This window comes from Lepisosteus oculatus, chromosome 5, assembly GCF_040954835.1.
Source record: "Lepisosteus oculatus isolate fLepOcu1 chromosome 5, fLepOcu1.hap2, whole genome shotgun sequence".
NCBI classification, from domain to species: Eukaryota; Metazoa; Chordata; class Actinopteri; order Semionotiformes; family Lepisosteidae; genus Lepisosteus; species Lepisosteus oculatus.
In genome coordinates, this window is record NC_090700.1 from 58822786 (window position 1) to 59098588 (window position 275803).

Sequence of the window (275803 nt, forward strand, 5' to 3'; positions counted from 1 at the left end):
CAATTTTATTAATGTTTTTTTTTTCTCAGTTGGAGGTACTTGTTAGAACCTCAAAATTAAGCAAAAGTGGTTTTAAGAACTTAAGCTTTTTTTATGGAAGGCTCGATTTTAAAATGCACTTCACTTTTTCAGCCCTTTTCCTTGAGTGTCTAAAAATTCTATTTTGTTCTGTATGTGAACCCATGCAACGGAGCTTTGCTCATGTTACAAATTTGTTTTGGTCTTTCCACTTGCCTTTAATACCATTTGAAACCTCTTATTAAATTGCCAGTCAGCCTAATGCCTGATGAACAATTACTCATTTAAACTCAGATAACATTTTAGAAACAGATACTACTCAAATGGAAGATACTGTAGATGAAACGTCAAATTAAATGTATTAACCTACAGAGCTTTTAGAGTGCTGCACACCTATTACTGTACCTGTAACTACAGTAGGTAATACAACATGCACATATCTGCAAAAACACATTCACGTTTAATGACACTTCCTTATAACCAAATCAAGAAAGAGTGCAGCTGACCTCCAACACTGCTCCATATGACCTTTACATTTAAAGACTTCAAGGTTACACATAAACCCTGAAGAATGGTGTTTACATATATGGGAAGGAGTCTTAACTGGAGTTTCTGTGTTGCTATCGCACCTGAGAGTAGCATTTTAAGAATCAACACACTAATCTTAAGTGCACCTCAAGTGGTGCAATGCTGACCATTTTCACTAATGGGATTTAATCAAGCCAATAGGAGGGCCAAAGCAATAGGTTTTCAAAGTGATTCTCTGTTTTAAAGTTAAGTTAAAAAAATAATCTGAAGAATTCAATTGTGTAATAGTGAAAGGCTGATCACTAAATACAAAGAGTGCCCTCTTTCAACAGGTATGTATTGTGATAAACCCAGTGAACCACATACATTTTAGGGCAAAAGTATGAAAGCAATTGCCTTTGCAACTATGAAAAACAAGAATATTGATCAAAATCAAGAATATTGTGGAAGAAGGGGGACCCAAGGTAAAAAAGAAAATCCGACACTTTTTCATTAAAACACTGTGTGGGTTTGGTGGTTTTTAAATTCAAGCTGAGGTGAAAGGGCTGGACGCTACTGTGAAGGCACTTGAAAGAGAAACACCTGGGACCACTGCACAGCGGACAAGCATTGAGGGTTTGGAGCATTGAGGAGTCACCCCAGGCTGTGTTTAGAAAGCAAGGGAACAAGGCAATACTGATGCTTTGCAAGGTAAAGACACAAATCTAGGAACAAGAAAAACGTCTGTCTTCGGCATACAGAAAAAATAAGCAAAGCATGAGCAACTGGTCTCACGGTGTTGAAATGTCCTCCAAAGGGAATCCCAGCCTTTAGGTGCAGTGCGTCTGAGTGACTTTGTAGTCAGAGGAGCCCATGAGCAGCAACGATCACATCCTTCAATGGGAGAGCTTCTCTGGTCACAAAGTGAATTATCTTCCTGAAGCTGAAAAATTAACAATTGAACTGTGCTAATCTTACTAAGTTAGGGATAATTTATAAGCTGAAGATGTTCTGATGTGGTCTTCCCAAGATTCTATCATGAATAATGGCTGTAATCCTCATCCAGCTTGTTGCTGTGTACCGCTTCATGGTCATTTGCTGTTGCTTGCTGTCCATTCCAATTTTTCCAGAGTTTTAGGTCACTGTTTCTGGTAACACTTCAAAAAGGGCACTACTATAAGGGTTGATTCACTAAATTATTGCTGAAACACAACTTGTTGAGTGGTTGAGTAATATCTAATGCATGCCTTGTAAGTGAAAAATGAAGGGTATACATTAGTTATACAGTATATTACTTCAAAAGTCAGCCTTTTTACCAGCCAGGGGTTGTCAATCAGATGTTAATTGTTAGTATAAACAGAAATTCATACTTAGCTAGCACATGGAATACAAGTTTCCCCTGCAGTATACTCGTGTTGCTATTTTAATTCATTTAATTGTATTTTTCCTTCATAAGCAGCAATACTTTAATTACACATCTTTAGATGTACAGAATTGCTAGTAAGGTAAGGTAACAACAGTTTTACAACCCCAATTTACACCACAATTAATTACATTGATTATTAAAGCATGCCGATTGGATGGAATTACCTTATCTAAAGGTTAATGAATTGTTTATTCAGGGTCACAGTTGAGTCCTTGGCCTGGGTTCAATTTAAAGTTCAGCCTGCTCACCAATTGGAAATTCAAAATGGCTGGCTTGATTGTGGCTTTCGGTCCCCACCGGCTTCTTGAATCCACTTAGCATAGAGGCACCAAATTAATGTTTTGACCAGTAAATGGTAAGTGAATCAAAGTTGCTCAATCTAGGAGATAACGCTATGAACTTCAGCTTTTCCTTAAATTTACAGAAAGGCAATGGAATTCCTTGGATTTGTGAACAGGCCATAATTATTACTAACCTGCATATATATGATAATGTTCAAGCAACATTTGTTTTGTATGAGTGTTTTTCAAATGTTTTATTTAAAAGCAGAAAATATTCAGAAGTGATATTTCCATCGAAAAGGGCATGATTTTAAAAAATAAGTAAAAAATTCATTCACAACATCTTAGCCTGTGTAGAATATTTTGTGCATGAGGTAAAGAGGTTTTGTATCTTCAGAGGGGCCTTTCTGTATTGCCTGTGCTTCCAACTGGTTGTGATGTACAGTAGGAAGAAGAGGCAAGTGCTCCAGTTGTTCTGAGGATGACTTCTTGCTTCGCTTTTCAAAGTCGGGGAAATTCATACACAATCAGAGCAACCCCACCATGCTCATTTGTAATCTACTCCATTTGGTTACGGCTTCATCCGTTGGCCTTTTTTCAATTTCACCACAAAATAGCACATTGGCTGAATTATGTCAAGGAGACTTTGATTCGGTATCAATTTTCTTGCATTAAAACTTCAATTCATTTCGATAAGCAGATTTGATCAATGAAAGCATATTGAGTTGTGAAAAGATTGTAAGTGTGTAGTGTAACAATGGGGGCTTCTGGGAGGAACCACAGGAACACCGGTAAACGTCAGCGCCCCGTTTGAGGCAGCAGAGGCACCAGTGTGAGGTCGGCAAAAGAGGGAAAAACAACAAAAGAGGGGGAAAAGGGAGAAGCACACCGCTGTCCAGACTGGACTTTCCCTACCTAATGGGGTCCTGTCTGGGGGGGAAAAAGACCGCTTGGAACAGCAGGATCCAGTCTGGACAATCCCTATTTAGTGGGTTCTAGACTGGAAGAAAAGGCGCAAGAGGCCAAAAACAAGGGAAAACTCAACCTGTCCCGGTAAATCCTCACAGCGGGACAGGAGAAAAGAAAAAGAAAATAAAAAGAAGCAAAAACACGGCCTCAAAACTCTCTCCACAGTCCCCTTCCGCACGGTCACTGGAAGGTTCTCCCCTTGCGGGGCTCTGCTCGTTCCTCCAGGGAGGTGCTCAGTGTGTCTTAAAGGGCCCCAAAGCTGCGGCTTGTCCTAAATTAACCAGGTCAGCTGTGTTTGCTAAAGCAACGCATCACCCTTTATCTAGGGCTCCGCCTCCACACTGAAAACGCCCAACATAATGCTGCAGTCTACACAATATTTGAGCCAGAAAGGTAATATCCTGGTTGCCACAGTGTTAAACGTCATAGAACCTCATTTCCACCACCACTTGTCCCCATTCATACAGCTGGGTAGACTGGAGCACCTGGGGTAAAGTAAGAACAGGTCTGCAGAGCAGACTTGAGCCTACAACCTATCAGGTATGAATAACAACTTACCCACTGCACTGTGCTGCCCCCGAAATGATTGTAAGGACTGTTAAATCCATAGCCTTGATGATAGAGTACCAACTTGAAAATTGCTGCCAGAAAAGTGACAAAGTGACTTATTGGAAGGTGGAATATTATAAAAATACATTTTACTTGTAAATCATCCAGTTGGTTAATCAATTTACAGGGAGGCTAACTTGAGAAACTCCAAGCAGGGATACACTATCGATTAGAAAATCAGATGGAATTCTAGTTTTAATCAGATGTCATTCCTCCAATGCACTTTTGGTACATTTGAGCCTGTTAAAGAAGGACCTGCAGAATATCTCCTCCGTGTTCTGAGGAGATATAAGAAATGGTTACTGATGTACCACAGTGCTCTGACCCTGGGCAGAAAGGGACAGTGGACCACTGATCTCATGCTCCTTTGTACTACCTGTCTAGAAGACGTATATCTGGAGATCATGATTGTTCAGTGAGCGAATTAGAATGAGAAAATCCCAGCAGAATGACCATCAAACCTTCCATGTAATACGGTGTACAGCTGGTGAGGAATTAACAGCAAAAGTCAAACGGATATACACTGCTCTTCCTTAATGTGTGACTAAAAGCTCTGACAGCCCATAACTGCTTCCTCAAGTATTAGCCCTTTTAAAACGAGCAGCTAAACCTTTGATGCGTGCTAGTGAATGTCTACACAATAAAGATCAAAAAATGATTATGTGCATCCACATCCCGTAATGACTTTTAAAGCCGAATGAGATCATTAGGAGCAAGCTGCCTCAGCATTCCCGCGCTTGATGAAGCGCTGTGCACCAGGTGTTGTAAATCTGATGCTGGGGAAGAGAAAGGGGATCTGTCCTTGGCCATGTGGGTCGGACGACGATTTATTTTCTTTCTCTTCTTTAGTGGGGATCGAGGTTGAAATTGATTTGAAACAAAGCTACAGAATGTGTACGGGCCCAGCCTGGTGGAGTCTTCTCAATCCTTTCCCCTGGCGAAGGCTGACTCGGCAAAGAGTTAAGTTACTGGAAAAATGCCATGTTTGTATGCGGCGTATTAAGTGTGGCCAACAGAACAGCATCAAAATAACCAATGTTCCCTATGTATAATGCAGATTCCTTTGCCAATTATTTAGCTTATATTTATAGTAAATAAAATGAAACTGTTATCTGGTCTCTATTAGGCAGAGAATTGCTAAAAGGAGAGTAAAATTAGAACAAAATGTTCTAGAGGTTACTAAAATGACAACAGCAACCAAAGTTGTTTCCAACGTTATTTACCATAATCACAGATAACAACAGCATGAAATGATATCATACGTTCCAAGTCTAAAAAGTTTTGTTTAAAATAAAAGTGAGCACAATATGTGGCAGCTTTGTGGCCCATTTGATTTGCTGGCTTCACTGCCACTGATGTTGAATTCTTCAGGCACATTATAAACTGTATATAAAATCCTTCGAGGTGTCTCAAACACTGAAAGGTATTGTTTGTAAAAAAAAAAACAGAGAATGGATGAACAGAATTCTAACTCAATACTCATAGGGTGATATTTCTAATTATACTGCGGGTTTCAGACAAGCTAATGGCAGAAGATCAGTGGCTAGATTAAAGGCTTGGCCATAGACCCTCGAATGTTATAAAGATTAGGTTGAAGGTCATGAGGTGAAGACCTTACCAGTGTAGCTCAAGAGATTAAAGGCCTTTTATGCTTTTTTTCTGACCTTGCACAAAGAGCAAAAGCTAACATAATATTTTACAAGAATAAAAGAACAGGAGATATGTGAATCCATCCATGTATTCAGCTATTATAATAAAGCCACCTATTTCTGACAGCCTGGAAGCACAGAGTGACATGTGGGAATAAATCCTGGACATGATGCCAGTCCATCATAAGTCACACACACTCACACACACACAGTGGCACACAGGGACAATTTCAAGACACTAATTAACCTGGGAAATAAGAGCACCTGGCGCAAAATCAAACCTTGGACCCGGCAGCATATTTGAACTTTCAACATTTGGAACATAGATTCCAAATAGTTTTACAAACTTACATTTTAAAAAACAGGAATCAAGAATAATTTTAAATTTTGTACCCTTCCAATTTGGAATGTCCTGGACTTGCCACACCATGAGAACGTGCTACAGAACACAAACGAGGACCTTGGTGTCCACTTCACTGATACACCCACCGTTCAAAGCCTTTTGTCGTTTGACACGTTGGTGACGTGTGGTGTCTCTCTTTTTCCTTCATCACTGCAAACAAATCACAGCTGACTCATGCCGTGGCCCACAACTGACAGGCAATGTCTGGCCCATAGGGTTGGGCTTGTGCTCTGGACCTGTGTGTGCTCACGTTTTCACACATTCCCACTTCAGAGTTAGAAATAAGTCGCTGATATAAATGAGACCAGGGGTTCCAACTTCCTCAACAGTTGCTTGTTGATCTCAGCTAGCCATGCCTACAGAATAAATCTTAACATGCTGGCTATGCAGTTGCCCACAATTCCACCTCTGTACAGGAGAGTTCCATGTTCATTCAGTTAATTTTTTGCTGTGTACAGTTCAGGTTCTTCAAACGAAAAAAGGTACTAAATTTAGCCACTGGGGTAGCTCTGGAAATGTTTTGTAGATCACTGAAATGCTGACACCCCAGCTAGGGTAAGGGTTAGCATTCAGAAACTACTTACACTGATTTTAAGTTCAGCGCTGGATTTTGGGGCTCAGGTCACTTTAAGGAAGAATGATTTTTAGCTCCTATCTGGAAATGTTTTGTTCAAGAAACTCTGTGGGGCCTGGATGGCACGGTGCACTGCGAGGTAATTGTATCCCAAAATTAAGTCGTTCAGATCAAAAGTTGTAACCAAGCATTATACAATGTAATACATTTGCAAAAGATTTGATCAATGGTTTTGACCGTTTCCCACTCATACCTTTTGGTTTGGGGAACATGACAAAATACGATGCCCAGAGAGTTTCAGATATAGATTGCAGAAATGTTCAGTTGATACCCCAGCTAGGGTTAGGGTTAGCATTCACACACTACATAGACCATTTTTAAGGTCAGCGCTGAATTTTTGGGTTGTAGTTTAGGACGAGTGATTTCTTGCTCCTATCTGAATGTTTTTTTAAGAAACTCTCTGACTCTGTGATCTGATGCCCAGAGAGGTTCAGATATACTGTAATTACTGTATTTGTGGGGTTTTGTCTGTGTATAGAGTGCCTTTCAGACCTGAAGTTATCTAATTATTCTCTCTTCCCTCCAGATCAGCAATATTTAAGTTAGTATAATGGAATAGATAGTGGAAAAAGAGGGAAATTATTATAACAAATAGGTTTGAAAAACTAGAGAAATAGAAGAAAAATCCAGCCCGGGTGCATTAATCAATAAGAAAATTAAATAGAAAATACTAATAAGTCAGTCACACTGGATTAAAGAGTTATTTATTGATAATAACAATGACACACTAACAACACACAACATAAACAAACAACATGCAAGTTACTCTATTTACAAACAGGGTGTCTAAAAGGCCTACTGTATGTCCTGACCAAAAAATCAGGAAATCCAAGTTTCTTAAAAACAACAGAATGGCAAATTCTCAAGGTTCAGATACTTAACTAAAATCTCGTCTTTATGGATGATCTGACAAGGACCTCTCTCTTGGCAGTCTTTCTGTTCTCTCTCCTTGTGTCTTCCAATCTCTTCCTACTGTACTGTACATACAGTATGTCCTTCTCTCCTCTTCTTTAATCATTGTACCTAGACGCTTTAAGCACCTTAGTAGCCACTTCCAATAATCATGACAATATTAATACTAATTCGTGCATATTGTCATTTTGGGAATCATTTTCCCATTTTTGTATGCTGCGAACAACGAAACAGGAAAATGAATACACAAAGAAACACTTCTTAGTACCATTAGTAAGTTAAATTCGGACATGCCTCTCTGCACTAAAAAATATCAAACAGATTAGGCATCATATATCCAGTCTTTTTAATTTTGTATTACGCCCTTTTTTAAAAAGGCAGAAATTAGAATCTATATCAGTTTTACAGATACTCCAGTTTTTTTCAAATTCTAAAGATGTCTTATTTGCATTAAAAAACAGGCACAAAGTTGTCAAACTGATTCAAGGTTAGAATCTGAAACGAGCTTTGCACAGGCATAAAATTTGCAAAGCAAATAAATGATCAGTTATATTTATATTTAAACAATAAGCAAAAATTTTCTTCTGAATGAACAATCAGAAAATTATCTCTGAATAATGCAACAGCCGGAGTAGCTTTCATGAATACGAATAGGATTTCTAAAATCTAAGCAATGTGCACTCACACTAATATGCAGCCCAAACTAATATGCAGTTAATATCTCATTCTATTACCTCCAGTTCCCTTTATGATGCAAGTATTAAAAATTCAAGGGAATATACTGCTGACTATGCAAGTTTATTAATTGCAGTATTCAAGGCAAACATCTGCTGATTTAGATTTGAATGAGGCTGCTTCTGTTTCAGCCTGATACAGACTTTAAGTCACTGTGTATACAAATCAGCCATAAACAACATTGATTCTTTTTGTACTTGGTCTGGTATGATCTTGTATTCACATTGGACGCCAGAAGCTTTGCTTGCAATATACTATAACATACTTAATCAGATGATTACAGTTGCCTGTGGTGAGGGTACAAAGACCTATGGCAGTAAAGCCATTTAATCATCATCAGAAAAGCACTAGCTTAAAAGGCACGTTCATTTCTTCAGCCCTGTATGAACTACGTTTTTGAGTAGGGGGCCATGTGAGAGAGACGGCTCTCACAATAGTTCCCATCTAATAGTTTTGCCTTTCGAACCTCCCTTTTTACTGATTTGGGGATGAGAGAGTTGATCTCTCACCTCAGACTGGGAGCAAATTATCAAAAGATATGAGTTCCTTCCAGGTGTTAAAAACAAAAATCTCAATAGTCAAAAGATTTATCAACTGCACAAAAATGTGTAAAGGGAGATTTGGAAACAAAAACTTTTAAAGAAACCTGGAGTATTGCATTGCTCCACAAAGAAAAGTTACTCTTGTAACTGACAGGTAACATGAAGATTTGATATGCAATAGGGATTATTATTATTATCTATGTGCTTATGTGCTCTGATGCTGTCAGTTCAGTCTTATTTATGATCTATGCATATTAAATAAACACTTTCCTATAACCTTGCAGAATCCATATCAGTCAATAGTGACACCTTGATAAGTTCTATTTGTGGCAGAAGCTGCCTTTCAACACATTTTTTTGTCTCTGTGTTGATACACAACTTTTGAAATTATAACCCAAGCCCTGAGGAGCCACTGCAAATTTGATTGCCCCTTTCAACTTATTTGTGTTTCAGGTAGACATACTAGTATCACTCTTTTGAGTACTTGAAGACAAAGATACAAAACCATTAAAGTCTAAATACTTTGGAAAGACAAAAACTAGACAAAACAGCCATTTTAAATATTAAATGAGGTGTATATCATTATGTGCTGTTAGAAAGTAAATAATCACTGAAACCAAGTTATATCTGAAACAGGATTATGGAAGGATATTGGCTCCTCAATGCATTAAAATTGACACTTGGCTACCATGTCTTGCCCAGTGTGCTTAAGAGTCTCTCATTGAGCTCACAAAGTTGAATTAATCTCATTTTGAGCACAGCAAAGAACAAATACATGCAAATATTTGATAGTAAATAAATCCAAACTTAAAAATGTGAGCAGAAAAATCTGTTTAAAGCAGAGCTAATTTTGGCATATGTATGCCAACTGCTCAGCCTCTAACTGTATTGGGAGAACTGGTATGTCCTCAGGAATTACCCTTCTTTCACTAACTACTGTATAAGGAGCCTGTTACATTTTCGATAACTTATTTCATATCAGCATAACCATAAATATAAATGAATCAAGCCATTTTTCTACTCATATAGCAGTAAGATTACCTGTCAGTGCATTAAACAGCAAAGCTAATTAAGCAATTATCTAGGTCACAAAGCTTTAGAAACAAATCTTCCTACCAAAACACTTTATCTTATCTGGCATGTTTTGAATCTAATCTTTCACCCCTCTTTTCCGCAAAATTGTCAGCAGATCTGTTCCGATCAACAGAAAGGGGTGGCATGCTGGGAACAGTGAGGAAGAGCAAGTTATAATAAAAAACGCAGTAAAAACGCAGTGCGACAAGTTTGAAATCTCACCACCTGAAAATAAACTGCATTACTTAGGAAGTCGGGTTCATTATTCTTGGATTAAACCTTGCATGACTACAGCTTGCAGTTGGTACTGCAGGAAGTTGTGATTCATTTGCCTGATCAGGATAACACACACATTTGCATTGAAAAATGTCAGCAAAAAGTTACTGAGAGGTTACTGTCACTGAAAGGTCATAGTGCCCAAGGGCTCATGCCAACCAACTCTCGGTGTTTAATATCTTTTTGGTGGACATTAGAAAGTTGAGACACGCTGAAACGACAAGACAAAGTTATGATATCATCTACATATGGATTTTTTATATTGACTACCCCCTTAGACAACAGAGTTCATTGTGACTGAACAAAAACAGAAATAATTGTATCTACTCAAACATTTTCTCTTTGGCATCAATGAGCTTAAAATATTTCTTGATGTAAATATTTTATTTTAAGGGATAATTCCTTTTGAAAGCTAAAGTATTTCTTTGTGACAATAAATGGTGAACTCTTTTATGAAAGTGAAACCACAAAATCAAACTAACAGGAAGCCAATTGAACAAATGGTTAGAAACACAATTGTGTTATTCAAGCGGAACACCTTTCAGATTTGCACTTTACCCTTCATTTTGTTCTCTTCATATGCACAAACTGTATTTCCTTTTTTCTAAATTAACAAGATTTATCTACACTGAGAGGTGTAAGAAACTCAAAGCTGCTGTGACTTTCTGGAAATACAAAGTAAAATATTCCATTGTGCTTCACATGGCTGCTATTTGAAAGAGAAAAGGCATAAAGATGTCACCTTTGAAAAAATAACACAAAATCACGAAGGCAAAATGCAGCAGGGACTTTTGTGTATTAATATATTCTGTTCCACTGATAGCATGACAATGTTGGAGATGAGCAGTAAACGCTAGCAAACAGAAGCATGAAGATGAACCCAGATCCTATAAAAAAAACAAAAACAAGCACCCCTGCCAAGTCAAAATATTTATTCTGCTTCACTATGTTCATTTTGAAGTATCAAACTACCTTGAATTCTTCTGAGCCGAACACAGGAGAAATCAGAAAGCTATTGCATTGGCAGGTATTTGCAGTCCATGTTGAGTATACTCAATATGCAAATTTTTCTTGCATTATATAGCATTCTAAAAAGTCACACAGTAGGCTCACAAAGAATGATATTGACCAAAACAGGATCAGATCATGAGCAGCAGTGGAGGATGGATAATGTGCTCAACACTAACAAGTGGTGTTTGGTTATCAGTGCTGGATTTGATTCCAGCACCTCAGTGCCAGTCTGTGTGGAGTTTGAATGGTCTCCCTGTGTTTTAAGCCAGAGGTCTGCTTTCTCCCCACCTTCCAAAGTCATAACATCCTGAAGGCATATCAACGGCTGTTTTCCATGGTCATTGGAAGAAAGGATTAATGGATGAGGTGGGGATGGGCATCCTGCTGTTACTGCACTCTAACTTGGCTGAACACTGACTCACATGAATGAATGAAATTTACAAGCGCTCTCAAAAAGCATGCTCTCTCTTTACAGCTGCAGCAGGCCTCTGTTATTAGGATACAGTGCTGTGGTGCTCACAATGTGCAAAACCTTGAAAATAAAAAAAAACTTTTTATTTCCCAAAGATGTACAGAAATAAAGATATGTTAAATGGAATGTGTGCATGCATCAAAACATATCAAATGAACAAGGCTTCATTATCTGTTATTGTGCAAATAGCTCTCTTACTCTTCGTTGTTATCTTCACATATCTATACTTGGTGAATAGTCTATGAACAGAATTAGCTCTAGAAATCCATCATCTATACTGTACATTAATCCATTTCTCTGTTTTTCTACTTGTAGTGACTTGATCTCACTGTAGTGACCAACAGTGGAGTTTTCAACTGTACCACTTTATTTTTCATGACATCAATACTATTCTTTTAGCTAAACATATTTGCAGACAGAGTGTCTAAGTGCCTCTGTGAATCAGTAGTTCCAGGCAGACAAAATACAGTTTTCAATAAAATCATTATGCTTCCACACCCACAAATGACATTATACTGTACCTGTAGGTGCTTCTGTCTGAAGATAATTAAGCTTCCTTTAGAGAGAGATGAGTTGTCATTGCTACATGACCTCAGTAAACTTCAGCTGGGATTGCAGTTCCATTAAGATACTATTTCTTTTTTTTATCTGGCAAGTTATCAGTTGTGACCATTTTTGTTTGAAATTTGTATTATTTGTTAAGAATTAATTAGTTGAAGTGTGTAAAGTACACAAGTGGTCAGAAATGAAAGGAATGTCAGTTTCCACAACACTGCTGAAAAAATGAGTAACCAATTTGATGAAGCAGTGACTCTTACTATTTGATTAATTAATATGAAAAGAGATTTTAAAACATCACTTAGAGAGGTGTGCTAAAGTGGAGAGTTTCAATCTAAATGTGACATTTCCTTTTGCTATATGATGAATGCTGCCAAAAATGTTTGCCTTTCTTTGGCCCATAGATCTAATGTTGATAGACATTCTTGGTGAATATTAAGATCCATTTTCCAGTACAAAGTTTGTACATGACTAGTGTCTCTGCTTATCTGATGTTCTGTGCTCCTGATGGCACTTATCTGCGTTAATATTCTACCATGCAAATTCTGATGCTGTCCGCCCCTTAACTGTTAACTGAACTTTTCCCATTACAGGCAGAGAGGAGGAAACAGAGATTGTTTCTCTTTCAGGGGGCACAGTGGCGAGATACAGTATGTTTGAAAACATGTTGGTTGTTTTACTGTGCCTCCTCATCAGCTTTGTCTGGGAATGTGTTTAGAATTAGTTGAGTTGGTGAGTGGTATGTGCAGAAATAATGTTAAGTGTTTCACCCACAGTGTGCTCTCAAGTACAGGGTAGCATGGCATTGGTAATGTAGAACTGAAAGGACTAGTACTTCTCTTTGTGAGCTTTTTGCTTGCATATTCTTTTGCTGGTAGAAACTGGTAGAATTAGCTCCAGTCAATGCCAACTGACTGTTCTGACTCACCGACTTGGATTTGAAATGACTTAAAGAGGCAACCACAACAAGATAAATCTCTTGAGAAAACTGGACTACAGAGTAATCAAAGCAAAAGCAATATAAAAGATGCATATAAGAGACAGATGCAAGCTGAGAAGGACATTGTTTTAAGAAGGACAGAGATTTGATTTCACAATGCATTTCTAACCTCATTACTTACATTCTAAGGTCTGTGCTGTCTTCCCACTGTCAGTTCATCCTGACAAATAGGATCACATGAGTAAGGCAACATATATCCTGGCAACACAACAAAGAATAAAAAAAATCAATGATAAAGAAAAACACGAAACCACGGACTAGAGCACTGCAGGTTCACAAATGTATTAATCTCACCTGGTATTCCGATAGTGTACGGAGGACTCCCTACTCCCTACACACTCTACACCCTGGAAGACCAGTCCATCACAAGGTACATACCTGTAGAGATACAAGCATGCCTACACTCACACCAGGGCCAAGACTGCAGGAGCCAATTAACCTCAGTTCACGAGGAATGACAACAGCCAAGAAGAAAGCGTCATGGAGTGAAACTGTGGCTTAACCCGCTTGGCTGAGGGCTGGCCTCCCGGCCAGAGGACAAGGGGACCAGGACCCCCCTGCAGGGTGACTGAGGGGCAGCTGCAGAGGGGAGGATGGGGTGGAGGTGGGATGCAAGAGAGAGAGAGAGATGGGGATCTCGTAGGTATTTATAGCATTTTGGGAGAGGAATGGATTGTCAGGAGTGATTGCTAATTACTGACAGCTGAGTGATTGAGCTTGGTTGTTGTCATCCCTCCCGAACTTTTCTTATAAACTCCATTTTGTCTTCTGGCTTTGGACTGTGGTAGGAACCCAGAGCACCCATAAGAAACCGATGTAAACACGAGAAGAACATACAAACTCCACATAGAGAGTGCCCCAGGAATTGAGTTCCCCACCACTGCAAGACAGCAATGCTAACCACAGCGCCATCATGCTGCCTGGGGCTGGTTTCATGAATGTTTTTTTCCACTAACTCCTGTTAAAGAAAATGCTGATTTAAAATGCTGATTTTAATGGAACAAGAAAGAGGCAGAAACAACAAGAACAGGCAAATCAATTAGATATTGGATGTTTATAAATTTTAATGTCCCTAAACACAGAAAATTTCAAATTGTTTGAAAATTCTTCTAGAAAAATAAATTAAAGCACCTCTCTTATACAGTAGTATCATCCCCAGTTCCTTTACAGGAAAATAATATAAAGTGTTAAATTTTAATCACTGAGATGAAGAGTATTAAGGCTATTATTATAAATAATATAATTACCCATTTTTAATAAATTAGATATTTTAAATAAAACACTCACAAAGATAGTTATACAACCTTTGAATGTACAGATACAACATTCATGTTTCAGATATTTACACATTACTGTAGATATTAGATATTTTACATATTAGAATGTTGAATTCATTAAGAAGTTTTTCTCTATAGTTTTATATTACACAGATAACATTTTATCTGAGAAATAAATGAAGGATTTTAAATTTTCATTCAGTGTGTTCACATTACCGATCCTGAAGACCATGAGCCAACACACATACTGTAGTATATATGTAAAAATATTTGACAAAACAACAGAATCAGATACAGTAGGAGCAATTAACGTCATTCTCTGAAACAATCTGTACCACGTAAATGTCAGTGTGCATGTTGTGAAAGGAAAAAAAAATATCTTACGTTAAAATAACTGAAATTGTGAAATAAAAGGACTCACTGGAAAACTGTAAATAAAAAGACTTTTGATGTTAAAATGGTAAAAGCCCACTTTTACAGTTTATCCTGTAACTATAAAATCTCAACAGTGCATTCTAAATTGCTTGAAAGCTTCAGAATAGAAATTAGTATGTTTGTCTCTTCAAGAGAAGAACATATTTAATTTTAAATTTAATTTTCTTAAGGTTCATTGAAGGTATAGGACAAATGAATGATGGAAAGCTCTGGGCTTAAGAGTCAACTCTTAGTGGAACTGACACCTAACGTTTGGAATTTACAGTACCTCCGAATTACTTTCATGTTGATATCTAGAAAATGGCTTTGTTCAATGATTTGGGTAAAAAATGCTTGAGTTATCAAAATATCAAGGGGATTTTAACAGCTTTATCTTATAAGCGTCCTTAAATGAAATACACAGTATTTACACAGTAAAAACAAGTTAAATATCAATCAACAAGGAGATTCAATTTTGTTTTCCCCTGAGGGCTTGACATTTGAAAAAGGTCACCATTCTAGATTAGGAGGTCCTAAAGTTATTTATAAATGTTTTATAAATCAAATATACTTTATTGATATTAATGGAGTCACAAAAAGCTGTAATAATCAACCTCAACTGTAGAATTAATTGCCTGTCAGTAACAAAACTCAAACCATTTCTCAACTCTAGCTTTAGGGTTATTTGCAGAATGTAGCTTTTTTCAGTTACTGTACAAGTATACTACTTCACAAACGTAGCAACAGTTACAGTATGTACCAAACAATGTACTGTATCTGCTGTTATTAATTCGCCATCACATTTGGTCTTGAGTAAAAGATATGTCTAAATGGCCTTGATAAACATTTTCAAATTATTTTGCAAGTTCTCAGAGGAATTTGAAAAAGCATCACAAATTACTCAGCTGGATGACCGTCTGATAATTAGGTATCACAGGTGTAAATACACTATAAATCACATCAAAAAAGACTGTTAAATACTGTGCTTCACACTGTCATAAGTCTCCATAAGCAGAAAAGGATTCAGTTATCAATAATTCCTTTATAATATTAACATTTCATATAAATACAATTTCTTATCATAAGAAATTACAGTTTCTTTTTTGTATCGGTTAAAAAGCAAAAGCTTAAATATTCATAATTTAATTCAAACTGATTAAATTTTAGTAGGCAGTAGGAATGTTGCTTACAAATATTAGCTTTCTGTAGTGTGAGGCAATGTTATCCCATCTTTCTATCGAAGGGGAAGAGATGAATTCCTGCCATAATTGAAAAGCAGAAATTGAACGATAAGTGCTACATGTACAGTATTGTCAACAGAGTCTTCCACAACAGAATTGAATAGATGTAGTGCTCATCTTCATTGGTCCTGTTATATTGGGTTTGCTTCCTTTATTTTTTTTTAGTCTCTGGGAAGAATCTTCGCCAGTTTGCATTCTGTAGAAACAACAAAATGAAAGGGGATGGTTAGTGACTTTCTGTTAGGCATCTCAGCTGTTGGAAAAACAATTGTGAGCAAATTAAATCCACATTGAACTGGAGTTAAGTAACTGACTGAGGTGGAGGTCTATCCAACGAAGTGTTTTAAATAAGAGCAGCAGGTAGAACATATTACAGGACTGAATATATGTTTCACGAGTAATAACAACACTCAAGAATAAGACGCGATGAAGGATGTTTCCTGAGCATATACAGTAGGTATAGTGAGATTCTGGTCTGACTGAGGGCCAGACCGTTCGAGGACCCCATGCAGAGTGAAGTGAAGCTGCAGAGGTGGAGGAGGAAACCATGAGGCAAACTGTAAAAGACAGGGACTTGTGTGTGATGCACTGTGCTGTACGGCATATAGCATCAAGAAACAACATGGGAAAAGATTTTGTACAGCTGGTACAAAAGTGGGTTGGTTGTCATCATCCCAGTTCGTTCTATATGTTTTATATGTTTATATGCATCCAGAAACTAGAAGGGCTGAATGACAACTGGTTTATGGAGACGTCTTTTTCAAAGAATGTCAGGGAGCTTGCTTGGCTTATTCAGTCTCATACAGTATTACTTTAACTTTGAGTCTGCATGGCACACCTAACACCTTGCAGCACAAGATAAGTTCATTTTGACCTGTTATTGGAGGAATGACGAAATAAAACGTGTAATAAGCAACATATCTGATGCTGAAGTGTTACAGTTTATTTAATTATGACAATTTAATTATGACAATCCATATATTATAAATTGCAGCAATTATAAAACTCAAATTTGCACAAGAGGGTAAGTTTCATACAGGATAAATTGAATGAAAAATCCCTGGTAGATTTTGATGCAGTCAGAGTATATTATCAGTTTAATGAGCTGTAAACGACTGGATTCATTCTGAATTGTTCACACGATCAGACAGAAGCGAGACTTACCTTCAGACCACAGGTGGCCTCTGACTGTCTGGGAGCCCTGTCTGGTATTGTCTCGTAAGTGTTGTTCACAGAGGCCAGGGTTTCAGAGGTGCCCTTGTGAGGCCTGTCAGGGATCTGCTCGTAGGTGTTGTCAGAGAACAAACTGTTCGGCGTCAGCTCAGTGGGAATCTGCGCGTAAGTATTATCCGTGCTCTGGGGAGGGCCTGCCATGGGATGGGAGGTCACTGTGGGGTTATGGCCACCACATGTCTCCCTGTGCAGCAGCGATGTCATGTCCTGGGGAGCCTGCCAGCCCGTCACTGCGTGATAGAGCGGGTTTTTCAACAGCTTGTCCAGGCTGCTGCTACTGGCAAGAACAGGGCCGGGAGACGATGCGCTGTGGGGCCCCGCGTCCTTAAAGGAGCACTTCCCAAGGGCGGAATACAAGGCTGATTTCCTGGGCAGTTTAGGGGAGCGCTGGAGCTGGAGGGCCGGGGGGGTATGTGCTCTGTAAGGGTGGCAGTCCTGACCTCTGTCGGAGCCGTCGTCGAGCAAGGGCAGGGATTTGCTCCTGCACTCCACCAGCGTCAGCTCGGAATACACAGTGGTGTCGCTGCACCTAGGCTCTGGGGCTTGGCTTGGAAATAGCTGCGCTTCCTCTGCTTGCGAGTAGAGGCAGTTTGAGGCCGGGCTGGATCCCCTTCTCCCATTCCTGTTAGTCGCCGCACCTTCAGTCTGGTTGCGGTTGGACCTATTTGGGCTGCCTTTGTTGGATGACGGGAGCTGAGCCTTCTCCCTTGTTTTTTCTTGGTCCAGCTGGGCATATAAGACTTGGTTTCTCTGTGAGGACTTGTCTTCCAGAGAGCCACTCAGTGCACTCCTCAGGGGTGGGCTTCTTTTCTGCTGTGTAGGAGCTGGTGCTTGGTTACTTTTCTGAAAGGCAAGTAGAATGGATTTTCACAGTGTTTTTTTATCTCCTGTACTTAGAAGCTAACAAAATATCCTTCCTGTCATAGCATTCTTAACATGCTATAGTTCAACACAGCCTCAACTGACTGAGTATATACAGTACATAACTGTGCACAACCCCAGTTGCTGGATATGCAAATAATGTTTTCAAGTTACCTTGATCGGAGGAGGAACTTTTTCAAATGAGGAATCTGAAGGTAATTTGTGTAGTTGCTTATTGTACTTTGGCGGTAATTCAGGGGGCTGCTCAGCATTTGTGTTTTTCCGTTGATTCCATATGCTTTTCACGGCCTGGACACTGACTGCCGGCTTCGCCTTTTGGCAGAACTGGATTTCGTCATACAGTTCAGCGTTGTTACTCTGCAAAGACACAGATACCTGTCATCCAATGGCCGACTGACCCTGGTTTAAATGAATATGGAATCCTGGGATAAGAAGAAATAATGCAGAACTGTTATCCTTGATAGTCAAATCAAGAAAGTATAAAGAATTAAGGCAGTGTGGCCTCACCTCTGAACAGGGGACAGTGAGGAACTCTCCAAAGGGCTCGATGGGAGACATCTTGTAGTACTCTATCAAGTCAGTTAGGTTACAGTGGGTCTCAGTGTCTCCCGAAACAATAAATTGTCCCGCCTTATTCTGGTTGATAACGAAATGTCGACAGCGATCTTTCCCTCTGAAATGAAACAGGATGGATTTCTAATCAGCCAGGAATAAATATTGCATATCAGAAACAAAATCTATTTTTCTTCTGATCCTTGCTTGATGCATAGGGATTCATGCCTGGCCTCAATAAGGTACAAGAGAATGTTTCAGTGTCTCCATAACGGAAACTTACAGTAAATCACGTGCTTCACAAATGATGAAGTAATAAGCATAAATCAGGTTATCAGAGACGGAGAGGACCGCTAAACTGTGGTTCAATTGAATTTCTTAGATCATAATCGGCCAATACATTTGCCCTCCTCCCCCTCCATTGTGCATATTTGTGCATTCCTGATTGCAGATAAACAAAAAAAACATTCTTGCCGACAAAGATATGAATGTTTAACTCACTTGTAGGAAAGAATGTATCCTATGGCTCTGTCGCTGAGCCTGATGAGAAAACATCCCAGCTGCTTATCTCTGAGCTGATCTTCAGCATCCCTGTAAAAGATGAAGAGGTGGTCACATGTTTTGAATGTCACATTCAAATGCTATGAAAATGTCAGCAGTAATGGAATGGGTCTGCTGTCCCCTTGCACTGAGAGCATAGATCACACATAGTTTACAGCTGTAGTCTGCTCTGTATTTCACAGAGGGAAAACCTGTTTTTGAACGTTTTCACTCAACTGTTCATTTGTCTTTATAAAACTCCACCAGTTTCAGCAAATATAATCAAAATGTGTTATTAAACTCACTTATTACTTTGCTTTCAGTGGATATGAACTGTTCCAGAAATTAATCTTTTTTTTCTTTATAAATCTGCTGTGCTTCTTATCGTATTTTACATATATACCATATTTTACAGTTCAGCTAATCTAAAACAGTAGTCAAAACAGTAATCCATTTAGGAAATGCAAGGAAAGATAGCTTTTTTTGGAATCTAAAACTCTATATCTGAATTTAGACCACCCTACAGTTATCTGTATTTTGACTTGCATTATGGCTAGCTGAAATGCTATTACAATTATATTACAATTATATTGGCTGCAAAGCCCTTTTCTAATACATACATGATCCTAATTGTTAAAAGACAACAAGCTACTGTAACAAAGCAAATTTGTTCAATTCCCAGATGGTCCGTTGCCTTCTTTTTTTTTTTGGTTCCGACCTAAATAGCCAATTAAACTATTAACCCAATTTTTTCGCTTTGCCGGACATACTGCACATCAAATCCTTCCTAATGTCTTTTGGAATTGATTACTCAAGCCATTCACTTCCTGGTACTGTGAAGACAACTGTCTCCCCAGGAAATTACCTCTGATTTACAGCAGGAATGAAAAAGAGATGGATAACAAAGCAACCAAATAACTTTTTAATAAGAAAAAAACATTTGCTTGTGTTATTAAGAAATTATGCACTGTAAGACCTATGACTGCCTGTTGAAGAGATTTCAGATTCCAGCTGATTTCAGGTGAGGTGAGTGCTCTGAAAGCAACATCCTCCGCCTGCAAGCTCCCAGGCCACCTGCGAAAATGGAATTGTTGCTTTCTGGCTGGTGTCTCTGTGGTTTGCTTACTTCCTAGCGATGAAGCCTTGAAACCAGTCCGGGAAGTTGCCATTGCGAAGGATGAGCGGGGCCTGCGTCTCCGTAAACCATTTGAGTGCCAGCTCCTTCAGCATCCCCTCAGCGTGGTCTGCCTGGGGCTCTGTCCCAGGCACCGGAGCTTTCCGCTGGTCCATCTTTTCTGGAGCCTGATCCTGAAGAATGCAGAGACAAAAGAGTGGAACAGGTTTAAATTTCACGGCTCAGCGGGGAGGTGAATTTGCCTATTTTGTGGTGCAGTACGTCACCGTCCCGCACAGGGCCCTGAACGACAGCATTGTTCTCTTACCTCACCTCCCCTTGGCTACCCAGCCCGACATTCAGATTTTACTACGCTTGTTCCTACTTCCATTTTGGGATATATTTATTATGCTCCATGCAAATAAAAAACTATTTAAAGCTCCCTTTATTACGCAATGAATCGGGAAGCAGAAAATAAATGATGCACAAGAGAAAACAATATGGGTAAAATGTAAGAGAATACATATTCTGAGATAAATAATATTTGAACAAGATTCTAAAAATGACTCAAGGGTTGCTACACACGCATCCTTGTGTTGGGTAATATCAGTTCTAGAGTCCTGCAGGTTTTATAGGTACTCTCCAACTAAAAAAGACCAAGACTTCACACAAATATGCAAGAGCAATTGTGTCCAAGTGTCTTCTGGTTTTATTCCACCCAAACTTTCGAGGACTTTGGCTGCCTCTGTATAAAACCAAATCAGCGCCAAATTCTAATTTGTCTTGGACTCGGTCGTCCTAGCAACTTACTTTCTCACTGTAATTTGGCTGTGTAGGAACGAATAATAATAATGATAATGATAATAACTATAGTTATTATTATTATTTGTGGTTACGAATTCCACACTTCTCAGAAACAATCCTTGAACATAGCGAAAAAGCCAAACCAATCCAAATGTTTATCCTTAGAAGCTGGCCTTAAACAGGGCAGCAGCATAGTCTCTGACCTTCAAGCAAAACATCAGCCAGGTGCAAAAGAAGGGTGCTCTCGGCAGTTTGTGATCCATGGGCTTCTTCATGGAGGTGTTGTAGGCTCGAGAACCGGGACCTATATACTGAAAGAAAGGCCAGCCGTACCATGGACAACCTGTGCAGAAAATAAGAAAACCAGAATGTCAGATGAGCATATAAACAATGTCTTCCAGTGGAACAGTCTTCACAATCTTTTGTAAATCAGGTAGGCAGTTGTGAGACCCTGGGAGATGGCCTTATTATCTGATGAATTCCCCCATTGCTTCAATTGATATCTTTTGTCTCCGCGGTACGCTGTCCTCTCACAAAGGGATGCTCACACATACTGTTATTAATATTTTATAACAGTCCTAAAAAACAGCCATGAAAAATAACGGTGACCACCTGAGGATTGGCAACCACAACAGAACCCATTTTACTTTTTTAGGTACAATACGGATATGGGAAAACAGATTATAGCAGTTTCTGGTTAAGGCAGCAACCGGTCCTTTTGACTGAATGGCGAGGCTTTGCAGAAATATGGTGAACTTTGCCAAAATATCACCAAGAATCACCGTGTGAAGCAGATACTTGAATAATACCGTGCAAATCGCACACGCACTTTTATGAATAAAGACGTTCTTTGCCGGTTGTTTTTAAAATAGTGCCAATCGCAAATCGCAATTTTACTAATTTTATACTTCTGGTAAAAACCCAAACAAAACCTGAATTTGTTCATATAATAAAAAAAAATAGAAAGTTTATTTAGCTACACCATTTATCGTCATCTCTACACTACTTTGTTACTAAAATCACAGTAGTACCAGTTTATTGTTACGAGTACGTATTTCTCAATTTAAAAAAACAAATGTTACGGTTTATTTTAGGCTATGACTGTGTGCGCTGGAATATTTAATAATGCACCGAAGATATAAACGATGACGACCGAAAACACCAGTACATACCTGAAGTGACGGAGCAGTGAGCATGGTTTGATTTAACTCTCATTTCAAAAAGGCAAAAATAACTCTATGACAGCATGCGCGTAGTGCAGCTGGTGAGACACTCTGAAGGAGTATAGGAGTATAACTCTTTGTATATACAAGGGTGACATTTATTTTCTTTCCATGAGCACGGAAAGTTCATGAAGTCGTTGTGCCATGGCTGAAGACGTGATAGGTATTTGCATGAGAAAAAAAAGAGAAAACGAAGGAAGGAGGGCTTTCACCCAGAAAGAGTTTCCTCAAGATGAGTGGAAAGTAAATGCTAAAACCGGCTGTGGGTTTTTTTTTCAGTGCCGGTGGCGTTAATGCAGCGAGGCACATGATGATCTAACAGGAAAACACGGTTCGTACACACAGACGGCATCCCTGTGACTACTTTTGTTATTTTTGTTTTAACACTGTGAGTGTTTCACATTTTGCTACTCAATCGATTGGCACCTTTAGTATTTCTAGGCGCGAAACTCTTCAGCCCAATTTGTAGGCCACGTCGTTTGCTTTCTAAAGTATTGAAAGCACTAGTAGAAACATAAAAAAAAGTCTCAAGTGTGTGGACTGAGACAGTACAACACTGAAAAACTAAACGTTTAACATGCGAATAAAAATCAAAAGTGAATGACCACTGCATAAGGAGATTAGCCGCTTCAGGTCACTGAGGGACAGGTGTGTGTCCGCAGGGTTTCAAGGTGGATAGAAAGCAGAGCTGAAGAGCTGGACAAAGCTATCAAATTGGTCCACTTAAAACAGTAACCAGCCGGATAACATTGCTCTGTGCTGAGGTAAAATGAAAACCCGCAGACACATAAGCCCAGCGAGATCAGGACTGGTCACCCCTGTTCAAGGATCTTGCAAAGTTATCTCTATCTCTCAAGGTTAACTTAAACTTAACTTTAACACTTAAAACTCAACACAACACTGAAACTTTAAGTGTCCACTTCCCTGGAGTATCACACTGCAGACTCATCACTGAAGTATAGTATACTGTATTTCCCCATCCAGTCAGACAAATAGAGGCCATCAGGTGTAAAATAAAAATGTATATTAATGAACTACCAGTTCAGCGGGACTTTTCTCAGTTGAAAAATAATGATTAAACTCGAAAACCACATCTTACACTTGGGACTCCTGTGTCACGAATATTTGGTGGATGAAGGGATTCACAGGTATTAATCTATTTTTACTTTATTTTTTTAGACAGACGGAGTCATATTTAAATTTACGGCGTTGTTTCCCATGTGACGCTGGAAAATGTTAGTATGCAGAAAGAAGTTACGACACATAGGAGGCGAGATATCCCAGAGACATTAACGATAAAACATTTACTGTAACTCGGAACAGTAGCTTCTTCTTTGCTTTTTACAACAGGTTAGAACCATAAAACACAAATTTTAAAATCGTCCGAAAACAGACAGTTGACGAATTTTACTTAGAAAATGAAAAGACATGTGCCAATCTGAACCTCAGTTTAAATATTAAAATGAGGTTTAATAATTTAAGTGTCTAAAGCCCTCATACTATTCGAAAGAGTTGAACTAATCTTGTAATCTAATTTGCATTTACTAAGTGACCATTACATATAACTGTCCCATACTGTACTTACGTCTTTAAACCTCTGTAATAGTCTAATAGTTCTCTAATAGTTAATCTTTTTCTCAATCTCCTGTTTTCTTAGGTCTAGTTTGTCTATTTATGTTATTCTTTATGTCTGGTTTTAAAATAAAAAAATGACTTTAACATTTCACATTGTACTTTCTTGTGATACCTGGAATGTTTCAAAATAAATATTTTGGATGGATGGAATCATAGATTGTTGAAACTGTGATGTATGAAACTGAGTTTTCTTATAGATTGTATTTTACACATACTGTACAGGTATTAGTTTATCACACACACTTTCCTCTATTTGACATACCTAGATACTTTCTAAGTTTCTATTCTTAAAGTAATTTAGCTGACAATTCAGACAATTCTTTAACAAAGTCTTCCTCTTGAAATACAAACTGAGCACATATTTTAAAAAAGTAGATGATGGATTTTTTTAAATACCTTTCAGAATACTTTAGTATTCCATATTTAAACTCGTTTTCCCAATATCCTTTACACTGTGTAAGACTGTTTATTTACAGTACATGTACTGTAAGTAAATAGCAGTGCAACTTCAACATATCTGTTGCTATTGAAAGCTCTTCATCTTGGAACAGTTAAAATGACTAAAAGTTGTAGGGGGTGGAGTGGTGTGGAACTGAGGTGACTCAGCTGTTTGATCTACGGTACCTTTCTAAAGAGGTGATTAATCCACTTTCAGAGCCCACTCAGGTGGACTGTGAGAGTACACAACGTTTGTATAATCAGGTCAGGAGCCTACCTTGTGAGGAGTCTGACAAATAGTACAGAATTTCCAGACTTTTTTAAAAGAAAAATATATTCGTTTGTGGTCCCGATGGCAGCACAAGAAAAATGTTGCTCTCAATTGTTAGTGCTTCAACATCAAGTTTTGAGACAGCTATATAGTTATTTTCTCTTAGTATTACTTCCATCCCAGATTCCCCTTTAAAAATCATACTATTCTGGTACTGAAGGCATTTTTGTCTGTAACACTGAGAACAGAAGAACGTCATATTTTACCATTGTCATCTCAACTTAAAGCATATCTCTCTGAATCCGTTTTCAAACCAAAACTATATATTGCCAATTTTGTAAAGTTCAGTAAACAATTTTAATTAACATCCACAGACACATTTTTAAAAAATCTGCCTTCTCCTAAAAACTAGAAAGATTTGTCCAACATCTGTACATAAACGTCACACTATTTTTATTGTGTGTTGACAATATTTTCTCAATATTTTATCTCGAGAGGGCAGGGTTAAGTGATTTGGTTAAACTTGACAGAATTTTCTGTTTAAATGTGAGAGACTACTAGGAAAAGATTGTTTTTTTATCTCAGACTCAGACTGGCACGTTGACATTTTGTAAAGGTCGCGTACTGTACAGTAACTGCAGAGCTCAAGTGTTAAGACTTACTATGTAAGTCCCACCTAAATTACTTCCAAAAATGGGAAGAAGGCTAAATATGTGTTCTAATTGGCATTGGAACTGGAACTGGAATTATAAAATCATACTAAGTGTTCAGCTTAGGGGAACTCCGTTTTTTTTTTCATGAACAATCCGGTTAACAGGATTTAACTTTTTTGGATTTGTGGATGGACAAAAAAGATGGGCAAGGTCACTTCTGACAGCGTCCAGAAGTAGGCTGGCTGTACTTCTGTGCCTTTTTGACGAGAAGGTTGTCTCTGGTTTCAATAAAAAGTGTTTCTACAGTATTTTCTGAGTTATCGAGCTGCTGTAATCAAGAATTGTGACGATAACACCTTCTCCATGGTTCCCTGTCATATCTCTTGTGAGAACTGTTGTTTTGTTCAGACCTGCCTATGTGTGTGCTCAGTTGTTTTGCCTGTAATAATTTGGGTGTTGAGAAGTTACTTCCACTAAGGGTGGCGTACAGACCCAACTGAACCAGCTGTTCCATGAAGCCTTACTGTACACCTAAGACTGACTCACTGCTCAAAGACTTGAATTAACCCCACAGAGGCATTTTGGAGGCAGTGGCAAAAATCCTGAGGTGTGGAATTTCCTGATGTGTAGCCTGATTTAAAAATCTTTCTAACTACTTCTGAATAAATTGTGTTGAGGATTGAAATAGAAACAAAATCAGTGTTTCTACTGAATTGATGTGTGTAACTTTTAAAAAATGCTTCAGACATACAGTAGTTACTGTATTTTTCTTAATGTTTTAAAATATTGTTTTATACAAACACCCTTTACCTGGATTTTAAATACTGTACCTCTTTCAAAAGGCACAGTTCAAAAGTTCTGTAAACTGACATCTTTGAAAATTGTAACCCAGTTAGATTTAAAAATATTAGATACTAAATTGTACTGATAAAATATTAAAAATCTTAATCTTGAACAAGACAGTCATTTTAATAAACACAGTTAAGCAATCTTAACAAAGGAGAAATGTGGCTTGACACTTGAGACCAAAATTGATTTACTGAAGTTGTGAAATTGTAGTATACAGTGACTGGAAAAATATTTTTGTTGAACAAACTGACGCAGAATATTTACGCAACTTAAAGCATTTTCAAAAAGATATGATTAAATGTGGGTTTCTTCAGATTTATAGGAATTAAAAATGTTCAAGAACATAACTATCACTTTTATCCATTATTTAATCTCATTTATGTAGTGAAGTACTGGATTGTGTAAACATGTTAAAGAATTTTCTGTGTGAAGCTTTTTTATATGTGTTCACTCATTTAAAGGGCTTTAAGGTGGTGAATGATTTGCTACTGCTATTTCACAACACAAAGTTGACCTTTTTAGAAACATCAAGGTGAATTGACATTAATGAATAATATATATACAGTATATAATAACAAAAAATACATTTACAGTGTCAAAAAAGAAACACAGGAACAAAATATATTTTATCTCATACACAGGTCAAATAACTATAACCTTTCTTCCAAGAACCAGCAATCACACAAAATGACTCTTTTGGAACTGTATTATCTAGGTTTCACTATATGATAGTCAGTCTAGATCCTCTTTCCTTTTATCATTGTGATAATCTCCAGACGTGATGCATATATGACTAAATCTGTGGAATATTACAGCTCATTTCTGTTGCCAGTCTTAAAACTCTGATTTTTTATTTTTCACCACAAACTCCAGGGAGAAAAGACAAGAGAGGTGACAATCCAGAGAGGCCATTCAGCTTTTGGTTGGTGTTAGATTAATGATACAAAAAATCTTAATTTATCTCAGGGTGGCGGTTTCAGTACCATGACAGGGGATTATGTCCATTCCAGACCTTCACCATCCAGGTGTAAAAAAGTGTTTTTTTCTGTTTTCTGTCCTGAATGGAACTGATTTTATTTCCCACTTGTATCACTGGCCACTTGTGTTGCAGATCATGAAGAAGTCCCCTTAGTGGGCATATTGTTATGGTCTGTGCCTTTCAGGATTTTGTCTCAAACCTCCATGCCATTTGTTTCATTCCCAGCCTGAAATCAGTTCCCTTAGTCTGTCCTATAATCTATAGGATTATACTGTATATCCTATAATCTGTAGGATTATATTGAGCATACAGTATGTGCTGCTTCTGTTCATTCTTTCATTCTGAGATCATGCAACTTGGAAACAAAGGCTTAATTAATTGCAGCCATGTATTGGCCATAGACATTATTTGATACCTAACAAATGTCTATGATGTCGCATAGGAAATATCCTTCATTATGTTGTTTTTGTTGTTTTATTTCTCCAGAAAATTGTTTTCCTTCATTCAGAAACCAGTGTGGTTCATCGGTAGTCTGCCTGACATCAAGATGATGATGCACTTGGTCTGGTTTACAGAAAACACAGAAGCAGGAAGCCACTGCATTTCCTGGTTGCTTTCTTTTTTTCTGTCCCAAATAAACAACAGGCTGCTGTAGTGATGGCAACTGAAAGCCCTTGTTTGTTTCTGAAAAGTTAGAAATTCATCAGAGCTGAATTTGAAAGGAATCACTCTTGTTTTCCTTGCAGATCTGTTCAAACTGCAGAAAATCTTCCCCTTCTTACTGGTGTCTTTCAGAATATCAGGTCTTATGACTGTAGTTTGACTGTCACAATCTATCCCCTAAATCATAAAAAGGGGTTGGATATTTGAAGGTGTAGTCCAAATTTATTTTAATGGTTTTGATTATAACTTGCTGTAATTAAATATTAATAGTCACATTTTAAGGACATTATATGCTTTAAATTCCATTTTTTATCAGATCAGATAAAATCAGAATTTCCATGTAACAAATTTATGATCCATAACAGAGTAACTGGCTTGCCAGAAATGAGGCTATTTTCAATTAACCCAAATCAATTGAATTGAATTCTGCTTTAAGATTTGAGGGCCTGGGCAATATTAGATCTTCCTAAAGGTCCAGATTCTGCAAGCAAGGAAAGACTGAATGATTCTTGCTATTGTAATCACAAAAGCTAGGGTATCATCCATCATTTTGTTTTCTGTGACACTTACAGAGCCTGAGCTCTCCAGCATTCACTTCACAACCTTAAATATTACCTCCCTACAGTGTAGAACCTACTGACGTGTGGCAACTGTTTTTCATTTTACTTCTTTCACTTTTAAGTCCCAGCAGCCTGGGAAGCTAGGCCTGCTGGAGGAAATCTCTTATAAAGGCTTGCCGCTGAAGACATGCCCCTGAAAAGACTGCAGAAAGAAGCAACTTGCCCTCTGCCTCGAAAAGGAAAGAGGCTGTTTTTTATAGTTATGGCAAGACGTGAAGCCTTTATTGTGCCTGTTTATCTGGAGCATTAGGATGTTGCTGTGGCACAAAGCCACCATCACTGTGAGGCAGAGGCCTGCGGTCTGGATGTCTTGGTCAATAAAAATGTGTGTTCAAAGCCAGTTCTCTGCAAGATTCTCAAAGAGTTTAACTGAGCTTTGAAGCATAACAGCCTTCTTGTAAAATCCCTTAAAAGAGGCAGTGCAGAAGTAGTTTCTGCTTTGTTTCATAGTAACTTCAGATTCACTATGTCCCTGATTATGTTGAATATTTGAGAGAATCAATATAATTCTTATATTATGCAGGATAGTTTATTTGTTTAATTCTATACTTTCTTCTTTGAAAATGACAAAGAAAGAAAAAAACTTACAATGTTTCAACTGACTATCTATGGGACCATGTAGATGTATCTATGGATTCATGTTGATATTTGTTGGGGGGAAAACAAACATATATCTGCAAATAACATAATAGCTACACAACTTTGTGGAGCTGGAACAAACCAGAGAAGGGTATTTGAATAGACCAGGTGGTTTTGCCGCAGAATGACACATCGTATGACATCGTTTTTCTGTGTTGGTTATGTACAGTGGGTGTTAGAATAGTATTGTCTTAACTCTCAAGCTACTTATCACAGAATGTTCTGCAGAGGAAAACCAGAAAGCCTCATGTAGGAATAAAGAGGTATTTTATGTGCTAAAGTACATTCTGTTACAACAGAATGATTTTCAAGCCTGTGCACTCCAGCACAACCCACTCGTTATGCTGCTCAAAATTAGTCATTACTGCCGAATGTTTTTGCTGCCTTTCCTGTTATGGGAGGAGTAAATGTGAGATTTGTTCTCATTGCGAGAGGGCCTTCTAAAATGGTACTTAACCATTCCCATCATTATTGATTGTGACTCCCTCATAATTGAATTTCCCAGCATTGCCAGATAATTTCAATAATCTGTCATTTCTCATACCTGGTCAGTTCTGTCACTGTCTCCTGTCTTGCTCTCAGGGACTCTCTGCGGTAAGGGTCTAATTTATTTAGCCATCCACTTCAGAACATTTACAGCTTTTGCCTATAAGAAGGTCAGCATCAGATTTCTGTTTTTTTTTCTCTATTACATGTGGGAGGAAAATCACTAAGCCATTAGCACTTTATTGTCATTAAACACGATCCCTGTGTCTATTCCAGGGACGGAGCCAAATATCAAAGTAGACAGCAACTGAACTGCTCCATCTCTCGCAGCGTTCCAGTGTCCTCTCAGAAATGACCTGCCCTGCCTTTATTTCCCCCAGTCGAGTTCTGCCTCACAGCTGCAGACTGCAACAGACTCCTTTCACTACTTCGATCGTATTTATTTTATTGTGTCCCACACTGTAACGCCCCAAAACCGTGCTTTTATACAGTATATAAATCATTGTTGTTGTTTTTTCGTTAAACTTTTGTAACATGATTTGTTACAACAGCGCTGGGTGCAGCATAAATTATTAGAGTTTATTTCTAGCAATTTAGAATTTATTTCCTTTTTCTTTTGATGTGGGTAAGTCCCCCTGACACAGTCCAGATCCTTTAAACCCATCTGATTAAATTATAAAAAAATAACGTGTGTTTATTCATGTTTCTGTCAAATTAATTAAATCTGAGAATTATCTATGTGTAGGTATAAAAATAACCCTTTATGATCATAACCCAGTATGAGAGAGAAGCACCAGAGTGAATTCCTATGGACAGGAAACGTGGTTATTTTCCTCAGTGGATGCTCATGATTATCAGGGTCCATGAAACCAACTGAGACACCCAGTAACTTGATTGTAATTCGATTATTATAATAACACTTTTTCTAACTATCCACCCTCCCTCAGAAATATTAACTTCATATTTTAGGATTGACCTGATGTGTTTCAGGAGAAGCATTTCATTTTCATGTTGGAGATCTTTGAACATCTTACTTCAATTTATGAGAACTGTGTTTACCTCAATCTGTATGGTACTGTATGTAATCCAAACTGGGTCATATGAAATCTCATGTGCGTCCCCAAAAAACAACTGTTATGTAGACATTTGACCTGGTTTTACAGGCAATGTTGTCACTATCTTTCTCTTTTAGTAGAACTTGACAAACAGTCATCCAAATCAATTTCTCCAGCGATGTTCACAGGACACTACTGGTTTCCGCAGACTAAGCTACTGTGTTTTGATGCATCACTCAAGGCGAGGGACAGATCCACTCGTACAAGAAGACAAGGTTTGGTTCAGTCTTTCCGTCCCCCACGCCCTCCCCTTCGCCGTGGCCGGATCTTTCCTGCCAAGCGCGTCATGTCGGGAAATCACTCGTTCTCTTCTCACCAGGGCGACGGCAAGACAGGAGAGTCGGTTTGCATCTGTCTCGGCTAGCACACATCTGGGAAGTAAAGGGCTAGACAAATGAAACATTTCTGCCACCCGAGAAATACAAACTGTGAGGTCACGCGATAAGATTCATTGTCATACGAGGAAAATTGTGCGAACTGCAGAAAAAATCTACGCATGTGGTATGTGGAAAGTACAGTATGTCTTTTAAAAGAGAGCAATGCTACTGTACGTTCAGTGTTTCCTGCGCTTCGAAGAGCAAAAGAGACCTGATTTATTTTTAGACTCCTTACATGCTTTTCCACGTTGTGTTTCTGTTTGTAACCGTTTTCCAGACATCAAGGGTTAACATTTTTATGCTGAGATGAGGAAATCTCAATGAGGAAATTATAACTTCTGAGTTGCCCAATATACTAAAGATGATGTTTTTGAGACAATTTCATCAGTGTTTTCCAAAAACAACAAAAACGAATGATATTTTCACGTGGCAGAATAAATGTTAAAACACGCCACGTGTAAATGCGTAACGGGTTGTTTGTGCAAGCGTATTCACCCAGCGCAATAAAATTGCTTAATACTATAGCTAACAGGGTAGCTTTACAGAAATAACATTAGCTCAATGTCTCCCTCTGATGGCACCTTAAAATGCAATCAAGACAGTTTGTAGTCCAATGCTGCTGTGTGCTTCATGGAAAAACGTTTGTATGACAGTACTGTAATTCCAAAGCTGGATTTAAAGTTCTAAATATATTAGAAATTCATGCCCATAATTGCTTGGTCAAGTCACTTCGAGCTGAATGATTATGGGTGAAATCCCTAGCTGTCTGTCTCTCATTTGAAATGCAGACCAACGCTATTTCATTATTGCTTGTAACACAAAAAAGGTGCTATAGTATTTCAAAGTTGTCTCTTCGGCTGTTTGTTCTTAAATATGAGCCAGAAAAACGGTAAATTGCTCCATCTAATGGTACAATTGAAGAGATGCAGGTGTTTTTAATGAACTGACAGTTCACACTGTACGTAGTGTGCAGTGTGTACGTATGTACGCTTATATTCCTAAACTGCTTCCTAGAAATACGCATATTTATCTCTGAATCATTTGACCTTATACATTGGGAAGATAATTATGAAAAAGCAATGTCACCAGCAGCAATCACAACAATTCACTGAACACGTTCACCAGGTACAGTATAAAGGAGTTATTTTTAGGGATGCCAACATGAGGGCCGTTCATAACCGAGTCGATTAAAATGATCATTTCATTACGAATGGCTACATAAATGTAAGCAAATAATAATTTTTATCTGTTCTGTATCTGGAAAAAATATAGTTGACATTTAGCGACCTGGAGACAGGTTGGGAGGGGGAAGGCGGAACTGACTGATGATAGATTGAATGTTTTTGCGATTTAGCTGCCTGGTGCCCGTTTTACAAAGTCTCTGTGAAACCAGTCCGTTTACTCGACGCAATAAGTAAGATGCATGAAATCTAAAAAAAAAAACATTCGCATCTCCTTTTGCCAGCGGCTGAAACTACAAGTCCCACATTGCATTGTGGCTCGACGGTCTGCCGAGCTACGAGTCATGCGGCTGGAAGTGAGAATAGTTGTATCCGCCGAGGCAGGAGAAGAAAGTTCAAAGAAAAATGCATGGAGGGGATGGGAGCGAGGGGAGCGCTCCTCGGAACTCCAGGATTTCGCCCGCTAAATCCCTGGAAGTTTCCGACAGCGACGGCACCAAAGACCAGGGCTCCAAGTTATGCGGTTATTTGAACAAGCTTGCCGGCAAGGGGCCGCTCCGGGGGTTCAAGACCCGCTGGTTTGTCTACGACCCCAGAAAATGTTATCTGTATTACTTCAAGACTCCCCAAGACGCTCTGCCGCTGGGACACATTGAGATAGCGGACGCCTGCTTTAGCTATGAGGTTGAAGGGGATGAAGGGCAGTTTGAGATCCACGCCTCGGGGAAGGAGTTTGTGCTCAAGGTATAGTACCCTGCTTCTCGGCTTGGCACTGGCATCTGTCTTATCGGCATGAGCAGGGTTACAGTCGCTGATCCTCCCTTGCATTATGTACAGTAGCTGTACACTACCAGATGGGAAGCTGAGGAGCAGACACTTCTTGAGCGCATTAAGAACTGAATGCGCAATAAGTGATTTAGTCAACTTCATAATGATTGGGGGTATTGCCGTTATTATTATTATTATCCTTAGAAGACCACTTGTGCATTTCTGCATTTTTTTTTAAACCGAGCTAGTAAGTAAAAATAAAATTGCTTAAGAGGTCAGGTACTGTGCCACGCACAACAACGGAAAATATTCCTTTCTATGTGCGTTGAGAATTGGCACAGATTTATACACGTATGTAAATGTCTAAATTACATTATTTTAAACGTGAATTCATTTCGCAACTAAACGCATTAGGTTTGCGCATTAGAAGATCCCGGTGTTGTTAAGAATCAAAACTTGTTCATGTTGTTAATATTAACAACAGAAGTCACTTACTCGCTGCGGAAACGCAGAAACTTCCCGGGTGTTTTTTTTATTTTATTTTATTTTTGGTGGCTGTGCTTTCGAGTGTAGCCTGGCAGGCTGTTGGAAGAAAAGGCAGACGTTTGGTTTATGTGGTACAACTCCCTTAAGGGCAGCCTAGTCCACCCCACCCCACCCCAACAGTATAATCCATCCTATGCAATTAGTTATTCTTATTAATACAGTGTTATCTCAGTGTTAATAGCGTAGGATCTCCGTTAAAAATCTAAATAAAATGTCATTTCCTATTTAAAAAAAACTCCAGTAAAATCAAGCTAATCTCCATTGGAAATATAAGTGCTATACAATTAAACATTTTTTTCTTTGGCTGGTTTACAATCACATTCTGCCAAGAGGCAAAATGTGCGCCCAACAGTAGCATCATTTAAAAACAAACCCGGCCTTCACCTCTAGATTTTTCAATCCCTGTTCTGTAGTCACATGATTTCCCTTTTGCCTTGTTACTGAAGGTTACCTGTTGATTGCAGTGAATCTCGTGATATCTTTGTATAAACCAGTAATGACACTTACAGCACAGTACATTCTGCTTTACAACAGCATATCACACACAGTGGTCCGGATGAGAGACCTGAAAGACTATATGCACAAGGGCTCTTCTAAACTTCGGTTAGCCCAACACAGTGTACCTGCACAGCCTTTTCCCATAAAGCGTTTACAGTAGCCAACATTTTTCTTGTTTTCCCGCAGTAAGCCTGATAAGTAAGCTCATAGCTGGCAATATATGCAGGTTTCAGCATCTGGAGCACAAAGTCTGTCTCCTCTGCAATTAAAATGCATTTAGCCAAATGTCCCTGCTCTTTATTAGGCAGGTGGAAGGAGGAGACATGAATGATGAATTTAAAATAAAAAAAAAACTTAAGTTGTTAATTAAAAACCTGAAGGTGCAGTACATAAAAGCAGATCTTTCTTTAAGACGTCATACAGGCCTCTGGCTGGAGACAGGCCAGTGGAAATGTCCAGGTTAATTGGATAAGCAGCGTTTTGCGAGTCTTGCTAAAACTCCTACGTGCTAATAGTTCCGGATGCTGAAAACTGTTGATTACCATAAAAATATTTTAGCCCCTAGTAAATGTATTTAGTAACTCAGCTAAATGTCACGGTGGATTAAAGTTTTCTTTTCTTCTTATGGATTCAAGTTCTTCCTGACCTGAACTGGTTCTAGTTCAAATAATTAACTTAAACTGCTAGGAGGCATTCAGCATCTTTCTATTGTGTACATTTGCCTGTTGCTGTATTTGCAGAAACTCAGGTTGCAATTAATCCTTGCTAGTAAAGTATTTTTTTATTGGATCCCCCAGATTTTATTTTTTTTGTTTTGTTTTTGTCTTTCTTTGACTTATTCAGACTTCTGCAAAATAAATGTTTACCACAGGTGCCAGGTCCGTTTAAGAATGCATTTTTCATTTATTAATGCTGTAGTGCCAACAGTTCCCAAAAACATTTGCTGTTTGTTTGGGACCAGCATTGTTTCTTGTGTGTTACCTGTGGTAGAAACAGTTGTCTTAATGTTCTAATGAAATTCCAGTACTGTGTACTGAAAGGTAATGTAATAGATTAATGCCTTATCTAATCACTGTGGTATCTGTGGCAGTGTATAGTACATCCGGACAAAACTAGGGGTCCCTGAGGTGATTTCTCAAGTGTACTGCAGTTAGACTGAGTTCACAACACATAATCAGAAATGGAGCTTCACTTTGAAAATGTCTTTGCATAAGTAAGCTACAAAAATAAATCCATCTGCCTATATACAGTATGCGCTTATATATGAGGTCATGTGAAGTGGAAAGTTAACAATACAATGTAACATGCTTGTTTGCAGCATGACTGCCAGTTTCATTCTTCATTCCTGCTTCCAAATCCCCCTCCACTTGTTCATCTTGATATCCAAAAGGGTTAACAAAACAATGCAATTGGATCGATGCTTTTCAGTTCGTGCAGAGTCCAATGTGCACATTTTCCCTGCACACTGAAGCTTGTCACGTTGTCCTCCCATAGTTCACACTAATGCGGACTATGTTGTGGCTGAAATGTGAAGTATCTGTGGGTCTGGTGCTTGTTTTGTTTTGGCAGAGTGGAGAGCTTTATAATGCGACAGAGAGATCAAAAAGATATGAAAGATTAAAACCAGATCAAGTTCATCTTGTTAAAAACAGAGCTTGTTAAAAAGGATGGCCACTAAATATACATTTTGTTGCAAATATTTTGGGATATTAAAAGAGTGCTTTTAATCTTCCTTAGATGTCTTTCATGATTTCTTCAGCAGTCTTTAAAAAAAATTATCAATGTCTTGCGTTGGACTGCAACATTTCCTTTATTGTGTCAGCCTCGAACTGAGCAAGATGCTTTCAGCAGTCTCTTGCACAGCTTAGCAGGAAGATGGCTGAACTGTGGGTGATCCCAGTTAGAAAAGGATATTCATTCCTTGTTGTGGAGTCCAGTAGAGAAAAGCTTCTCGATAAAAGAAGTGGATTCTTTAAAATTTAGGACCTCTGTTCCTATGAGACATATGGTATGAGAAAATAAGGTAAGAACAGAAATGGTGTGGCATTTTAAGTACAACAGGCCTGAATGTGTTTGGCTGTGGTAAATCTATGACTGAAATTTCCAAACAGCCTGAATTTGAAAGAGGAAATTAAGTTGTAGGGCTGAAGAAAACTGAAGTCAGAGAAGTTTCTGCCTTGGCTTGCTAAAAAAAAAGATGTCCTGTTGAGTTGTTAAACAAGTTCTTAATGTGGCGCTTTCTAAGAACTCCTGTATGTTTGCATATGAAATCGTCTCCACATTTTGAATTTACCTAGGCTATAGCTAAATTTTGAAGTGTTCGAAACAAAACAAATAGAGCCCTAGTGACGGAGGACATTTAAAAATTTGAAGCCGTGGTAAACTTTGTTCTCACAATTTCCATTTAGTAAATTTACTTTGTGCAGTGTGTTGTGCTTCCAAATGTCTAACTTCTAATTTCCCTTATGGAATGGATCTTTTTTTTATCCTCATGCATACTGTATATCGTCAATATTTAAATCATTTATCATTAGTTTATTTGATTTTAAAATGTGAGTGACAGTACTTTAGTACAACTTATGTCACAGTATGTATTAACCTCATATTATGCTCTATCTGACAAGATGCAAACCAAGACTGAGACAATTAAAACTGTCAGTCACAAGCCTTAAAACAGCTGAATTCAGCTTTGCAAATTTCTCCATGTGCTTTTCCTGGTTGAGAAAACATTGACGTTATGGGTGTGATGCCTTTAAAACACAACTGTAACCTCTAGTGATACAGTCGTGTTCTACCTGTTTTCCCAGCACATTGCCCCAACACGTATGAGGTGCATACAGCATTTTCAGATGAGGTGATTGTTTTGTGGTATCTCTGCTGTTTTGTTTTTGCAGGCACCAAACAGGCAGGTGATGAGGTACTGGCTACAGCAGTTGCAACAGAAGAGATGGGAGTTCTGTAACAATCGTGGTTCGGCCAGCAGAGATAGCTGGTCCTCTCCCCCCCTGCCTGACCTGCCCACTGGACTGGTAGCCAGAGATGCAGGTAAGAAGACCAGGTCAATAGAAGGAGCTTCCTGAGAATCCAGCTTTCTCGGAGTTTGACTGTAAAGCTGGACATTACATTTTTAGAGCATTAAGGGCCCAGAATAGTTCATTTCTCTGATTAATTGTAATGTATCTGCAGTGCTTTAAAATCCACATTATTTGTAGTAGATTTATGCTGAGGTAAACCACATGCTATTTTGTGAAGATTCTCTTTTGCAAGGAAAATAAAATACTGCACTTTGTAAGTTTGCAAAGGCATAATATTATGGGCATAATAACCAAGTAAACCTTATTTACTCTTTGGAACTCTGAACAGTAACACAAAGAAAGCACATGACAGACTTCCAGGTGAAGCAGATATGCAAATGTATTATGTTAGGGAGTGGTGTTATGTTGTTAAGCCATTATCACTTGCTGAAGAATTATTTTCTTCCAAATGGAGTGCATCTAGGAGGAGTTTGAATTGATGCACTAATATATTTCTAAAGACTGCTGTTAGTAATTCTGTTAAGTTATTATCACAAAACTCCTAGCTCCGATGTAAGTCTTAGGAGTGATGTCTTAATAAATAATTTATTTTGCTTTCTTCATATTTTTTTAAAAGAGTTAAGTAGTATAAATTATGGTTATTTGTTATATATATGTTAATTTATAACTTGCAGGACTATACTGTATGTGCAAGACCTCCTTTCCCTACAAGCTTACTAAGATTGTACAATGTCAGTACAAATCACATGTGCATGAATTCTTTAGACCTGCTGTTTTACACAGAACAATTCTTCTGCAGAGCACAGAGTGAAGTGCCTATTTTTAGAGTTAATCCTAGGATAATGACAGTTACAGTAGTTGCAGGTGTGCTCAAAGGTGATTCCCAGTACAGAGAAAACAAAATCCCTCTAAGCTGATCAAATAGACCCCACAGCAAGCCTTTCTTCGTTAATGGCTCAACGAAAAGTATAGAATTGGTTCCTAGTTCTATAAATACTGTCCATCTGTCTCGTATATATAAGAATATATACTGTCATATACAGTATAAGAAAGCTTCCAGATGTTTTTCTTTGTGTGGGGGGCCGTTTCTAGTCTTAGTTTCACCTTAAATCTAATCGTTTTCTTGGATTGGGTGACATTTTCCCCCAGCTCTTCTGCTGGCCCTTTAAGCAAGAGACCGCACAAATCTGAGTGACTAGAGAGCAGGTGAAGCATCCCAGCGAACCCTAACAGGATTAGAAGTCAGGAATATAAAGAACAGTTCGAGCAGGGAACTGTGTTGGCACACGTAGGCTGCAAAGGAATTAGTAAAGGGTCATTCCATGCTGAAAGGTAAAGGAAATCACGTTTCGGCCATGGAGCCTTCTTCAATTGTGTGTGAAGATAACCTGAACGAGGCTCTACAGTCGAAACGTTGTGCTTCTTTCCTTACCCTTCAGCATGGAATGAACCTTTACCTGTTGTGTAGAAAGGACAGGAAGGGGGAGGTGGTATGAACTACTGTTTCCACAGCTCAGCTTTCCCAGTTGAATGTTATCAGCTCTGCATGCCTCCTGCATGAGGCTGGGTTTACAGAATGGCGCTTGTTCATGGTCACTGCAGGCAGGTGTGAATGTACTCATGCTGGGAGGGGGAGGGTGTGTGGGCACCTGTGGAGGTGGGCGCTAGATGAGCTTTTTTTTTTCTGTCGAGTAACAGCGCTGAACAGCCTGGCTCCTCGAGCCTCTTGCAGGCTTCTACAGCTGGTTCAGTACAGAGAGTTTCGTTACAATGTGCTGCTCAGTGAAAACCACAGAAAAGTACAAATTGGCTTTTGTAGAGGCCGAGGCTGCACAAGGTCTTCGGTCTGTCGTCAGCTGGGTGGATAATAAAAGTCCAAAATCTAAATTTATTACTGGAGTCTTTGGTTGTTCTGGGTTTTTCCTGAGGCATTGCAGTGCCTTGCTTGTTGCATTTTCTGCTTTGGAAACTGGACAGCTTCCCAGTCTGTAGTTCAGTTTGTTTAAACAGCTGATGTTGTTTAGTACTGGAAGTGCAGGTTTTTCACACATTTGCTTCTAATATAATCGACTGCCAGACACTTTTTCAGCAAGCAGTGTCTAAGTCTTTACCAGCATCTTTGAAGACAACTAGAGCTACGACTGTTAACACACAATCCTGACATAATCCTGAACAATCCAGTCTGTGTCAGGACATAAACATTGGCCATAAAGGATTATCCACTGTTATCAAAGAGTGAGATTTTCTGCAGATTAGGGATAGGATAAAGCTGTGTAAAAAATTTCTCCGTATGCAAAATAAAGTTAATACTGTGTTAAAGTTGCATAATTAAGCAGATTGATATGCTGAAAAAAAGATAAAAGAGTACAGTTGCGTACAAAGGGATTTCTGTTTTTATAATAGACTTCTGCATGTATTTTAAAAAAAGTGATTGCCTTGTTTGTCACCTTCTTGGTGCTTTCAGTTCTGAAAAGTTCACAGGTTGTTCTTCGAACAAAGATCTTTACTTGTAATCAAACACTTTTTTTATAGTCAAGCAGTCTTAAACTATACTTCTGGCTGTGCATTTGAAATGTATGCAAAGTGAGATTGTATACTTTTGAATATTTTATAAAGTCCTGTCATGGCAGTGCAGAAAGCCGTCCTGGAAGTGTAGGTAAAGAGCACGAAAGGACCTTGACAGCATTGAACAGCTGGGCATTCCAGTGTAGCAAGCAATTCATTTCACTGGCAAAGCTGCACCACAAAGCTGAAATGAAAAGAAACTGAACGTCGGCCCTCCACAGGCTTGGGCCAAGTTAAAACCGTGTCTTAAAGCTATGCAACACCAGGTGATGACACCATTCAGAAAACTCCAGTGGTGATCGGGATGTTTGCCAACACACTTCTGTATTAAATGGTTCCACTAGTAAAAAACTAAAAAAACATGTGCTTGTGGCCAGTGGTTACCAACATCCACATTCTAATTATTGTAATTTTCCCACACCCTGGTTTAAATCATGAGTGTTGCATCATTCAGTGGATTAGTCAGACTGCAACACAATGACCCAGAAAACCTCTAACCTTGCATTTTGGAATTGCACAAATATAGTATTATTACAGCTTGTTAATGGCATTCTTGAGCAGACATGCTTTAATAAGTATTTAAGTAGATTTTCCCTAAGAGAGTTAAAACTTAATTTCCTTACTCAGTTTATTACACATAAAATCAGTTGTTCCTAATTGGCCAATGACAGAACAAATATCTACCACGACAAATTTGCACTAGTGAGCTCCTCTGTTTATTTTAAGCGCAACACAGAAAACCAAATAAAGCACAGGTAAGCTAGGTTTCACACAGTAAGCATTCCTAATTTACAGAGCACAGACAAAGAGGCGCCTGTCCCATTCTGTCAAAAGAAAAAGAGTACAACAGACATTCAGTTGTCAAACAAGTTTATTCACAACCTAAGTACGAAGACTTGAAGACACATAAGATCAAGGCAGATACTCCCAAGACACCAGTACTTGATCTTGAAATACTTCAGGTGAAAAATACAGCTGGGATCTTAAGTCCAAAGGCTGCTAACAAGAGCAGGTAAGGACCCTGTGGTCCATTTTAATGTTGGAGGAAACAGGCATAAGCATTATTCGTTCCATCTGATATTAATACATGCAGAGACATGGTAAACATGCTGTAGAGCAGGACCAACTTGTCAGGGGATTCTACCTAAACCAATCACAGGTGGAGAATTGAGATTAGTAGGAGAATACCTGCAGGGTGTGTTAAAGAATGCTTCAGCTTTCTTGGCCACTGGAAAAATATACAGCAAGGGCCATCTGTAAAGACATAATGGATAGGGTATACATTAGCACTGGGCAAGCATAAATGGAGATCCTCAAGAGAAAGTTAAGTTGCTAAACTAGAATGGAATGGTGAAGAATCCAAAGATAAACTGTGGACAGGTGCATAGCAACTAGAGGCAGACTACCCTGGCAGACTAAAAGAACAGAACCTTTGTAGTCGTGAACAGGGAAGACTATGATGAGGCCTGATTCAGGTATTCAGTATCCTATAAAGCACGGTCAAGTCAAAGCTGATAGACTTCTTCAAAATCAGCAGTAATAAACCAGAGGACATTGGAAAAGAAAAACTTAAGGGACACCTTTAAAATCTGAGTACCCAGGATTCTGTGAAGAAGCAGCTGGATGGATCCTAAGATGTGGGTTATTTAAGTCCACGGTGAGCTCCACTCATTAGTAACCTTTATAATGCTCGAGCAGCAATCAGAATTCTGAAATCAGAGTGTTCAGGGGTCTTGTGCTTTGTTCTGTTTTAGATGCTTTTACTTTTGAGAAGCCGAGTGAAACCACAGAGAGCGTCCGCAGCGAATTTGCCCTGGAAACCTCGTCTGAGGACCTGGCTGGGGTTGGTGTGACGAGGAACCCTACCTTTCCGCCCACCAACATCAATTTCTCCCTCAAGCACTGGGGCACCGAGCTGAGGTGAGGCTGTTGCTATGTGTTCGGATATTACATCACAGTGATTTATTAGAATTAACTAAGCCATGCTGAGTGAGAACTCTTAGTTCATAACTGTGGCTCAGGAGAGTTTTCATTTTGGTCTTAGGCAAAAGAAGGGAGCATTTAGGTTCTTTTTCATGTGTGTTTGGCTTTGCCCAGTACACAATATAATGCTTGCTAGGTCATATCTTAAAGGCTGCAAGCCATGGGCAAAGAGACAGCATAGCACCACTGTCATGCCAAAAAGCAGGTGGATGCTAGCACAGTGGATACAAACTGCAGCACTGCAGGAATCCCGAGAAATTTCTACCTGCATGGCTATTGAATTTTAACTTCCCAGCCAACTTCTGTATTTTTTATAAAACACGCTCAACTTGCACCGTGGCTTTTCTGTATTAAAATGAAAAAATCCTGGTTTAAAACATTGGTGTGTTGTTTTTTAAATGTTAAGTTTCATTTGTTTTCTTAAAATGTATTAAAGGATGTCAGCATTAAAAATGTATCAATGGATGTTGGAGTTATATTTTAAACTATAGTCTTAGAATTCACAGCTGAATACCACTGTCCTTTTGCTCGGTATAAAATCTGCACTTATGTTTTATTTTTCTATACAAAGCTAACTTTTTAGAATAGGTTAGTCAGTATATAGAGATTATTTGAAAACAAGATTCTCACAGGTTTGAGATGTATACAGTTATTTGATAGCCCTTACAGCTTTTTCATTGCACTTGATCAGAGATGGAATGGATTGGTGCATGCATTTCCATGTGGAAAAATCTTTTCTGAACAGTCCTGGCTCAGAGCCTAGCTATGCTCTTAGAAAACTTTTTATGCACATCTGGAAAAATTTGGCTACATTTTGTAGAAGTGACGCAGAGAGCTGGAATGTTAAGTACAAGAAATTTCCTCTCGTACCAAAGATCTCTGCACGTTGGTTTAAAGATAAAAAAAAATACTGTAACATAGTTCAGAATGCAGAGGAAAAAAGGTTAAAGAGGAGGACTGGTAATGTAACTGTTAACCAGATACTCTACATTTACACTTGTGCAGTTTTTTTTTAAAAAATGGAGCCCCTCAACTGGAAATGTGACAGAATTTTCTTTTGGAAAAACAGATTACATCATAAGGAAATTTGGTCTATTTCTAAATCATCCTTTTAAGAGTACCAGGCATTATTTCTGTGAAGTCAGAAAAACCCTTTCGGAATTATTGGATATCTCTTTTAGCAAAACTGTGATGTTTTTTTGGTTTTGTTTTGCTAAGTATTTCTTACTACTATAAGTAATGCAGTGGTGTTTCTTTTTTCTGCCACACATCCATTGAGCTAATTCGATTAAGGTGAAGGGACTTCACAGAAAACCAATGAATCATCGAAGGAAATACCACTGAAGACTTCTTGCAGCCTTAGGGCTTTTGTTTTTTCTTCTAGATATTGACAGTGTGTATGCTGTGGCCACGACCCTGCCTTATCACTGAAGCCATGTAGGGGAGTTCCAGAAATTTAACAAACAGAACAATTGTGATTTCTTTATCTGTATTCACTATATACAATAGTACATTATTTTATTTATTTTGCCACAGTCAGGTTTTTAATAATACAGACCATACCCAAATATATCATTTTATCTTGAACAGCATACGATTTAAGATAAAAAGGCCTGGGTAGTGATTAATCTAGTTCAATCCTGTAACTCTTAAAACTGTTACAACAAAATCTTGCTGAAGTCACTTGTTTCCACATCAAAGCTTGGCATTTGTTCATGAAATGTGCACAATAGTAAAACTTGGCAGTACAGCCCTGTGTCCCTTTATAAACTCCTCAGCGGTTTCTTGATTAATGAATTTGGGAGAGACAAAAAAAATCCCGTTACGGAAGTTTCTTGTATTACCGAAAGTACTGTATATGTTGATCAGGTTAACAGCAGACTTCTGTGTTTCTGCAGGAAAGCATTTCATAAAAATAAAACTTTCTAGCTGAGGTCTAGTACGTCAATGTCTGAATCGTTAACATCTTTTAACATTTAAATAACATAGGATTTTTTTTATTTTATATTGGATTTAAAATTAATTGATTTTGAAAGTACAGAGTTTCTGAAATGGGTGACCTGATTTTTTGTCATGCAATTCCTTGCCTTTTTGTGGACGATTTACTGTATCTTGCAACGTGCTATAGCATTGTAAACGTTGGACAGCACAAGAGAAATAAAGTGTAACCCACAGACACTCGTGATGGAAACACCGTGATGGTGTTTCACCGGAAGCTCTTTCAAGTGAGAAGGACTGGACCCCCACACTTCCTCAGTACTCACCGCCAACTCAGAAATAGAATACCAAAGCGGTAACAGCTACTCTAATAAAATGACCCTAAAAGAGTCACAACAATCGCAGAATATTTCAGGAGTACCAATTAGTTTTGTGTGGAATGCAATCGCAGTAACTTGCAGAAATGTGTGGCCTGAGGAACTGACAATTCACCCAGCTCAGAACCACACAGGTGGCTGGCTTTAACCTGTGGTCTTCACGGTATTACTGTTGGTGGCCAGATCACATGTGCCGGTTGCGAGTGGTTTCACTTCTTGCTGGTTGCCTGATGTTCACTGGGTTCTGTCTCTGTGTCAGGAATTCCATGTCCCAGCTGAGACCGGGCCGAGGGAGTGGTGAGGGGAACCGGCGCAGTGTGTTCTACACCGGCAGCGATGACTGGGAGATGATTGACCCGCCAAGCAGAGAGCTGCAGGAACAGATGGCTATGCTGGAGTTCTCAAAGAAGCCTCACCCAGAGGCCCATAGGAGTGAGAGGCGTTTTAACTATGATATTGCATACAGTATGTGGGAGCAGTTTTTTCAAGGCAGATTTGTGGCCTAGGGGAGGCACGAGCGAATCCCAACTCGGTTCCATTGTACGTGCTTGGAATCCTTTTCTGTAGCTCAAAAAATGTAATATCTTTAGTCAAGGGAAGAGATGGAACTTGTACCGGCTTGCAGTAGGAGTGAAGTTATTTCCATAGTACTTATCTGATGGAGCCCATGTTTGCTCGAGATTGTTTTTGTTTCTGCTTTGTCTCGCAGTCCTGAAAGCTTTTCATTACTGTAGGCAGAAGTGACCAAAAGGAAAACGCCACCCCATCCGTAAACATCCCTGAAGTCGAGCTTGATTTCGTTTCCAAGTTCTTCGACTGCTGTAGTCAATGGCGACTGGAGAGTCCAATTTGTTTCTGAAGGAGAGTTTCGCTTTCTCTAGACTCCACGGGTTCCGTGTTCGCCTTCGACTTCGGCCGGACGAACGCACGGTCGAAGCGCCCCCTCCTGAAAGACGTGATGGGCGGCCCCAGCAAGAACAGCAGAAGCATTGAGACCTCTCCGGTGGAGTGGAACGGCAGCAAGTCCTCGGAGACGCAGCTCAGGCTGCAGGGCCAGCAGGAGGAGTTGGCCCGCCTGAGGGAGGAGCTCGCCAGCCAGAAGGTGGGACACGGCAGAGCTCTCCGGGTGGGAAGGTGGGACACGGCAGAGCTCTCCGGTCGGGAGGTGGGACATGGCAGAGCTCTCCGGTCGGGAGGTGGGACATGGCAGAGCTCTCCGGGTGGGAAGGTGGGACACGGCAGAGCTCTCCGGTCGGGAGGTGGGACATGGCAGAGCTCTCCGGTCGGGAGGTGGGACACGGCAGAGCTCTCTGGTCGGGAGGTGGGACACGGCAGAGCTCTCCGGTGGGAAGGTGGGACACGGCAGAGCTCTCCGGTGGGAAGGTGGGACACGGCAGAGCTCTCCGGTCGGGAGGTGGGACACGGCAGAGCTCTCCGGTCGGGAGGTGGGACACGGCAGAGCTCTCCGGGTGGGAAGGTGGGACACGGCAGAGCTCTCCGGTCGGGAGGTGGGACACGGCAGAGCTCTCCGGTCGGGAGGTGGGACACGGCAGAGCTCTCCGGTGGGAAGGTGGGACACGGCAGAGCTCTCCGGTCGGGAGGTGGGACACGGCAGAGCTCTCCGGGTGGGAAGGTGGGACACGGCAGAGCTCTCCGGTCGGGAGGTGGGACATGGCAGAGCTCTCCGGTCGGGAGGTGGGACATGGCAGAGCTCTCCGGTGGGAAGGTAGGACACGGCAGAGCTCTCCGGTGGGAAGGTAGGACACGGCAGAGCTCTCCGGTGGGAAGGTAGGACACGGCAGAGCTCTCCGGTCGGGAGGTGGGACACGGCAGAGCTCTCAGGTGGGAAGGTAGGACACGGCAGAGCTCTCCGGTGGGAAGGTGGGACACGGCAGAGCTCTCCGGTCGGGAGGTGGGACACGGCAGAGCTCTCCGGTCGGGAGGTGGGACACGGCAGAGCTCTCCGGTCGGGAGGTGGGACACGGCAGAGCTCTCCGGTCGGGAGGTGGGACACGGCAGAGCTCTCCGGTCGGGAGGTGGGACACGGCAGAGCTCTCCGGTCGGGAGGTGGGACACGGCAGAGCTCTCCGGGTGGGAAGGTGGGACACGGCAGAGCTCTCCGGTCGGAAGGTGGGACACGGCAGAGCTCTCCGGTCGGGAGGTGGGACACGGCAGAGCTCTCCGGTCGGGAGGTGGGACACGGCAGAGCTCTCCGGTCGGGAGGTGGGACTCCAGCCAGGAGGTAAAAAATCCAAAGCTGTTTAAGAGCTGATTCATATAAAATTCCTTCTATTGAATACACAGTGCAATAGCTTAATTTTGCAAGTGTGTGTATGTGTGGGAAGCTGAATAGTGACCTTCTTGCAAGCTGCACACCAGTCCTAATGTCACTGTCAATTTAAAAACCATATCGTTCAGTAAGACAAGTGCAAGCCTGGTTTTGCTTGGATTCTTCTCTGCTTAGAGTAGCTGCTGGCTTCTCAGTTTTTTTTTCCAGCTGAAAAGTGGTGGTGGTGGTTTCTTTCCTGTGTCAGAATGTATATACTTATCTTCCTCTGTTTGGGGAGAGGTGTCACGTGAACTCTGTGCACCTGGAGAGAGTGATGCATGCAGGCCCTCAGGACACTGCAGGGGTGGCAGTGACTCTTGAGAGCCAAGAGATCCCTGATTGACTAACCTCTCCCCCAGCAACGCTTGGCTGACTGCACCTTGCAGCTTAGGGAACCTGATCACACTCTGGGTGCCATGACCCAGACTTGAACCCGGGATCGTGCAACTCATCAGCTGAGCCACTATTTTTAATATTTACTACTTTCTGTGATCCTCCCTGAAATCACTTGTTTTGTTTTTTGTTCATTTATGTTGTCTGGTTTAATTTTTCACTAGTACTGTGCTGAAGTACTGTCAAAAGTATTGATCTAATGTGCACCTTAAGCAGGCTGAGCATATCTGCTTATCATGCTATCAAGAACTGTAACAGACAGGTCCAGACACCCACAGTTGGTCACATGGGTAGCAGACTATCCAGGAAGTGTAGGAAAGTATGCAGCTGCCTCCATCCCCTTTTTGTCTTGTGACTGTGGTTTATTATAATGTTCCACTTTTCAGTGCTTGGCTGCGTTTTGAACTATAGGTTTCACATACTGCCCTGTAAAAATAGAGTGCTAGCCTCTAAAAATAACTGCCGAATGACAAGAAACTTTAAAACGAAAACTGCATCTTTTCTGTTAGCATCTTGTAAACCAAAACATCACATCTTTAGGGAGTTTTTGTCTCTGCAAAACGTGCTCAGGTCATGTGAAACGTCTGTAAAGGCAACACATTCACCAATTTATCAGAGCTGCAGAATGGCTGATGATCGTGGAAGGTTCTTATTTTTTAAAAAGCTTAATTGGTGCTATATCCCAGTCACAACAAGATATAAATCTTAGTTATTGCAGTACCAGATCACTGTACTGTAGATAATGGTAAGCAGAAAAGGGTAGATTTGGTCAAATATCTTGAACGGGTCTATGTCTGCTTCATAAATGTACAGGTGGTGTCCTGCACAGAACTCATAACTGATAGGTTGTGGATTCAAGTCCTCACTGCTGAAATTGCTCGTGAACCTTTACAGGGATTTAGCCACAGTTTCTCCAGTCCACCCCGCTGTACGAGTGGGGAACAGGTGTCATTTCTGTCCAGGGAAAGGCCACATGATCTCCAGTCCTGCTTTCTATAGAAATAAGCAGACGAGCTCTGACCCAGTGAGCCTCTCTGCTAGTGACCTTTACCTTTAACTTGTAACATTATTGTAATCAGGTGTGTGGTGCACAGGATGACCAGAATTTAATGTACGTTTGCACCCTTTTGTTCATAGTAAAATATTCCAAAGGATATTTTAACTTCTGTCACAGACATATTGCAATATATTCCTATAGATTATTAATATAATCCGAAAAAATATTAGAAAGTGTGGTTCCTAAGCATTCTTGCACCCATCACTAAAATGAGTGTAAAATGGCTTAAATTAAACCTCACTTAAATTCCTAGACAGATTAGCTTTATTTGTTGTTTAGCAGGTTTTTTTAAATTTAATATAATTTCATATAGCTACCGTATAAAAGTGTAAACTGGAAAACTCACTGCCTTAATTTCATTAGAGTTTTCTGCCTGACATTAACTACAGTATAATGCAATTTACATGTAGTAATCCTTGGATGAAATTAGATTAAATTAAATTGGCGAGCAATTCCTAAAACCTAAGTGCTCAGCTTGAAAATGAAAAACATTTTTTCTGTTTATATTTACAGAATATAAATCATGTAATTAAGCCTTTGGCACATAGCTGTTTTCTTCTGCTTTTGGTCTTGCTTGCTTTAATTAATAGGTTTTAAGGCTTTTTAGCCTTAGAAAGAGAAACAAGATCTGCAATTGTTAACACAGTTTGAAACTTCATTGCACAGTCTTGTGTACAGAACCAGAGTAGACTGCATCTGCACATGTACCTTTTCCAATGTGCTTGTGAACATCTGACTGCGGGGGGAAATTAAATGGTTGGGCGCAAAATAAGGCCTTTTTTTTCTTTTTTTCTGGTTTCGGTGCAACTGCAGTGAAAATTCCTTGAAGAAAGTTTGATTGGACTCCTCTTTTTGGTACGCTTCTGAAGTTACTTGATTAGAAGGGGAATAATGAACTTCAGCTTTGGCATGAATGTTTTTCAGGAGCTGGTACGTCTCCTGCAGCAAACCCTCAAGAGCTCTCAGTGTGACAGGCGGTCTGCTGGGGCTCCTGACAGCCCGCAGGACTCTGTGCAGCTGATCCAGGAGAAGGACAGGCAGATCCAGGCTCTGTGTGGCCACATGGAGAAGATGGCTCTGGAAAAGGAGAGTTTGCAGCAGGAACTGAGAACTCTGAAGAACAAGGTGGGGGAGATAAATGACCAGTTGGGCATGCTGATGGAAACCATCCAGGCCAAAGATGAGGTGATCATAAAGCTGTCCCAGCAGAGCTGTCCCGGGTGCGAGAGTGCAGGCTACCCCACCCGCGGGGCCCCCGACTGCTCGTCGCCAAATTCCTTGTGCAAGGAGCTGCAGGAGCTGGATAAACTGAAGGTAGCTTTTTGTTCAGGGTGGAGAGGCCCACACACGAACCACAGTCTCTTCACATGTATCTTTGTTGATGTGACATAGATTCTGAGGTCTGTCGTACACAAACAAATCATAAAAAAGTGAGATGTTGAAATGCGGTTGGCAGGAATAAGGACAGAAGATTCTCAGAATGAGTGTATGTCTACTGTATGTCCGTCCGCTCGTTATCGGAAAGCCACTGTTCCTGCTGAGGGCCATGGTGATCTGTAGACCAGCCCAGAAGTACAGGGCACAAGACTGCTCTCAGTCTGGACAGGATGCCTGTCCAGCACAGAGCCACAGAAAGAGAAAAGGAACAGCTCGCCTGTATGTAAAAACATGTCCAAAAACACTAACAGTGTACACTAACACTGTGTGGTTAGTTGTGGGATTGAACTGACATTAATATTAGGAGGCAGTCGGAGGGGAAAAAAAGCTTGCATGTATTGTACATATTTTTATAAACATTCTTTTCTTATTTGGCTTTTTACTTAAATATCACCTTAAACTTAAATTGAATTAAATTAAATTAAACTTTAAATTAAATTGAATGAAAGAGGAAGCAGAATTCAGCCAACAGAGCACAAAGTCTGGTTTATTTAGTTTCAGCTTGGTACCTTTTGTCACATTGTTGAAAGATTAGGGAAGTAAGTTCATTACCAGTTCTTCAAGAAACTGAAGTCAAAGGTATCCCCCCTAACCAATGTGATAATCAACACCGTGCTGCACTTGAAAAACGGGAAGCTTGTCAATCAGTAGAAAACTTTGTCATAAATTTTGGAAACTAAGAACTATTTCACATAAAATGGACAACCACTGAACACTCAATTAGAGTAGACTAATAACTAACTTTCACATTATTTTACATTAGAATGTTTCTGGAATTATTATTCAACAGTACTGTTCTTATCTTTTCAGTCTTTTACAAATGCTGGTGAGAAAATATCTTATGAGTTAATGAATATCTCCTGATTTAAAAATAAAATGTAAGAGATACAAATGTAAGTTACAGTTTTGATGATGCTTCAGGAAACAGTTACTTTAAGTTTTTGGCTATAGGGCAGAATCAATCTTACAAAAAGTCATACAGTAGGTCAGTTTGATTTTGTTATACTAAATGATACACAACAGTTCTGTAAAAGTATAATGTGCATGCACTGATTTAGACATTTTCTACCAGACATTTGCAATGTCACACCATACCATTCTTAGAGTATTGTTTTCATGAATTCATCTTCTAAATCACAGTCTGTTCTCCCAATACTAACAGGACAGTCTTCAGGGCTATAAAACACAGAACAAGTTCCTGAACAAAGAGATTCTGGAGCTTTCCGTTCTCAGGCGGAATGCTGAAACCAGAGAGAAGGCATTGGAGGCAAAGGTAAATTCATGGTGAAGTGAAAATAAGAAAAACCGGTCTGATTTTAGGAAGTGTAAACTGAACACTTTGGGAGGAGGAATTTCCTGTGTGTTTGGTTCAGCTCATTCTGCCAGTACTGAGGTGCCCTCTAGAGTTCTAGAACCTGACAGAATACAGTCAGCCTTTGCAGATTTTTCATTATTTATAGCCAGCTTCGCTGAAGTCCATATTTTTTAAAAACAACTTTGGATCATACAGTAAATGTGGCTCGCCCAGTTCCAAGGCACCTTTTGAAAAAACATATTTTTCTCAAAATTAGATTCCCGCTTAGTTAACTGCTATGTTGTAGCAAGAGCCATGGGCTGCTGCCTGCTTTAGGGGTATCGGAAAGCTTCCTGTCTGAAGTCCTGAGTCTGTTTTATTTTACCATGTGCCTCGTCATCATTTTTCAAAATTCCAAGTGGAAGCTAAAGTGGACTTTTTTAACCCTTTAGACCTAAAAAGCAGTGTGCGGATTCATGTCGGCAATTAACATTCTTCAGCATATCTATATATGGCTGTTTGATGCTCCATTCTTCGGTGAAGCTTTTCGAGACTCTTTGGGATGTTTATTTAAACTCCTTTAAGAAGAGCCAGTACTTTTAACCTCAATGTAACACCTTTTGTTATTTCACTGTTGTGTCATTTCTGCCCTTCTGCCTGGTAGTACACCGCCCTGGAGGCCAAGCTGTGCCAGATTGAGAGCAAGTACCTGGTACTGCTGCAGGAGGTGAAGAACCCTGTGTGCTCGTCTGAGCAGAACCCAGCCCGAGAGGTCATCTCCAGGCTGTTGGAAGATGCTCTTCAGGTCGAGAGCCCTGAACACCAGGAGCACACCATCCTCAAACCCCACCCTGTGAGGTACTTCCTGTTGCTCCTTATTGTACTGTAATCCTTTCAGTCATAGCCCCTGTATCACAAAGCTCATTGATTTTTTTTACTTTGCCCTTTGTTGATATGGAAAAACACTATCACAATGTAAACGCAAATGCATTGTTTCTGGTTGTTGTTACAGCAGCAGATTGCTAATGGAAAACATCAGTTCTTCCAAACACGACAGCTCAGAGCTTTCACTGCAGCATATGTAGGGAAAGTGTATTAATCATTTTTGTCTTTAGGGTGTTTTATTTACTAGTGTGGTGTGTTTTCTACATATGTTAAGCTCTTGTTTTTTTATTTAACAAAAATGTTCTGTTTTTATGCTTTTTAAACGTACTCTGAAAAAGAAAATACGTTGTCAAACATTGTTAGGGATGGAACATGTCTGTGTTTCACAAGCTGTCTCTCCTTCCTCACTTGTTCTGTTGACTCCACGCTGCTCTGTTGTGTTAGTTTTATTGTGTTGACATCACAGGAAAACATCTGCAGGCCGAGCTGCTTACGAACAGCTGTGTTCCTGTTGTCTATTAATAGCTCTCTTCCAGTTAAGTTGGGTTTTTTGAGCTCGTGGTCTGAGACTCCTCTCCCTGCTCGCCGCGCTCTCCCTGACCTGCCTGTCCCCGCTGTCTTCTCCCCCGAAACTCGCAGCGAGTACGATGTGTACGGTTTCAAGACGGTGCCCGAGGACGACGAGGAGGAGAAGCTGGTGGCCAAGGTGAGGGCTCTGGACCTGAAGTCCCTCTCCCTCACCGACCAGGAGGTCTCCGTGGGCGTGAAGTGGGAGAACTACCTCGCTAGCGTCATGAACCGGGAGATGACGCGCACGCCGGAGCTCAAGGCCCTGATCCGCAGCGGGATCCCCCACGAGCACCGCTGCAAGGTGTGGAAGTGGTGCGTCTCCTTCCACGTCAAGAAGTTCAGGGACAGCGTGTCTGCCGACTATTTCAGCCTCCTGCTGCAGAAAGCCTACGAGAAGCCCAACCCCGCGTCCAAGCAGATCGAGCTGGATCTCCTGCGGACGCTGCCCAACAACAAGCACTACGCCTCCCCGACCTCGGAGGGCATCCAGAAGCTGCGGAACGTCCTGCTGGCGTTTTCCTGGAGAAACCCGGACATCGGGTACTGCCAGGGTCTTAACAGGTACAGTGACTCGGCTCCTTTTGTTTCTGGAAGGGATCTTGGCGTGCAGCGTGCAGCGTGGAGCGTTCATGTTTGGATGCATCTTCATAAAAAGTTTCGGTGGGATGGCCATGTTCATTTTTTTTAACTCTACAGTGCAATAATAACCCGTGGATGGCCGAATCATACAGCTTTGTTTGCTCATCTGCAGAGTACGTGGTTCCGGTACAAGGCAGTTTTGAGTCAAATGTTCAGATCACAGCATAAAATGTAATCATGTGGCTCGATTAAGAGCTTGTCACACTCAGTAATTCGTTGGGCACAGCTAAAGTTAAAAATCAGATTCCTTCACAAAACTGTTTTAGTTGCACCATTTATTCTGTGTGGTGTATGAGTGAGAGGACATAACAGAGGTCCAGTGTCCTTACACTGTGTAAAAACCTGACACGCAAAAGTGCAGAGTGAGTTTTACAGTCCGCAGGGCCAGCTCAGGCCTCCCAGTGCGGCTAAGCCAACGCAACAGTTCGGTGTCAGCTGATCGTGGGCAGCAGTGACTCCAGGGACTTGCTGGGAGCCTGCAGAACTGTGGGAGTCAGGCCTTCAGCCGAGTGTTCACGTCTCAGATGCCCGTTTGAAAGGGGGCGGCTGGCCAGGGTGGCACATCACTGAAAAGACGTCTGTGTGCGCCTGTGTGCGTCTGTGTCTTTTGTGCGCTCCTGACGTTTTGGAAAGGCAGAGGCAAGGGAGACATGATTCCAGGCATTTATTCTCAGGTGGGTATATAAGTGCTGCTGTGGCTGGGGTTCTCATTCTGACGTGTTGTGAGTCAGAAGTGATGTACTGTAGGTAATGCTGGGGTCTGTTGTTGATTCTGTGCAGGTTGGCAGCAATTGCTCTCCTCTATTTGGAAGAGGAGGAAGCCTTCTGGTGCCTGATCGCCATTGTGGAGGTGTTCATGCCACGAGACTACTACACCAAGACTCTGCTAGGCTCACAGGTGAGCATCCACCCTTTATATCACACGTGATGCCTCCATCGTGGCATCACTACTGAGTGGAGTTTGAGCTACAGTGAGGCACAGACGTCTCTCTTGATGGGTTCAGTTTGATGCAGGTGCGTTTCCTTATCTTGAAATTACAGGTGGTAAAGGCATGATAGTTTTTCCACCAGTATACTTAAATAGAATGTACAGTATGCTTCAATTAGGAAGAAGCATTTAAGCCCTTTTTTGGCAGATTTTGTTGCCAAACAAGTGCAAAGAGCATGTTCCAGTGTATTTAAACCAAAGGGGTATCCTAAAAAAAGTGGCTATAATTATAAAGAATCTGTTCCGTGGTAATAAAACATAAAATAATTGAATCATTCGTACTATCCACTGTGTTTTAATAACAAATGTATAGTGAAGTCTCATTCTGTACAATCAGACTCTGTCCATCTTCCTTTACGCCTTAGATTGTCCTTAGATAAGCTGCACTTAAACTAGTTTCAAAGTTATTTCTAAAACATGATTGCAGCTTTTGGTACTTAAGTGAAGTAATTTTCTTGTCTTAATGTCAGTAAATTAAATCTGTTAATATTGTTTTTACGACACTTCCGATAGCAAAAACTGCACTGTTTGTGTGTATCGATTGCGTTCTCTCGAAGTTCTTTAATAGAGCTTTGAAGAGAAGAAAGAGATTAAGCAAGTCAGGAACTCGGGCCATTTCAGAGTGCAGAAACCTGTTTAGCGAAAAGATAGTTTGATCCTGGGTGGATCTGGTAGATAACCGTCCTGTCATCAAAACCCGTTCCTAGTACTGACAGTAACTAAAGAATTTTGTTAGCCTGCTGAGGAGGAGAAGTGATTTGTCAAAATTGCCATTTTCTTTCTTCCGTTGCTCCATCAGGTCGATCAGCGTGTGTTTAAGGACTTGATGAGTGAGAAGCTGCCGCGGCTTCATGCCCATTTTGAACATTACAAGGTGGATTTCTCCCTCATCACCTTCAACTGGTTCCTGGTGGTGTTCGTGGACAGTGTTGTCAGTGACATCCTCTTCAAGATTTGGGATTCCTTCCTGTATGAGGGGCCTAAGGTAAAACAATGAATACAAACTAAATGAAAAGCATGCAAAAATGTATATGAGTTTGTATGTTCTCCCTGTGTTTGTGTGAGTTTCCTCTGGGTGCTCTCTCACAGCCCACAGACATGCTGGTGGGTTAATTGGCTTTTGGGAAAGTTGGCCCTGATGTCTGCCTGTCTGCCCTGCGGCGGGCTGGCTGCCCATCCCTTGCAACCCTGAATTGACAGAGGTGGTTAGAAAATGGATAGATGGGGAAAAATGCCATCTTCTGGTGGAAAAATCCTTTTGATCCAGCTTCCTTTGTAATAAAATAAAGCCCCCTTTTAAGAAAAGTGAGAGAAATGGATAAATATCAAAGTGAACTAATGTCAGTGATGGTCTCTTTATGACCTGAGGTTGGCAGGGTATGACGTGTGTCAAGTGCTCCGAGAAGATACTGTAGTTTCTAGGTATTGATCTCCATTATGAGAAAATCCCAGAACCTTCCGCCTCACACTCTGACGTACTGCTTTTATGTCTACTTTTCTTTTTACTCTTCAGATCATATTTCGATTTGCGTTGGCGCTCTTCAAGTACAAAGAGGAGGAGATTCTGAAGAAGCAGGATTCAATGGCCATATTTAAATATCTCCGCTCTTTCACGCGTGCCATCCTGGATGCCAGGTACGTTTATCTTGCTTTTCTTGCGTTTGCCATGAGTATGAGCTGTGCGGCCGGCCTTGAGCCGTGTAGCAGTATCGTCGCTGCGTTGAACAGCACCTGACAGCTGACTTTCTGGACATGGTGGTGGGGGGGGGACTCTTTCAGAGCTGTTGGGCACGTTGGGTCGCTGTGAGGTGGCCCCGTGCCCAGTGTCTGGTGGAGAGATCTGAGCCCGCGCTGTTCTCGGTTTTGCAGGAAGCTGATGAGCATGGCATTTGTGGACATGAACCCCTTTCCGCTGAGGCAGATTCAGAACCGGCGCACCTTCCACTTGGAGAAGGTGCGACTGGAGCTGACGGAGCTGGAGGCTATCCGACAGAACTTCCTCCGGGAGAGAGAGACCAATCCTGACGGCAGGAACCTCATCAGTGACGACGAGGAGGACAATTAGTGCAGACCTATCAGCTCTCAGGCCTCCCTGGGGTCTGACCTGGGGAGTGAGGGTATGACCCAGTGTGAATACTTACTGACAAATTACCTGTTCAGGAGATCTGCAAGGAGGGTCGCGTCATCTGCGTCCGCATTGCTTGACCTGGAGGAATCATAAGTGTGAATTACGAGGACCACACATACTTCCCTTTACCAATGTTCCAAAACATCCATCATGTTGGATAGCCGTCCTTTTTTTTTTTGTTTGTTTCTTGTTTTTGTTCATGGGGGGAGGGGCTGAGCTGGGACTGATAAGTTACTATAGCAGAAGTCACAGTGCTTCCTCTCTGTATAATAACGTCACAGTGCTTCCTCATTGCTAGTGAAGACCCTAATGCACTCCATGCCATATAGAATTTATTCAGTGAAAATTATTTCAGTACATCATATATATTCAGTAAAAATGTTAAGAGTTTAATGGTACAGTATATGCATATTTTTCTATCCTCTGCTGTTCAAAATTTAGTAGAGTCAGTAGAGTCATTTTTAGTTCAAATGTAATAAAAGAAGGATTTAAAGGCCATGGACCAGAATAGCCATAAACATTTTATTTTATTATATTGTCACCTGAAGACAAGAGACATACAGTATAGCAGGTCTGTCCTACAGGGACTATAATGTTTAATATTAATCCCCGTGTTAGGTTCCTGTTACAGTGATAATTTTATGTCACTTTGAAATCCCTCTCCCCCACAACTCTCTCCCAGAATATTGAACCTTTCTTTTATCAGTCTTTTTTTAAGCACCTGGGACACTTTACCATTGTGATAAAGCAACGGACTGCATGGTTTCCTCAATCTACCAAAAGACTGCAGGATCAATTCCAGGCAATGTTTATTCAGTGAGGTTTTGCTTCATCCATTCCTAAACAAGAAGAGAGTTTGGACGGTGGTATGTAAAATGTGCTGTGAGTTTACAAGGCACAACAGAAACCACATGAGAGTAGCATCAAGACTTTTATAGAATCTACAGATTTGTAAAAGGATATGTCTTTCATTAGGGACTTTAGCTTTAACAGCATTTTCTGTCTTCAGAGTGAAATCTGTTAGAGGCATAGCATTGCAGGGGTATGTTTCTGTGTAAAGCTTGCTCATGACTCAAAGACTCATGATAGACTCTAGTTTCTCCCTTTCTGCAGAGAGATTTCTGAAAAAATTACAATGGGCTGCTAAAGTGTTTTTTCAATACTATAGACATCAGTAGGATTGAATGCATTCCCTGGGGTGTCACATTTATGTGAACCATTTAACATTGCTCCACAGAGTACAGCTTTGACCGGGAATTAACAGATCTTGGGACTGTAGAAGATTTCTATATTTATAGAACTGTCCTGTGAATGCTAGCTTGCACTTCCCTTTAAAAGGACTTTGGCAAAGGATTCTTGGATCTATAGGCCATTTGCAACCAAGTGGACAATCAGGACTGCCTTAGTATCCTAACTGTTATTACATCAAGACGACCTTGAGAATAACCTGGGTGGAAGAGAAATTTGAGAATGTATCAGGAGAGGTATTGAAGTCAACATGCAAGATGAATTAGAACTGAAAGGTTCATAAAGAAAATCATTTAACCATAGCACTTTCTTTCATTTTTGTTCTGAGCTTACAACATTTACTGGGTGTCCACATTCTGCGCAATAGGTTGAAATTAATTTTCTCATTTAAAAAAAAGTACAGTGTTTTTTTTTATCATTTTCACATCTGCTTAAAAAATGTTTTCTTATCTTTTTTTATGACAGAAAAACGTGGAGAATTAGACGTTTCTTATAATGGTCTTATTAAAAATTAAAAAAAAAATATAAATTTTCAGATTAGATTAATCTGTCTTTGCAACATGCTTTAATATTTTGAATACATTTTTCTGACTTCATTTCTTTCTTGAAAGGACTCAATTACAAAAAAATAGATGCTGAGTCTAAATTCTTACCCTAACAAAATACTCATTACAAATATACTGTGAAAATGTCATGAGAGCCGGCCTCTCTAGAGATTCAACTTCGGTAATATTACTGAATCATTCTGTTTCCTGCTGGAGCACTTTTACTTTCCTTTAAGATATTTTGTTTTAGCAGTTTCTAAGGTATAGAAACTGAGGAAATATTGTTTAGAAGAGCTAAAATACAGCATACAATATACAGTGTAGCACTACAGAGAGCAGTGCAGTCTAAACAGAATTTAGAGTTGAGTTTGAAATTACAAATGTTTTATTTGAATCCTGTAGTCCTTAAGATGTGACTTTTTTAGACTTCAGTCCAGTTTGGTACTAGATGTGTTTTATAAAAAGTGTCTTTTGGACCGCTGCTTAAAATTCAGCATCTCTAGGATCCAGAGGCTTAGTTACACAGACCCAGATTAGCAATATTCCTCTTTTTGCTTACCTGAAATACTATAAGGTAGTTTAAGATAAGTGATAAAGTAGGTTTGTGAGATCACTGGATAACATTTACTTATGATGTCAATTAAATGGCCAATTTTTGTACTTTGTACAATTAAATGAAGTCTTTATTGTCTTTGTCACCCTTCTGAAATGTTTACTTTTATTCAGAACTAATTGTATTTGGACCACACTAGCTTTAATAACCAAATATTTACATGTTCTTTTTATGCAACAGGAGTAATATACCGTTAAAGACATTTTTGGAATGTGGATAGGCACATTTCTGAATCATACCATCACATTTCATAGTATATGAATAAGCTAAAGTGGAACATTCCAGTATTTTGTTTCTGTTTGACTGATGCCTTGCACAATATTATGGCACAAATGCTGCGCTTTGTGGAATCTCAAAGTTACTGATGGGCACTTTTGTATTCTGTACTCTTTTCAAATCTTCAATGTTGTATGAAGAACCATATGGTATTAGTATTATCACATTGTAATCGTTACATTATGACGATGTTGTTTATGTACCAAGCCTTTGGCTAGTCAATAAACAGTCTGTTCTTTTTAAAAGCGTCAATGTGCTGGAAGTTCCTACTGACCTTGTATTTCTGTCCTACATACTTGTATATTTTCTATGTCCCATTCACTCATGGTGATTCACTAGCCAGATAAAGGATTGGAACACAGTGTTACAAATGGGGGGGGGTTACAAAAATGGAGAAAATCAGGACGTGACTGAGCATATTAGTCAATAATAAAATAGTCATGAGCCCCCAATTTGAAAAGATTTCTGCCGTAAATATATCCGAGCGGTTGGTATAGTTAGAGACACGGGAATTCTTTGTTTTCTGACACAGTTTTGGTGAAAATAGTAATAATTCAGGCACACGTGGTTTAAACATATTTATAGTAACAGTGACGCACACTACACACAATATAAACATACATACTGTACAACACACAAGTTATTGTATTCACAAGTTTACAGACGAGGTGTTTCAGAGTCCTTAGTCTAGTCCACCCAGAAAGCCTCAGGCTGCTGTCAGGTATTTGACTCTTAATGCCTAAAAAGCCCAAAGGAGATAAGCGTCCTTCTAAGCTGAATAGAAAACAGGTTACAGTTAAATCTGTATCTCTAGCCCAGGTGCCACAGAATAAATGGGAGCCTATCTCCCTATTCTAAAATGTACCCACCGAGTAGGAAAGGCAATTCGAAATGGAGGGATTCTTCACTCAGGAACTCCCAACTTCCCTGAAAGCTATAGACTAGCAAGCTCTCTTGGTAAGCTTCAAATACTTCGCTCCGATCGGATTTTGGCCTGTGGATATTGGACAGAAATATGTGTTGGGTCAGTCCTCATGTTGTATCAGCAGGTCGGGTGTCATAGTGATGAAGATAATGTCAGACTTGCTAGAGCTCGGCAGGAAATGGTTGGTTCAGCAGAGACACCGAGTTGGAAAGCCTGAGGTGGGTGTCCGACATTGTCCTCCATCAATGAAATAAAATGGTGAAGCTCCATCCTGTTCCAGGCTAATGGCTTCTGATGTGACTTGTCTAGGTCATGGGCTATAAATGGGCTGCCTTGATGTTTTCAGAATATCTGCAAGAGGCTTTCTCTTTGTTATAATTCTCAGTATGCTCAGGTGCCCTTTTGCTATTTTTTCTGTGAACAAGTTCTTCAGATTGCAATTGTTCTTAAATCTTAAATGTTAAAAAATGAAAAAAACTCAAATATATAATAAATACAAGTAAATGTTTTAATTAAAGACAGGATTTGACAGTAATACAAACTCAGTACTGACTAGTTCAGTATGGTTATTACATTATTCACATCACTTCTGTATGAGTTATCCTGCTCATGATAAACTTGCCAAAGTCTTCCCACCCTCCTTTGCTTAACTGTGACAGAACAAGTTGCTGAGCAGTGAAATAACATTATAGTGGTGCTGAAAGAAGCTGCCAGAGATGCATTTCTCTGCCATGAAAACAGCACTCACTCATTCTGCTCCTCTGGGTTGTCATAATGCAGTGTTCATCAGTGTAGTGAGCAGCTCATGGTGAATTATCATCTAGGTTCAATGTTTCTGGTCATTGCAGTGTTTGTGAGCTTCATTTTATGTGGTAGTTTTATTAGCTTACTGCCTGGCTATCCTAGAGTTTGGTTTGCAGCCTGTCGATTTCATTTGTTATGCAGACTTTTGTTCATGTTTGTTTACAAAAAAAACATTTTGGAGTTTTGTATCATAGTATTATTACTTTTAATGTACCATTCATCATTGTGTTGCAATGAGAAGACTAGGAGTTTCTTTCAGAATGTGGAGCCTGTGGAGAATTCTGTCAGTCACACTATCTCCATTTTTATTTTAGTTCTGACACTTCTTTTCATTATTGATGGAAGGCATGTAGAACTCTCTTCTGAGAGACACCTAAGTCCTGTTTTTCACCCACATTAAATTACCTGTCATTTTCACTCAAGCTGTCATCAATGCAGTTTGACACTGGTGCGTAATCAGGTTTTACATTGCAGTAGGAATCTTCAGATGTTTACATTGCTTTTCTGTTGAATTCTGTTGCATTCCTCTAGATGGCAGCAGTATCTTACAAGAGACAGACAAGGAGTCTCTTTGGCTCTATGTCACCAAAATGTACCTGAAGATGGTAAAACGTTTAGTCTATATTTAAATCTAGTTGTTGTAAATTAAAGTTTTTTGTCTTTCATTGAAGGTCTGCAAATTTATTAAACTAGCTAGGCTGCCCGTAGGCTATTTTGTTGATATATTTTTGCAATCTGCTCATCTAATTTGAATATGGAGGCATTCTTGTGATGAACTGAATATCATGGAGATCTCACCTCCAATAGCAGTGGACCCCTCAATGCAAAGCAAGAGAATTTGCGGAATGCAGACTGGCTGTCTCTGGTTTACCTGTGTTATTAGTACACACAGGAGGTCTCTACTCATTGATTTTTCACAGCTGTAGAAATGTGCACTGAATCACCTGAATGAAGAAAAGAGAAAAAGACCCTTTTGACTTTTCGTTGGTCATACTAAACCTCTGCCGTAGCAGACCCCTAAAAATAACGACCGTGGGGTGTTCTTTCGTTTTTCCACTTCAGAAATTCCTGGGGAGGGGAGGATTCCATGTCAGGTAGTGCTGTTAGCAAAATCCATCTGCCTTCTTTTCAAAAGAAGCAGCCAGTAGAACTCAACTCAAGAGCACTGCCTCTGCAGGCCACGTGGGAGACTTTCAACAGGAAGATGAAGCGGAGATATTCATCCTGCTTTCCAACTCCTGACACAGGACTGAGAGAACGTCTGCAGGGACAGCATAGACCCTTACTTGGCAAAGATTTTGAAACCCACCATACTGAGCTGCATTCAACCTCTAACCCTTGACTCCTAAAGAGCTAGTAAGCACCCTGCCTGCTAGATTCCTAGAATTCCTCAGTGATGCCTGAATTTGATACTAAGCATGCAAGTCTTGGCCTTTGCAATAAAACACAGGAAAGAATACAATTGAAGGCAGACGCTGAGCCCCCTTCTCAGGTCTGATGAGATCAAGATCTGGTTTTTAACTCTTCCTCTTTCAGCGCAATTTAAAAGTGATCCTGATAGAAGATTTTATTCTACTGTTTTCCCTCTTGATTAGTAAGGCTGTTTATTATGCGAGTTGGGAATGGTTGATGGTCGTACAGGGATTCAGATGAGCAGATTGATGAGCAGATCAAGATTTTATATCAGCTGACTGGGCTGTTTCATTGATTCTTGAAAAGACTAGATGATTGTGTGGCATCCAGTGTTATAGAAAAGGTGATTGCTAGTATCTGTAGATGCGTGTGAAACAGCATGCCAATAATTTACAGTACTTAAGCTTTCTAATACTTTTACTTATCTTATTTTAATATTAAAAAATCATTTTGAGTTTTTTTAAAGCATTAAATGTTATTAATTAAATGTCACTCCCAGTAGATACTACTTGATAGGGTTATCCTTGTAGTTATAGTGGCTAGGGTACTTTATTAAATTATATTCTATCTAGCTAAAATCAGAACAGAGAGTGTTGAATATGAAGAGGCCAGCATGTACTTGCGTGATTATCTGGGAAAACCAGCTGTTTCCAATCACTGACATTTGACCTTCAGAGATTAAGCAATGTTACTTTAGAAATCAGCAATAATAAACATTTCATGGTCCGCTCTGTCCATATTTATGATAACGTACTTAGTATGTATATCCATATGCTGTATTATTACCCGATTTGTTTACTAGTTTTACAAAATACTCTTTTAAGTTTTATAAAAAAAAAAAATACCCAGTGCTCGTCGGGCGACTGTAACACGAACGTGACAAGTTGCCTATAATCCTAATACAGAAGAAAATTTCTCAAAACGTGTGTTTTTTACTTTAATATTTATCTTTCTGGTTGAATAAACACATTGTGTGTGTGTGTATATACATGTGGCACGGAATGAACTTAGCATTCAATATTTCCTGTTTTTGTTGCCTTTGTTGGCGGTGTCGTCAAGCCCATAGACAACAGAGGGCGTCTCTCCTGCAGACTGGAGCTGACACCTTGTGGACGCTCAGCGCTCCGGGTGTGAGGAGGGCGCAGCTGGTCCGGCGACTTCTGACACTTCAGCACAGCCAGAGGACGAGGTGGAGAGACCGGCGCTGTTTGGCAAGATCTACAGTATCAACCGGTAAGCGCTATAGACAACTGCTGTACAGCCTTGAGCTCTTTACCTACACTAACACTAACGTTTTGATCATAACGGTTTACAATAATTTTAAAAAATGTCCAAATGAATTATGAAAGTAGAACCGTGTTCTTTTTTTTTGGGTTGGGGGGGGGGGAGATTACCTCATCTTTTGAAGTGTCTGCTGTCTCAACAGGTGAGATATTCGACAGGCAAATTTCAGTGTCGACGTCACGCGTTTATTTTTCGCTCTTAATATATCGACTGTAGGCTGGGCAGTCTTCAAATGAAAACAGTCCATAACAGCCTAAGGTTGTGTCGTTCTGCTGCTGGTCATAGTTTTTGCCTTGGTAAAAAAAAAAACAGCATAAGGCAATCGGAGTGAGACGTGGTTTTCTTGAAGTTGTGAAGGAAGGTACTGAAAGTCAGCATTGTCAGTGCGAGTAGAAAGGGACTGAGCAATTTACTGGGTACTATAGCTCTCATATTAAACTTGGATATTGGCTGTTTTTTTTTTTCGTTTAAGGCAGTGTTAATAGAGACAAAACCATGTACACATAGTACATCAACACTTTCCTAGCAAGACGGTTCTGCTAGAGCACCTTAACAGCGCTGCCCGGTGGTTAAAAGAATTTTGTGTACAGCATGGTGATGTTTTAAGGTATAGTAACAATGCATTAATTTAACTTACAAGGCGAAGCATTTTGCATTACTCTTTTTTGTAATTAAAAAGCTGTCACACGACAGCAAAGAGTGGAGTACGTATACTGTACGTACAGTACTCCGTGGATACGTGGAGTGATCGCTGTGTTCAAACACTAATCGTTCAGCCTGAGGAAGTACTGCACTGCAATTCATTTATGTTTTGTGAAGTTGAACTCCGTATCCTATTGGACTACAGTCCTTTTTTCGTTATTTTGTTCTCTTTGGTGAACGTGCACAAAACGAAAAATGAACGGCAACTTTTTATGTTTGGGTAGAAATAATCGTGAAATACATACCGTTAGACCTACAGTAATTCTTACCCATTCGGAATCCTAATAACTAACAGCATTTGTTGTTGTTTTTTCATTTATTTTATGATGTCGACATACAGTACATATCCGTTCTCCACATTTTCAAAATGACCTCCGGTTACAAATTCTGCATTCACTGCTACACCTTCTGTTTGCCTAATCCAGGAATGTGCGGCCACATGTTGGAACCTGTGCAAAGAAGTATTTTGCCAGAATGCTCTCCCGAGTTAAAACCGGAACCAGCTGCAGGTTCTCTTAAAAGCTGACATTGTCTCCGCAGGGTTGGACTTGTGTGTGATGGGAGAAAGATTTCTTAGCCATTCAAGATCGCAAGGTAATCAGTAGCCTTAAATGAAGACATCGGGAATGGCTGTATTCAAGCAACAAAAAGTGGAGGAGTTTTATGAAATCGGCGAAGAGCTTGGAAGGTAAGTGTAATGTATACTCGCATCTCACTAAGCTAGGGTAAAGCCATGTGATGAAGTGTACTGTATAAATATTGTTCTCCATGATGTTAGTCCAACACAGTTTATGTAGTTTGGCTAACCACATCCCTACGGAACACTGTGTTTTCTGTTTGGGGTAACTCATGCCATTGGTCTGCTAACACCTACTGACCTGCCCATTAAACTTTTCAGATGTTAGTATCCTTTTTTGGGTTCATCCCTCACATTCGGAAGACATGATATATCTTGCGCAGCCTTTCTTTATAATTGCCAGTGTGAACAATAATCCTGTGACGATTTGCCTGGATTCCTGATTGTGCACTCATGGCTTGTCCATTCAGTCCATTCAGTTTAAACTCCTCCTGGGTCATCTAAATATTTTCAGCTGTATGGTAGCTGCAATACATGAGCTACAGTTTTAGGTTTACGGTTTGTTTTGAGTCAAAGACTGGGGATTGAGTTAGGGTTATGATGAATATTACATTTGAGGTCCAGGTTAGGATTGTGATTGACGATGTCTGAATAGATTATTAGCCACAAAACATCTTGGAGGGTTTTGAAAGCACTCCAGAAAATAAACCCTCTGGTTCTTTAGTGAAGTTTGTCATTAGGAACGTCCATTATCTCCAATTCCAGTCCTTTTCTTTTCAGAATACTGTATACTCTTTTGTTTAGTAGCTTGGCACAGTGAGTGTATTAACGGACAGTGGGCTTTTCCTTAAAATCAGCTATGGTTTGAACCTTCTGCTATTGCCGTCCTGGTTTAAATCAGTATTGGGAATGCTGAGATATGAAACTGTTATACTTACACAAAGCCGTCATTGCCATTCAGTCAGTGATTCTGTGCAGTGTTCAGCAAGAAAGACCTTAAAGATGTATTATATTCAATTTGTGTTGTATTAGATTTTGATGATTTTTATTTAATTACATTGAAAGCAATACCAATACTTTGTCAGTATGTTTGTTGAGTATAGTTTGCTGAAGTAATAGAGATTTCACTGTCCTTTCAGTGAAACAGATTACTGTACAGTACCCTGGCTTGTCCCTCTTCAGAAATATTTGTTGAGTCATTTTTTTTCTAGCAAGTCCAACTCCCCCTAAACCAGCCCCTGCAGACAGGAAAACCCATACTCTCTGAACTCCGTAATGTAAAGTATGTAAACTAGAGTTCAAGGAGAAATTTGAACTGAAGTTAAAAAAATGTTCACTCATCTCTCCAGCACATTGAACTTTGTACACTTGGTACAGAGAGAGCTCACATGCATACATATCATAATCGCAAACAGAGCTGTGGTACTGAAAGCAGTACTTCAATTTTAACACTTTTTTTTTCAATTTAACAATTACTCGTGGTCTAGGGGAATCATGTGCAATAGCGTGAAACGTAATAGTACCTCTCAGAAAACGTGCAGCTTACCTCCGGCTTCCTTTTAAGATAGCCTTTAAAAAGTGAAAATGGCAAATATTTGACACCACCTTTGTGGTGAAGTTTTACTCAGACCATGGTGTGGGGCACCACGCAGGGGGATCCCCACAGTGCAGTCACAGTGGAACCTGTTGACATGTACCGCACACTGGTAGCAGCAGCTCATTAGGACGTGCAGTGATGAACTGCTGCCTGACACAAAAAGGTTTCAGCTCCAACTGAGGGTTTTTCGTGTGTCACTGGAAAGAACTTTGTCATCTAGAGCCAATTATTCATCAAAGTGCAGTCTTAAGTTTTGCCATGTGACGTACAAAATGTACTCCTTCCACAGTGATCCCTGTGGGCAGTTTGAAGATATAGAGGGTTGGAACAGAAGGTTATTTATTATTCTGGTTTTGGAAAGAGCCTTCTTTATCAGCACTCAAAACTTCATAAGGAAATATATCTAAGAAAAGCTGAAACATTACATACAGTATGTAGTACTCAGATCACTACACACACACACTGAGCACTGCATAACAATCATACATACTGTATGTAATGAGACAGCTCCCGGTTTCTTTGTCAGGAATGAAGAATAGAATGCTTTGTCATGTATGATATATACTGCTGGAGGATAAACTTCCACATTCCCACGCCTAGTCACTATTATTAAGTTTCCATAATGGGTAATATGAAGATGTATTTTAAGTATACAGGTACAGGACTGCAAAGTTTTCTTTCTTGAACATCACCAGCTTTGATATTGCACTCATCCTGTTCTGCTCTTGCCAGATAAGAAACACAGAGTGCTACGTCTATTAAATGCAATGTTATTTGTCTATTAAACCCAGGGTGCTATGTGTCTGTTAAACCCAGGGTGCTATGTATCTGTTAAACCCAGGGTGCTATGTGTCTGTTAAACCCAGGGTGCTATGTGTCTGTTAAACCCAGAGTGCTGTGTGTCTGTTAAATATCTGCACTCCCCATGAATCAGCAGTTCACATACAGGGACTCTTGTCAACCTCCATGTACTGTGGGCATAGTAGTGCTGTCTTTCATGGTTATGATGCCGTGAGACATTAACTACAGTGAAAATGGCAGAGTGAGTTTTCTCCGTGTACAGTATGTATGTATAATATTCTTACGGCAAACACACGGCTTGTAAGAGGAAGTAGAAAGTGATGTCATTCTCCGATATTAGTCAGAACGCTTACACAGACTGTGGCACGAAGGGAGTGAGCCTCTTTAGAAAAATGGTCGGTAACAAATTCTTTTCACTTGCTTGTCGCCTGCCCCTTTTCAACCCAAAATTGCAGAAGCAGGAATGTTTCTTTTAGGAATGCAAGGGTACTCTCTATAAGACTGAATAAAAAAGAACAAGTAATAGGTTTAATTCATGCTGGAAAGAGACGAGACAAAACACAACGTTTCAGCTGTGGAGGCTTCTTAGGGTTGAGCCTCCTTCTTCTTCACCCAAAGAAGGCTCCACAGCCGAAACGTTGTGTTTTGTCTCTTATCTTTCCAGCATAAATGAAACCTATTACTTGTTCTTTTGCAGACTACGCATGCTGACACAGCTCCCCACCTGAATAAAAAAAGAGTCCAGCACACCATGTCTCACACTGTACATCCCGTACAGATTGTGTTTGTTGCTGTTTCAAATTAGCCCGCCTGAAACGCAACACGGAAACAGAACAGTGTGTATACATCCACCCTCTGGCTCAGGCTGCTTGCTGATGCTCATTTGTGTCATATGCGCTGTCTCTCATGAAATTAAAACCGCCCTTGAAGAGTCCTTGTCACCGTCCGCAAATGGTAACATTGGACGATTTGACAGAAATGAGGAAGTAAAATACATTTGACCCAATATGAAATTCTGGAAGTCTGAATGTTTTTAAATGTAAGCCCAGTGTGCATGCCATAGCGTTTGTATTCCCTGCATGAGAATCTTCTATCTGGCTGATTTGAAAGAGTAGCAGCCTGCTGCTGACAAACATGATGAGAAATGCAGGAAGATCAAAGTCTTTGATATGGAGGAACTATCTTCTGCTAACAAACAGCAGAGCAGGTGGTTTTTAAATAAACCCTGCAACATTTTTGTTCACCTGAATGAAGTTCACATGCCCGTAGAATGAAGATGATCTGTTTGCCTTACAATCGACAGAAGTCATTTAGTGCTTAAAAAAGTAAAACAAAAGTTAAAAAATTCAACAGGTGTCAGATATCCCTGTGGTCCAGGCCTGCAACAATCTTGCTCTGGGATATTGCAGATATGTGTGATGTATTTATAGCACAGGAGTAGCGGACTGAGCACCAGAATGTAATGAGAAAAACTTGGGGGTTATTTTGCCCATTGCTGGTAACTGGATAGAAAATGGATTTTGGGTTAATTTTCTCTGCTTTATGGGCCTGGTTCTCCTTGGGTGCACTTGATCTTTACTTCCAACCCCCAAACAACACATAAAACTGTTATTATACACAGTAACTACTGTATCTCTTCTGAAAAGTATTTTTACTTTCTTTACATTTGGGAGTTGTTAGAGGGAAGCAGGGAGTGATGTTCGTGGTAGAGGTATGCAATCTGTTTGATGGATTGCACCAATTTGCCAACAGCTTTTGTGCCAATAACATTTTTATGTTCACCTTAGAAATCACAGAAATGTCATTTATTCACATTTATTCATTTATCTCATTTAGTCTGTCCTTCTAATACATACTTACAATACACCTCACACTTAGTTAAAAGTAGCTATACAATATCTCTCACTCAGGGATGGAGGACTTGAGATTAACTTCATGTTTTAACTTTATAATTCTATATAGATTAACTTTATAATTTTTCAGTGTGTTTCTAAGTGGATGTTTCATGATGCTGCAGAATGCATTAGTACAGATACCTTCCCTTATACAGGAGCAATGCTAAAAGATACTAGAGTATATTTTGTGTCTCAGGAGGCTACACGAGACTGAGATTTTTTTGAATGAGTAGTGGGTTATTATATGGAGATGCGATGATTTTATTTACATATGTGTGATCATAAATACAGTCATAATGTACAATCTCATGATCCATACAGAACCGCACTATGGTACAAGTAGTTTGATTTTTTGTTTTGGATAGGTGTTGTCCCTCTAACATGAAAGTGAGGTACTTGGTGGAAGGCACAGTATGGCATTCTAGACAAAGTGCACTTTTAAAAGTCTGCCTCATAAGCTCTGTCATTTTTAAATAAGACTTTAAAAAATCTTTAGAGTTGATTAAACCCTCATGAAGTGAAATGTGATGATTAATGTGGCTTAAACAAATAAACAAGAAATCAGAACCAGAAACCATTAACAGCCCCAGTGTTCCTGTGGAGCAGATGTTAAATAAGATACTTTCATTGAAGCTGGAAAAAAACCTGCCAGCCACCCCACCCGTAAGTGCTTCATAATGCTTGTTAAGCTACATTATAAATGGCTATACTTATGGTGCAACAGATAATTTAGCATGTGAAAATGATATCTCAAGGATAGTGTTAGATTTTGTGTTTTAAGTGCACCTATTGAATAGAAAAATATGAAGAAGGTAACAGATCTCAAAGTGAGTATTTCCCCCTCGGCATATAACAGGTCCTTTCAAGGTAAGTTGTGAAAATAAACGTTAATCGCTACAGGCGTCAGCATTTCAAGACTAACAAGATAGACAACTGAAGTCAGGCAGAGGCAGAAACTTCCCAAACAGGCTGTAGCCAATGAGTCAGGCTCATTGGCAGCTACAGTGCAGCGCTCTTCGTGAAGTGCAGTGTACAACTAAATTGTCCCTTCTTTCTTATCAGGGGTGATTTTGGGTTTCCTGTGTTTGTGTTTGGTGTAGAAAATCTTATTGTTCCATAAGTTCCTTTTTTCACTTTATAAGCAGCTGTCAGTTTTCTTTTATTACCGTGTCTTGAAATTATGAAGCATTTTAATTACATATGTCTTGTAACGACATCTGTCTCTCTCCTTCATGTACTGTACATACAGTAAGATAAGAGTTATTTCTCAGTTTCCATACAAAAATAGTGTACTATCCCCGTCATAACCCACTAATGTGAATATTCACTGCAGATACTATTGGTAGAGATTTGGAATAGAGGGCTTATAATGGAGACTTTAGAGGTTCTTTTTTTAATTTTCTACAGATAGGCAGAAAATACAGTTAAAATAGAAAATAGCTCACGGCTGTGTTCTCTGTTTAATAATATTTGGCATCGGGAACTAGAAAACACATGAAGCCTGCATGCTGTGTTCCTCCAGTGGTTTAGCGAAAACAAATCCAGGCATGCTTGATGTGGAGTGCAGATTTCATTATCACAGTCTGGCATTGAATGCAGTGCTGAGCCAGTGGACATGCTTGAATCCCTCCTTCCTTCTGAAGCTTGGAGCTATTTGTCAATCCTCATTAGATCAGACCTACTGTATGGCAACATGAACACACATGTAATACCTACTGTATCTGACTCTCTACATACCTCTCAGCTGTGCTGTTCAAACCTAAAGATGACACAGAGAAAGTGACCTGTCACAGCATGAATTGATCTCAAGAATCAGACATATTGTACAGTACACAGATGAGGGAAAACTAATGTTATTTGTGGAGTGCTAGAGGTTCTGAATTCTAACCAAGGCTAGAATTAGAATGTACTCTGTCTTGGTTAGAGTACATTAAGATTACTAGACTGCTGGGGAATCATTAAAAAGAAAAGTTTGTTAAAGGAGTTCATCTAGCCCTGCACTGTTTAACCAACACCACTTGCTACACATAATAGAGCTCAAATGCTTGTTATACTTGAGCTCTTTCCCCCTCATTTGGTCTTGAACAATCTCTGGGATATTTTTGACTCAGAATAACAAGGTAGAATTAGGTACAAGGTAACAAGGTTAACAAGGTACAAATGTGCAAAACAGATTTTGGGAAGAATAAACTTGAAGGTTAACAAGTTTAAAACTGAATGAAGGGAATCACTCGTGGCACTGTTCTGAGTTTTGGGGGGTTTCTGTTGGAGGGTTTAGAACAAGCTGGTAACATTTGCATTACAGACAAACAACCCACAGACTAACATAGTGTTTCCTCTGGGACTGTGGGAATCCCCGCCTTCTATTTCCAGGTGGGGTTTTCTGCCTGTCAGCTGTGCGAAAATATTTAAACATTGAATTAGAAAAGGTGTCACTTGTATGAAGTTAAAATAAAGAATGGCATGTAACTAATTTTGAGAATCGTAACTACCCATTTTATTTTTGGTGGGTTTGTGCTCATATTCATTTGTCAACAAATTGGAAGTTTTAAAACCTCACCATTCACCATCGTCACAGTAAACCTAATTTTACTAGGCAGATAATCTCATGTGAACTTTTGTTTTTAAACATTCCCCTTAACAAAAACATATTTAGCTGTTTTCCAGGCTATGCTTTACTGTTATTCATGGTGAACATGAGTCTGCTGTATTCATGCAAAAAGTCATAACCAGAATATAAAGATGGAACTTCTACAAGTTCTCATATCAAGTACAATATTGGCTGATTGGTCAGGTAATGTAGGCTTGAGTGTTCATCTCATTTTCAAAGTTAGTGTACTTCTTGTTTAACATTTCAGTTGTAACTTTTTGCATCAGTCTTTTTTATAGATTTGTTAGAAAAAATAATGAATTATTCATAATTGCATTTCATCCACATTTAGAAAGTAGTTTCTAAATAATAGCCTTCTCAGGTCCCATTACCATGGTCCGTTTGTGTGGCACACGTGTCTTGAATTTGATCGTCCTGTTTCCAGAGAACTACTGTATAACGTCGGACTTGGCTGGGTTCTGCAGGATTGTCCATTTTCAAATCCCTTGCAGCGTGAACAAATGGTGAGGGTTAGAGAGCCTATAAGCAGGCCCTACTGAGAACAGGGGACTGCTGGAATCCACTGCGATGACCAATGCTGTCAAGGGACTGAATTAATCTAACACCCCCTCAATTAAATGCTGGAGAACCAACAGGTGGACTTACAGTAGTAGGCTGGCTGCAGCTATTATTAACCCACTGCCCAAAGACTTGCTGATTGCATAGGTTCATGCAGTTATCAGGAAGGCTATGAAAGATTCTTTTCCCTCTACAGATTTATAGGAAAGAAAAATCTGTCCTCTATTTTCTCCTCTCAAACTCTACTTGTCCAGAGATACCATACCTGTGAGTTATTTATAACAGAACAGGTGACAAACTTTACTTTTCAGTTCTAAGCTTATGTTTAATTTTAGTAGTTTTATTGTATTCATCTCAGCTCTGCCTCCTTCTAATAGCTTGCCTTTGATTTTAATTTCTCTGCAAATGTTATTGGTCAGCAGATTTTTGCTAGTTGATACGACACTTTTCATTTCTGAATATTCTAGATCAGATAGGCTCTATGTGGTGAAATAGCTATTTGTCATTATACATGTAGGTTTTTACACTTATGGTTAGAAACTGAAGACATGGTTTGACAGGCTAAACTTCCTGACACTGTTTTTACACAAGCCACAGTCAACATATTTAAGAAATGCTTTAGCAGTGGCTGCAAATGTAATACAGACTGAAGCATCATATTAGAAAACATTTCAAGCTTTTAAACAGTCATGTGACTGGCATGTTGTAACACATGCATATATTTTCTCTTGTGTGAGACTCAGATACTTTCTGTTAAGATACTGTATACTATTCCAGGTCTCTTAAACATTTAGATTATGTGACATTTTAAGAAAACAAAGACTCAGTAGTTTCAGTAGTGGATTCAAATGAATACAAATCCTATGCTTTTTAATTGCAATGTGGTTTTTAACAGAAACTAACCAGTATTGAGATACAGGAAATGGTATAAGTTTTCACAAGAGTTTTTACATTTAGATTTTACAGTCTGGACTCAAAAGTTGTCAAGAATTTTAATCACATTTGGTACGATTTTAGCTCTGCCTAATTCATCATAAGTTTGAGATTTCGACTCTACATATGCAGACAAACATACATGCAGTACATGCACCCACCTGTGTTCATGAAAACAAAAAGATATAATGATTCTGACATTTTTAACATTTATTTTTTATATCAGTAACCAGAAAAGGCAACAGTGCCAAATAGCCTGCCTCTAATTTTCAGACTCTATGTTCTTAGAAATAATTTCTTATGCTACTTTCCGATTTTCTCATTTATATGTAATTATATGTAGTACAATGACAGAGCAAATCCTAGCGAGTGTTGTCACACGCTATCGTCTTTTTTTGTTGAAAGCTCTTGGAATTATCTGGGTTTTTTTTGTTTAACATCCACTGATGTGCAGAAAGCCTGGAGATGCAGCCACTCTGTCTTTTTGTTAGCCTTTAATAAACGTGTTCCCTCTGGCTATCTCACTTCTGTCTGCAGCCCAGCATTTGAGCTCACTGTTGTGGGGGCAACTGGTGAACATTCCACACATTGCTGCTCAAAGACAGCTTCTATCTTTAGGGTTCCATGTATCTAATCAGGAACTGGTCCGCATGAGGAAGTGGTGTCTAACTTTACTCTCTCGCAGACACAGCAGCACAAAAACAGATGGACTGTAACAACCCAAACCCACCCCCATATCACCTACCCCCCCCATCAGTGACTCCTTTTCATTCTCTTCATGACTGACCTTGTAAGGCTGATGGGAGTGCAGCACAGCTTCAGTCATTTTCTTTTCTTTTCTCCCTGACGCAGGCCAGTCATCGGTAAAGACACAAGACACGTGAGAGGCACAACGATTCCAAATCAAAACTGATTCATCGTCTTCTTAGTTGATTGGATAATCTATTGATTAATTAGTTAATTCGAGTAGACTCCACCAGTTCAAAAGTCGTCCTGCCAAATGTATTACACACATTCACATTTTTAAAATGTATGTTCAATTCAAATAATTATTCCCGAGCCCCTATATAAAGTAGTTTTTTCAGTTGGGTCTAATTGAAATGTGATACATTGTAATTTTGTTTTTATATTGGTGTTTTCTTTCTGTTTAATGTTGCCTGAGACTTGTTCTTTTTCTAAAGCTTCCAGTGTAACCAAATGTTCATCACAGATGTTAGTAACTCTCTGCCTTGCAAGAGAAATCTAGCTGATCTATATCATAATGTAAGCATTAAAAGCCCTCATATGCTTGAAAATAAAAGCAAGATTGGCTGCCTCTATTCCTCTGTAATACTCTATTACTATCTTCTTTCATTTTCTAATTACACTGTGCCAGAAATATTTAAACATGATAGTCTGTAAGAGTTTTAGGACTGGTAGGCATGTCCATGTTGTGTAAATATTGCTTAACAGGGAGATACAAACAATGTTGATAGCTAACAAGCAAGGCCAATAACCAGATGTGAATAGGACCAGATAAAGAGATGCACATTTTAGATCATATATTGCTGGAATAATTCAAATTTCTCTGGTTTCATGATATATGTATGATATATAGTACAACCAGAACTGTAAGGGATTCAGCTCTGAAGAAAAGTATCCTAGGACAGCTCCTTTTTGCATAATATACAAGCAACAGATATCTTTGTCTCTTGAAGTATCCTCTTGAAACCTGCTTTTCATGTATCCATGAACTGGAGATATGCTGTTAGTTTTTTAATTTTTCTGTGTGATTATTGCCAATTCTGTTCAAATGGCACATGTGTAAAAGAGACTGAAAATGTATATGGGTAATTAAGGAACAAGTAATAGGTTTATTCCATGCTGAAAAAAAAAGAAGAAAGAAAACGCAACGTTTCGGCCGAGGAGCCTTCTTCAGGTGTGCAGGTTCAGGTTTTTTCAGCATGGAATAAACCTATTACTTGTTCCTTTGCAGCCTACGCATGCGGACGCAGCTACCCACCTGAACTACTGTGAGTAATTAAGACAGCTTTCTAGGACTTCTTAATATAGGAAGGTAGCATTAATTTTCACCATTTTCTGTCTCTAAAGCTAGTGATCAGCTAAGATAAACCAAACCAGCATGAGATTTATAAGGAACAAGTAATAGGTTTATTCCATGCTGAAAAAAAGAAGAAGAAAGAGAACACAACGTTTCGGCTGTGGAGCCTTCTTCAGGTGTGAGCACCTGAAGAAGGCTCCACAGCCGAAACGTTGTGTTCTCTTTCTTCTTCTTTTTTTCAGCATGGAATAAACCTATTACTTGTTCCTTTGCAGCCTACGCATGCTGACGCAGCTACCCACCTGAGATTTATAAGACCTTTCTACTTAAAAGCTTACATCTGCCACTGCCTAGAAAATGTTTTCCAGCTTGGTGAGAATTTTAACAAAAGAATATGGTCTTCTTTTTAGATGGAAACATTAAGATAGCGGTCATGCATTGTGTACACTTCCTACACCATTCCTACATTTTCTGTGGGGACAGTGTGAAAAGAGGTACTGTATAACTGCCCATTCAGTTCAGTTAGAACAGTAAAAATATTAGAGTAAACGTGAAAGAATTTCAAAGATGATGTTTAATCAGACTGTTGCAATGCACTTGAATCTTGCCCTTTTGAGGGTATATAGATTCTTCTCGCTCAGATGTTGCACACATGGGGATTTTGTTACCTCATTCTCGGTCTGGACTCTACAATTAAGGTCTTAAGTATTCCGCAGGAACCTCCCTAAGGCAACTTTTACTCTTCTATTTCCATTTCTTTGTACATTCTGCTCAGCGACTAATCTTGTGGAACAATGATATGATAGAAGGTCTGTTCAACTCACCACAGTGTTGAAAGCACTAAATGAACATGATGAGGTAGCCTCACACTTTTAGATCTTTGTCAGCCTTGTCGATTACGAGGGGCTGTATCAAGCATCTGTTGGGTTAATGCATTTCCTTTGGGATACATGCTAAAGCATTCCAGAGCATTCACTTTCCCTGTCTCTGACCAGAGGGATTGGCCAGCTTGTCATTTAGCAGAACACAGTCACGATATGATACTGTAAGTCGCTTCAGGTTTCTCCAGAAATGAAGACTTACAGTAATGGCAGCTTAAATCTCTTTCTACAGATGTACAAAATGTAAAGAAGTTAAAAAAGCCATAAACTTGTATTTTGTATTTCTTTTTACTTTGTTTCTTTGATTATGCTATCACAGTGACTTCGCCATGTTCGTGTCTGCACTCAGCCCAAAAGTCACAGACCAGAAGGCAATAATAATAATATACAGCAAACATTGTGTAGACAACAAATAATAATAAATCACTATTATAAATTGTAAAATGAATGCTTTCATTTCAGGGTAGTAACTTCATTGCACAATTCAGGCTCAATTAGATTGTTATTCATTTGGTTGAATTTGGCTCGATGTTTAAGTCCCTTGCTGTATGTAACACCTTTCCTTTAATGGTTTTGTAGTGCTGGTACATTGATATAAATTTCCTTTTGGTTCAGGTCACCTTGCCAGAAAGGCTAATTAGTTCACTTTTAACGACTTGCATCCTGAGTCAGTGAATTAACAAGAAATTCTGTGAAGGTCAGTACTGGGCATGTGTCTGTTTCCCACACAGCAGCCCACCTGTGATGTCAGTCAATTCTCAAGAGCTTCATGTGCTGCCCTTAGCTTCCTGTGTGGGTGTAACCCTCTGTGATGCTCTGGAATCAATGCGAAATGTTTCTGACCTTTTCGAACTGTTTCCCATTGCCCCGTTGAGAACCAGCCACTTGATATAATTGATTGAGTCGGCAAATTCAAAGCTGGTATTCCTGCACTGCAGTCCATGGGGAACATGGATGTGACCCTGTAAACACCAAATGCTACATCTATCAGTTTGAGTCATGTATAGTATGTGTCTTTCATGTCTTAGTCTAGAAAGTGAATGGCAAAAAATAGGTTTTAAGCTTTTTCGAATTATGAAATGACAAACTTAAGCAAGTAAAGCTTTGTGGAGAGGACCTAGCATTATAATAATAATAATAATCTGAAGAAAATAGAGTCGTATTGAAATGTAAGAAGTTAATTGTATTGACTTTGCTCTCTGGTGATATATAATTGAACACAAAAGTACTTCATTCACTGTTTCCCGAAGGCAGGGCACTGTTGTTATCAAACTTACTGACTTTCTAGTGGTGAAACCCATATACCAGTAATACAAAGAACCTAATAATATAGTGAAACTCAATCTGTCCCAGTGCCTGTAGACTGCTCTGGTTAACTCTACAATATTATCCTTTGCCTCACTTTGTTATTCGTTTGTGATCTGGTGTCAGATGCCAAAATGTTGCTGTTTTTTTGCCTGTACGGCAAGTGTTGTGCTTCTGTTAGGGTGTTTCTGGAACATGATTCGGTCGCCGGGTGAATTCACCGGTTCGCTCGGTTGTTCGTTGTCAGTGGCCAGGCCTGGAGTCGCCCTCTCCTTGGTGAAAGCCCAGTGTTGTTAAAGGCGCTGTCGAGGCTGGGCCGTGGGGCTGGCGGCCGGCCAGCGAGGAGAGCGAGGCCAGGCGCTCACCTGTGTGCGGCGGTTCTGTCCCCCACCAGCGGCCAGTTCGCCATCGTGAGGCGCTGCAGGGAGAAGAGCACGGGGCAGGAGTACGCGGCCAAGTTCATCAAGAAGCGGCAGAGCCGGGCCAGCCGGCGCGGGGTGAGGCGCGAGGAGATCGAGCGGGAGGTCGGCATCCTCCAGCACCTCCAGCACCCCAACATCGTGACCCTGCACGACGTGTTCGAGAACCGCACCGACGTGGTGCTCATCCTGGAGCTGTGAGTAGCAGGAGGATTTCCTGTCCGTCATCCTGGAGAGGTGGTGTGTGTGTGTGTGTGTGTGGGGGGGGTTACAGAACAAAAGGCACAAGGACAGGAAAGGCTTGATTGCAACAACACCATCTTGAAATTGAAACTCCTTCCTTGGCACATTTTTAGAAGATTATTGTTACAGCAGTATTGTTTCTGGGAATCAGCCAAATCAGGAAAGCTTTTTTCAAAGACACATTCCTCTGTATATATTCCTCAGCCAAAGAAACACTCTACGCATGCACTGTATTCTGAGGGTTTATTTTTGTAGTAATCCATAATACTATATACCTAACACATCTCAGTCATTTACATGCACACTGTATTCAGCTTCCATTTAAATTTAAAGCTCGCCCTTAATCCCCGAGCACCTTAAGCCTAGACAAAGCCATGGAAATAAATCATAGATACAATAGTATCTATGTACAGCCTTCTTTTGCAAGGAAAACATTGCACTGATGCCGCATGGACTTAAGAGATCGTAATTTACAACGGTGTTATGCTCTGTTTAGTCCCAGCCAGACTCTGCTAGGGTTTGCAGTTTCCTTCGAAGAGCACAGACCTGTCAACCACTGATACTCGACTGGGATTTAAATCGGAGGATATGGCAGGCCAGGAGTCTGGAAAATCAATGTCTGCACTTCTGAGAACAGCCCTTGTCCTACTGAACTGTGAGGTGGAGATTCTTGAGTGGTGAAAGTCCTATGCTGATGCAACAAGGAAACCACAATTAAGGTCTTAGTGCAGTATTGTAATTAATGTGCACACTTTTGTGCAATCTGGAAGTGATTCCAAAGATGTGTTACTCTGCTGAATCCTGGCCAGATGTAATAGCTCACTCTGACCAGTCATGGGCACGTCAAGGTCAGACTGATCGATGACAACTATCGTGATGCCACGATACAAATAAGCATTTCCTTTATCTTGTTTTCCTGATATACTTCTAGTGAAAAGGTAGCTTCGAATTTAAGCAAACTCGGATGCCTGAAGAAAATGTAATTGCCTATTTATTGACCTACAGATGTGTGCAAGCTCAGCATATTGTGAATCACATGATTTATTATCGCATCCCACTGGCCTATTCCTCTGCCAGCACCTGTTTTTCTGGCAGAGCAGGATGATACATGCAGTCTTAAATATAGTTTTGTTTCCACTGTTTTATGCTGTTACATGAGTCCAAAATATTTTTATGTTTTGTATATGGCTGCCAAGGTCTAGAATAGAATAGTGGATAAGTCTCTGGTTTCATAACTGACAGGTTGTGGGTTCATGAGCAAACACTGCTGTTGTACCTTGGGTGAGATTAGGTTGGGTCCAGTCCACCCAGTAGTGTAAGTGGGGACCAGCATTGCTGGGGTAATCCCTGTGAGAGAAGGGAGTTGCATACTCACCATGCTCTGGTGACTAGGATGAGCTCTGGCCTTGATAGATCACTGTGTCCTGGTGTGACCTTTTACTTTACCAGACCTTATATGTGCCAGAACAGTCAGTACTTCTACAAGATATCAGAAATCTGTTCTACGGCAGATCATATGGATCGTATATATTTATACAGTAGATGAAGACATCCCTCACTTAAGACAACAGAAACATACAGTAGTTGTATCCTAAATGATATGAGGTAATTTACAGATCTTTCCAAAGATTTCACATTTTCAAGACAAGATTTTATGTGCTAGTCTAAATATGTCAAGTATTAACAATAAACCTTGTATTTTTTAGACTGACAGATTGCATACATCGTGTACTTGAGCTGGAAACTTTATGACGTTTCCTTACTTGTTTTTAGCTGTTAAGGCTGAGTTTTCTTGTCTGAAGAAATCACAGCACAACATGTGTGACTTGACTTTACTCTAGTCATATGATGTCTGATGCTAGACAATATTTCATTTTGTTACTACTTTCAACTTTAATTAGAACATAAAAAATGTCAATGTACAAAATAGAGAGGAACTCTGAACTATTTTATAAGACAAAACATTTGTTCATTCTTATTTTTATAGAAAGGAAGTTGACCTGTGTGACTGTTGACTATGGGTGTTCTTTCAGGAGAAGGTTTCAAAGAATGTTACAGCTCTCTGTCTCTTGGTTCATTTTTAAAACAATGCAGAGCTTGTGTCACCATTACTAACCACTGCTCTCTTTGAGATAAACTGTAATGAGATTTTAAGATACACTTATGTAACACATCAATTACACAGTATTCCTCATGGATCTCCTTTTCTTATTCTAAAACATTGCTTTTAAATACTTTAGAAGGGAACAAAAACTTAAGAGTACAGTATTTAAGGGAAATATATACATTATATAGGTATGCTAGGGTCTGCCAAATATTTATGTGTTCTTTTTCTGGGTCAAAATATTCTGTCAAGTTGTGTGACATTACTTCATAAACATTCCTTCTATGTGTGTCTATATTACAGTATACACGCAAAAGCATAGCTAAATAGAATAAAAAGAGAAATTGAATTAGAAGAAACAACAATAACAATTGGTCTTTATGTATTGAAGTATTGCTTATTTGAATGTGTGTTTGCATTGGAAGTGTGAGATAAACAAACAAAACCCTTTAAATGATTGTGTGATGTTTCTCAGGAAAATTGATAAGATGAATGCTGCTCTGTCTGATATAAGGAAGGTTGTAATGTTCTGTTTAATTGCTCAGTGGGGCATCGTTTTGTCCAGATATTGATATAAAAGCCTAGTGTTTCCATCAACAGGGAATTCATGCTGTTAATTTTTCAAATATTATAATTGGTCTGCAGTGAATAGCACTTCCCACACATTGTTTGTGCTTTGCCTGAACTGTGTGAGAGGACTGAGGCCCTCTCTCACTGTTGTTTCAAGCTGTTACGGTATGTGCAGACGTGCACAGAGATCCAATTATGTACTAATTATGGGGCCTATCTAATCAGGGTGTTTAGTAAATTACCCTGTTTCTCAGGATTGTTGCTTTCTGCAGACACAAGTGGACAGTATGAAATAATTTTCCAAGTATCTAAACAAACGTACAGTAACTTAAGAACAGAGCTTTCTGTTGTTCAGATAAGGTCCATCAATCACCCTTGAAATGTTGCTTGTTTTATTAGTCAAATTAGTCTTTTCAGTGGTGAGAGGACTTACCTTCGCTGTACAATAACATCTGGAAGCAGGTGGAAATACATTGAATTTAAAACCTCATGCTCCCACGTGACAACTAAACCTTTTAAAATTTCAGAAGGATTAAGTTGTCTACTCCACTTGTGCAGTAGACGTTTTTCCACAGAAGAAATTCTTAATTAATTGTCTTCTGAATATGAGGCTGCTAAGAGAAAACGGGAAATTAATACCATTGTCAAAACACTAGACCTGTAGTATCTTCACACATTGTGTATAAAAAGAGAATTTGCCTTAATAGTAACACTGTCAGTCTGTGTTTCTAGGGTATCTGGAGGAGAGCTGTTTGACTTTCTGGCACAGAAGGAGTCTCTAAGTGAAGAAGAGGCAACACAGTTTATAAAACAGATTCTTGATGGAGTCCACTATCTCCACACCAGAAAAATCGCACACTTTGATCTTAAGGTTGGTTGTATACGTTTCTATTTTTTCATTTCTTTCTACATTATTTTTTGGGGTTTTTCTTTCAATGTTATATAGATTATGAAGCAGCTTATCAGTAAGGTAAGGTGTCATGATAGGCACCAGATAGGTATTGAAGCAGAGCCTGGTTCTACCTACCTGCTTTGAGAGAGCAGATTGCATACAGGGCTCATGATTCAAATACTAAAGCCTGATATCTCAACTTACTATAAAATTAATCATTTAATAAGAACAATACAGGTTTATTTAATGCATTTATTTCAAACTTAATAATTCTTCATTTAGCATCGTACTGCAAATAGTTTCAGCAGTATTTGTGAGAAACAGGTTACGTTTCTGAAAAAGGCAGTGGCTTTCAGACATTGCAGAAGTTAATGCCTTTTCAGGAAGTAGAAGAGAAGCAGACAGCGCTGTTGTGGTGATATTAATGTCGTGGTCGAAGTACATGTCCTGTTCAGGCTAGTTGTGTCACAACTTCTTCCATACTTGCATTCGAATCGTGTTAGATTTTAGTTCTAGTAGGTCGCTGCATCAGCATGCATAGGCTGCAAAGGAACATGTTAAAGGTTTATTCCATGCTGAAAAGAGAAGGAAGGAAACACAACGTTTCAGCTGTGGAGCCTTCTTCGGGTACTAAAATGTTACATTTTAAACGTTATGGTATCCTTGCCATTTTGCGTGAGAACTCCAAGCTCTTCACTTGGTCTTAATTGGCTAAAACAAGAGTAAAAGATGGCAAAAACAGCTAAACATGCTGAAGTAAAGAGATGCAGGGGTTGCTCTGATGATTTCAGACGTGCTGTGTGAGTGAAAACGCTGGCGGCTCGGTGCAGTTTAAGAGCCTCTGACTCCAGCGCTGACAGACTGGCCCCGGCCGGCTGCTGTGGTCGCATTGCCTCTAGGGGGGAGGCAGATGGAAAGTGTTGTTCGATTTTGGGAAGTCTCATTTTCACAGCCGCACTAGGGTCAGGAACAGAATGTATTAGCAAGTTCCTAGTTCAGAGGCCAGGCGCTTTGGAGATTTGCTTTCAAGGAGTTACCTATCCAAAGGAAGTGAGAGATGGAGGCTTTGGCCCAAGTAATGTCCACGCCTACAGATAGCAGGGAGATTGAGTGTCTGGCTGGAGTGAGCCCTGCCCGAGATACTATTTACACTGTGTGTGCTCACAGTGCACAGCTCTGAGCTGCCTAACTCAGCAGTACACTGTTTCCCTTCCTGTGTGCTATGAGAGGAAGGCCAGGGGCAGATTGCATCACTGCATTCAGTTCAGTTCTTTAATTGAGCTGGGCTTTGAAATGGTGTCCCAGCTACTTTGGTTAAGACTAAAGCCTCAATGGCAATTTTATTTTTAATTAAGAAGTGCACAGAAGTAGATTGCCAATGACAGCAATAATTTAATTTTTTTTTTGGTATGTACTGCACTTCATGACGATGCCTAAAAATATATTTTGTGTTTCGCTCAAGAAAATATAAAGCCTAATGTTCAGAAAATAAACCAAGAAGCTGAGAGAATTCAATGAGGTTTTGAATGTGTGGTGAAATGCCGGTACATCTCATGAGGGTGTTGTATTTTATGAGATTGGAAATAGACATAATATTGGAAATAATTGAAGAATTATTTTCTGCAAAGTCCTGTAGCAAATGACACTTTAGAATGTCACCCAGTGTAATAGCTGTTGGAACAAACACTGGACTTCTAATATTGGGAATGTATGTAGCCTCGTTTCAGTTTAAAGGTGAATCTTGTACATTTGAAAGAAAGATATGTAAAAATTAGATGTGCCTCACATGGAAATATTTTATGAGAAAATGCGCACAAAAATGGCTGTGGAAATTCCTTGATACATGTCAGCTAGTACTGAAATGAAATACTTCAGAGAAGTATTTTTCAGTTTTTTTTTACCAAGCACAGGATAATTTTCTCATAAGGGGTTAATGTTTTAGTGTGAGCTAGTGTTGGAAGTTAAAATCATACAAAAGGGGAATAACAACTCATAAAGCATTGTGAAGTGTGTTCATGAATAGATTAGTCACCCTGATTACTATGAAGTATTAAAGTGGGTTTTTGTCAGGAATAAGCTAAGTGCAATAAACTATGACAAACTATAAATCCAGTCATAAGAAATAAGAATCAGATGATGGAACAGTTAAGTTTTGATTGGAAAGGCATGCTCTGTGATAGCTGTCATTCTGCAGAGACACACAGTTCATACAGACCAAATAACTGCTGATGAGCAAAGGTTATAGATTCAAGGGAAATGTTTTTTCTAAACACTCTAAAACAGTATATGCCCACTGTATACTGTATGTGGGCAGATACTGTTTTACAGCGGCAATGTAATGGTTTTACTCCACCAGAAATGATATATTGTGAAACAGGCTCAATGCAGAATGCTACGTTATAAGGTGTGATATTTAGATGGATTAAATTCAATTCCATTAGTTTCATTGAATGTGACTGGTTTGCAAAGTATGAATGCAATAAATACAACAATTCATAATTACAAAGATATCTGCAAATAAATGCCACAGTAGCACAAATCAACATGAAATGTCGCCTTTCTTTTTTTCAGCTTCCTGTGCCTGGTGTTCAAACCATTGAAATACTGAAAACAATGTTTAAATTATCTGAAACATTTTAGGCTTTCAAAGATCTATGTGATAGTAAAGACTGGAGTGTACCTTATACCTTTCTCTTTTTGCATACACTACATGAAGCTGCAAATTTTGAAGTTTAACAAGAGGAGGAACATTTTAAAACCACTTCTTCTGTTTTTTTTAAGGAGGCATTGCAAAACAGCATTTAGTGTGTTTCTACAAGTGGCTAAGCCACAGTGAATCTAAACTGACAAATCTAGACGTGAAGACAAGAAGTAGTTATTTAATGAAGGAATACAGACAGGGTCTCCTTACCCTGCTGTTCCTGGAGCAGGAACTGCATTAGTATCTTTTCATACTCTCTGGTTATGCCTTACATAGCAAAAAGCATGTATTTCAGTAGATACCTGAACACAGCACTGCTTGCACTTTACTGAGAGAACTGAAGAATCTTATTTACTGTATAAGCGTGATGTTAATCTTAGAGAACTTCCTCTACATGCCTTTATGGTTTCCTCGTATTTAAGTTTGTGGAAAATTAGAGTCACGGTGTTCTTGAGATGAGAAGAAGTGTTGCTCTCTGTGGCAACCTGTATGTGTAAACATGCAATCTCAAAATCTGTTTAGTGTTAGAAGTCCAACATAGCACAGTTAGATACTGAAAATATATTTCAAAATCATGGTTAATTTTTCTGATGAAACTTTATTTCTCACATTCAATCTCTTGTTGGTCTCTCGTATGAGCCCAAGTAAATTTTGTGCTTCTTGTGGGCAAACGGCAAGCCAAAACAGACTGCTTAAACTACTGTTTCCTCAATTTGAAGGCTTCAGACGATCCACAGAGATAGTATTTATGCTGTATCTCAAACAGAGTCTCTTTGTGTGTGAGTGTAAGCTCTTAAGTTGCCAAGAACAGAAAGTAACAAGATATCAAAAGTCCAGTTCAAAATAACCATGAATTGCATACCTTTCATTTAATAGACCCTGAATTGCCTACTTGTTTAAATTCGTGCAGTATGAACAAGTACTTTTGAGGATAATATAGCAAACACAATGATGTTCCGTTTTTATTAGAAGAAAGATCTTTTTCCTTAAGCTAAACATACCGTATGTGGTACTTCAGAATTCTTTTAAATTGTGTGTTTATCTTCCGGAATCTTTCATATTGCATATTGTGTTAAGTTTTGTAGAGGGTTTATTATGTGTGCTGCTGGTATTGTAGAGTCATCCCTTTGCATATATTTCTTTAAAAACATTGTTACAGATTTTCTGAAGATACATTTTCACTGTTGCCAGCTACAGAATTTTCCACATTAGTGTCCACTGAAATGTAGGTATACTCATCTACATGCACTCACCTCCAACATTTTGCACATGGTTTAGTTTAAATCCAAGAATTGCGACAATTACTTTTGTACTGTATATGTATAATGTTTGAAATAAGCTAAAATAAAATGGCGAGCATAAAAACATCTCCTTCCAAGGCATGCTTTTTATTTTATTTCTGTAAACCCTGACAATATATTTAAAAAGAAATGGGTTTGGAAAGCTGAAAACATACCGAAAGATTAATTTGGAAATCTGGCCCTGGTGTGAGTATACAGTATGTATTAGTTGTGCCCTGCAATGGACGTTTGTCTTGCCTTGTGCCCGTTGCTTGCTGGGATAGTCTCCAGCTCCCCCACAACCTAGTTTTGGATGAAGTTGTTAGAAAATGGATGGATGTTTGGTTTTGGAGAACTAGATTGCAAACTGCAATATTCAGTTGTAATATAAAACAATTTCCGTTTCAGCTGTGTAGCCTTCTTTGGCACCCAAAGAAGGCTCCACAGCCAAAACGTTGTGTTTTCTTTCTTCTCTTTTCAACTTGGAATAAACCTATTACTTGTTCCCCAACTACAATATTGTACAAATTTTAACAAAGTTTCTGTGAGATTTCTGGGAAATCATGATAGCTTAGTACTTTTTTAAATACATTTTATGTCTGAAAGAGGTTAAAATAATAACCTAGTGGCCGAGAAAATATTTTGGATATAAATGTTATGTGTCTACTGCATTTTCATGGGATGAAAAACCTTTTTTCTGTTGTTCTTTTTGTAGCCTGAAAACATTATGCTGCTGGACAAAAACGTTCCTTTACCACGAATCAAATTGATAGACTTTGGCCTTGCTCACAAAATTGAAGATGGAGTGGAGTTTAAAAACATTTTCGGAACTCCAGAATTCGTTGGTAAGATTTCTGAATAATGTAGCTGCATAGCACAATGAATTTGATAGAGCACAGCCACCTACAAGCCTTATAACATAGTGAAAAAATAAAACAGTTAAGGTTAATGTTGGCTAGCATCCCAAAAGCAGAATTTTATCTCAGGGGGCTCTTCAGAATATCAGAGTCTATAATTAGCTGGCATTTTTGAATCAGTTGGTTCAGAGGCTTTTTCTTTCATTGAAATGATAGGTCAGCACAAAGTTGTATTTTAAGTGGAAACAGAACAAAATGTGAATGTTGTTTCAGACTCTTTTCTGTCCAAGCAATGTGTTGTGATTGTGATGGATGCAATTTATTTCAGCTCCAGAGATAGTCAACTATGAGCCTTTGGGACTAGCCGCAGATATGTGGTAAGCCAAAGAGTTTTCTTTATTGACTGTGGTGAGAGACTGGAACTTATTATGCTGACAAAGGAGCCAGATGTTCATTGAAACATTGTATTAATGCATTGTTTTTGTTATTTTGTAGGAGTATTGGGGTCATCACCTACATTCTGTAAGTTTGGAAACTGTGGAACATTTTTGTGGAACAATTTCAACAGTATCGCCAAGAGTTTTCACAAAATGTCTCCTCGTCGGCTAATGTTACTTCCTGTCCCCCTTTCCTTCTCTAGGTTGAGCGGGGCTTCGCCTTTCCTTGGTGAATCGAAACAAGAGACCTTGGCGAATATCTCAGCAATGAACTATGATTTTGATGAAGAGTTTTTCAGTCGCACCAGTGAGCTGGCTAAAAGTTTCATTAGGCAGTTACTAGAGAAAGACACTAGGTAAGCAATAAATACCGTACCAAAGGAGGTTAAGGTTTTGGTAGTTGTTATTAAATGGAAAGCTAAACAAAATATCTGAATATTTTTCATTATTCTTTCTAAGAATTGCTTCCTTCATTTCAGGAATGCTCGTTCTGCAGGTAAAATATGGCTTGTTTTAAGTGATATTTCTCTTAGACTCTTCAATGTGTTTGAATTGCAGGAAAAGACTGACCATTCAAGAAACTTTGAATCATCCTTGGATCAAGGTATCCGTTGTTGTGATTCTTTTAACATTTAACTCTTAATTTAAAGTCCCCCACACCCTCTCATTTTTGTAACACAACGGATCACATTGTATCCAACTAAAGCATGTTAGTACACATCCATGTTTTGTTAAATTCCTCACCAATACTAAAAAAGGTGTTTTGTATTAAGATCTATTAAGTTATTTGTCCGTTCTAAAAATTCAATTCTAAAAAGCAATGAAATGACAAAAAATTAAATTCACTGTAAAACATAATGTATTATTATTATTATTATTATATAGACACTTGAAACTTTGTTTTAAAGCATAATGGAAAAACAAAAAGCTGATAAGTACATCTGAAGTAGTGATTAGGGCTCTGTACTCCCGTAATGGGTTGAAATCCGTGTTGGATCACTGCTCTTGTGTCCTTGAATAAGGAACTTGAATTGTTGCACTAAATGTCCCACTTTAGAAATGGGTACTGTCCAGGTCACCACTGTAAGTACAATTTTCTTTTTAGATTAAATGCTTACATGATTTAAGTAAAGGATTAAATGAAGAGTTTGGAAAATGATTGCCAGTAGAGTGGCTTTAACACATTTTTACATCAAGGTGAAATGCACATTGTAGTTTGAGTTTCTCATTTAGACAGTATCATGGTACACCAGAATTTTCCCAATTGTTCTAAAAGAGATGGATGAGCTATATTGTGATATTTAGAAATCGTACACTAGTACAGTACATATTTTTGAAACAGGGAGCATGTGTTGTGACTTTTGTTTTCACTCTGAACTTAATATTAAAAAACACCAGCATGGACTGATAAAACCGAGGATGCAGATGGGACTCAAGAATGCCGAATGCATTTTTTTTGTATCTCCTGCCTGTGGTTTGGACTAACCCCAGCAGCGCTGTGCACCCGTGTTTGCCTGTTTGCGTGTGAATATACATATATCCAAAAAATCTCACTCACGTAATCCTGCATTCTTCTGTCTGAAGTCCCATGAGAACAAGGAGGAAACTAAAGTTCCTGAAACCAAGAAACCTGAGCGCAGGCAGCTCAAGACGAAGCGCCTGAAAGAGTACACCATCAAGTCTCACTCCAGCATGCCTCCCAACAACACCTATGCCAACTTCGAGCGCTTCGCCAGGGTAGTGGAGGACATATCAGTCATGGAGACCAGCTTCAGTGGCATAGCCGTAGTGCACGACACCCTGCAGGAGGACATAGACGCCCTGATCTCCATCTACAACGAGAAGGAGTCCTGGTACAAGGAGGAAAACGAGAGCGTGAGGCACGAACTGTCCCAGATCCGCTACGAGTTCCGCAAGGTGGAATCCCTGAAGAAGCACCTGCAGGATGACATGAAGATGGTGGACTCCAGCCTGGCCTGCATCAGCGGGAGATACATGGAGAGGAGGTCTCACTTTGAGTCTCTCAGTCGGGAGCTCTCCTCGGAGCTGAAGTGGATCCAGGACGTGACAGGCTCCTTCCAGCTGGGCAACATCAATGGAGGACACTCGAATGGAGATTTCGCTTCTGTCTTCAATAACGATGTGAACGAGGCTTTGAAGGAACTTATTAACGGCTCTTGCACTGGAGATTTGCTATCAACAATAAATTTAGACATTACAGAGTCAAGTCATCAGTGATAAACTGAAAAAAAGGATGTAGTCCCCTATAGTATTATATGATGCATCCTGTTTTACTATAGCAGTTTTGCACATACTAAGTGAATTGGCAGTGTGCTATAAGACAGGCCAAGCTATCTAATGTATTGAGTCAATACCGCACTGAAGAGAATAGGTCTTACAAATAAAAGTAGGATTAATATGGCAAATTCAGGAAGTCCACTAAGCCCTAATTTTTATTTTCAGAATTCTGTAAGCACAGAAGAAAATATTATTAGTTTTATAGCAATGAAAAGATGAACTAATGCAATAACCTATTAAATTCAATGTAGAATTTTTCATCAGGCCTTCGTTAAAAATGTTCAGCTTGTGTTTTCCTTTTTTAATACTTTTTAATAGCTTTTTTTTCTTTTTAGTAAACATGAATACATTTCTTCTAAAACTGAAAGTTTTGTTCCCTAATCTGAATAACATAATAAAATATCATCACTACCTTGAATGTATCTATCCATCCATTTTCAATGTGCAGGTCCTGGGAGGGCTATGGGTATTTTAAACACACCCTCATTCAAATTAAAAGTTGTGCTACAATCCTGAAAGTGACAGTGTGTCTGCACATACAGTAGGTGCCGTAACCTCAGTGTTTCATGCATGCAAATCAAGTGACCCGCATTGTTACTTAATGATGGTAGTAGGTACAAAAAAGTTTTCATAAAAGGGTATTTTCTTTGTTCATTCCAATAATGTTTCCATCACAGTAATACAGAGGTCAGCCAAGCACTTACTGTAATTCCTTAACATTTGATGTGCATGGGAAGTTGCAACATTTACAATGCCAGTATATTAGCTATTTTCTCTCTATTCCAGTTTTGCTTTTAAAAAGTCCTTTGTTTAGGGACACTTGACATTTGTAGCTAAACTACTGCTGATGATCTTTGTGATGATCTTTATTGGAAAAGATAGATTAGTAGAGATGTGCTGTTGCCCCTGTGTTTGCCAGCATAGATGATGCAGAAAGAAAATGTGTGCAGTACTTGTACCCAGATAAATGTAGAGGGTTAATACTATTTGTGAATTTAAATGTTTAAATATTGTAAATGGGAAGTACTGTACCCATCAGCTTTACGAATTGTATATGAAGAAATTGCTCCTATTTCTGGTTTCAAAATACATTATTGCTGAAACAGTTAATGTTCTTTAAAGAAATGTCCTGACTTTATTGGATTTTTTCAGTTTTTTACAATGAATGACAATGGAGGAGTAGCAAAGGTTTCAATTGTTTCTTAATTAGTTGCTGGATTGTTTTCCATTTTTTTAGTGTTGCAATGCTAATGCCTGCTTTCTCCAGCCTGTTTATTAGTTTTATTTGAATATTTGCTATTGTTTGGCTCCTGGTACAAACAGTGAAATCTGTTCCTTGTTAAACAAAATCATTTGTTTGGTCATATCACTTCTTATTTATCTATGTTTTGTAAAACAAACCTAAAGCAACAGCTCTTAACCCTAAAAACCTTATAAAGTGTACTTCAGCTGATTCACGTTGACCAGGTTTTTGAAGTGTTTTTGGAGTACCTAACAATTGTTTTTTCAAGATGTGGGTGTTACTGGTGTTATCTTCCATACCCATAAGGTAAACATCATTCTTCATACACCCTGTCCATGGCAGAAGTGAACATGCCACAAGGCACATGTGACCAGTACATAAGCACATTTAACAGATTAAAGGCAAAGTGCACATGCTGTGATTGCTTTCAGGGTTTATACTGTGGGTGTGGAGAAGTGAGCTTTTCCCTGTGAGATGAGGAGGTTACGCACTGTACACCCTCTCATAGCTAATTCTGTCAAACTTCAGGTTGTGTTAATTAAATACTGAAACCATATGATACAAAATGCTTGTATGTCTGTGATGGTTTGTAGCTGAGAAAATAATTCTTTTGAAGAGAATTACCTTTGAGGAGTGTCTGTGTTTCTACTGTAAGTCAAGTGTATTGTCTAAGAACCTGACTGGGTCGCCGGAAATGATGTACCTGTAATTTGCCCCAGTCATGAAACGCTTTAGATAACCTACAGACAAAAAAGCGAGTAGATTGGGCTTTTTTGCTGCTCCTATGGAAAGAGTAAGATCAAGATAGGCCAGGTCCAGTCCTGTCAGTTACTCCTACAAAATATTTAAAGACATGGAATCTCATCCATTGCATTTGAACACTCTACTGTCACCATTTGGCATGATGTCTGATAATTTATACACTCTAGGTAGAGGGATTTGTTCCAATTTTAGAAGCCACAGGAGCTGAATTCTTCAGTTCAATTGCAAGTTTCTCCGTTTTATTGTGCACATTTGTTATTAGTCCACTTATGTGCACAACAGTGTTGCGTTTCTCAACGGTAGGTTTTCTTTTATTGGTTTTCTTGTGGAGGTTTGGGTTTTGAATTTTGGAATCAACCAAGGGACATATGATGATTGCAATTGCAGTAAATTAAGAGTTTACTGTCATTTTTAATTTAGATTTTAGATGTCTTTGAAAACAAAACCTAATGTTGCCCTTGTTGTATTTTAGCCATTAAACCCAAAGCAAGCACTGGTGCGAAGACAATCTGTTATTAACCTTGAGAACTTCAGGAAACAGTATGCGATAAGGAGATGGAAGGTAAGAGCATCACAAAACTGTAGTTAGATAACAGTGCTGCCCACATTGTGGTTAAATCCTGAGCTTTCTCTCTCTTTCTTTCAGTTTTCCTTCAGGATTGTCACACTCTGTAACCACCTAACTCGGATGATGAAGAAGGCTTGTCCTAAGCCCCAGGATGATTTGGTATGTACTGTACTACCTACCCATTTCTGGAAATGTGCCATTTCAGTTATTCCTGATCTATTCAGAAGTATTTTCATTATTCATACTCGGAAACAAATTATCTTCTTACAGCTTCGACGGAAGAATGAGAAGTCATTGAACGGTCTCATTTATGTTGAAACTAAGATGGTTTCTTTGTTTTTTGTGCATGCTCTTTATGTGTTAGGTTTGTGCATGGAACACAAATTACATATACCTTTTGCAGAAACAGGCTGACTATTGTTTGTCAGAGCAGAGGGTTCTCTCTATACGTCTGCACTGCCTGGGCAGACAAGACCAGTGCAGGTTGAAGCTGAGCTGGCAATGATGAAACTCCTGCCAGCTGATGCCCGAGCACTCACTACCATCTCCTTTCAGAGAGACTGTGAGAGCGACCAGGAGGATGAGCCCACCAGGAGAAGAGCTGTCAGAAACAGGAAGAGAAGCAGTACATCCTGAGGATCTCCATTGTGGCCTTCATGACTGTATACTTGGTGGGGTCTTGGAGATAAAAGGTCATGTTGGAAAGAGTGTTGGACAAGATCATCTGAGCCTTTAGCTGTCAGGAGGAGCTTTCAGTGCCAATGAGGAAAAATGTTTTTTAGAAAAAAAAACAATAATGCAGCTGGTATTCATGCATACTGCCTAATTACTGAGCAATAAAAGAGCTCAGTACAGAAATGTTAGACTTTGGAAAACCAAGAAAAGCAACAATGAATGGCATTAAAAAAGAAAAGACTTTGGACAAGGTTTCCATACTCCTGTTTTTTGGAGTACTGTACCTCAAACACAAGTGGGAACAAAAAAGAACAAGGCGTGTCTTGAGTCCAGTAAATATGCAGTTTATATCCATGTACAATTCATACAAATATGGTTAACTGGGATGCAAAGGGGCCTCACTTGTATGATACTTTTTATTCATGCCTAGCAATATTATGTTAATAGTTTAAAACAAGTTTTAGCCTGGAACTTCATTTGTGAAATGGCAAAGGAGATTTGACAGCATGATGAAACATCATTGTCCCATAGGGTCTGAGCAGAAGAGTGATTGACTATTAACACACCTGGGGGCACATTCAGCTGCTCCCCAGCTTTTCAGGGATTTCGTTTCTTTGGTATGTGGCATTATCCCCCAGCAACTTGTGTGGGGGCCTTTTATTTTACCAGTTGTTGACACTCCAACTGGATTAAAATGCAGAAGATCTTAATCTATTTTCTCACATTCCAGAGTTTCCCCTTTAGAAAATGTGGAAAGCCTGTATTTAAACTATGGAAAGAGAACAGAAAACAATGTATCTGAAAGTATCAGTAGTTTTCCCCTAGTATGTCCTGGTAGTCATCTGTTAAGCTTGAAACGGGGTCAGTACACAAGTAGAATACTGTTCTTACTCATGAAAGATCACATGTCCACTTGAAAAGAGTTCATATACTGTACATGTGAAGACAACACGTGAAAATTTGAAAATGAAAGTCAGCATTCAAATTTACAGTACAGAACTAATCAGAGTTTACATTGAATACACTGGTTACTTTGTGGGAACTGTATTTTTAAGCGTATTTTTTCTGTACTGAACAGAATTGAGTAGTGCTCATTTTGATTCTGTGAGAAAAAACAATGCCTTTTCTAACTAGTGGGAAGGATCGGAGGACACATGGGCCTCTTCCTCTGTTATTTTCATTATCAAGACACATTTTTCACAACTGAAAGTTGAAATATGTGGATACAAATGACTGGGCTTGAAAAACAGGAAAACGAAAAGCATCAACAGAGTTTTTTAAACCTCTTCCCCTCCATCATTTCAGTGTTTAAAAATAGCACAAGTGAGTAATTTAAATATGAAAGGATAAGGATGTGTACTGTAACATATGTATACCCTCAGCAAAGTGATCTGAGTTAAATGATTTAAGCCTGTGGATGTATAAAAACTGAGATCAAAGGAAGTAAGTGGATTTATGTCCTAATACAGAAATGCATATTTGTATGAATTTAGTTTTTTGCCCTGCTGCTGTGCTTCCTAAACAGGGGTGCGTAGTTTGTTTTATTTGTGCATTGCTCACTTGATTACAAGGATATTGGACAAAATCACTGTCTGCCCCCCACGCAACAGAAAAGCCCCCTGTCCAGCTGAGTTCCTAAGCCACCAAACCCAAGCTGTTGAGAATGTTGGTGTAGCTTCATTATCATCTGCCTGATGTGGAAAATACAGAGCAATCTGAATGGTCATTCAGGGCTTTCCCACCTGCCAGGCCACAACAACAGAGAGGCGGTAGACACTGGGATACCTGATGACTGCCCCAGCAAACTCATGTGACGGCAGTGGCCCATGGAAGGAAATCACCCCCAGCTAATCTCCACTTCCTGACCCCAGTGAGAAGGACTTGCATTCCTGCTATAATACTACAGTATGTGTGTGGTTCCCCTGAAACTGCTGGGTGCTGCTCTGGTTTACAGCCAAACGAAAACAGTTCTGTTTCTTTTTAGAATGCAGTCTTGTTCTTTGTCTGTTTTAGTAAAACATTTCTTAATTAAAATCTTGTTATAATCTGCAAATGGGGACACAATTGTGAAAGTATTAAATATTGTCTAAATACTGCCTACATTTCTTTCTTTGTCCAAGCCAGGGACTACTTACTGTTCTGCCACCAGAATAAAATATTTAGCTTTTCGAAGTGGTTATAATTAAATTAAAGTTTTTCACAGACCTCGTTCACGTAAACTATGAAACAGAACTGAAACTTGTGGGTTTTCTTAAGCACTTCCTTTGCAATTTATTTTTTGTAATTTTAATCTTGTTTATAAATTCTTATTAATATTCTGTCAGACACTTAGTTAAGAAATGTCCCAATACAAACAGTACATTCATGAAGAAAGAAATGAAGAATCTACTATGTAAAGAACAATACTGTAGTAAGGTCTGTTTTCATAACATAATGGTTTACATTTAATTTGTATTTATTCCTTTTAGTGTATGGTACCACTGTGCCTGTACAACAGTGTCTTAATGTGGATTGTATTTTACACTGTGTTCATAAAACTGTGCCATTCATTCAGTTGTTGGGTGTGTAAGATGAAAAACACAATATCCTAGTTTGTGTTTACGGGAAACATTATTTTTGCTCAGAGAAGACAATTGTGCATAACCAGCTACAGTACTAACAGTTCATAGATTATTATAATTGCTGGAGTAGAGATGAAATTTGCATGTTTTTTAAATGGAAAACCAAACCTGTGAGTGAAAAATTAAATGCATCAGTTGCTGAAACAAAAATGGTTCAGGAGCAGTTACTTTTGTAACATTAATCAGGTTTAGTCATTTCCGAGAATAATGGTGCTATCAAGAGCCTCAAGTTTAAGTAGTGCCCCACTGTAATAATTCTCTAATCATATTGTGTTATTGAATATTCCCATTTCAATAAAGTAGTTAATGCATTTTAAGTAAGGTAAGGATGTTACAGCACCAGATTATGACACTCCAGTTTGTGGATCATCCTTTGGAAATGTTGATATGCATTTATACAGGTGAATAGGTTGGGTAACCAGTGTCAAGTAACTTGCTGAAGAAATAAAGAAAACTGTAAGCATGATAACTTGAATCCAGGAATGTGAATACCCTGGTATGAAGCACAAAGCAATTATCCACATTCTCATTATGGTGAGAAAGGTTTGAAACTGCATAGTACCAGTCTTGGTACAAATTTCCCTGTATAGTACAGACCAGAGGACAGCAAAAACAACATGAGTGCATGGCGGTTTTTAATGTGATTGTTTTAGGCTAATGAAAATTAATGTAATAATGTAACCGTACCGACATTTAACTGTATTGTGTTTGAATTAACTCTTTATGCAGAATTTAAGTGAGAATAATACATATTACAGTGTAATGCTCCATTTTGAGCATACAGTATAAACGAGCAGAGAATGACCTTGTATCAGATAACCACAAAAGTAGTTTGTTTTGGTTTTTTTCTAAGACATCCCATATTTTTTTTAGCAATGTTTTTCTTTCCTTTTGTTTAACCTCGTCTTCTGCCGGAGTTTGCTTTCCATACCTTTTAAAGACTGTTCTAATTGGTGACAGGCTGTGACAGGCTAACGGGTGAGTTAAAGGTGGTTGTGTGGCTGTGTGCTAGTGGCTCTGAAATTGAAACGGGGTGTTCAGAGGTTTCAAATGACCTGAAGGCAATAAAGAATTAAAAGGGGATAATTGATTTTGTGTGTCGATATTGATATATTCACTTGGTCCTTGTGCTTTTGCTGAAAAGCAAAATAATGTTCATCCACATAAGGTGTTGACTATTGCTCTACTAATTGAAACCCTATACAGAATGATGCAGAATCGACTTTTTTTAGAGTTAGAGATCCAAAATGACCACCTAAATGACTGGACTGGAATGCACTGTGTCTGCCATAATAATAATACAAAATAATTTGGGGGTTTATTGTCAATTTGATGACTCCACATAAGATGATATACTGATCAGAGTTAAAACATGTATGCACCACATCTGAATATTAATACTGATATTGCTTTAGACTAATTCTTTCTAGTGTTACGAAAGTATCAGGAATCTAATTTATACTGGAATTTGCCAGGTTTGTCTTGTATTTTCCAGAAGCCAAGCCCATCTATTTTGGTAATGTTTCTCCTAGGGTGCCTTTTTAATAACAGTACATTTAATTGATAAATGAGGCCTGAGATATTCTGTACTTGCTAAGCTGACTTGTACCCTGGCTGTTGAAATGTGTATCTTAGCAACACCTAAGCCTCCAAACGTACGTGTGGCCATCAAACCAAGTCGCCCAAACAGAAAAGTGCCTCAAGCTGTGTGTGTGGGTACCGTTGTGTGGTGCTTCGTCAACATACACACACGTGCTGAATGTTTGGTGTTCTTTTTCCAGCTGCTTGTCCCAGATATTTCTGTAATCCTCCATTATCTGATGTCATACAGTACGTCCAGGGAACACAGCTCCTCTGTGAGGGGTGTCAGTAACTAATAATTTATTTCCTGTCTCAACATGAGTTTACTTTGAAACATGAGTTGACTTTGAAACTCTGCTGTCCAGTGCGACTTTGTTGCTGACAAAAACAAAAAAGCTTCTTGAGATTTCAGTTTTGTTGCATTGTAAAGTTTGCACACTGCATATTGAATCAGACTATGTCCTTTCTTCTCAGAAATTGTATGAAGGACATTATAACATCCATCTTTTGTAAGATGTATAACATTTATGTTATGCCAAATCCTGGAAGGTAGCACATGAATGTTTAGCTGAAGAATGGATGAAAATGCAGGCCATTTTATGGTATACACTGCAGACATAGGTATTGGCACTGTACTGTATATCTCAAATGAGTCTGTTCACTACAACTACCTAACTACCATTTGATAGGATTCAATAAACCTAGAGCATGTACAGTATGACAAATAACAATATTTAACCATATAACAATAGTTAAACCATTTAATACATTTGCTAAATTAGAGCATAATTTGGTTTTAAGTATTATACAGTATGTTTCTAACTGTATCTATAATAATAATAATAATAATAAACTTTATTTTATATAGCGCCTTTAAAGGTGGCTTCTCAAAGCGCTTTACAGGATGACAATAACAATAAATAAGAAGACTACAACAATAAATAAGAAAATTTCACAAGACAGGACACAATTATAATTACAACAATACAACAATAACAATAGAGGAGACCGTGGAAGATGGTATTAAGAAGAGCAGAGGGGTGAAGAATGGAACCAGTTAAGTAAAGGCTATTCTGAAGAAGAAGGTTTTGAGTCTGGATTTGAAGGAGTTTAGAGAAGGTGACTCTCTAATATCCTTGGGCAAAGAGTTCCAGAGCTTGGGGGCAGAACAGGAGAAGGCCCTTTCGCCCATACAATGTAGACGAGCTTGGGGGACAGTAAGGAGGGCAGAATTTGAATAGCGGAGGTTGCGAGGTGGGGAGTAGGGCGATAAAAGTTCAGACAGGTATTGAGGTGCCAAGCCATGTAAAGCCTTGTAGGTGAGCATGAGGATTTTAAAGTCTATGAGGAATTTGACCGGAAGCCAGTGCAAGGACTCCAGGAAAGGAGTAATGTGAACACTTGTACTAGACCTGGTCAGGATTCTGGCTGCTGAATTTTGGACATACTGCAGCTTGTTCAGAGTAGATTTAGATACCCCAGGGAGCAGAGCATTGCAGTAGTCAATTCGAGAGAATACAAATATGTTGATCAGCTTTTCAGCCACAGTTAATGATAGCATAGGGCGTAGTCTTGCGATATTTCTAAGGTGAAAAAAAGATGTTTTGACAGTATGCTGTACATGTGGGTCGAATGTTAAGCCAGAATCGAATATAACCCCAAGGTTTTTCAATTTTGATTGAAGCTCAAGTACAGAGCCATCTACAGACAGGATTACAGGACTGGCTTTACGAAGTTGATGGGGGGTACCAATAAGCATGACTTCATTCTTGTCACAGTTAAGATGAAGGAAGTTTTGAGTCATCCAAATTTTTATGTCAGAGATGCAATTAGATAGAATAGAGACAGCCACGTCAGTGTCAGGTTTGGTATGGGTGTATATTTGAGTATCGTCAGCGTAAAAATGAAAGCTGAGGCCATGTGATCTTAAAAGCTGACCAAGTGGGAACATGTAAATGCTGAAGAGCAATCTCCCCATTAAGTTAAAAATTAAATGGGTATTTTCCGTGTTGAAACTTTATTTAGAAAACGTTTGTTGAATATCAAGAAAACAGAACCGGTTTTTACTGTGTGCTTTCAAATATGACTGCTGTCTAGCCGAACAAAAAAAAAAAACAAGACTCCTGAACCAGGAATCCGAGTTTTATATCAGTCGCTTTTGGGAAATTTCTGACATATCTTTAATATTAGAAAGTGAAGAACAAAGGTACTCGGGTAATAGAAGCGGAAACAGGGCAAAGACACTATGAATGCAAAGATTATGTTACAGTCAGTGGATACATGACATTGAAACATTCTTGTGCTTTTCGGTCAGACAATCTTCCATCTTTGTGCTTCTTTCTGAGGAAGAGGCATCATTTTTTTGTGAAAATTTTGATTAATGGTTTGAAGGTTTTTTACAAATTTAAAGCAACCTGCTGTCTCAGTTCACTCTGTACCCATACTGTATATACAGATATTTGGATACACCCGTTTTTACTTTTCTTAATGGAAATGCATGGTATTTGTACTTTTTAAATGTAAATGTTGTCTTACATTCTGATAGCCTCTACTCAACAGGAATATCCGGTGGATAATTTATCATTGGCTCTTTTTTTTACTTTGAATGTCTAATACCTTCAGGGTAACTCTAAAGTCAGGGACAAGCTTGTTCATATGTCCACATAGCTTGGTGGATACAGGGAGCTGACAGAATCTACAGTCATTCAAATGCTCACATTGCAGTAATGACAAACTGCAGATGAATCTACAGTTCATCTGGGACACTCACGTTTTAAGCATTATAATCCTTTATCAGCCGCTGTCCATATATGTTCTTTAAACATTTAAATATGTCAAAATCACAGTAACTCTGTGATTTTGTCACCCCTTTTTCAAAGATACAAAGATGAAAAGATTCAAAGTTAATTACCACCCAATTTCATAAACACTTAACACAATGACTTCAGAAACAGACAACTGACTTTCAGATTGCAATTGCAGATACGAATTAGCTTTGTAAATCCCTGTCTTTTCTGAAGGATATGCCCAACTAAAAATATGTCTGATGCAACTTTATTGGCACTGGCAGAACACTGGCCTTCTGTCTTTAAATGGCCGAATTAACACAGGTGCAGGTGATGCATTAATACCAGTGTGGTTTCCTTGCTTTTGTGCAGTTATTTTAGACTGTTTTTTTACACAACCCGAATCCAATGTCTGTTAAGTCCCAAACCCTTGTCTAAGATGGTGAGCCATTCGTATGTTGTTGTCACGGGATTCTTTCAGAATTATGAAGGATTTGAAAATAAGAGTCTTGAGCAACAATATACCATAAAGCTGCCACACTGGTGAGTGTCCCATTTCAGTCTTGGCTCATACCAGGGGTCTGTCATCATTTTAAAATATACAGATAGAGTAACCTTAGATGATGCCTAGTCTGCCTGAGTAATATTAGCTTTTTTTGCAGCTGACTGTTCTTTGATGTGTAAAGTCAGAAGTGGAGGCTTGAGGTCAGTCACAAACTATATACTATGAAAGGGCTGGCTGCGTCTTTCAGTGGTGTGACATATAAATATCCGTTCAGATCAGGCAGATTTGCTGGCAAGGCCAGCTGGAGAAATCACACAGGTTGTTGTGTGTCAATGCTGTTGCTGTTACCATAAGATTTAGGGAAAAAGATGAGGTCAAGTGTAGTGTTCAGGCACCAGTAGAACAACAGCCAACACTCTCTGATCATAAATTGCCAAGGTTCAGGCTCATAAGGAAAATCTTTGTGAAATACAAGGGATGATAAGTTAAAAAAAAGGTTTTCAGAGGAAAGCAGACCTTCATAAACTCATTCCATCTAAGCTCTCAAATGACTAAACAGGAATTATTATTTAAACAGAAATCAATTATTTTTATTTTAAACTCTTAAACGAGGGCTCCTTGTTCTGGATATTTGAACTGTATTGGACTTTGAACATGGACTGACATTGAACTGCTTTCTTATTTACTTCTGTACTGACAAATAGGATAAACACATCTTTTATCAATGATCAACTGTTTGCTATCCTCAAGAGACAAACCAAATACTGACACTCTCTGGACAGCAAAGAGCTAATCAAATCAAAATAAAGGGCATTGTGAAATCCTGTCTAATTTTCTGTCTGCACACAATTTTTATTTCTTATATTTACAGTAGGTTCTATAAGTGGTGATGTATACAATGCATATTTACAAAAAATGAAATTAACGATCATTTATAACTTTTGGTAAAACTTTGTAGGCATATTTTCTTGATTACATTTCCAATTTGATGCAGAATGACATCAAGACTAATTCAGTTCATGTTTAATTAATTTTGCAAAAATATTTCTTATGCTCAAGTCAGCCCAGTGAATTTTGCATGTTTGCTCTGTTCTTTGACTGAGCCTGAAATCTGTGTTAATTTGGATTTTCAAAAAAGTGCAGAACTTTATTTCTTGATATTATTAAACATTGTTTCTCATATTTACCATTAAACTTTACCCTGTAAATAAACTCTACATTTACTCCTGTCTTTCTAACCAGGGACTGGGCTGTGTGTCTTTTGTAAAAAGGGTGTTGATTTCATCTTTCCCCCTGGTGCATTTTTAATAACCATCTGTGGACATGTTTTGAAATTAAATATAAGGCACTCCCATTTGTTCTAGAGTCACCATTTTATTAAAAAAAAAAAATGTACTTAAAAATGACATCCCTAACATTCTGGCTGCTACAGAGCCCCCTGCTGGTTAAACATGTGAATAAGTGTCTGTATTGCCTTGGAATACAGATTTAGTAGTTTTAGAAATAAATGAAACAGTGAACAGTGAATTCTTTTAACAGACCAGAAATTATGAATGAACTACCCCAAGTGTTAAGCATTGAACATGAGTATGGCTACACTTCAAATCCGACTGCAGTATTTACAACCTTTCACATATTTATTTAGTCTCAGAGACATTTAACCCAACGTCGTGAATGAAATCAGAAGATGGTGAATCAGAGTCAGGTGGAGTCAGAACTTTTCCTTTTAGGTAACTTTCTTCCATTCATCCATTATCTGAAAGATGCTTTCCAAGATCACGGATTGAACATTTTGTAAGTTAATGTAGCTCCACATGGTGGTTAAATGTTGTAATTACTTTGAATTTTCTCCAATTCTTAATAATAATAATTCCTTACACTTATATAGCGCTTTTGTCTGCACACTCCACTGTTCCAGAAGTTCCAGAAGTGCTTTACAGGTAGTGGGGACTCCCCTCCACCACCACCAACGTGTAGCCCCACCTGGATAGATACTTTGTCATCCACTGCTGTGAAAATGTGTCTTTGGCTTCTCCCAGAAAAGTACAAAACATGCCAGCAAAACACAAGTCTCACACAAAATCACATGAAATCGCAACAACAGTATGTGAAACATAAATAAATGGATAAATAAATGGGTAGTGGGAGGACTATCTTTACATACATTCTTTGAGTAGTTTTATTGCAGAGGAGACAAAAGATGTCTTATACATGTTTTTTTATAAAGTGATATAGTACCATAGTACACCAGTATACTCACTGCACATCAGCTTTCAGTGGGAAGTGAGCGAGTGATGAAGCCATTTCATAGATAGGAAATATTAAGAGGCCATGATTGGTAAGGGCCAATGGGAAATTTGGCCAGGACGCCGGGGTTACACCCCTACACATTTACAATATAGTGTCCCCGACACTAAACTGAGGCATTAGGACCCACATAGTGTGCAAGGTGAGCGCCCTCTACTGGCCCCACTAACCCCTCTTCCAGCAGCAGCCTTAGCTTTCCCAGGAGGTCTCCCATCCAGGTACTGACCAGGCTCACACCTGCTGAGCTTCAGTGGGCTGCCTGTTGGGGGTTACATGATGATATGGCTGCTGGCAATTCTCATACAGGAATTTAAGAATTGGCCCATCTCGTACACAGTAACCAATTGATCCAAGGATTTCTTGAACCAACCCAGATCCAGCAAAACAAAAAATGTGCAAAGAAGTGTCCACTGCTCTCAGTTTTAAATGCACTTCCTGCAGTTTTGACATGCGTCCTCTGGAGGTTTATTATACACCATATTGTATTTTAAGTTTTAAAAAGCCTTTTTTATAGTGAGGGAAATGATCACAGGGCTGTCGCGTAGGTAGAAATGATATTATAATTCCAGTACAATCCAGTGAGCACATACAACACACAAGAAATATTTAAAATAATTCACAAATGATGTCAGTGCTTTTTCAAATGAATTACAAAATGCTCTGTGGCCCCACTACACAAATATCAGGTAGAAAAGTAAGAAACAGCTTTTCCAATTAAATTATGGGGAAAAGTTTGGGAGACTAAATTGTGAAGGCTGAGTGAGGAATTTAACCACAACACCTGGGCTAACATCCCTACTATTTTACTGCTGCTTAGTAGAAACGAAGATAAATCTCATCCTACAGATGGTGATACACACACTCAAAATGGAAAAAACAGATGTAATTACTACAAATAATAATAATAATAATAATATCAGGAGATAATAATAATATCAGAAGATATTATTATAACTCTTATTAAATACAACCACCTATGTGTAACCCCTCCTGGATGGTGCAAAGTCCAGGGAAATATAGCTCCTGTCTAATAAATTAAGCTTCAGCTTGTTGCAACCCAGTTTGCTGTTTTAACCTATTTTACTTTTCAATAATGATAACTGCTTTGTATTATTGAAACACTGGTTTCCATTATATTGAGTATACTGTACTGTTTAGTTTTCGGATGGAATGGTGGCACAGTGGTGAGCATTTTGCACCACTGGATCCCTGGGTTGAGCCCCAGATCTGGGGTGTTATCTGCTTGGAGTTTGTATTTTCTCCACCGTCTGCATGTGGGTTTCCTCTGGGTGCTCCAGTTTCCTTCCACAGTCCAAATACATAATAACTGCTTATACTTATATAGCTCTTTTCTGGACACTTCACTCAAAGCGCTTTACAGGTAATGGGGATCCCCTCCACCACCACCAATGTGCAGCATCTAGCAGCCACAGTGCACCAGAAGGCTCACCACACACCAGCTATCAGTGGGGAGGAGAGCAGAGTGATGAATCCAGTTCATAGATGGGGATTATCAGGAGGCCATGATTGATAAGGGCCAATGGGAAATTTGGCCAGGACGCTGAGGTTACACCCCTACTCTTTTCGAGAAACACCCTGGGATTTGTAATGACCACAGAGAGTCAGGACCTCAGTTTACGTCTCATCCGAAGGACGGTGCCTGTTTACAGTATAGTGTCCCCATCACTATACTGGGGCATTAGGACCCACACAGACCGCAGGGTGAGCGCCCCCTGCTGGCCCCTGCTGGCCCCACTAACACCTCTTTCAGCAGCAACCTTAGTTTTTCCCAGGAGGTCTCCCATCCAGGTACTGGCCAGGCTCACGCCTGCTGAGCTTCAGGGGGTTGCCAGTTGTGAGTTGCAGGGTGCTATTGCTGCTGGCACATACTGGTAACACATACTGGTAGGTCAGTTGGCTTCTGGGAAAATCAGCCTGGATATGGGTGTCTCTGTGTCTGTCCTGTCCAGGCTGTGTCCTGCCTTGCTCCTTTTATTTGCCATGTCAGGCTCTTGCTCCCCGACGACCCTGAATTGGAAGAAGAGCTTAGAAAATAGGTGGATGGATGTTTACTTGATATAGATCTGTAGAATGAGTTTCACCAACCAGGTGGAAGAAGGATGTAAAATGTCGTAGTAATTATTAAAAACACACACTGACCTGCCCTACAGATAAGTGTGTGTTTCACCTACAGGATCCTTTACTGGGAACAGTAACAATGGGTTAAGTAAAGGGAGTTAAAACAGTATTTGAACTGTCAGCCAAAACTTTAAACAAATAATTCTCTTGGTGGGAGCTGCAGAAGAAACATAGTTCACTGCCTGATCCCGTCCTGTTTCTGTTGGAAAACTATATATATATATCTCATGGTATCTTAAAAGACGCAATGTTAAAGGAGCAAGTTATGTCTCCATTTTGTGGTGAGTTTCTTTATAACTTATTGTGTCAATAACAATATATCTTCCCAGTACAGTATTGACCAGGTAAGTCAGAAGCAATAATTTTCAAAAGCCATTTCAGCTAAAATGAGTTATTGAAATAAGCAGATATGAATCTCAGTAGAAAGAGGTGATATTCCTGAACTAAATTTATCTTTTATGTATTTCTAGACACGAATGTACTGAGCTTAAAGAGTATGATACCAAAAAAACTCATAACTTTATTTAACTGATATTGTTTGTGAGATTTCATTTGCATTCACAAGGAACATAAAAGAACATTTCCCTGGCTACAGTTTGTATAATTAAAAAAATATAAATACTGTATATGCCACTCTTTGTCTTGATTATGATTCATACAGTAGGTATATGTTGCAGAATAGTCTACTACAGTGCTTTGTAAGAGACTATGGATCCTGTACACTACAGTAAAAAGGACTAATTAAATTTAGAGACTGAAAAATTACTATGCACATTTTATCTTCAAATGAACAATAACATTAAATGAACAATTACAGTTAATAAGTCATAATCATGTAATTGTTTGCATGCCCATAAATGGCAATATCAACACAAGATCAACACAAGATGAGAGCCTACATAAAACATCTACCACTCTTCAGTCTTTAAATATCTGCTTCAATGTCTGCTTCCTTTTTTCATGAACTTGTATATTGCAGTTTTGTTGTTTTCCATTTTTCTAAAACATTTCAGTATTGTATCTCTCACTGCTGTTTTTTTCCTGCATTGGATGTCTGTCAGCTGGCGTAAAGTGGTTGTTTAGATAGTCTGCCTGCTCCCCAGCCTTGTAACTGCTCTCCACAGATAAGCAGTGGAATATTTCTGCCTTTTGCGGGTCAAGAAGTGTTTGCAAAATTAAGGAAAAGGTGTCCAAGGTGGACACTTAATTATAGTATAGTTTCAGAAAAGCTATAAAAATGAAGAATGTGATTACTCGTAATAATTAGCATTCTTATCTTGTCCACTATAATTATTTCTAATATTTAAATATTTTTCTCCTTAGAGCTTGTTATTCATCTGCCTGTGCAGGTATGTTTGTATTCCAACTCTGTCATCTTTCAAGATGAAATTAAGCTTTATTTATATTTTTCTGTAAGGAGAACACTGAGCATTAATAGAGCAAAATAGTGTTGTTTTTAATATTAAACTCAGCTTCTGGCTTTAGATCACTGGTTTAAAATTCTTCTATCTCATTTCTTTAGATTTTTGAGAAGACTTTATTTGTGCAATGAGTTCAGCTTATTCACTGCTGGGATCTGATTACTGTCTCCAAGACATCTCCCAGATCTTAAGAGGCACAGCAAAGACAGAGAGTCGTACTAAAGGGACAACCATCAGCATGAGGAATCTCTCTGCCACACAAACTCCAGGGAAGTGACATCAACACTTCATTTCCTGAAAATATAATCGAATCCCACCTAACCAACAAACACCAACACCCAGGATTGCAGAATAACACTTCTGTCTGCTGACATCGATTTTGTTTTGGATAGTGTGAAATTCCTATTATTAATTACTCAGTAGAAAATAAGCTCACTTTTAATTTATTTATTATTCATAAAAAGTCCTAGGGAAATTCTACTGGCCTCTTAAGGACCCCATCTGAATAGAAGTATAGTACACTTGTCCCTGACTGTGGGATTTATTCTAATAATTATTATTGTCACAGTTTATTGTTTATGCAAAACAATCAGGAAATTATATGGAAAAAAGGGAATTTTTCTTTCCTTCTGGTTCAGAAATGTGTTCCAACAGGCCTGGTCATGAGATGCTCTCATTTCTCGGTTTGTCTGAAATCCAGGCCTTACTGGTGAGCAACTACAGTAGCTGGCCCTGAGAGGGTGCCAAAGTGGAAATCAAAAGCATATTGGAAGACCAAATTAAACAGAGACTGAAACATTTTTTTTTAATCTTACTGTTATAAATACTCTCCATTCTTCCATCTCATGGAGGAACTTGACACTTCATCAGCCAATTCAGAAATATTAAATAGAGAAAGAAAGAGAGCTGACCGAACATGAGAAACAGGATGCGGCAAGTTTACAACAAATAGGAAACCTGGGCTGATTTTCTCAGGTACTGTTCCACTGTGGCTCTTTTTCGGAAGTTGCTGCATTCTGTCTGACTTTCCCTGCTCTGAGCTTCGGGGGCTTCAGACCTGGCCTGATTGACCTTAGCAGGAGGCAGTCATGTTCATACATGTGATTTTTCAGGAAGGGTCAAAATGATCGGGAACATTCTATTACTTAGTGACTCCCAACATCTCAAGCAGTCGTCTTTCTGTGTAATTTGAGAAAGAAAACCACACAGAACAAAACAGCTACCTGTGCTTTCATATCCTCTGTCTGTGCTTCCTTTGCAGTTTGAGTAGAATTAACAGGGGCCACATTATTCACCACAGCAAGCTCTCATCTGTGTGAAGTTTGTATTTTTAAAAACTGAGATAATCAAACGATGCGATACACCTACTGTAGCAGCCATACAGCTGCTTCGACTTGATGAGTCAGAGCTGAACTGTGTCAAACTCATTCTGAGATTTCACACGTCTCATGGCCTTCCTTTGTTTTTGTTATGTTTTGCATTCACCTGGCCTCACTAATTTACCCCTTGATTTAACCTGATCTGATGTGTGATGAGACTGCTGTGTATCACGTGGCGGGATGCTGCCCTTCAATGGCGGATCACAGTAAGTAGGTTCCATCCCATGAATGGAAATGCTTTCCAACGCCTTGAGATAAACATCACTAGACACATGCAAAGAAATGGTATTATTAGTGGTAGTTCTCCTCCTGTGCATCAGAAATGACATACTGTACTAGTGACAACTTAGTTTATTCTAATAACCCAGAATGTAAATATTCATGTAATATGGAATACCAGCAAAAATATTAATTGCAATAAAATGCAGACACCTACACTCTCAGCTCAAGTGTTAGTTTCATATTTATAAACAGGTCCTTTGCAATCAGTTCTACTGTATACTGTATATGCTATTTGCATATACAAACTCTGTGTCCTCTCAGAACACCTAGGATCCTCCTTATAAAGCTACTGTTATTGTTCATTGCAACATTACTCAAATGGACAAGAAGTAATGAGAACAATGTATCTACAGTGCTGTTAACATCCTTATAGGGTGCATGGCCTGTTACTTTGATATCCTACTATTTATAGTCAAATGGACTGGCTTTTCTGTCTGTAGAAATAAATGTCAGAGAATTGCAAATGCGCATACACACATTCATATACAGTATGCAGACACTGTAAAGGAAAGTTTAGTACAGTTATTTCACAGGTCAAAGTGCTAATCAGGAAAGGATTTATATCCTCCACCCCACGCAGTGCCCCAAAAGTAGGACTTTTAACTGTATTTTGTGGATGGAAAAGTAATCTTACTTTCCATAGTGAAACTGATGTAATTTCAAGAAAACCCTCAAGTCTTCATCATAAAGCGTTATTTGTAGCTCTGAAGAATACATTGCATGCATTTAGATTACATAATGTCATTTTACTTTTAAAATGGTATAGATTTTAAAATATCTATACCAGTTACAACACATTATTTCAAGAGCTTTTTTAAATCGTCCAACGATGAGGAAAAGAGGTAGATTCAGGAAAGAAGCATTTTAGCTTTTTTAGACATCTACAGCATATTACCCTACAAATGATTAGGGCTGTAAAATACTGAACCAGTCTCCCGAAAAAAAAAAAAAGGTCTACACCAGAAGTAAATATGCTGATGTTTAAATGCAATATTTCACTGTACCTACTACAACTGAAGATCAGTGTTCATAATTAACTCCAAAGAAATGCATCGTTTGACCATGTGAACGTACAACAACTAACCGCAGTTGTCCCAACTCGGTCTTGCTGTTTGCTCGGTGCCCCTTATTCACCTGTTCGCGTTACCTGGAGGGGTTTATACAGTAAACGTATCACGTCACTGCGCCTTCCAGAGGGGTTGGGGCTGAGAGTTAGCTTGATTTCATTGCGGTGAAAGTTAGGTAGGGCGGAGATTAGGGAGCATGGGGAGTCGCTGCTGACATTAACCGGTTGTTGTTCTTTAGCGGAAAGAAAAGGCGCAGTTTTATGCTGGCAGTGTTAAAGACCACACATTAGTGCTGGTGATGTGTGGGAGCACGGTTTTTCTGCATTTTGCAATGAAGTACAACAGTGCATAAGGACCAAAGAGGCCGTTGACAGTTGATGGTAAGCCTTTTCTGAATCTGCGCCGTAGCGCTTGCCGGCGTAGGCCTCGCAGCCTGGGGCTCGCGTAACTATGAGAAGCCGCCTATACATTTCACTCCGAGACAAAATGACAGGGGAGACTGGACGCATCCTGTTACAGTAGGTGGGGGAGTTATGGTTTCATAATCTGTAAACTGGGTTTATGCATCTAAATGTCTGCGGAATAAAGCGTTAATTCTCGTTAGGTCTGTGGAGGTCCTGATGGCAACGACCAGACATTTCACTACACTTGCTTGGGTGGTTGACTGTAGTTATCATTCGGATGACACGGTGGATTTATAATTGGAGAAAGGTCTTTATCCCAGGTATACTTTGCGAATGTGCCATGATCTTTATTACTTTAAAGCTTTAAAATATAATTATTTCCACAGAATTAACGTACGTACAATTCGCTTACTGCACTTCTTTGCTTTATCAGATGTGTCGCGTTTCTATTTTTATTACAGGTGCTACGTTAGAGCACGGATTATGGTTTCAGTACTATCATCAAAAATAGCTTTGCAGTTTTTAAGTAGTGCGAAGCTCTTGTTGACGGTTATTGGCAACACACGGCTAACAGGTACCTATTTGACTGTACTGAACACGGTCTGTTACCATAATACAGACGAGCTAAATTCACTTGTATAGCTGGATCCGAGATAATTGCGCGTTTGTCGACAACCATTGCGTTAAATTATTTAGGACCAGAAGCAAACGCTTCAAGCAGCAGCAGTGTATAATGTGATGCTCCTGGAGACCCTACCCTTTGGCAACGCGGTGCTGCTGCTGCATTGTCTGTCTCTGTACTGTATCTCTGTGCGACGAGGGTGTTTGCATTTCTAGCAAAAGGTGCTTCGACCTGTAGCCACGGTTTTACTGTATGGGAAATGGTGTAACGCTATTTGCAACGCCGATTCTTTCATTAGGAAAAGGGCGTGTGTAGAACAGTTATTTAAAGGCGTCCCTGGTTATTTTAATGGCATATAGCAAACGGTCGTTTTTCAAAGGTCCTGTTAGGAGAAGGCCGGTGCCATTAATAAACCAAACGGTAACGGATCCATTTAGAACCGTTTGGCTCCCACACGGTGTCTTTGACTACGTTGAGTTTTTGGATAACCTGGCAGCCGACCAGAGAAATTATGCTGACATGCGATCTTTAGTAAGTGCGAAGCGTGCTGAAGAGACATCGGCTCCTGGGCCTCTTTGTTAAGTTTTCAGGGCTGGGCTCCTTGTCAGAATGCAGCTGCTGCCGCTAGCAACCCCTGGCACACTGAGAAACCGTAGTCATGAAACATCGACTTCAGCTTGAAAGGGTTTTCTAATCTTGCTTGCCATCAGATTTTGAAGCAAATGAACTCGGTCGTGTGCCAGTGTCCCTCTCTGCCTTGTGCACCGCTTTGTGTAAACAGTGTACAACGTTATCTGGAGAGATTTGTGTAGATGGTCATAGAGTCGATACACTGGCTCCAAAAACGCCCCAGAATCACAGTTATTAATATTTACTGACGACTACATAGTGTGGTGTCGTGATTTCGAAGAGCACATTATATAAGTGTTACAAACATTTGCACAGGCCTTTAACTGAAAAGTGGAAAAGGCATAGTTTTGCTGTATGTGTAATAGGAAAAACAGGAACTTCTGTAAATAGGTTCTGGAGAACGAATTGCTTTAGTTCTCTGTCCTGACTACAACATGAAAACATGTTCCTCTGAAAGCTTTTCCATCCAAGCGTTTGGAACTGGACCACTGCTGCATACTTCGGATTGCAAAAAACGCATTCTTCTGTTGTCCAAATTTGAAGGCCGCAGAAGACGATTCAAGACCATTTAACTCCATTTAACGGAGCCTTCCGTAAGGGTTACAAAGGGAGTCCTTTGAGGTTTAACAACATCACACAAGCATAAACTAGATTGGAAATCAGTTGTAGATAGTAACTTTTAACAATAATATAATCATTATGGGCTTCTTCCATAACTACATTTAGGGGATAACAGTTCTACAGGGTAGATGTTCTGGAAACCTGTTAACAAAGATTAGTCTCCCTTCTCTATATGAGTATGCAGAATGAAAGATACCGTAGTTTTACTACAGTAAAACTAGTTTAATTGTAGTCTTTCAGCATTGTGGCACTTTTTTAGATTATGCTGGAAACCTTTGGATGTTATGAATGTTAGAACCTTTAAAACAGTTGAAAATGATACAAAGCAGTATTACTGTATCCAGCGGGTATTGCTGCGGATATTCCTTTGAACTGTCTGGAGGTTTTAGTAGAACACTGTGAATCAGGGTGAGTGAATGAAATTTCGTTCCTCTACTGTTGTTTTACATCTTTGATAGCAGAGCTTTCTTATTTTCAAATAATTAAAATCATGTGCGTCCTCCCAACTCTGCAATATAAATAGAAGTTTGTTTTTGAAATATTTTTCTCAAAGTGTGAATGAGGTTTATATGCACATACAGTAACATGTAGACATAGGGAAAGGGAACCTCTCAGATTTAATCCTCTCTGGGTGGTCTCTGGTTCTAGAGAGCAGGTCATACAGATCAGCCTTAAATCATTCTTCTGTAAAGATCTGAAACTCTTGTAAGTTTTGATATCTTTAGTAAGTGTAATGTCAGGAATAGCAAACTGTGCTCCTTGGGGAAAAACTGTGGTTGCTGCTGGAAGATGGTGTTAGTGGGGCCAGTAGGGGGCGCTCACCCTGCAGTGGGTCCTAATGCCCCAATATAGTGATGGTGACGCTATACTGTAAAAAGACGCCGTTCCTTCAGATGAAATGTAAAACCGAGGTCCTGACTGTCTGTGGTATTTAAAAATCCCAGGGCGTTTCTCGTAAATAATTGGGGTGTAACCCCCGGCGTCCTGGCCAAATTTCCCCCTGGCCCTTACCAATCATGGCCTCCTAATAATCCCCATCTCTGAACTGGCTTCATCACTCTGCTCTCCTCCCCACTGATAGCTGGTGTGTGATGAGTGTACTGGCTTATTATCGAGGTGAGGCGGCACATTAGTTGTGGTGGAGGGGAGTCCTCATAATCTGTAAAGTGCTTTAAGTGGAGTGTCCAGAAAAGCACTATACAAGTGTTCACGAGGAATGACAACGCCCCAAAATCGAAGTGTAACGAACTCTAGTGGAGTGAATATTTGGCTGAGGGCCGACCTCCTGGCCGTAGGACGAGGAGGCCAGGACCCCCCCGCGAGGTGACCAAGGGGCAGCTGCAGAGGTGGAGCTGGGGTGAGGTGGGATGCAGAAGTCGCACGCGAGGGAGAGAGAGATGGCATTCGGTATTTATGGTGTTCGGTGGAGGAAGGACGAAGGGAGTGATTGCTAATCACTTATGGCTGGGAATGATTGAGCGTGGTTGTTGTCATCCCTCCCGAACTTCAGTTTAATAAACTCCATTAAGCAATTAATAATAATAATATTGAGAGCTACAGGGTGGTGGTATTTTCATTTCACACAATTTCTAAACATTAAATCACCTTCTGACATCATCAAGACAAAATTGTTCTTAGTGTTCAGAAAATGATGATTTGACTTATATAAAAAGCTGCTGGACTGTGATCAGGTCTGGGGTTGGCTAACTTTGTTTAAAAACTCCCAACTGGTCAGGTCAATGGTTCTGGTGTTCAACAGATGTCTGAAGTTGTTACAGTTTTTCTGCATTTAAAGTGATATTTGCTTCCCAAGTTGTGCTGTGTGTTTGAAAAAAGAAATAGAAATATGTTAAGGTAACCTGTTTTTTATTAATACAAGCTGGCATGTTAAGTGTTTCGCAGGAATTCTTTTACAAATTTCTGAAGTACAGTGATACATTTAGAATTCAACCAACCATGAAAAAAATTCTCTTGCGTATCACCTTCTGGGACATTTGCATGCAAACCCTTCTGGCCATTAGGCATACAGTATGGTTTTATTAATGTCTAATGTAACTGTACTCGTATATGTTAATAAGTGTCCACAACCAAAGGGGTTGGCCCAATTTGTAATCTGTCTTAAAGTAATGAAAATGGTCACATTCTTGTATTCTCTGAATTTTTAGAACTGAAAGAAAAAGAATTCTCGGGCCATCCATTTGATTATTTTTGCTGAGCATCTTTATCAGGATATAATGAAGGTTATATTCCATTACATATTCCAAAGGGCATCTGTCTCTTTTGGTAGTTAGTAGCTTATTGATCCAGGGATCTCATCCAGCCTTGAAGGAAACCAGGGTGTTAGCTGTAACTACATGGCTGACTGGTTTTTCCATACTCCCACAGCCCTTTGGTTAAAGAAGTGCCTCCTGTTATAGAGTAGGTAGGTTCCTCTTGTATACTGCGGTTCATGCTTATTCAGAAGCAGTCCACTGTGTTGACTGTCAGTGTCTTTGAGGATGTTGAATACTTGTATCAGGTCTTGCCGTAGTCTTTCCTGCTGAAGGCTTAAATGGCTCAAATTGTTTTCATTTCTTTTTATTGTGTTTCTTCATCATTGCATGGTCTTTATGAATTGCAGTGTTAAAAATGTGCATTTAAAATAATGAAATAATGTTTTATGTGCCTTCTAATTTGCCTGAGCCTGTCATAAAATCAGAGAAGTATTCTGCTGTGTCATTTTCTCTATATCATTCTACTATAGTTTTTTTTTCTCCCAGCAAATATCTTGCATTTTCTGTGGATTGCATGCACAAAATGAAACCTACAGACCATGTGTGTGAAAATTATTTTGCAAAACCTTTGCTTGGAAAAATCCCATTGATGTCTGCATTTATTTTTAGAAGAGTATCTCCAGTATAGAGTTGTGAGTGCTACAGTGTGATAAGAAATGTGAAGGTTTTTGGAGCTGGCACTGCCATTAGACCCACATCGTCCTTGAGTGCAGTGTGCAACTACATTTGTAGTTAGCCTTAATGTACCATGCATTGTTTAAATATTGACTGAATAACTTGTATCTTAACAGATCATGTTTTGCTGCTAAAATAAATTGTTAAAGCTACATTTTCATGTTTTTTCTCCTTGAAACTGGTGTGTAAAATATAGTATCACAGCCATGTTTTGTATAGGACTGCTTATGTCCTCTTTTCCTGTCAGTCCACTGGCCTGTCACAGTATGCTTACAGCTGCATATTATTTTTCTCGATTAATACTTCAAAATAGTTTGTAAAAGAGGAACAAAAAATGTTCCTTGTTCATGTATGCAAGCTTTGTTTTGTAAAATTTCTTGTCTTTGAAGCAAGAAAAACGTAAAAGTTTTAAGCTGTTTCTTTGGTGAAATCATTACAGGTTCCTTTTGATTGTTTGGCTTTTTGCGCGCTGTGTGGTCTGCTTTGTACTCTGTTGATCTAGAATGGACATGCTTTGTTTTTCAGGTTTTGTTCCAGCTAGAGCCTTACTGTAAAGCAGTTTTGGGATCCTTTTCAGTGATAGCTGTCATTAAGCCCAAAGTGTTTGCTGTATCCTGTCTGTTTTCATTAATTTGCTCTTCTTTCTCCAAGGGCGGATGGCACCCAAGTGATCCAACATGGCCCTGATGATCCCTCCTGTGAAGCTGAAATGGCTGGAGCACCTCAACAGCTCCTGGATCATGGAGGACAGCGAGTCCATCGCCACGAGGGAGGGAGTGTCGGTGCTGTACTCGAAGCTGGTGGCCAACAAAGAGGTGGTCCTGCTGCCCCAGCAGGTGCTGTGCCTCAAGGGCCCCCAGCTGCCAGATTTTGAGCGCGAGTCCCTCTCCAGCGATGAGCAGGAGCACTACCTGGACGCCCTGCTCGGCAGCCAGCTCGCGCTGGCCAAGATGGTGTGTTCGGATTCCCCGTTTGCCGCTGCCCTGCGCAAGCGCCTTCTGGTGCTACAGCGCATCTTCTACGCGCTCTCCAACAAGTACCATGACAAGGGGAAGGTGAAGCAGCAGCAGCACTCGCCCGAGAACAACTCGGGCTCCACCGACATCCACTCGGTCAGCGAGCGGCCCAGGTCCAGCACGGACGCGTTAATCGAAATGGGCGTGCGCACTGGCCTCAGCCTGCTGTTCGCTCTCCTGCGCCAGAGCTGGATGATGCCCCCTCCTGGCCCCGGCTTGAACCTGTGCAACGACGTCATCCACACTGCCATCGATGTCATTAGCTCCCTGCCGCCCTTGTCGCTGGCCAACGAGAGCAAAATCCCACCCATGGGCTTGGACTGTTTGGCCCAAGTGACAACTTTTCTGAAAGGTGTGACCATGCCAAATTCCGGGGCTGACACCCTGGGGCGCAGGTTGGCATCAGAGCTGCTTCTCGGCCTCGCTGCCCAAAGGGGCTCTTTACGGTACCTTCTCGAGTGGATAGAGATGGCCCTGGCAGCGTCTGCTGTTGTGAGCACGATGGAGAAAAATAAAGTGCCCCTGAGTCAAGAAGGACTAATCGGCTATGACTGCTTCATGAATATCTTAATGCAGATGCGGCGCTCCCTGGTAATTATCCCAAACGTTTCCTGCATAATACTTATGATCAATGCATTTGTTTCAAACAAATTTCCTTTGATTACTATTTAATTACAGTAATCAGTGTCACACTACATTAAGAAATGTTATAATAATATGGGTCGTTAAGTGTTTAATCTTTTCTTTAATTTAGTCTGTATGAAGAATGAAGATAAGCTTCTTTTTTGATGCAGTGACACAGTTTGCTTATTTAGGTGCTTTCGTATTCATAAAACAAAGCAGTGAGCCACACATAGTAAAGGTGTCTTTTAAAGCCAAAGGGGTATAGCTACCAGTAAGATCTGTGTCATTATGTTGTTTTTCTTCCGTGGCATGTTTGCTTAACGTTGCAATGATAGCCTTTCCATTCCGGCACTCTTAAGCACCTCTAAAAAATTGTTATAGTGATGCTGAGGTCTACAGCTGAACTCCTATGACTGCACTTCTCTTGTAATTATTAAACGTGATAACTAATGCCCAGATCTGAACTACAGCAGGAAGGGATAGGGGAGTAAGTCACATAAAATTATGCTTGCTTAATCGTGCTGTCAGTGCCACACTCTCATCCCTTAAATTACAGATCAGGGGAACAGAGCTAAAACCACCCTTCGCACACATTGTGCCCATGGTGTGGCTTATCTTGTGAGATACGGTTTTTGCTCTGCTGAAAATTATGGATTGCTTTGGTGTCATGGCAGGGTTCCTCAGCAGACCGAAGTCAATGGAGGGAGCCAACTCGAACACCTGATGGGCTGTGCTCCTTATATGAGGCAGCGCTGTGTCTTTTCGAGGAGGTAAGTGACCTGATGCTGACATATACTAACTGTTGGAGGTTATCTTCGGCGATTTGCTGTTTGAAAAAGCCTTTTACAATCAGAATGAAACTCTGGGGACTCTTGCACAGATGTTTGGAGAGTGGTATGGAAGAGTCGCATCTCTTTTTGTTCTGTCATTTTGGTCCAGTGAGGAAAATGTATTTATCCTAAACTATCCTGATTTGTAGTTCTGCTGTGTTGGTATAATTGGTTGTAGTCGTGGTATGTGTTTGTGAATTTGTGAACAGAGTTTGGTCCGGTTATAAAAATGTTGTTATTAGTCTTTTGTTTTTTCTACGGTCAAATGTGTTACATTTCTTTAATGGGGGTTTGGGATCAGGTCTGCAGAATGGCATCTGACTACTCCAGAACCTGCGCAAGTCCAGACAGCATCCAGACAGGAGAGGCGCCTATTGTGTCCGAAACCTGCGAGGTCTACGTCTGGGGCAGCAACAGCAGCCATCAGCTGGTGGAAGGCACTCAGGAGAAAATTTTGCAGCCCAAACTGGCACCGAGTTTCGCAGATGCACAGACGGTAAGTAATTACTTCCGGTTCATAATAAACAGATTGTGAAAAATATGGAATGTCACACATAATTATATAAATAACTTTTGCATAGGTGACTGAATTTAGTGAATTAAAAAAAATGTCCTCTCTACAGTGCTCAAAGTGAGAATATACCTATTTTACCAGGTTGTAGAGACAGCTGGATACTGAAATTAACTGTGATGTGTAATCATTCATCTGTTTATAGTAATTTTTCATTACTGTGCATTCATAGTTTAGGCAGTATCTGAAGGCTAGCTGTTTTGTTAATGGTGTATATATTTCTGGAGATGTTGCTAGTGAGTGATGCTTTGCATGTTAATGAGAGGTATACTGAAAAGGTGCTGTAGTTACATGCTGTGTTTTTGTTGCAAGGTTCAAGACATTTGTTTAGATTTTTCTCTCTCTGGCAGATACTGCTGGAAAAAAGGATTGAATGCATATTAATGTCTTTGATTAGTAACCTAGTTTCACTTGAAGAGCTAACTGCAGTAGGTAGTATGAATAGAATGGCCAAAGGGAATGAGAAAATTAAAAGCAAATATGTAAGAGAGACTCAGCTATATATAGCTTTTTGGAGAATTCCTTCATACATCAGGTTAAATCCACTGAGCATTTCCAGTCCCTGACTGCGTTGTTTACCTGTCTGGCGTGTTAACTGTGCCCACCCTCTGGATGTTTTGCCTGTTAGATTGAAGCCGGGCAGTACTGCACGTTTGTCATTTCTTCGGATGGGTCAGTGAGAGCGTGTGGAAAAGGAAGCTATGGGAGACTGGGGCTGGGAGACTCCAACAACCAGTCCACTCTGAAGAAGCTGACCTTTGAACCTCACCGAGCGATCAAGAAGGTGTCGTCCTCCAAGGGCTCTGATGGGCACACGCTGGCTTTCACCACTGAAGGAGAGGTCTTCAGCTGGGGAGATGGGGACTATGGAAAACTGGGACATGGGAACAGTTCCACACAGAAATACCCCAAACTTATCCAAGGCCCTTTGCAAGGAAAGGTGTGTAAATTGGGACTTGATAGAAGTCACCTGTGTTCTATACAGTACACAACTGGCAGTGCATATCAAATTGGTTGCAGTATTAAATTAGGTTTTATGAACATGTACTGAAATCCATCTTTTATGGTGTTGAATTGTCCTTATACAACATTTGCACTATATTAAATTCAGTTGTTTTCTTTTCATTCAGTATACTTTATTCATCCCGGGGGTCCAATTTAAGTAATGCTGTGACTCAGTGAGAGCCAGGAATTTATCATCTCATTTAGCAGTACTCATCCTGCTAAAATATTTTTTTACTTGTCAGTTAAAACTTGTCAATGCACTTACTGTATCTTTCTAAAAGCAAGATGTAATCACCGCTTATTATCATGTGCATGATACATTATAATAAGAAAAAATAAAACGTTAAGTGAAGACATTCACCTGCTATGTTCTTCATTACAAAAGAACAGCTATCCTTGGCTTCTGAATCTCAAAATTGCAATGATTTTCACTGTGGCTATGTACAATTCAACAGGTAACAATGTGCAATTCTCAAGGGTACAAAGTCAAAATCTGAAATGCAAAGGTGATGAACGGTTTGCTGTGTTGGACAGGTGGTTGTGTGCGTGTCTGCTGGCTACAGGCACAGTGCAGCCGTCAGTGAAGATGGAGAGCTCTACACCTGGGGAGAAGGGGACTTTGGAAGACTAGGTAATCTGCATTTCATGAAAAATATTTTTCCATAACTTCCATTTTTGATTGATATTCAGTAACATTGAATTTATCTTTGCATTATAAAATATACCCAGAGTGACCTTTCACCTTCGGTGATGTTTTAATAAGGCAATTGTGTTCACTTATCAGTTTGCAGACCTTTGCAACAAAATGAGATTACAGTGTGCAAAGTGTGATTTCCAAATGCGGAATGAATGACAGATACTTTAAAAGCTGATGTGTCTTAACTTGCATCTGGATTTTTTTTGTTTTCTCTCTGTATTCGTATGTAGGTCATGGTGACAGCAACAGCCGAAACATCCCAACTCTGGTGAAAGACATTAGCAATGTGGGGGAGGTGTCTTGTGGCAGCTCCCACACCATAGCCTTGTCAAAAGATGGGAGGACAGTTTGGTCATTTGGAGGTGGAGATAACGGTGAGCAGAGTTCAACATTATCTTGAGCCTGTGAGAAGGAATTTGGCACCAAACCAATATATTTTACTTGCATTTAATTTAAACAGAGTTTTACTGCAGGCTTTAGTTGCTTTTCAACAGTTCTGGTGCAAAACGTCCAGTTCTAGATGCTTCTTGCTTAGTGCTTTTGTGAAAAAGGCCTGGCAATAGGGCCATCTAAAAATGTCACTGAAATCTTTGAGATCTAGCCACGAACAGCAGAATATCTTTGCTAAAATGTTTGGTTGAAAAGAAATGGGTGTAAAGAAAGTGCGTTATAAGTCCAGATTCACATTATAATTTCTTTTTCTGCTTGTAGGAAAGCTTGGACACGGTGATACGAACAGAGTATACAAGCCCAAAGTTACTGAGGCCTTACAAGGCATGTTTATTCGGAAAGTCTGCGCAGGAAGCCAGTCTTCACTTGCCCTGACTTCAACAGGACAGGTACGCTTTGCTTGGAGCAGATGATGTCATCTTGCTTGTTGTAAATTCATGTACAGTATAAGATAAACATCTCAAACCCGGCGAAATCCAGTCTACAGGATTGTAGCCCACGGTTACGTCAGTTGTTATATCAAGTCTGAATGCTTGTTTGGTGTGGAAATTGAAATAAAGTATTTTGATGGATGTTGCATTGATTGCCTTTCATTTTGATTAGTATTAATAGTCACGATTAAACAAAATAGTCACCATAGTGTCGGAATTGCCTTTTAGAAATCCCCAAGTCAATCTGCAAATAGTTTCAGCATAAAATATTAATATTTTTAGGCATTATGAAACCCATTTTGTTGCATCATCTTTAAAGTTGTGGAAACCAGCTGTTTTTTTGTTTTGCAGTTCATTCCTTTCATCAGCCACATGGTATAATAGTTTATAAATCCTTTGTGTTACAGAATGTCACATAAGTCAGTATAGTTCTAAAATACTCTTCTGAGATTTATTTTTAGTTTTAACCTTCCTATTTTAAAATGTTGCTTGAAACAGGAAATGATTGTAAGCTTGTATCTTGAGTGTGTTATAGGCTGTTCTTCAGAAGATCGTTATTATGCTCAATGCTTACATTCAATGAAAACATGTTGATTTTAGGTCTATGCATGGGGCTGTGGAGCCTGCTTAGGCTGTGGATCTTCAGAAGCTACTGCACTAAGACCAAAGCTGGTTGAAGAACTGGCCACAACAAGAGTGGTGGACATTTCAATAGGAGACAGTCACTGCCTGGCCTTATCACATGGTATGACCTTCAGCAGAAAAAATCTCTTTTCATTCCTAAACTATGAAATGCATAATAAATGTGTATTACTCAGCACCATGGGTGAACATTATTACAAGAAACTGGAGTCATGGTTTCTCAGTCCCTGATCTGCAAACCGACATAGAGACCAATCAGCATTGCTCCAGGGACCAGTCATATCCTTAGGTCATTTACTTGACGTTCATGTTCCCGGTAGGTTAATTTTGAAAAGTGGTTTTACTCAATGCTCACGGGTTAAATAGAGAGGTTTTCACTGCAAATGTTAGTGTAATGCAGAGGGTATGTGTATATAGGCTGTTCCATTCACTGTTTCTGTTTGTAGTGCTCCTCTACTGTTTACATTTCATCTGCGAATCCTAACTCTTTTTCTTGTGCAATTGTAGATAACGAGGTCTATGCCTGGGGTAACAACTCAATGGGGCAGTGTGGTCAAGGAAACTCTACTGGACCTATAACCAAGCCCAAGAAGGTCATTGGTTTGGATGGTGTGGCAATTCAGCAAATATCCGCAGGCACCTCACACAGTTTAGCTTGGACAGCTTTGCCCAGGGACAGGTTAGTAACATTAAAAATTAAGTACATTAAAATATTTTCCTAATAGTATTAAATTGAAAGACTGTAGAGATAAAATGTGCGTGGCTGATTGTTTTACTCTTGCTGCTTTATTGAAGAACCATACTGGCGCTTCGTGAGAGTGAGCCAGCTTTCCTATGCTCTTCTCTGTTTTCCCTTAAAGGCAAGTAGTTGCTTGGCACCGGCCCTACTGTGTTGATTTAGAAGAAAGCACTTTCTCACACCTGCGCTCCTTTCTCGAACGATACTGTGATGGCATCAACAGTGAAGTTCCACCTCTTCCCTTTCCCTCATCAAGGTAAGGCCCGCTCCTTAGGATCTGCCATGCAGTCTGTCTGCAGTCCTTTTCTATGTCTTATAATCTGCCCATAAATAAATAATTTCCTGCATTTGAAGGACGTGAAGGTTCATTGAGGAGTTGAGGAGTGCTGTGACTTTGCAGATTGACATTTAATGGATAATTATATTGTGAATTTATTGGATTCTCAAGTTTTAATAGCCTGTTGAAATAGACCAAAGCAATTTTTATGGCATGGTTAACTGTAATACTTGTTACTTTTAATTGCTATAAAATTGTGTTCTGAACACCATTTCGGGGATGCATTGTGTTCAACTATGGTCGATTTAAATCTTATTTTTTGCAGGGAGCATCATAGCTTTCTAAAACTGTGTCTCAAGCTCCTATCCAACCACCTTGCCCTTGCTCTTGCTGGAGGGGTGGCCACGAGTATTCTCGGCCGACAAGCCAGACCCCTGAGAAACCTGCTCTTCAGACTGATGGATTCGTCTGTGCCTGATGAAATCCAGGAGGTGCGGAGGACGTGCATTGATTCCTGAAGCTCATAAAATGCTCCATGTGTTAATGAATAAGTTAGGCCAGTGGTTCTCAAACTTTTTGGACAAGTACCACCCCTAATCCAACCAAAGCATCCAAGTACCACCTACAAGTCATCATCTCATAGGAACCCCAGAAATTCTCAATGACCAACATGAGCGCGCATGCACACACACTCACACATACATATAATAAATATTATAATAATAAACTTTATTTGATATAGCACCTTTGAAGGTGGCTTCTCAAAGTGTTTTACGGGAAAAAAAAACATTAACAACAACTAATAAAAAAGCACCATTTCAGTGAGAGAGGTGAGCCTGTTTAGTTGAGCAAAGCAGATGTGAATTAATTTTTCGAGCCTTGATACAATTCACAACAGTCTAACAGATTTTAAATCGTCAGCCATTTTCTTGATGGCAAAGCTCTCGCGGTGAATGTTGCAATGCGTATATTAATTTCTGGAGCAACCTCTCTAATTCGTGCAACTACACCGTTATGTCAGCTTGTCATTGCTCTAGCACCGTCTGTACAAACTCAGACGCATTTTATCCAGTCGAGGCCGTTCTCTTCGATAAATTCATTCAGAAGCTGAAATATGTGCTCTCCAGTAGTTCCTGTTGGTAGCGGTTTACAGAACAGAAAGTCTTCATGGGACATGCCCTCAAATTCGTATCTAACGTAAACGAGCAAATTGGCCAAATTGACTAATTACTCATCTAATTGCAGTGAAAAACATCTGCTCATCTTAACGCGCTCTATCAGTGTACTTTTGATATAATCCTTCATTTCAATAATTCTATGAATGACTGTCTTTCAGGGGGAGGGGGGCAGCAGGTCGAGCTGTTTAGCAGCTTTTTCTCTACACATAATACGTGTCAGCTCTTTTGCCAACGGTAAATAAGGTTCTTCAAAAATAGTGTAGCTTACCTGCTTTAGTAATATGCAAGCTTGCATTTTTCCTCGTTTCCGTTTTTATTTCCGTATTTATTTAAAGTTTTTATTTCATGCGCATGGGAGCGCAACACAGAGACGCTCTGTGTATTTTTCTCAAATTAGAACAGTTCTTAAATATTTTTCTGTTATCAAGCTTTCGTGTGCTCACAAGATTACCTGCGTTCGTAGCACGTATTTCTATGCATTCCTGTGTTTGGAACGTTGGCATAGTTCCAAAATCACGCACATTCTCCTTTCTCCCTATTTGCTGGAGATACAGTAGCTTTTTTTTTAAATACAATTGGTCACTTGCATCCATAGCACGCATTCCCTATAGAGTGGTATAGAATTACAGAGTATCTCTTGTGTCCACTGAAGTATTAGCGCGCACTGTATCATAGTACGTAGGCTGCGTATTTGACACATTAAAATACAAAATATGAAAACCTGTCCCGATTTTTCAGCGCACACGACACAGTTCCAGGGTCATTTGGCGTACCACCTGGCGGCACTCCACGTACCACTGCCGGTACGCGTACCACAGTTTGAGAACCACTGAGTTAGGCAGTATTGCTGTTATTTTTTTTGTTTCGTGCTTATTTTACTGCCGGCTAATGATACCGTGTTCATATATGGTATTCATATGTGGTATGGGAAAAACCATACCGTGTTTTTGCCAAACTCCGTAACATAGTAAAGGCACAGTGAGCTGTGTTCCTTTGGTTGCTAGAAGCTGATTCCCTTCCATATCTCATCCAGTCTATTCTCGAAGGAGCCCAGGCTTCAACGCCAAATTGAGCCAATTTTCCAATTTTGTATAAATGAGTAAACAAACTTCTGACACTAAAGCTTAAAATGAAAAAAATCTGTGGTTTTCTGAAGAAAGGGATTATGTTCCATAGTTACACAAATAGTTTTGTAGCTGATAAAGGAACACATACCCTTATTATTTTGTCATCAAATGCTTGAAAGTTTTAGATTTCGTTTTATATATATATCTCATAAGGGATGTCTCCTGTCCAGTCAAGTTGGGTTTACTGCAAGTCGGAGAATGGAATAACTTAGTTATCACACTGAAGAGGAGGAGTGCTGTTTTTAGCCATTCGTTTATGTCCTTTAACTCATGAATTTGCAGTTTTACTGTTTTAAGGTTTTTCTTTCAACTCAGTTCAGACTTTTTTTTTTTTAGCCAGGAATGCCGTCATTTCTTCAAAAAGACTTATTTTTATGGTGTTACTTGCTTTTCTTCGCAGGCTGTCATAGAAACGCTCTCAGTGGGGGCAACGATGTTGCTGCCTCCCCTGCGAGAGAGGATGGAGCTGCTCCACTCTCTTCTGCCGCAGGGTCCTGACAGATGGGAGAGCTTGTCTAAAGGGCAGGTACGACGCTCGATCGTGGTTACATTGAGATAGACGCTGGTAATGATGGAGTGTAAGAGAGGTTAGTGTAGAAGTAATTGGTCTCAAAAAGGCTTCAGTCTTGAGTTTTATGGATACGGGTGAATCAGATTTTTCATTATGGCTTGGTAATTGTTGATTAGTGTGCTCCGTTCTGTATAAAGGCTAACAGCTTGTTTTTTTCTTTCAAGGATTATTAACCTGCGATAGCAAAATTTACTCTTCATATTGAAGAGGTCTATTTTGGCTTAAGGCACATGTTTTTTTTTTCTGATTTGTTGCCTACTGCTCTTTTTTTGCAAAAACACTACGTGGCAGTTGCCAGGACACTGTTGGAAGAGACTAGAAATGCGTCCTTTATTTGAATGAAATGAATGAAAAGCACTCATTCATAATGCACTGCCTTGTAGTAGAATCCTTTATAGTATTGAGTCCTTTGTTTGGCCAGTGTATCTTAAAACTACTTAGCAAATTAGTTGATTACAACATTGATCTTTGTTGGTTACATATGGGTTTTTCCATGAGGTAAAATGTTTTTTAGGTTTGTCATTAATGAAGAAAAACATGGTATTATTTGCTCTTTGTAATATGCATTTAGGCATAAAAACAGACAAGGTTATTTCCTTGATCTTAGTATCAGAGTAGCAGATACTCTGATACAGGACCTGTGTTACAAAGTGATACTTTTTAATGCTGAAACAATATTTTTTAGGAACTTTTTTCCCTCAGATACCTTTTTTTTTTGCTATTTTAAGCAGTTGCTTTGCAAGAGTGTTACAGTAAAGAAGTCTTTTTTTTCTGCTTCATTTTATAGCACCTTATGAAACTTCTCTAATGTTTTGCTACATGTCCCACTGTGTTTCTTCAGCGGATGCAGTTGGATATCATTTTAACAAGCTTGCAGGATCACACGCATGTGGCCTCATTGTTGGGATACAGCTCGCCCCCTGATGCCCCTGAAGCCCTCTCTTCTTGCCAGGGATTTGGAACCCCTTTAGATCCCTCCTACAGCTCGCCAGGCAGCCATCCAGATACCCACTTAGCAGAAATCCTCATGAAAACACTGCTGAGAAACTTGGGCTTCTACACCGTAAGTGGATTTCTATATATCAGCTTAGTATGCCATCTCCTGAACAGGGATAATAGCTGCTTTTGAAAGCAAATGCTCACACAAGTCATGCTGCTTTCCAGCTGTGTTAGTTTCTTCCGTTGAAGATTTGTTACAGACATTTTTTGTTACTGGATGTTATTATGCATAGACTTTCATGCCTAGAAACATATGCGTGGATGCAACTGCAGTTCATTTTGCAGCAGACATGTTTTGTGATAGAATGTGGTTCTATTTTCCCCCAAAACTAAAATGATATTAATAGGCAAAACCATGTTTCTGTGATTTGTTTGACTCGATAACCCTTGTCTTCCACTCTTAATTAAGGCTTTAACCTTTTTTACTTTGTAACATTTTCTTGCGTTAGGATCAGGCCTTTGGTGAGCTGGAGAAAAACAGTGACAAATTGCTCCAGGGTACCTCCTCTTCAGACAGCAGTCAGCCTGCACATCTTCATGAGCTGCTGTGTTCCTTACAGAAACAGCTACTGGCATATTGCCACATCAACAGTGTCACCGAGGTGAGAGGAGAAGGGAAATCGATTGTGAGTCTGGTAGATCCAGTACCTGATTCTAATTGCCATTCACTAATGTTACAGTAATTACCTATGTGCAGGAGTAAGTTAACAACACCTTTGTGAATGATCATATTTGCATCCCTAAATCAAGTCTGCATGAGTTTGTTTGATTTGCTCATATTAGGTTTTCAAGTGGTTTGGTTTTCATCATCCTGTTTTAAATTGCTGTTAGATCGGCAGTTGTAGTAGTATTATGCATTAAAGATCGAAATCAATCAATAAAGATCTAAAGCTGATTTTTAAATAATCCCCTTTATTTATATTTTTCTTTCATCGTTTACAGAATTCCAGCAGTGTAGCTTTGTTGCATAAACACTTGCAGCTTCTGCTGCCTCATGCAACCGATACTTTCTCCCGATCTGCCACGCTTTTGAAGGAGAGCTCCTGGAATGGGAGTGTCAGGGAAAAGCTGAGAGGTATTCTACCCAGTTTCATGCATGCTGCCTTAGTCTGTCCAGTTATGTCAACAATGCTACATTGATGCAACAGGTCTGACTAATTAATATAACGCTGTTTTCTGTAATGAATTACACAGAAATGTAACCGATTTCTCATCCATGTTCCTAAACTAATTATGCACTGTTAATTACATAGATATGTTAAAATCTAAAATATATGCAGTTGTAATTTGACAGATTATCATTAAGGAGATAAACCTGCAGTTCACTAATACCTTGTCACCATCAATAATACACTTGTAACCTTCTTGATATTACTTTAAATACAGGACATAGCTGCAGTTTCATCTTCATGTGTATCTGCCTCATGGTATAGTTTGTGTTCAGTTTTGAAACGGTTAAGGTGTTAATATAATGACATTTCTGAGTAGAATTAGCACTTGTCTTAGTTTTTACTACTGGAAAGTACTGTCGGGCGAGTTTATTCCAAAATCTGTGTAACTGGACACTGTGTAACCAGTGGTTTGTTCACAGACGGCTCCTGTTTAATAGTACCTTTTTTCTGGGCTATTGCAGATGTGATCTATGTCTCAGCAGCCGGCAGTATGCTGTGTCAGATCATTAACTCCCTCTTGCTCCTGCCTGTGTCGGTGGCACGACCATTATTGAGCTATCTGCTGGACTTGCTCCCGCCTCTTGATTGCCTGAACAGATTGCTGCCAGCTGCCACCCTGCTGGAGGACCAGGAGCTGCAGTGGCCTCTCCATGGTGTGTGTGTTGTCACTAAGACAGTGGTGTGTGTTCTTTCGGCTAGACTAGGAATCCGCGTCTTCTTCAGAGGCGTGGCACTCAGACCTGTCATGATCTGATGAGAATTAAAAGAAAACATACCCGCCTTCCACTGACTTTAATGAATGTAAATGTGTGTAAATAGCATTAGGGCCTAGTCCTAGACTGTTTTAATGTGGGAAAACTTAAGGTTGTTTTTAATGTTTTTATTGGCTAAATATGTTTCTAACAAACTGTCTTTGAAGCGTTATTTGTAATTTGCCGCTCGGAATAATTCAAAGCTTTGGCCAACGCGACAGTCGTAAATTCTGAGTACAGTTCTTGTTGTCTGCCAGAGGCTTTATCTTTTAACCCAGTTAAAAGGTTTAAAAGTATTCTAACCAGTTAAAAGTATGAAGCACGGGGTTTGCAGGTTGGATCAGTATATCCGTTTAGTCTTTGTCTATTCTGCACCAGTAAGAAGTGACAAAATAATTTCTACCGTACATTTTAGTACAAGCAGTCAAAAGATGCAGTATGAAGAATTTCTGAACTAGTTTGTCAGTTTTAATTTTTTGTGAACCTGTTTTCCAGGGACACCTGACTTCGTGGACCCAGCCGGAGCCCCCCTGCCCCAGCCAGCCCAGTCCTGGGTGTGGCTGGTCGACCTGGAGAGGACTGCCGCCCTGCTGGTGGGCCGCTGTCTGGGGGGCATGCTGCAGGGCCCCCCTGCTTCCCTTGAAGAGCAGGACACGGGCTACTGGCTCAAAACGCCACTGTTCAGCAACGGCCTGGAAATGGGCATCCCGCAGCTGGGTAACTATGCTGTCTTACTGTTTGAGGAGCAGAGCCGTTATGAGAAGATTTTAAATTACAAGGGGACTTGGAAGGGAATTTTAAGAGTCTCGTGTTTGCATTCATTAAAGTGGGACACTTTATTGTTTTAATATAAAAGTTTTGGTTTACACTCTTATCATTGCCACTCGGGAGGTTTGGATCTAGGCATTTGTTCTGAAAATCATTTTGAAGGAATGTATTTTTCGTTCACAGAAAGCAGACAACGCAACGGAAAACATTTCAATTTTAAATTGGGCTGAAATGTACTACTTTTCCAATTTTACATAACTCCCAACTTTTTAAACATCATTTATATTTTAGATCTGATTGTTTTGGGAACGCAGCAGAGTTGTTTTCATGGATTTGTTGGTGCTGTATGTTTGGTCAGATAAATGCATCAGTTCCTTGCTGGAAGTGGCCCTGTCTGGGAATGAAGAGCAGAAACCCTTTGAATGGACCCTCCGCCCTGAATTGGCAGTGCTTGTTGACTTGGCCTTGGGATCTACCAAAGAACCAACCAACAGCCTGTGGATCAATATGCAGGACTATGCAATCAGCAAAGGTAACATTTTAGTGATGTGTGTTAGATTCTGTTAGTTCTGTGTTGTTGAGGTTATTTAGTAAGTGTATTAGTAATCACAGCAAGGTATTCTTAAAGATTGGATTCATTTGTCTTTTCTTTCTGTGTTGGTGCAGTTGTTTGTTCTGTGTCTTAAATTGTACATGTTTATTGTATGGAGAATAAAGAACCTGAATGATGATCTCAAATTCTTAAATTAGTTTGAGTATAAATGTTTTTAAATTATCCATATAAAGGCCATCTTGTGTGGTGTTTTGAATAATCACAGTAATGCCCACAAATATTTTAAATTGGAAATGCCGATTTTATTATATGGCGCATTGATTTTTTTGTAGACTGGGACAACGCAACTCTTAGTAATGAGGCGCTTCTGGATACTGTCTCACGATTTGTTCTGGCTGCTTTACTGAAGCACACTGGGCTGCTGAACCAGGCATGTGGAGAGGGAAGGTAAAGGAATGCAGGAATTCAATGTTTTTAAGATTAACCCAGTGCTGTAAGTGTTATGTTTTGGATACAGACATTTTTGGATACTTGGAAATTGATGTGTGAAAGAAGCAGCTTCTGATGTCTTATGTGTTTTGATATACTGCAGAACTTTTCATGGACTTTTAATTTGAAGCAGTAAAGGTAAAAGGGAGTTTTTGTTTCTTAAAATAACCGGAATATACACTCAGTTAACCCCTTGAAACATCATTGGTCTGGTAATATGAGCATGCTAAAAAAATAGAATGAAAGATAATTTTTATACCCTTCCTTTTAATGTATGTTTTAATGTTTCATATCATAATTACCTGTGTGCATGCTTAACGTTGCAATGTGAATTGAAAGTTTTTTTTTCCATACCAAAGGTATCAACCATGCAAGAACCTGTCGGAAGTTTACCGCAGTGTTTACAAAGTCCGGAACCGCTTACTGGCTTGTAAGAACATGGAGCTCATTCAGACCAGGTCATCCTCCAGGGAAAGGCGGGTATGGTCATGAAGTTGTTAAATTGCTCTGTGTTGAGTGTGGAAACCTTTACGGAAACTAATTAATTGTTTTTTTTTCCCCCCCTCTCTGTTAAACGCTCAGGCAAGTTAGTTAATGAACAGAACTAAATGTGTTTTCCAGCAGCCCTTATTTCTTATACCTCAGAGCAGTACTTTCCCCTGAAGCCAGTTGACCTACCAGTATGGTTTTTGACTGTGGGAGGAAGCCCACGCGAGCACAGGGAGAACATTCAAGCACATTCGGTCACCAATGCCTACCGCTGTGCCACCATGCCACCCTGAAAGGGTTCAAATATACGGTATAGGGAAAATAAGATTACACCTACAGTGATGCATTTAATTAACTGCATAGGCAGTTAAAATGTCGAAGACTCAGTCTTATCTTGTGTAATAGAAGGAACAGACTAGAATAAAAATACAAATCCCACAGCACTTTTTTGGGTTTAGGTAATGAAAAGAGAAGCTCAACTGAGGACAAGCCCAGTGTATTGACTTGTACCCCCCTGTGATTGACACCGACCCCCTGCACTGGCTGTTAAGATTTCAGATAATCACGACTCCCTGGAGATCGACCCCCAGGAGCACGCCTTCACCCGCACTATCGATGAGGAGGCAGAGCTGGAGGAACGGGCGGACCGCGAGCGCGAGGAAGGCCACCAGGAGCAGGATGAGGACGAGGATGAGAGGGAGCATGAGGTCATGACAGCTGGGAGTGAGTAGAGCCGGGCGGCCGGGCGGCAGAGCGTCTGTGCAGCTGGCCTTGCAGAGCGTCTGTGCAGCTGGCCTTGCAGAGCGTCTGTTCTTTTCCTGCTTAGCATACTTCCCTATATTTTATATTAAAACTTAATAGAATCTGTTCGTGGCTGGGAGAATCAGAATCCCAGTTTAAAGAATCTGGAATGTAATTGGTATAGATTGCAGCCCTGGTTGCACGCGCAGCACTAGGACACTGATGTTCTCTTACTGCAGGCTGGAATACAATCTTGAGAGGAGGGATGGAGGTAAAAATGTAGTTTGCTGTTGTTTGGATGAACAGAGAAAATTAAAGATGGGGCACCTGTTACTATTTAAGCTACATTGTTAACTCCTCAAGGAATGCATTCTTAGCCCCAGTAGGATTCTTCACTGTAATTCAAAAATTAAAATTTCAAGCCATGCATGGTTCATGTCACAGTTCTTAACCCCACATTCAGGTGAGAAAGAGTGTCCTTACAGTGTGCTATTTTTTTTTTTCCTTTTCTGTGGCTGTCGTGTTAAATACATTAACTGGAGACATGCTGCTGCTGTGCACTGGCTTTTCTAACCAGCCGTTTGTCTTTGTGTTGCATGTTACAGAAATCTTTCAATGTTTCCTATCAGCCCGAGAAGTTGCCCGCAGCCGGGACAGGGAGCGCTCCAGCAGCAGTGCTGGGGTGGGCAGCGGGTCGGGGACCCGCGGCGAGGAGGTGCCCTCCCAGTCCCAGGAGGACAGGAGGGTCAGCACAGGCCTCCCGGAGGGACAGGACCTCTACACCGCCGCCTGCAATTCTGTCATCCACCGCTGTGCCCTGCTTGTTCTGGGGGCCAGCCCCGTGCTGCACAAGCAGCAGGACGAGGGCGGGCCCATGCAGCAGGCCAGCGGGCCCACCTCCGAGGGCATCGGCTTCATGACCAGGTAAGGTCTTCTTGTCTGGTGCAAGAATCAAGTTATTATTTTTTGCAGTTATGGAATGTACTGTTTTTTTTTCCCTGATTTTGTACTAACTTTTGTTTTGCCTGGGTGTGATTTTAATGATGTATTCGGGTAGAAGATGAGTGTTGAAGTGCATGTTAGTTTATTACATCTATTACATGTATTACTAAAGCTTTCATTATTAATCTACTTGCATGGGTCCCCCAGATCGTAATTTGTCCATTGGCCTTCATTTTGGGGCAGTAAACCAGATTGAAGGTTTAGCTTGCTCAATATTTTCTATATGAAAATGAGAATGAATATAATTTTAGCTCTTTTGTTTTTTTTTTGTAGGAGTGAGAGTCTGACAGCTGAAAGCAGATCTGTTCAGGTCAGTCCAAGCTACAGGCTGATCAAATCAAGAAGCGAATCTGATCTGTCCCAGCCAGAATCTGATGAAGAAGGCTACACTCTGGTGAGTCATTTGGTCATATGAAACGCTGGCGTTATTTTCCATTTCAACTATTTCAATTTCTTTATGCAACTTGCTTGTTACAAGTTCAATTTATGTTACAAGTACGTTAGTGAATCAAAGCACATGATTTAACAGCCCATTTTAGACCAAAATAGAAATATGAAGTAATAGAATGAGCTTAACATTTGGAAAACTAAGTTTCCATCTTTTTTAGAGTGGACGCAGAAATGTTGACTTAGACCTGGCTTCCTCCCACAAGAAGAGGGGTGAGTTTAACTCGCATGTTTATTTCCACAAATATGTTATTACTTTATTGGCAATTCTGTTGCCACACTGTTGTTCTTAATAAAAAGAATTGACATACGTCATCTGGCTTCATGTGAAATTCATATTGTTTGTCTGATTATCAGTTCCTTTACCTTTTCCGTAGAAATCTCTCTCCTAAGACTGAAGTATCATTGCACCCGAGGTTGACCCTAATTGATAGGCAACATTTTTAAATTATTACTAACGCGACTGCATAGATAACTTTCTTAATAAAGTGAGTGAAGACCCTCTATTTATTCTTAGGAATTCTGTGTTTTATTTTTTTTACAACATAAGTGAAGTCTAATTCACGGTATATAGTTTTCAGAACCAAAGCACAATGGAGGAAAAAAAACAGAAAAACTGCTCTCTTTAGGAGTCTGTGTGTCCAAATGCATGATTAAGAATGCTCTGCCTGAATCCTTGTTTTGAATTTCAAAAACAGTATGACTCGATTGCTGTCTGCTGTATGAAATGTCTCCTTTTGTCTTCTGATTCTTGTGTGGTAGTGTATTTACTCCTTTTTGGCCACTTGAGCCCCAGAAACAAGAAGAGCTTCAAGCAAGTACATGATGGCATGTTTAACCTTCTTTTTCCTAAAGCTAGCTTAAAATACTCATTAATGTATTGCAGCTCCAGCACTGTCATTATTTTCAACACAATTACTTCAAGCTCAATAATAAAGTGTGAATGGCTTTTCACATTTATTTTATTGCAGTTAACAATGCTCAATTCCCAATCTTATCCTCTCCAGCCCTCTCCAGGTGTACTAATTAATCAGGACCTTCCTCTGGGCTAGCTGTTATTAGCATTTTTCAAATCTTTGCTGTAAAGAGGATTTTAAAATCATTTGCCAGACTCTGTAACACTGGTCTTCCTTCACCTCTTCGGCCTCTTCAGAAATGAAGATCGCTGCAGCTGTGAATACGGAAACCATAGACCTCATCATCTTGTAACTCAGCCAAGATTTATAATGAACTTCTTAGTCACAACTTTTAGTTTGAAGAGCAGGGAAAGTCTAATGGGCTTTCACACAATGAAAGAAGTATTCATTTCTACACCTAATTTAATGAATTAAAATGGAGTTAAACTTTTCAGCTCCTAAGGAAATTTGTATTACACATCAAGAGTTCATAACTTTTATGACAGTAATACAATACAGCAACAGTACATTGCCATGATACAAAATAACATTTAACAAATTGCTCTGTCAGAACTAAATCCAGTATCATAAGATTAAAAATGCTTTTCAATTTAAATGAAGTAAATGCTCTCTAATACAGGGGATCTAGTACCTTCTTCCGGAGGGCAGGAGAGTATATTGTAAAGGGTGGATGTGAGGGTTCATTTGCAACTGCATGATTAACAAAAAACTAAAATGTTTAGATATGGACTTGGATCTTCAAAAATACTATTTCATGTTTTTGTGGCACGGATGAACAGGTTTACTTTTGAAAGATGTCATACAGTGACAAATAATTAATAATTGCTTACACTTATAGTGCTTTACTGGACACTCCACTCATAGCGCTTTACAGGTAATGGGGATCCCCTCCACCACCACCACCGATGTGCAGCATCCACCAAATGAGAGTAGCTACTGTATATTAAGTTTTAGAGTAGAGTTTATGACTTATTTTCAAACATAATGGCAATGTAGCTGTAATTACAATTGTAGTCCTTTTTCTTGTGACCCAGTTTGTATTCCTTGCATTACTGTGCACTGTTTTGATGTTTGTGTATTCACGTAAGAGAAAAATGTTTTTTTCTCACAAAGCTTTAAGGCAGTTGATCTCTTAGGGGCTGAAACTAGTTATTTCTTGAAATATTCCACAAAAATGTGCCTGGTGAGATTATCTTGGATTATTTTTTGAAACGTTAGCTCTTTTTTAGACATACATCCTAAACTTACAATTTACAACATTCCTTGCGGTTGTCCAGTATTTTATAATACTATGTATAGTTCATTGGGAACTGAGCATTAAAGTAAATCAGGGCTACACAACTTTTGTGATGGACAATTTGAAAACAAAATCAGTAGCTCATTAATCAAAGCTCAAATTCATGTGCATCTATTTTGTTGACATTATTTTAGATTTTTTTCTTTCTCTTTATTTCCTGAATGATTCTTTGCATACTGATGCTACTCTGAAAGCAGTGTTTGCTCTGATACACTGTAATGCTTGTGCAACAGCTGACAACCCAACTGGTTCTTGGCTCCGTAGCCGAATGTGGTCTAGTTATGTGGAATGCTCTTCCTGTAGCTCTAGCCAGCAGCTTTTCCTGTGAAGCACATGTACTCCTAAGCTCTACGTCTGCTTTCTGCTCAGTATTTTGTTTTCTACTTCAGCATTTTTCTGATTTTGTTCTGAGAAAGAAAACATTTTTTGACAGTGAGTGCATTCCGGTGGAGTCAGTTTTAGTTATTGCATGATGTCTTGACTCCCCCCAGCCCCTTAAAGAGAAGACGGAGACAAAAACCGTCCTTCGTTTCGTGGCTATCCAACAAGGCGTCTTTCTTCTTTCCTCAGGACTGCTCCACAGCTCTCCAGACTCCTTGACCGATTCGTGGTTTCGAGCAAAGCACAGCCGCGATCGCATATACAGCCCGCCCTATTCATACGAGGAGTCTGACTTTGACCTGACCAAGTCCCTGGGAGTTCATGCCCTCATCGACAACATTGTGAGCTTTGTGAGTGGAGACGTCGGTAATGCTCCAGCCTTCAAAGAGCCCGAGGAGGGCATGTCCACCAGCCCACAGGCCACCATCATCGCAATGGAGCAGCAGCAGAGCAGAGCTGAGGTGCTTAATTTTAGTCGTGGAAAAACCATTAATAACTGAAGCAAAACAAGCTTTACTTCTTGTGGTTAAGCCATAAGAGAGTGCTGTTTATCCCAATACTCAAGTGTTACATGCTGTAAACATACACAGCCTTACACTTCCATGTGAAGAAGAGTTAACAAGTAAAATAATTAAAAGGAACAGGCTATTAATTAGTACTTTTTAAATTCTTTAATAATCTACTTATTTTCTCATCTGGTATTGAAGCTATAAGAGGAATAATGTTTAAAAACACCATCCTTACGAGCCCCTGTTGCAGGCACGCAGTAAACGATCCCATATGTACAGAAACGTGCCCGTAGTAAACGAGGCTCTGTGCTTGCTGGCGCAGCTTCGCCTGGAGGCCCTGCACCAGATTGTGGTCCTGCTGTCGGGGATGGAGGAGAAAGGCAGCCAGGCAGTGGGAGTAGGGCGACAGGGGCCAGCCTTCCAGTCCTCCTCGCTGCTCACCTCCGTGAGACTGCAGTTCCTAGCTGGCTGCTTCAGCCTGGGAACCGTAGGGACAGGGGGGATCAAGGAGGAGAGTGTCCAGCTCCATCACTACCAGGTAATTTCTACTAACAGGCTTCCTTAAGGGGGTGTCTTGTTTTACAGCTCACACTATCATGTAGAGGATGGGAATATCCTACCTAGATGGTACTTGACCCAAATTAACAAAAACCTGTGTTACAAACCTATTCGTGTGTTTTGCATTTTAATTATATATTATTGTCTGAAGAAGGGACTTTTCTGTGCTCTTCTTGAGGTTTGTGACCGTAGTGCTTCATTAGAGTGAAAATGAAGTACTTTCTTGTTACTGTGGTTAACACAGGATGGTATCAGAGCTGCAAAAAGGAGCATTCAGGTGGACATCCAGACTGCAGTGCACAAGATTTATCAGCAGCTGTCTGCCACTTTGGAGAGAGCCCTACAAGCCAACAAGCACCATATTGGTAAGGAGCTACCTGGGAAACTGGCAAGGTGGAATGATATACATTCCAGGATCTGATCAAATGCAGTCATGCAAACATAAATGTGAAGGGCTTATATACTGCTATTATTTTAATCAAAATGCAATTTGATTGAATCCCCCTTGTGTATGTATTCACAATGCTTTAGCCTTCTAAGCACCTATCCGAAATGTCTGACTGAAAGCACCTTTTTCAATGAATTGTTTCAGAAGCCCAGCAGCGCCTCCTGTTGGTGACGGTGTTTGCACTCAGTGTCCGCTATCAGCCCGTAGATGTATCTCTAGCCATTTCCAGTGGCTTGCTTAATGTGCTGTCCCAGCTGTGTGGCACCGACACCATGCTGGGACAGCCCCTGCAGCTGCTGCAAAAGCCTGGAGTGTCGCAGCTCAGCACAGCTCTCAAAGTAGCCAGCACTAGACTCCTGCAGATCCTTGCCATTACCACAGGGTGAGTACTCCACATGGGGTAAATCTGAGGCCATACCCAATGCATGTTATATAAAAGCATATAAAGTACTTTTATGCCCAACAGTTCCAAGCATTTTTGCTCATTAAAATTTCTCTACGTTTTTTGAAAGCATGCCACATGAGTGGGAGACTCAGAAATAAAAACTTGAAGTAGCAAGTTCAAGATGCTCCCCAAATAAGTGAAAGAGAAATTATTTTTGTTCAGTTCAGTTGTAGATCCATGTGGTTTGGTATAGTTGCTGTCCATTCGTCCAGCTTGTATGATGTGTTCTCCTCCATCCAGGACCTATGCTGATAAGCTCAGTCCCAAGGTGGTGCAGTCTCTCCTGGATCTCCTATGTAGCCAGCTGAAGAACTTGCTCTCCCAGGCTGGGGTGAGTCTACTGCCACCTTTCAGGGAGGAGGAAGAGAACAAATCGGAGGAAAGTGTCGACCCGGAGAAGAAAGACTTTCGAGGTAGTGTCTGCACACCTGCATCTCTTTACATAGGTGGATTGTGGCTTTCTGTGGTACAAAACTAAGGATACAGCAGCTATGAATTGCTTTTGTTTACATTTTAGGGGTAATTTGTTTATTCATTCTTTAAAGAACTGTTCTGTTGCAGCATTTGAAAAGGTATATAAATATGCAATCCATCTGCTAACAGTAGGATTGTGAATGGGGAAGACCGTTTTTGTCCAAGAGGTTCAGACATTGACTCGATCAGATGAGCTCAGGATTCTAGAGGAAGATCTGAATATCCTAATATGGTATATTAGCAAGTCTGGTTTAACATTCAAGTCATTGTATGATCAGAATGTTTAAAAATTGAATCGTTTGTGATTTTACATCCAGAAAGTTTTTGGTTAGAGGGTTTTTTGCCATTGCCAGTATTTCAGATGTGATCTCCCTTCATATCTTCATAACTTCGGCGGATCAACTCTTTAACAAAAGACCTAAAGATTTAGTGTAAGAAGAAAAATGTGAATGTTTACACATACATTTGGTTAAACACATAAGTAATGTTAGAACAAACAAACCAATTTCCCAGACTACTATAATGAAAATAGTAACCATTTGTTATGGAGAAAAAATAAGTAATTGCTGGTTGTAATATGATGTAGTTTAGGCCATTCACTCCCTGTGTTCTATGTATTTGGGGCGATTAATTATTTTGCGTTCACCCCCAGCTCTTCTGCGTGCACAACATACAGCAGAGCTGCACCTTGGAGACTTTCTGGTGTTTCTCCGTCGTGTCGTGTCATCCAAAGCAATACAGTCGAAAATGGCCTCCCCAAAGTGGACAGAGGTGCTACTGAACATTGCTGCTCAGAAATGCTGTTCAGGTGAGACAGCCTTTCAAGAAATTTAATGACAGCATAACATTGCCTTTTAGGATTTTAATTTTTATTAGATTTGGGATGTGCATTTCTGTATATGGAGGTTTAATAAGAATATAAACAGTTTGCAAGAAGTTCTGTACCGTGGACCTATTTCCAAAGTACCTTTCGGTTTGCCTGTTATAAGGCGTAACTAACTCTCCTTGATACATTTCTAAACACTATTGGTTCTTGCTCCCTTGCAAATTTATTTGACCGTTTTTCTTGCAATATAATTGGCAAAAGTTCTGTGCTGGGCTGAGTCATGTCCAGTAGTTTGTTTAGAGACACCGGAAACCATTAGCAGGACGTTCTAAACTATCCCCATATCTGATTATTCTTTTGTTGATCAAATCATTTAACATTCATCATGTAAGACATGACACAACCAGTTTCCTGATGACTCAGGCAAACAGCCTGGAGAGATTTTTAAAATTTCAGTTTTTGAGTGCCTTGTTAAAAGTCACAGGAATTGACACTGAAACACTGTAGGTAAAGGTTTCACAACGCAAGACGTTTAAGCATAATGCATAGACCTTTACCCGATACATGTGTTGTTTTCCCTTCTTATGGTCCCACTTTTTAAGAAGGCTCTCATTGTCACCAAAAACATTTCTTCCAGGGCTAATTGGGAATATCATGACTAAAAAATGTTGTTTAATGCACAAAACGTTATCCTCCAAATGTTTGTTCTTAATCAGGTGTCCCCCTGGTTGGGAACCTGAGAACCAGACTCCTCGCTCTTCATGTGTTAGAAGCAGTGTTGCCAGCTTGTGAGGCCAGTGTTGAAGACGATCAGATGACCCAGGTTGGTGGTTTATTTCAAACGTCTTTCTTGAAATGATAACTGCAGTGTCCCCATTATCAAATGTGTTTAACCATTTCCCATATTCTATGCATCAAATAGTATTCAGTAATTTCATGAAGAAATTAATGTATCCTGACATTCTACTGCATATCACATTCCCAGGTTCTATCTACAGGCTTGTGAGTTAAGTTGTGGTTAAGCTATTTCATTATTAAAGCCAATTATTTGAAAAAATGTTCAGCAAGGTTGCAGCTTCTCCTTTAGTAGCCCAGGAAATGCAGATGTTTAACGTTGAAATACTAAGTAATTGATATTAAAACCTTATTAAATCATCAAATATGAGTTTGAAGCAGATCCGGAGGCCGCATTCTGATGAGCAGGTTTTTACCTTCCAGGTAGTCGAGCGCTTGTTCTCACTGCTGTCTGACTGCATGTGGGAGGCGCCCATCGCTGAAGCCAAGCACACCATTCAAGTCAAGGAGAAGGAGCAGGAGTTAAAACTGCAGGTATCTGCTGCTTCGCGAAGGGACTGGCTTTGTTTAATCACTGCCGTTTCTCTTTCATGGCTGAATAATGATGGGGTCGATATGTTGGAATGTATGTTACACCGTACACCACTTACTTGCCATCTTTGGGGGGGAAAAAAGGTTTTACGTACCTGTCAGGTTCTTGTGCTATCTTGTGCCAAAGAGATGTTATTGTCCTATCTCAGATTAAGTATACCATGGTAATTTAAGTACACCAGTTTACTATGGTAAATGCAGCGTGCAGTGCATATGTCGTATGGAAATCATAATGAAGTGTAAAGAGACATGGCCAAGCATGATACAAGCATTGAGAAAAATAGAAAGCGCAGTGAATGCTTGGTGTATGCGCAGTAAATAATGTGCAGATCTACAGTGGTGCTTTCTAGAGCTGGTGTTGTATCCGTTCGTTCCCGTGCTCCTCAGGGTGAGGCGGAGGAGGAGGATGAGAACCTGCCCATCCAGGAGGTGTCCTTTGACCCCGAGAAAGCGCAGTGCTGCGTGGTGGAGAACGGCCAAGGCCTGACTCATGGCAGTGGAGGGAAAGGCTATGGGCTGGCCTCCACGGGAATCACATCTGGCTGCTACCAGTGGAAGGTAAGACTGACTGTATAGAGGGCAAGTCTGGACAGTTAACTCTAAAGCAGCTGATTGACAGAGACGTTTATAATACGGATGAACTCGGCACAAATGACGGGGTTCTGGTTTCTTAGATCATTGGCTTCGAAATAAATATGTAAGCCAGCCCCTCCACCCTTTGATTAAAAAATGTTATCTACGTTTCTCTGGCCTCTTTGAACTGTCCAGAAATAGGACATTTCAATTACTCTGTTGTTTCCAGTTTACAGATACTTGAAATCAGAAGGTTATTTTGAAGGTTTTGTCAAGTCTGTAGTGCACTGACTTGTGCTGAATTAGAGTTCTATCTGGCGAGCTGTAAATCATGTTTTTTTTTCCCAGAACTCAATTATTAAAATGGCATTTGATTGTCAGACTTTGTGTCTGCCATTAATGTTGTTCTTTACATTCACCAGAAAGAAAAAAAATACTTGTCTGTATTGACAGCTGTATTTATTGACAATTAGGATGGTTAGCCTCATCTACCCTGAGACATTGATCCTGATTGTCTGCCACAGTGATGTAGCTTAACAGGCATAAAAAGCCAATGTGAGTTCTTTTAGGTACCTTGATTTTGAAGTGCAGTCATCTGTTAGACAAGGACCACATAGCTGTTTGGCACGGTGTGCTTCCAGGGTAGAGCAATCAAGAATAGACCTGTAAGCCAAGGTTTCCCAAGATGCACTTAATTTCTGCCAAACTTAACTTGTGGCATTGAGCAAGGGGATTTTAGGATTTCATTAGGTTTCATTAACAATTAGTGCAGTTTGTGTTTAAGATAATGTAGTCGCCAAAATGTAATATTTAAAAAAACCCAAGTTAAATTAAATTCTCATTGCAAGCAAGCGCAGCCCCCCTACCTTAAGAATTCTTTGTGCTTAAAATGAGTCAGTGTTTGACTTGATGTCTTAAATTGTCATCTCCCTTTTGTAGTTCTACATTGTTAAAGAGAACCGGGGTAACGAAGGGACTTGTGTCGGGGTGTCTCGCTGGCCGGTTCATGATTTCAATCATCGCACCACCTCAGACATGTGGCTGTACAGAGCGTACAGTGGGAACTTGTATCACAACGGGGAGCAGACTCTGACACTGTCCAGCTTCACACAGGGTGACTATGTCACCTGTGTGTTAGATATGGAGGCACGGACCATCTCTTTTGGGAAGAATGGGGAGGTAAGGAACGGTGCAGTTTACTTTATTATTTACTTGCAGGTGAGAAAATATTGATGGCTTATAAAACTTGAATTATCTTGTCAGTTTTTTTAATTCAGAATTAAACCCATGTCTTAAACACTTCAAGCTTTCTTGTTTGGATGGTTTTACAATATTGCAGTATTTTTCAAAAGTTATTTTTCTGTTCTACACATTTTTTTACTGACCTAGTAGGGTTCTTTACATTTTAAAGGAAGACTATAAAAGGTATGTATATGAGCCTAAACGTGGGAGGACTGCTTGAGCATTTGTGGAAATTTCACTTTGAAAACTAGCAGCCAGTGATCTAAAAAATGTATTTGAGAACATTTCTTACACATACGTTTTCCACTTAGGTTAACTTCATTCTGCTTATATTTCACATCTGATGGAGTTTAGATTTTGGTAACGCGAGTGGTTAAATCATTTTATTTTGTTCAAGTGTGACAACAAAAATCGAAGCTTCTGTGCAGCACAGCAACTGAGTAGAAATTTCGAATGGGAAAGACATTGATTCTTGTAGAATTAAGGATGACCTGAATGATTTTCTACAATATTAAGTGTGTTTTATGAATTGTAGCTGTTGTTAATGTTTGTTGTTGTTGAAAGCCTTTACACTTTACTGCAGGAGCCCAAACTAGCCTTTGAAGATGTGGATGCTACTGAACTGTACCCTTGTGTGATGTTTTACAGCAGTAACCCTGGTGAAAAGGTAAGTTATCTGAAAAAGTCAACTTTGAGCTTTCAACCTGGAACTGATTGACTTTAGAGGTGTTAGTGGGGCCAGCAGGGGGCGCTCACCCTGCAGTCTGTGTGGGTCCTAATGCCCCAGTATAGTGACGGGGACTCTATACTGTAAAAAGGCGCCGTCCTTCGGATGAGATGTAAAACAAGGTCCTGACTCTCTGTGGTCAATAAAAATTCCAGGGTGTTTCTCGAAAAAAGTAGGGGTGTTACACCGGCGTCCTGGCCAAATTTCCCATTGGCCCTTACCAATCGTGGCCTCCTAATAATCCCCATCTCTGAACTGGCTTCATCACTCTGTTCTCCTCCCCACTGAGAGCTGATGTGTGATGAGTGTACTGGTGCACTTTGGCTGCTGTTGCATCATCCAGGTGGGGCTGCACACTGGTGGTGGTGGAGGAGGGGATCCCCATTACCTGTAAAGCGCTTTGAGTGGAGTGTCCACAAAAAACCCATAGTGGCCTGCAAATGTGTGCTTTCAGTGTAGATTAATCGGGTTTATTTAAGAGTACATCCTGCCACCTTGTGGCTGCTTATATAAACATAGCTAGGTGGATGCTGCACAGTGGGGGTGGTAGAGGGGAGTCCCCATTACCTGTAAAGCACTTTAAGTGGAGTGTCCAGAAAAGCACTATATCAGTGTAAGCGATTATTATACACTTCCGCAGAACTGTGAAACCATTTTTTTTCTCAAACCTGCTGCTGTGTTAATTGGATCATTCGCAAAGTCTTTTGATCGCAAATAGATATTTTTCTTTTTCATGCCTGTTCAATTCGGACCAACGGTTTCCTCCTACGTTTGCACTGCTAGAGCCCTTTAGAAGGCTGTCGTACCAAATCAAAGCATTTTTTCATGTATCCCATGTCTGAGAAGATGGCAGGTTTACAGCCTGAAGCCTGCTGAGGTCTAGACGTAAGCAAAAAAAGCCATCAGGATGAACAGTCTCGTCCGGTTTTCTTCTGCACCTGCACTAACCTGATGCCTAGTAACACCGTGACATGAGGAAGTTAGAGCTGTGCTGCGTGTCGGGTTCTTTTGTCAGGTGAAGATCTGTGACATGCAGATGCGAGGCACTCCGAGGGACCTGCTGCCCGGGGACCCCATCTGCAGCCCCGTGGCCACAGTCCTGGCCGAGGCCACCACCCAGCTGATCCGCATCCTGCACCGCACCGACCTCTGGACCCACTGCATCAACGGGAACATGATGGAGCGGCTGCGCGGGATCAAGGCCTGCTGCAGGGAGGGCGGCCAGCGGCTGAGGAAGAGCCGCTCGGTGCAGAGCCGCGAGGAGCGCGAGGCCAGGGAGGAGCTCCGGGAGGAGGACAAGGGCCGGCCCGGCCGGCACGGCCTGGCCGAGCTGTCCGAGGCCCAGCTCAAGGCGCTGTGCACCGAGGTGTGGCCGGTCCTGGCCGTCATCGGGGGGGCGGACGCCGGCCTGCGCGTGGGAGGGAGATGTGTCCACAAGCAGACGGGCCGCCACGCCACTCTCCTGGGGGTGGTGAAAGAGGGGAGCACGTCTGCCAAAGTGCAGTGGGACGAGGCCGAGATCACAATCAGGTATGGGCTTTGATGAGCTCGGAGGGATTTTGTCGTGAGCATCTGGCTTTAATGGTTTTTACTTAAGCTAGCAGTAATGTGGCTTTTCCTTTAGTTAATCACTAAAGCCATTTTCCTTGCTGTATCAAATCAGCTTGTCTGCATAAGAACTTTGCCCTTGTATTCCTTATTTATACATTTCTTGAATTCTTGAGTATGTTGACATAATCTTAAGAAGTACCTCTGATAATTTCCTTACCTCTTTTGAAGGTAAAAGGCAATAACTGTGCTGTGCAAAACATTTAGACTTTAGTCTGTTTGATCAGCTTATAGGTGTCATTTATGTTATAGTGTTTACTTGTAGAATTAATGAATGTCAGTCTGCTCTCATTTTGCCATTGCTGCCCAGTTTTGTTTTTCTTGCTTGAAGGATTGTAGAGCTAGGACTGCTGTGACTGTGTGCCTCTCTCTTAAAACGCGTTTTAACTACACCTGTCTTTACTCCTCCTTCATTTACTGCGTGGCAGCGCACTTTTTTAAAGTGTTTCTTCTCATTCAGCCATTTTTTTTAAAGATCTCTTCCATGATGCACTGTCTTCTGTATCTATCCTCCTGTCTTTCCCTCACTTCTTGTTTCCTATGTCGCTCTGATCTTTATTAAAGCTTCCCAACTTTTTGGTCGCCTAGTGACACTCCCCTGTACAACCTGGAGCCCTGTGAGCCGCTGCCCTTCGACGTCTCCAGATTCAGGGGCCTGACCGCCTCTCTGCTCCTAGACCTCACGTATCTCACTGGCATCCACGAGGACTCGGGGAAGCTTAGCACCAGGCGCCACGAAAAGAAGCACAGGCACGAGTCTGAGGAGAAGGGGGATCCGGAGCAGAAAACGGAGGGGGAGCACCCGAAGGAAGCCACTGACCTGCGGATCTCTCACAGCCTCGATGAGGTCAAAGCTCACGCCGCCAGCTGCAAGTCGGAAAATGAAATCGCCTCCTTCTCCTTAGACCCCCAGACGGGGCTAGACCCTCAGCACCATCAGGCGGAAGGAAAGAGGAAGCTCCACGAGCACGGGCTGAGGACCCACGACCTGGTGCAGTCCGAGATCCGAGCCGTCCAGCTCTCCTACCTCTACCTGGGAGCCATGAAGTCGCTCAGTGCTCTGCTGAGCTGCAGCAAGTACGCCGAGCTCTTGCTCATCCCTAAGGTGCTGACGGAGAACGGCCACAACTCGGACTGCGCGGGCTCCCCGGTCTTCCAGGAGGAGGTGGAGATGAGGGCTGCCCTGCAGTTCCTGATGCGCCACATGGTCAAGCGCGCAGTCATGAGGTCACCCATCAAACGTGCCCTTGGACTAGCCGACCTGGAAAGGGCTCAGGCGATGATCTATAAGCTAGTGGTGAATGGACTACTGGAAGACCAGTTTGGTGGCAAGGTCAAACCTGGTAAGTATAGCTACATATGTATATGACTACTCCTACAATTTAGCCAGTTCCATTAACTTTTAGTTGGGGTATAATTAAGCATTTGTTTTCACCAGTTCATTACTGTGTTCGGATTGCCTGTTGCTGTGTCTGCTTTAATAGTTACTGCCATAATGCACACAGCCAACTCAACCAGAGAATGGCTTAAAAAAGGAAGATCAATGTCCTGGAATGGCCCAGTCAGAGCCCGGACTTCGATCCTAGAGAAAATCTGTGGACTGGCCTAAAGAGGGCTGTGCACAGGAGATCCCCTCACAATTTGACTGAGCTTCTTTGCAGAAGAGTGGGATAAAATTGCAAAGGTTGATAGAGACCTATCCAAACAGACTTACTGCTGTAACTGAAGAAATAGGTGCTTCCATGAAGTATTAGTTACAGGCTGTGCACACTTATGCAACCAAGGCATTGGAAGTTTTTTATTTTAAATTCTTCTTCCTAAAAATGTTCCTTTTTTTTCCACTTAAATGTTGTTGGTTACAAGATTGTATTAAAGGTGAAAAAAGGTCCGACGTGATTTGTCTTGATTTCAGCCTTTACGACAAAAAAAAAGCTGCAACCGCGTGAACAAACTCGCCAGCTCTTGGATCAGCTTCAGTTTATTTCTTTGGGTGTTTGCTCTCCTTTGCAGACGTAGATCCAGAGTCGGAGGAGACCGATGGTGTTCAGCAGGCCCAGACCCCAGTGACTACCAGCCCCTCAGCCTCCAGCACCACGTCCTTCATGAGCAGCTCCCTGGAGGACACCACCACCGCCACCACTCCGGTCACCGACACCGAGACCGTGCCGGCCTCCGAGTCCCCAGGGGTCATGCCCCTCAGCCTGCTCAGGTGCGCCCATCGCCCGGCGGTGCCGGTCAGCAACGTCGCTGCCCGCTTCATTTCTTTCTTTTGCCAGATCAGAGTTTCCCGTTTCTTTCACGTTTCAGGCATCCACGTGCCATTTATCTTTTGTGTTTTGTTGATTTTCTTCCTCTTGTTTTAGTTTTATTCTAGAAAACCTAACCAAAGGAAAAATTATGGTATATATATTTTATTGATTGTAACAGTCTGTATATATATTTTTTTGTTCTTGGGTTGATTTTTGGTATTTGATTATAAAATGTAGCTTCAAATATAATAGCTTTTAAGTTTTTTTGATTAGTCTGTGTGTGGTACTCTACGTGACTGTGGGGTTTTGTATTTTTATTAACGAGCAAGCCACCAGACGTTCAGACATTCATTGTGTAATGTCCCCTTCGTGTTCCTAATTGCTCGAGCAGGCAAATGTTCTCCAGTTACCCAACCACCACGGTGCTGCCCACGCGTCGCGCACAGACCCCACCTGTCTCCTCTCTTCCAACATCCCCTTCAGACGAAGTGGGAAGGCGACAGAGTTTGACCTCGCCCGACTCCCAGCCCACCAGAGCAGCCAACCGCACCGGTACCAGCTGGTTCCCAATTTCCTCCACACCCCGGTCCGGCTGTCTGAATGGGAGAATGAGGAGTAGAGCAGTAGAGGAGTTTATTGCCATATGTACACGTGTATTGTTATTCGAACTGTTATTCGCGCTAATCTCTCTTTACAATCACAGTACAGCAGATAACACCACACAATGTAGGCGGTACTTTACAAACAGAATAAATAATAAGAGAACAATAAATGTGTTGTGGAGAAAAACAAAACATGGCAGACCATGCAAAAAGTGCATAGTGCAGATATGCATTGACTCATAACATTGCTGTTAGCTGTTCAGGATGTGTACTGCAGTAGGGTAGACTGCTTTTTCACATCTCTGTTTCAGAAGAAAGCTCAAATGATTAGGCCATAATTTAGCCTGTGTTTATTTTGGGTCCTGTCAGATTTGAAATGACCAACATGGGGGTTTGCACTGCTGCCTCGTAGAGCTGGTGACCTGGGTTCATTTCCTGGGGTGCCCTCGGCTTGCAGATTGTATGCTGTCCCCGTTTTTGGGTGCGCCCCCTCCTGATGCCCCGGTTTCCTCCCACAGTCGAAAGACATACTCAAAGGTTACTTAGCATTTGAGAAAAGTGGCTTGTGTGTGAGTGTCTGTGTGCCCCGAGATGGACCGGAGTCCTTGTTACCGTTGCTAGCTGGGATAGGCTTCAGCTCCCCCTATTTTTGATAAAGAGGTTAGAAAATGGATGGATAGATATGAAATGCCTTTCTTTAGTATATTGAATACGGCCATATGTATACGTATATATAGCCATATACGTATAATGAATGCATTTCACATTTCAAATGTCATCAGCTAATATAAAATAACTGTCTTTTAACGCTTGTATATAGTTACAGTCTATTACGGCTTGAATTACGTATTACCTTTTTACGAATTTGTCTTTAACTATTCTCCATGCGTACGTTATTTGTGCCAGGGCTAAAGAGCTGCTAGGGAGTGTTTTTGATTCTTGTGTGAGTCACACAGGCACTTGCTTGTTCGGCTTTGTAGGTAGTCCGCTTGTAAATGCTCTGTGGAGTGATTAACAGCGCCTGCTGTGTGGGTTAGTGTTCCCGATGCCCTTAACGGTGTGTTGTTCCGCAGCCTTGTCAGACCCCAGCAGCAGGCTCTCGACCTCCCCCCCGCCTCCTGCCATTGCTGTCCCTCTCCTGGAAATGGGCTTCTCCCTTCGGCAGATAACAAAGGCCATGGAAGCCACAGGTAAGGAAGGAGGTTCTGGGATGTTTTCCCCGGATTGCCTGCTACAGTTCCCAAAACGTGTGGGGGTGTGTGACAAAAACACTATCTGGAATTTATTTCGGTCAACCAGGATGATCATGCCTGATTGAATTGAAAGCCCTGCATATAGTAACTGCTATATTTCCTTCTTGCAGATATTTACATGATACTAAGCTGTAATTAGATACACAGCCCAGTCTTGAATGTTAACATGAATGTCAGTAGACCCTCTGTCTTCTGTGTAAATTGTCATTGTATGCATTAATAATTTTGCATCTACATCTGTATTGCTAATCAGTACCGGATTACAAACAGCCACATCTCCAGAAATGGAAAGTCCTTGCATCTGATGACTGGAAAGTGTTAATGGTTGAGTTGCATTTCCACAGATGCCTATTAGTGCCATGGAGAGAAAAAAAATATTTCTTGTGTTTAAGTTAGATAAAAGTGCATTTAAACAAGATTCTTAATGTGTTTTAAACAAAATATTTATTGCAATAATATTGCAAGAGTAATGCATTGATGAAGAGAGTCCTGTTGCTGGCGCTGCGTTAGAAACACCATCTTGTTTTCAATGGACTGTTATCTCGTTTGAACACACCTATTTTTTTTTCCACTACTAGGCTTCCGTACATGTCTCCTCAATGGATGGATTTTGCTTTTGCTCCTACTGTATATAGTATGCTTTCCACCACTAAAATAAGATAAGGTTTCAAAATTTACGGTGAGTGTAATGCAGTAGAAAAATCGGTCACAGTTAATTACATAAGAGCAGCAGCATGCTTTCGATTTGGGTTGCCACTCGGGATCGGATCAGACTGATTTGCGTAGAAAGCGGTTTCTACGTTGGAATGAGCTCTGGCATCTTTGGCTGTGTGGCTCAGGTGCCCGGGGAGAGGCTGATGCCCAGAACATCACGGTCCTGGCCATGTGGATGATCGAGCACCCTGGCACTGAGGATGAAGAGGAGCCGCAGTCTGCAGGGGCTACTGAATCCTGTCCAGGGGCCACAGCTTCTGCTGGAGGCGGGAAGTCCAGAGACGCCAACTACCTGCAGTCGCCAGGGGAGATCCCTGCTGCAGACGCCACTGAGATGGAGGAAGGCTTCAGTGAAGGGTACCTTCTGGTTACCTTCATACCTGCTTGTGTTTTTATCTATAATAATAAGAATTCCTTACACTTATATAGCACTTGTCTGGACACCCTGCTCAAAGCGCTTTTACAAGTGATGGGGACACCCTTCCACCACCACCAGTGTGCAGCCCCACCTGGATGATGCGACGGCACCCATAGTGCGCCAGAACGCTCACCACACACCAGCTAGCAGTGGGGAGGAGAACAGAGTAATGAAGCCAATTCATAGATGGGGATTATTAGGAGGCTAGGATTGGTAAGGGCCAATGGGAAATTTGGCCAGAACACCAGGGTAACACCCCTACGAATATATATATCCTCAAACATTTCAATTGTAATGTTCTTAAAAGGATGCTTAATCTGACGACTGTTGTGGAGCTCTATTTTGACCTCTACGTTTTAAATAGATGCTAAGACGTAGAAAATCATATTGTGGTTTATTGGAAGCAGATTTACGTGCTTTGGACTTCTTCATTAACTTCCACGCAGGGGCAATAAACAGTGTTGTTTTTACCAATAAAAGGGGCATCTCTATATCCCCTTGTCTTTGAGATGTGTTCATATTCACTGATAAAGTGTGTATGGGATATAAATGTTCTCTGTTAAAGAAAAGGGAAGCCTTTGTGCTCTCAATTGATGTAAAAAATGAGCCATTAAACGGAACGTGAAGGTGATTCTTGATGGCGTTTCTTACCACTAATTTAATAGTAGATCAGGATGCTCCCAGGCGCTGCAGCAGGCTGCGCGTTGACATGGGAACAGGAGGCTGTCCGTCTCTCAGGAGTGTCTCTTTGTCCCTGCGTTGCAGCCCCGAGGGCCTGGACCACGGGGAGAGCGCGTCTGCGTCCAGCGGCCCTGCGCTGAGGGGCCGATCGGCGGCCACCAGGAAACACCGCTTCGATCTGGCCGCACGAACGCTGCTGGCGCGGGCGGGTGAGCGGCGATTCCGTCCGTTTCCACGCGGTGCCGTGTGCCACCACAGTTCGCAGAGGCGTTTGTCTAGCAGCGAGCAGAGGTGGTGGGACATGTGTTTTATTTATTTTATTATTCTTTCATTGCCATGTTTCATTACCTGGCGGACAGCCTGTTCTACTAAATTTCCAGTTTCTTCTGTTTTAAACCGCTCTTGTTTTGCCGTTATCACTGGGGTTTCGTGGGGGTGTTTTTCTGCCATTCTGCAAGTCATGCCTCAAGCATTTGAAATTTGAAATATGCTTTGTCAGTTTTCTCACTGAGTCCTCTGAATGACCTCAAAATGTCCTTTTCTACTTACTGCATTAAGTAATACCTGGAAGAAATTTAAACTGAGTCTTGACAGACAGTGGTCTGTCGCATGTGACCTCCATCAGTTAAACTCAAACTCTTAACCAGGTGAAGATTAACCAACTGGGACTTTTTCTTCAAACATTCTGAATCAGGCGAACCCCCCACCAGCACCATCACCCTTAGGTGGTAGGTGACTCGTTTTTGTTGTTTTTTTACCTTACAGCCGGGCTGTATCGCTCCGTGCAGGCCCACAGGAACCAGAGTCGCCGAGAGGGCGCCCCAGTGCAGCAGGACCCCGGGGCGCTGTACGACTTCAACCTGGACGAAGAGCTGGAGATCGACCTGGACGACGAGGCCATGGAGGCCATGTTCGGCCAGGATCTGGCCAGCGACACTGACATTCTGGGAATGTGGATCCCGGAGGTACTGGACTGGCCAACATGGGTGTGTGTGACTGCAGCTGGGGCTGCTTTCGTTTCTTCTGCGCTCTGCACCGCCCTACGCTTCTGTCCAGGGACTAGAAACTGCTTCTTTGCTTTGTACCTTTTCTACACAATTGGCTGTAAAAAGGGCAGTGTGTTTTTCATTAACTGTTCTGTCAATATCGCAATGCAGTCCTGATCCCCTGCAAGTCTGACCTACAAAGTGATTCTTCCCATGAAAAAGTTCCCAAATTTTTATATTACACAGTTAGTTCTACTCCGTAACTTTCTTCTTTGCTATTTCAGAATCGCAGCAGTTTAATTGGAAAACAACATATAGTCCACAATAATTCATAAATCTGATTTGACAATATAGTGTTTGGGATTCTCATTATGCATCAGATTCTGATTGATGCTTAATGTAAATCAGCAATCTCGGAATTCAGTATTCAGAAGGAACCAGCATCGTACAGCTATCTACAACATAATCTGGTTGTTATGTATTACGTAGTAATGGGAAGACAGAGATATAATTACACTTACGATGGATAGATTGATTAATGATTACTCATTACATGGCTTGATATGAAGTTTTATCAACATCTTGAGACTTATTCAGATTATTGGAAGTCCTGATTTAAAGAACTAGTCATGGAAACCACACAGCCTTACAATGTGTAGCTGCAGGATAAATATTTTACTATTAACATGCTTTGCTTCAGATATTGACTGCTTGGGCACTGCAGCATGACAGGACTTCTGTGGAGCTTGTGCTCTTGTATGTGGGCTAACCTTAACATAAGAAGATGAGATGGATCTGAAGAAGCCTGGCCTGTTGAGTCGCATCGGACCCTTTTGGTTTTTGTTAGTAAGAAGCTAAAACATAAAGCGGCCTTGCTGTGCCTTGCAGCATGTCTGCGAGACGGAGGACCGTGAGGAGGTGGTGATCTGCGAGCTCTGCGAGTCGAGCGTGGCCAACTTCAACCAGCACATGAAGAAGAACCACCCGGGCTGTGGGCGCAGTGCCAACCGGCAGGGCTACCGGAGCAACGGCTCCTACGTGGATGGCTGGTTCGGTGGAGAGTGTGGCAGCGGCAACCCTTACTTCCTGCTCTGCGGCAGCTGCAGGGAGAAATACCTTTCCCTCAAGAGTAAAGCCAAGGTGCCCGTCCTGGAAAGGTACGTGTGGTCGAGGTTAACACTCTCAAAACTGCCAGTAGACGGTGTTTGACTGCCTTCTTAAGAAGGATTGTCAAGAGAGTGGTTTTGCCCCTTTTTTATCGCCTGTTCACCCATCCATTTTCTGACTGCTTTTCTTGGTGTGGGTTGTGGTAAAATCGCTCGTTCTTTGTTTGAAAATGGAGTGGGTGTGGAAAGAGGGGTTTCCTTGCATTTTGCTTCATCTGAAATAGATGGAGTCAGCTCCGTTTGTACTATTTTAAAAATTAAAAAAAAATATTCGTATTCATTGTTTATCAATTTACAGTCATCAAATCTGTCTGCTGAAATCGTGATTTTGAGCATGGGAGACTCAAAGTCTGTTTTTACCCTTTTATATTCAGGTACAAAGGACAGGCTCCTGACTTGCTTGGGAAGCAGGACAGTGTATATGAAGGTAAGGATACCTTTTTTGTAAATGAAAAAGGTTGTTTCTCCGTCTTTTAGATGTTCACATTTTAAGATTTTATTTTAGAAGCATTTCCTGAATTTTAAGCAGACTCGATAGCAGGTGATATTTCAGGTCTGCGGTTGCTATTGAGGTTTCTTAGAGGCGACTCATCTTTGTTAGTGGTTTAGTACTGAAACATTTGCTGTTTGTTTTGGCAGAAGACTGGGACATGCTGGATGTGGATGAGGATGAGAAACTAACCGGGGAAGAAGAGTTTGAGCTGCTGGCTGGGCCACTGGGCCTCAGTGAACGCAGGGTGGTCCCAGAGGCCGTCCAGTTCCCTGACAGCGATCCCTTGGGCGCCTCTGTTGCCATGGTTACAGCCACCAACAGCATGGAGGAAACCCTTCTTCAGATAGGTATGTAAGCACGTCCTCTAATAATAATTAATAATTGCTTACACTTATATAGCGCTTTTCTGGACACGCCAATCAAAGCGCTTTACAGGTAATGGGGACTCCCTTCCACCACCACCAGTGTGCAGCCCCACCTGGATGATGCAATGGCAGCCACAGTGCGCCAGAACGCTCACCACACATCAGCTATTAGTGGGGAGGAGAGCAGAGTAATGAAGCCAATTCAGAGCTGAATGGAGATCATGAACTAGAGAGATCAACTCTAGTGATGCAATGCTCATATTGAAGAGTATTGAAGAGGTCTTGACATCATAAAAAGTTCCCATTTTGCTCTCTGGTGTGAGTGGTTGTAAAAGTCCCACTGTGCCTCTGACTGCTCCTGTCAGTGACGCCTTCCACATTATCAGTCTTCAGTCACGATGACTTTAGGTCAGGGCTGTCAAACATATGGCCTGCGGGCCGCATCCGGCCTGCCAAGCTCATTTATTCAGACTGTGTGACATTTGCGGTAACAGTCATCAGCCTGGATTCAGTCCATGCCTTGTCTGAGCCTGAATAGCCCACACACGAAGCAGGCACCCTTAATGATGTTACTGTAACAGACTCGCATTTCTCTTCTAACACGGCTTCTTTCTAAACACTGTTTGATGTCTTGGTTGAAAGGGGTGTACTTTCGCATGAATTGTCATACCAAGTGTCAACACACCTGTGCAAATCTTACTCTGACCTGTTCATCCTAATTCTGGAGCCACAATTGTGACTGAACCACCATTGATCTCACTGAAGCTATTACTAGTGTTTTTTATGATCTCAAAAGCATTATAGTACATAGTACCGATACATATTGTAGTACATAGATCTTATAATTACATTCTGTATATTTTTTGGAAAAAAAACAATATTGTGTTATTCAAGATTAGTGGAGAAATGTGTATTTCTTTATAAAAGTGAATGGAAAGCTAACATGCTTGATATGTGCAAATCGTTGTTACCAGTAGCAATAGCTGTAGAAGTTATTTTGGTTTTTATATTGCTGATAGCTGGCAAATAATCTTCTGCATTTACAGTGGTATTTTTTGTCAAGCAACATGTTTAAACTTGCCAAAAAACATTTAAACTTAAACTATGAAAGAATGTATGTTGTTTCTTGCTTATCACAAAAGCTGTTTGTTTTGTTAGTCCTTCTAGCATAATTTAAAGGTGATGCTGATCCCTAATTCCAGACCCTGTATACTGTAATTCCCTTTTCAATCCTGCACTTCACCAATGGATATATATTCCACAAGAACTTTGTTTTTAATTTTTGCCTAGGGTAAATTAAATTCCCCTTAGTTTTCATATAAAAGCTTATAAAGTTGAGCTTCAGAGGAGTTGATTAAGATTGATATACAGTAGCAGAGGTGCCTAGGATATATAGAAATGAAAGAAAGAGTACAGGCAAAGTTAATCAGTGTAGCAGAGTTCTTTACTCTTGTGTTTATCAACTATGTGAGAATCTTTGTTTTTTCAGATGTCTTCAAATTATCCCCTCTGTAGAAAAATCAGATCTCCACTTCTCATTAATTCCAGGCCAAGAGAGATTACCAACTGTAACCCAGTGGCTCTCACATCTCTTCCTGTGTAAACTCTGGAGAGAGTAATGAAGTGACACATTAGAAAAGACATACAGGGTCTGACTGATCCCCCGCAATCTGCTCACAGTGAGAGGAGGGGAGTAGACAATGCAATACACATCTTACATTTTTAAACACGCTTTCTCCTCTGTAAACCACTATCGTTATAAACTGTAATGTATCTTGAGTAGAAGCTTTTATTTGTCTTCTATCCCTGATCCTCTGAGTCGAGGGGAGTATGTCAGCACGTGTGGGATAATTCGCTGCTGCTGTCGTGTGTGTGTTGGTTCAGGCTGTCACGGCTCTGTGGAGAAGAGCTCGTCGGGCCGGGTGACGCTGGGAGAGCAGGCTGCCGCCCTGCTCAACCCCCACGACAGGGTGATGGCCCTGAGGAGAGTGACCGCGGCCGCGCAAGTGCTGCTGGCCAGGACCATGGTCATGAGGGCTCTGTCGCTGCTCTCCGTCAGGTGAGGCAAAACTCCTCCGGCAAGTTGGTCAAGTACCGGCTCGACCCGCTGAATCCCATAAGGTGCTGTAACTCTTAACTAGTTCAGACTTTCTTATTTTTTACTCCCTTATTTTCTCAGTAGCACTTTCTGTAAGTTTTTATTCTGTTGTAGGTACCAAGGTTATAAGTGTTGTCAGTGATGTTTTATTTTGAGACGCCGTGTGCGTCAGTATTTGAAAGTGAAGATTATTTTGTGCGTTTATCCTCCTGCCGCTGTCTCGGCCAGCGGGTCTAGCTGCAGCCTCGCGGCCGGCCTGGAGTCCCTGGGTCTGACGGACATCAGGACTCTGGTGCGTCTGATGTGCCTGGCCGCCGCGGGTCGGGCGGGCCTCTCCACCAGCCCCACAGCTGCCTCCGGCTCTGCCGAGCGCCCCCGGGGAGCCACAAAGGCCAGCAAGCCCATCTCCTGCCTGGCCTACCTGAGCACGGCTGTGGGCTGCCTGGCATCCAACAGCCCCAACGCGGCTAAGCTGCTTGTCCAGCTCTGCACGCAGGTGATGTATCGCGAGCCGCCACGGGATTTTGTTTCCGTTCCCAAAATACAGTCTGCTTTCTGCCTTCCAGATCCACTGATCTAAAGAAGTCACTGGGATGTTATTCGTGTTTATTCAAACCTTATGCAAAAGACTTTGGAAACGTGCGCTTTTTGCAAGAACCATTCCTTGATCAGACATACTGAAGAGCACTGTCAATGACTAGAGAGCTGTTAAGAGCTTCCTTTGACAAATCTGTCAAATCATTTGCTTCAGTGTGTTAATTTATTCTAGATCACCATGCTTAGAATTTAATTTTGAATCATTCCTGTAAGTCACAGCTTTGCAGCTGTCATGTTTCTGACGAAACGTTAAATCTCTTTTCAGAACTTAATTTCTGCCGCCACTGGGATGAATCTAACCACTGTGGACGATCCTATTCAGAGAAAGTTTCTCCCAAGTTTCCTTCGAGGAGTTGCAGAGGAGAATAAACTTGTAACCTCCCCCAACTTTGTAGTCACTCAAGCGCTAGTGGCTCTGCTGGCAGATAAGGGGGCTAAGCTCAGACCTAACTATGACAAGACTGATGTTGAGAAGAGAGGTTTGTTATCTTTCACTGATTTCTGCTTACAAAGATTAAGATATTTTTGTGCAAACAGTTTCAAATTCTGCCTTGCTAATTGCTAACTTCAGTGGCTGTTACTATTTTTGTTTACTGTTTGGTCTGAATGGGTTTTTGTTCACTTGCTGAGCATTCTTGTTGTTTTAGGGTTTTGTTTTTCATTTCATTAAAATTTGGTGTTCAATTAGATAAACGTCTTATTATTTTGACACGTCAATGTTGTGAATTACTTTTAAAACGTTTTACCAGTCTCGCTGCTGGTAGTAGTTTATTTTGCCAGACTTTTGTTTTGGCACTTATTGAACATTAAAAAGAAATGTAAGTGTTGTTTTGCTTACCCTAAGTAGTAATGTCTTCAACTGCCTTTGCTAGTCACTTTATGTGCAAAAAATATTTTTTATCTTGTGTGATATGTTGTTGTTAATCGTGTTTTTCTCTGTCACTGTACTCATCTGGGCACCATGTTATTGTTTCTCCTGAGCAGGTTTTATTGCGCATTTATATGCCCATCCTTCCTATAACCCTTCCGCTGTAGGCCCTCTGGAGCTGGCGAATGCGCTGGCAGCCTGCTGCCTCTCGTCCCGGCTGTCTTCGCAGCACAGGCAGTGGGCCGCGCAGCAGCTGGTGCGCACGCTGGCGGCGCACGACCGCGATAACCAGAGCCGGCCGCAGACGTTCGCTGACATGGCCGGGGATCTGCGCAAGTGCTCGTTCTTCAAGCTCGAAGCTCACCAGAGCCGGGTAGGTCAAGGCCGTGGCGAAATCTGTCCAGCGCTTGCGATAACAGTTCCCACAGTTAAAGGTTTTGAGTGCGGCCGCACAGCTGTTGCACACGGTTAAGGTACACACTCTGTCATGAAATTTGGCCTTTTATGAGTTTAGACTCCCCTTCAAGTTTGTTATTTTTATATGTACATCCAGATGGGGGCAGTTTGGTAAGTGACAAGTCTTGGATTGACTGGAATCTGTTGAATTAACAAAGGCATGGTGGTGTAGTGGTTAGCATTAATGTCTCACTTGGGCACTGGCTTCACTTCCTGTGATGCTGTCTGCATGGAAATTGAATGATCTCCCTATGTAAGTGTGGATTTCCTCCGGTTAATTAGCTCTGGTGTGTGTGTGTGTGTGTGTTTGTATGTCCTGCGAAGGACTGGCGTCCCATCCAGCGTGTATCCTGTCTTGTGCCCATTGCTTGCCAGTACAGGCTCTAGCTCCCCCCCTCCACCATTACCCTGTGTTGGTAAAAGCAGTTTGAAAATGGATGCATGGTTGGATTGATAAAGATGTAGAAAGGGAAAATTTAGACCACCCTGCCAGGTGGATTTTTTCCTTCCATATGTCATGTTCCCTAATTTTACTCCCTGCAAGTGAAAGCCTTCTCTGCAAGACTCACCAGAATGCATTAGGTCTATGAGCTCTACAGAAGTTCAGTTAGATAGATGCGTCAGCATGTGTAGGCTGTAAAGGAGCAGTAAAGGTTTATTCCTACTTCAGGAGTGAAGTCATTAAAATGTCCTTCAAGCAGAAAAAAGCATAGCATTAAAAGAAGCTGTTTAGTCCTAATAGAAACTATTATGAGCCAGGCATTTTTGAAAAACAAAATAAAAGATTTGACTTAAGTTCAACCACTGCTATTTTTGTTTGTTTTTTAATTCCAGGTAATAACTTGTGGATGGTGCAATAAAAAAGGATTACTGGCAACTAGTGGGAATGATGGTACTGTCAGAGTGTGGAATGTGACGAAGAACCAATACACACTGCAGCAGACCTGTGTCTTTAATAAATCGTAAGCAGCTCTCTTCCTTTTAGAAGTGACTTTTAATTTTGACCAGATCCGTAGGCACTTGATTTTCTTAATTTCACTTGCATAGCATTTGATTAGCTATCTTGATAGTCGAACGAATTCTCCAGTGCTTCTGAGCCGTTTAGCTACGCAACTTCAGCTGTTCAACTTTTCTAAAAGTTTTAAGTAAAAGTACGAGATGAGCCCTAAAGCCCAGATAATCCCTGGTTTGAGCCTGAGTCATGGTACTAGATGGGTATGAGCAGGATTCCCTATTCAGTGCAGCACAATTGGCAGAATGCTTCCAGAGTGGAGTGAATGGTAGCCAGTCTTGGTCCTCTCAGTGAAGCCTGTGACTTGCTAGCCGCCTGCAGGCTTGCAGTGATATAGTGAGAGATGCAGTGCTCCTCCAGTGTGCTTTGACTCTCCTGTGAGGCACTGTAGAGTTTGCAGTTTGTCAAAAGATTAATTGATCTGGCATGTCTGAGCAACAAATGCCCTCATTCTCGCAGCGCAGTGCTGAAGCTTAAGCATTTTCCTGATTGGATGGGTATATAATAAAAAGATATTAATTGGTGACAAACTGTAAAAACCTGATGTGTAGATTTCTAAATTTCTTTGAAAATGGAAAATTAATGATTAAATGATATTTTTGTTTGGAAGTGCTGTAGAAAATAACTTCTGTTTGAAGAATTTTTATAGGACATTTCATTTTCATATAGTCCTTTTTTCTCATAAGCATGTCAAATACGAATAATATAGGTCTCCTATCTGAGATCTGTATGAGTAATGAGTAAATTATATCTGTCCGTTTGTTTACCTTAGGGAAAGCACATCGGAGGAGAGTCTGAGTAACCTGGGCTCTCCCAGTGACCCCAGCCTGTCTCCACTGTCCTGGAGTGTGAGTGGCAAATACCTAGCAGCTGCCATGGAGAAAATGGTCAACATCTGGCAAGTTAATGGTGAGAACTATGTGCTGTCATTGTTGGTGCCTCTAGACCCATTTCGTTTCTTATCTATAGCCCTGGGACTTCGCAGAGGTCAACCAAAAGCAAATATGAAATCCTTTACACGAAAAACACAGAATATTAAAAATGGCGTTCTCCTCTAAAGTGTGGATGCATTTTATTTTCGTCTAACTTGTAAGCAGATGGTTTTAAAAAAAATAAACCTGGGCACTGTCCAATTCTCCAGCGGTTAAAGGTTTTAAATCCAGTAATTCTGTCAGCATGTTCTTTATATTTCATCAGAGGCGACCTTATAAAAACACTTCCTAAACACGCTGACCTTTAGTGGCAGTACATGGAACACACTTGTGTCACTGAGCGTTCTCTGTTTTCTGTGCCTCCATCAGGAGGCAAAGGTCTGCTGGCCATGCAGCCTCACTGGGTGTCAGCCTTGGCCTGGCCCGAGGAAGGGCCCGTCTCCGTGTGGGCAGGGGACACGCTGGAAGTGCTGCTGGTGGGGCGTATGGATGGCTCCCTGGGCCTGATTGAGGTGGCAGATGCCTCCACCATGCAGCGACTGGAGCTTGAGCACTGCTACAGGAAAGATGGCAAGTCTCGGCTGAAAGTTGTTGTGTTGTATTAATTATAAATCCATTACTTACTCGGTCATCGTTCAACACTTTGGGAGCTGAAAGGATTGGGTTAAACTACTTGGAAAAACTACTTAGCTCCTGACTGGAAGGTCCCGGGTTCAGTCCCAGGTAGGGGCAAGCGATGGAGCTCTGATTCCTTCCAGACGGCTCCCAGGTCCTCTCAGCCTGCTTTCAAATGAGCACCGGGGTTTAACCCTTCGGGGGTAACAGGCTGGCCGGAGTGTGATGCTCACCACATCACCACCAACTCCAGTGTCAGATGGTTGAGAACAATGGTGGCCCTTGCCCCCCCATTCCCCCATGGGCCTCTATGACCTGAAAAGGGGACCTAACCTACCTGCCTACTTGGTAAAGATGGCTGCATTATGAACTTGAACTTGAACTTTATTGCCATATGTAACCGGTACTGGTACAATGGAATTCTTACTTACAGAAAGTCTCTCGATTGTAAAACAAGTGTAAAAAACAAAACAAAGTGCAAACAGTGCATCAAGACAATGTACAAACAAACAGTAGACAATGTGCAAGTAAACATGTAGACAGTTTGAATGTAAACAATACAGACGTGTAAACAATGACTGGAGATGTGCAATAGATAAGAAATCATAAAGAGGTAGATGGTGATGGTGTAGGTGTGGTCTGAGGGGGATGGCTAAATGTGTTCGCCAATCTCACCGAGATGATGATGTTATCCGGTCAGTCAGATCCGACTCTCGGCGATTCTATAGGCCATCTCTCGCCACGCTTTCTGGTCTTGGACTTTCCCTTTCAGCTGGTCTGTGCCTAAGCCAGTGTCCGTTTTGATGGCGTCCAGCCAGCGCGTTCTTTGGCGGCCTCGTCTTCTTGTTCCACTGACCATTCCAAGCATCATTGCTTTCTCCACTGAATCTGATCGCATCACGTGACCAAAATAAGTGAGCCGGAGTCTGGTGATCTTTCCCTCGAGCGAAAGTTCTGTCTTGATGCGCTCCAGAACGCCTTTATTGGTGACCCTTGCGGTCCATGGTATCCGTAACAGTCTTCTCCAGCACCGTAGCTCGAAAGCATCCATCCTCTTTCGGTCAGCTTTTTTCAGGCTGCATTATAGTAAGGCATTAACCCAATTTCCAGAGTAAAGAGCTATCTCTTTCTCTTTTGCAAAAGGGTTGGCACCTGTCGTGATAGAATTTGGAGGGTTAATGCTGGTTTCATAACAAAATATCTGCTGCTGAAATTCTGTACTCTCATTCTAGTTGCTGTTATGCACATTGCTTGGTACAGTGAGGATAAGCCCTTTGCTGTTGGGTATGCTGATGGGAAGCTATTGATTGGGACAAAGGAGCCCCTGGAGAAAGGAGCCATTGTTGTCATTGACGCCCATAAGGTAACTATGTCTTAAGGAAGCAAAGGTCTTTTGAGGATAGGAATAAATAAAAATTAAACTAGTAAGATTTTAGGGCATTGTAACTTTACTATTGTTTTGTTTGGTGTAAAAAATACATCGGGATATCTAAAGTTATGGATGCCTGTGGCTTACAATACCCGCCTGTGTCCCTGCAGGAATCAATATCATCAGTGAAATGGAACCCCACTGGGCAGATCCTCATGAGCTGTGCCAAAGAGGAGACTGTGAAGTTGTGGGCCTGTAGTGGGGGTAGCTGGCGGTGCCTGCAGTCCCTGTCTCACCCTGCAGTCGTCAATGGAGTAGCCTGGTGTGGCTTGCCAGGACTGAGTCCCAAGCCCCGGAACATGCTCGCTACGTACGTACTGGGAACAATGATCTTTGTTTTGCTACAAATTGAATTTGAGCTTAATAATGTCTATCTGGAAGCATTTTTAGAGCTTCTATAGAGATGCTATAGATTGTGCCCGGGCGAAAGTTATACAGTCAAACCTGCTTGTTTGGTTTCTAGAAGCCAAATGATCTGACGATTTTATGCAGGCGTTTTTTGAAAGAAGCCAAGGGATTGGCTTTAACCAATCCAGTATGACTGGACAGCTTGTTACACACTCCCAGGCCCTGTGCATTAAAAAAAGTGCTTTCTATTTTACTGTAAACGCATCTATATTTATAATTCCCATGTCTTCTTGTTCAAGTTGAACCATAACTGCAGCTTGATCTTAAAGCACTTTTTAAGATCCATGTTACAATAGGATGCAGAATTGCCATAAAAACTACATCTATCTAATCATACTTTAAAAGATAGGCTATTATTTACTCAGAGTAATAAATATCACAGTATCTCTCATTTGGCTTTGTATATAACTATACTGTTACTTTATGAAGGATGGAATAGCCTAATTGGACTAGGTTATTTACTGGAAGCAAAATAATATAAGTCTTAATTAAATTCTGGTAAATATATCAACGACAACATTTTTGTCTTGCATTCAGAGTGACAGTGATGACACATTTCCTTTGCTTTGTGTCTGTGGGTTTTAGGTGCTGTCAGAATGGACTGGTGTGCGTCTGGACTGTTCCTCAGGACACTTGTAGCCACTCTGAATTAAGTTCTGGGGGATCTGATGAATGGTGGGAAATGGAAACAAAAACAAAGATGAGGGTATGGATCCATGTCACAAATATTATAGCTGTTTCTCCTTATCAGTGTTTTCTGAATTTTAGCAAGAAGTATTGAACATTAGAGATTGCCTTTTGGGACTTTTCATGTCATGTCTTTGTCTTAAAGGACTGTTACAGAAGATTGGATGGTGCAGTTTGTGTTTTTCAACTCAAGGGTCACATCACGCCAGTAAGATCTGTAGCTTTCAGTCCCGATGGGCTGGCTTTGGTGTCTGGTGGTGTTGGAGGGCTTATGAACATCTGGTCTCTAAGGGTGAGAGGTTTTTCTGTTGTAGAAAAAAGGTTTATAGCATTGAAACTCAGGACATCACAATAAATGAACAGTTTGTTTATTACTAATGTCGAAATTCAGATGACCGTTAGTGAAGGCTGTTCATGTTGTACATGCATATTCAAGTCCAGATCGATTGTTTTGGAATTGTAGCAGTGGCTTTGCTTGGATTTCTATAATATAAAGCACCTGTATTTTGTGTAGTGCAGAAAATAAGTTTACTTTTGCTTATAGGATGGGTCAGTGCTGCAAACAGTGGTGGCAGGATCTGGGGCCATTCAGAATATAGCCTGGATCCCTGATGTGGGTGTAGCAGCTTGTTCTAACAGATCAAAGGTAATAATTCATGCATACAGTCATTTAGAGCAAATACATGTGCATTTTTTAGATATACTGCAAATTTTATGAAAAGTAAATATACAATGATGACTATGATTTATGTATGTTCACACTTTTAGATTATTTTCTTTCTTGATTCTCTCCATGTAAATGTTTATTTTTTAGGACGTACTTGTTGTGAGCTGCAATTCAGATTTTATAGGTGGACACCATGTTCTAGCGACATGCAGAACAGCTCTAAAGAAGCAGGGGGTTACGGGACTGAACATGGCGCCCTGCATGAGGGCCTTTCTGGAGCGTCTACCAGTGATGTTACAGGAGCAGTATACCTATGAGAAGGTACCAAATGGAGGGGGAAAAAGGGAAATGTTGCATCGTATGACTTTTTCTTTAAATCTGAAAGTTCACCTCTATGTGCTGTTGACGTTTGAAACTAACGTTCCAAAGTGTGGAAGGCTGATCGTCTTGGTCTTGTTCTCATGCAGCCTCATGTGGTTTGTGGTGACCAGCTGGTTCACAGCCCCTACATGCAGTGTCTTGCCTCCCTTGCTGTTGGACTGCAACTTGACCCGCTGCTCTGCAATCCGCCAGTGCCCCCCCACTTGCAGCACTGCCCTCCTGACCTGGGTTCGTGGAACCCCAGCGAGTGGGCCTGGCTGGACTGCTTCTCCACCACGGTCCAGGCAGCAGAGGCCCTGGCACGAGGCGCTCACTTCCCAGGGTCCTTCACTGTACCAGATCTGGAGCCAGTGCCAGAAGAGGAGCTGGCGCTGCTCATGGTATGGGCTCTGTAACGCAGTGTGTCCGTTCTCTCCATCACTGTTTTCCGACAGTGCCATCTCTGCTGCACGGGGGCATTGTCACAAAGACCTTCCTTCTAATTTCTAATTTCAGGTGATTCAGAGCCACATATGTCGGAATATTACTTGCTGACGGAATATGTGTGTTACTTTAATTACATATTATGAGACTTCAAGACGAGAACAAAAACTAAACTTCTTTCCATCCATGCCTGGGAGATATTTTGATAGTTGTGTATGTATTTCTGAATGTCCGACACAACTGCATTGCATTGGTACTAAAATGGTTTGTGGTTGTATGCATTTGTATCAAAATTGAAATATTACGTTTATATATTTTAGGACAACAGTAAATGGATATCTGGAATGGATGAGCAGATTATGTCCTGGGCAACTACAAGACCAGAGGTAAGGACAGCAGGGGGAGCAAGTTGGTATTTAGATCATGTGTGCAGAAGTATCTCACCTAGACGTTGGTGATCTCTTGCAGGACTGGCACCTTGGTGGAAAATGCGATGTGTTTCTCTGGGGAGCTGGTCGACATGGGCAACTGGCTGAAGCTGGGAGAAACATTTTAGTGCCGACTTCAGCCCCCTCTTTCTCGCAGGCCCAGCATGTATGAAACATTTCCCATTTTCTGACCTTCTGTGTTACTCAACTCGTGTTATCCAGTAGGTGGAAACTGTAACATCTGTAGATTTAAAAAGGGTGTTAGCTGCTGTCAGTTGTTCTGAAATTTGTCACCATGTCTGAATTAAAAAAAAACATCATTAGCTTTTTTTAAATTGAAATAACATTTAAAAATGATTTCTCAGTTTAACTTTGAGACATTTCCAGAAAGGGAATGTGTTCCAGTTACTTTGGTATCCAACAGATTTTTGTTACAAATGTGAGCAGAAAAGGTTAGCACTTATTTTTAGTTTCATTCTACACAAATCAGTCTTGTGTGGAGGTCGTTTTTAATTCTTTCCAATGAATTCATCTTCGTGAGGAAACAATCTTTTAGTGAGGTGATTGCTTTCTGGAAATTAGCTTCCAGTCGATCTCTTCATTATTCATATTTTCACGTAGGAGTTACGTGGTCCTATTCTTAGAAAGATACATTAGTAAAGCGAGTCTATTTAGGACACGGTGCTCTCTATTTATCATTGCCACAGCAGGCGCTGAGGTCTTTGCTCCTTCTTGCTGTAGGTGATATGCGGCCAGAACTGCACCTTTGTGATCCAGGCGAACGGGACGGTGCTGGCCTGTGGTGAAGGCAGCTACGGCAGACTGGGGCAGGGCAACTCTGATGACCTGCACGTGTTGACCGTCATCTCAGCCCTGCAAGGTACAGTGGGAGCGCGGCCAGGGGAGGAAATAGAATCATAAGCAAGAAGAATTTCCAAACATGGGGAAAGTGGGATGTTTTGGCACGCCTGCAGTTAATCTCGACCTTGCGCCTTTGTGTTTTTTTGTGCATGTGTATTGGAGGGGTGGTGGTGGATTTTTAACGTCATCCAGGTTTCGAAGAGATTGTTCAATTTTCCTGTTGCCCGGATGCTGCAGGAAAATTTCCTCTGCTGTCTTTTCGGTTTTAAGGATCTTTTCTTGCAATAGGTTTGTTATAGTTTCATACTCGAACACATTTTGCCTGGGTTGCTTGAAAAGACTGATACAAGCTGTCCAGTGCCTCGTGCAAATTAGGATGCAAGCAGACTCTTGATCCTCCCAGCTCAGCGAGCTCAGTCTTGCATGATCCCGGGGCAGAAGTGCCCGTGCCCTGTCTTGGTGAGTCCCTCAGCGCAGTGCTCCCACTCTTGCTGTGTGATGTGGTTGGTGGCGGAGCAGTGGAACTGTGGCTCAGGATCTGCGTCTGTGGCTGGAAGGTTGCTAGTTCAAATCCCGCGGCCGGCAGAGGATTCCTACTCCGTTGGGCCCCTGAGCAAGGCCCTTAACCCCAGCTGCTCCAGGGGTGCCGTATAAATGGCTGACCCTGCGCTCTGACCCCAAGCTTCTCTCCCTGTCTGTGTGTCTCATGGAGAGCAAGTCAGGGTATGCGAAAAGACGAATTCCTAATGCAAGTGATATTATCTGATCTTGCAGGGTTCGTGGTGACTCAGCTGGTGACGTCCTGCGGCTCTGATGGTCACTCCATGGCCCTGACGGAGAGCGGGGAGGTGTTCAGCTGGGGGGACGGGGACTACGGCAAGCTGGGACACGGCAACAGCGACCGCCAGCGGCGCCCCAGGCAGATTGAGGCTTTGCAAGGGGAGGAGGTGGTGCAGGTCAGAGTTGAGCACTGCAGGGCGTCTGTGAGCTTGTGAAAGCCATGTCATGGCCGTCGTCTTTTGGACCAGCCTTGGCCCTGAATCTACTTGTCTACTGTTTCCAACTCAAGGAGGAGCAAGCAGACTGAAATTAAGAAATAACTGCCAGGAAGTAGAAGTAAAACCAAGCCGCTTAGAGTTGCATAGCAAAATTTAACTATTTTATAATATTATTTCACTTGTCAAATCATTACAGCCAAGGGAGAGGTAAAGGTTAATTTCAACTTTGAAGAAGAAGCAACAGAACATTTCAGCTGGTAGAACTTGTTCAGTTGTCAAAAGCATAAAGGTGAAACATTTGAAGAAGGCTAAACAGCTGAACCATTTTTTCTTGTTTCCACCTTTCAGTTTGGAATTAACTTTTACTTGTTCCTTTGCAGCCAACACATGCTGACGTAGCTTCCCTCCCTCCTTAATCCTCACTGGATTAAGATTTTTCTAAAATCCGTAATTACAAAGACGCATTGCTTTGTAATGTAGCCAGAGAAACAATTCCGACTTATTCTGCATTAGAATAGTTTTCATGTCCATTACCTGAAAAATGTTTAAGTACAAATGAGATCAGGCTGGTGTTTAATTACTATATGTTTCTTTTGTCGATCTGTGCATTTTAATGTTTGCTGTAATCATGATTCCAGCCACATAAGAAACATAAATGTTTAATTTTTATGGGTGTGACAGAACCTGGCGGTTTTCCTCTTAATTCCAGATGTCTTGCGGATTCAAACATTCGGCTGTTGTAACTGCGGATGGCAAGCTGTACACTTTTGGAAATGGGGACTATGGTCGATTGGGCCTGGGAAACACCTCCAACAAGAAGCTCCCAGAGAGAGTTACAGCATTAGAAGGCTATCAGGTTGGACAGGTAAGGCACAAAAGTATCAATGTCTCAGATAAGACCATTTTGAACAGGGCTGTGTACATGACATGTAATGTTGAAACAGTGGCTTTGCTGTGAGTGAGAAACGCAATGGAAATATAAACCCTATTTTCAGAAACCTCATCTTTTTGTTCGCTTCTTGTACATCTTCCTACATTTCAATGAACCGGCTCGACTCAAAGCGGGTTCCTTTCCACTGAGACTCGTTTGTAAGCTCTGAATAGTGACATGAGACCGGATTGGTGTTGGATGTTAGGACTGATTTTGAAATTGTTTTTGCCCTTTCTTTCCAAATTCGCTTTGTGTACCGATCAGCACATTAATAACAAATGTCATGGGAATATTATTGCATCGCATAGCTGCTCTTTGCGATAAAGGTTTTACGGTGACTGTCTTCTCAGGTGGCCTGTGGGCTGAACCACACTTTGGCTGTGTCAGCCGATGGAATGATGGTTTGGGCTTTTGGAGATGGGGACTATGGAAAACTTGGCTTAGGAAATTCAACAGCGAAATCATCTCCACAGGTAGAATATGAAAAATTTCTTAGTAAACATGTTGTGTTGAATCAATTTACTGACACAGTCAAAGTGTAATTCTTTCTTGTTGCAGAAAGTGGATGTTCTCTGTGGCATTGGTATCAAAAAGGTATCTTGTGGCACTCAGTTCTCTGTTGCTTTGACAAAGGATGGTCATGTCTACACCTTTGGGCAAGGTACAGTGTCTTCTAAAGAATTTAATTTACATTGTTTTTAACACTGCAAATTGTTTGCTGAGAAGGGGGTAACATGAAATTGAAAGTCTTTGTTACATGTCCGTCTTTAATTTCATGGAAAAACTATATTTTGACAAAAGGCAGCGTATGGGCTGGGAAAACCATGTTTTTAAGAACTCAATTGAAGAGTGTTATTTTCAGCTTTTCTGATGTTTCTTGCACTCTGAAATGTTTATGTTTTTCCATAGCTCTTTTAAAGAACCTGATGGTTTAATCTACAGTTACCTGTACAGTTACCACTCAGTCAAGTGGTGTACAGTTTGTGCTGGATATGAAAGTAGCTGCTTCTGAGTGTACATTGCAATATCATCATCTGAACTGTAGAAATGAACAGTGTCATTCTTCTTAAGAATTGTTAAAAAAGTTTTTTTTGTCTTTGTAAGGCATTTTTAATGTTTGATAAATCTCAAATAGAATAAACAGTGTCTGTCTAATGAATTCTCTGTCTTGCCCTACGTTTAGCATAAGACATTTGACATTCCTGAATGATTACCAAATGTTCTGGTCTTCAGATCGGCTGATTGGCTTACCAGAAGGCAGGGCACGAAACCACAACAGACCTCAGCAAGTCCCTGTGCTGTCGGGCCTCTTTATAGAGGACATAGCAGTGGGGGCAGAGCACACATTAGTGCTCACTTCGACTGGAGACGTGTACGCCTGGGGCAGTAATTCGGAAGGACAGGTGAGTTATTCTCCCTACAGGAGTCTGAGGAGCCTCTCACTGTACACAAGTCTTAACTGGTGCATCAGGTGATGTTTCAGTGGTGAAAGACGTGGTCTTGGCCTGTTTTTGTACAAAGGTTTGTCTGTGGTCAGATTATCTGCCCCTTCCACAAAAGCCTAGATAATGCCTGTTCCATTGAGTTCTCTGTATCCAAAAAGACCCTAAAAATACTTTTTGTGTTCAGTAGTTAATGGCTTCATGGTCAAGAATTTCTGTATTTTACTTTTTTAACAGGACTGTTCATGGTCATATGTATTCTAAAAGGCATGTAGTAAATAATGGTAATGAAGTTGTTTTTTGTTAACTGAGATTGTTTTGCAAACCTAGTGTTTGAAACACGTTTTTGGCACTTTGGTTTTCAAATCTGATGTATTTCCTAACTAAAGAACTACAAGCTGTTCATTACTGTAAAAGCAGAGATTTGATGAGGACTCGATAAAGAAGGGCTATTGTGATTGAAATGGTATAATATCCTGTAATAGCCTTAATGACTCAGCTTTTCATCATAATCAAACAGGTTATGTACCTTAAAAAGGAAAATATCTGCTGGTCCTTCAATTAATAATTGTCCCAGGTCTTTAATAACAAATGAGATCATTAGGAATGTGCAGCGTGCATGAATTTCTTTTGTCACCTCTTAGCAGATTAAATAAGTCATTTTCTAGCTCAGCAAAAAAAATATTTAACTGCAAAAAGACAAAAGAAATCATTTCATTTGAGGAGAAGAATACTAGGTTCACTTCTTAACTCTATTTAAGAATATTTCATGCACATTTATGTAGGATATTATTGCAGTCCCCACCAATGAAAGCTGAATTTTAATTTTCTTTACGTTCTAAAAATATCATGAGACCTATAATTATTCAGCATGATGAAGGCTTTCATAATCGTAAGAATGTCATGGAGATGGGTTCATAAGAAGACTATTATTTCAAGACCCAAGTTTTGTAATAACTAATAAATCATAAGACATTTGTAATGATGTGTAAATTATGGTGTGACTTCAGGAAAACAGTATACTATTTCTAGACACTGCTTTGGGACTTATTTTTTTAAAGGACGAGAAGTAGTTTTCTTTATTGGATGTTAAAAGGTCTTCGTAAGCATAAAGTTGAAGGCATGGGGACTTACTTGAATACTGTAAATGTACATACGTTCTTGTAGCCAGATGCACTGTTGTTGTGTGAGCTGTTTGGTATCCTTTTATTTATTCCGGATAACGAGCCAGCTGCCCCAGCCTTATTCTGATTTTTGAATTGCCGTCTTGGTAGCTGGGACTTGGGCACACCAATCACGTCAGGGAGCCCTCTCTGGTGACTGCACTGCAAGGGAAACGCATCCACCAGATCTCCGCTGGCCGCTGTCACAGTGCGGCCTGGACGGCCCCACCTGTCCCACCCCGAGCTCCAGGTAAGCCCTTTTCACTGCCCAGCATGGCTGTACCTGGCAGGGCCATTGCAGTGACTGGTCAGCCTGCTACAGGACGAGGATCAACCTGATCCCACACACATATACCAAATTACCACTTGTGTAAAATGTTGATATGACTGCACAAAACATTTGCAAGCAGATAACCTGGGCCCTCTGCCATAGGAAGTCTCAAGCAAAACAGTTAATATTGAAAGATTTAGATTGCCAGTCTTTTAGAACCCATCAGTTTTTCAAATATACCAGCAGCAGCTTGGGTTTTAAAGTTATGATGTTAAATAGCCTTGGTATGTCTTCAGCTCTGCTCCCTCCTGCTTGCAGGTTCTTCGGTGCCTCTGCAGCTCGGGCTGCCCGTTTCTGTGCCCCCGCAGTACAGCGCCCTGAAGGAAGTCAGTATGGAGACGGTCCGCGCCAGGCTGCGGCTCCTCTACCACTTCTCAGATCTCATGTACTCGTCATGGAGGCTTCTGAACCTCAGCCCCAATAACCAGGTCAGGGTCCCACTGCGAATTCCACCACCCCGGTCTAAGGTAATTCAGGCGTTTCCCCGCTGAAGCTCTGAGGAATAACCATTACGTTAATCAAAGTTCGTTTTTGCCCTTTTAAATGGTCAAATAAAAGTCCCTAGATATCAAAATAAGCCAAAAGTCAGTACTCTGTGGGTAGGGGGGGGGTTAAAATCCATCACTTTTAACAGCTTTTGAAGCTTTTTTGTTATTTGAATCAGCACCTGCCGAACGGCAGCTTTACCTTTGTAGCTGCTGCCGTGGAAAACCGAAGGGATTTGTTTCCGTTTCAGAGCTGTACCTCGCATTACAACGCTGGCACGTGGGGGATAGTCCAAGGGCTGCTGAGGCCCTTGCTTGCACCCCGCGTGTACACCTTGCCCATGGTGCGCTCCATAGGCAAAACCATGGTCCAGGGCAAGAACTATGGCCCACAGATCACTGTCAAGAGGATATCAACCAGGTCAGTTTATTTTGTATTTCTGTATGACCTTGTGGTATAATCAGGCCACGCTGTGGTTTGTCCCTGCAAAGGCGTGTCCTGAGCCTTCTGGTTTCTTTGCTGCCCTTAGAGGGCGGAAGTGCAAGCCCATCTTCGTGCAGATCGCCAGACAGGTGGTGAAGCTGAACGCCTCCGACCTGCGCCTGCCCTCTCGGGCCTGGAAGGTGAAGCTGGTAGGAGAGGGGGCCGACGACGCCGGCGGAGTTTTTGACGACACCATAACAGAAATGTGCCAGGTAATGCTGTTGGTGCCCCCAATGTGGGCCTGTGTCGCATGAATTAGAAAAGCCTTCCCCTGTCAAAGCAAGAACAGCGCAAAATTCTGCTATCTGGCTTCTGGTACAGAAAAGATCTTGTTTTGGTTTCTTGCAGACAAGATCATCTGGCTGTAATATGATCTGGTTAAAAGCCCACTTCAAATTGGACAGTAAATATTTAATTGCCAAATGTTTTGCAAATATAATCCTGCAACTTGCTCAGTAAATGGACATGTAACAAGTACAACAAGACAGAAATGTAATGACAACGTGCACAGTAGCTCATCTGAAGTAGCTTTAAAAAAGCAGATTTTCACCCTAATCCATTTCAGACCTCTGCCGACAGAATATATGCTGCGTGGCTCAAAATGACTTCTGATCCCAAACTTTCTCATTTCAAGCTCTGATGAAGCACGATCACATTCAAATGAAATACAGGTTTTGCAGCTGATTTGAGTTTTTTTTCACTTTGTTAAGGAACTTGAGACAGGAATTGTAGACCTCCTCATTCCTTCCCCAAATGCCACTGCTGAAGTGGGATATAACAGAGACAGGTAAGACATTTCGATGCACAAAAATTAATCATCACCTAATGTGCAACTAGAATGTAAGAGTATTCCCTTTATAGTTTGTGACTTAAGGGAACTAACAGACACGTCAAAGTCCACAAAGAATTTTGGTTTGTAATTAACATTGCCTTTAAGTGGTATACTGTCAAGTTGTAATTTAAACAACACTGGTTGCATAACTCTCGCAGATTAAACAGGTGTGGTTAGAATCTAGGACTGCATACTTGTCCCATGTACTTTGATCATCACAATGACAGATTCTCAATGTTTGGTGTGTTGCTGTGTAATCCTTTTCAAAATCGTTTTGATAGTCTGTGCTGATTTAACACAGGCAAAATCCAGGATTAAAACCAATTTAAAATGAGGGAAAATTGTTTCCTTCATTTTAATTGTAAAATTTACATTTAGTCGAAAATTTGCTTCTGCTGTTGAAGACATTAAATGTCTGAAGTAAGTTACCACTCAGTATTACGTGTTAAGCCATTACTATGATTAGTGATGTCTTTTGCCGTTATTAATCTACAGACTTGCATACAGCTTATTACCTGCTGGCAGTAACCTAGAATGGTATGACAGCTCTTTTCTGATGGCTCTTGCCTATTGAAACTGGTGCATGACCTACTTTTATACTTCCTATGTGTGCTGTAATATTTTATCTTCCAGTGAGGTGATAATTTTATTGCCTTACCTAAACCAGCTATTGTAGCATGCATTGCGTATCAGACAGCGATGGAGAAGCTCAATGAGAAAGTAATAGTATCTGTCTTCTTTCATTCTCAGATTCTTGTTCAACCCTTCTGCATGCTTAGATGAACACCTTATGCAGTTCAAGTTCCTCGGCATCTTAATGGGTGTTGCCATTCGCACCAAAAAGCCTTTGGACCTACACCTGGCCCCCATGGTCTGGAAGCAACTCTGCTGTGTCCCACTCATTCTGGAAGACCTGGAAGAAGTGGATCTGCTCTATGTCCAGACTCTGAACAGCATTCTTCACATTGAAGACAGTGGGATTACAGAGGAAAATTTCCATGATGTAAGGACTGCTGATTTAGGAGTTCTCTTTTTTAGTCTCGACTAGCCCTGTCAGGTTTTAGAAGACTGTAATAAAGTTGTAAAAGCTCTCATGAACATAGTTGCGTAACCACATACAGTAAATGTATTGACATACCACATTCTGACCTGATGCAAAAGCCGTCCCATTGTTGGGCTGAAAGTCACAGGATAAAGTCTGCCATGTGGTGTTTAGGGTGTTGAGGAGGAGTTGGAATTTAATTACATTTTTCACGTTTAGTTTATATTCTTTCCATATTTGCAAACTGTATTGTTTCTACAAAAGCAAAAGCCAAGTCCTGCCTAAGAGTTTCTTTGTCTAAGCTGGTGTAATTTGGTACTGGTCTTGTGATGTAATATAGAGCCGTTAATCTACATTATATTGTTATTGTGTCTACATTTTTTGTGCATTTTTTAATTCCTTCTCTACAGAGGAAGTGCAGCACTATAACTCAGAATCCATGGGATTGCTTTTGAGGGATACTACAGATACAGTTCACCTCTTTTTCTTTAGTGCTCTCTGTTACCTTTCTCTTTCAGATATAGGACTACATATAGTAAGAAAGGTGTTTCTCTTTGATTTGAAGCCAAACATTGCTAGAAATGAAATGCATTGCCCCTCGAAACCATTGGTGTGGAACTTGCTTAGTAATGCTATGTGAGTGATAGTCACTGGGAGCCACACGTGAGTTATAATGTGAATGATCTCGGTGAAAAACTCAGCAATGTGGTTGATGCAGTACACAATGGCTACTGATAATGGCAAGTAATCACTGGTTGGTTTAATTATTACAGAAAAGGTTTGTATGAGTAAAAATTTGATTTCGCTTAGGTATTCACTCATTAGTAAAAGTATAAAACCTTCAATTCCAATCAAATTACTCAGAAGCTTCTATCAGAATCTTAAGGGACTATTCCTCAGGGAATCAGCTGTTACAAACATAATGTTGTTAGTGCATATTAAAATTTCTGTCCTGCAATTTGCATTACAGATGATTCCTCTGGATTCCTTTGTTGGCCAGAGTGCAGATGGTAAAATGGTCCCCATAATTCCAGGGGGAAACAGCATCCCTCTCACGTTTTCCAACAGGAAGGAATATGTGGACCGGGCAATTGAGTACAGACTGCATGAAATGGATCGCCAAGTAAGGGCTTTCTCTGTTTCCCATTCAAAACAAGGTCTACCATTTTTTTAAAAAATTGCAAGTACAGTAATCTTTTCTTATAAAAAACAAAAACCCTTAATATCTTATGACACTAGATTTCAAATTGGTTCCCTTCCGTTGCTTCAGTCCAGTACTTTACAACGGCATTGAGTTAGGAGATGAGGATCTTAATTTCAAATTAATAAAATTAAAGAATTTGAAGGCTTACATACACTATGCCTTTGAGCAGTTTCATTTCTTGGTGCATTTGCACTCTATAAATTTCTCATTTTGAATGCTCTTTGCAACACATCTCGGCAAAATTAAATCTCCTGCTCCTGTTTGTAACTGGTTTAAAAAAATCAATCTCAAATGTTGCCAGTTTTTTACGTCTAAAATGTAATGAGTGGTTTTGCTTGTTTGGACATGAAGAAAGGGTTTGGATGTGCACCGAGACCTTTGTGCAAATCAGATTCATTTATTTAGATTCCAAGGTTTTGGGTAACTGCTACGAGACATTGTTTTAAAGGATCATGTTTTGGTTCTGCGTGCACTGTTTCCCTGTGCTTTGCTTTCGTAATTGCCATGCGTTGTCTTGCACGTAGGTTGCCGCAGTGCGGGAAGGCATGTCCTGGATCATTCCTGTGCCCCTGCTGTCTCTCCTGACTGCCAAGCAGCTGGAGCAGATGGTGTGCGGCATGCCCGAGATCTCTGTGGAAGTGCTGAAGAAGGTGGTACGGTACCGGGAGGTGGACGAGCAGCACCAGCTGGTGCAGTGGTTTTGGCAAACCTTGGAGGAGTTCTCCAACGAGGAGCGGGTCCTGTTCATGCGCTTCGTCTCCGGAAGGTCCCGGTTACCAGCCAACACCGCGGATATCTCCCAGAGGTTTCAGATCATGAAGGTTGACAGGGTAGGTCATCTGATTTTGAGTTTTCTGAAAAATATATTCATAGGGTCACAGAGATGAGGACAGTTTTCAGAAACTGTTTAAGAAACAAATTGGGTCTCTTGAGCGGTTCTACCAGTAAAGGCAAAGAGCCTCCTGTACAGAACTGTTTGCCTGCGACATGTTGCAAGAGGCTCAATGGAGGAGCTGGGTCAGAGGAGTCAGCCTACACTTCATGATTCTCCCCCGTGTGCGGTTGCTGGGTTTGTAGCTGTGAGCCAAGATGAGAAAAACATGTATTTGACTGATCCGCATCTGGTGGGATAAGTAACAGTATTTTTAATTTTGTATTTTGTAATGTGTTATTTTGTTACACATTAAGATTTTTAAGCCATATATGAACCTGTAGATTCTGACAGAAATCTTGACATTCTGATGCAATCTCAGTGAAGTACCTTGATGGAGGAGACAAAAGCAATGCTCCACCTGGGAACCTGCTCACCGGACATCCAACACAATGGATGTATGATACAGCGCATGCTGATTAAACCTAAATGATATATGAAGAAAGATATGGCGGTGATGTTTTAAATCATTTCCACATGGTGTTAGCAGTTTTATTAGCATTAGCACCATTTATGGATTGTCTTAATGGTTTTGTCTTTTTCTTTATTTAGCTATAGTTATCTCCAAGACATTCATAAGTAGTGTTTTGCTGAGCATTAATGGGGAGCACGACCAAAAAAGCTAAAAAAAAAAATATTGGATGTTTCTTAACCCTGTATTTTGCTTCTACAATGACGAGGACAAGGCTGTACAAGTCAGGGCAGTTCGCAATAATGGGTCTTCATGGGCCTAAAACTGCCATCTGTTCTGAAGGAATAGAAATGGAAACATTTGCAGTCATTTCTCTCGAGGCTGCAATGCAATGGGCAGTTAGCCTTTAGAAAACCTGCACTATACAACTAGATGAGAAACGCTATTCTTCATGGACGCGTCTTATTTTTGTATTTCCGAACAGCCCTATGACAGCTTGCCGACGTCCCAGACATGCTTCTTTCAGCTCCGCCTTCCACCATACTCCAGCCAGCCCGTCATGGCCGAGCGCCTGCGCTACGCCATCAACAACTGTCGATCCATTGACATGGACAATTACATGCTTTCCCGCAACGTGGACAACACAGAGGGCTCCGACACAGACTACTGAGACAAAAATCCAATCAGGTCACATGGACACAAGGGTTTATGTAGCAGGAAGAATATTGAAACAAGATGTATCACTTAAGTAGAAATCCTAGATTAAAATCTCTTATGAAGCTGGCCACGTTTTAAATATTTGGTGTTCTTGCAAACGTAATCGATTTTTTTATTTCTCCTTGTGGTTTATTAGCATTTAAAACAATCAACAGGAGCAGTGCATTAAGTGTTTTTTCTTCATTCTTTTTTCAGGGCTCTTTTTTTTACGTTTGCATGGAAATACATGGTTTAACTTTTGTTGGGAAATATGTATAAATGAACCTGCCCAATGGTAAAAAAAACAAAACAAATTGTACATTGTGTATAATTTTTCATTAGGGAGAAGCGTTTTACATAAATATTCATATTTATTTTGTTTTAATTTTGAATTGCCTGTGCCGAGTTTCTTCAAGCAGAAAAAAAAATCAATAAATGCTTAAGTAATATTTTATTTTTTCCTAGTTTTCATGATGTAATACTGAGGATGGTCATTTTGGAATTGGAATATAAAACAGAACTCCTACTGCTGAAATGACAGAAAAATTAAAACAATGTATAACCAAAGAATTAACTTCCATTTGAGACAATCCTATTGAAATGAAATATTGGGTAAATGCACTGATAAGATGCTGAAAGCTCTGATTTAGGAACAAGAACACCAATAAAATAACCATTTTCAATTCAGTTCAGAAATATAATACACTCTTTCACATCAACAAATATAACCACATTTATTTTGAAAGTATAAAATGTCACACTATAAAGGCCACTTTGTAGTGTAAATTAACAACCTGGAACATTGTTCAAAATATTTACACGTAGTAATACCTTTCCCCATTTGGTGGTTTTAGTGTATACATTGTTCAGCCTGTACTGACTTAAATGTTTATTACACTTGACCACAGAATACAGTTGGCAGAGTTTTAATAATTTACTTGCAATACAGAAAATGGCAAGAGCTCAAAGATTCCTGGATTGGTGTGTCTTTTGGAGACGGGTACTCGAAGGTGATCTTTCTTCACAAAACCACTTACAGGCAAAGGTTAACATCAGATGTACAGGCACTATTGGCCTGGACCAACTTTCAATATCTGTAGTTCACATTCTTCATAATGGCACCAGTCAGGGTTTAAAACACCTCATCTGTATCTTTGTGTGTACAAACACTGGCTTATGCCCACCCATCCTAACCCCAGATAGTTTGGCTCATGACAACTCAACTTAAGAGGGTCTTTTTTAACCTCTGACATGGTATCAGCTTGAGGTAGCAGTGTTGTATCAAAATTAATCTAAATTCTAATATGAAGTAACAGTCACATCATTAATGCTTCTGAGAGCTGAAATTACAAACAAAAAAATGCTGCTTGCACACAATCACAACTCAAATCTATCTGGACAATGACTCATTCTTCTTTTTTACCGAGACATCTTAAAGTGTTCCTAAAACACTCTTTACTCATACATTCCATTCCCTTATAAAAGTAATGGCTGTGTCTTACAAATACTCATCCTAGCCCCAACTAATCCCCTGCAATGAGTCTTTGTTCTTAAAAAATGGAAGCTGTTTATATGGAAGTTCCAGAGGAATGACAACAACCAAGCCACTTTCATCTTACCTGTTCTACATCAATAATTCCTTAATTGATTGTTTTTAAAGCTCCATCTATATGTATGCAAAAACCTCTTTCACATTTTCTCCCCCTCTGCTAGCCCATCTCTACCATTGCAGTTGCCCCTAGGTCCCAGCCTCCTTGTCCAACAGGCAGGAGGCTGGGCCTCAGCCAAGCAGGTTAAGCCAAGTTGCACTCTACCTAATTATCAATAGACCTCAAACATCTCATTCTTGGGTGTCATTCCTCATGCAGTCAGCTTCTTATAGAGAAATGCTGATCAGAAAGGTAGTCTTTGGACAAACAACACTTGTCAAAACCAAAAAATGCAAAGTATTCTCAAGAATGTAGAAATTTTTTCACTACTTAATCTCCTTTCTCTTAACCAAACACTCTTTCATCCCAGCAAATTTCAGGTGAATTAAAGATATAAGGTATAATTATAGACTTCTACTACTTCACAGACTCTTTACAGTGAATAATATATTTAGCAACATGTATCACTAATTCGGGGAGTAACTCTTGGCGATGGAAGGTGTCAATACGTACGCCTATGACTGCACAAATAAGGCGGTTTATCAAAATAAACGCAGCTGACTAAACCTCGGCATGGGTAAAAAAGTACGGCTCACATTACGACAGATTTACTTTACTTTCGCCACCACCCTCTGTCCCCAGACCTCGATGTCCTCTGGAGCCAATACACAAGGCCTACGTTCTCTGGTTTGAAGGTTGGAATGGGTTTGCGGTCGCCAGCGTTCAAACCGAACCGATGTCTCGTGTCCTTCCGGCTGTAACTCTAACTTACAGGGGGGCGGGGGTGATGACAGAACCACTGTCCCTCCCCAAAAAGACCAGAGCGACTTCCTATACTAAGAGCAGCCCGTTTCCTTCGCGGACCCTGTCCCTTTATGGCTGATGATGCTCTCCGTAGCTTTCAGCAGTCTTTCCAAACAGGGGGCGTTGATCTTCCCCGGCGGCGGGCGGCGGCCGTCGGTGCTGGAGGAGACCGCGTTGTCCTGCGTGACGTCGCTCTCCCTGGCCGCGGCCCGGTGGCCGAGTCTCCCCAGCGCATGCTCCACAGAGGGGGTACAGATGGGGGAGGTGTGCAGCCACTTTAAGTTTGTGGATGAAGTAGTGCCGGATGGAGGCAGTTCAATATTTCTGTGGGCTTTGTGGCTCGGAGGAAGAACACAAGAAGACGTGGGGCTGGCCTTTGGAGCATTCCGGGTCATCCCGGAGGGAGACATCTAGAAGGAAAAAACTGTTTTAATGATTGTGATTTTTTTTTTCCCCAATTTACAATTGAAAAGCCAGTCCTTATAGTAAATTAGCCATTTCAGACCTACTCTCACTTTGCTTTCAAAATACAGTATGTCAACTGGATTTATATGGGAGCTTTTCTATTCAAGTTTCTGACCAAAAAGAGAAGGATGCTCATAAGTTTGAGGTACTTTTTAAAAAAAAAGATAAGGAACAATGAATGGAAATTTAGTGGAGGCACAGTGAAGAATACATATTGTAGAACAATCTAGTTTTTAGGGTTGAAATGGCTTCTCCAGTGGATAAGTGACTTTGCAATGAAATTGCTAGTGGTCTAAATGGACAGTGAACTCCTCACTGTGTCCGGTGCCACTTCCAACAGAAATCAATACGGCCATCTAGGAATCTCGACTGCTCACAATTACCTCTGAGGTGTGTCAGCGAGGCGGTGTCAAGGGAAATCATATAATTGAACTTTTTTACAAAGCAGAGATCTTCTATGAAATATTTTAACTTGAAAATGAAACGAAGCCCCTGCTCTAAAGGTTATGGAATACGTCCTGCATACAAACCAAACATTCCTTACACTTTCGGTATTAAAAGTGGGTTTTTACATCAAGGAAGCTCTTACCAAATGTCCTTTTCTGCATGAAAAGCCACAGCATAATAACGTGCACAAAAACATACCTTCAGCTTCTTTGAGGGAGGGGTGTCCTGGGTCTCCTCATCAAGGCGTTGGTCACTGGGTTTCACATGAGGGAACCAATTCTTCAGCATCACCTCAACCTGCAGAATGATGTTGATGTATCGTTCGCTGCAAGTTAAGAGCAAAGTGTTTTAGAAAGTGCAACACACCGAGAAGACACATCATGGTCATTTAATATTGATCACAACTATTTTTCTGACCACAATATGAAACACAAAAAAAAAGACCATTGAGAACATACCCTGTGTGGTCTAGCCAGAACAATATGGATTTGGGGCTAATAATAATGAAATAAAATCCTTTATTCAATAAATCTACTTCAGCACATATCAATGTAGCCTGTCTAAAGGTTTCTTAAGAGATGAAGACGTCGTACATATCCAGTCTTAACATTTTAGAGGGGAGGAATTGTCAAAAAAAATCCTTCGCGAGTTTACTCATAATACAACATACATGTCAAACAGTGATAGGTCAGCTAAGAAGGTCTCAAAATATGCCTTAACGCTGTGCCAAAAGGGTCACCAGAGCTTTAAGTGAATAGTTATAATAACGCAAGGCAGCCTTCCAGAAACTCATTAAGGTAGGATCTCAGGACCAAGTTATCTGCAGTCCTTATTAATTCCAATTACTCTAAGACAGATGGTTAATTGGAATTAGGAAGCATCACATGGCTAGAAGCCACCGGCTGTGCTCCCAGCATGTGCTGAATTTCTGCGATAGATTATCCAGAACAATAACTGCTCAGAAAGACAATTGTATTCCCTCCACAGTTTCACTCCTCCAGGCTGTTACCTATTTTTATTTCACTTGTGGGAATGTGACAATGATAGTAACAACCCAGCCTGATAATTCATGGGGGGAGCAGATATTTCCCTCTTTCGTCTTCGTCTTGCATGTGAAGTGGGCAGCTGGGAATCCAGGAATCTACATTAGCATGGCTTCCGTCATTGAAGCACTAAATTTATACCCCATCCACAAGTGAGGAGGTACTCAAGCATTGCCGAACAAGAAAAAGGAAGGTCCTCCTTTAGGTATTCAGATTGCACGTAATTGATTGCATTTAATAAATGGTTTTACAGCACCAAATCTTCTGCAGCTCAAAAGGTCCAGCACTTTTCTCCAATGACTGTTATTTTATAGGAAAACCAGTTTAGATCAGAAACTGATTTTTCAATAACATGCTTAATCTTATATGCCTTTCCTTTTTTCAAAATCATCAAAAACCCAGCAACTGCAAATGAGGTTATTTCAATAAGCTCACTGTAATTCTCATGCTACCTCACCACTCTCCTTTGACATTTTTGCCTGAAGGAAAATCACAGGCATCTTACTGCTGCCTCGAAGCACTACATTTAACATTCCTTGTGGCAAGTGAAGCAATCATTTTCCTAATGAACTAAATGTACTGAAAACTCCAAGACGCTATTCTGTGAAGGTGTGGGAAATCAGACACGCGTTCAAGCAACTGAAAGCTTAAAATCTAGAATAGTCACACTGCTGTACTCCCTGGGAGTTCTGATGGTCACTGTGATGCTATCCTATACGTTCAAATGACATCATTATAGAGAATCTACAGAACAGAGGAGCCACAGTGTGATTAACCCCATTGGCTGTTGTCCGTAGGGTGGATTTGACTGGCTGGGTAAGCAGTCACACCTAGAGAGAACATTAGAAAACCAGTGAATGTAATTACCCCATGCATGGGTTCTGCAGAACACCCATTATTCTCTGGATTCTGTCCATGGCAACACTCTCTTGGAAACTGCTTAGTCCTAAAAAAAAACAAAATACAAATTATTGTGACTAAATCCAGCAGTGAAGTGGAATGGGTTAATGCAGATTAATATAAAATCACTGCTGTGAAAATGTGTGCACAATGAACAATATAAATTGGAAACATGCAACGTGCATTTTACTCCCATAATACATTTTCATATTGTCTGAGAGTTTGTCAGTAACTGTAATGCTTTTAATGGGACTGGTAACTTGTTAAACTTTGTTTTTAGAGGCTGCTGGAAAGATTTTGAAGTTCAAATTCCTTCTGCCCTTTTGTTCCTGTCACTGCCTGTTACTGTAGAATGATGCAAAGTTTTGTTACAGAAATGGAAATGAACTCTTCAACCTGCTCTTCACGTCTTGAACCAACACAAAAAACCCCAAACAATTGGCGTTACTCATCTAGAGGGTCAACTGCTCTCAGTCATTGTGGAAACTCAACATTGTTTCAACAATGTACCATGAGAGTAACTCTATATAAAATCCAGGCTATTATAATAAAGCATGGAATTATGCCTTATATTCACGGGTTTTTGTGCCAAAGGTATGCGTCTCATGGAGACTGAAGCAATGTCTATGTTCACCCACCTTTCTCACTAAGAGAATAAATATTTAAATTTTGCAAATGTAAAACAGCCAGAACTCATTTTACATTTATATCTACTCATAAGTCTGTGGGATGTAACAGGATGTTTCCGACTGATTCTACTGGAAAAAAAGAAAATGACTGAAAACTTCATGAAAATGACGAATACAACAAGAAAGGAAATCTGCAATGTGAAAAAGCACAAGCTGGCTCTACACATACAGTGCTCTGCAAAGGACTTTGACACCTAAGACATAATCAGGAGTTACAGCACACGTAGTTATCAGAGCATCAGAGATCTACTTGGAGCCTGCACTGGTGTTTACGCATATTTAATTTTATTTAACAATTTAGACTGTTACAATCGAACTGGGTTTCTTGTTGCCCAGACTAAGATGCGTCACTTTACAATCTTAAATTCACATTTATTAGAATCTTCAAAAATGTGAACAAAACAACTTAAGGCACGACTACACAAGAGCAGCCAGTACGAAGGGTTATAGTAGCTAAACCATCACATTTACCAGTTGATTCACTGTCAGGTAGTTTGTCATTCATATTTTTCCCTCTCTATACACCACAAAGCTACTGTACTATAAAATATAGATCCATCAGGACTGTTACAGAAGAGACAACTGGCTAAAACTTCACACATCAAATGCATTTCTACTTAACGAAGGAAAAACACTGAGTGATCAGTGCAAAACATGGCCAATTGTCATTGGTCACAGCCTGATGAAGCAGAATGGTGTTTACCAGTAATCTTATCATTGCAAATGCATTCATTCTGCTTGGTTAATTTTACATTTTCAGGAAACATGGAGCTAACATGAAAATTTGAACTGCATCAAATGTATTATTTACAAGTTACAAGTCATTGAACACAACATGTCCTTGACGTGAGGTCCTTTCACAAGCTATGCATCGGTCTTTCAGACTTTTCCAGTTGTGCAGGAAATTATTAATCAGACAGGAAGAGGAAGTCTTGGTAATTACTGCTGTTCTAGTCTGGGGCTGGTAGTAAGAGCACAGTACAAACAAGATGATAAATGTAAGCAAGCAATAATATGAGGGTATATATCTAAGACTGGAAATATCTATGGTATTTAATGTCATTTTACCATATGAAAAGAGTTCATATGGCAATATTGTGTAATTTTCTATACAGAACTACCACAATGAAATGAGAACACAATCTGAACTCTAAAAATATTCCAGTCTGATGCAGGCTGCACGCTTTTCTATCCCAAGAACCCGACAGCTGACCAGCTCTACTGCAAAGCTGCTTTTCCTTTAAATAACTAAATGGGAAAATGAGGCACACAATGTATACTACCCCCAAAGCCCTCAGTTTAATACCATATTTTAATGAATTATGGTAACCTACTAGTGCATCTGAAGGTTGCAGAAAGAAAATGGGACAATACATTTATCTTGGTTAATTCACTTACGCTGTCTGTATCTCCCAGATCGCAAGCCATTCAAGATTGAAGACAGTGGGTGAATGTAGCACTGCAGCTCCATACACTGGAAGAGGAGAACACATCCAAGTCAGGATATTTTCACTGTACATTTTATCCTTTAAATCTCCTTATAGAAGTCTGCTTGTTAAACAATCTTGCATTATGAATTTGATCTTTAAGATGAACTGTAGATGTGTATTTTAAATTTTGGAAAATAAAAACACACTAGCGCATGATAATCAAATAGTAAACATTTTCTTGCTTTGTTATAAATATACCAAAATTAGGAAAAAATACTACAAATAAGAAACAGCCATTTATATTTTTGGTTTACTAAGAAATGTCAAGTTCTGTTATTTATTTAACTTTGAGCAATCTTAATTTGTTAACTTTTAACTTCTATTCATGGTTGGAAGGTCCATTCATGGTCCTTACAACCCAACAAGCTTAATAAGGGAATCAAGCATGATGATCCAATTTCAAAATGTCTTCCCTGTTTTAGAAAGGTATCTAGAGAGAATTTTCCAACTAGGAAGATAAATATTTTAACTGGCAGCATCCAATACTTCAACAAATTCATGTACACATTATAAAAAAGACAGTAACATAACATTTACAATAATGTGCACCGAAAACACATGCTTCCAATAACCACCAATGTGACCTTTTGACCTAAATGTCAATGTCTTACATGACTTGCATCAGTTTCTAAGACTTGTATAGATCTTCTATTCCTAACCAGCCAGAGAAATAATAAGGGCAAAATACTGAATCACACCTTGCTTAATATTGTTAACAGAACTGTAGGAAACTCCACAGTTATCTCTAAAACATACAGATTTTTAGATAGAAAAAGCTGGTTGATATCTTGGGAAACATACTCTAAAGTCCAGAATTTCCATAAAGAAAACAACCAGCAGGCAAAGGTTTTGTATTACTCAACACCAAACCCAGATTGCTTAACCCAAGGGTCTTCCTGTGACACAAGAGATATAAGCAGCACATTCTATGATCATAGAGTGACAACGTATTGCAAAACAGAATCATCTAAGCTTGAGTAACTATTTCTTAAACAGTCTAGATACTCTGAAGGCCTCTGACTCCTTACATCTAAACAGGCTGTGTGTATCTAGAAATGTCCTGTTTGTTCCAATTATTTTTATGTTATTAATCTTCTATCATATATATTAATCAAAACGTCCGTTATGTACAATATAAAATCAACAGATTTTTTTGGTATTGCAGGAGTTACTTAAAAACAGCTTTTCTGCTGTGAACTGTCAGAAATGGAAATCTTTTCATTTTAATGGCTTACACCTTGTTTAAATATTAAATGGCTAATACATCCACAACCCAATTTGAGATTCCAATCTTAATTAAAATCTTCAGCTGTGACCAAAAAATTAACTATTTTGAATTTATGATGATTGGGGAAGGCTAGAAGGCAGTGAGTATGGAGACATGGGTCTGTTATACCGACAAACCAGAGAGGGGCTCCAATGACTCTCCAAGTCAATCTCCTCAAAAAACCCTTAGGGTTTTCTGGACTAAAGGTCTCACTAAAGATCAGATCCTTTATCTAAGAGATGGAAATGCTATTTTACCAATTACAAATCAGACCAAAATTTTACATTAATCCAGGAAAACAAAAACTGAAAAAACTAATTCTGCTCTATATATGTGAAACATCAAGGAATTAATGGATATTTATTCTCAGCATTAGTGTGGACTGGACCGACAACTGGATGAAATTAAAGTCCAGTTCTGCACTTGAAATGGTGATATTTTCCATACTAGTTGTGAAGTGTGGCTTCCACAGTAAAAGACAGAATGAATTGTTCCATTTTAAAACCAGTTCAAAACAGTCAAACCAGGTCATGCAATTTTAAGGTTTAAGAAAAAACAACAACGGGCATTTTAACTAATTCTTTCTGAGACAAGCACGCTTCCTTTCTCAAATCAACTACTCCAAGGTACTTTTCTGAAAGCAAGGGCACTACGAATTCCCCTCGAGGGAAAGATACGCTCACGCTTGACGAATTAGCACCTGACCTGAAAAAAAGGTGAGAAAGGGGGGTGTCGGGTTGTCAGTTCTGTCACTTTTGTTTTGCCTCTCACGGGTTATTTTCCTGTACTGAACCCAAAAGCCAGTCTCTAAAGCTCACCTTGTGAGCAAACATCCTGTCCTGTTCTGACCCGCTGGCCCGGCCACCTTCCCTGTGCTCCGGGTCCCTCAAGCTCCTGTCCCTCTTCCTGTCCGGAGAGCGCTCGGTCCGCCCCAGCGATGGGCAGGACGAAGAGGAGGCCCCCTCCTGCTCTCCCTGGAGGGGCTCCAGGTCTTTTCTCCTGTCCCAGGACCTGTCACGCCTGCGCGGGGCTCCAGCCAGGGCGTAGACCTGGTCACTATCCGCACACGTGGGCACGCTGCCCTTGTCCAGGCCACAGCCGCGCCTGCTCTCCGATGGGGCGCAGTTTGAGTGTGGGGCACAAGGCTCCCGAGTGTCCCCGGCGTGGCACAGATGCTGACGAGGTAAGGGCAATGTCCTCCCTGAATTGGCCCGGTCACAATCGGATTCAAACACGCTGTCACTATCATCGTCGCTGGCCAACCAGTCTATGGAGCAGTCAGAATCTGAAGCAGACATCATCAGCCAGAGGGCCTATCCGCCAGTACTCATCACTGACCTAGAAAGACAAAGGCGTGTTATTTCAACAGCTCTGCTGAGGATCTACCTCGTTCATTCATCCAGTGTGCCCTGTTGCAGCTTGCAAAATGTGTTGGCCTGGCAGCATGGAATATATACCAGAAACACAAACCTCAACATTCCCAGTACCTTTTGTTTGGGTTCCTGTCCCTCTACGTATTGGATCAAGAGGCCAGAAGAAGACCATCAGTCCATTCAACAATCAGCTGAATTAACAGTGGTGAGAGTCATTTTTAATTACTGCAGTATCTGGCGTCATGTTTAGATGCTGTGGTTTGTTCCATGCCTTAAGCAGGTTTTTTTGCATAGATGCACCTACTAATTTACAACTGCTAAATGAAGAAGGGCTCTGCCAAGCAGGAAGATATGAACATGTGCCCCCTGGTAGCACCATATTCCAGCTCTGCTTCCATACAAGACAGATTTAGAGAGATAAGTGGGCTTTTCTGAGCTCATCAACAATGGAACAGGACATCATCTCAGCTTTCCCACCTGTTAATGACATTAATAATTTATCCACGGTTTCCAGCAGAAATGGCCAGTAATAAGAAAAAGGATCAGGAATGATACTTAACATGAAAACATGGCTCATTTAAAAATTAGGCCTTAAATTAGGTCACAAAGCAACCCTAAAATAATAAGGTCTCGTTATTGTAGGCTAAAGTACCGTACAAGAGATTCATTTCAATATTAACTATAATGCAGCCACATTCTGCCCCTGTTAGAAGCACCTTTTTAGGAAGCATTATGAGCTAACACATTAACACAAATAGTGCACGACAAACTCAACTGTTTCAGCACTGGAGGAAGCATGATTTTTGGTTTATTTTATAACTGAGGCTTTGCAGCACTCCAGTTGCAGAAGACAAAATGAAACAAAGGCTTCACTGAGGTATGAAACCACAGGTAAACACTGAGGTAAATTTACCCATTAACCATTAACGGGCTAAGCAAGTTAGCTTAGCTAGATCATCATAATATCTTTTTCTTTGGGATCAGAGAGGCAGCTCCTACCCTGGGTAACATATGCTAGCTGTACTGTCAATCAATTTCCATTTTAATGAATGAATCCAAATCTTAAGGCAAGACATGACACAGTTTGTAGGCAAACTAACTCACATTCCATACTGAAGAATGATTAAAGGTTTCAGTAAACTACAACACAAACATGCAGGAAAACTGCTAAAATGGGGGAGTTTCAAAGAGCCAGTTTTTAGGCGTTTGTTCAAAAATCGTGCAATGATCACCACTTCAAACATTAAGCAGAAAGAATACTAAATATGGTGCCTTCCTTAATCTTAAAGACATCAAAAAAACCTGAAAAACTGAAAGCATCTTCATTCTTTAGCATACAGGCTGACCATAAAATGAAATGGAGTAGAATTAAAATAAAAAGTAAAAACAAATAACCCAGGGTCACGCACAAAGACTTTTAAAAGAGCCTTATAAATCCACAAAACTTTGCTATTCACCAAACAAACCAAAAAAAGAAAAATCTACAAATAAAAATGTATCATAAATAAAGTGTTTCCTGCACTTCTACATAACATTCCTTCCATATATAAACAGTTTGAAACAGCATCATCTTAATTTAACACAATTAAAATCGTCCAACTATCAACCATCAAAATCTAGAAAAGGTATTTTTTTACATTCGTGTCCATTTCATCTTTCAATTTATTAACTTTGAACAGGCTAACTGGCAACGAATGTGCAACACTATTTATTTTTGTTATACTGTAAGTACATTCCAGTTACAGGTCTTTAAAGGCTTCAATGAAAATAAGTCTTTACAGGTTAATCCTCCCTGTTTAAGGAGACCGCTGATCTGAGCCCTGGGATACCGTTATGTAACAACAGCATAGTAAACAAACCATTAATGGTTACATGCTTTTACGAAAACAAACACCTGGATTAAAGGAAACGTCTTAAAAATGTATCAAGATAACCAGTATAAACCGCAGAATTACAAGATCTCGTTGGTAAATCTTCCATGCAGGAGAGATTCATTTAACGTGAACTGCGCAAACCTTACATCTACAGGTTTAGGGGAGATGTTTCACAAATGCGAAATGAACAACCTCCCCTGGCACCTGCTTCTCCTGACGATCAGGGTATTTGCGAGTATCCACAATCGTGCCTGTTGGTCTCGGCCATCTCCTCATCCCCAAACCCTCATAAAGGAATGCATGATTCAATAACGGAAATTACTCCATTTAAACAGCCCAAACGGAAGCTCGACAGAAAACCGTACAACGCTAGCAAACTCGAACACAGACGTTAATTGAAGCATTCACTGAAAATCGGCCGTCTTTATAAATGGGCATCACTGCTTATTGAAGAAATTGTAATATTCATTTGAATATACCGTATGCACGTTTAACTTAACCCAACAACACTGGACATTTTTCAAAGAGTTCCATAATCATGTCGCATTATTTTCTATTGATATAATACTTAACCTTTACTTGCTAGAATAGTTGTAATTATTATTGTTTTAAATAAATTGTAGGACCAGCGTTTCCATCCCAATTCCATCGGTGCATGAGACTTTAAAACAATTTTAAAAAGAAAGGCGCCGTACAGTTAATTTATTCACACCACAATTCAAAGGTTTTGGAAGTTTATAAACGTATAGCGTTTCTCTGCAAATTCCTTCGGTCGAATCTTTCAGACGACCATACCCTCCCTGCCCGCACACTGCACATTTTAGCTCGTCTGCATAACGTGATGGTTTGTCTCTTAAGGTGATACCAATAAACTCAAAGACAAGACTTTATTCACAGCTGGCACCACAGGGGTTGTAATTTGGCATAAAAACAGCCAAACTACAGCAGAACGAGAACCGTGCAGAATGAGGTAAGAGACGGACCCGCCACATTTTCCAGCAAACACAAACGACCTCATCCGTCACGAGAGTCGAGACTTCGGCTAGTGCAAATATTTAAAGATTAAACCGGGGTTGCGTCGTGAGGAAAACTGCAAAACGGAATAACCACAGCACGTGTGCGCCAGGTGTAAAAACTGTCCGACCTAGCATAATAGTAATGGTCAGATGAAAAGTTTAATTCAATCACAGGGCCCTTATTTTTATTTTACCCTAACACCCCGATGATGTCAATCAAATAAAAGATGCGGAAACAAAAGTAATGCACTTGTTTTCCAACTAGCTACAGATTAGGCACTGAAACATTGCTATTTATTAAATTCTTCTTAATCACATCTAAAGAAATAGCTGTGTAGATGAAACGCTCGTTTTCCGCCCTGCCTTTTTTATTTTCTCTCTTGTATAAGAATGAAGAACTTAGGACACATCCAATAAATCGCAGGACTGCTACATTAAGGGATTAAAATGCCGGACTCGATACATGCATGAAGAATTCAGTTACCTTGTCTACCTTTCTTTCAAACCGGACCTTTGAACGGTGCGCACTGTAACACTCCTGCCTTGACTGTTCCCAGGGTATTCCAGAGCAAGTCTGAATACATCTTGATATAAAATGTTACGTAAGTTGAACTTCAGATCGGTTTTTTTCTCCCCCCCATGCACACGTGTCTGACATATTCCTCCTCCTGTCGGCCTGGGTAGCATGCGGTTATATGAAGCGACGGTATCATACCTTAGCAGGAGTGAGTGAATCGCGCTTTCCTTTGTTCAGCAGTAAATCCACGCACTGGAGTGCTGTAGCAGCCAGTCGCTCCAGCGAGCTGAGGTGGGTTCAAGGATCTCGGCCGGCGGAGGCACCCCCGTGTAACTGCTCCCAAGGCAACGTGTCTGGGGAGGCGGGCGCAAACAGGCGCAGGTTTGTGATTTGCGCTTTCAGACCAGTGTCTGACAAATGGAGCTGACGATGGGGTCCACCTCCACCCGATAGGCGAGGAAGGCTTACATATTTAAATGACATGGAAATTACGAAAACACGTGGACACGAGGATCGGTTTCATTGCGACAGGCTGGGGCTGAGAGTCAAACTGTGTTTTTCTTTTCTTTTGTTCTCGGTGGCTAACTTTTCCTCCCTCCTGATGCCGCCCGGCTCGCTGCGCCGCCGGAGGGGGACGCCTTCCGCTCCCGAGCGTTACTCCGACTGGCGCCCATGGTGGCAGCAAAGCCAGCGGGCATCTGTTGCAGTGAAGAGAACTAAAACTTTGGCATCGTTTTATTAAAATTGATTGGAAATGAATATTCGGTGTAATCGTAGACAAGGCAGGGGCTAAAAGAGATGGGGGGGATGGTCGGTGGTAAAGTGCCCTTCAACGGACGGTTGAAATTCACCCTCATTTAATTTATGTCAACCGTAGTCAAAGGCCGTAGGCAGTGCCTGTCTAATGACTGGGGTGTACAGAACAATCTGTGATTTCACAAGCGCACAAATGCAGGTGTGGCGATATCAGATTGGCCCGGTAGGAAGATCATTGCTGTGTGGATAGTTAATCCGATTGCGCCACCGCAGAGCGACCTGGCCTTGCCTTCCGCATTGCGTCCTCACAGCACAATAGGCAGTTGCCTATTGTGGCCGGCCACCGGGATGAATGAGTGAACGGGTGGGTGGGTGAGTGAGTGAATGAATTGCACCCACGCCCGGGTACACCGTGTCTGCCATCAGGACACGTGCGCCCCGGCTCGCTGGCACGGCGCGGTGTTGACATTGTAGATCAAGTTGCTTAGTGTCTGCCGAGCTGTACCTGTTTTATAAACTTTGCCCCCACTTGATTAAATTGTTACTTTTTAAAAAAACGCCAACTAGAAGAAAAAGTAAAGCATCCGTTGCAAGATAACCAGTAAAATGATTTAGGGAATACATCCCACCAAAGCAATAGTAACCGCGAATAAATCCCCCCTCACCACACACACACACCTTTCTTAAAGTTAAGAGAATGACATTATTAAGATTTTTTCTAAATTGCTAATGTAATTGTTAAAGGAGTATAAGATGCATTTAAAGTTGCATTGGCGTGGGCCTTTTTCGTTTCACTGAGCTCATGCTTTATCTTGGATTAAAATAATTAAATTCCTTTACGTTTCGTTAGTTCTTTATGTATTGAGAAAAATCTTGAATACTTTAAGATTAAAGAAGTTTTTCAGTAGAGTGTTGCATAGTCTCTTTCCAAAGTTCTCCTAACTCCCCTAAAAATTAACGTTCCTTTGATTTTCGACAGGCCTGTAACTACTGTCCCGAACGATCAGAAATGTTTGATTTGACTTTTAGAGGAAGCGATAAAGATCACAGTTAAAAGGTGGAAGAAATGTTCCTCTTTCAGACCGTTTTTAAAACTTACGTCTCTCTTTTTATAGGATCGTTATGTCAAGAGCAGAAAAGCCACGTTTAAAGTTTTGCTTTGGAAAGGAAGTTGTGTTTGACGTGGGACCGAACTGACAATAGCAGACGACGTGAGCTCTAAATTTAAACCCACCCGAAATGCCGGATCTTGCGTGTTTTAAGCATTTACAATAACCGTCCTTTCAACATTTTAACCAGGGCCTTTCATTTCTGGAGCGCAATCAGAAGCAAATCTTTACACACCAAACTGAACACACTAGTTAAATACTGTACTTTCAGTGCTGAACACGCCTCCATAATATGAATTAAATCGCGGATACAAAATCTAACATATAAATACTATACAAAAAATCATTTTAATTAAGGTCTTGACAAAACACAAATCTCCAAACGTGTTGCTAATAACCGCTGCGTGTTTCAGGTTCTGTTTCGCTCTCTGTTTGAATGTGTTGAATCGAGAATTTCATTTGTAACCAGTTCGACCTATATGTAGCTGACAAATGAGATAATATGTCACAATATTCAGCTTAATAGTGTATCTTTGACAAGGTTATTGTCTTCATCTTGTACCAAAAATGGCTCTATATTTCCTTTCCTTTGTGGTCATTTCACAGTTGATAGTAACTTTCGTCCTTGAACTGTTGTGTGTTTATCTCAGATTCCTGTTTCCGCAGTGATACTTTGATACTGACTTACCTTTCACCACAAAATGTGAATCTAAACTAATATCTATTAAATTATCAATAGTAATATTAGTGTTTGCCATATGCAATCAAGCTATTTTTGAGGAGCATTGCTCCAAAACAAAAATACATACTTTTCTGCCTTTGTGGAGTTTTTTTTTCATAACCAATGGAATGAAGGATTTCTCTGTTCGTCATCCCTTTCATTGTCTCAGAAAAATGTCACTTCTGGCAGCAGCTCATTTTTAATCTTTCTACCAGTTGTGCTGTCTGTCTGGAAGTAGATGATTTTGCTAGGTTGTTTATCTGCTTGTTGTTCAGGCTTGAGGTTTGAGCCAGCACGCAGTCACGTCTTTGAACCCGGCGGCGGAAAGTTCTGCTTGTGTGAGCCGCGTCTCTGTCTTTTCTTATTTTTAGCTGATCGTTACGTGAATGAAGCAGATCTGAAACAGGGAGAAGACGCAGCCAGTGACTCACGAAGGCTCTCATTTGCTGCTTCCAAACCGTTCTGGTGAGAGGCCAGATGAGGATGTGGAGCCTGAAGCGAATGAGTCATAACCCCTCACAGAAAAACGTGAGTCGAAGTGGGAGACACCCGCCCACATCCTCTCCTTTCAGTCCTTGGCTTTTTAATTGAAAAGCATGGTTAATGCAATCACTAGCAGGAACAAAGTGTCTCTTTTCCTTGCCCTCCCCTCTTTTTTTTTTTGGTTCGAAAGAATTCCACGTGAGCGGTGAGGCTGTGAAAACGGCAGAGTGCAATTTGGACAGCGCAGAGACGCCCTCCAGACAGTTTTAACAACGGGGTGCAATCCTGTCTGGTTCAAATGTGTGCTGGGAGAGGTTTCAGAAAGCCTGATGTTTCTTTATGGTAGTTGGTGGAGCCATTTATAGAGCTACAAGTTGGCAATCACTGGTTAAGTTAAAGGCAGGTTAGATACAGTTCCAGCAGTTCATAAATTTAGCCTATTGAGTGCCAACGAGTTTGTCATTTAAACCGAGTATGCATAAGGAGCAGTGTTTGCAGACCAGTATTTAAAACATTATTATTGGAATCCTGATTGTTTTTCACTGCTGTCTCCAAATGAAGCTGTGAGCCTTCTGAAAAAAAAAAACCCATGTACAACCCATAGCCCCCACCCCTGCTTTCTCAACGCCTTCCACTCAAAGGACACGCTTTTATGAGCATTTTGTTTCTTGTTTAGATTGAAAAATGAATGTGAAAGCAGGTGCTTTTTGTCAGTGTAATGTGTCAAGTTTCCCGGTTTCTTTCTGCCATAGATAAAATAACACATGTAATCCACAGTGCAAGCAGAAATGGCCCATTTTCTATTTCTGCCATTTACATGTGGCAGTTCATGTGAAAAAAATAATAATTTCAAACCTCCACATTTGGGCCTGTCTGAAACCAAATGATCCCACATTCTCATACTGACTGATTTAAATATTCTTTTACAGATCTGGAAGACTTTAACACCTGTCTTCACGTACAGATGTCCAGCTGTTCCAACCTCCCTCTCTGCCCCAGGCAGACACTACAAACAAGGAGATTCTCATTTCAATATCCAAGAAGCTTTTCTTCATTTCAACATACTAAGCTGATCTAATTCTGTGATCACTGGAACTTGATAATCTTTTTACAATTGAGGATTCAAAAGAAGCTTTTGATTGAAGTTATAGTTAGAATATTTTGAAGTCCAGAGCAAAATCACAAAACTAAGAAACTAGTCAATGAGGGGAAGATATAAGGAGACCAACAGAAACCTAGGATATACAGTTAAAATGTAGAAGTTAAATCAAAAGAAATAATAAGACTTCATTAATATATTAACTATTGTGTTTTTATTTTCTTTACCTTGTTATGTTACACATAACATATTGCTGCTCTGGATGTCCAGAAAAGTCTTGAACAGTGAAGACTGCAAGGAAAGTGATTCCAATATTCCCAATCTTCATTGTGAATTGATGAAGTCAACCCACCGGACGTCCTCAGAATCAGGTTCAAAACATGAACCTGAGAACACAGGTGGAAGCTATGGAGAAGGGTACCACTGTGTCAGGGGCATAGTGAGTCACAGAGCTGAGAACAGCAGGCACTTCTCTACACAAAGATGAGTGGGAGCATGGAACAAGTAGGGAACCGTGCAAAGGCTGGGTGAGACTTTTAGATCAATTAGCTACTCACAACTAAATGAACTAGATGGACTGAATGCTCTCTTCTTTTTCGGGTTTTCCTTGTGTTTTCATGTTCTAGCACACGGCCTGTGTTTTAAGCAGGTCAGGGGCGACTGGATCATCCTGTGCCGTGTATTATCAGACCCATCCCATTACAGTTCGGTCTGCACTTCGAACCAGTCCTCTACCCCTACATGCCAGGCCTCTTGGATTCTTCCAGCTGAAGCCCCACTGTCTCAACACGTACAGGTATGGTATTCGTGAAAAAAGCCAATCCAGTTTAATTAACCACACTTTTTCCTGACAATGCCAAACATCATTTTTTGAAAGCCTGTCACAGGACACCAATACAGTTGACAGCCTGTAAGGAGGCATTCCTTCTTGGTGACATGCAGAAACCCAGCATCTCTTCACCACTGAGTCAGGGGCGTAATGAGTCACAGAGCTGAGAGCTGGCACTCTGATTTAAAAGAGCTTTCACAAAGCAGGGATGATTCACACGTGGATCCGGAACCATGCGAAGAATCACTCTTTTTTGGTCTCATTCATAAAAAGAAGAAAACCTTGCCATGTTCTTTTGCATGCTCGGTCTCACAAAGACTCTTTTAATCAGTCTTTTCAAGTTTGTGCCCGCAGATGATAACGCAGAGCTATTTATCACAGACGTTTTTTGTAAAATACCACCAAGTGACGGCCTTTACATCTCCAAAGACTAATTAAAGATAAAAACTGGATGAATATGCAGTTACAGAAACCAAGCCCTCCTCCTCTGATGAGGATAATGGTTTTAAACAGGTCTGTGGTGAAGGAACGCGTTTCTGCACTGCTTCATTTAGCAGCTGTTCCCTGCTCTTTGAAGGCAAGCAGTGCAGGTTTGGTCTAGTTTATTGGTGTACCACCCCCGCTTTTCTTTTCTTATTTGAAAGAAGAGTGCTCTCTTCATCCAGGTATTGGTTTTGTGTTTCATCACAGGGATAGATCAGATGGCACCAAAGAATCTGAGAACCTGGCTACTGTGTGCCCATCATCAGGGTATTTTCTGGCATGACAGCTGGTTATTGATGTTCACGATTTTGCACGTTACACAGTCGGAGGGATGAATAAATTGTAGCCCGAGCTGTCCCAGAAGCTGCCATACAGAAAGAAGCATGCTGTGGTTGTCAGTAGCACGTGAGGCAGTGTAGACAGTGAAAACCGAAGATTCCCAGTGCTCAGTTCGTTAGTGGGAACAAAACAGGGATTAAAGAGATCATTCAACCAGGAAGCAGACGGCACCACAGATGACCACAGTGAAGTCATGCCTTACTTCACCCAACTTTAAAATGTCTTTTGTTATTAGTAACATTTACTTTGTTCATTAAGGACTGAAGTTCTCCAGTCCGCTTAACTACAGAAACCAAGCTGAGCTCAGGTCTAATGAGCCACTGTGGCTCTGGTATTGACTTTACCTTACAGTGTGACAGAAAACATTAAGCATTTCTAAGAATTCAATTCAGACTTTGCTGAAATGGTGAATGCAAGTACAGGGTTGAGAAACTCTTTCGTTTGTGCTTAGGAATTTTAATAAATATGCTTTTACCTACTCCTGCAATAAAAAGGTAAAATGGTTCAGGGATCTACTGGATGCAAGACACACACACACACATGCTGGAGAAGTGAAATTGTGAAATTGTTTTTTTTTAAGGATTTCTAAAGAGGAGTAAGTAATTCAATGTACAGTAGTATCTGTTTGTTTTTATGTTCTTGTGTCCTGTGCACCCGATGCTGTGTAAATGCACAAATATGCATCCTGAGATTAAGTCGCAGAAAGACATTTGGGTCATATGGACTGTATAAAAAATGACCACCGTATTATTCTTGTATATTGAATTGGCATTAAATTGGGTAGCACAATACTAAGGTAAAGCATTTCAAAGACATAGTGCTGCTTGCTCTTTATATTCTTGTTAGATCGTACTAGAGGGAGAAGAGCCTGTGAAAACTGAAAGTGTGAGTCAATTATAGTCACTTTTATAATGTGAAGGCAGTGTTAGTCACAAACACCCTGCCAGATCATAGTGCTCTTTATTGACTTTAAGAACATGACAATTAGTCTCAGCTAAGATGTGTCTTGGCAAGCTCTGACTATTTTCCAATTCATCAGCTCAGCTCAGTGTTTCACCACACTGGACAAAACAGATTTGATGTAAAAATGATTTACATTTAGATTAAAAAAATAAACTTTAAAATTAAATTAAATAATCGAATTACTGTCCTAAAGTCTTATTAAAGGCCTGATTCATAAACAGTGCTAAATGAAGTACTAAAAGATGCAATAGCTTAAACAGCAAGTAAGAAACAATAGCTTCTGAAAACCATTGCAGGTCAAAGCAACTATTCTTTGTGAAAAAATAATTAACTAGACTCGGATACTATAAAGAAAATTGTCCATTGCAGTTTTACTTTTAGCTTTTAATGATCTAATAATACATATTTTAAAATAAGTCATTTTAAGTGATTTAATAACATCTATTTAAAGAACTAAGAATTTGTTTGATCCCTTTTAAACAAATATTGCCATTAATTTGCTTGTCTTCCATTCCATTATTAAGCGTAGTTAATGCGTATGGCAGGGGCTAAAGTTTGTTTCAATTCACCTATTCGTTCAGCAACAAAAGTTACCAGGAGCGCTCCAGCTCAGAAGTACCAAATTGCCTGCCGCCAGCCAGTATCTGTCAGTTCTTCACAAATCGTCTGTTTCTCCCAACCCTGTGAAAGGTTAATGGGCACACTGGTGGAAAGAGGGCTCAGTCTCAACAGCAATTCGAGTTTGATTCCAAGGCCTTCGGTTCAACCCTGTGGGTGGTACTTTAAAGGTCTGCTTTCTCCTTTTTCCTGAAGATGCAGAAGTCAGTCACATGTTCCCAGGAAATTTAGCCCTGCCCTGTTTTCAACACTGTTCACATGGAGGCTGAATCTTCGGCAAGGAATCACAATTGAATCTTTAATGGCAGTTTGTAAATGTCTGAACCGCTGCCAGTACAATTCAAGTGACACCGAGATATCTAGCTTCAAGGCTGAAAGCAACATGTGACTGGAGTGTATTTTAACACAGTTATGTAACTTCAGATCAGTCCACATACAGATGAGTAGGCTACACATGATGCTGAAAACCGTGAAGGCTCCACCAGTGAAATTAGCTTTATGAATTGTTGCATAATTCTTCACAGAGTCTCCCTTATCAGCAATGTCATTTGCTGTGGCTTGTATCTAAATGGATGTTCTGTATTTATGTGCACTGCTTCTCATTTATTACATCTACATTTTATTTTTCAATTGGTTCCTTTATCTTTGTTCTGTACATTTCTGTCAATATAGTAGGTTTATGTGTGTAAAATGTTCTAGTTCTCGACTTTTATGATCATGTTATTTCAAATACAAATATTTTCTTCTTCTTTATTTTTAAATATAGCTTTTCAAACTTTCCCTCTACGTGTGTAGAAGTGCATCTCATACTTGAAGATCACCACACAGTGGGGCCATCGCCAAATCAACACCACAGACCAGTGTACGTTTGACTTGATGTACATGTGATCATGTCCTTTTGTCTGTCCATGTGGGCATTTCTGTGTAGGTCTTTAATAAAGATGCCTACTTCTGTATTCACCATATGACAGCACTACAGTGGCTGGATACGCACTGATAAATTTCAACTGCTGATAAACGGCACTAGCAGTCAATTCCACAGATGCTGATAAGGTGTAGTCTGCTTTAGGTCTCTCATGAAGCTAAGAGGTTATATCTCATTCCCAAGGACAAACATTGGCAGAACACCAAAGAGTTAGTCACAGCAAGGAGCTGAGCATAAGAAAAGTACAACTAGACCTGCAGTCGTTGTCCATTTGTCCTCAGCTGCATGATTTTGTTTAAATACCAATGGGAAAGTGGGTTTTTATACTCATTTATAATGTTACAGAACATTTACTTCAAGATAAACGAACCGATAGATTATCTTAGCACATACAGCACCTAAAGATTCCATGTTAAGTTGATGTTCAAATGGTCCAGAGGCGAGACTGCAGTCTGGCCACTGATAACCAGTTTTGTGAAAAGTATTCAGTATTGACACAGATAGAACTGGAATTCTAACCAACTTGAAAATGGAAATGTGTCACTTCTAGTCATTATCATTGCCTGTATGGCTATGATTCAGTTAGAATAATATTTCTCCCTGCACTGCAACTATCCTTAGGCAGTGATCTGCGTTTTGTGTTGAGCATACGAACAAAAACGTGGGGTTTACATAAGATATATTTATTGGGCTCCAGCAACTATGACCATACAGTTGCATAACTTTGCGAGGCCCATATTAGGATTATAAATCTTTTGTTTGGACTCCATCCCAAGCCTTAAAAGTTAAAAAGTACCTGGACTGTTTCCAGAAACCACTATTTTTTGTGGGATAGCCTTGAGTAGAAGGGGCTCTGTTTCTGGCTGGAGTTCTTCTTAGTGAGGCCAAGCCTTTGAAAACGTTCAGGCCCCTTCAAAAAGCAGGCATTGACAAGCTCCAATAAGTGAGCTAATTGGTCTTAATTATTCTTATTTCATCATCTTTGATCTCATTTTAGAAGCATGTTACATTCTGGTAAGGTAATACCACAGTAAGCAAACAGATAATATATTTAATCATTGATTTATGAGATTTATAACATTTTTTACAATAAAAGTGCAGACATTTGAAGTATAAGGTTTGCATGTTTGAAAAAATGGATGCTGAACATTAAGGTCCAGTACACCACAGAAAAATGCTAAACAAATGAACAGTAAAGGAACACAATGTAGTAATCGCTGCTATAATTCTGTTTTTTTTTGTGTATTTTCCAAAATGCGCATAGACAGGACTAATAAATCTGAAACTGAGTGTTTTCCAAAGTACAGAGAGTGAAAGACCGATGTGTTATGTTCTTGTAAAACTGGAATGACTTAGGAAGAACTTGTCTGTCTTTAATAGTTCTTGGAAGAAGACAAATGACCTTTTCTTCGGAGATGAGCAATAAGAACACCAAACACGGGAGAGAACTAAAGACTAGCAAACAACTTGAGTCATTGTGGCGGATCTATCCGGGTGGGCAGTCCGGGCGTCTCGGCTTCACTGGTTCTGATGTCACTGTGTGTGATAGCACTACTGGGGCCAGTGGGAGATGCTAAATCCCTGTGGGACCTGGCAGCATGGTGAGCTGAGGACAGGGAATAGGTGACTTGTGTCTTCTGATCCTGGAGCAGATCTGGAGTGTGGAGTGTGTCTGACCCCTCCTCTGACCTCAAGGACTTTGCTGCCCTGTGAAATGGGAGCCGGGTGCATTTCACGCTTCATACAGCCCATTAAAAGGGGAGACTTACAGGTCCACATTTAAAGTTGATCACTGCTTTTCCCTCATTCTGAGTAAGTCTTCCTTTAGTTCCTGCTTTTCAATCTCGCTATGTTTTACATTAGGCCTAAATAAGAGGAAGTCAAGAGTCAGCAGCAACAGTTGTTTTCAGCAGCAACACTGAAGTCTGCAGCTCAGTTAAGGTGATTTCGAGAGCCTATATGCAAATCTTCAGTATTGTTATTGTTTAATAAGGTTCTGTCACATCCATATCTAAATATTAGACAGAAAACTGTAAAATGCAGGAAGTGCAACTGTATTATCAGATTTTCCTTCATTCTTAACAGATGGTTTATAACATAACCCAGTGTAGAAAAAGACATCACCCACACCACAGACCACAGGGAAAAGAGAGAGCTGCCCTACATTCGATGTGTATTTGTACATTTCATGGCAATCAAATAATTTGCTAGTGGCAGACTCTAACCCAGCTGGTACCTGATGAAGAATGAATAGTGCCTTTCTTCCATTTTTGATATTCTGTATAATGGGGGCTGAGATATTGGACACCTGATTGATTCAGAACCTCCAGGGCAGTTCCACCAGTGTCTTGGCCAAATTTCCCCCTGGCCTTTACCAGTCATGGCCTCCTAATAATCCCCATCTCTGAACTGGCTTCATCACTGCTCTCCTCCCCACTGAGAGCTGGTGTTGGGTGAGTGTACTGGAGCATTATGGCTGCCGTCACATCATCCAGGTGGAGCTGCACACTGGTGGTAGTAATAATAAATAATAATAATAATTAATAATAATAATAATAATAATAGCTTACACTGGACACTCCACTCAAAGCGCTTTATAGGTAATGGGGACTCCCCTCCACCACCACCAATGTGCAGCATCCTGGAGAGGGGTCCCCATTACTGAGTGGAGTGTCCAGAAAAGCGCTATATAAGTGTAAGACTTGAGAGTGAGGTTGGGTGAGACAAGTCAACATCGTCAAACATCCTGCTGTTAAGAGGTTTCCTTTGCTCTATCACACTGCTTTCCCCTCCCCTCTTCCACAAAGCCAACCAACCCTCTCGAAGATCGACTAACATAGTTGCCTGATGAATCTGAACCATTTCAAATTGGAAAAATGGCCTTGAAGTTTTAATTAGCTACATCTATGTAAAGCAGCATGGTTTGGGTTTGTTTTCTATAAGGAGTGAAACACTCTGACCCATCTGTAATTAGTACTGAGCCTTTTTGAAACTCTACTCCTGCTTTCTCCACAGGGATTGTAAATATCACTATTGTAACAATAGTATGATTTAATTCCATGTATAATCTTTTAGATCAACTTGCTGTATGATAAATGGCATCTTATACCAGCAAATCAAATTCAAATGTGTTATTTAAATTGTAGTTGTGATGTGCGTTTACTGGTGGGCTGGGTTTTTTTAAGGTAATTGATTTTATTTTAAACTGAAGGATAAAGGAATTAGACTTTCTGACTGGGGTATAGTTAGCCCTGGAATACCAATCCACAAGCATGCACACACAAGTCAAGGTCAAACTCAGTTCCTGTGCTACACAAAGGAAATCAGCTTGATACATTCCAGCTGCCTTCATGCTTCTGCACACTTTTAGCCTATTTCAGCACATAGTTCTGTGTTATTTGCATAGGTACCAATTCACCAAGAAACAACTGGACAAGAACATTATCTCACACTTCATAATGTTTGAATGCTCCTCCTAATTTGTTTATCAACAGGTTGTGCCCTGTGTTTGTTATAATTTTATACAAGCTTACATATTTATTGAAAACCTTAACCTTATGATTAACACTCATTTATCTTCAAATTAAAATTAAAAGGGCATGTGTCAGACATGAGTGAAAAGAAAAAGGGTCCTATAAAAACACAACAAAACTGCATGTACAACATAAATACAGTACACAGAAAATAATAAACATTTTAACTGAACAAGTTTCTGGTTATGACAAAGGAGGAGGGATGATGGTGGATCCAGATTACTGTGTAACTATTCTTACTTTTGGAAGGTCTGTTTTAAAACTGAATAGGTTTATCCATTGGGGATACTCTGCAAGAGAGAGAATTGGCTTAGAAAGTCAAAACAACTGAATAGCTACTGACGCTGAAAACCAGCCTGACTGAAAGTATTGCATTCTTCCACATACTGAGAGCACAGAAAAATGGGAAGTTATGGCTCAGATACATGGTTGATCATTCAATGATTTACTCAATCTGTTTTCACTTTTATTATTTTAGATAAATGTGTTGTTTATAATCACAGAGAAACCAATTAGATACATAGCAATTCTAGTCATTCACTTTTCAAATAGGAAGTACAGTATATGCTTAGCCATTTTTTCAGGCCACCTTTAACTTTTGGAAAGATTCAGGGCAAATGTCAAGTGCAAATGTTGCACAAGCAACTCTCCACTTGATCTGTTTAAACAAACATACCGTTCCTATGTCAGACAGGATAGGCTTTCGTGAATAGAAACCATAACAAAGTAGAGCACTAGAATGTTAAGAGCCCATTTACTCTCAGGCTCACGTAAGAAGATAGGAGGAACCTATTTCTCTTTAATAGCAGGAGGTTTTTTCAGCTTGAGGTTATTGGGTTCATACCAGCATCTGCTAGCACAAATGGGCATGCCTAACAAATTCAACAGTCAGAAAGCAAAGGCAGCTTGCAAGGAATTTCCAAAATCTGGGGGGGGGGAGGGTAGTCGTTTAGTCTGAGGTCAAGAAGTCCATGCCATTGCCTGTGAGGACAGATGATCACTTACTGAAGCCTCCGAATACCTTTCCCAAATACCACAGGCTGGTACAAACTGCAGGCCTTATCCATTACGCCCAGAAGTAACTCAAACGTTTTAGCAGTTTATTTTTTTTTATTACAGGACTACTGACAATATACAGCACTCTTTGTCATTGTATGGAAAAGTGTTGCTGTTATTGAGAATTAGTTTCGCTTTCCTGACATCAATCTAAAATATTTTTAAATCTATAAAGGTGTTTAATGGAAGCAACTGTTTTACTGAGAAGTTCTTGGCTACTTCAGTCTGCATTCATCTGCTCTGTCCATATCATTACAGAAAGAAAATAATGTTTCTTCCATCCATAATTTACTTTTTTTGAGCATTTAGATTTTGCACTCATAAAAGCCTTTTCTTATATATTGTCATCATGAACCTTTATTGAGCTGCTGGACAAAGGTCTCCCACAAAACCTTTGGAAAAGTTTTACTTCAGTTTCTGTAAAGTTCATTTTCGCACCTATGTTCATGCTAGCCTTGTGCTGTCCATGTACTTGTAAGTGTTGTTTCTCTGGGCTTGGTGCAAACATACTTATTACTATATTACAGCATATCTTGGGCTGTGGATAGTGATGGTGATGAAGGTGTGTTGAAAAGAATGTCAAAAAGAATACAAATTAAATTTATTGTGTTATGTACTATAGAAGATCTTGTCTTTGACAAATAAAGCAAGAAATCTGGATCTGTAATTTAGATTGTTAAATACATTATTTAATCCATTAAGATTCTTCCAGTCAGAGGTCACTATAACCCCTGTAGTATTGTACTAGGATTTCTTAAATAGAACTAGTCAAGACTTCAGCTCACAAGATATCAGGTATAAGGCTTGCTATGTAAAATTGATTTGTATATGGATATTACCACTTTGGTCGTGGTATTAAAAATTCTTTGCATAAAACACTGTTTTGCATATGGCCTATTTCCATCAGAAAACCACCAAAATAAAACTTGACCTAAATAGAGGAGCTGACTGCAGAAATGTAATTCTTCATTTGAAAAGCAACAGTCCCTTAGTAATCAATCCAGTATAAGATGTCTCTTTGTATTTTTAAGTATGCCAGTGTGGATTCTGCTTTCTCTACATGACATTGAACACTTCTGCTGACCAGTTGCGAGGTTAAGTGGGCAGAGACATTTCTCTCAGACTTGTGCAGCAACAGTCTCTTCTGGAACAGTTTACAAGAAATGACTGAATGAAGTGTGGGAGTAACAGTCTTGCTCTTAATGGGTGTTTAAATGCTAGTTGAGCTTCTCTCTGGAAGTTGGTTTCATGCTAGAAGAAGTCTTTTCTCCTCTCTCATTACTCGTCTTCACTGTGATTAGCGTTTGCCAATGAATAACTTTTCATATTGGTGTTGCTCAAAATACACACATTCAAGATTCCTTGAAAGATGTTCACACATTCAGCTAAGCTGTGTAAATTAATGCATGTTTTAAAAATGTTCAGCAGTCATATTTTGACCCATTGTACCTGTTAAAAAAGCAGTTTTAAATTGCTTTCTTTACATTTTACAAAAGGAAAAAATGTATCTTGCAACTTAAAACATTGACACCTGTCGGGAATTAAGCCCCAGAGTTTGGTCAGTAGGTGGATTTTGCTTTGTGCTGAATCTATGAGTGCACCACTGTTAAACTGTGCTGTAGTTTCAGCTCTTTTCAGTTATTATTAATTTGTTGTTATTATTACTTAATTTGAAAGTATGGACTGTAAATTCTCTAGTTGATTTATAGTTTTCTTTTTGCCCCCAGAACTACTCAGAGATACTGAACCTCTGTGGCGAAGAGGGACACTGTACTTGAGAAGGTGGCATCCTTTCAATGTGTCGCTGTTTTTAGCACTGGTTGGAAAAGCAGCGGATGTTGACCTTGTCCCAGCTCATTTCCACTCCTGGTTTGCACAATTTGACCTCCCTAATTTTTCCCTCTAACTTTGGCGAAACAGTTTCTCGCTTCTCTTCGTGATCTGCACTATAGTGGGGCTGCTGGCACATAATGGCTGCCATATCACTGTGATGGATCTGCGCCTCAGTTAGAAGAAAAAGACGTGCTTTCAATGAAATCCAAAGTGGTGAGTGGTGGGGTTAGCGAGTGTCAATCAACCGGGCTAAAACCCCAGCCGGGTGGGAAAAGAGCAAACCGAGAAAACCACAGCTCTGAAATGTTGCGAGGCTGATTAACAGCCTGGTAATAGCTGTGTAAATGATACTGTCGGCGTGATATAAGTACCCGACGTCAATGTCTCTGGTGGTTTAAGTCCTAAATTGAGCAGACATTGATTTCACCCTTGCCAAAAGGAATACCGGGCGGGATCTAGACCAGATCAGGGAAAATGAATTACTCTATCAGGACTGTCCAGTTTTTTATTTGTTCTCTGTTCCAATTACGTTTTCTGAGTCTCAGTTGCATGCAGTCAGTAACCCAGTGCTCCAAAGGCTTCCTGTGATGGATGTTGTGGCGGACAGATACAGAGAACCAGCTCCACAAATAAAGCCATTTCTCAGTCAGCTAAGGGAGTGACAGCTGTGTGCTTTTACAGAAAATGTTTGATGTGCCTGCGGACAAAAATGATAATTTCAGAACTAAATTTAAAAAATGACGTGAAATCACAGACATACAGTATATAGAATTTATTATTCTTCTTCAGACTTGGAATTGTATAACGTTCACTCTCCTACCTATATCTGTTTATACAGGTCAAGGTCAGTTTCAAAACACACGTCTGAAGATTGTGTGCTGTAGAGATGGCCAGACTGAAATAACAGACCATGGATCGCAAAATATGGTTGAAAAAGCAGAATGGGACCACTTTCTGAAAATCAAAAAATAAAAATGAACAAACTAAAATTCAACAAGAAAAAGAATGCGATTAAGGGGAGAAACATTAAAGAAAAATCACATTAGACTTTTACAAAATGCTATTTCTAGTATGCTATGTATTTAAATTGTACAGAAAACAAAATCTCTGAATTTAGGCAAGGAATTGACCTCAATTGCTAGTAGACATCAAAAAAGCAGTTATTAACAACAATCAAAGATTCTTCCGATTGCTTCCCTCTACAAAGGTTTTCACAAGAGGATTAAATTTCAGATTAGTCAGGTAGGAGCCGAATATCGTATGTAATTGCATTGCTTGAAAATCAGTGGCTTGTAGCTGAAACCCCAAGGTGTCTCCAGATCTAATTAATCTGTCTTGGACCACAGTCTCCCAAACTTGAAAGACCAAAATCCACAAGTGAAATGACATAGACAAACACTGCTGTTAATGAGTAAATGAAGAGAGGGCTTATCTAGTTGCTGCTTGAAAACATCACCATCTTGCTAACAATTATACATGTTATATAATTTTCAAACCATAATTTGGGGTTAAAAATAATAGCTGATTTTTAATGCAGTCTCAACCATACTGGAGCTTGTAATCCATTATTTGTTTAGTGATGCCAGTGACTCAGCCAGTGAGTCACCAGTCTGTAGTGTCTGGCATTTGTTGCCTTTATGTCATTTTAGTCATCACCTTATAGAGGTCCTGGAAGCAAGCAATATTTCATTTCCTAAAAGGGCAAGTTATGTCTCTTTCATCGACCCGGTCCCGCATGATATTCTGAAAAGCATCAGTCTTTGTAAAAGGGGGTAGCAAAGGTGCATCTTTGCCAAAAGAATGAAAAATAAAATAAATACTGCACACTTCCACTTCCAGGTGACATATTTCAGGATCATAAGCACATGATTGTATTTTAAGGTTATGGTCTCTGGTTGGGATTGTATTCAAAGGAAAGGAAACACACTTCACCACACAACCACTTGCACAGGAAGTTCTATTGTTATACATTTTTGCAATACAGAAAAATCATATGATTCACCCAAACTCTTAAAAGAATCTGCTTCCGTTATGATGTTCTACCAAAGTCCTGTAAGTTTGAAATACGGGCTCAAATCAAAACAAGTATATAATTTGATTTTCTTGAAGAAATACTTTTCTATATGTTATATAGCAGGCACATCCCCAACAAAGGGCTGTGGGGATCTGGAACAAACTATTAAGGCAAAGCATACACTATGAGATCCGTAATGAAAAGACTGGCAGAGACACTCAGGTGAGGTAGCTACTTGCCAGCAAATGAACAGAATTAACATGTGGTCTTCCTCTTTCAAATGTTCTTACATATAGTGATTTATTAACTGTAAATAAAAGCAAAATTTACTTTATATTTTCTCATGTTTTTATTTTATATTTTACCCATAGCTTTGCTTTAAAAGTATTACATGTGTTAATACAAATGAGAATTATGCCAGACAGATACAGGTGGAGTCTTTAATAGTTAAAGGATTCTATCAGTTTATCTATTTCCATGAAGTTCTATTCATTTGCTTTGTACTTGCGTACCAATGATTCACATCACACTCTTGAACTAAAAACAATTTACCACAAGAATGTAAAAATTAAAACAGGTGGCTAAGCCCAGTAAACTCAGTATACATGAAAAGAAGCAGTTGCACTTTAAGAGCTACAAACATCAAAGAACTGCTTTACTAAATTATTAAAGGCTGGTTTCACTCCTGGAGACAGTCATAAAGTCATACCTGAGCAGGTGAAAGACAGGAATAGCTGTTAAGAATCCTGTGGGTATTGTTTGAGTCTATTAATTAGAGATGGCATAAACACAGCCAGCTTTAGAGGATAAAACCGTTAAAAACAGAAATGCAATAACAATAAAGCAAGGCTTAATAGAGGAGTTTACAAAACTGACAGTCTTGTTTCAGTATTGCTTTGTCTTTATTATTACTGGCACAAAATAAAAGAGCCTAATTATATTGTAATGCCACCCATAAAGTCAGTAGCTTTTTACTGCCAATGCTGCACAGCAGTAGATTTCTTTAGATATCTGGTAGAATGGAAGACATTAATCCATCATGATCACAAACCTAACTCGTGTCTCCAGTGGGAGACAACTCACCTGTGTTTGAGATAAAAGGTGGGAATCTTGTCATAATGACCTGGATTAGAACAAATGTCGCTACTTCACGGCTACTTCACGATGCCACAGGTGGGAGAACTCGCACTGCAAATAAATTTAGTAAAAACAGTCCTGCTCCATTTCCCCTTTTGTTCAGTTCCCTCTTAGAATGACAGGATGCGGCACAATGCACCGTTGAGACATTGTTCATTTGGGTCGTACTGTTAGTTCAGTCTCGCACAGACATCAACGTATGACAAGTATTCATCGGCTCCCTTCTGTTTTAGGGGAAATTTGTACTGAGCATTATAACAACACAAGACATAAAACCAAATAATATCCTAAAATTCTATGAGCATCTCTTCCAGAAAACTTTAATTACAACAATTTGAATACACTAGAGCTTGTATTAAGAAAACCCGCTCCTGTGTGTATGGTCCACCTAATGAATTTTATTTCTATAAATCAGTTAAGGTAAATACCTGGACCTAATAAAGATACAAATATTGCATTTTGTGTTTGATTCAGGCATTTTCTTTCTCAGTATCAAAAGTGCTCCTGGGCATATTTTAGTTTAGGGCTCCATTATAACCATCTATTAACATTTTAGAAATGATGTTATGTTCCCATAAAATTATTACATTCTGTACGTCTAACCTACAGTGAGGGTTAAGACTATGGTTCATACTGTGTTTTTTTTAATTATGTCCAATTAATCTCCACTGGAGTTTGGGTATCATGACATTAACATCACTTTATTAATACTTTATGTACTATACTTATGTTTAATTTCTACATTTTTAAATGCCTTGTGCAGTCCCTTATTTACTCTTTATATACTCTACAAGATTCATGCACCGAACCCCGCCCCCAGGACAACCAAGAAACATATGTGAATGAGATGAAAAAGCTGTGTCTCTTGCAGCTGTGAGCCGCACGTGATGACCTTTGGCAACATGGTGGTGGATGCTGTGAACATTCACTATTGGTAACTGTATTTGGAAGACAGGGAGCCACAGCTGAGCTTTATGTTTACAGTTTCAGGGCACAGACAGGCTTTTCCATCACTGCAGATGTGAACCCCTGCATTGTACTGCTGTCTTTATTATCTCATCTTCTAGTCAGGTTTTAAACCTCTAGGAGGTTTTATTGTACATCATCCAAAGTTTCTGAGTGGGAATAAGCCAATGAGCAACTAGCTGACCAATATCCACGACACACTGGATGATAACTATCTCAGCGATATTCGGGACATTTTAAATGGCTAATTAATATTCCAGGTATATGGAATGCTTTCATACAAGTGAAAAAACAGACTCCTGTGTCCAGCTATAAATACACAATGGATTTATTTGGGGGAAATGGAATGGAAGAATGTCTCTTAGGCCAGCTAGCTCCAAATGTGTTCAGGATCATTCTACTGACCATATAGTTAACACTATACATGACAAATGGGGGTTCCTACATGCCATTTTGTTCACAAAATGCAATCTCAATGACTCTTAGGAACCATTGCACTGATTAACCTTAAACCTGGCAGGTTTCATCATGATAAAACTTTTTTCCAGCACAGGTTGCAGGGATATGCAGAGAATGTGCCCATATTGGGACTTAGAAGCTTGGTGAAATGCCACCCATAACATTATGTATTCTTCTTCAAAAAAACATGTGGCCAAGTAACTCCAAACGTCATAGGTATTATTCACGTGACAATACAATATGGTGAAAAGCAGATCCTGTATAACTCATGTACAGTATATGAGTTATGGCAGTATGGCAGCTACCTGACCACCATTTTGTTTTCTTATATCCCATACCACAGTCTGCTTGTATGCAAATATTGTTTGTTCAATTAACTCCAGATTTGGTAGATATTCTGAACTTGCTACCAAGAAGTCAGATGTACAGCTCTCATACGAATCACTTTACCAATTGTTCTGAAACAGCAGGTTTCACCTCACCTTCCTCAGATGCTCATCTCACATGTTGAAGCAACAAGTTCTATGCCCACATTGGGTCATCAACTGTTTGATGAAACGCGTCTTATTCCACTATCTGCTCTTCTTCCAAAACTGGCCAATGAACTCCAGGCTTGGAATATATCATTCTAGTCTCCCCTTAGTTTGCTCACAGTTCACTTATGCTGTTAAAGTAAGTTGGAAGGTACTTCCTTGGAAGCCATGTAGTTGACTTGTGTACAGTGTCAGTATCTGTATCAGTAGAGTCAAGAACCAGCACACACAAAACACCAGTTTATGCTGTTTAGTTTTTTGGAAGGACGATTTTGTGTGCAAACACTATGTCCCCAAATTCACAGAAAACAGGAGGGTTACAAATGCAAAATTGTACAGATTTGGCCTGGAGTTTTTCCATCTTTTGACTGGTCTACACTGACTTTGAAGTGACAAGCAGTGCTGTCAAAATGGAAACTAGAATCTGTTCCTAGAAGATTCATTCTGGTATTGTTCTTACTAGTAAGTAGAGCAGGGCATGTTTGTATAGCCTGAATGAACACTGAGCTGTCAGAACTTGTAAAACCAATACAGAGGAGGCCCGGTCTGAGGTGAAGAAAGCTGTTATCTTGATTCTTTTCTCCTTAATAATGAAGCATTCCCCACACTCAGAGTTTTAATTCAACATCTGCATGTACAGGTACCTGCCAGACAGGGTCTTTTGTAAACAACAAACCACCACAGGTTGTTAGTGACAACCAGAAGGATTTTTGGGATACAGGAACCCTGAAGGTTTTGTAGCCTCATATAATTAGGAAGGCCTGCACTACTCAACTGTTCTTAAGCAACTGTGTTAAATTTTTTGTCTGAGGGGTACGTTTTCACTGGCCTACTGAGATACTCTGGATGTAAAGCACTCAGTGGTTTTGGTAGGAAATATGTGTGTGTTTCTGATAAGAAGATAATGTTTGTCTGTTTATGGTTTTGCATAGTTTATTAAAATTTGATTTACAAATTAAACAGTAGAATATGAAAATGGAGCCCCAGAAAGTGACTCAAGTGTGCCTTTTACAGTGAAGAGGCCCTAAGAACTGCTTTGTTAATTCAACATTCCTGCAGGGATGTAGTGCATTGAACCCATTTACAAAAGATGTAAAAGTACACATTGAGTACCCTTGAATCAAGGAATCTATTCACAACAAAACCTTTTTTCAATAAAACACCGCAATGTCTAGTTTTAGATGGAGAATACAGTATGCCCTGATATAAGGGCATAGCTCTTAAAAATCATAACATAACTCACATCCAAAGACGGAATAGCATTAGTGATGTCTTGATATGCAGCTCTGGCCTCATAAATGGGTTTATTTGCGATGCTACCACACGGAGAAGATGAAGTTGTGTTAATCTGATTGAATTTTCATTGGCTTGCTGGCTATGTAAGGTCCATTAATAAGAGCTGTGCCTCAATGATTGATTAAACTTGTATAAGTAAACAGTTTAATGTGAATTTATGTGCTAAGGCATACCAAACAAGGAAATGTGAACAGTGTACTTGTGTAGAAAATTAACTTGGCAGTAATCAATGCAAAGCTTTCCTAAGGAAATATAAAATAACCCAAAACTCAGGTGTGTAGGGTTTCAGGGATTAGTATTTCAAGCAATTGTAGACAGGTTTTTGTTGTGTTTTGAAATCTCTAATCACTCAGCTTGGGGAAACTATTTAAAAGAGTCAATTTTGACTTGATTTATATTGTAACAATTGAACAATGAAATCCTAAACCAGTACTCTTAGAGAAAATGTTGCTTTTAAAATCTATGTATAGATACATAAAGTAAAATGTCCTCACAAGAACCTATACCAGATTTATCCCTGCTTTTAATTTCAACACATTACAAACTTCAACAAGAATACTGCTTGAAAGGGATTCTTTGTATTCAAGACATGAATTCATGAATAAATGAACTGAAAGAAAAGGGCAACCAATTTTTGCCAGCAGCTAAAATCCCAAACTGTCGATTGGGTCTGTAGTTAATTGTTCATAATATGCAAAGGCCTTGCGGTTTTTCTGCTCTCAGTTAATATAAAACCTGTCTCTTTCGACACAAGAGTCCTCCCCTCCCCCTCGTCTCCCCCTCCTGCTTAATGTGCCCACACAGGCCTTCGCTCCTAGCAGTGTCACTATCCAGTCTCGACACCAGCCACCAGGGAGCCCACACACACATGGACAGCATGCGTGTGGGGGGGGCCTGGCCGAAAGAAGAAAGCTGTCAAAGCCTCCTTCTTCAGTGCTCCCCGTATGGAGCCTTAAAAGATTTCATATTTGCTAAATATTTATGAAGTTAGGAATGTTGCACAGTGCAGGGCTGACCTTTTAGTGGTATGGCACAAAAGGAGTTTTTACTCATATGTCCCGTACAATGTCAGATTTTCATATAATCTAAGATGGATGGCTTATGCATGATCAGAAATTGGAAATCTTCACGTTTAAACAAGGGTGACAATGTGGCATTGATGAGTACTGCTGCCTTGCAGCACTGGGGTCCCCGGGTCAATTCTGGACCTGGGGTACTGTCTGCGTGGAGACTATATGTTCTCCTCGTGTTCTCATGGGTTTCCTCCCACAGTCCAAAGACAAGCTGGTAGGTTAATTGGCCTCTGGGGATATTTGCCTTGGTGTGAGTCTGTGCGTGGTACTGTGTGTCCTGAAATGGACTGGCAACCTGTCCAGGGTATACCCTGCCTTGTGCCTGTGGCTTGCCAAGAAACCCTCTCTTGTGTTCATAAACTTTCATCTGTTCTCACGTAACTGTGAGTTAACTGTGCAGTTTCCTGTCTGTGCATGCAACCCAAGATATTACATAATAAAAGACTATTCCCAGGCGCGCTATTCCCTTGAAAGACATGCAATAATGTTATGAAAAGAAATACAACTGGCCCAAACTACCAAGACAGGTCTTAAAAACAGGTGTGTTACATCTAATGAAAGTTGTTCAAGCAATTAATGCAACCTTCTCTGTTGTTTGGCTTTCTATCACCCCTGGGCTCCCTTACAGGTCTTATGGATTCAAAGAAAAACAAAAACAGAATTAATTAAAATCTTGCTTGTAATGTTTCATCAAAATCAAAATCAGTGCTGTTTTTACTCCAAAGGTCCTCTCGCAATTAGAAATACAGGCCTTCTCAGAAGTGTCAATTATTTCTTCTCTCTGCGTGCCCTGAAGCTACAAACCCTTGTTATTGATCTGGGCTGAAATACAGCCATCCTTTCTTGGTAACTGAAAAGAAAAAGAAACTCCTGCAAAAATAAATACCCAGCTTGAGTTTATCAATAAGTTATTTAGCTATAGGAATAGTAATAGTTACTCAAGAGTTAACATTTCTCATCAATAAATAGCAATAGTTACTCAAGAGTAAATATTTCTCAGCTATAGGAATAGTAATAGTAACTCAAGAGTAAATATTTCTCACCTATAGGAATAGTAATAGTTACTCAAGAGTATTTCTCAGCTATAGGAATAGTAATAGTTACTCAATAGTAAATATTTCTCAGCTAATAGCAATAGTTACTCAAGAGTAAATATTTCTCAGCTATAGGAATAGTAGAAGTTACTAAAGAGTAATTATTTTTTAACTAGTAAGAGAACTTGAATCTCATATATCTCAGACTCACAAACAGGTTTTGAAGATGTGATGGCATGTTCCTCTACGCCTGTTTCTTTTTTATCTACCGAGTAATTACAGTCATATATTTTACCTTCAGATGGTGCAACACTCATAGACCCTCGTGTGCAATATGACCTTCTGTATTCAAATGAAATTTCTAGATCAGAAAACTGGCTTAGAGCTTGGAATTCCAAAATGACAAAATTATTTTTCCGTATTCACTATGTTTACACTGCTTGTTTAGGAAGAATGATACTTAGATGGTGTAGGAAATTATTCCAAATGAATCTACAGGCTGAAAGTGTGTGCAAATTCGACACATTAGGGGAAACACAAAAATAATTGTACTTCTATATTATTAGACATTAGCTAGGGAGATCTCCTTTGGCTTTAAAAAATGTATATGTCCTGGAATGAGCAGAGTTTAACTTCACTCTGAAAAGTAAACAGAAAGTCAACTTTGTGGCTGTGCGCCTTCATTCAGGTGTGGGAGTGATGGAAGAAAGGAGGAGCAGGTAAGAAGAAGTGAAAGAGAATGTGAGAAAGGCCTGGGAGAAGAGGGAAACGCACAGGGACTGGAATCCAGGCAAGGAGTTCAGGGCAGTTGTGGAAGGCATAAAACCGCAAATGAATGGAGAGATTTAAAAAGAAATGAGTTCATGTATTTTATCATTGAGTAGTAAGGGGAAAGCCTTGAACTAGTTTAACCTTCACACATCCCCTGAGATTCATAGTTAACTCTTTAAACAGAGAACTGCACATGTCTTTTGTATTTAGTGAGAAACTACATAACACTTAAGTACTGCAGGACTCACTTCTTGTTGTACAGTATTTAAAGAAAAATATTTTAAGAATCAAAAATGGTTACAATCTTCAATCACTTAAAATTAAATATATATATATAAAAACTTGAACTAAAAACAATCTTCTTATTGTCCAGAAAATTTGTCTGAAAATTACAAATGATAATAAACATCATTCAGTAGATACAAAAAAAAAGATTCATCAATAGAATGCCAAAGAGCAACTATATTATGATTTATGTGATGCTTAACATTTTAGATTTGGTTTGTCCAACACAGGCATTAGAGTTTCACTGATGTCACTGCTATTATGCTTAATGTAAAGCCCTTATAGAAACTCGAAACACCATTTAAGTGAGAATTAGGTCACTTAAATGGAGAAAATGTATTATTTGAATGGAATAATCTTAGGTGTACATCACACTAAAACTACAATGTCACTTTAAATTAAGAAGCAATGCATATTAAACTCTTTGCAATTCTCAGTTTTAACAAGATACTCCTGACATGGAATCGATTTCACATGATGTTCAACAGAAATCCCCCTGAGTTAGTACAGCCTTCATATACTGATAGAGGTCTCTATTTAAGGCTGAATCCTCCAAGAACATTCATCCACTTGGCATACTGAGATTCTGTCAAACTAAAATCAAAATATGATCCAAATAAGAGGGTATGTGATGCTGTAAACATTCTAATATCAGTGGGTTACACCCAGACTGGGTATATAGCGCATATTTCTTTAAGATCTCTTAAACGAATCCCTTATTGCTTCAGTCTGTTTTGTCAAGTATTAACCTCACATTTTCACCATATAACATAAATATTATAAAGCTGTGTTCACTTCAGAAATTTGCCAAAAATGTTCTTATTTTTATCGTTGGAATGTTGAAGATTTGTACAGAATCTAGCATCTCAATCATTTGGTTAATCATTAATTGAGTTATACATCCATAGACTATTTTTTCATTTTCTGAACTTTGGGGATTCACGCCAACCTCCTGTACTCCTATAGCATACGGTCAACTCAAAAGTCAGCAACATCTAAAAATTCTGACTTCATTATCGCAGCCATTACATGGTACACGTACCTTACTCCACTTATTTTGCAGAGATATAATTGCACTATGCAAGTTGAAACTTGTAAATTAATAAACGGAAAAAAATACACATAAAACGGAACAACTGTGGCATGCCATATGTAAATTAACAATGCGGTGTGCTAACATTGACGGTAAGTGTTGACGTACGGTAAAGAGGTCATTAAATAAAAGTTAAGTGTCCCAAGAATAGATTCTTAATCATTTGTGAAATGTCCCAAACAAGTTGGGTTTGCCCCCTTTCTCTTTAGATTGCGGTACAGATTCAATACAATAGCACAGTACGAAAGAAGAGGAGTTATTATATCGAGAAAACATGGCATGATACTGTAACAGCAATCCCCTACACGTGGCACCCTACTTTAAAAATACAATTCTGATCTAAACATGTGACTTTTGACGCCGACGCTGAACAAAGCCAAACAAGGAGACGCGTAGTCCTGCTTCCCTTGTAACTCGTGGTACAGCGTTTTTGTACCGCTGTTCTTTCTTTTTTTTTGTTGTTGTACGCGACCAACAGAAGCCTCCAGCAAATCCGTTCACTTTGCGTGAGCCGCCTAGTGCAAAACAGCAAATATAGAATAGTCACATGGACTGCACAGCTCCTCTCCAGCCTGTTTCCATATTCCCAGCGCTCTCTTACATAAAGTGTTTCTATTCACAACTCTGGCATAGAGCCAGCACGTCCTCAGGGAAACCCTGTTTGCTGACTGACATTGGGTCATTGCTTACCGTAAAGCCTGTAGGAGAACAGCACCTAATTCCTCTCTCCAGAGATAAACAGCAGTGCAAGTGATAAGACACACGCAACTACTACCGCCGCGGCAGGACCTGCACCCGTCGACGTTGAACAGGATTATGTAATCCGGGTGCATGACGTCATTTAAAGTGTTTAAAGTCAAAGTGAACAGTTGCCACATGGTTGCGTAGAGGATTCTCGGTGACATCTTCTCGGAACACTTTCAGGTCACATCGTCCACCATCTTGTGATGACGAGAACGGTCGTCCTTATTCCCCGGGTGATGTACCACTTAAATTGTGCTTGCAGGCTATTTCGCAAAAAACAATACGTTGAAAACATCATAAAGCTCAAACAGGTATTAGGGCTTGATATTATCGCCGTACGACAGCTCAGTTTTTTCCTCAATAACAACAACAACAACAACAACAACAACAACAACAATAATAATAATAATAATAATAATAATAATAATAATAATAATAATAATAACCTTTTATGAAGCGCCTTTCCAAACTCAAGATGTATATAGTGATCAAGAAAGGACACAAAAATACAATTAAAAGAAAAACATTCAACAAGAAAATACGGGTTCATACAGATAGAAGGAAGAGCCACCCCACAGGGATTTGAAGGGAGTGAATTTGTCTCTGGTGGAGTCGGAGGAAGGGAGTTCCATGAGAGTGTAATGATGGAGCCTGAATTTTCAAAGCCTTAAAAGTCAGTAACAAAATATTACAATATTACAGTATATTGAATACATGACTTAATAGGCAACAGATGTAAAGACTTGAGTATAGGAGTGATGTGTTTCAAAGGGCTGGTGTGAAAAGTCTATCTGTAGAGTTCTGGACACAAGTTTTGCACAAGATTGAACACCGTTTTAAACATTTGTGCTATATTTGAATAATTAAGCACTTTGGTTTTATTGTTATTGCCTTTGTATGTACAACACTGAAACAAAAGTTTATTGTCCTGATTTTTAATTTAAATTCATATAAATGACAAGATACCACGGACACAAACAGAAATCTGAAACACTAGTATGGGCCATAATTCATAACACAACCTCCCTGAGATCATATCATTAGAAAGAGCAAGACACAACACTCAAAGAATTAAATATAAAAAAAAACATTTAAATTCAAAAGAGGAATGTGAGATTAGAAATCAAGAAAAACGTGTTGTCTTTAATTGAATGACACTTAATTACAGTAACTACTACTCTTTAGGCCCATACCTCGGGAGTGAGAGAAAGGAACATTCATAATGACCAAAGACAGGCTTAGAATATTTTATCGCTGTCCTTTGGGATCCATAATAACAAAACACTAGTTTCAGGAATACTGGAGTAATTTTTGCAGCGTTCGTCCGAACGGTACTTTTTCCTCCTGCTTGATGTCGGGAATCATGTCCGCACTCCTCTCCGCACTCAGATGGATGGAAGGGCGCCTGTCTTGTATCCGCTGCAGTCCCGCACGGGTCACGTTGCGGCAAAAGTCTACCTGGACGGTTTGCAGACTGTGTCCGTAGGCGACCACGGCCCGCAGGGCCTCGTCTGTGACCCGCACGCAGTTCTCCAGTCGCAGGCAGCGCAGCCCTGCGCAGCTCTGCAGGACGCGAGCGACATCCCGGTCAGTGATATGTCCACAGCCGGAGAGCGTCAAAGACAGGAGATTGGGGCACCTGAGGAAACATGTCCACAGCGTCAAGCCAACACACCAATCTGCGTCGCGGCTGAAATTAAACCGTGCCAGCTGTTTCGACGTCGCACGGACAACTGCGCATTCAAGACACCCCAAACGCGCAGATATGTCTTTGCGACAGCTCTGTTGAAAACCGAAATGGGATGGAAGGTCTTCACCGAAGCCAATTTCACTCACCTGTCCAAAATCATAGCGTTCACCGACGTTAGCTATATAAAGTATATATCACACCTCTTTTTCGCATGTCTTTTCCTGCATTCCTCCTCTTCCACCTCGGCAGCTCCGCTTTGATTGAACCTCCTCGACCAACTGTATGGCCAGGGAGCTGGCCCATAATCAAACGAGGACTCACACCAAAAATACTGTAGCACTCTCAGGTTCATGTGGGTATACACCCTCAAGGTCACCGCTGGGGGCTCAAACCCGGGCCTCCGGGGTCACTCAACAGGGACCCAGCCTCTTGAGCCAAAGGGAAATCTTCCGTCAGCTGCGGTCCCTGCTGTTTAAAGGGAATGGCGGTGACGTCACCGCGCTGGTAAGCCGGCTCGCACAACCTGCGATGCCGGCCGTATGCGTTACAATACGCAAGACATTCACAAAGCATCGGATTCTTGGATGCTGTTATTCGTCCTGAACTTATTTTTAAATTTAATTCTCCGTTATTTTATGTCCATGTTATAGACTATATACAACATACGTAAATTTGTGAAGCAATAAAAGTATGTGCCACAGCGCCATTATATCGGAGTAGTGTTTAGGGCGCTAACCGTGTAATTATAAGCTTGCGGCTTCATGTCACAGGTAAGGCTTCGCCTGATGTACCCTTAAGTGTTACCTCATTTAGTTTACTCATCCAAAAAGTCCTGTTGTATAAACAACTGCAGACGAAAGTCACCTTGGTTAAAAAGCGTCAACCCAACTTATTATTAATAAATGGAAGTACACCTTTATGGTTATTAAACATTCAACTCAAAATGTCAATACCGCTACCTGGTGGCGGCATTTTTCTAGCAGTACTAGGGACGTGTAGGTTTAACACACCCCAGCTGACAACAGCAACTACAAAATGTCACTCAGCCTTACTGCTTCGGATTACATGAAAAGGTTATGTAATCTTAATACTTTACCACATGCGACTCGCACATATTCGAGCGGAATGTGGCAAGAATGTAGAATCGGATCCATTCTTTAAACAGACTCCATGGTACTCCTCCTGTGCATGAAGTGAACAAGGAAAGAGGCCAGACACTTTTAAACTCCCATTACCGATGACACATCCCCCTTTCACTCACTGCACTGAAAGAGGGCAAGACCAGTCTTTAGAAGAAACGGATGTTACACCAGTGTGTAGATTCTGAAGAATGTGCCCCTGAGATTCACAAGGGTGTCCAATGGGAACGATTAAATAAAACAAAAAAAGCAATGCATTACCCATAACATGAAAGTGTTGCTTAACCAACAGTAATACAGAAGTGATTAATTACACCCTCCAGATTTCTATAATATGTAAATTGTGATTTTTTTCCCCAAAAAATGATATCCCTCCCAGTAAGATTGACATTTTTGGCGTGCACCGGATATTGCAGTAATGTGCCTCCATTCCAACCTAACAGAATTCTGAACATCCCGTCTTTTCCTCTGCAGCTTTTAGATTTCCATGCAGATCAGGGAAATATGTGGTTCAAGTTACGTGTTTTAAGACGAAAAAAGCGCTTAATGTTGCTTTACGGTATCACCTTAGCACCCGTACTGAATGTCAAACCCAGCCTTGTAGATTCATTGACCTGTGATGACAGAAATGAACGTTTCGTTTTCAAAACGATTTTAGGGAACAGCCTTTAGATTAAAAAAAAATACATTCATGTAAGCGCTAAAAATAACGAATTTAAATTAAGATATATTATCACATTTATTTTAACAATGAAGTGGATACGTTTATACTGAAAATAATTAACACCCTTAACCATCCTCCCCGAAAAAAGACGACAACCTACTTAGCTTGAAATCATATTTAAAACTGCACGGCCTTTCCTGGAATGGAGAAAGACAAACTACAGCTCTCTGTAGAAAAGGGAGTGGCGGTAATTTCATGTTTCACCCAGTTACGTGAGGACAGACATATCACTTAAGTGTCTACTGGCGGTGAGTGGGAGAGTTCATACAGTAGTTATTCCAGGACAGGTGCTGCTTGCTTGACACTAAATAACCTCTTCTAGAGCGAGGGCAAAAATAGCACTGTGGTCATATTCTACAAATTACATTTGGTTACTTCCAGGAAGGCAAACTTTTAACGTGATTGTAGACAACCGACAAGTATAATGGTTAAATACAAGACTTCCATGTAAAATAAGTCTTTACACTTTCTTTTCAATGTCTTCTACCACAAACATTAGTGTCTATTTACAAAACTCTCCGACTCTGTACAGTATTTACACACAGCATTTAATCTGTCTAAATTAGTACAAACGCCACCTAACTGGTATTCCAGCAATGCAGGATATGCGACTTTTGATTTGGTGGATTTTATCATTGGATTTGTTTTCTTTTGAGGGTTGTTTTACATTTCAGAACTGTAGCAATCCGTGCTTCAGCTGAAGAAGAACCGAGAAATGGAATAAAGAAAGAAGTAGACGCTGAAACTCTTGAATTCCACACAAGCTTCCTGGTGTTCTGCCCATGAAGTGGACGTTATAAAGTGACGTTCAGGAGGGATAACAGCAACAAATCCATCTCACACAGCTGCACCTTTTCACTGTCATCACCAAACTAGAGGAGCTACATAAACTGAACTCAGACACCTCCCTTCACATTTGTCTCCAGCATCCCACCTCTTCCCCAACACCACCTTCCAGCTGCCCCTGGTTTCACTTAGTCTGAATGGGGTTCAAACCTCCTCATCCTGTGGTCAAGAGGCCATTAACCCCACTAGTTACGCCACATTTGTCTGACCAAGTAATCCAAGCATTCACAAAGCTTTCAATCCTTGGGTGTTGTTGTCCTGAGTGAACACAATATTACACATTGTACATCTACAAACACAGCTCCACAGGGTTCTACTTTCAAGCAAAAGAAAGCAAACATTTTGAAATACTTTTCCTGTGTGTGATGTGACTTTTTATTTAGAATGATGACTCGCACGTTTGTTTCCTATTTTGCAATAATGCAGCTGAACACGTTAATCAATGCCCTGTCAAGATTGCACTCTGCAAAACATCTAAATGTGAAAAAAACTCACTCCAACAAGGGAGCAATAAGAATACGGGGGGGGGGACACTCACCTGTTACAAACCTTGGATAAGAAATCGCTGACGAGGGTCTCGTGCTTTCTGCAGATATCCTTCTGGAACATGGTTTTCATCCAGTCCTCAATGTTGCACACTTTGACCCTGCTGGAATGCCAGCAGACAGAGAGATACCTCAGAGACGACCCGAGCACAAAGTTATCCCTCTTCAGCTCGCAGGGAGAGTGAAAGCTTAGCACAGGCCAGAGGGCCGCGTCAAGGAACACTTCCCTGAGGAGGAGGCAGGTCAGAGAAAGGCTTCTGCGGCTTTCCTTGTCCAAGAAGGAGAATAAATGGAGAAGGCACTCCCTGTTTAGCTCTGTAATGTGCATTGCTAATGGAAGCAGACCCCCTAGACTTTGGCAGACAGCTTGCTATTACAGTGCAATAGCAGGGTCTGTGAGCTGTGCCGTGCAGCTCAGATGCGTGATTCCCTCCACAATCAGTCACAGAACCTGTTGGACATATAAGGCTGTGGAATGGTGTTTATTTCGGGACAACAACTGGCGCTGCAGTCAAAAATGGAAATGTGAGCCACGCCAGGCAGCCTTGCCTTCCGAGAGCTCAGTCTCCATCTGAGAGAGCTGCGCGTTCGAGCAGATGTTCAGAAGATTGATGCTAAGGACAAAAGTTCATGTGACCCTTGGCAGTTCCGGAAGGTCCTGAAACATCAGGTCACACTTGTGTTCACAAGGGCTCGTTCTGTGTTCCTGGACTTACGAAGAGTTCAGACATGAGAGTTTCTGAGCTGATGGAAAATATTTGTGCAGAAATGTGAAAGGCAGCAGCTCAAATTATTCCTATTTGAGAGGTGTTCTGGAAAGTGTCCACAATTCTCTGAAAGAAGTCTGGCTTTAGCACCATTTCTGCTACGAAAACCAAATCAAAAGAAAGGGCACAGTCCAGCAATCAAAAATGATTACGAAGAAATAATTAGAAATGGCATGGGAGATGTTTGAATAGGAATGATATTTTTAATGCACACCAGCTTTGGTGAATCAAAATGAATGGTACTGACACCACCACAGAATTTAACTGTAATAAACATTAAGGTGAACAGAAATGTGTGGCTTTAAGTAAATTACTTTTGCTTACTGTCAAATTCTGCATTGTACTGCTATAGTTTCCCGAAGAATCACACAGGCACAGAAAACCACTATAAAGGCCTTCTTTTCTAAACCTAAAGCCTGCTGCTTGCTAGTGCATTCCACATCCATTCAATATATCTCTACAGGGAAGCTAACACATTAAAATGATGATAATTTCAGCTTCACTGGTGATTGGAATAACTTTATTCACACTTTATTGAAACATTAGGCTTTATGATTTACAGTATTAATTTTAAGAAGAGAAGCTGATTACAGGACTCACATGCGCTGGCCTGCTGTAACATTACAGTGCTATGTTTACACATATACAGGCTATGTGAAAAAAACAATTATAATGGTCTTGCAAAGCAAAGAACTGGTAAGATTACTGCTGAGGAATAGTATCTGCATCTGTCATTGAAGTGAAAAGAGAATTCTTTATTTCAAGCCATACATAATTCATTTTCTTTTCCCTGACACGCGGCATCAGTGAATTCCTTTGATATGATAATATGACCTGCTCTGCCTCAGGCCAGTGGACACAAATGGTGAAGGTGTGCCCCCATACTACTGCCAAACGTGCTGTAAGGTGCTGTAGACTGGGATTATGGCAAGCAACACTGTAAAACAGAATGATTTCTTAAACTTAAAAAAGATTGCATCTCCGTTTTCCTGAATCTCGGGCAAATTCAACAAAAAGAAAATGGTTTTGCTCTTCATTTGAAACCAGTCATGTCAGGAGTTGACATCTAATATTTTACAGGATCAGCTTACCATGAGGGCTTTGACATTTCAATGGGACTCATAGTGGAGCACTGCTGTGGCTTTGATACCAGAAATGAATTTGAAGTAGCACTGGAAATCCAGATACAAACGGTTCTTGAGATCCCAAACAGCTGCGACCTAGCCTAGAAAGAAAAAACGTAACTCCTTAAATGGAGACTGTTTCCGTCAAATAGCCAGACACCTGTGGATTGACTTCACCAAGCGCCAGCAGCTGTTCACCTGTTTTTCTAACCCACATAGTAACTATTGCATTAGAAGAGAGAATGCAGAAGCTGACACGTGCTGTTCTGCTTCAGCTGGCACTTTGCAGGCAGAGGTGGTTACTGAGCTTCGTGTGGGTGGTAATCGTATTTGTAGGACAGGGCGAGGAGTTCTGTCATTTAGCGAAAAGCACAGCAAGATTTATTCAAATCTAGCTCACAGGGATGAAAGCTGTTGCTAACATCCCAGAATTACTCAAAAATATATTTTAACATATAATTTTATACATTTTGTATAGCTCTTCTTTTTTTTCATCCCAGAAATCTACATATTACTGCATGCGTTACATAAAAGAAAATCAGTTGTGCTGTAAAAAAATAACACGTGCAGCACTCTTTGTATCCATTATAGGGAAAGAAAGTGCTTCCACAGGAGGTTAAATTAACATACCAAGAAGAATTGTCAAGAAGATAGCTCAGCAAAGAAATACTATCTTCTAAAGTATCTGCTAAAGGAGAATCCACCAAGAGAAATCATTTCTCAGAAGTTACATATAACACAAAGCCAGAAGAATAGATTTATTGAAACTCTAGTTTTGTGTTTTTCCTGTCCAGACCAACTGGAAGCAGTTAAACTGTTAATAACATGTTTTTTTCCGTAACATGCTCTGTCATAACAGATTACAAATAAATATTTTGCAGAATTATTAGGAAACCGAAGGACAGCTGAGATAAAATAATCAATCATTTACACCACTTTTGACATTGTTATGCCTGTAATTAATTTAAAAAGAAATTAAATAGAAATCTCCTTTCTAAAGGGTTACAATATCATAAAGCCTTACTTATATTAGATTTTTATACAAATATATAACATTTTCTTTGCCTTGGAAAAAGAAAGCAGACAGACTGTAACTATCTGTTCAAGACAATAGGACACGGCCTACCCACAATCCTATACAGGAGTGATTTCAGACATAATCTCTTCTGCCTTTTGGGTGTTACCACCCCTTAAAGTGCCAGCTGAAGAATTCCTATAACGGGAGGCTTCTTTGAACAACCCTAACTAGCAAAGATAAAAAAAAAATTTCACGTCCCCCGTGTGCCCTGGGGTGCCATCTGCATGGAGTTTGTATGTTCTCCCCCGTGTTTGTGTGGGTTTTCACCAGGTGCTCTGACTTCCTCCCACAAGTCCATACTGGTTAGGTTAATTGGCTTCTGGGAAAAATTGGTCCTGGTGTGAGTGTGTGTTTATGTGTACCCTCTGATGGACTGGAATCCTGTCCCAGTGCAGCCTGCCTTGTGCCCCTTGCTTGCCTGGATGGACTTTTCCCCCATGCCACTGAATTGGATAAAGTGGTTAGAAAATGGATTAACTGATGGATGGGACTCTTTCAGCAGCTTTTCATGATATAGAAAAATAACTGAACACCAACTGAGACAATTCATAGCCCGAGTTTGTTTTTAGGGTTAAGCCATGCAAAGTCTAAAAAGAAAGTTTTGAGAACATGTTCATTAAGTGACAATCTGATTAACCAGATGGCACTTCATTTATTAATTTATAGCACAGTAGATACAACAGACAGATGGTACTGTTAAAATCATTCCCATTTGATTTGAGGACAGCAGAAACTGTGGGTTCCTCAGACAGTGATAAGGACTCTCTTTTATGGGAACGAAGTGGCTTGAAAAATAGATTGCCATCTAAAACAAACACTGAAATACAGGTTCTCACTGGTTGTTCTGGTTCTGGGAGCAAGGATCTACTGCCAATTGTTTATCAACAGAAGTTCCATATTAGTGACCTCAAAAGGCTCAGTATGTCTGGCTATCAACGTTGTTTAACCTCTTCAGTTTATCTAAAAAAAAATGGATGAATCCACTACCACACTGTTCTTAAGAATTGGCATTTTATGCATCACCGTGGAGTAAAATTCTGTTTTTAATGGAAGTGGATCTTTAATGGCACTCATTTGCACTGTATCTTGCCTCATGTACAGGTAGTTCTGAACTTAAAGAGGCAGATATGTTCCTAAAAGATGCTCCTTAACACAAAAACACAAATTAAAACCCCACAAGCATGTGTTTACAGGGAGAGCTGCGTTCTGGACTACAGTGAAGCTCCCATGTGAAAATGAATTCACATAAGATATTTAGCTGTATTAATAGTCATTTCTGAACTCTTTGTGAACTACACATTCGTTAAGTTTGATCAATTTCATATAACAAGTGAAGCCGTTAGGGGTGTGTCGTGAATTATGTGGAAAATGGATGAGTCATGTACCCACAAACACGAATCAACCTTGCAGCAATTTTCAGTCCTTTCACTTTCAGTGAACCTTCCAAATGACATTAATTTTAAAGTCGCATAAGTAAAATAATTTTTTCCAAATGTAGAGCTTTAGCAGATTATGAATTGCAGATTTTTAATTCATTTGAATGCAAAGGTTACAATCCTTTTTCCCTTTTAAAACGACAATGCAGAATTTTATTGACAAATTATTTGCATTGAATTACATTTTAAAGATTTATACACATAGTATCTTATTGTCCTCGACATATGTAGATTTAAATTTGAAATTTTATATGATTATATGAATGTTAGGTACAGACTAAGACAATAATGACATTTTTATTAATTTATTTAGCATGCTTGAGGTGAAGAGTGGCTGTAAGGACACAGACACAAACACCACTCACCTGTCCGTGCATCAACCATGTGATTCTAGTCATCCCTGTGCACAAGTCATAGAAGTGGCTTTCTGGCTGTGGTCTAGGAAGCTCTGGCAAGCTGCCTGTTGCATGCCAAGCCAAAGCATGTTAAAAGCGAGAACAAACATAAATGCACACATTAAGAACATGCAAATCGAAAATGATCTGTATCTATGGAAAAAGCATGCAGCCGCAATTTGACCAGTGGGTACAAAAGTAACGCTGGCGAAACAAACGTTCCTGCCGGTTTAACTCTCAGTGTAAATGTTTTGTGATTGCAAGTGACAACTAAACCCATAAGAATACATTCATTTTAAAAACAGAAAAGTAAAGATATTCTGGAAACCTAAAAAGAGCAGAACAATTTACAAAACATTACAATAATCTGAGATCTGGTCAGTTTCAAACTCCACAACCTGACAAAATTATCCAGGCAGATAACTCCACACATTGCCTAGACAAAAGTTTTACTGTTAAAGTGTACAATAAGCCCACATCACATAGCATTCACCTCTTAAAAAAAACAGCTCCATTCTCTTGGGAGAATTACCAAAGGGTATTTCAAAGGTTCCCTTAAAGTTGATATTATCTTAACAAGCAAAATGAGTATTACAGCTCAGTGTAGGCATGAACCATCACAACAAAAGGTCATATTCAAACTTACTGTATATCACTGCACACTGACTTCAACGTCTATTTTGGGAAGAAGCAACTCAATAGATTTTCTTCAATAGTGAATTTATACTTGCAATAAAATATTTATTTCAGTTGTAGGGAAAAACTGAACTATGGACAGCAAAGCACCATGTTTTTATTGGATAAACTGTATGATCAGGTACGGATCTTCTGAAGAGACAATTCTAGTAGAACAATCGAGTTGAGTTTAAATCACACATAACCAGAGATCAACAATCCATAAATTTGCATTTCTTTAATTAAATCCTTGGTGTACTCTCAACGTTTATTACTCATTAAAAAAACAAATAAAGATCACACACTTTCAGACACAATCGTTCAACTTGCACTTGACTGTATAGTTTCCTACACAGTTCAATAATAGCATGAAGTAACATTAAAGGTATTCTAATAACAACACAAGGTCAAGTTGCTAATACAGTCAGAACTTAGACTTATGAAAAAAATTCAAGAACCTCCAAAAAAAAAAAAAAGGTTCTGATACGGTCCTAAAGAATTTTCACATTGCATTACATTTTTTAAGGTTCAGATTTCAATACACATCGAAATGAAATAAAAGACCTCAGATCTCGAATCTTTAATTCCAGGTGCATTTTGTTACGTTTCTAATTTGGTAAGACTACATCTTTTTCACCAGTGCAGCCAAACCAAAAGCAGCATAATATAAAAAGTTAACTCTTCAAAACATACTAATTCTTGAATTAAAGAGGTATATCTGTTATTTTAAATCTTATTTGTTCAGTATCCTATTACGAATGCTTTGTTTGATTCTCTAATAAGGCTTCTGCTTAGGTTACGTGCTTTGCTCAAAGAACTGCTTCGAAAAAGACTCTTTAAAAGCTCGCTGTGGAGATAAACCAAGGGGAAGCAAATTGTCGCTGCGGAACGTTCGAACAACCCGATGGGGAAGCACTGTGCACTAACACCCGTGCAAGACTTCCTCCTGCCTGTTCAAAACATGCAGCACCTAGAAATGGGTTCAACTCCAATGTCTGGTGGGACAGCTGGTCAGAATGGCAAATCTAAGCAGGAACAACAAAGTTACAAGTCAAAGAAAATAAGAGCACAGGGGATCAAACCACTTCTTTAAGGACTGAACAGGGATGTCAAAGAGGCTGAAAACTTCTTCACAGAAATCCAACAGGATTTGATGCCGGAGATTAAAAAAAAGCAATTTAATGAATGATCGCGACATGATGTCTGTGAGCGTCTCCTTCCTCTTCAATAGCATTTGATTTCTTCAAGAGAAAGGACAAGCATTCTCCCAACATGAAAACGATTACCTTTGGAATCTAATACAAATGGAAATGTGCCTCAACAAGAGAGGAATGTAACACGAAGCTATATAAAAAAAAAGGCAAACATGACTAAAATGACACTACCTCAAAATCGTGTTTAAACAAAATCATTTAAGCAGCAATGACATCGTCTGGTTGTCGGAGAAAACAACTGTTAAAAAATACTAGTACTTAATACAACAAACTCAAAAATTCACAATGGCAACTCGAAAAGTGCATGAGGAGTGAAGGTGAGGACGTCCTGGGTCAAGTGTTGATGGAGAGCTGGAATCGTTTCGTAATGTCTGAAGGCTTCAGTACGCAGCATGTGAAAGGGGAGGTGTTAAAGCTTGGTGTCAGAGCCAGGCTTGGTCTGCCGCTCTACGTAGAACAGGATGTACGCCTTGGCTTTCACCACGGTTTCCTCGTCCGTCAGCGTGACAGTGCTGTCGTTGAAGTGAAACCAGCGCCCCTCGTGGGTGGCGTATGCCGTGTAATGGCCCGAGCCGACGCTGTAGGAAAAGAAAAAAAAAACAGGGAAAATAAGAAATCCTCAGTGGGGCAGATAACACTACACGTTTTTCCTATTCCCAGCTGTGAAGTTAAGGACAACCGCCTCACAGCCATTGCATTACATTAGCAAATATCTCCCCCTGCTGGTCATAGGATAAACCTGCAGCAACTTCGCATTTGTTCTCAATACAGGACCTCGGACTGTAACATATACAAATCCTAATACCAGAAGTAATTAGTTATGAATTATCATTCACTTGGTCTTTAAATCAATTCACAGAGACCATAGCAATGGACAAAATAAAACAGTTAGCATAAGAATGTGTAAGCTGCATCCTCAAGCTGAATAATAATAATTATATGGAAAAGGGGCCAGCAATGCATCTGCTTGGTATAACTGCTAAAGGCTTGATAATTCCGCCCTTGGAGAAATGCTATATAATTATGAATTGATTACATACAGTATCTGAATCTTCAAACACTTCAATGAACAGCTAGCATACAACACCCAGAGTAAGAGAGTACTGCCCTTAGAAATAATCTATACAATATACAAATCAATTACTGATCTAGGAAAACTGTTTAACTGACATTCAGACGTGACACAGACTCATGCAATAGTTCTTTTAGAGGAAACAAAACTACTTTTAGTACTTTTAGCCAGCAGTCATTTTAACTCACCCTGCACATCACAACTGGCTGCCCACTGAAGCTCAGCAGGTGTGAGACTGGTCAGTACCTGGATGGGAGACCTCCTAAAAACTAAGGTTGCTGCTGGAAGAGCTGATAATGGGGCCGATCTATATGGGTCCTAATGTCCCAGTATAGTTACAGGGACACTACACTGTAAAAAGTCCTTCAGATGAGACGTAAAACTGAGGTCCTGACACTGTGGTCATTAAAAATCCCAGGGTGTTACCCCGGCATCCTGGCCAAATTTCCCATTGGCCCTTACCAATCATGGCCTGCTAATAATCCCCATCTTTGAACTGGCTTCATCACTCTGCTCTCCTCCCCACTGAGAGCTGGTGTGTGGGGAGTGTACTGGTGCATCATCCAGGTGGGGCTGCACATTGGTGGTAGTGAAGGGGATCCCCATTACCTGTAAAGAGCTTTGAGTGGAGTGTCCACAAAAACGCTGTATATGTGTAAGCAATTATTATTATAACTACTTTTAGTGTCAGCTCCCACTGATTTTTGTAGCTTTTTTAAAAAACAAGATGTCAGTGTTGTCCTTCTGCTATATTAGTTTAAATACAAATGTGTTTAAATTCTTACCCAGATCCATGATGTACAACTACAGCTGCAAGGTCATAAAGGCAGCTGTCTGGACCACTGTTTTCAGGCTGAAATCAGAAAACACAAATGCAGATTCAGCCAAGCTGAAAATAATTTCACATTCAAACAAGAAATAAAAACAGGCCAATGGCTGCTCACCTCCAATAAGTAGCATTTCATATCCAGACCTCGAAGAGGAAACTCTACATATGTGTCTATCTTGTTTCGAAGATACGCTGTCCAGTGAAATCTTTTCAAATGCAAGCACAAGACCTAATAAAGGAATAAAAAAAGCAATCATGAACTATTCTACAATATCTTGGGCACATTAAAGAAAGCATGGAGGTCTATAAAATTTAAAAATAAAATTTGTTTTCAATTTGTCTTACATTTCTAAGATCTAAAGATATACACAACAAATAAAAACTACAGGCAAACCTCTCCGAACACTTTTTTTTGGTGCAAAGCTCTTTTTAAGAAGAAAAGAAAAAATATTCAGGAAATATCATAGCTATCATTTTTGGATTAAGCACCAGTAGAAGGAATGCAAAGCCTTCGAGCTAAATGTTTGCTTTAATGCACTGCGTTTGCCTTATTTTTACTTTATTAGCACTTTTGACCCATAAACTCTGGAAAAAGCTGTAATGAGAAGTGGTGAAATGTCTTATCAAAGAATCATGCTGCAATCATGCTGAAATACCAATTTGACACGTGTGGAGGCAGGTTCAGTTGATAACAGTTGCAGTTATTATTTTTTAAATAAAATTCTTTACAAGTCATCATACGATAGCAGCATTATTGGAACTACTACCAATAAGGCTTGCATATTTCAGTCACAAGTAAGAAAACACTACTATCATCACCATCTATTAGGGCCATGTTACAATGACCTCTTTGAATGTAGTCTTAGAGTACTTCTGCTGTTATCAGTGGTTTGTGTGTAATTTGTACTCGCTGATAAAATTAACAAGCAAGACAGGAAAAGCATTCAGTCGAACACCTCGATAATATCCAAACACCTAATCAAGATTTTCATGCTCATCAGAAATCCCAGCTGGCAGGGAAGAGAAAGGCACCATACAATGAGCATCACGCCATTACTGCACACCTCTTTGGCCCAGCGGATTGTTTAAAGAAGGTAATTCAGACCAAAGGGAAGCTGTGACCAATTTGCAGGCTGTGACTAAATGTGCACATGGTTGTGCAACTGTGCAGTGACTGTCACTTTTTGATAATTAATAAATAACCCAGCCATTCTGCACACCCAGGTTACAAATTGTTACAACAAAGCATGTTTGTTTTTCACATTTCTGAAATGATTTTTTGCTACATCGAAGGGTGTGTCCTTCGCAGCTGAAGGGAAGAAGCCATCCTCAGAGTGACTTCTCACAATGCCTTCCTCAATATATACACACACGTGTTCTTTGAAGTTTTTACACATCTTAATTATTGTAACGTGGTCAGTACAGTAATTATTACAACAAAGCATTTGTGTTCACACAATGACAAAGACGGCTTTGTGGTAGGGCGAATATAATCATGGATAACTTTCCAGACCTCGGGAATGAATGAGAAGTAAAATGAAAAAAAATTGCTGTAGCACTAGCTCTATCCTTGTTTAATCTAATTAAAACAAAATTACTTTGTTACTGTGTCCCTTAAATCACACCTGCCTGGAACAGGCATGTCATCATGTTTTCTTCAGAATGACCCAAAACAGAGAAATCATGGTATTCGAGAGGGTTAGGTACCCGGAAGTCTCCAGGAATGGTGATGTTGCTTATGTGGAACTTTATACCTTATGGGCAAAATAGGGAATAGCTTTGCAGCCTGTAAAACAAGCATGTCTATAGGAATATTTTTAATACAACTTTATCTCAGAAATAGTGTGAGGGTTTATTGGTAGTATTTGTAATGAGAATGAATACTGGAAATTAAAAAGTTTCCCCCCCAATTATTCAAGTTATTTTATATGCAAACAAATTAGATCACTCTTATGATATTACAGCTTACCCTGTGTTAAAAGTTTTTTTGTTATTTATAATTGATTTGACTTTGCAGCACAACCCTAACATATACTGTTCTTATAGTAGATCTACAATGGAACCGGTTTATTCCATGCTGAAAAGAGAAGAAAGAAAATGCAACATTTCTGCCGTGGAGCCTTCTTCGGGAGTGGGGTTCACTCATGCTGACGCAACTACCCACCTGAACTATTCTAGATCTACAATGTACATCTAATGCTGTCCTTAAGGAAACTGAAAAACTAAAGCACAAACCACAAAACACTTCTACATAAGCATGCTAACTCTTTGTAAAACAAGCCTTGCCTTTACTAGAGACTGAAGGAGATCTGAGAGATGAAGATGTGCAAAGGATGCCTGTATTCGTCTACTGCACAGCCTGTGAATAAGTGATTTTGTATGAAAGCAGAAAAAGTGTTCACTCAAACCTTTGCACTAACAGGCGAAATTATGAATGGGAGCTCACAAATATTGAGGATTTACTGTATTTCATTTTTAGGAAATGCTCACAAAGGTATAAAAAAAGAGGCTTGTAATGTGGCAAGAGAACAAATAAGATCAGAATATTACAGCCAATACTTCAGTGCGCATGAATTTTCATCAGAGACCATGACTATCAGCAAGCAAAAATCAACATTGTTTTCACGATATATTTGAAGTTCATATTTAAAAAAAGTATTGAAACTTTTGTTTCATGTATGGTCCAAATCTATCTTTAAGGTCTCACTCTGAAAACTCCTTGAATGGGGCCAATATGAAGAAACAGAAATTCTAGGGTGACAGTTTCGGTACATTTTATGCATTATGTCTTGACCTTTGGCAGCTTTTGAATCCAGAATTTCTTTGTGGACTTCTGGCGTTTTTTACATTTATGGCACATGTACAGCTCTGTTTCGTCAAGTTCTTCCAGGTCAGTGAAACTGCGCAGACAATCTGAAATGAACACAGAAAGACACTTGGCTAAGTGAGAAACAAGCAGCTCTCCGCATTTAAAACAAGAACATCACAGTATATCACTGTTACAGCAGACACCCAGAGATCTTTTTGGTTAAAAAATAAAAACGCAACTTGTTTTTTCCTGCGTATTTTAAGAAAAGCTTTTCAAAGAACAAAATATTGATTTTTCAAGTGCTTCTCGCAAGTTATGTTCAGTTTCTCCAAGATGGTTATCGAACTAGTAATCCTTACCACGCAAGGTGCAAATAGGGCCATTCTCTTGATTCTTTGATCTCTTGTTTCGAAACTGGCTTGGAATATCTAATGAAAGGTCTGAAAGGAAAATAAAATATGAATAACAGAAGACTGACAGAAAACATGACCCTACTGGTGTAGATCAAGTAGGCATGACTTACCAAGGAATGGATCAAACTTTCTGGATTCGGTCCCACATATCAAACAATTCACCTCATTCTGAAGCACTCCACCAAATATTGCCGTGACGACTGTAGACGTCCCATTTCTAAAAGAAAAAAGACACGTGCCGCTTGTTTCTGCTGGTCTGACATTTGTACACGGTGTTATTCAAAGGTCAGGACAGCTGGCACCCTTGCTCCACTTCCCCTCCGCATGGTGTACGTGTGTAACCACAACAGCAGATGCTGCACTGCTTCTCCGTCAGCACATACAGTATATCCGCACATCTACAATGCTTGCACAAAAACAACATTCAAAACCTTGGAGGGAATGCAAACAAAGAACTTTCTGAATCTATGTCAAAGCATTTGTTGGGCGTCCTAACAGGTATACTCAATGCTGGATTCAACTCGTATATCATTTTACACTCAGTGCAACTAAATGAAACCCTCATTTCTTTCTTTTGTTTGCTACAGGGTACTGCTTTAAATCGAGCCAAGTCTGACCAAGATAACTCCCTACCTTGTTGCGTTTTGCCACGTTTTATAGACTATTACGTTACAATAAAGGCTGCTGAAGTCTCTCTCTCTGTATACATTTTTTATACACTTTCAGCAAAAATGCAAGCACCACTATCGGTTCACTCTGGGCCACATTTCCTGGCTAAGGTCATTTTAAATGCTTTTTAAGACGTTTGTTAAAAAGAAACGTGTGGTCTATAAAGTGCATCTGTACTGGAACATGGGGAAAAGCCAGCGGGACACTGAAAGCTGTGAGCCCCATGCATGAGTGAATCCACACACTGTAGGCAACGTCTTACATGCAGCATTTGCCCCCTGCAGAGAGCATGACCCCATCCTGAGAGATGGTGGAACAGGACACTCCATTACAGTCCCCCTGAAGTTCCAGGTGGAGATGATCCAGCAGATAACGCATGAACTCGTGGGCATCCTGCTGCTGGTATCCCCTGGAAACGCAACAAGACGTTTTTTTGCCATCATTTATAAGATCACTTTATTGGCCATATACAATTTCTTGTATTAGGAATTTGTCTTTTTGCATACCCCAGCTTGCTCTCCATTAGAAACACAGATAGGGAGAAGCTTGGGGTCAGAGCGCAGGGTCAGCCATTTATACAGCGCCCCCGGAGCAGTTGGGGTTGAGGGCCTTGCTCAGAGGCCCAACAGAGTAGGATTCCTCTGCCGGCTGCGGGATACGAACCGGCAACCTTCCAGCCACAGGCGCAGATCCTGAGCCAGAGAGCCACCGCCCCACCCAATGTTTCTGCATTACAGTGTTTGATTCACAGTTCTTCTCAAGAAGACAAGACTTCTCCATCGTCTAGTTACTTCACATTCGGTTAAAAGCCAAAACCTAAATTTGTCAAGTTAAAACACTGCTCTCCTGAAAAACCTACTGAAAACCTACCGAGGCCATGATTCCAAGCCTTTTCCATAATAACTTAACAGTATGCAAAGTCATTTCAAACACATGGAAAAATTTAGCTTTTTATGTATTTTATGCTTTAAAGAATATAATTGTTAAACAGCACAGGTGATAGGTTTAAGAAAAATGAAGTGAAAACCCACACGCACAGAGAACAAGTAGAAAAGAATGGTGGAGCCTGCAATTCTGAGTAGTACTCTACCTGAAGTTTGGCATGATTTTCCAAATGACATAGAATAAGGATTCAGGACTGAAGGCTGTTTGACTTCCCTGCCACAATGAACAAAGTGTCTTCCGAAACTCTTCCACAAGGGAGCTGCTTCAATGATCAGAGAACATAAATGCAATTCATTGCCATGACATTCATTCTTGACAGACAGCTGAATGAAATTCATTCACTGCTCAGCAAAGCCGGGCAAACAAATTTCAAATACACTATTTCATGAACTGAACTATTGTTTTGTGATAACGTCAAGCAGGGAAATTCCACTCTAACAAGCTAATATAAATAGAGCTTACATTCTGAACACTTAAAGTCATTACTGCAACAAATTCATAATGTTATCAACAAGAAATGCCAAAACCTTTTTTGCAAAAGGTACACAGTCAGCTATAGTGACAGTCAAAAGTTATCAGAGCATGTTGCAAGTAATATAGCTGTACTTATGCAATGCATGCTTTGCAATAGGTTGCACATGCCTTCTTGTGGGATTCTGTTCCACTGTCAGATGAAGAAAATGTGAGCTGTGTCTGTAATGTCACGCCAGGAAGAGCCTGCAGAAAGGGCAGCAAGTGGCAGCAAAGGGCAGCAGGACTTAATCAACATAAAGCGTCTGTAGAAACTAGTCACTCCAAGTCAGACCGTGACACTAGGACTTCTTTGCTCTTTGGGCTACTGTAAATATTGTATATAACAATAAGCTTATTGTTCAGCATGTCTGACCTTCAAAGATGACCATTTAGGCGCCTCCACACAGCTGAACCGCTGTTCTGACCTGCTGTTTCTTCTGCAATGGAACTCGCCATGCAGAAACAAGCACAAAGATGGAGCATGAGGGCATACTGGTCTTGGCAAGGTGTTCAAACCCATCGTTTTCAGCCTGTCCCTGAGAGACCAAGATTCACTGCAAAGATTCGTGAAGTCACTGTTGGCTATGAACACCACAGAAGAGCGGTAGTGTGCTGCCTAAGTGCAGCCTCGCACAGACCAGAGAAACCTGCCTTTGAAATCACAGAAGATTCCCTGCTGAGGACAAGTGTTAAGCAGCATACTACATTTTCCTACGTCTCGCAAGTTTGACTGTTAATGCAGCTGTTGCAAAAAAGCCATTTCCTGAAATTAACTTTGTGAACTTGTTGCAGCATTTAGTTCTATCTATCACTAAATATAATCAGAAATGAAGCACTGGGGCATAGCCTTTAACATGACTCCCAAATAGCTCTTGGGTCCTGGGGTCACCTTCAGGCAAGGGCTCCTTATGTGTTAAGTTTAACTGGTGCAGTGCAACTGGTTTCTGTCACTGGGAATCTTTCAAATACATGGCTTAATTATTTGGGGTCTCTGAATTGTACCCACATACGCCCTGCAATAGACTGGCCAAGAATAAGTGGCTTTCCGGGTGAGGGATAGCTGAATCTGTTGCTGTGCGGTGGTGGTAACTCTCCCACACAACCAGAGATTCAAGCAGTAAGGCTTGAAGTTTGTCCTCTGAACACCACTAACTTGAAGAATGTTTTTACTAGGGCCATGCATATTCAGCTGTATTTAAACCAGAGGATTGGAAAGTCAGCAGCAAACCTTATATATGTTTCTTGCAAAACCAGGCCCTGCTAACTTTTAAATTAAACTTTTTTTAGATGCATAATATATTTGTCCTAGGCTTTATACATCATCAAATAAAATGTCATGAATACTCAAAAGTTTAGCTGTGGCAGTTTTAAGAACAAGCTGCCTACCCTGAAACTAATATTGCAAAGCTGGGATTTGAATTATGAACCAAATAAAGCCCCCACTACCTCCACTTCAGGAAAATGAATAGGACCTTACACACTGGTGTCCCCCTGACTCCTTGTATGGTACATTCTTCTTCCTGCAGTTTTACCACTGCGCAACTCCACTGCAGGAAGCTCCTTGAAATAGCAGCAGAACTGTTGAATATTACTGAAAGAGAAACAGAAAGTGAACGTATAGCACTTGTGATAAGTTTACACCGATAAAAGTACACTTTACTGCAAGCACAAATACTAGTAAAGGTTGTACATCAAGCAGGGCCGGGTAGTATACAACTCAATGATATTGCCAAGGTTTGAAAACTACCCCCCTTCAAAAAGGAACGTGAAAGGAAAGTGAAAAGAAGTTGGCCTGAGCATTTGCCTTTTCACTGACAGTCTTGAATCTACCTTTTGGAGGTGTAAAAACCCCTTATACTTTCTAAATTAAAACCAAGTCACTTTGAAAATGCTAGTGATCAACAACTTTATATGAACCTGGTCCAGCAACTAAACAGTTAAGAACTCTGGGTTTTTAATCTTTGTTTTTGTGGAACAGAAAACCGTTATCGTAAAACTGTCATTATTTCAGTTTCAACTAATGTTCTTTTTTCAATTTATACCGATGGCCCAACTGCTAATTTAAAATGATCGCAGCACTCCACAGATGAATAACTAAGTAAGGGTCATCAGGCACAGTTGCCACCGAGGCTCAGGCGCAGAGAGCTGAGTTCAGAACAGAGATTAAAATCACTGGGCTTTCCAGACACTGCCAGCCTCCCACACCTCAGTGACCAAGGACACTGCAGCGGATCAGCCCCACACTGGCTGATTAGTTACCTGAGGGACTGTAGAATGGCATTCATGAAACATGTATTTCCCAGATTGCGAAGGCCTGTTGCACAAAGAGCAGAGGCACCACCCTTTAAAGAGACAAACAGCCCTTTAAAGACAGGAAGATGTAGGAAAATGAAACATTTTCACAAAGTCCGTTGAATGAACGGTGCTATTTCTTGCCTTTCACTGAGAAATGTGAAAAGAAAGGGCACTTTTTAAAAAACAACCATCTCACAATATAATATAATTGTATACTATTATGACTTATAATATCCGGCTGATTCTTCTACCCAAAGCGACTTGAATTTGTACCCATTTATACAACAGAGCATTTTACCAGAGCAGTGCTAACCCGAGGTTCACAACACTAGAGCCCGAGATAAAATTTCAACCCTTGCTACAGCGACACACTGCTGCCTATTATGACTTTAGATGACTTAGTCTTCAGGAAATATTTAATATTTAAAATATTCATGGCATATTTAAATGGTACTCACATTGTCTTTGAACAGCTTACTGTTGAGAGATGAGCATTCTAACAGTTTCCGCTTCCTATGTCTATCCACAGCAAAGGCTGAGCTGTAGAAGAGAATAAAGAGTGAAATCCTGCTCCTCGTGCACTTGTGTCTCACTGCTGCCGATAACTCTAACCCCACCACCCTAAAAAGAACCCCAGCCAGCAGGGTTGTGAAAAACTGCATGTTATTCAGAAAACTGATAAAAGGAAACTGCATCTACTACGAAAGTTTGAACAGACGATGAGATGAAGTGGTCATTTGTTTTTGGCGATGAAACCTATCAATGGCAATGCGACAATGGACATGGACAAGCCAAGTGATTGGGTAACATTATCTAAAATAAAATGAAAAACAGAAATGGGCCAATGAAATACATATCCTAAGTGCCTTAAAATCATTATTCTATTTGGGCTTTTATATAGGAAAAGTGTGAATAATAAATGCACAGAAAGAATATTAAAAACTTTTAGAAAGGCTTTATATCAAACAATGCTATGCTTTCTTTCTAATAGAGAATAGGGAAGTGCGTTTCCATTTTTAAATCATCATCATAACCTACATACTCAAAACAGAACATGCTGTTCTGGTTCCTGTGGGTGTACAACCATTTATTAAAACTATTGAATACTTAGAAAGGAAAAAATCCTTATCAGACTGTTTGAGCTTCAGTGTGCTCTGTCCTCTTCGGTGTTTTCTAAAGTACACTACATGATTGAAGTCTCTCTTGAATCGATTTATTTTCCATCAAGCCGACTTATCAATGAAGTTGCCTTAGCCAGAGGAATTAACACATACTGCATGCATGTCTGGACACGCAAGATATTTAAGAAATACTGAGGAGGTATTCAATACCCAGAATACAAAAATAAACCATGTTCATTCATTGCTTCAATATTATAATAAAGATACAGGTATAGCCATCAGCTATATCACCGTGCAGCACACTGAAGTTTAGCAGGTGTGAGCCTGGCCAGTACCTGGATGGGAGACTCCTGGGAAAGCTAAGGCTGCTGCTGGAAGAGGTGTTAGTGGGACCAGCAGGGCACACTCACCCCATTGTCCATGTAGGTCCTAATGCCCCAGTACAGTGACAGGAACACTATGCTGTAAAAAAGGTGCCATCCTTCGGATGAGACTAAAACCGAGGTCCTGAGTCCCTGTGGTCATTAAAAAATCCCAGGATTTTTCTTGTAAAGAATAAGGGTGTTACCCCAATGTCCTGATCAAATCTCACCTTGATCCTTACAAACCACAGCTTCCTACTAATCCCCATCTATGAACTGTCTTAACTACTCTCTTCTCCTCCCCACTGATAGCTGGTGTGTGGTGAATGTACTGGTGCACTTTGGCTGCTGTTGCATTATTCAGGTGGGGCTGCACATTAGTAGTGGTGGAGGGGATCCCCATTACCTGTAAAGCCCTTTGAGTGAAGTGTTCAGAAAAAGTGCTATGTAAGTGTAAGGATTATCATTAACGGTACAATAAATCAGACGTAAGAAAAGCTACTTCATATCACATAAGAGCTGCTAGATACCCATGTGTATTATGTGCAATTCATAGAAACATTTTCTTATTATAAGCAAATCTCTCACTTAGCCTTAATTGTTTATTACATTCTTCTTGTCTTCCAAGTCTTTAAAGTCCATCAGTATCCAGCATTGAAGACTGGAGCCAAAAAATTACAGAAAAGAATCATCTAAGAACCTATCAGGTTATAATAATCAACTATAAAAAAAACCTGTGATGCTGAATCATTAGGCCTACCTAAATTAACTAATAACTTATCTTATTTATGTGTTTGTGAATAAATCAATAATGATGAGAAATTCTGTTGAGAATATACAGCATGCTTGGCGAAAATCTGAGTTTGATTCATAAAGATATATACTGTATGTATTGCATATATGATGAAGCAGAAGGGCATATTTTGTGCAAGGCTATTAAAAAAGTTAAAATCAAATAAATACTGTTAATATGGAATGTAAGTATTAAGGCAGAATTGTTTTTTACTTCAACTGGCATGTTGCTTACAGGAGCTTCAATTGTATTCTTAACATCCTGCCTTGAAAGCTGTGTCTGCAACACAGGTACAGTGTAGTGTAGGTTCTCAGTCTTATTCATACTCACTTCTCCAGATTCTGAAGATGTTCTCTCACTTTCTGCACCATGCCCAGCTTGTTGTCATTCACAACAAAATCATCACATCTGTAGCTGAAACAATGGATCTGTATTGGTTATTCATATTTATATGCATCGTCTTATTTTAGAAGTTCAGGTGGGGAGCTGCGTCAGCATGCGTAGGCTGCAAAGGAACAAGTAATAGGTTTATTCCATGCTGAAAAAAAGGGAGAAAGAAAAACAACGTTTCGGCCATTAAGCCTTCTTCAGGTGTTAAGTCAGGTTGACTGGAATTTATTCGGCATGGAATAAACCTATTACTTGTGTCTTATTTTAGATATATGATAGAAACATTCAAGACAAAAAACTTTTTCTTGCAGCATGGTTTCTGTCTTCTGCTGCTCTTAAAGGCAACTATAGTGAACTGTAAATAAATTAATTTTAGCTTTAAATTTTTGTGTACAAAATCATACTATTATATTAACTCTAATGGTTTTACACCATTAAAATTTTAAAGTTAGATTTCCACCAAAAGAGCAAAGTTAGATTCGCACAGAAGATATAGGCCCAAAACCCAACTGCAAGGCCAAGTTACTAAATACCATTTGTTTTGCAAAGATAAAATTCTCTTCACTCAATCACAATTTACTGTGTCATAATCTACCACTCCCGACCCACCCTTGCTGTATTCACTTAGAAAAATGCCACAACTGCAATTAACATTCCACAGTACAGCAGTCACAAATAAGGGCAAAAAGGTACCCAAATGAACACCGATCACTGACACATGTACACTTTTGCAATGGGTAAAGAGCATGTCAATGAGAAACTATCCTGCATTTTCAGAGTCCTCTGAATACCTGTGTGCCCTGCTAAAGAACTGGTTAAGGACTTCTCTAATCCTACAAAATGCATGCCAACTTCTGGAGAGCTAAAGATCAAGAGGGGATCAACTGTAATGGCACCTGGCAAAAATCAGCAGCCTGGTGTGTTTTTTTGCAGCTGCTGTGGTTAAGACAGAGAAGATAGCCCACAAAAAAAAACAGGAAAAACCATGTTGAGGACAAAGGAGAGGAGAAGATGAGGACAAACAAAAGGGTTTCAATAAACCAATGACGTCTGACACATTCCTTTCCCCTTCTCTGCATTTAAACTACAGCTACAGGAACTAAAACGCCAATAGTTACAAAGTGTATACTTCTGTTTCTAAACCGACATTACACAAAACATTTTGCCCACTTCCTAATTACTCTTTCCCTTGAACTGTCTTAACACTGTTGTGCAATCGCAAAAAGCTGAGATTTCTCCACACTCAATTTAATGCACTGCCTTAGTTATGAAATTGTAAAGCTAACTAAGCTACGTCTTAATCATACATGACTGCATTAGAAAGAAAAAGCCATCACCTGTGAATTCAACAAAAACCAACTACTGCTGATGCACTTAGATGACTTGTTTTGTCCCAATGCTGCTGGGTGTTGAAATAAGAGACTGCTAGATGAGGCAGCACTGCATTTCGGATGAATGTTAGTATATTGTGCAGAATAAACCCTGTATGCTGAAATTTTCCATCAGGCCTCTCTCAAGATCTTGGCAGCTGATGTCACACTTTGTTAGAGCTGAAAATACAGGTAGGGCACAGAGACCAAGCTTTCCCTTACCAGTATGTGCTGTAGCTGCTACAGTCCATGCACACAGCATGTAGTGGCTTCTCCTTATCATGCTTCTCTGATTTTTTGTGATTGCTGGCAGGACTCTGAGTATCTTCAAAATGCTTCTTTGCATGGCCATTCACATACCTTGCAATAAGAACAGAAAAAATAAAGCTTGAAACACAAAACACATTTTTTAAGTCACTTGCTTTTAGTTCCCAGGGTTTAAGAGCACTTGATTTTAATCCTTCCACATGGTTTGATTTACATGGTTTAATTTAAAGACAGCTTAAGTGGGCAACGTCTCAGAGGTTAGACCGCCATAACAAAACATAACATTCTCAGAACCCAAACAAACAAAAACGATCCTATTGACATCAGAGGCTGAATCTCCTCCAAATCTCCCAACATGATCAAGACAGTCACATTTGTGTGTCTCCATTGTACACTTTCACTTACCTTCCGCAATGCACACTGGAGCAGGTCAGACACACCCAAGGGCTTTTGTTTGAGCGACAAACTGGAAAACAGAATATGATGCAATGAGCTGCACTTCACAAAAGATACTGTCGCCGAATACTGAACAGATCCCAAAGCTGTAGCAGCTGGGTAACCGATTGAAAAATTCAGTCACCACACAAATGCCATTTCTGTTGAAAGGTTATTACAATAAGGTTAAGCATTCTATACATAACAGTGTATGTGGCAGAGGGAACTACTGTTCTTTTAGATCACTTGCAATATTAACGGAAAATAAAAAAAAAAAAAAAATTGGAGGTGGTGTAAAACAACTATACGATTTAAAAATAAAATGAGTGAAAAATTCTTCAAAGCTTTTGGGGACTACACATTACATTATTTCAGATTTACCTGACTACACAGAAGTTTGTGTACCTTAATGCCTTACATTTAAAATCTACGAAAAACATGGTTGATGTCCAGACCTTTAAATAAACACCCTTCTTAGAAATGATCTTTCAGTATGTTTATGTGAAAAGGGTTTTTCTAAACCTCATGCTTTCTGAAAAGTAAATCAGCAAAATCATTTTCTTCACTTCTCAGGTTATACAATTAATGAAAATTTAACAATTTTCATTAAATTTACCTACATACACAAAGACGGAACTATTGTCTCACACTTTACCTTGATGTCTTTGCATATAATATAGAAAAGAAAAAAACTGGACAACTAAAATCACAAAAAGTGAATGTTTTCAGTAACTCATAATGAACAGCTCTGAGACATTTCTTGCTAAGATGATGCAGGGCATCCAAATGAATAATGCACAAACCTGTCTAAGATTAGCGAGCACTAAATCAAGTGGAAAGTCTGTGGAGGTGGAAAAGGCAGGGCAAACACCAACTGCAATGTGCTTGATGTTTTCAAATGGAACACAGTCTAGAGAGGAAAAAACCTGATACACTCAAGACTGCAGCACAACTGCGATCTGTGTGCTGCTTGACACAGCTTCAGCAATAGACGGAGATTAGCTTGCAGACGTTCCGATTTAAATTCACTGAGAGACTACACGCTAAACAAAAACACAAAGCAAGGACTGTTAAGACCACACTAACACTCCCCTTGGATGCAATAATCAGTTCCACCAGGATGACTGAAGATAAGCTGGCTAGTTGGTAACTTGTATTTAGTGCATTATGAACACCAGTAAAAACAACAGTCCACATCTTGAGTTTAACAGTTCCACACCCACGACTGAATCTGCAGTATTTCTTCTAATCACTTGATGGTTTCAAAGGTGAACGAGCCCTGTGCTAATTGAGATCACCATTTCTCAGTGCACACGACAAGCATCAGAAATAACTGTTGCTAAGAAACAGTCAATATGTGAGAGAGCCCAGCAATTTCTTTTTATTACTGTGTCAACATCAGGGGAAAAGTCAATATAAGAAGATCTGTCCTTACCTGCTTTCAAAATGGGAACAAACATTTGAACAAAGGAAAAAATAAAAGAAAGCACAAAGGATTTGCTTTACAGAGACACTTACCACTGGAAAAGCAATTTATATTAAATGCTTGCATTTGTACAGCTCTTTCATCTCACAGTGCTTCACTATAATACAATACCCACCCGCCATTACACACAGGATCTCTGTTAACATCTCATCCAAACGTCTGGACCTCCTATAGCACCCTCTCAAGACACCGAGTTCAGAATGAAGAAGTGAAAACTGCCAGAAGGAACATGTTTTTTCTTAATGTGTCCCTTTTCCAGTATCAAACAAGCCCAACCTTGCTGAGCTGCTCAGAGCTGGTGAGACTAGGCTATAAGGTAGTAACAAAGCCCTCACGGCAGATTTGATTTTTTAATGCTGTTTTTTTGCTTTTTGTATGCTGCCATTTAACAAATTTTAATAGATTTTCAATTATTTTATTGCCATTCAGAGCCCTGTACAAACCTAATCTGATTTACGAGCAGTAAACATCTCTATATTATAATTAAACAGTTTTTTTTAACTGTACTCTTCCCTGGACATCAGTTGAGATATTTCATATTGAAACTGTTAATTAATGCTGTTAAAACTAACACCAATAAAGCACTGTTTTCAAAAGTGCCACCAAATATGTTCAGATGAGAACTGCATTTTTATATGACCATTGCACAAAAATAGACATTTACCAGATGAATACTTGTGTGTTTATTAGAAGAAAAAAGTTCAAATGTCAAAAGAAATGACCTATTATTTCATATAATATGCATTTTTTGTGTATTAAACCATAGTCAAAAATAAGATGCTCTAAGGCCAAGTTTATCTGACAATACTTCAGTCAGAGAAAAAGAATATTTTCTAGCAACTGATACAAAAATGACAGTTAATATAAGAAAGAGGCTTATTCTCGCTGAGGGTCATGGCACCCTAGAGCTTATAGCCCATCCATTTCAAAGTTTACAGCGCATACATTCAGTTTAGGAATACAGAAGCCCCATTTTGTGCAGATGCACAGTGTGGTCAGGGGATTCACTGAAACGTCAGAAAAAAAAAATCGGGCTAGAAAAAGAAAAAAAAATCAATACCACATTATATCCCTCATGATAACGTAACCCAAGAAGAAACTGAAAACTACCATAACTCAGGGAGAATTCAGTGCTGGATTAGGCCAAAGTGTAAACGCAGTGTAATGACTTCACTGGAAACATCAGGAGTGGACAGGGCGTGCAAACAAGCCCTCAGTCGCCTGACAGACCACATAGCTGTCCATCGCATTCCTCACCTTTCCCTTTTCTTTGAGCACGAGCTGGCAAAAGATTTGGTCAAATACACGCACTCTGATTCCCCCACCTCCAATCCATTTTAGGTTCCTCAGAAAACAAATAAGGACCGCTATCTACATTCATCAATCAGCTCGTCAGGCTCCGATGAAATAAGTTAATTAAGGATGCAGCTGCAAGGATGTGGTTCGGCTTTTGTCCGACAGCATTTGCCTGGGCTGTGGCTAAGCATTGTTGCCTTCACCCCGAGACCAAAAGGTCAGCAAGCCAGATTTTCGACTAGGCTTCTGCTTCAATAAATATACTGAAGCATTCTCTACTGAGGATGTGGCCACATACCCAGTGTCCTGCTCAGCATGCTATGCATATTTTAAACCACATCTTTTCTCTACGAACAAAGCAAGAGAATAAAACTGGCATGCATAGCACATTGTATCTGCTAAGGAGCAAATTTAGAGAAAAAAAAAAGACGTTAAGGGAACAAAAGCAGCCTGCTGTGCAGAAAAACCACTGTAAAAAATATAAATATTTACTTTTGTACATTTAAATTACAGAAACGTTTGGAGTTTTACGTGCAAAACCCATAAAATCCGGCAAGCTAACTCAGACCTGGGGTGAACAAAGAACCGTGAGAAACAATGCCACCGTCTTCAACTGTTTTGTTCATTAATTATTAATAGGTTTCCATCAAATACTCTTTATGGACAGGGAAGCAAATACAACATATGCGCTGAAACATTAAAAAACAGAACAGTAATCTGAAGGCGAGAATTCTTTAGGTTAAATCTCTTGCCAAATTTGACTCATAGCCACCTCTGCAGGACTCCGCCCTGCCCACTCGTTTGCCTGACAGGAATCAGTGCTTACCAGCTACAGTACACAAAGCCAAAAGCACATTCAGCCAGACACCAAACCCAAACTCATGACAAAGCTGAAGGCACAAGCTCTAGGCAGACTGCTGAGAAAGAGACAGATCTACACTCTGCAGCAAGCGATTCCTTTCCTGAAGCCCTCAGAAACAAAAGCTTTTATTAGCTTCACTTTAAAACAAAGTTCAGCATATAGCTATGTTTTCTCTGCTTTACAAAAATGTGTAGTTCCTGTACTGGATGTTAGGTGTGTGTGAGACAGAGAGGGAGTACTGACGTCAATGCACTGAACAATCTGTTCAGCTGTTGCAGTCTAATCAAGAAAGCCATTTGACTCCAGAAACACAATCAACAGCATAACACTCCACTTTAATTTTCCAGGAACGCAAGATAACACCAGATATTCACTGAGGAATTACAGGTAGTGGACATAAAAACAATGGAAAAAGCAACATTCAGTCACTTAATAAAGCACAGCTCCACCGTGGGCAGCCAGTATGTGCCATGAAATAAGTCTCCCAGCGTCGGGAATTCTAGAGGAGGGACGAGTTTCCATTTGCCCACGAGAATGTCAACACACGTCAACAGAGGTGGAAAATGCTCCCAAAAATATCCCAGATATTCCAAAAATGCTCGATTAGGTTCCGAGTCAGAGACCAAGAAGACCATAATATATGGAGAACATCAACGTCATGCTCACCCTGGAAGACACCCCTCCCAGCAGGACAGAAATGCTGCAACACAGAGTGAAGATGATCCCTGGGTACCATTTAGAAGCCATTGGCATTGACCTTGCTTTGTAAGGGAATGGGTGCACCCAAGGCATGCCAGGAAAATGACCTCACAACATTACAGAGCCAACAGAGCCCTTCACTTTTGGGAACAAGCAATCAGGGCTATGGAGAGCTACTTGCACTGCCAGGTATGATGACCACTTGCACTGCAATGCAATGCAACTATGGTACCCCACTCTGTGGGGTTCTTCGCAGACTCGTATTGCTTTAACTGGCTGTGTACACCCCAGACTGAAATTTCCAACCATCTGATCTGTAGCTCCTCACCTGTATTGCCTTGTTCTTTGAACTAAAGCACAGCGATCACAATCCTAGAGTATACTCTTCCACCCACTGTTGCCCTTTGTTGATGATGTCCTTCCCTGCTGACATCTGCTTAGTCACTGCTGCTCGTGAAAAAGCAGCAAGTTGAGCCATTTTGGTCGAACTTGAACAAGTTGAAACGCCTGCCACATGCCCCTTCTTCCTGTTTTAAAGTCCCAGAGGTCTTTCTCTTGTAGCCGTGCCCACCATATTTCAGAGGAACCAGCATTTTCATACCTGACCCTAAGGATGCTGGGATGCTTTTTTGGTTAATAAATGCATGAGCCACACCTGTGTGGAAACTCTTGCTTTTAACGTGCTTGGCATGTTTTCATGACCTGTCCACATCCTGTACAACAGCATACAGTTTAGATTTCACAAGGGAAAGATGACATTGTAATTTATAAACTATTTCCTGTCCATGTACACAAATTTAGGGGCCATCGGATTATATCTCATATCACAAAAGGGGTGGCAAACGTTTCATTATAGGGCTCACTCTTACAACTAGTGGAGACCAACGAGACAAATCACAGTGGAAGCAAGTTTCATCCATGATATTAATATTACAACATGTCTCACTCTTGTCAGAGGAACCTGAAATTTTCTTCTATTCCCACCTATTACCGATATTAATCAATCATTCTCTGAGTGTTGTGTTTGGTTGAGAGAGTTGTTTCACAAGAATAAAGTTAGCATAAAAAACAGGTTATCTTATGTTTGTCCAAGAAATCATTTCCTTCCTGCTGTACACTCACAAGCCCCTAATCAAATCTGTCTGATTGGACTAACAGCACTCAACATAACAGCACTTTCAATTCTAAACACTATGACGTAAGTATGTTCCCTGTGTAACCACCAGATATGTGGTGCTTCCAATAGTATTTAAGAAGCTCAAAGGATACATGAGCAAGCTTACTGGTACTGTCCTTTCTTATAAGGCTACAGTACCTAGAAAATAATTGCATTCTGGGGTTTGCTTTTGACATTTCTTTGAAAGAAAATGCAATGTCTCAGACTCAACAGTTATACAAAGATCAGATTATTTGGAATGTGCCTGTAGATTCTTAAATACAAGGCAGTTCTTAGACTTTAACTACATTTTAAAAACAAAAGTCTAAAACCAGACAGGCTATTTTCCTTTAATTAAAAGATATTCAACATGCCTTGAGCCAAAAACAAGCAGGCAGGGGTGACATTTTTAGTGTCAACATCCTGCTTTGGAGAAGTTGTAAAAAATGGAGGAAAATATAAGTTATTTTCTGATTATGCATACTGTAGACGTGAAAATGAAACACTCTTGATTACATCAAGATCTGAGAAAAACTAAGCTGTTCAAAGGATGTTAAAAACGATCCCGCAATTTTACTTCAGTTTATGGTCACGAAATGTTTCTTCAGCTGCACAGCCAGTACTGCCACCAAAGTGCATGTGCAGACCTCAGCACCACCACCAAAAAAAACGGATTTAAGTCCACGTTGATTCACCATTTATCATCTTCTTGTTCCCCATCTGCTCTTTGATGGCAACAAGAAATCGGGCATGTCCACAGTTTCAGCAGAAAACTGCACCCCCCTTGGAAACTGTAAATTTCGCCCACAATATTTCCTGCAGCCCCCCCAATTTGCTTACAAGCAGCAGGAGATTTAGCAGACTGAACAAAATAACAAAAAGTTGTTACGGGGCTAACTCGTGTGCCATTACATCCGCGGTGACTACCTGGCCAACGACAAAACGACAAGAAGATGTCAACCATCTGCCTGTGCCATTCACCGCGAAGGCTCAGCAGGGGCGATCCGCAAAGCAGCCAAGAAAGCACAGGAACTACAAGTCTGTCACATACATGCATGCATGCATGTTTTGTTCGGAACACAGGCCTCGGCGAGCCCGCGGGGTTTCCTGTCCTGTGCGGACCGAACCCGCACGGCGTCGGAGCTCCAAGACTTACCGCTGCAGCACCAGGACGAGGGAGAACCGTTCGGGAACCGGGAGGAATCCGGGGCGATGCAGACACTGGAGTTTAGATGCGGACACTCCATTAAGACCTACACAAATGCGTTAAAAGGGGAGGGGAGGGGGGGAGCGAGAGTACGGGCTGTTAAAAAAAAAAGCTAAGGATCGTGCGGTAGTGCTTGATTATTTTTTCCCCCCCCCGTGGTGTCCCTCTCACAGCAGCAGCAACGTGCCCGTCCTCTAGTTCACGAGTTGTTGTTGTTTTGTTTTGGTTTTTTTGCACCCCCTCGCCTCTTTCTTTATTTATAAAAGCCCTCGCCGACTATAATACGCCGCCGCCATCTTTTTTACAGCGTGTCTGTGTGCCCAAAGCACGGCAGCCGAGCCAGCTCCGGAACTGGAGCGGCGGGGGGGGGGGCCCAGGCCGCGTTTTCAGACTGCGCGGCGGAAGAGGATCCCGTCCGTGTGCGCCGAATCCACCGCGGCCGCCCGGGCCTGGTCGCTCATCTGCTGTGTGTGACCGTGAACGTAAACTTTCTGTAACCACACACACACAACAAAAAACATCAACATTTTTAAAATCCCATAGCAAACAAAATCTCGATGGAGGCTTAATTTCTTCTGTTAAACATTGACTGGGGGTAATCGGCGGATTGCGTGACACCGCTTAAGTTGTTGTTGTTGTTGTTGTTGTTGTTTTAATTTTCGATAAAACGAGCGAATAAAGAAACTTCGCGATTTAATTTGTTTTGTTATGTTTTAAGAGAACGCTTCCCCTTAACGTTGCTCCGTATTCGTCTGTGGCCAGGTCGAGCTGGGATACTGCAAGGATAGGCTACCGTTTTCGACCTGTTTTTTTTTTAAAGTGAGTGAGCTGCTTAGTAGCAGATCGCCAATTCCGCGTAGGGTAGAAAATTAAAGCGTTTCGGACCCTTGGCGTCTCTGAATAAGAGTGCAGTGCAGCTCTGTGGAGCTAAAGAGTATTGAAAAGTGCGAGAAAAAATGGATAGGAGGAGGTGTGAAGAATACAAAAAGAAACAAGACTGGGAGACTAGGAATTGTCCGTTTCTCCAAGCGAAGTGTGGAAGAAAATATGCACATCGTACACATGATTGTACAAAGTGGAATGAAGATGTGAACCAAGGTGAAGGATAATTTGGGTTGCTGATGTTATTTTTGGTTTAAAAATACGAAAAAAAAACGTTTATTTGCTGTTAGATGCAGCAGTTATAACCTCGCCTTTCTGATGTCGTACAACAAAGAAGCAATACTGTACGTGCGGTCGGATGTTTTAGACTTTATATGTTCTGGTAATATGTTGTTTTTCTAGATTAAGCAGACGCTACAGGGTTGAAATGTGTTTGAAAAGATATAACAACGAAGTCATATCAGTGCTTCACATGCTTCGGTGTTTCACTGTGGCGTTTGAGTGACACGGTTGAATTTAACGCCCAGAAAGGCTAGCTAGCACCCCTTAGACAGAGGAGGTACAATTGTCAGCTACCACAACACAATGGATGTGTACCTTGGGTGGACTTCAAGGTTATTCAACTGGAAAAAAGGAAGCCAAGACCGTTTTTCATCATTTTATTTTTATTCTACAAATGTTTTCTTACAAATCAAACCAGTAATAACAAATGTAAAAATATTTGAAATCCCAAAATGTGCTGTATGTCTCACATATACTGTACAGTTACGATGGATTTTCTTTTCTAAAATTCCAATCCACGTTTAACTGCAATAACCTTTTTTACTGTTAGTGGCTTCAACCAGAAGTGTTTTTTAATAAACCCCCCCCCCCCCAAATCATAATTTGATTACTTTATGCTAAATTAACGAAAGTTTACAAGAAATAAGATAAGATCACTTTATTGGCCATATACAATTTATTGCATTAGGAATTTGTCTTTTTCATGTACCCCAGCATTGTTCTCCATGAGACACACAGACAGAGAGAAGCTTGGGGTCAGAGCACAGGGTCAGCCATTGTACAGCACCCCTGGAGCAGCTGGGGTTAAGGGCCTTGCTCAGGGGCCCAATGGAGTAGGATTCCTCTGCCGGCCGCGGGATACGAACCAGCAACCTTCCAGCCACAGATCCTCAGCCACAGAGCCACCACTCCACCCTGAATGACAAATGAGCATCCTAATAGTAATAGAACAGAGGTCTAGCAGGGTTTAGAATGAAAATGTACACTTTAATAGATGTTTTCAGTAATTGCACTAAACATTGTAAATTATTTTAAAATGGTGCAGTGCTTTATTGCTTCGGGTTAAATGACTAGCAGATACCTTGTGATCAGTAGAAACTAAAATGCTCCTGCTGTTCAGCAGTTGACCTTAAAATAAGTGACGGGATGTGATGACCAGTCGTGGAGTGCTGTTGTTTAACAGTTTCTATTAAAATGTGCTTAATAAAAAAGTAGACAAATACGGCCTATTTGTGTCCTGTTGTAAATGACAGAAAAGTGTCCTATTTAGTTAACATCAACCATTATATTATTAAGACTAGCTTACTAATTAAATACATAAATCAAGCCATGAATTTTAATCTGTTTGAATATTGGCAACATTCTGCATTCTGCATTCCAACAAAGTGAAATATTTTCAATCTCTTAAACTTGTCGGCTGTGTAAGCCTATTTCATTTCTAGGTCTTCTTTAGCAGTTAAAGCTTCCCTGTGGGTCCCCTTTTTCTCTTCAGTCCTGCAACGAAACAGTGGAGAATGATGTCACATCCCAATTTTAGCTAGAAGCAAGATCAATCTTTTTCCTCATCTAAGTTGCTTAATTTTCCTATAAAAAGATATTTAAATTTCATGGTTAATAATCATAACTTCAAACAGTCATCTCGGTGTGTGTAGATTTACTGTATATTACATAAAACAGAATTTTCATCTGAGCCTTATTCCAGTTACGTTAGCGTTGCAGTTGAGCTACTACGGATAGTGTGCTGTAATGATGACAATGCACAGGTGTTGATCCTCATGAGATGGGCAACTTAGCATGGACCAATTAACCTATATTGGTCTGGGAGATGGGAAGAAAACAAGAGTATCTACTGTAGTTAAAATCCACTCAAACACAGGGAGAATATGAAAACTGTTTACAGAAAGGTGCCCAACTTTGGAATTCTCCCATATGGCTGTTATCCATTTACTGTATGTGTGTATAAGTACTATATTTACACTACAAATAACATATTATTCATCTACATCCAACAGTTCTGCAACAAATCAAATTTGTCAATGTCATTAAGGAAGATGGTAAATTAGTTGTTGCTTGTGGAGGCCCAGTTGTTAAAGAAGGATGCATTGTAGATAGAGTTTCTGTCATGGGATTTTGACCAGACTTTTCAAGTGGTGCAATCACAAACTTTGATTAACACCAGCTGTTTGACTGCTCATTTGAATTTCAAAACCGAGGAGTGAGCTATGATTGATCAGCTTAATTTTTGGAAAAGACTTGTCTTTTATCAACAGAAACGAAGACTTTGCTGCACGCTCCCTGATTTAAAAAAAACAGAAGCTTTCAGCTGTGCAGGGAGCGTCATACACCAGTTTATTCTACTGAAACTACTGAAACACTTACTTGCTTTGCTTTACAGCCAGAACAATGACAACTATCAGCAGTATTGCACCTAAAAGGCCCAGCACAATTCCTGCTATTAACCCTGCAAACACAAAAACAATCACTTCATGTATGACATGTATTTCTTTAGCAAATGCTACTATTGTTTAATGTAAACAATTTTATCCGAATACCCCTGAATCGCTTTATTTCACAAGACAAGTAAATCTGGTAAAGAGCGTATATAAAAAGGCAGCCAGATAGGTTTTACAAGTAATAAGTCAAATTTAGCAGATCATAATGATTGAGAGATTTCCTGAGGAAAGGAGACCTAAGTGTTTCTCATTAATCATTTCAAATATTCTTCGCCATAATGCAGCTGAAGAAGTAAGCAGTAAAAAGAGCAGGGGTGTCCAATTCTGGTCCAGGGGGACGGGTGGCTCTGCAGGGCGGGAGAAGAGTGGTGCCCTTAAACCAGTAAACCAACTGGTTTATCTTGTCAGGAGCTGAGCTGGAATGAAGATCCACAGACCAGCCTCTCAGGACACAGATTAGATACCCCCACTCTAGAGAAACTACACAACGGAGAGCCATTTGTGTGCATTACACAGTTAAAATACATTAACACAAGCAAACATTCAACAAGCAAGACATAGTTGTGTAAGTAATCCGACATGGAAAGGAGTTATGCAAGTAAGACAATCGTACTTACCTGTTTGTACACCATTGGTAATGGTCATTTCATCATCATCTTGGTCATTACCAAGTGTGCCATCTGTGATAAAAACCAAACTTAACTCTTGATTTTGTTTCTGGTACCCTCTTTTTGTCTAATATCAGTAAAACAACAGTTTGAAAAAAATCTGCTGCACCTTTACAGTGGGTAATGGCGATTTAATAATCTCTAAGCAATTTCACACCAGGTAGAGTGAAATTCATGTCATTTTCATTATTAGTACATTGTTGTCATTTCTAATCATGATTAACATTTTTTATTTACAAGATGTGGCTACTGAATTGTATGCTTAATGTATCCTTAATATAACAAATGTTCATACAGTTCCACAATCTAGACAGGATATTCCATTGTTTAGTTTGTACAACGAAATAAATTTTGTGTGATTTGAAGAGAGTCCCTTGTCTTCCCAACCCGGTTACGTAAAAATCAAGATGTGACAAATTAATTGTAGTACCAAACCACGATACAAGAAGCAACCAAAAACAATGTCATTCCAGTAAATAGGTACAAGTAATAGGTTTAGGCCATGCTGAAAAGCGAAGAAGGAAAACACCACGTTTCAGTTGTGGAGCCTTCTTGAGGTGTAGCCAAAACTGTAGCCAGAATACTCACCTATGTATCCTGCACAGGTGCTGTTGCATTGCTGCTGTGTAATAAACCGATTGCCATTGCCTCCACATCCAGTGAAATAAAAGGTCTTGCATTTCCTCTTGGCTGAATTGTAGTACCACAGTAAGTAATGGCCTTGGCAATACCCCTGCTCTCTCGACAACATACAGACAGCATCTGAACAGCAAAAATAAAATATGGAGATTACGATCATTTTGTACTTCATGATATCGATGATATCCAACAATTGCTCAGCAAATTACAAAAGGGTTTCTGCCACTTTTGGTAAACCTTGTTTGGTAAAGATTGTTAGTTCTTTTCTGACAATAGGTCAATGTATTGTGAATTTTAGGATGTATCTATACCCCTGCAATTCACTCCTGGTCCAGGAGAAAATCATGTTGTCTCGTTTCCATTCACTGGACTCCTAATGACTCAATTTATAGCAATATGTGATCTAATTTTTCATTATGACCAATATTTCCAGGTCTTTCGTCATGGAGGATTAAAAGGTATCCATAAAATGTGGTGGACTGAAGTTACCCAGGACCAGAATTGAATATCACTGATCCATACAGTCATTTCCTTCTGTTTTTTAACAAAGGACACAGATTTATGTAAGTTATACACAGTATGGTACATGATTTGACAATCATGGAACTTGGGTCTTACAATCTTGGACGATATGACATCGGCAAAAATATATACAGTATATTATACTGTATATTTACCTTCCCAGTTGCTTAATTATTGCAAAAATATTTTTAATATCACATCATGCATAAAAAAATGCCATCACCTTTGTGGAAGAAAGCACTGACAGCAATTTTTATGTGTGTGATGTTACTACAGTATATTTGAACCATCAACTGATCATCTTTCTGCATGTTTCTCTGACACTTCACGCTTTGTAAGATCTTTGTGCATGGGTTTGCCTGATATGAAATGATACCACAAGGTGGCAGAGTTCTCTGATACTACTAAGGACGTACAGTACTTAGTATTTTTTGTGTTTGCTTTTGTATTAGAAAGTCTACAAACCAGCTGTAATTTCATGGGCTCTAACAACATCTCATGAGATGAGCTCTCTAGAAAACAAATATTACAAATATCAAACAAATGTGTTTCATTAGTCCAACACAGTTCAGAGTTTCAGAAAAATTAAAACAAAAGGTGGAGTTGTAAAATTGTAATGGTAAATACAGAATTTGCACACAAATACACATGTAAAACAGGAAGATTTATGTGGTGTATAAATATTACCAAACGATCGATCAATCAATCAACATAGGACTTTTAGAAATTTTCAGATTTTAAAAATGCCTGTTTTTCTCCATAATTCATGGTATCTGGGGTATTCCATGAATTATGTGTCATTACCTGAGCAAAGGAAAAAATCTGCAGGGTGTGTGGGGATGGTAAGATTCAGACAAATGAGGAATATCTATTTTTTCTAATCACTGTATTGATATCATGGCCATAAGAAATAATACAACAGCCTCCTTACGTGATAAGTGCCAAAAACAGTTGTTAAATTATTGAAAAGGCAGTTGAAGTTCACTATCTGGACAGACAGGAGGTGGTGCTGACAGTGGCTATGAGCTCCACATCTCTGCCCAAGCTCTCCTGGCAGATTGAATCTGACAGAACCTCCGAACACCAGCTGACATCCCCTTGGCTGCTTCATATTGTGTGCAGCTTGTTGCTCCACTTCTTAACAAATCAGTCCATCATAACTGCACTTGTTAAATAGTAAGCTTCTCTGCTTCTTGCCTAGGCTTGTACATAATTTATTTTATCCTTGCGTCTTTCAGTCCCTAAGCCAGACAGGAATGATGTAAGACAAGAAAGATTCTGTCATCCAGCTAACAGGTTTAATGTTGACAAAGATTAGAAATGGCCTCCTGAATCTCGCCAGCAGTCCATCACCTCCTATGACGTTGTGAAACAAATTGATGTCAGATTTCTTTTGTCCTCAATCTCTTTTTGTCTCCTGAAAAAATACTCCTGAAAAAATACTAATGCCGTATTCCAGATACGGCAATGCGAATTGCTACTGTATCCAAAAGACTTGAAAAGTTGAGCAGCAAAACAAAAAAATTCATACTGATTTTACACTTTTGATGAGTGATTATATACTAAACACACAAATGGATGTGATATGGATGTTTGACATATAGTATCAATCGAGGTCCCATTTGCACCTGTAGAAGCTTGAAGATCACAGAACATTATTTTGTAGAATGTTTTAAAGAAGCCCTGCGATGACCATTCAATTTCAAATGCAGAACACATTGTGTAACCAGCTTTGGGAATTAAGTTAATTGTGAAATAAACATGCAGAATGAACTGTTTGCAGAATGAAATGTGGAATCCATACTTCAGGAGTACCATTGCCGAAAACAGCACATTTGGTTGCCAGTAGAAATGCAACAACATGTAGTTCTTTGTCACAGGCTTTTCTGAGAGAAACCACTGGAAGCACAGAATTAACAGTTTCTAAAATTAATACTGTAGTCGCCTTTTTTCTTCGTCTTTGTATATATCTGGCAGACAGAAAGGAGACAGATTGAACTATAAATGACAGTAATAAAAAAGTTACAGCTTTGTTCCACATGAACAAAAAGAAACAAAGATTGCTAAATCCAATCAGATTTTACTAAGGCTTAGACGATTATTTTACTAGAAATTAAAAAGACAATAAAGTAAATAAGTGAAAGCTGAGCTTAATGATTGATATTCCACAGATCATGAAGAGGTTCCAGCTGTTGCATGTTGTTGTTTCCTTTCGATACAACTTTTATTAATCAGAAAACAAAGACATCAAAGTGAAAATAGTTGCTTGAGGTATCGTTGCAAGAAACAAAAAAATGTTAACAAACAACGCAAAGACATTCATGTGAAAGATGATGTGCTGTGAGGAAGAATTTTGGCATTTACCTTTTTTAAGTGTACAAGATAGTAACTATCCTTTGATAATTAAAGGGATAAGCTACTTATTGTGCTCTGGTTTTCTGTTTTCTCTTGTGATGTAAACATTCATTTAACCAATCTTCTTCTGATCACACTGCAAAGCACATGTTTTATGGCCCCTATACATGTTCTGTCATTTCTCCCCACCTGTTAATTCCTGTTAAAGACACTCTTGTTCACTTGCTCTGATTGGCAGTGGGTATTAGTGCACCTTGTCTGGTGCCATATCTCTTGTTTAGTTGTGGTGGCTACAATTGTAAACATACACTGACAAGTAAGAATAACCTGTGACAGACTGTGACCCCCATCAATCAGGAAGAATAAAAAAGGTTCATTATAGTTACATCTGAAAGCACACTACAATTAACCAAATTTGCAACAGTGAACATCTTCAGAGTGCAGACAGATCACTGGAATAAAGCTGTTATTTTAACCACACTTTTTGAGTTGGTAGACTTCGATAAACTCCCAGAAAAAGCTCATGAGCACAGTGAGGGGCTGGGGCATCTAAACTAAGAGCCTCCTAATATACACATGATGTCCGGTGCAATGTCTCCAGTTTAGGTGTGGTGGTGGCAAAGGTGCTTTTAAAACTGACCTTGAAAAGACTTTGTTAGCTTAGCACTTTGCTAGTTAGCAGTTTAAACATCATGTGAACTATTTTTTATACTTGTGGATATACAGTAACAAGCAAGAACTCCCTGTGAACGAACTGTCTTGTAGATGTGAGCCCCATCGGTAATTGTGAAAAACAAAAAGCACATCTGGAAGTGCCTCACAATTAACCAAGATGGCAACAGCATCCAGCTTCAGAGTGCAGACAGATCACTTTTTACCACGCTTGTTGAGGTACAGAAGACTGCCTCTGGTAGAGCTCCCAGAAAGCTTGGTTGTAACGGGTTCTTTCCTTACCGCCAGTGGGGTAGAGTTTAGATGCCCGAGAGGAGCAGTTTTGCATGCACCACCTGTCAGTGATGAAGCGATTTCCATTTCCTCCGTGACCCTTGTACATGAAGGGGAGACATTTGTCGGAGGCCGAGTCGTAGTAAAGGCGGAAATGCAGATTTTCACCTGTTCCTTCATCCATAGTCAAATTACATTCTGTGAAATTGATAAAGAAAAGTGTTAGAAAGGGGTTTTGGACATGAGGTGTTCTATGTTTTCTAATAAAAAAGTAAAAGTAAAGGAAAGGGTTTATCATTAACTACCACATTGACCAAAGGAGATGGGAGAAAAAGAGTGAGGTCCTCTGGAATGTGCTGGAGTTTTCTGATGCATGACAGGATAGAGAACAATTCTCCTGTGGAAATTCCACTTTTCTTAGTGCATGGGTGTTGCTGGGAGAATATTTTATTGGTATTTCTAATCTGACATGACCTGCCGCCCCATTGTGTAGCTGGAAAGAGTAAAACTTTACAGCACTAGCTGTGTCATTGACCGTATTATGTCATTGACACACATCAAAATGAATAAAGCGTTCTCCCGTTTAAAAGGCTCCCCTTAGAAGTCAAGGCCCAAATTGCCAATAAGACAAACATCTTTAGTAGGTTCATTTCCTTAAGGTTTGTCAAAGGGCAATTTTTTTTCTCACCCTCTTACTGCATTGACCGTGGAAGGAATGTTTTCATGAGCTGTTCTCATGCTTGGAAAGATAGAGAACAATTCTCCTGAATACAAATACAGCTTTAATAACACAAGAGGTCCAATTATCATGTTTAGAGAAGAGGGATTTGGAATTCTGCTTGGTGTGTTCAGGTTCTCTATGGTTGACACTGTTTATTTGACTTCTAAATATTATACATTCACATTAAGAAAATCATTGAATTTTACAATGATGTAAGAAACTAGCCTCTTTGTTAATCATCAGTTAGGTGGTGAGTTTCAGTTAACTATGTCAACACAGCTCCTAGTTTTTATGACTGCTGTAAATAAGTCAACAATGATTTAGAATCCTGCAAGGGGAAAATGAGTCACTCCGCTCAAAGCTTGTACATCACGTGAAAGCACAATATGATTTAAATCAAACAGATGCATGAGCCATCCCATCAAAGAATTACTGTGTTTTTATCATTCCCTTCTTAAATGAAAATAGTGCAGATTACCACTGCTTTACCAGATTATCAATAGTGCAGTGAATTAGGTTCTGCTCATCTCAGTCTCAGTGAACAGTGAACAGTGATGCTCCATGAGGCTTCTTGCACCAGAACGTTGCTGGGTACAGTGTGATGCCTTTTGTTTCTGTCCTGGAGATGAAATGGTGAAGGGCCCTGTTTGTTGCAGCTAGAATACCAGTTAGGAAGTAAGTGCCTCAGTTACATATCTTTTATAGCTAGAAAACCCCCTTGTAGCAGGGCCATGTGACACCACTCCTAAACACAAAATAATTATTTTGCAGAGAGTGTCTTAATATTCCACTAAGAATTAAATCATTTCACCTATCCTCACTGTACTTAAAAAAAACAACAACAGTATACTAATATACTAATATGCTAAATACAAATGAAAGCAGTCTTATTGGATTGGATGAGCAAATTTCCCTTTTATAAATTACATTAATATCTTATTCATGTCAAAATGTTATCTGCTCTTAACTAATGCCTTATGAGAAGAGTTAATTGTCTTTAAGCCTAAGACAGAATAAACATGATATGTCTTAAACAGGAGCAGTTCATGTTTGTTAAGGACTCCCTTATTATAGATGACATTGGTTTTACACTGTTCTTAAATTCCCTAGTTTCAGGAAACCTTGCCGAGACTAATTTCTTGAGAGTAACTGTGAAAATAACAAACTGTCTTCCTTCTCTCATTACTGACTTACTAACATGCACACAAAGAAATAATTCTTCAAGTGAGGTGCAAGGGTTAAAACTAAGTGAAACATTTCTTACATGTGACAATACCATTATCCCCACTGTAATGCACCTTCAAACTACTTCCATATTCTAGAATACAGGTTGGTACCAAGGTGTTAGGATGGTGCAGTCAATAAGAGTTAAAAATAATATGGAGAGAACTGAAAAATAGAATAGTCAGTAATGAGTTTTCTTTCCTGTTGTTTAGTGCACTGAATTTGTATCTCACTAAATTCTACACTCTGCCTTGTATTTAACATTAAATGCTTTTTATACCTTTCATCTTGTTCTCCATAGGACTTTGTCATCATGCATTTTGGGATTCTTAAATTTGTGTTTGATTCAGACAGATCTTAGATTTTTCAGCCAAAGCATGTCAAGACTGTAGTCAAGGGATCAGAGAAGAGTCACAGTCTGGACTGAAAGGCCCGAACAGGAACATGTCAGCTGTTACTGGGCCTGGTGCCGCCCTGACACTGGACAGCTGTTGTCAGAACTGTGCGGTTTGACCACCTTGCATTTACCACTTCTCCACCTAAACATCATGCTGAGCAACGGCCGCCCACAAAGGACCAGTTTAAAAATAGCTCCGGAGAAAAGAGAGGGAAGCTGGCTACCTCCTGTGCTGACGCTGACATGATTGTACAGCTGCCAGATATCTCGGGGAAATGGGTGTTTTCAAACTATTATCTCAGCCTTCACTCCCAGAGATGAGACTCCTGCTCCTCACTAATTCTGAATGGGAGCAAGCAGCTCTGCTGAGGGGATATAAAGTCTGAATCCAGAGTTTTCACTGCTTCCAGCTGATTATCTGTTTTCAGCGGAAAGGGTTTCTTTAAATAAGGTCAAGAATTTGTAATACATCACACATACTCTATTACAACTTCTTGACCTTATTTTGAATGACTTTCTACATCTGGTTCATGAGATGTTCTGCATGACTTCTATCATTAGCCTCAAAATGCACAACTTTTATGGGTATCTCTTTAAAAGGGAGTGTGTACTGGCGTATAAAAGAAAAAAACAAAAAAGAGCTTATTTGATTATCAAAAAGGAACAGATTCTTTTTTTTTGTAACTAGAATTGATATTATACAGAAAACAATTGCTTCCATAAATTGTTTTTCCCAGATGTCATACAGTACCTTCTGTCAGTTAACACTTTGATATTTTTCTTTATAGTCCATCTGTCCATTTTCTAGCCACTTGATCAAATTCAGGGATGTGGGGGAGCCTATCCTGGCAAGCAACAGGCACTAAGCAGGGTACAACCTAGATAGGATGCCAGTCTATCGCAGGGCGGACACAAACACACTCAATTACACCAGGGCCAATTTTCCTGGGAGCCCATTAACCCACCAGTATGTTTGGACAGTGGAGGAAACTGGATCACCCAGAGGAAACCCGCGCAACACTGGAAGAACATACAAACTCCATGCAGATAGTACCCCAGGTCGGGAATTGTACCCAGGGTTCCCAGCATTGCTAACCATGACACCACTTGTGTCATAATGTCATGTAATATCTGAATTCATCTCTTTGACAAAATAGATTCGTTTAACAAATATGTTTAGATTTTTAAACTCAGTACATGCACTACATTTTTAGTTGGATGCCTAATAGGAATTTTACAAATTCCATATACTCATAGGCATTAAAACCTTAACTAACGCAATTGGTTTCAATACTGATTTGTTGCTTTTTTTCCCAAGCTGTGGATTGCTGGCCAACCATAACTGAAATTTGATACTAGTTACCACTGAAACCTGATCTATGCTGCTGTAAGAGATAATTGGCCATCATAAAAATTTTAAATAAGGACCTTTGTCCCGAGCACTATTCAAAGCTGCTTGTAAGTTTCATGTTTAGAGAGGCAGCCAATAATGTCCCCACTCCCATTTCAGCAAATACTGAAGCAGACTGAGAAAATGAAAACGGTTAAAAATGATTTCATTGACATCCTGTTTATCTGACTGTTTAATTCTTTCCCCATCCCCTCAGAAACTAGTCCCGAGTCATCTGGGAGTGAATTCAACCTTGTTGCCTCCACCTGTCTACAGCGGATACTTGACTGGCAGAATGTGAAACGTGAAACACCTGCAGCGAATAAAATCAATAAAGATTCTTCCAACTTGCTTCAACAATTTGTAATATCTCTCTCAAATCACCTAATCCAAGAAAGACAGGTTCTATGCGATTAAAGTGAACCATAATGTCCTCCTGTATTAATAAATTCGGCAGCTGATTCATTAAATAGCAATTTATGTCTCCCACATTTTAGAACAATTTTATAGCATAACGGCAACCCATTAAAAAACTTTTTTACATTTTAGTATTTATTATAGTGGAAAGGTCAAATAAGAGTAGCCAGCCTAAATCCAAAGTAATTTCAAATTACTAAAAATAAAAACATATCATATTCTGTTATGCTATTTTTGTTAGCCAAGGCTATGTTCTTGAAACCTTGACTACAACACTGGGGATAGGACTTCCAAAGGAACGTGAATAATCTGAAAAATTGTTCAACGACGGATATCGTTATGAAGTGGCTCAAGGGCGCCTAGTTCTTCTAGACTTTACAGACTATTTTTTTTAAAAATAAACAAAAAGAAACAAACTCACCTGGTTTTGTATTCTGTAAAAGTCGATCAGCATCCACAGAAAAATGTAATGTAGTTAAAACTACGAGAAAAATTGCAAGAAAACTTCTCATTGTGATCTAATGCCGGAAAACGTCCGTCTCCTTGAAAGTTGGGTTACAATTGTGAGGCAATAACCTTTCTACAGTGGACTGATAAGAACTGATGATCCTATTTGTCAGTTTAGGGCTGTACTGTAATTAATTCATTTTTTTTTTCCTGTTATACATGTAAAAGACGGTAACTGGCAAATTACCACTGTCTACCATGGTCCATCAGATATCAAACCATATCTAATAATGTACACTTACAGTAGTGTACATTAATACCAGACCATAGGCATTAATGTACAGTATTTGTAAGCGTAATTTATTATATATTGGGTTTTGTGCTGTAAAATGATAAATGTAATTTGTAAAGAAAAGTTCAAGCCAGACAAAAACTCTTAGACCTCAGAAGGTTTAGCAGCTCCGACATCTGCGTTGCTTGGATACACAAATATTCCCACTTGCCTTCTGAAGGCGACAGGGTGGCATGCTGGTTGACCTTGCTAGCTCACTGCTCTTGAATCCTGGGTTCTGGAGTATTTCTTCTGATTGCAGTTGCATGTATTTAATTAAATTCATTTTCATATCATTTTGAGCCTCCTGTCCAATGCATCGTGAAAACAAAAGAGCAAATGAATATTAATGAATATAATTTGTAGCAGCTGCAATGTCTCACAGCACACCACAAACCTGAGATACGTTTTTGGAAGGTATCTAGCTATTACCTATTAGTTTACATCAAAGTAAAACATTTTGAATAGTGAAAAGTAGTGTTTCATTTCTTAAATGTTATTATCTAAATAAGATAGAGTTATTTCTATTATGCTTTTAAAAGGCTTTGGAAAGAGGCATAGGAAACTAGTTTTAATTAAGTAACCATTCTATAAATTATCAAATTGTGCAAGCTGTTATTATGAGGTTACACCACATGGTGGCAGACATTCTCAGTACTCTTGAAGTATTAGTAGATATTTCTTTTTTAATTAAAAGTAAATAGTTAATATGTATATAATCTGAGATGAAGGAAATATCTGCATTTTATGAAACCTAAAACTTTATAATTAACACATGAAGCCTGGACGTTTTTACAGTTATAATATTTGTTATGGATAGGGATTATGCACTAGACATAAAAACAAAATGCAAATATAAACACTACATAACATGAAACAATCAATGCACCAAAATAAGTGGCCAAAATAAGTGGCTACAGGTAACAGCTTTGAAATTAAAGCTTTTTTCCAGGTATCAATCTTCCATCCTGTTTATAAAGTTTGCTTCAATTAGCATTAAAAAGCTAATTGGAAGCTAAAAGCCATAGGATTTCCTTATCGCTTCATCACTGATGTGAAGCTGGCTGTACGAAGTACTATAAAAGCTTCAGTGCTCAGTGAACACAAAGATAAAAAAGATTTTGAAAGCTTTTTTATAGGAAGTTGAGATGCAATATCTGCACAGACAGGACATGGAGCGTGCAATGACATTCAGCTGCGTCCAGACAGATTCAATATTGACAGAAGCCAGTAACTATCTGATAAACTCATGACAAACTATTGTGTGTGGATTACACACAGGGATAGAGACTTGTAACGACCTGCGCCACTTCTTAAAGAGTCATCCTTCATAACAGCTCTAGGTAATTGGCAAATGTCTCTTCTTCCTACCCTACCTTGCAGTTGATTTTAGTCTCACAAATTTTTACCAATGCCTGGGTCAGACAGGAATGATGTAAGACAAGAAACATTATGTCAAGTGGTGTAAAAAAGTAGCTGATTTGTCTGTTGTCTGGTTAAATGCTGACAAAGACTGTAAATGGCCTTCTGACCTCTCACCCACTACTCCATTATGAAAAGGAGGAGGGGTAATGTGGTCAATTTCCTTTATTCTGAAGCCTGGTGGTTATCGAACCCTTTTTGCCTCATGGAAAAGAAAATGACTATGGAGGAGTTAATTACTGATTTGAGGGATGGGACAGCACCACTGTTCTCCAATGGAAAACAATGATGGAATTTTCTCGGCAAGTAGTCAGATTTTTCCACATAGATCCTCATTTTTAATCCTGTACAAAGTAATTCCACATAGTCAATGTTGATTAACATGAGTGTGTTGAGTGCTGCTACATCAGGGCAACTACAGGGGTGTGATAATCAGACACAATTTAATTGCAATTACAATTTAGTTTCAATTAATAGACAGACTTTTATAGTCTTCATAGTCTTTTAAGAAATGGATGCTGCTCAATTTAACAGAATGCACAGTTTTAGGCGGTAACTGAAACTTAGCCTTGCATACAGACACCTGAGACATCTAACAGAGGTGTCATTTTCACCAGTGGAAGCACAGAGAATGTTTTAAGATGCTCTGCTGTGGATGTTTGTTTTTAAAACGTTCCATTTTCAAACTAGAGATGTGAAGCAAAAAAAAGGCAGTAAATAGACTAAAAAAAGACGAGCTACTCTTCTTTTCTTTCAAAAGACATGTAATTTAATCTCCATACTTTGGGGGCCCCAGTGTAGCCGGCAGCACACATGATCACCAGTGGAGACATGACAACATGTTAGCTCTGTGTCACTGGCTTTTCTGAGAGAAACCACTGGAAACCCAGCATTACAAGCTGCTAAAATTAATAGCCCTGTCTCTCTTCTTCCTTCTTTCTTTATCCCTGTGTATTTCTATTATGTCTGTCTCTGACAGACAGAAAAGGAATGGCTTATATACTCTGATAAGAAAAAAAAGATCTTTCTGTTCCAAACAGAAACTAACATTGTAGGAGCCAAGATTGTACTAAAAGAAATAAAAGAATAATGAAGTAAGAGACCTGCCTGATGAGTGAAGTCCCACAGATGATGAAGGTATTCGAGCTGTGTTCGAGTCAGTGAGTTGTTTCCTTATACTGTCCATACAGTTTTCTCTGACATAAAAACATGGATGACTCAAAATGTCCTTCATCTAAACTGTGACAAGACCTAAGTCTGGAAATGAAATTATTATTATTGGCACCCCCATCATCTTTGTAAAGCCAATGCAGTAACTATCTGAGGATAGACCTGTACTTGAGCTTCAGTCATAATTGAAAAACCTGTGAGTGATATTTGATTCAGGCTTGACTTTCGACGTGTGCAACACATTGTCAAAACATCATTCGTTCACCTCAGAAATGATCAGTTACTTATCGGTAACTGTTGCTGAAAAGCTGATGAACACATTTGTCTTCTCCCGCATTGACTACTGTAATGCTCTACTCGTTGGGGTTCTAAATCTACATTGAACAAACAAATTTCTCCTGTCCTGGAGTCCTTGCGTTGGCTTTCTGTCAGATTTTGTGTCGACTTCAAAATCCTCATGCTCACCTATAAGGCTCTGCATGGCTTTGGACCTCAGTACCTGTCTGAGTGACTATCAGGTGGGGAGCTGCGTCAACATGCGTAGGCTGCGAAGGAACAAGTAACAGGTTTATTCCATGCTGAAAGAGTAGAAAGAAAACACAATGTTTCAGTCGTGGAGCCTTCTTCAGGTGTGGCCTTCTTGACACCTAATGGAGGCTCCACGGCTGAAACGTTGTGTTTACTTTCTTCTCTTTTCAGCATGGTGTGAGCTACTATCGTCCTACTCCCCACCTCGCAACCTTCGCTCTTCTAGCTCTGGACTCCTATCTGTCCCCCAAACCCGTCTACACTCTAGGGGTGACAGGGCCTTCTCCTGTTATACCCCAGAGCTCGGGAACTCTCTCCCCAAGGATATCAGAGAGTCACCTTCCCTAAACTCTTACAAAATTAGATTCAAAACCTTCTTCTTTAGAAGAGCTTTTACTTAACTGGTTCTGTTCTTTACCGCTCTGCTCCTACCATATTCAGTACCCCCATCTACTGTCTCCTCTCATTGTGTATATCTTGTGCATTTTTTCTTTTCATTTGTTGTTGTCATTCTGTAAAGTGCTTTCAGAAGGCATCTTTAAAGGCGCTATATAAAATAAAGTTTATTAGTTTTCAGTAATCAGAAAACCAAGACATCAAAGTGAAAACAGCTGCAGGAGGTATCATAGCAAGGAGCAAAATCAAAATGTCTAATAAAAAAGTAAAAGTAAAGGAAAGGGTTTATCATTAACTACCACATTGACCAAAGGAGATGGGAGAAAAAGAGTGAGGTCCTCTGGAATGTGCTTGAGTTTTCTGATGCATGACAGGATAGAGAAAAATTCTCCTGTGGAAATTCCACTTTTCTTAGTGCATGGGTGTTGCTGGGAGAATATTTTATTGGTATTTCTAATCTGCCGCCCCATTATGTAGCTGGAAAGAGTAAAACTTTACAGCACTAGCTGTGTCATTGACCATATTATGTCATTGACACACATCAAAATGAATAAAGCGTTCTCCCGTTTAAAAGGCCCTTAGAAGTCAATGCCCAAATTGCCAATAAGACAAACATCTTTAGTAGGTTCATTTCCTTAAGGTCTGTCAACGGGCATTTTTTTTTCTCACCCTCAGTCAGCTTTTTCCAGACATAAAGTAAAGGAGCAGTGTGTAATGTATGCACACTGAGAGGTGAATTTCCTGCCACCTGAGTTTCAATAATCTGGGATTCTTTCATACTGTGTATCTGTTCGAGCTGAAGGGTAATCTTTCTATGTTTCGATGTACACAGCTGCCTTACTTGGAACATATTTAATCCCAGAATGGTTTCCAAATATATAATTTCTGTTAGTCTCATAAGCTTTTATCTGGTTTTAAAGTTTTACTTTATTGGTTCGCCGTTTACCACAGAGTAAAACCCCAGCCCAGTGGATCTCACAGCCTTGACCGAAGGAGATGAAATAAAAGGCAAGGCCCTTTGGAAGGTACTCTAAGGCTAGACAGGATAAAGAATACCTACCCTAATTATAAATACTGTTTATAGACTGAAAAAGGTTTAATTACACCATTTAGGAAACATTAAGAGTCCTTTAAATTCTGCCTTTTTATATGGCTTACTTATTGCTCACTTTTCACATTTTTTATCAGCAAAAAAACAAAAAAACTCCAATAAAAATATCAGAGCTTCAGAGATGGCAAAAATGCTTTTAAGCATTCTTTTAAGTAAAGCATTATGTCCTTCTAATATTACATGGAGAGAGTCAAGGACTATAAGCTTGCTCATATTTTGGCAAAAGAGATACTGAATTGATACCTGAAGCTTAAACGCTGTAGAGATTGCAGGAAACAGCTGGAATCCTTGTTGCCAGATGAAAGCCTACTTTTCCAGGTGTTTGGTAGAATGGTGGGCTCTACCCTCCATCTGGGTCTAGAGACACCACATCTTCATCACATAACCCTTCCCAGGAAGCTGATAATGACCTATTAATATTATCACCACAAATAAGGTTCTTCCCCTTTCCTTCTTTTCATGTTCTGAAGTCGAAATTTGTAGTGACTGTGTGAAAAAGCTGTGCTTCTGAAAAAAGCTATCAAGGTTTCTGTTCGTGTCTTTTGGGACTACACAATGGACAATCTGAGCAGCAATGCCACTTGCCAGGTATTGGACTACAATGACATATAAATTAATAAAATGTAACAAAAAGACCATCCAAATTAAAACATGGGTTCATTCTGAACCATGTTTCAAAATGTCACGCACCAGCAATGCATGTCTTATGAAAAAGAGATGATTACGTTTCTCCAGGATGTCGAAAACATCACATTGCAAGCAGTGTGTCAGAGTTAGGTGTGGCTAAGGTGTGGCTAAGGTGTGGCTCAGACTGACTCAGCTCTTGCCAGGCACATTCATATTCTAAGTGGCATTGGGTTTATGCTGCGCTTTTACATTTGTCCTTTTTCAGGAATAAAACTCCTAGAACAAAACGTACTTCAGCTTTTCAGTCAAATACTAATAATGACAAAACAAGCAGAAGAAATATAAAGGGATAGCGTGCTGAATACTTTGGTTTTAACTGGCCTGGCTGAGGAAGTGAGGCTGGCCCTGTCAGCTGAATCAATGTTGGGGTGGAGGCAGAGGTGCTGGAAAAGATGCACTCAGTGCTGTGGTCAGCAGGGGAGCTGTTATGTGCAGGGAGCCTGAGGTGCAAACGTCTGTTAAATAACACCACGGATTAATATGAAGTACCAAGCTATCTGCTCATTATTAGTAAGCAATATTTCTTCCATGCAATGGCTAGGTTAAGAGCAAGTGTATCCTAGAATTAACAATTTGGCCACCCTGTGCTTTCCTCTTCCCTTTCTACACATTGCGTTGAGCAACAGCTGTAAACAAAAAACAGTTGTAATGTACAGTTCAAGAAAAGGTTTGAGAACCCTTTGGAATTACCTGGATTTCTGCATTAATTACTCATATAAATGTGGTCTGATCCTCACCTAAGTCACCATAATAGATAAACACAATCTGCTTAAACTAATAACACACAAACAAGTGTACTTCTTCTTGACAGTACTGAGCACATCGTTTAAACATTCACAGTCTAGGTTTGAAAAAGTATGTGAACCTCTAGGCTAATGACTTCTCCAAAAGCTTATTGGAGTCAGGTGTTCCAATCAATGAGATGAGATTGGAGGTTCCCTTCCCTAACACAAAGGTTGGTTACTGACAGAGTCTGCTCTTCTCAAGAAAGAGCTGTTCCTGTGAACCATGCCCCGATCAAAAGAAATATCAGAGGACCTTAGAAGAAGAATTGTAGAGATGCATAAAGCTGGAAAAGGCTACAAAAGCATTTCTAGAGGCCTGGGTGTTCATCAAATCAAATCAAAGTTTATTTATCAAATGCACAACATACAGCGTGCAGCAGTAGTTGCTGGCAATGAAATGTCTTTTTCTGCGAGCTCACAAAAATTACAAGAATCACAAAAATCACAAAAATTCACAAAAACACAGAAATCACAAAATTGAGGTTACATTTTTGAAATTGAATAAAACTCAATGTGAGTAGAGCTGTTATGTGTCCATGGTGTTTGCAATATATTCATGTAGTGCAGTTATGCTGAATATAGTGAGAATTGTGTGTCCATGTAGCCATTACAGGTGATTTGCTAAAGGAGCTGCAGGTTGGCTATTTACCAGTCTTATTGCCTGGAGGTAGAAGCTGTCCTGTAGTCTGTTGGACTTGGACCGGGTGCTTTGGTACCGTTTACCGGCCAGTAGGAGGGAAAACAGTTTGTGACTGGGATGACTGGGGTCCTTGAGAATGGACCTGGCCTTCTTCAGACATCTAGCTGAGTAGATCTCCTGGATGTTTGGTAGCTCACAGCTGGTGATAAGCTGGTGATAAACTCAATCCACAGTAAGACAAATTGTCTACAAATGGAGGAAATTCAGTACTGTTGCTACTCTCCCTAGGAGTGGGCGTCCTGCAAAGATCAGGGCAAGAGCGCAGCGTGCAATGCTGAAGGAGGTGAAAAGTATTCTAGGGAAACAGCAAAGGACCTGCAGGAATCTCTTGAACTTGACTAAAGACGTCTCTGTTCATGTGTCCACTATAAAAAAACACTGAACAAGAATGGTGTTAATGGAAGGACACCACGGAGGAAATCACTACTCTCCAAACATTGCTGCACGTCTCAAGTTTGCAAAAGACCATCTGGATATTCCACAACGCTTCTGGGACAATTTTCTGTGGACGGATGAGACAAAAGTTGAACTCTTTGGCAGAAACGTGCAACACCAAAACCTCATCCCAGCCGTGAAGCATGGTGGAGGGAGCATCATGGTTTGGGGCTGCTTTGCTGCCTCAAGGCCTGGACAGCTTACTATCATAGAGGGAACAATGAATTCAAAGTTGTATCAAGAAATTTTACAGGAGACTGTCAGGGTAGCGGTCCATCACCTGAAGCTTAACAGAAGTTGGGTGATGCAACAAGACAATGACCGAAACACATACCTTTTCCAGCCTGGACTGCGAATGTTTAAACGATGTGTTCAATATTAACAAGAAGAAGAACAATTGTTTGTGTATTATTAGTTTAAGCATATTGTGTTTGTCTATTATTGGGACTTCGTTGTAGATCAGACCACATTTTTATGAGTAATTAATGCAATAATCCATGTAATTCCAAAGGGTCCACAAACTTTTTCTTGCAACTGTATCTTAAGAGGAAAGGGTAAAAGTAGACAATTGTGCCAACACTGAATTGAAAGTGCAGTTTAGATGGAATAATTTTGTTTACAGCCTCGGTGATGTAGACTCATTATTCACTAAACCTGACTGGTTTTCCTCTAAATCTGCCTCTTAAAAATATTCTGATTATTTCGTATGATCAATAAAAATTTGAAAAAGCTTTAAAACCTCTTCACATATTTATGTAGGAAAAGCTGAAACAACCCTGTCACATGAGTTTTATATGTGTGTTATACGAAAAAAGGCAGCAGACATCTGCAGAATATCCATACTGTTCTGTTTAAAACAGAATCCTGTATCTTTTTTATTTAGGCCTTAAAGCTCTGAGCTATATTAAAAGAGGAAATGTAGGCTAAGATTGAAAACAAAAGAGCTTTTCTTTATTTTGCGTCAATCACAATGATCTATTACTATCTAAGACATGAAATGTCCTTTTAAAACTTCTTTTTAAAAAGGGACAACATTTATCCATCAGCATTCCCCACAATTTACTACTCAACATACTGTCTTTACAATCTTTACAATATTTACAATTTAAAAAGAAAAATCTAGTCTTTAATTTTATAGCACTTTCAAATATCAGTTGTATGCATACTAGACTTCTGAATGTTATGAGTGGCAAGAGTTCTTTTTGGCTTACCAATCATTTTACACTGATTCATACTAACTTCAAAGCACCATGATCATAAGATTGGCTTTGGAAAAATCTTTTCTTTACTGGCTTCTTGAAGGTTGTCTCAGTACTGCACATTTTAGGAAGGCTATTCATTTCAGCCACCCACAATTAAATACTTTACTTGTTATTCACACACAGACTGGAATAGAATCAAAACTTTAGCCATCTGCTGAGAGCACATTTCACATTTTATCATTGTTTCTACCCCTATGATACCCCTATGATATCGATTTGGAATTTGCCACTGGAGTATGAATTCACAGTCTTGATGTATCAATACATTTATCTGAAGTTCAGAGACTTGTGTTCAAATATTGTCAATAAATATTAAACATTCCCAGCTAACTTAAAGTATATGTTGACACAGCATTGTTTACTGAAATGTTCAGTAAGGATTCTTAAAATGTACCTAAAAAGCTTCAATTTTATTATTAACAGCTTTTCATATGCTGTAAATATCTGTTGCATTGCTACTACATAGGTCCTTGCTACACTGTTCTGTGTTTTAAACTAGCACAACCCTTGTTAAATGAGGAGCTACAGCCATCTTTTGTGTTCTTGTGAACTTTTGTTCTCTCATGTGAGCTGGCATGACCTTGTTGGGGATAACACTGTTGTTGTTTTAAACAAATAACTTACTGGAAAGGTAAGAGACTGTGTTCTCCAAGAAAATGTAGAACATTGAACAGTTTCTGTCAGTGCACTTTACCACTATTTAACAGGTCGTTCAGTGTCCTTCAAACAATAACAAAATGCCTCAGATGTAAAGGAGGGTTTGGCCACATATTACTTAGCCCTACAGTAAACATAGACAAGATAAAAATAATTTGGGTAAAATTAAATAAATTTAAATAATTTGATGATTTCACATGCAATGCCCTGATGAAGGGTTATCTCAATATCCTTAAAAAATAATTCCTTACACTTATATAGCACTTTTCTGGACACTCTACTTAAAGTACTTTACAGGTAATGGGGATCCCCTCCACCACCACCAGTGTGCAGCCCCTCCTGGATGATGTGACAGCAGCCAAAGTGCACCAGTACGCTCCCCACACACCAGTTATCAGTGGGGAGCAGAACAGAGTGATGAACCTAATTCATAAATGGGTATTATAAGGAGGTCATGATTTGTTAAAGCCACATTACATTTTGGTGAGGATGGCGGGGTAACACCCCTATTCTTTTTGAGAAATATACTTGGATTTGTAAGGACCACAGAGAGTGAGGACATTGATTTAACATCCCATCTGAAGAACAATGTCCCCATCACTATACTGTGGCATTAGGACCCACACAGACCACAGGGTGAGTGCTCCTTACTGGTCCCACTAACACTCTTCCAGCAGCAACCTTAGTTTTTCCCAGGAGGTCTCCCATCCAGGTACTGACCAGGCTCACACCTGCTGGGCTTCAGTGGGCTGCCAGTTGTGAGTTGCAGTTTGATATAGGGCTGCAGGGTGGCTAAAAAAATAATTTCAATTAGCAAAGATAGCTTTTTATATTTTTCTAATGATAGTTTCTTCCATCTGTAGTATAAGTAATATTTAATTTATATATATATATATTATATAAGTAGTAGGATTAATCTGCAGTGACAATTTAAAGTCTATAGTGCATGGCAATATCACATTTCTCCCTTATGAAACAGAAACACCCATTGCTGAAAAGCAAAAACTTCTAGACATACAGGTGATTTTTAAAATATAAGGTATTATCTTAAGGAATTTCTTTGCTCATTAATCATGGACAAATCCATAATTACTCTCTAATTATAAAAAAAAACCTCAGAGTGTGGTGTATTAAGTGGCGAAATCTGAAATAAACCACTTTTTTTCCTTCTTAGCAAGCTTATACTTAACCACTGAGACATGAATCAGAGAGTGACAAGGTAAGAGCCACAGGGAGTACCTTCAGGGCTGGAACCAGCCGAACTCTGAATAACAGAGTAACTCTTTAAGAGAAAGATAAGAACCAGCTTGCTTACTTCTGGCCAGCTTGCAACTGATGTTCTTTAACAGTTGGGGGAGCTATTAACCTCTGCCTTTTGTTTGGATTTGGAAGGAAATATAAGATCATGTAGAAAATATAACATCTTAGCAAATGGTACAAATAAACCACACTTTTATAACGCATTGGGTTCCTATCCAAACTATAGACTAACCTACAGGCATTGCCACATGCTGTTTATAAACCTCACATCCAATGTCTATGCAGAACTTTACACCGGAAAGGGAATGTGCTCAGGTTTCAAATCCTCCACTTTTTGGATAGTGCATGTAATAGTTAAGCACCACTTCTGAGCCTATAGTCTGGAGTAAATCAGTTTTTAACCCAAACTACAAGCTGTAAATTGTTTGGCAGGAAGTTCTTGGTTTGTCAAAGCTTCTGCTTGCCCAATACAAAGGCACCATCAGATTCTAAAATAGTCATTGGTTAGCTGTGTCAAACTCTCAGTTTGATATGGGTTTAATTATGCTTGAAAAATGCACAGACTTGATCATTTTATACATCTTTTCAAGACTTGAAAACTTGCATAACCATTAATATTGTTTTCAGTGTGTTAAGTGAGTAGCCTATTTTGTCCTTCATGTAGGTATGTGTTACCACACATACAGTACAAATTGTTGGGATTCCTCAACAGCTACTGGGCTCAGTTCTACTGGGGTACTGGTTCTACTGAGGCAATTCTAGTTTAGGTGGCTATATAAAAAATATGTTTAGCAATTCAGATTATTTTTTCAAAACAAATACATACTGTATTAGTTTACAATGAATTTAAGCAATTTTTTTCTGTTTTTTCACATAATCCGTGATAAATTAAGAGAAAGACAGAGAGTACAGTTTCATACCCAGAAAACGTTTTATGTTTCGAAATGGCCTCAAAGTGAGAGGTAATTAATGGTGACTTCCCTTCTCCCACACAGAGCAAATGGCCTGTCCAGTTCAGGGCTGAGTCACAGTAGCACAGCCGGGTGAGCAAGGTCATATTCCAGCTTGTCTGGACTACACCTTCTATGGAGAAAGGCAGGGGCTGTCAAGATATGGTTGTGTATGCTAAAAATACACTGTGTATATTTTTAAAAATGCCTTTGAATACACATTCTGTGGGAAGTTACAGTAGTCAGTAGGTGCATTTCAGTGAAGTTGGAAAACATACAAAGCAGGACTTCTCAACCAAGGGATCCCCAGAGACTGTTCGGGGGTTCCCCAGAAATTACTCCAAAACCAATTTTTTAGTCCACAAATATGAATATGTACTGAGGTAATAAAGACAGTAATTGATTTTAAAAAGATGTACTATACCAGAATTAAATGATTGAAGCAAACCTAAAGGGGGCATTAATTTAATATATCAAACTCCTATAAATGGCTAAAATTTAGATGTATTTGTTGTGAGTTGCATGTTGTTGGACTGTGTGTATACTGTGCAAAATTACCTTCACGCATCCTTCAAGATCCTTCACTCAGATGAAGAAGATCACATAACAGAGGTGTACCAAAAGTTCTCCTCTCATCTGTTACCTTTCATTAATTCCGGGGGCAGAATTGACCTTTTTTTTCATCCTGAGGAAGATGTAGGTAGCAATCAGAAAACGTAATTATGGAGTTTGTAACATGAGGTTGGGAGGAAGATTAGATTCTAACCTTGCAATACTTTCATCCGTGTGTAAGTCACACGACCAGGACTTTCCTTCACCTGTTTCTCTCCAGCCCATTTACACTTTTTCATCCGTTTTCAGAACACTTCTTTCAATTCAGGGTTAAGGGGGAGCCGGAGTCTATCCCAGCAAGCACCAGGTGCAGGCAGGGTACACCCTGGATGGGATGCCAGTCCATCACAGGGCAGACAAAAAGACATAAACACAGACGCACATAAACCCATTGGGTCACACCAGGGCCGATTTTCCCAGAAGACAATTAACCTGCTGATATGTTTTGGGTCTGTGGGAGGAAACCAGAGTAACTGGAGGAAACCCACACAAACGCAGGGATGCACAGACAGCACCCTAGATCTGGAACTGATCCCTCGGCTGCAGAGCCGCGAGGCAGCAACGCTAACTACCACACTAGCGCACTGCCTGGGAAGAAACATAAAAAAACAGATCTATTTAGCATTAAAAACAAATCAGTCGGCCATGTTTTAAACATGCAACTCGCTTTCCGTTAATTAAGACAATCACTTTAATTTGCGCAGACATTCGCCTTGCGACTGGCAAGGCTGATTACAGGTTCACAGCCTCACTCTCCGGAAGCCATTTTAACAATTGGTGCTGGTAATAGCCAAAGCAATCCAGAAAGTGTAAACAGGCGGGTGTCCGCAATTAGCACCTCTTGTAACGATGATTGTTTTCATTAGTCTGTGGCTACACAAGCAAGTGTAAAGAGCCAAACTCTCTCCAGGTTTTTACATTTATGGGTGCCAAGAGCCACTCATATCCTGCCTCAGAGAGCCATTTGTAGTCACTATCCTCCCTGAACCCTAATGATTTCTGTAGTACTGCCATAAATCCTAGGTTTCATGTTTTCTCTGAGGGATGTGAGTTCCATCCAGGTAGAATACATGACCTGTGTAGAATATTTATGTTTGACAGGAATGTAAACAGTAATTTGGAGAGTAAAAACAAACTAAACTGGAATACCTCTGTATTGTACACTAACACGAGACACTATTGTTTTAGGAAACCACACAGTACAATCCTCAAAGGTTATTTTTAGTTTAAGTTAAGGAAAGGTAAAGCACTTAATTTTCCTGGAACAAATCAGTGTTTTGGACCATATTTGGCATGACTTATAATTTTTGACAAATTATTACAAATGTTATCTACCAACTAAAGATTTTTTATTTTGATCCTTTTTTCTTTGTACAAAAGGTGTACATTTTTAGTACGGAACAAGTAAAGGTTTATTCCATCCTGAAAAGAGAAGAAAAGAAACACAACATTTCGGCTGTGGAGCCTTCTTTGGGTGTGGAAGGCTCCACAGCCGAAACATTGTGTTTCATTTCTTCTCTTTTCAGCATGGAATAAACCTTTACTTGTTCCTTTGCAGCCTGCTGTCGCAGCTGCCTACTTGAACCACATTTTTAATATGGGTATGAGAAGTTGTACAGTACGTACAGTAAGGAGGTAAAACAAGACCTCCTGTGTATCAATCAGTTGCAGGTGAAAACTATACTTATTTTGTGTCAGCAAGTTTATGAGAGATAAGGCACTGAAGCAGAACCAAAGCAACAGTGCAGGATGTACAACTGGAGTAAGCTGAGCTTAGACATTGCAGCACACAAAGATCCTATGAAGACAAGTATCTTGTGGAATATTTTCGACATGCATAGATGGCCAGTGCTTTGTTTTAAATGCTTAAAGCCCTTAAGAATATCACAGGAATTGTTCTTTTCTCATAATAATAATAATAATAATAATAATAATAATTGCTTACACTTATATAGCGCTTTTCTGGACACTCCACTCAAAGCGCTTTACAGGTAATGGGGATCCCCTCCACCACCACCAGTGTGCAGCCCCACCTGGATGATGCGACAGCAGCCACAGTGCGCCAGAACGCTCACCACACATCAGCCATCAGTGGGGAGGAGAGCAGAGTGATGAAGCCAATTCATAGAGGGGGATTATTAGGAGGCCATGATTGGTAAGGGCCAATGGGAAATTTGGCCAGGACACCGGGGTTACACCCCTACTCTTTTCGAGAAACGCCCTGGGATTTTTAATGACCACAGAGAGTCAGGACCTCGGTTTTACGTCTCATCCGAAGGACGGCGCCTGTTTACGGTATAGTGTCCCCGTCACTATACCGGGGCATTAGGACCCACACAGACCGCAGGGTGAGCGCCCCCTGCTGGCACCTCTAACACCTCTTCCAGCAGCAACCTTAGTTTTTCCAGGAGGTCTCCCATCCAGGTACTGGCCAGGCTCACACCTGCTTAGCTTCAGTGGGTTGCAGTGATTTCAGTGTTCAATTTACAAAGTCAATCTTGTCAGTAGCTCCACTTGAGGTAAGCCTTGCAAAGAGACGCAAAGGATCGGAGAGGGAGAGAAAAAGAGGTGTGGCCATTTAAAAAAATCTTTATAAAAACATTTTAAAGCATAAACATCTCCTGTACAAGGCTGAAGATATGAAATACAATTTCTATTTAAAATGCATATTCATGTGGTTTAAAAGGCATTCTTACGGGTATTGAGATTCATCAATACAGATTTCCGTTATCACCTGGTTTTACATGCGAGAGTGACCTCCTCTCATTGGTAAGCTTTCCTATCATGTTCTATTTCTTGACAGACACAAACACAAAACTCACATTGAAGATCTACCAAAGCTGACACTGAAACAATTACAGGACGTTCTCCGTTATTGAACAATGTCTATTTTGGGAACCTGTACCATTCAAGAAAATCATGCTGTGTCCCTTCTCCTTCAGGGAAAACATGATACTGTTTACATTAGGTTGTCATTATGTAAATAGGAATTAAACCTAAATGTATCTGGCCACTGGGTATCATGCTACCTACTTGTTTCTGTAAGATAACAACCAAGAGCCAACAAGCCCTGAACATGAAAACACCTATTATCAGGTGACAATAACAAACTCGGAATGTTTATGATGGTTCTGAAACAAACTGCATCCTTCTTCATACATGCACAACACTAACTAAATTCTCTTCTGCGACATTAATAAACGGACTATTTAAAGAGCATTACCTGCTCAAGACGGTAATACCAGAGATTTTCAACTAGTTGTTTATGGCATCTAATTACCATCTCAGTGGGTTCTAGATGAGTAGTGGCAGTGCTGCTTAAAGACCGCCTTAAGAAAAATGGAAAAAAAAGTTTGGCGATAAACTGATAATGTTCTTTTTTACCTACTGTTGTGTTCTCTTTCAGTTGTGCAATAAGAGGAAAGAAAGGGAATTTAGAGAAAAATGAAAAATATAAATAAATCTGTTATGCTGTCTGAAACTAGATTTCATTTTCAGAGTTTTTAAGAAAACTAAAGATTTTGAGTTTGTATTACCTCTTTCTAAAATGAAGACTGACGTATTCGATCAAATGCCAGTTTATGGGCTTTTTAAATTTGCAACATTTGTTTAAAGTAGTTCTTTAACCTAGTATATTATGTGACCCAGTATTATGTTAAATTTGGGAAATTATGGCTTGAAAGGATTTAATAATAAAATGTGTTTACAAATATTTGAAGTGAATAAGTGAGCATTTCACATCACTGTTTATCCTGAGTGGTCATCTTAGAAAATGTCACAGCCAGCATGACTTAAACGTGACTAGAACTCTGCAAGGGGCTGATGGAGACAATCTTGATCTAGAGATGTACTGTAGAAGATTATGGGCACAGACCACTTCTCCATTTGATTCTTAACTTGATGATACAGAACGTTGATGCTTAAACTAGTGACTGAGCTTTCTAAAATAAATTAAATAGATCACACCTCAACTATTAAGGCTAACACAGAAATACCTGCTTCCAGAAAGTCTTTCCTGACAAGATTCATGCTGAATGGGATAGGAGACTTTATTGAATATGCATTTCACAGAAATAAAAACCT

At 40.0% G+C, this 275803-nt stretch overlaps 8 protein-coding genes and 1 long non-coding RNA gene across 23 annotated transcripts; 4 read left to right on the forward strand and 5 right to left on the reverse strand.

Annotated features, from left to right (window-relative positions):
• Window positions 1-14444: 14444 nt before the first annotated feature.
• Window positions 14445-22479, reverse strand: sh2d7 (SH2 domain containing 7). Its single transcript, XM_015343467.2, has 8 exons — window positions 22306-22479; window positions 21337-21476; window positions 20342-20523; window positions 19177-19266; window positions 18631-18796; window positions 18277-18480; window positions 17173-18084; window positions 14445-16204 (listed from the first exon to the last, which is right to left on the reverse strand). The coding sequence occupies exons 1-8, from the start codon at window positions 22346-22348 to the stop codon at window positions 16160-16162; spliced, it is 1782 nt and encodes a 593-aa protein (XP_015198953.2). The 5' UTR covers window positions 22349-22479; the 3' UTR covers window positions 14445-16159.
• A 9878-nt stretch (window positions 22480-32357) lies between these two features.
• On the forward strand, window positions 32358-58619 carry tbc1d2b (TBC1 domain family, member 2B). Of its 2 annotated transcripts, none has more exons than XM_006629049.3 (13): window positions 32358-33006; window positions 36969-37119; window positions 41429-41594; window positions 44232-44404; window positions 44854-45074; window positions 48676-49065; window positions 50351-50461; window positions 51147-51340; window positions 52007-52498; window positions 53357-53474; window positions 54364-54549; window positions 55078-55199; window positions 55434-58619. In XM_006629049.3, exons 1-13 carry the CDS (start codon window positions 32668-32670, stop codon window positions 55627-55629), a joined length of 2859 nt encoding a protein of 952 aa, XP_006629112.1. In that variant the 5' UTR covers window positions 32358-32667; the 3' UTR covers window positions 55630-58619. The 2 variants fall into 2 exon arrangements, with proteins under 2 accessions (XP_006629112.1, XP_015199221.1); XM_015343735.2 differs by lacking the exon at window positions 32358-33006 and adding an exon at window positions 35917-36097.
• Window positions 58620-62580: 3961 nt separating this feature from the next.
• On the forward strand, window positions 62581-90311 carry dapk2b (death-associated protein kinase 2b). Of its 4 annotated transcripts, none has more exons than XM_015343712.2 (10): window positions 62581-62749; window positions 64043-64190; window positions 77096-77317; window positions 80770-80908; window positions 85626-85755; window positions 86096-86144; window positions 86263-86289; window positions 86408-86560; window positions 86763-86808; window positions 87789-90311. In XM_015343712.2, exons 2-10 carry the CDS (start codon window positions 64114-64116, stop codon window positions 88440-88442), a joined length of 1497 nt encoding a protein of 498 aa, XP_015199198.1. In that variant the 5' UTR covers window positions 62581-62749; window positions 64043-64113; the 3' UTR covers window positions 88443-90311. The 4 variants fall into 4 exon arrangements, with proteins under 4 accessions (XP_015199198.1, XP_069046827.1, XP_015199199.1 ...); XM_069190726.1 differs by lacking the exon at window positions 62581-62749 and adding an exon at window positions 62840-62942; XM_015343713.2 differs by lacking the exon at window positions 62581-62749 and adding an exon at window positions 63028-63161.
• Window positions 90312-107862: 17551 nt separating this feature from the next.
• herc1 (HECT and RLD domain containing E3 ubiquitin protein ligase family member 1) lies at window positions 107863-174218 on the forward strand. 8 transcript variants are annotated; one of them, XM_069190727.1, is made up of 79 exons: window positions 107863-108218; window positions 113715-114670; window positions 115378-115473; window positions 115835-116029; window positions 116733-117044; window positions 117644-117740; window positions 118037-118180; window positions 118518-118645; window positions 119288-119432; window positions 119837-120008; window positions 120190-120324; window positions 120671-120836; window positions 123051-123176; window positions 124063-124284; window positions 124670-124822; window positions 125163-125295; window positions 125854-126045; window positions 126640-126861; window positions 127271-127444; window positions 127798-127912; window positions 128314-128434; window positions 128995-129166; window positions 129790-130108; window positions 130460-130580; window positions 130795-130846; window positions 131396-131461; window positions 133418-133689; window positions 134060-134275; window positions 134540-134660; window positions 134888-135125; window positions 135429-135601; window positions 136315-136470; window positions 137205-137311; window positions 137707-137817; window positions 138262-138432; window positions 139387-139626; window positions 140273-140356; window positions 141432-141946; window positions 142589-143367; window positions 144035-144233; window positions 144665-144825; window positions 145949-146065; window positions 146968-147199; window positions 148026-148150; window positions 148707-148927; window positions 149816-150084; window positions 150468-150520; window positions 150733-150933; window positions 152836-153010; window positions 153278-153545; window positions 153912-154125; window positions 154682-154887; window positions 155805-155932; window positions 156755-156891; window positions 157284-157484; window positions 158762-158892; window positions 159069-159268; window positions 159952-160072; window positions 160199-160345; window positions 160598-160699; window positions 160868-161041; window positions 161188-161481; window positions 161845-161910; window positions 161993-162118; window positions 162694-162832; window positions 163588-163769; window positions 164521-164676; window positions 165093-165215; window positions 165301-165403; window positions 165976-166145; window positions 167459-167597; window positions 167937-168145; window positions 168415-168584; window positions 168694-168859; window positions 169358-169434; window positions 170230-170482; window positions 171492-171644; window positions 172250-172555; window positions 173553-174218. In XM_069190727.1, the coding sequence occupies exons 2-79, from the start codon at window positions 113741-113743 to the stop codon at window positions 173736-173738; spliced, it is 14691 nt and encodes a 4896-aa protein (XP_069046828.1). In that variant the 5' UTR covers window positions 107863-108218; window positions 113715-113740; the 3' UTR covers window positions 173739-174218. The 8 variants fall into 8 exon arrangements, with proteins under 8 accessions (XP_069046828.1, XP_069046833.1, XP_069046830.1 ...); XM_069190732.1 differs by having other exon boundaries at window positions 167937-168106; XM_069190729.1 differs by having other exon boundaries at window positions 148707-148906.
• A 254-nt stretch (window positions 174219-174472) lies between these two features.
• LOC102684911 (circadian-associated transcriptional repressor) lies at window positions 174473-187616 on the reverse strand. Of its 2 annotated transcripts, none has more exons than XM_006629051.3 (6): window positions 187497-187616; window positions 183337-183856; window positions 181160-181235; window positions 179040-179118; window positions 177328-177454; window positions 174473-176627 (listed from the first exon to the last, which is right to left on the reverse strand). In XM_006629051.3, the coding sequence occupies exons 2-6, from the start codon at window positions 183817-183819 to the stop codon at window positions 176250-176252; spliced, it is 1143 nt and encodes a 380-aa protein (XP_006629114.3). In that variant the 5' UTR covers window positions 183820-183856; window positions 187497-187616; the 3' UTR covers window positions 174473-176249. The 2 variants fall into 2 exon arrangements, with proteins under 2 accessions (XP_006629114.3, XP_015198991.2); XM_015343505.2 differs by lacking the exon at window positions 187497-187616 and adding an exon at window positions 187266-187449.
• Window positions 187600-197635, forward strand: LOC107076953 (uncharacterized). The gene is made up of 5 exons (XR_001478072.2): window positions 187600-187679; window positions 190256-190412; window positions 191297-192262; window positions 195465-195560; window positions 197004-197635. It is a non-coding gene; the product is annotated as an uncharacterized lncRNA (long non-coding RNA).
• A 16734-nt stretch (window positions 197636-214369) lies between these two features.
• Window positions 214370-218851, reverse strand: fbxl22 (F-box and leucine-rich repeat protein 22). Its single transcript, XM_006628922.3, has 2 exons — window positions 218388-218851; window positions 214370-215089 (listed from the first exon to the last, which is right to left on the reverse strand). Exons 1-2 carry the CDS (start codon window positions 218720-218722, stop codon window positions 214741-214743), a joined length of 684 nt encoding a protein of 227 aa, XP_006628985.2. The 5' UTR covers window positions 218723-218851; the 3' UTR covers window positions 214370-214740.
• Window positions 218852-223626: 4775 nt separating this feature from the next.
• usp3 (ubiquitin specific peptidase 3) lies at window positions 223627-246872 on the reverse strand. Of its 3 annotated transcripts, none has more exons than XM_015343683.2 (15): window positions 246022-246871; window positions 239337-239397; window positions 238887-239024; window positions 237235-237318; window positions 235087-235168; window positions 234593-234675; window positions 233811-233924; window positions 231966-232082; window positions 231138-231284; window positions 230317-230423; window positions 230153-230233; window positions 229779-229897; window positions 227100-227213; window positions 226941-227008; window positions 223627-225661 (listed from the first exon to the last, which is right to left on the reverse strand). In XM_015343683.2, exons 1-15 carry the CDS (start codon window positions 246110-246112, stop codon window positions 225493-225495), a joined length of 1575 nt encoding a protein of 524 aa, XP_015199169.1. In that variant the 5' UTR covers window positions 246113-246871; the 3' UTR covers window positions 223627-225492. The 3 variants fall into 3 exon arrangements, with proteins under 3 accessions (XP_015199169.1, XP_006628986.1, XP_015199170.1); XM_006628923.3 differs by having other exon boundaries at window positions 231966-232079; window positions 246022-246870; XM_015343684.2 differs by lacking the exon at window positions 231966-232082 and having other exon boundaries at window positions 246022-246872.
• A 727-nt stretch (window positions 246873-247599) lies between these two features.
• On the reverse strand, window positions 247600-259527 carry LOC107076939 (inter-alpha-trypsin inhibitor). Its single transcript, XM_015343470.2, has 6 exons — window positions 259389-259527; window positions 254828-255016; window positions 250946-251119; window positions 250307-250369; window positions 249616-249697; window positions 247600-248730 (listed from the first exon to the last, which is right to left on the reverse strand). The coding sequence occupies exons 1-6, from the start codon at window positions 259477-259479 to the stop codon at window positions 248664-248666; spliced, it is 666 nt and encodes a 221-aa protein (XP_015198956.2). The 5' UTR covers window positions 259480-259527; the 3' UTR covers window positions 247600-248663.
• Between the last annotated feature and the right edge of the window lie 16276 nt (window positions 259528-275803).

Excerpts from the sequence above, each read along its gene's own strand:
- sh2d7 (XM_015343467.2), bottom strand. The coding sequence starts at position 22,348 with ATGAGAGTTAAATCAAACCATGCTCACTGCTCCGTCACTTCAG. Across the intron at positions 20,524-21,336 it reads GGCTGATGTTTTGCTTGAAG|GATCAGGCTCCAGAAAAGAT; the intron begins GTCAGAGACTAT and ends TGCATTCTTCAG. Across the intron at positions 16,205-17,172 it reads AGGCCACCTGTGGTCTGAAG|AATGCAAACTGGCGAAGATT; the intron begins GTAAGTCTCGCT and ends TTGTTTCTACAG.
- tbc1d2b (XM_006629049.3), top strand. The coding sequence starts at position 32,668 with ATGCATGGAGGGGATGGGAGCGAGGGGAGCGCTCCTCGGAACTCCAGG. Across the intron at positions 37,120-41,428 it reads ACTGGTAGCCAGAGATGCAG|ATGCTTTTACTTTTGAGAAG; the intron begins GTAAGAAGACCA and ends GTTCTGTTTTAG. Across the intron at positions 54,550-55,077 it reads TCCTGTATGAGGGGCCTAAG|ATCATATTTCGATTTGCGTT; the intron begins GTAAAACAATGA and ends TTTACTCTTCAG.
- dapk2b (XM_015343712.2), top strand. The coding sequence starts at position 64,114 with ATGAAGACATCGGGAATGGCTGTATTCAAGCAACAAAAAGTGGAGGAG. Across the intron at positions 80,909-85,625 it reads TCGCACACTTTGATCTTAAG|CCTGAAAACATTATGCTGCT; the intron begins GTTGGTTGTATA and ends TTCTTTTTGTAG. Across the intron at positions 86,290-86,407 it reads GGGGTCATCACCTACATTCT|GTTGAGCGGGGCTTCGCCTT; the intron begins GTAAGTTTGGAA and ends TTCCTTCTCTAG.
- herc1 (XM_069190727.1), top strand. The coding sequence starts at position 113,741 with ATGGCCCTGATGATCCCTCCTGTGAAGCTGAAATGGCTGGAGCACCTC. Across the intron at positions 124,823-125,162 it reads ACATCAACAGTGTCACCGAG|AATTCCAGCAGTGTAGCTTT; the intron begins GTGAGAGGAGAA and ends CATCGTTTACAG. Across the intron at positions 137,818-138,261 it reads AGCAGGAGTTAAAACTGCAG|GGTGAGGCGGAGGAGGAGGA; the intron begins GTATCTGCTGCT and ends CGTGCTCCTCAG.
- LOC102684911 (XM_006629051.3), bottom strand. The coding sequence starts at position 183,819 with ATGATGTCTGCTTCAGATTCTGACTGCTCCATAGACTGGTTGGCCAGC. Across the intron at positions 177,455-179,039 it reads CTGCAGAACCCATGCATGGG|CGAACGATACATCAACATCA; the intron begins GTAATTACATTC and ends CTTAACTTGCAG. Across the intron at positions 176,628-177,327 it reads CTCCCTCAAAGAAGCTGAAG|ATGTCTCCCTCCGGGATGAC; the intron begins GTATGTTTTTGT and ends TTTTCCTTCTAG.
- fbxl22 (XM_006628922.3), bottom strand. The coding sequence starts at position 218,722 with ATGCACATTACAGAGCTAAACAGGGAGTGCCTTCTCCATTTATTCTCC. Across the intron at positions 215,090-218,387 it reads TTATCCAAGGTTTGTAACAG|GTGCCCCAATCTCCTGTCTT; the intron begins GTGAGTGTCCCC and ends ATGTTTCCTCAG.
- usp3 (XM_015343683.2), bottom strand. The coding sequence starts at position 246,112 with ATGGAGTGTCCGCATCTAAACTCCAGTGTCTGCATCGCCCCGGATTCC. Across the intron at positions 229,898-230,152 it reads CCCTATTTGCACCTTGCGTG|ATTGTCTGCGCAGTTTCACT; the intron begins GTAAGGATTACT and ends TGTTCATTTCAG. Across the intron at positions 225,662-226,940 it reads GTTGTACATCATGGATCTGG|CGTCGGCTCGGGCCATTACA; the intron begins GTAAGAATTTAA and ends CTTTTCCTACAG.
- LOC107076939 (XM_015343470.2), bottom strand. The coding sequence starts at position 259,479 with ATGAGAAGTTTTCTTGCAATTTTTCTCGTAGTTTTAACTACATTACAT. Across the intron at positions 251,120-254,827 it reads TAAACTCTACCCCACTGGCG|ATGCTGTCTGTATGTTGTCG; the intron begins GTAAGGAAAGAA and ends TTTGCTGTTCAG. Across the intron at positions 248,731-249,615 it reads CTGGCTGTAAAGCAAAGCAA|GACTGAAGAGAAAAAGGGGA; the intron begins GTAAGTGTTTCA and ends GTTTCGTTGCAG.